A 227,699-nucleotide genomic window follows, 5' to 3' on the forward strand; every position below is an offset into this window, starting at 1 on the left:
GTAGCCACGCAAAGCATTCTCTTTTATGGCATCCTCCTTCTGGACCCAATCTTGTTGCCCCTACAAAAGAGTTGTTGCCTTCCCAGATTCCTGGCTGTATGCCCCCTTCAGCATTAGATGCATTTGGTGCCACTTGGGGCATGACTGCTGTTACTACTATTCTCATCCACCCCTTTGTTTTGCCTTCAAACTGCTGCTTTCGGACGCAGCTGGACATTTTGGTCTTGCACAAGGACTGTGCCGAGTTCAAGATGGCCCATCTTGTCTCCTTCACTTAACTTTGTTTGATTCCCATCACCACCATTCCTATGAATTGCATCATGCAGAATAACTTTTTCACTTGTTTAGCAACTTGCATCTTGTTGCATGTTGTCATTGCTTCTATGTTGGGGTTGGGAGCAAGGACTGGGACAGAAGATGCCAGATTTTATATATATATATACAGAGTATGTGTGTGTGTATATATATATATATATATATATATATATATATATATATAAAATCCGAGATCCACAATCTGGCATCTTCTGCCCCGTCCTCGCTCCCAGCCCCAACCACCTGGCATATGGTCTATTTTATTTTTATTTAAAAAAGAAAAAAGTCCCATCTGCAAAAGTGGCAACTCAGAGGCTTCATTGAAAGCCGGAAGAAGAAAAAAGGGGAGAGAGAGATGTATCTCTTAAATACACCTCCAGAGAATCGAGAGAAGTGTGCATGAAAGCTGGGAATGGTAAAAGCCCACTTGGGCGCAGGAGGGGGGAAAGCAAGTGGGAGGGGAGGCATAAATGCTGATGATAGGGATGGGAATAAGGGAGGGGCCATTATGGCGAAGACTTCCTTCTAATTCATCTTTGGAGCTCTGTGCCAAAAGAGCATTTGGCATGTTTCTCAGGGAGCAATTGTGTGATAATGAACCCAAAGGTGTCCTTTAATTGAAGACGCGCATTGTTGCTCCTCCAAAGGAAAGCCATAAATGGGGCAGGGGAGCAGCCAGGGAGGATGCATTTTCTTAAATGTATCTGTAAGTACAGATGAGAGTGACTCCCTAGTGGAATAACCTTAATATGAATTATGGAACTCTTCACTCAGGCAACCTTCATCTCTTGTTCTTTCTGTGCATGTCCCCCTCCTGCTGCCCCTTTCCTTTTTAATGCCAAGTGGGTGGGGCAGCCGACTTTGCAAGGCCCTCAGAACTGGGCCAGCCATTAAGCATGGCGCCTTGCAAAGCTGGATTTTTCATCGGCAGTCTGGTGTCAAGAAGTCTTAAGTGCTTGAAATGATACCAAATTTAGCCATCGATTTTTTTCATCTCTTCTCTCACCCCCACATTGAACAACTTGCCCACCCCACACTATGAGCTGCAGGATTGTTGTCAGTGGAAAGAACTTAGCGTCCATAAGCAATGTAATGGCTTCTTTTGCAGAATGGTTATCTTTCCATTAAGGTCGGCTCTGTGAATAACATCCAGTTATGTCCCCAATGCTCCGTCTTTACCAGAATTGTTCTGAACTCCCACCGCCCGCCTTTGATACTGAGATGCATGTGTTTGCCCATTTTCTGGAAAGTGATTATATTTAGCCCTCTGTCGAAACTCCTCACCGCCTTTTCTCTCTGAAATTATTCTGATATCAGTGCTTGAAGCACACTTAGTCAATGTGCCTTCAACATGGAAGGCAAGAGCCTCACTGGATCAAATCAGGTTTCTGCTTTTGCCTCTGGAAAACTGACCCATGGAGCATTTCTCTATCACTCACATCTTCTGGGAAAGGAGTATAGGACCTCAAGATTGCCAAGAATATTGCTAGAAATATGTGGCTGTCTGATGCACACATAGATTTTTTTTTGGACATTTTTTGTCTGTTGCAAATTGTGTTCAGTCCAGGATTGCGGAAGCAGAGATGTCCATGTGGCTCCATTATGCATGGGTATGCGTACACATTTGGTTGTGTGTGTACAATTCCTGGCCCTTTGTTTGATTTGGAGAAGAGAAGACTGACAGGTTACATGACAGCCATCTTTAAATATCTGAAGGGGTAACAGGTACAAGATGGAGACAGCTTGTTTTCTGGTGCCCCAGAGAACATGAACCAGTGGTCTGAAATGATAAGAAAAGAGATTCCACTTAACCATTAGGAAGGCCTTTACTATAAGAGCTCAACTTTCTTGAGGAGTGTTGAATTCTCTTTATTTGGAGGCCTTTAAACAAAGGCTGGGTGGCCCTCTCTCAAGAGTTACTTAGTTGTAATATTCCTGCAATGCAGGGGTTGGACTCGGTGGTCCCTTTGAACTCTATGGTCCTATGGATTGACTGTGATGGGATTTTAATGGTGTGCTGTGCTGTTTTCTTATGTCAACTTTACAGATTATTTAATGGTTACAAACAGTTTTTACATTTCTATTGTTTCACAGTTTTTAATCTGTACTGTTTTAAACAAGTTGTAAGCCATCTTGAGTCCCATTATTGGTGGAAAGACAGGATATAAACTGAGTTAAATAAGTAAATTTACAATCTACAGCACCATGCAGAAGACTGGGAAACCAGGTGTCTTCTGTGCCTAGTGCTCAACTTCTTGTCCTAGTATAGCTAGGACTATGGACGCGCTATTTTAGACTAATCAGGTTTGAAAACTGGACTGGGGCTGGATAACCCTCCCAACACAGGATCGGATGCTTTCCAGTAGAGAAACCTCCCCTGTAAAGTAAGACATACAGGCCTGAATCCTGTTACTAGTCCCAACTAGAGTAAACCTATTGAATCAGCTGTTGAATGTTGAGTCAACACTAACTCAAATACCTTTGATTGAAGTGGTCAGGGTAAGCTGATATGAAATTAAAATGGGATTTCTTGCATCACTTTTTGAACCAAACAGACTGCATTTGTCTCCCCATCCATAAACTGCAGCCTTGCTAGGTTCCACCTCTCTCAGCCCTCTTCTGTGTAAGAGTTACAGTAATTTGTGTTAGCAAAGTGCAAACTCCAGGGAGAATCATTGCTGGCGTTCCAGGCATTATTTAAGTCTTTTTATGTGACAATACACTGATTTATTGGAGTTTTATTTGCCTACACTCCATTTATAATTTATTGGGGAGGGGATGGACAGACACGCCGGAGCATATAACCATGTGCACATTTCTAGAGAAGATGTGGGGAGTAATGTATTGCAAGTGATCCTCACTCAGAGGCAGTGTAGTGTAGTGTTTTGAGTGCTGGACTGGAACTAGGACTTTGGGAGATTAGGGCTTGAATCCCCCCTTGGCCACACAAACCCATTGGGTGGCCTGAGGCAAGTCACACTTTCTCAGCCTCAGAGGAAGGCAAGGAAAAACCTCTCTGAACAAATTTTGCCCAGAAAACCCAGTAATGTGTTCATCTTGGGGTCGTCATAATTTGGAAACAACTTGAAGGCGCATAACAACACATCCTCTCTCCAGTTTGCAATTCCTGTAGTTTCTGTATGGAAATGAAAATCTGAAATTTACTATTCAAGTAGATGTTTCTTTTCTGGCTGGATATTGGTAACATAAGGAGTTTATGTTAGCATGACTGAGGACAGTGTGTGTTTGAGAGTGTATACAAATACGCAGAAATGATTTAATTAATAATAAATTAAATAGACATAAACTGTGTGTGTCTAAATCAGGGGTTAGCAAAAGGCAGCTGCAAATGTTGTTGGACTTCAGTTGTGTATCATCCCTAGTCAAGAGAGCCAATGCTTAGGAATGTTGCAAGGTCATAGAATCATAGAATAATAGAGTTGGAAGAGACTGCAAACAATCCCTGGAAGGTGGCACTTAGCATATCTATCATATCATAGAACTGGAAGGGGCTCTTAAAGCCATCAAGTCCAACCTCCTCCCAAGCAGGGATATACAGTACAACTACAGCATTCCTAAAATGGACAGGTTGCTTACCTGTAACAGTATTTCTTCGAGTGGTCATCTGCGAATACATACAAATGGGTTTCACTGCGCCTGCGCAGTGCTGCTCGGAACCTACTGGAATCACTGGGCAGAGTTTTACTCTGCAACATATTGAAACTTTTTGGCGGTAACCCCGCCACCCGTTATAAGGCCCCTGCCTTCCCGCTCTTTTCCCCAGTTCCGCAATTTTTCCGCCAAGCAAGGCGATGGAAGAGCCAATGAGAGCAGGACACTGAGGGGACGGACGGGTGGGATTTGTATGTATTCGCAGATGACCACTCGAAGAAATACTGTTACAGGTAAGCAACCTGTCCTTCTTCTTCGTGGTCTCTGCGAATCATACAAATGGGTTTAGACTGACAAGCTAAGGTCTGCGGCGGAGGGAGTGTCCTGAGACCAAAGCTATGGTAAACCAAAGGTATATTTATTACAAATAAACATCCTGAACCATAAAGAGTCAGTCTTTTGTTCATGCACAGATAAATTAGCAACAACTTTGCTAAACCTGAGAAGGGAGCAGAGGTCATGCAAGACCGATCCCATAGAAGTTGTGCAAATCAACATTCAACAGTATAAACAGTGTAAACTGTATAACACAAATACATCAGTAGTGCAATCAATGCAACCCTGAGACCAACACAGCCCTCCCGAAAGCTGCGTCTCGGATGGCCCTGGTGTCCAACCTGTAATGTTTAATAAAAGTGAGAGGTTGGGACCAGACAGCAGCCTTACAGACATCCTGCAGAGGAATCCCAGACAGGAATGCTGAGGATGCCGCCACAGCTCTTGTGGAATGTGACCGAACCCTGCCAGGGAGAGGTTTGCCCAGCAGTTCATAGCAGAGGTGGATGGTACTGGCCACCCATTTGGAGAACCTCTGCGTAGACACGGGCAACCCCTTCTTCGGTTCCGAGTAGCATTGAAAGAGTCTCTCGGACCGGCTGGAGGCAGCAGTTCTGTCCAGGTAAAACGCCAGCGCTCTCCTGACATCAAGGGAGTGTAGGCGTCGCTCCTCATCCGATGTCGGATCGGATGCTAGAGTGGGCAACACAATGTCCTGGCACATGTGGAAAGCAGACACCACCTTTGGCAAGAAGGTGATGTCCATACGGAGGACTACCTTGTCCTTGTGGAACCTCAGGAATGGTTCGTCCCTCCTTAAGGCACAGAGTTCGCCTGCACGGCGGGCAGAGGTGATGGCCACAAGGAAAGCGGTTTTCCAAGTCAACAGTCTCAAGTCCGCTGAGGCCATGGGTTCAAAAGGCTTGGATTGGAGAGCGGACAATACCGACTCCAAACTCCAAGCCGGTGTTGGTACCGACACAGGAGGATATAGGTTGGCACAACCCTTCAGAAAGCCCTTCACCAAGGGATCCTTAAAGAAAGACACCCTCCCCCCGAACTGATATTTTGCACAAATGGCAGAAAGGTAGCCTTTGATGGATGTGAGGGACAGCCCTCCGTCCAAAAGCGCCATCAAAAACTCTAGCACCACTGGAGTGGAAACCTGTGTAGGAGACAAGCCCTTCTGGTCAAGGAAGAGGCAAAATCTCCTCCATTTCAGGGCATAAGAACGCTGGGTGGAAGGTTTTCTGGCAGCCAGGATCACCGTCCTAACCGATTCCGGCAAGGCGGTCAGGGCCGGATCTTCCAGGCCACCAGCGGCAGGCTCTCGATGTCCGGGTGGAGAATTCGTCCGTCCTGGATCGAGAGCAGGTCCGGACGCGGGTTGAGACGGAGGAAGCATCTCCCGGAGAGGTGGAGAAGGGATGCGAACCACGGTTGTCTCGGCCACCACGGGGTGATCAGGATCGCCTGCGAGCGGTCCGTTGCCATTTTGGACACCACCCTGACGATGAGAGGGAACGGAGGGAAGGCGTAGAGGAGCTCCCCCGTCCAGAGGAAAGCGAATGCGTCTCCAAGGGATCCGTCGAATCGCTTCCTGGAGCAGAACTGGGGACAGTGGCTGTTCCAGCTGGTCGCGAAGAGGTCGATCCGGGGGGTTCCCCACCGATCGAAGAGGTCGCTGACCATCTCGGGATGGAGCCTCCACTCGTGGCACACCGATGGAGATCTGCTGAGGCGGTCTGCCAGCTCGTTGTCCTCTCCGGGAAGGTGAATCGCCTGGAGGAGGACACGTCTTTGGATACACCAGTTCCAGATGCGGAGGGTGAGGTCGAGCAGGGTCCTGGACTTGGTACCACCTTGCTTGTTGATGTAGTACATTACGGTGGTGTTGTCCGTCCTCAGGAGGACCACTCTTCCTGAGACAGCAAACTCGAATGCCCTCAAAGCCTTCTCCACTGCGAGCATCTCCAAAGCGTTGATGTGGAGGAGCTTGTCTTGTGCGGACCACCTGTCCTTGACGACAAGGTCGAGCAGGTGGGCGCCCCATCCCTCCAGGGATGCATCGGTTGTCAGCGTCAGCTGTGACTGAGGCTGATGGAAAGGCATCCCGGTGCAGACGTTGGAGCCGTCTAGCCACCATCTGAGGGAAGCGGCTATAGGTCTGGGTACCGTGAGCCACTTTGAAGGTGGGTCCGTGAACGGAGAGAAGACGGAGAGGAACCAGGATTGGAGAGGACGAAGACGCAGTCTTGCCCAGGGGGTGACGAATGTCGTCGATGCCATGTGGCCCAGGGCGACTTGGACGTCTCTGGCTCTTATCCTTCTGTGTAAGATGCACGGCCTGAGGGATGTAGCCAGGGCCTGAAACCGGTCCGGAGGGAGGAAGGCTAGGCAGCTCTCGGAGTCGAGGATGGCCCCGATGAACTTGACCTGTCTGGTCGGCGTGAAGTGGGACTTTTCCCTGTTGACAACCAGCCCAAGGGAGTCGAAGAGGTGTAAGGCGAATGAGACTGCCTCGTGCAGCTCTTCCTGGGATTCGGCTGCAAACAGCCAGTCGTCCAGGTAGGGAAAAACCATGAAGCCCTTCTGATGAAGGTATGCCACCACCGGCGCCATGCACTTCGTGAAGACTCGTGGGGCCGTGGCCAAGCCGAACGGGAGCACGTTGTAGTGGTACGAGTCGGAGCCGACAGCGAAGGCGAGGAATCTCCGGTGGGATTCTCGGATCCCGATGTGGAAATAGGCGTCCTTCAGGTCGACAGTCGCGAACCACAGGCCCTGGTGGAGGAGAGGCAGAATGGAGGCCAAGGTTACCATTCGGAAGCGACGGTAGTTCAAAAACAAGTTCACTTGTCTCAAGTCCAGGATGGGCCTAACGCCCCCATCAGCTTTAGGTACGGTGAAGTACCTGGAGAAAAAGGCCCGAGGATGTTGGTCGGGCGGTAAAGGGGAGATTGCCCCCTTACAAAGCAAGGTGCGCACTTCGTCGAGAAGGGTGTCCGAGGGGGGAGTGGACATGAAGGCTCCAGTTGGAGGGAGCTCTTGGAACTCGAGGGCATAACCCCTACGGACGATGTTAAGAACCCACGAGTCCGATGTTATAGAGGCCCAGGTGTTAAAATAGGGCCTCAAGATGTCCAAAAAGAAGAGGGGTGAAGGGGAGACGAAGCGCGCTGCGTCCTTTCAGGCTCTCTTCTTCCCCTGGTCGGTATCCTGCCGGCGGGACTTGCGGTACCGAGGCGGGAAGGTGCGACGGCCAGAGGAGGAGGAAGACTGCGAAGGGAAGCGCTGTCTCTGAGAGCCTTGGTGCTGGGGCTGTCGGTCCCGGGAGAAGATCCCTTGTGACTGACCTTGCAGCTGCCACGGGCGCTGTCGCTTCCGGAACGGAGAAGCCGGTGCTGAGGACATGCCGTGCTTCTTTGCCGCCGCCTTCATCCTGAACTTGCGGTTCAGGCGGTCGTCGGTCTCGGCGTGGAAGAGGCCGGTCCCGTCAAGCGGCATGTCCTCAATGGCCGCTCTAACCGTCGGGTTGAGGTCAGAGGCCCTGAGCCACGCGTGGCGCCGAAGAGCCATGGCAGCTGACATGGACCTCCCGGAGCAGTCCGCCATGTTCCTGGAAGTGGTGATTAGCCAGCTTCCGATGGAGTGCGCCTCGTCTCTGATCTCCACCAGCTGCCTCTGGATGTCATCTGGGACGTCCGGAACCATGGGAGAGATCCGTTCCATGAGGGTTTGAATGTAGGCCCCCATGCAGGCGGTGTAGTTGGCGGCCTTGACCCCAAGAGCCGAAGCCGAGTAAGCCTTTTTTGCCAGTCCATCGATCTTCTTTGCCTCTTTGTCGACAGGGGAAGTAGCCTGCTTCGGAACGAAGCTGTGCTGGGCCCCCTCCACAATGGCCGAGTTTGGTCTGGGATGTTCTGCCAACCAGGAGCAACTCGCCGGGGCGACCCTGTAGAGGGATTGGACCTTGCGGGAGGGTGCCGATAGGGCGGCCGGAGCATCCCAGGACCTTTTTACGATGGTCTGGAGAGAGGGGAGGAGAGGAAGGCATGGCGGAGTGGGGACCCGTCCATGCACCCTACGCTCGACCGGGTCCTCTGCGTCGTCCTCCGCGGCTGCGAGCTCGATGTCGAGGGCCCGTGACATCCTGACCACGTGCTCTGTGAAGGCCCTGACGTCGTCAGACGGCGAAGACGGCCCTGGGTTGTGCATCCTCTGAGGGGAGGCCGAACCTGAGAGGACATCCTCGTCCGAGGGTGCCTCCGAAGGTGGCAGCGGTTCGTCCTCAGAATCCAGGTCGGAGGAGAGGGGGTCCGTCACCCTGACCTGGGATCTCGGGCGGACGAAGTCCAGTGACGATCGGGAGCGTCTGCGGGTTGAGGACGGCGACCTCTCACGAGTACGGAGTGGAGACGGCGACCTCTCGCGTCTACGGGGCGGCGATGATGTCCTCTCGTAGACCGACACGGTGGGAACCGATCTGGCCGGGTCGGCTCGGTCTACGGGGTGGGGGTTCAGTCTGGTGAACTCCCTCAGGGCTCTGTCCTCCGGCACCGACATGTAGTAGCGGCGCGACTGCACGTCGTAGAAGAGGTCCGGGATCCCCTGTATGTGAGCCGAGTGACCTTCATCATCGGTCGCCGGATGGGAAGGAGACCGATGATCAGGAGAGCGAGGGGCGTCATCCGTCCCGTGGATGAAGTCCAAGGCCGGGGGAGGCAGGGATGTAACAGGGGTCCCCTGGTCTACCGGCTTCGGCTCCTGGTATGGAGCTGGCAAGGCGGAGGCGCGGGCCTGTCTGGAGTGGGAGCGCTCCTTGTCCTTTGCCCTCGGCGGGTCGGTGGTGGGCCGATCCTTGGAGGGCTTGGCCTTTTTAGGGGCCGGATCACGGTCAGCCTTGTCATGGTGCCTTTTCTTCCCAGGCTTGGGAGTCTCCTCCGATGGGAAGAAAGGGTTGTCCGGGAGGTCCAGGAGGACAGCAGTCGGTGTCGATGACGAAGGCCTCGGGGACCTTGTTCCTTGCACCGGTTCGGTATGCTTGGTAGGCATCGGATGCCGTGATCCCTTGGATGCCTTGGAGGACGAAGGCGAGGCGAGATGGACCTCCGGTTTGGGAGCCTCCTTGGAACGGGGGCCCTCCGATCCCTCCTTTGGCTTGGAGGCCCGTTCGGTACCCTCAGTCCCCGATGGCTTATGGGGGCGCTTGGAGGGTTTGTCGGTGGCACTGGGCGGTTTGGAGCCACGGGCCACATCGGAGGTGGTGGAAGGAGTCCCGGCCGGGACGCACACCACGCTGGGGACGGCGGTTCTCCCCGATCCCACGCTGGAGACACTTGCCCGAGAAGATGAAGCGGGGGGCGGCAGAGGCGGGACAGAAGAAGACCGCGGACCCCTTTCTTGCAATTTCCCCAGGGCAATCGCCGAAGTAAGCCGGGACTCACGGTTTTTCCGGGCCTGGGAAGAGAGGGATCTGCAGAGTGCGCAGGCCTTGGGATCGTGGCTTGGACCAAGGCAAAGCAAGCAGGTGGAGTGCGGGTCCTGAACGGGCATCTTGCCCTTGCAAATGTCGCACTTCTTGAAAGCCGCAGGCATTTCAAAGTCGCCAAGTCGATGGGAGATCCGAAAACGAAGTCAGCAGTCCGAAGGTCCGAAGTTACCAGGGGCGGGAGACAAAGAATGGTCAAAAACGAAAGTGATTCCAAGCAAGCAAAGCAAGCGAAAGTTCCTCTGAAGCAGCTAGCGCGGCGGAAAAAAGGAACTGGGGAAAAGAGCGGGAAGGCAGGGGCCTTATAACGGGTGGCGGGGTTACCGCCAAAAAGTTTCAATATGTTGCAGAGTAAAACTCTGCCCAGTGATTCCAGTAGGTTCCGAGCAGCACTGCGCAGGCGCAGTGAAACCCATTTGTATGATTCGCAGAGACCACGAAGAAGAAATGCCCATCCAGCCTCTGTTAAAAGACCTCCAAAGGAGAAAAATCCACTCCCCTGTGATCCATTCTATTGTCAAATCGCTCTTGCAGTCAAGAGGTCCTTCTTAATGTTTAGGTGGACTGTCTTTTCTAGTCATTTGAATCCATTGGACTATGATTGTGGAGCAGCAGAAAACAAGCTTGCTCCATCTTCTACATGACATCCTTTCAGAGCCTTCAGTTTTGGTTGTGTTGATACATGCCTGGCTTGCATCCCATGTGGATGACTATAATGAGCTCGATGTGAGGCTGCCTTTGGTAACCGTTCGTAAACTTCAGTGGGTCCAAAATACTGCAGCCAAAACGCTGATCACAACCAGTTACAGGGAGCATACAACTCCCCTGTTAAAACAACTACTTTGGTTCCAGGCACAATTCATGACCTTTAAAGCCCTATGCTGACTATTTGAAAAACTGTATCTCCTCCATACAAACCTGCCATATCCCTAAGATCTACAGGGGGAGGCTTTCCTTTGGTCCCAGAAATTGGTTTTGAAAGCTGGACAGTGAAGAAAGCTGGCAAGAGGAAAACGTATCTTAAATGTGTTGCTGGAGGAGAGTGCTACAGATACCATGGACTGCAAAATACAAACAAATGGTCCTAAGAACAAATCAAGCCTGAAATCACACTACAAGCCAAGATGACTAAACTGAGGATGTTATACTTTGGGCATATCATGAAACAACATCTCTCATTAGGAAAGAGCGTAATGGTTGGCACAGAAGGCAGTAGGAAAAGAGAGAGACTGCATTACAACTGTATTGATTCAAGCAAGAAAGCCACAGTCCTGGGTTTGCAGGATCACAGTCGGACTGTAGATGACAGGGTCTCTTGGAAATGTCTCATTCATGGAGTCATCATAACTCAAAGTCATAACGTTAGAGGATTAGAAAAGATCTCAAGGGCCATCCAGTCCAACTCATGCAAGAATACACAAAGCACTCCTGACAAGCGGCCATTCATCCTCTGTTTAAAAACCTCCAAGGAAGGAGACTCCACCACAGAGAGAGTGTGTTCCACTGTCAAACAGCTTTTATTGTCAGGATGTTCATCCTAATGCTTAGGTGGAATCTCTTTTCCAGTAGTTTGACATTGTTCCATGTCCTATTCTCAGGGGCAGCAGAAAATAAGTTTGCTTCATCCTCAATATGACAACCCTTCAAATATTTATATCAGCCATCTCTTCTCCAGGTTAAACATACCCAGATCCCTAAGTCACTCCTTGTAGGGCCTGATTTCCAGACCTTTTACCATTTTGGTTGTCCGTTTCTGGACACACTCCAATTTGTCAACATCATTCTCAAATTGTGGTGCCCAAAACTGGACACAGTATTCCAGGTGAGGCCTGATCAAAGCGAATAGAGTGGTACTGTTACTTCCCTTGATCTAGACACTATACACCTATTGATGTAGTCTATATGTAATCATATTGGCTTTTTAGCTGCCACATCACAATGCTGACTCATGTTCAGTTTGTGGTCTACTAGGACCCCTAGATCCTAGTTTTGATCCTGTCCTCTGGGGTAGTAGCTATTCCTCCTAATTTGGTGGCATCTGGAGATTTGATAAGCATGCCCTCTATTCTTTCATCCAAGTCATTGATAAAGATGTTGAATAGCACTGGGCCCAGGAGAGGACCCTGTGGCACCCACTGGTTACTTCTCTCCAAGATGAAGAGTAGCCATTGGTGAGTACTCTTTGAGTTCAGCCAGTCGGCCAATTACACCTAATAGTTGCATTGACTAGCTCACATTTTTCTAGATTTTTTGCAAGACTATTAAGGGGGACCTTGGCAAACATCAACAAATACTTATTTAAACACATCTAAATCCTGACTGACCCCAACTCTCTCATCTTCTTAACACCATCACTCACAACTTTCTTTCTTTCGGTCTCATATACTAACTCTGACCTTGACGGACTCTCCTGACTTCTCTAACTCCTCATCTTAACTCTCAAGACTCTCACTCTTTAAATGCATTTGTGAGATTATATATATATATTGTTTTTAAAGGTGGAAGTTTGTTACCTGACAATTTTATAAGCTGCTGTGTCTTTCAAACTCTCTCTCTTTACTTTCTCATTAATCAGGGAAAAGGGTTGTTTTTTTTAAAAGGTTAATTAATACCTAAATTCAACTGCTAATCCCAAGTGGCATTATTGTTACTGTTGTGAGGTTTCAAGTCACTTCTGACTAATGGCGACCATAAGGCTCTTAGAAGCGAAAGGGACAAGCCTTTGCCTTCCTCTGAGGCTGAGAGAGTGGGGCTTGCCCAAGGCTACCCAGTGTGTTTCCATGGCTGAGCAGGGATTTGAACCCTGGCCTCCTGAGTTGTAGTCCAGTACTCAAGCCACCACACACTCTCTATGGGCAAATACTACAGACGCACTGACTCAATTGTCAAACGATCAGTCAGTTCTTGTGTACACCCCATTGATTTGATTAGCTAGAGCTAGCCATTGAATCAAGGCCTGAATGCCTTAATTGGTCAGCCTTACCAAAGAATCAATGCAACATTGCAGCATGGGTTAGTTGTATTGCAAAGCATTTGCTTCCTCCCCCCAGCAACTCCTTGAGGTTCTCCTTCTGCCCTTTCTCTTATCTCTGAAGACAATCCTCTCTCTGAAGGAGCTGCTTGGCCCAATGCAGCCTCCTGCCCTCCCTTTGTCTCCTTCCTGGCTGGCTCTTTCATCCCTGGTGCAGGTGCTTTGGCCCAGAGCGATTAGCTGGACTCTTCCCTTTGTGCTGCCCTTGTCACTCACTCCTCTGCCCAGCCCTGCTGGACTTTCAGCTGCAGGAAGCCTTGTCTTGCCTATTCACAGGACCATATTAAACTTCTCTGCAGCCAGTTGGAACAACAGGGCCCCCCTTGGTCCTTGCACTTTATTTGTTTTCAGAGAGAAAGGGAGCAGACAATGGGGAAGGGGAAATGAGAGGCTCTATCTTCAAGCTCCTGGTATCTTTCCATCATCACATGTCAGAAGCAATGAAATTGCTACTTGGTTGGACTTAATAAGTCTGGCCCCAGCCCTCTAGATATGTCAGACAATAGCTCCCATTATCCCCTCCCAGTGTGGCCATGGCTAGATATGCAATGGTGGAATGGGAGTTGCAGTGTAGGTGGGGTGGGAGTTGTAGTCCAATAGATCTGACGGGCGCCAGTTTGCAGATGGTTAAAAGTTGGCCGAATTTTCTCTAAAATGCCTCATTGTGCAAATCTACAGTGCTAAATAAATAAATAAATAAATAAATAAATAAATAAATAAATGTTTGCAATAGAATTTCCTATGCAAGCTGTCTGTCAGAAGCGCTTGGATTGTGTATTCTTGCATGCCAGGGGATTGTACTGGATGGTCCTTGCGGCCTCTTCCAACACTATGATTCTAGGTTTCTAGGATTTAGATATTTAAAAACCTGCAAATCTTGGTCTATGCTTCCTTTTTTAGTCTTGATGACAAAATTCCCTCTAATGGTCAAAGCCACTTTCTTTGCTTTGGCTATAGCAAATGCTTTTGCTGAGCTGGCTTACCATCACAGCCAAGATACAATGGTTCACTCTGGACTCTCCTTCTCCATCTTCTGCTGCAACCTTCCATGGTGCCAGAGCTTGCTCCTGAGGGATCCCCAGTTCCCCGTGGCAGGTTTTTTGGGTGTATGGCACGGTGCTGGGACCTGGTGGAGGGAGGGGAGGAAACATGCTCCTGTATTGGGTTACCCTTTTTAGTGGAAGCTGTGGGATTGATTGGAAGTATACTGTTGGACCTTGGCCAACGTTATCAATTGCAAAACAGGAGCCTATCCTTCTGGGCTTTTAAGTAATCAGTTGGCTGGAGTGTGGGCAATGTTCTCTGCTGCATTGCATGTTGGGGGAGAGGCTGCAGTTCAGTGCTGAGGCATGCATTTTATGCAGAGAACTTCTCACATTCAGTCTGTGGCTATCTCCAGACAGGCACATCGATAAGAGTATAGATCAAGGGAAGGCATAGTCCCACTCTGTTCTGCTTTGGTCACCTGGATGACTGAGACCTGTTCTGGGCACCACAGTTCAAGAGGAATGTTGACAAGCTGGACATGTCCAGAGGAAGACAACCAAATTGGGCAACCATCAAGCTTAGGGAACTGGGCATGTTTAACCTGGAGAAGAGAAGGTTAAGGTGTGACATGATAGCCCTGTTTAAATCTTTGAAGGGATGCTATCTTGAAGATAGAGCAAACTTGTTTTCGGCTGCTCCAGAGACTAGGACATGGTGCAGTGGATTCAAATTACAGGAAAAGAGATTCCACTTAAACATTAAGAAGACTTTCCTGAAGGCAAGAGCTTTTTGGAAAGTGGAAGACGCTGCCCAGAAGAGTGGTGGAGCCTCCTTCTTTGGAGGTTTTTAAGCAGAGGCTGAATGGCCCTCTGTCACAGGGAGTGTTTGCATTGTGTATTGTTGCATGGGAGAATGAGGTTGGACTGGATGGCACTTGGGGTCTCTTCCAGCTCTATAACTTTATGATTCTATTATTCTAGGTATGGGAAGACCATTGTCTGAAATCCCAGAAAGCCTCTGCCTGTCAGTGTAGAAAATGATAAGCCAAAGGGAGTCAGGATGGCCATATGTCACAGAAGTGCTTGGATTGCATAGCAGAATGGAGTTGGACTGGATGGCTCTTGTGGTTGTTTCCAACTCTGTTATTCTACAATTCTATAATGCCACCAGTCATCTCTTAACATTTGACCATGATTCTGACAAGGACTCTAGAACAAACTGTCTGGTGATGGGTCCACAGCCATGATATAAGAAGGAACCAGCTCCATACATCAGCGGAGAGCCTTTTCCCTCCCCGGTCTCTGCTTTCCGCTTTCCTTGGATGCATGCAGCTATTTGCCAGGGTAATCTTGAAAATATCATTGTACGAGATAAAGGCAGGATAACTATCTCACTCTGGTTACGGGGACGCCTGCCGAGTCAAAGAGACACACACAATGCCCGCGTACCGTCTAAGCGGTTATAATCAGATTGTTTACATTTGAGGGTGCTGTGCGGTGTTTACACGGAAGCTGCGCCACTGCAGAGATGGCTCAACTTGGGAAACAAAACAAGCCTTTTCAGCATCTCCGCCACTCTGATACCAGAATGTGAGGCGGCTGGCACCATGCAGGTACATCTCACAGTCCCTTTGAATGGCCCATCTTTCAAAGGGACGGCCATTAATGCACAATGCAACATGGGATTGATTGGACGGTTACGCAGTACTACTTGGTCTTTCCAGATCTTTTCCCTTGCTGGATATTTTCTTAAAAAACAAAAATGGCAACAAAACAGGTTGATTCTCTCCCCCCCCCCCCTTTTGAGATAAGAAAGTATTTTGGGGGGAGAACACAGGCATATTTGTGCACTTTTTTTAGCACATTAATTCATTTCAGAAGCATTCCTCATCCTTGGCAAAGTCGGCTAAGACTGATGAAAGCCGAAATCCAGCACCATCTATAGGGGCTGCACTATGCGCACTCTGGCATTACAGCAAAAACAAAATAACCCACAGCTCAGCTGTTGGAAGAAGATACTCCAAAGTTTAGGAAAGTTCCTTTTCTGGACTGCAATTCCCAGAACCCCCAACCAGCATTACTATTGGCTTTGAGATAGTCCCAAGGAAGGCTAAAGCTTCAGGTAGGCTGGACTGGGCCTGTGGTTCCTTCCTTAGCTACTTTGGAAACTGGAGGTGTGTGTGATTTGGCTAACATTTGCAGAGGTCTCATGAAACCAGAGCTTATAGGGTTGAAGCACAGGAAATGTTCACTGGAAGAGCCATTCGTATCACTTGCTACAAGCGTTCCTCCTTTGGGATTGCCCTCTGTGTTTAGCTGCATTTAATCTTACAAAAAGCCAGCATGGGTTTCTCAAAAGCAAGCCACGCCAGACTGATCTCCTCTCTCTTCAATAGAGTTGCAAGCTTGGTATATCATGGGAATGCTGTGTATGTAGTTTATCTTGATTCCAGTAAGTCTTTCAATTCCCCAGGAACATTTGGCATCTAAGCTGTTAAAATGTAGAATAGGTAGTGAGGTTTCTAGGTAGATTTGTAGCTGGTTGAGGCATGGAACCCAAAGAGTGCTAACCAATATCCACCCTGGAGACAGGTGAAAAATAGGGCACCACTGGATTTACTGTTCAGCATAGGTCAACACTGAAGGAAGGAAGTTTTCCTTCCAACATGGTAGTTTTCACTGTTGTAGTTAACTGTCCTCAGGTTGATCCCAACTCATGGTGACCCAGTGGAGGAAACGCCTCCAAGACTCCCTGTCCTCCGCTGCTCTGCTCAGGACCTCCAAATGCAGGCCTGTGACCCGGAGTCTATCCATCTGGCATGTGGTCTTCCTCTCTTTCTACAACCTTCTACCTTTCCTGGCATCATTGTCCTGCATTCCCATGATGTGCCCAAAGTGTGACAGCCTTAATTTGGTCATCTTGGCTTGTATCTTCCTTTTTAAATCTTGTATCTTCCTTTTCATTTCTAATTCTTCTATTGATTATCTCTAGGACTGTGATCGATAATAAGAGTGAAACGATAGTGCATTTGGTCTATAGCCTTTCAGTTCTTTGGGGTCTTTTAAGGAATATACATTATAATAAGGACACCTGCCAGCCCTAGAAGCCACGATCTTTCTGGCCCTCGAATAAGGGCCATACTTTATAATGAAATACCTGACAGTCCCCTGAAGGACAAACTTTCCAGCCCCCAGATAAGGGACATCTCTTATAATAAGGGACACCTGCCAGCCTTGGAAAGGACACACTTTCTGGCCCTCAAAGAAGGGACACAATTTAGAAGGGACACACTTTAGAGCAAGGGACACCTGCCAGCCCTCGAAGGGACCAGCTTTCTGGCCATCAAATACGGTAGGCCTTATCACAAGGGAGATCTGGCCGGCTGCTTAGTACTTTAATGGGGGCCAGATGAATTAAGAAGTATATACTCTGCCCCTCACCATTTCGCTCTCTTCTTCTTCCTCCTTCCCACTCTTCTTCTCTCCCCTTTTCTCGCTCATTCTCTCAAATGCCTCCTCTTCTACCTCTTTTTCTCTGCCCCTTCTTTTCTATCTCTTTCTCTTTCGCATTTCTTTTCTTCCCTCCTTCTCTTTCCCTGCGAAGTTTCTGCCCACATTCTTCCCCACTCACCAGCTCTCTTGCCTTCCTTCATCTCACCTCATACACACATCTTTTCTGCACGCATTTTTCTCCCTTCCTTCCTTGTCCCTCTGTCCATCTTCCTTCTTCCTATCTTCCTTTTTCTCTTTCACCTTTTATCTTTCCCCCCTTCCTTTTTATTTTCTTCCTATTTTATTTCTCCCATTTTTCCTCTATCCCTTCTTGCCACTAACCGTCTTTCCTTCCTTCTTCCTCCCTTCCTCTTCCATTTGGAATCTATATACTTTTCTTCTCTCTCTCTCTCTCTCCTTTCCTTCCTTCCACCTCTGCTGCTCTCTTTCCCCTTTCTTTCTTTCTTTCTTTCTTTCTTTCTTTCTTTCCTTCTTCTTCCTTCCTCCCCAACATTCCTTTCTCCTCTCTCTTGCTCCTCTTTTTAATCTCTCTTCTTTTATTTCTCTTCCTGTCTCAGCTTCCTCCTTCCTTCCTCCTTTCTTGCTCTTTCTTCTTCTTTCAGCCCTTCCTTCTCTTTCTTTATATTTCTTCTTTTTATTGCCATCCTTTTCCTTATTTTTCCTCCCCCTTCCTCTTCTTTCTTCTCTTTCTTTCACTTTCTTTCCTTCCTCTTTCCCTCTCTTCCTTCCTCCCTCCTTCCTCCCATCTATTTCTTTCTCTTTCCCTCCTTTTTTCTTCCTTCCTTTTCCCCTTCCCTCTCTTTCTCCTCCCTCCCTCCTCCTCTTCCCTCTCTTTCTTTCACTTTACTTCCTTCCTATTCTCTTCCTCTTTCATTTCCTCCTTTCTCCTTCCTCCTTTCCTTCTGTCTTTTCCCTCCCTCCTCTTCTTTTCCCTTCCTTCTCTCCCTCTTTTCCTCCTTATTCTTTTCCTCTTTCCCTTCCTTTATCCCTCTCGTTCTCTTTCTTTCACTTTTCTTCCTTTCCTTCTCTTCCTTCCCACATTTGGGGAAGGGCTTCTCCGAAAGGCTCTGGGGGGAAAGAGCGGGGGCTCTGGGGCTGGTGTTCGCTGCTGGGCCCCCGGCGAGGCTTGATCCCCGGGGGAGGCCCTCCTCCCCCGAACCAAAGGGGCTCCCCTCTTGCCCCCCCCCCTCAACCTCCGGCAGCAAGAAGGGACCACGAAGCCAGCGCCCTCCGCCTCCTCCTGGGCCCGATTCAGGCTCCCAGGGGAAGGAAGGAAGGAAGGAAGGAAGGAAGGAAGGAAGGAAGGAAGGAAGGAAGAAAAAAAAAAAGAGGGGGCTCAGGATCCCCTTTCCCCCTCCTCCCTCAAAGCAGCTCTATGGGGCTCAACTCTTCCTTCTTTCCTTCCTTCCTTCCTTCCTTCCTTCATTCATTCATTCTTTCCCTCTTCCTTCCTTCCTTCCTTCCTTCCTTCCTTCCTTCCTTCTTTGCTTTTTTCCTTCCTTCCTTCATCCTTCCATCTTCTATCCTTCCTTCCTTCCTTCCTTCCTTCCTTCCTTCCTTCCTCTCTCCTTCCTTTCTTCCTTCCTTCTTTCTTTCCTAACTTCCTTCCTTCTTTGCTTCTTTCTTTGCTTCTTTCTTTCCTTCCTTCCTTCCATCCTTCCATCTTCTATCCTTCCTTCCTTCCTTCCTTCCTTCCTTCCTTCCTCCCTTCCATCCTCCCCTGCCTTGCCCTCCTCCCTTGGGTCCTCCTTCCCACCCAGGAGGAGCCTTGGGTCCGTCGGTCGGTCCCTGGGTCCTCCTCGGAGGGGCTCTGGAGAGGCCAGGAGGCTCCAGCGGAGGGAAGGAAGCCGTCCTCTTGGGAGCGGAGAGGGAGAGGAAGGGCTCGCTGTCCTTGAGCCCAAGAGCCCCCATCCAGCCCTTGGCAGCAGCCGCGAGAGAGAGAGAGACTTCGTGGGGCTCTCTCTCTATTAAGCGCCCTGAATAGGGCAGGCCCTCGGACCTCAGAGAGACCCTCCGGAGCCAAAGGCAGCAGCAGCAGAGGAGGAGGCAGGCCAAGGCGGAATTCAAGCAGCCACATTGGAGGAAGAACCCGCTTTGGCACCGCTTCCACTTGCTGTCTGGCTCAAGGCGATGGGATCTGGGGAGTTTGTTGTGGAGATGTTGAGCCTGGAGAAGAGAAGGCTAAGAGCCCCGTTTAAATTACTTGAAGGGGGTCACATTGAGGAGGGAGCGAGCTTGTTTTCTGCTGCTCCAGAGAACAAGACACAATGGAGCAATGGATGCAAGAGATTCCAGCTCAACATTAGGAGGAACTTCCTGAGAGTAAGGGCTGTTCGACAGAGGAACACACTCCCTTCATGGAGAATGATGGAGGCTCCTTCTTCGGAGGCTGGATGGCCATCTGTCAATGGGGATGCTGTGATTGAGAGTTCCTGCATGGCAGAAGGGGGTTGGACTGGATCAGGGCCCTTGGAGTCTCTTCTGACTCAATGATGGGTTCAAATCCCTGCTAACCTTGAGCAAGTCACACTTTGTCAGCCTCAGATGGCAAACCCTCTAACAAAATCTTGCCAAAAAAGCCAAGCAAGACAACAAAACACAACTCATTCAGAGGGACCTCATAAGCCGAAACCAACCTGGTGAGAATGATCTTACTTCTGAGAGGATCGTTCCTTTGGTTGTTTTATTTGGAACTCCTGGGGGTCTGAGGACCACTTTCCTCCCTCTGAGGTCCAAAACACACAGCAGAAACCATCCATCTTGAGACAGCTTCTTTAACTCCCCTGGCTCAGTGCTAGGGGATCCTGGGAATTGTAGTTTATTGTAGTTTATGGTTACATCAGAGAATCATAGGCAGAGAAGGCCCGAACAGACCGGCCAAAAAAGCTGTTTCGGGTCACTTTGGAGATATGCTGTTTAAATGCTGCATGTGTCCTAAGAGGCCAGAAGTTGTGCCAAAGCCATGCTCCAGGCCTAAGGACTTGAGTGCAGCTTTGGTTCAGCTTCTGGCCTCTTAGGACACAGGCATCATTTAAATAGCATACCTCCGAAGTGACCTGAAACAGCTTTTTTGGCCATAGAGATGTGTTCAGAGCCAGTGGGAGCAGCCACTAAGAAAGCTTGAATTGGTCCATCCACACTGTAGATACAATGCAGTCTGATACGACTTTCAGTGCTGTAACTCCATCCTATGGAATCCTGGGATGTGTAGTTTTGCAAGGCCTTCAGCCTTCTCTGCCTAAGAGTGCTGGTACCTCATAAAACTAACTCCTCTGTTGCTTTTAGTCACTTCTTTGCAAATGCTGTGGGATTAATGAAAGGATGAAGACTCCTGTCAGGATGATAGGATGATCTCATAGAATCATAGAGTTGGAAGAGACCCCAAAAAGGGCCCTGATCCAGTTCAACCCCATTCTGCCATGCAGGAACTCTCAATCAAAGCATCCCTGACAGATGGCCATCCAGCTTCTGCTTAAAGACTTCTAAGGTTGCTTCTTCCAGGCTCCGAATATAAGGTCCATTCCCTGTCCTATTTACCAGTCCAGGCTTTCCTGACCTGACTGGGGATGATGGGAGTTGGAGGACAACAGGGGCCACTTACACTTTGGAGTGTTAATGCCGTGATATAAAAGCAAGTTATATAAGAAAGAATCTGATGGAAATCCAGGTAGATCGGAAGGGGAAAAACAAGAACTGTCGACAGTTGAGTAGGAAGTTAGGATGATGGGAGTTGTGGTTGAAGGTTTGAGTTGGTTGTATGGAAGGTATGAGTTTGGAAGAAGAGAAGATGATATGAAAGGTAAAGAATGTCAGTAAAGAGGGTGTAAGAAAGTTCAAGAAAGTTGGGATGAAGATAAGAGAAGGTGTGGAGAGAAAACTGAAGTGAGGATTTGGGAGACCCAGGTTTTGGGGTCTACCCCCCAAAACAAGCAGAGGATCACCCCAAGATCGTACAACCTGGAGGTTTGAAAAGGCACACATTGCAGTCTCAAAGATGTTCCTTCGTCTGGGACACAATGTGTCAACGTCTTCCAATGAGGAGAATAAGGAACTGTTTTTTGTGTGTCCCACAACAAGTGTCGGGTCAATCCAAATTATACACGTTCACCTCTTCAGTGAGATGGCACTCATTTGGGTCCAGCCCCAAAGTGTTTCTATGGTCAGGGCACATTGAAATGTGCCACTTTCTGCCAATTGGCAAGAAAATCGGCCAAGAGAGAAAGGACCTTGCCTTGTGCAACTCCAAAAGAAGCAGCGGGTCAGCCCCAAATCCTACTCCTTCAGGTCCAAACCTTTCCACTGTCGAACAGCTCTTACTCTCAGGAAAAACGTTGAGCCGGAATCTCTTTTCCTGTCGTTTGAATCCATTGCTCCGGGTGCTTTTTCTCTGGAGCAGCAGAAAACAAGCTTGCTCCCTCCTCAAGATTTAAACCCGACAAAGATGGATCATATTTAAACATGAAAACCCGTGCTCTTTCCGGATTGCAGAGAATGAAGCCCGTGCGAGTCCTCTTTTCCCCTTTCCTTCCCAACCCAAACAACGGAGGACCAGAGGCAGGGACACCCCTGAGAGGCTGTGGCTCCCAATGGTCAGGGACCCCGGACCTCGTTGTCCTTCCCGACTTACGGAGACCTTCAGGCGAAGCTATTGTCGGGCAAGATTGGCTCAGAGGAGGCTTGGCATTGCCTTCCCCTGAGGCTGAGAGAGTGTGATCTGCCCAAAGTCCTTGTCCAGCGCTGAAAACACTACGCCACGCTGCCTCTGGTTGATCATTGACAAACCTGCGCAGTTTCCAAGCCAAGGGGTGTCTTGGGCTTCCCAACTGGGACTGCAAAGAACGACACCCCCCCTTTTGGTTTCTCTGAAGCAGTGGCTTCACTGGGGGGGTGACATCCTAAAGGGGGGTGACCCCACTGCCCCTCAAACACCTACATTTGGGCAGAAAGGGGCTGCGGCATTCCCCTGCTTCCCGTTCAAATGCTTTAAGAAATGGCGTTCGTGGGGGATGTTCAGGGGATGAGAAAGCAGTGGCCCCAGGATTTAAAAAAATTACAATTTCAAAATTTTAATTTTTTTAAAAAAATCAAAATTTCAAAATTTTAATTTTTAAAAAAATCGAAATGTTTGAAAATTTTAACTCTTTTTCCGTTTTCTTTAAGAGCAACACGTTTTAATCCAATCTTGACTGTGTATATGTGAATGCATTTCGGTTGCGCATGTGATATTCTAATGTGTGAAGGTATGCTTTTGACGTTGCAGGTTGTCCATGTCGGAACTAGCAGCATTGCATTCAGTGCTATAGGAGGAATTACGATTTGCGAGGACAAACGTGGTGTGAAATGGGAGGAGGTCAGTGCCAAAGGGGTGACACCAACTCTAGGGAGGCCACTGCTCTGAAGGCCCTGCAACTCCCAGAATGCCGTAGCCTTGAGCCAGAAAAGCGTTAACGCGGGGCCAACCCGGGTTATGTCTCCAGTGTGGCTGCTGCCTCAGTCCCATTGCTTTGAGGCCCCTCCATCACGGCATCCTCCTCCTCTTCCTCCCCAAAGTAACACATTACAAGAAGACCGGCCAAAGCCAAAGGAGAGCCAGGGACCCTAGGAACCTTTGAAGCCGCGTCCACACTGCAGAAAAAATCCGGTTTGGCACCGCTTGACCTGCCCCGGCTCTGCTCTGGAGCCACAACCCATGGCGAGTCCCACAGTTCCACGACCCTGCCTTCAAGCGGCGTCAAGCCGGATCAAGTCCGCAATGCGGATCGTAGCCTTAGCATCCGAAATTGGGCAGAAAGGGAGAGGCAGGTTGTTTGGGAAACGAGGCCGGCGTTTCGTCTCTTCGGAGCCTGAACAGACCCCCGGCGCTAGGGAAGGCTTCCCCTCGGATGGCCCCCTCTACACGGGTTTCCTAGAGAAGCCCTTCAGACGATCCCGACACGCGTGTCGCTCTTCCCTCTCTGGAACCGCCTTGGCTTCGGAGCAAAGGGTCTCCCAAACCCCTCCAAGACAGCGATGCCTTCAAGGGACCAAAAGATCAGGACAAAATCAAACCAAATCAATATACAGGGCGATGTTAGTCAGAAGCTGGCATTTGGTCCAGATGTTCTCCGTTCCGAAGAGAGCTAAGAATGCCCCGCTTCTCTCTCATTTCCAGCCTCTTCGCCGGAGGAGCTCCGAGGCTTGTGTCTTTTTGTAAAGAGACCCTTTCGTTTCCATCTGTTTGGGTTTGACGCGGGTTTAACTGCCTTGGCTCAGGGCTATGGCATTCTGGAGCCACAACCAACTCCAGTTCCCAGAATGCCATAGCCTTGAGCCAAGGCAGTTAAACCCGCGTCTACTGTGGAAGTTTTAAAGGGCTGCGATCGTTTTTGTCACCTGCATTTGGTTGCCACGAATCAGCCGGAGAAGAATAGCTTAAAACCGGACCAAGGGGAGAGGGTTAGTTCTTCCCTGATTCCCCGTTAATAATACGAATTAAAACCAATTCCTGCCCTAACCTTCCCTCCGTTTAAATCCGATAAGATTTCAAAAGCAGACCTTTTCTGCCCATTCCTTTGGCAAAGCCACCGCTTTTTCTCTTCCTTTCTCCCGTTAAAGGTTGGTTTGATCTTTCCTTCCAAAAAGATGGGGCGGATGAGCTGTCAAATCCGTCATCCGCATTTTGACAAGCGAAACCAAAAGGGGGGATATCATAGTTGGGAGCCGAAAAGGGACGAAGCCTGAGATGGACGCAAGATGCGCCTTCACACGGCGGCTTGACACGTGTCGGGCTCTTCCGAAAGCGTTCGATCCACGGGGTTTAGCTGGCCCTTGCCCAGTGGGTCCAATGGGTCTCCTCTAGTCTAGCTGGGAGCAACTAACGGGATGCTCTTGAGAGATCTTGCGGCCCCTGGAGAGCCATTGGAAGGAAGAAGTTGGCAGCAGCAGCAGCAGCAGCTTCCCTGGGCTTCAGGGAATAGATAATAATAAGGATAAGGATAATAAGGATAATGACAACGAGAACAATATGTTTTTTCACATTCGGCCTGGAATTTCAAGGGCCAATCTATATCTATATCTATTTCTATATGGTTTCCGTTTCCCTCTGCAATCCGGATCCGCTCCGAATTTAGCAAGAGAAAATGATTTCGGAGAAAGAAGAAATGACAAGTGATCCTTCTTAAAAGATCGGAGGAGAAGGCGGCTCCGCTCCTCTTTCTTTTCCAAAGAGAGAGATCTTTGAATCCGTTTCCGATCATTTGGCGATGCTTCCGAACCAAACCCCAAGGCGCCCTCTTTTGACATGCTCTCACCCCCCTCAGGGCTCCGGAAAGGGGGGCTTTGGTCTGCTTTGGTTCGGTTCCGAAGGCGGAAGGCTGGGTTCGGGGCCTGGACGGGGAGTGAGTTCAGGGGCGGAGAGCCGAGCTCGTCCCGCAGCAGCGCTGCTGGCCGTGTGGACGGGCGATGGAAGCCCCTTCCCTCCCTCTCTCCGCCGGACAGGGCTCTCCCCGGAGCCTCCAGATGGGTCCCAGGCCCTTCTGACCTTCAACCCACCGGGCCTTTCCTTTTTCTGGGTAAAAAGCAGGGCGAAAAGAGAAAGGGAAAAGGGAAAGAAAGAGGGGGAGAAGAGGAAGACTCTGGAAGAGTGGGAAAGGGAAAGGGAAGACGCCAGGGCAGAAAGGAAGGAAGGGAAGAGAAGGATGCGAGGGGAAAAAAGAATGAGAGGAAGAAAGAAAGGTAGGAAAGGAAAGGGTGAGAGGGAGGGAAAGAAAGAAAGAAAGAAAGAAAGAAAGAAAGAAAGAGGAAAGGAAAGGCTGAGAGGGAAAGAAAGAAAGATTGAAGAAGGAAGGAAAGAAGAAAATAAGAAAGAAAAGGAAAGCAAAGTCTGCGAGGGAAAGAAAGAAAGATTGAAAAAAGGAAAGGAAAGGAAGGAAGGAAGAGGAAGGAAGGATTGTGAGGGAAAGAAAGAAAGAGGGAACGAAGGAAAGAAAGAAAAGGAAAGGATGCGAGGGAAAGGAAGAAAGAAGGAAAGAAGGAAAGGAGAGAGAGAGAGAAAGGAACGGCTGCAAGGGAAAAAGAACAAGGGAACGAAGGAAAGAAAGAAAGGAAAGGCTTCAAGGGAAAGAAAGAAAGGGGGGAAGAAGGAAAGAAAGAAAGGGAAGGAAAGTTGTGTAGGAAAGAAAGAAAGAGGGAAAGAAAAAAGAAAGAAAGGAAAGGCTGCGAGGGACAGAAAGAGGAAAAGAAAGAAAGAGGAAAGGAAAGACAGGGGAACGAAAGGAAGAGGGAACGAAGGAAAGAAACAAGAAAGAAAGAGGAAAGGAAAGGAAAGACTGCGAGGGAGGGAGAGAAAGAGGGAAGGAAGGAAGGAAGGCAGGCGAGAAAGTCTTTTGCCCGGAGGGAGCCCCGCGGTGCCTTCCTCTCCCGCGATCTTCGGGCAGAGGAAGAGCGGAGGGAGGGGGGCAGATGGATTAAACTGCAGAAAGGAGCCCCCCAAACAGGCAGGACGCTCCCCGGCCCCCGAGATGCTGCCTTGGCTTGGCTTGGCTTGGCTTGGCTTGGCGGGGCCCCGACGGGAGGGAAGGGGACTTGGGAAGGGAAGGCTGGGTGCTGGTCCCACCTGGGGAGCCCCGAGGGAGGGATCGGGGAAGGGGAGCGAGGGAAGGAAGAAGGGGCGGCCGGGAAGGATGGGAAAAGCCCCGACGAGAGAGAGAGAGAGGGAGGGAGGGAGGGAGGGGGGAGAGGAGGGCGTCGGGGTCCCTTCCCTCCTCCTCCTCCTCCTCCTTCTCTCTGTCTCTCTTTGAAGACGGGGCTCCTGGGGGCCAGCCAGCCCCTCTTGGCGCAGCTCCGTCGGGGAGGAGGAGGAGGAGGAGGAGGCGGCGGCGGAGGAGGGTGGCTGTCGGGAGGAGCCCATAAATAGGGGCCTGGGAGCGTCTCCGGGCGGACTCCCTCTCGGCCGCAGGATGGGCTCGGTGCTGCCGGCGGAGGCGCTGGTGCTGAAGGGGGCCCTGAAGGCGCCGGCGGGGCTCTCCTTGGCCGAAGTCATCACCTCCGACATCCTCCACAGCTTCCTCTACGGCCGATGGAGGAACGTCCTCGGGGAGCAGCTCTTCGAGGAGAAGGCGCCCGGCGCCGGAGGAGGAGCGGCAGGAACCGGGGCCTCGACGGGCGGACAGAGCCTGGCAGCCCCGCCGCTGCCGCCGCCGCCGCCGCTGCCCCTGGGCAACCCCAAGACCGCCTTCACCGCCGAGGTCCTGGCCCAGTCCTTCTCCGGAGGTAACGGGGCCAAAGGGGGTGGATCGGAGGGGGACCCCGACCTGCAGGAAGCCACACTCTCTCAGCCTCATTCTGGGTTTTGATGGGTCTAGAAGCGTTTCTTCCTCTTGGAAGAGTCTGTCCCGGACGTTTGGCATCTGGCATCTTCAGAGAAGGCATTCAGCAGCAGAAATAACCCGCTTTGGAGCCATCTTGTTGTCTGTCTCTTTGGTATGGAATTCTGGGAGTTGGAGTTTGTTGTGGGGCCCAGAGCGGAGCATTCAGAATGCCTTCTTGGAAGATGCCAGACGCCAAACGTCGGGAATCAACTCTCCTTAAGACCTTAAGGCGACCCTGGGATCTTCAGGGGCGTTTGCCTTGTTGACCTTTTCCTCTGAGGCTGAGAGAGTGTGACTCATTCCTTGTTTCCTTTTTTCCCTCCGTCTTTCTTTCCTTCTCAGCCTTACCTTCCTTTTCTTTTGTCTTTCTTATTTCCCCCTCAGTCTTTCCTTCCTTCCTTCCTTCCTTTCTCCTCTTGCCCAGCCGGGATCCAGTGGGTCGCCCTAGATCGGAAAGGGATTGCAGAAGCCTGCCCTCCAGGCGCCGGGAAAGCTCTCTCTCTAGATCGCCGTCCGAGGCTGCATCCGCACTGCAGAACTAATCCGAGTCTAGAGCTGCCAGGGATCCAGGCTATGGAATTCTGGGATTTGTTGAGGGACCACAGCGGAGCTCAGAACTCCACAACCAGAGCCCTGGCAGCTAAAGCGGCTTGGACTCGAATTAGTCCTCCAGTGCGGATGCACTTCTCCAGCAGAGGATGCCGGACTTTGCCAGAAAGACAAGGAAAGACGAAAGACACGACTCGGGAGCTGCGTCGTCCACACGGCAGAAATAATCCACTTTGAGGCCAGTTTTGAAACTCCCGTGGCTCCACAGCATTAATGCCACCGCACTCAGCCACGGAAGCAAACCCTCTGAGAGGGTGGCAGGGCCTCCACAATGGCAGCCCAGAAGAGCTCCCAAAGGGAAGCCCCCCTCTTCTCCCTGGGAGGAGAACAGCCCCCCAAACCCTGGGACTAACATCCTCTCCTCTCAGCCCACCCACCCACCCCGTTTCCTCAGGTTTGCTCTCTTTCCTTCCCCCAACTCCCCTTTTCGGACGCTGACGGGCCCCTTCCTTCCTTCCTTCTTTCCTTGCTTCCTTCCTTCCTCCTTCCTTCCTTCCCTCCTTCCTCCTTTCTTTCTTTCCTTCCTTCCTTCCTTCCTTCCTTCCTCCTTCTTTCCATCCTTCTTTCTTTCCTTGCTTCCTTCCTTGCTTCCTCCTTCCTTCCTTCTTTCCTTGCTTCCTTCCTTCTTCCTTCCTTCCTTCCTTCCTTCCTTCCTCCTTCTTTCTTTCTTTCCTTCCTCCTTCTTTCCTTCCTTCCTTCCTTGTTTCCTCCTTTCCTTCCTTCCTTTTCCTCCCTCCCTCCCTCTTTCTTTCTTTCTTTCTTTCTTTCTTTCCTTCCTCCTTCCTTCCTTCCTTCCTTCCTTCCTTTCCTTCCTTTCCTCCCTTCCTTGGGAAGCCTCTCAGGGCCTTGAAAGGGAGGGGGCTGCCCTGGAGAAGACCGAGGGAGAGGGGTGTCAATGGGGGGGAGAGGGGGGGTCTGGGTGGAAAGGGCCCCCTTCAAGGGGTCTTAGAACACTTTTAAAAGCCGCCAAAGGAGTGGGGAGGGGGAGGGGTCCTTCTCGGCCTCCTCTTTCTCTTTTTTTTTTTTTGGGGGGGGGGTCCCTTCCCTTTCCCTCCTGGCCTGGCCTTGGGCTCCCTCCCTCCCTCCTTCTTTCTTTCTTTCCTTCTTTCCCGCCTTCAGTCCTCCTAAAAAGAAAGATTACTGTTCCTCTCCTTAATGGACCATGAAGGCCTCCTTTCGGCGCCTTTTCAGCGGATGTCAAGCAGCTAATCTCCCGCATTTTGTCCGGCGACATTCCTCCGCCTTTTAGAACAAGTTTCGGAGGCCAAGGGCTCCGCTGCTTAGGCCAGAGAAAGAGAGAAAGAAAGAGAGAAAGAAAGAGAGAGAGAGCCTCCTTCCCCCGACGACGACGAGGACGAAGCCTAATGAATTTGGAATGAGCCACTTCCCTTCCGAGCCCTGAAAGGCGGCGGCTGTGGCCAAGGGCCTTTTCTCCGCCGGGGACCTGGCCTTCTCCTCGGCCTTTCCCAGCCCTTCTTCCCCCAAAGTGGCCCGGAGCTGGAAGAGCCAAAGGAAGCCCCTCCGAGGACGCTTCCAAAAAACGAGGGGCAACAAAAGTCAGGGTTGAAATTGAAGCCGCTTCCACACAGGGCAGAAATAACCCGGTTTGAGACCGCTTGAGCCGCCCCTGGCTCAAGGCTATGGCATTCTGGGAGTCGGAGTTTGGCCCAATCCCTCCTCCTCCATCCATGCTTTCTCTATTCACCCTCCTTTTCCCTCTCTCTTTCCCATGCAGAGGTCCAGAAGCTCTCCAGCCTGGTGCTGCCTTCGGAGGTCATCATCGCCCAGAGCTCCATCCCCGGCGAAGGGCTGGGCATCTTCTCCAAGACCTGGATCAAAGCTGGCACTGAGATGGGACCCTTCACCGGACGCATCATCTCCCCAGAACATGTCGACCTCTGCAAAAACAACAACCTCATGTGGGAGGTGAGGGCAGAAGTGCACCTCAGATGGGGAAGACTAGCACCTGATGCTCCAGAGGCACATCGCACACACAACACACACACACTGCTAGGATGGTGCATAGGTGCACTGCCTCTTCCTCCATGTTCCAATGCTCTTAAAGCAGGCTTGCAATCTGCAAAATCCACCCCCTCCAGATGGAGGGTCTCATAAGGCGCTAATACAGTATAGTTTGCATCTTACTAGTATTTTGTGCTGTATAGTATTTTAGAATCATAGACTCCTAGAGGTGGAAGAGACCCCAAGAAGGGCCCTGATCCAGTCCAGCCCCATTCTTCTGCCATGCAGGAACTCTCCATCACAGCATCCCCATTGGCAGATGGCCATCCAGCCTCTGATTAAAGACCTCCAAGGAAGGAGACTCCAAAGTGTGTTCCACTGTCAAACAGCCTTTACTGCCAGGAAGTTCCTCCTAATGTTGAAGCAGAATCTCTTTTCCTGGAGCTTGCATCCATTGCTCCATTGTATCCTGTTCTCTGGAGCAGCAGAAAACAAGCTTGCTCCCTCCTCACTATGACATCCCTTCAAATATTTAAACAGGGCTATCACATCACCTCCTAACCTTCTCTTCCCCAGGTTAACATCCCCAGCAACCTAAAGTCATTCCTCATAGGACATGGTTTCCAGACCCGTCGCCATTTCAAGTTCCATTTTCTTTCCTTCTTTACCTGAATATTTTAACTGCACCAAGACATGTTTTGGCTGGGCATTCTGTTAACCAGTTTCCCTTATACTTGCACATGTCCCTTTTTTGACACTGCCAAGGTTGGTATTTCTTTCCTTCCTCTAAGATGCCTATGGCCTCTTCCCCCAAGTCTTACTGTACAGATCCTGAAGTCCTGCACCCAGACAGCCATCCTGTGCCTTGGGAGGAGCAGCCAGGATCAGAGACATGTCCGGCTATGTCCCTGTAGCCACACTAGAAGTGATGGCACCAGGACTGAGATCTCCAAAGGACCTCAGTGGGTCTCAGGGCTGCTGTCACCATTTGATGTCTGGCTATAGGGACACAGCCAGATTCCTCCCCCCATAAGATCCATACGACCTTACTAACCTTTTAGCTTCCAGAATTTCACTTGGTTAGGGTACCTTTCCTTCAGCACTGCTTTCTTAACAGGCATCCTTTGGCCTTCCCTTGAACTGGAAACCCCTCCCTGAGAGATGGATGCATGTGGCTGCAAAGACCTGTTGTCTTTTAATCTCAGGTCTTCAATGAGGATGGGACAGTCCGCTACTTCATCGATGCCAGCCAGGAGGACCACCGGAGCTGGATGACGTACATCAAGTGTGCCAGGAACGAACAGGAGCAGAACCTGGAGGTGGTTCAGATTGGCAACAGCATCTTCTACAAGGCCATTGAGGTACGGAGCAGTAGGGGAAAGGAGAAAAGGGAGCAGATGCAGAAAGGGAGAACAGAGCAGGTGGCTTCCTTGTGATGCTGAAGCCTCTTCAGGCAGATGCTTTCAAGATCTTGTGCTGATGGTGAGGGATCTGATACAGAGGGAAAATAAATCAGTGGCGATGGCTGGAATCCTATCAGTTAGTCCCAATTCAAGTAGACCCATTCAATCAATTGGTCACTACTAAATCAGCCACATAGGTAAATCCCACTTTATTGCAATAGCAATAGCAAGTACATTTTTATGAGCTTTATCACACTAGCCGAGATCCCGCGGCAAAAGAGGATTTAAACAAAAGTTAAATTAAAGAAGACCTCCTCTGTTCACACAAGGCTTGCCTACGTCTTCTATCCCCCGGTGCAAGCAATTTCTTTTCACTTCTAGGACAATGAACCCACATGAAGGTGCAGGAAGTAGGGCAGCCTGGAAGGGCGAGGATCACTCTAGGTCAGGAATGACTTAAAGGCCCACAAGAAAAAGAAGTTTACCATACGAATGAATGAAAAGAAAGTGGGGCTAGAATGGATTCCTGTGAATTCACTAGTTCAGCAAATTTACGTGAATTCGAATTGCGTTCAAACTGACTTCCCATTGCCCGAAAATAGCTTGCCATTGCCCCAAATTGTATGTGAGTCTATCACACAATAATGTGAAACCCCATGATTGTGTTTGGACTGACTTCCCATTGCCCTAAGTTGTGTGTGGTAGTCTATCATGCAATAACATTAAACCCCATGATTGCGTTCGGATTGCCATTGGATTGTACTTCCCATTTCCCTTGTCTGATAAACTCCCAAGAAGTGGCAGTGCTAGAATGGTGGAATGGGTTTGAGTGTTGGACTAGGGCTCTGGGAGACCAGGGTTCAAATCCTCTAAGCTCAGCCATTGAGCTCAACAAGCCACTGGGTCATGTTGGCTAGGACACCAAATGGTACCACGCTACCTTAGGGTGAAAGTAACAAATTAAAGTAATGAAGTTATTTGTAATGCGTTATGTCCTGTGGCAAAGAGGGCAGAATAGGAGTATGTGACAAACCTAATGTAGCACAATGAGTTGTTTTGCTATAGTTTGTTAATTATACTATAGTTCAACAAGATTGTGCCATCCTCTCTTAAGCAATTTGTGGCGTTTGAAATATGAGTGAATACAGGAGTGTAATTATTGGAAGTATGGGAATAAGAATTCTACCACAGAATGAAATTTCCCTTCAGTTCCTAAACTTACTAGCATTGTAGTAACTTAAAACTCTCATTGAACATTTAGAAGTACAGGAATATCCAGGGATAGCCATGTTGGCCATAAACCAAAGCACAATAACAATCAAAATCTACAAAACAGCGATACCTTTTTTTTTTTATTGGACCAGTCAAAATGCATAAAACACATGTCACAAGCTTTTGAACCTCCACCGGCTTGAAACTTTTGACAGTTTGAATGTTGTGCAACCCAATTGTGATGTGGCAGGAAAAGAAATCTAGGCTGTCTGAAGCATTGCGCAAGGAAAGCCGCACTATTCGCAGGAGAAGCTGTGTGGTTTCCAGAAAATCCCCTGGTTTCCTAGCCATGCTGTACAGCTTTAGTAGGAAAGTGGTGTGGTTTCCCATCACGGGGACGGGGGCAATATCTGGGTGTCATGAAACTACAAGATGAAAAACCGGTCCGTTGTTCTCTCAACATCTGTGGAGGCAGAAAGCTGAGATTTGTCATCACTAGTTTTACAAAGTATTATATGCTTCCCCCCCTCCCTTGCCATCCCCAAGGTTTGTAACATTAGCATTAGTTACTAACACAATGGCAAGACAACCTGCTAACGTTTCCCACTCAATGGTATAAGAAATTAAGATATTTTCCATGCCCACAGGCAGTTGTTCTTCAGCCTTTTCTACTCAGGTTTGAATACCTACTTTCCCAAGCTACAAACCCTAGGAGTCCATAGGTGGAATAAAGTAGAATTGTTGCACTATAATTGCGTCGTGTGAAAGGGCCACTAGTTTGCTGCACTGATAAAATGATTTGGAATAGAAAACTGGGGGTGATGGTAAATCAGCCATGTCTATTAAGCATTTAAATGACGATGTCTGAAACGGTCCATTAGGGTTGGTCCAATACAAATTTCTGTGCAGAATTGATCATTAATTATGCTATGCATTGTATGGAATGGCAATGTTGTGTACACACACCATGATAGGAAACGTAGAACCAAATGCATAGCTCACATTCAAGCACATGACAAGCTGGAACGTGATCAAGATGATAAAAGATCTGGAAATTGGCTCTTATGAGGACTGACTTAGGGATTTGGGGCTGTTTATCTTGGAGAAGACTGAGAGGTAATATGATAGCTATGTAAATACCTGAAGGCATGTCTTGTAGTAGATAGGCTCACTAGAGGATAAGCCAATGGATTCAAAAAACATTCAGGGCTAGCCATGTTGGCCATATAGCAAATCCAATCAAAAATCCGCCAAACATTTATTGGCCAGCCAAAATGTATAATATACTTGTTGCAAGTTTTCAAAGCTCCATTGGCTTCTTCATCGGGCAAGGTGTTACAAACCAAACAGGAGGAAAAAAATGAAGACATTAGTCATATACCTTCATTTAGTTAAGATGGTATGGAGGGGCATATCTTGCAGGCTGGCACCTCCTCCTTCTGGCCATGAGGCAACTGGGAGATTCTCAAATGCCCATGAAATTTAGCATCTATTTGCATCACAACAAAGGCACTTCCTTTGCAACCCAATACCTCTCCATCCAATGGATTCAAATTACAAGAAAATAAATTCCACTGAAACATTAGGAAAAACCTTGACTATAAGATCTGTTTGACAGTGGAATAGATTCTCCCAGATGAAGAATCCACCATCCTGCGAGGTAATCTATTCCACTGGTCTTGAAAGAGAAGTTGGATGGATATCTTTTAGGAGGGTTTTACTTGTTCATCCTTGCATGGCGCAAGTTGAGCTAGATAGGCCTTGTGGCCCATTCCAACTAATATTGTACGATTTAAACACAACAGGAAGAACTTCTAGACTGTAAGAGCTGTTTGAGCACCTTTCAGGGATGCTGTAATTGTGTCTTCCTGGATGGCAGAGGTTGGAGTAGATGCCCTTGGCATCTCTATGACTTTATCAGTATGATTCTCTGCACAAATCTCAGCCCCTGCCCTATGCACTATGGTGCCGGTTGTACTTCAACAGACTTGAACCGGATGCTGATGTTCTACATCCGATTTAATTAAAAATGTGCAGCTGCTTCCACAGGAGAATACAAAGTGCTGAGACTATTTGGTCTGTCGGGGAGATACAGAGTGACCAGGTGTCAGCTATGTGACATATACTGTATTTTATTATGTCTTTATTTTTCTGCTGGACATATCTTTGTTAAAATGCCTTGTCGCCTTGCAATATACTTATAGAGCTCTGAGCAAGACAAATGCTTAAAATTGTACTTTACTAGCCACAAACCCTTCACTTAATCTAAATTTAAATTATTTGTCCCATTTGTCCATTGTGCTGAAATTAAGGGGGGGGAACCTTTCTAAACATTTGCATTGTATCTTCAAGCTGCCCATTGCCTAACATGTTTTCTATCCCTTTCCCATCTGAGAAACAAATGCATCCAGAGCTCTGGGCGCAAGTCATGTCTGCTGCTGTTCCTAGGAATAAAGAGAATGTTCCAGTTTCTCTCTCCTCTTCCCACATCCCCTCTTCATCCTCCAGTTATTTCAGTTGCTGCAAATGAAATCCATCCTCTCCCTCTATTTGCAGCAAGGACAGGCTGCCAAGTTAGGCCATTTCTCCAAAGGGAACAGCAAACATGGGGTTACTTAATGGGCTTCTTAATCATTCTCAAAATGGAGGACAATTCCTCCAGGACAGAAATTGAAATATAGGACATGTCTGGGAAAAGGAGAAGCTCTAGTAACCCTGGGGGGACAGCTTTGACTTCCTATACAGGGGAATGGCTGGCTAAGAACAACCAAGTGACTGCAAGCGGAGGGCTGTCCAGCAGAGGCTCTTCCTTCATTCATCCCAAAGGCAGTCATGCCTTTGGACAGCAGATAAATGGAACCATCACCTGAGTCAGTGGCATCACTTGGGGGGTGAAGGGGTGCAGAATGCACCAGGTGACATTTATTCCGTTGGTACAATGTTGTAATTTAAAGGCATCGTTTTAATTGCGCCAGTTTTTTATGTCACAACTATAACATTCAGTGGTGTGTGGGAATTACAATTTATGAGTAATATTAGTACAAAACAAAAAAACATGCCCATACTAAGGATTCTGCATGGTGTGGGATGAGAGGAGTTCAATGATGTGGGTGTGGAATGGGTTGACACCATGAGTTACCGCACTGGGTGACACCAACCCTAGGGATGCCACTGACCTGACTCAATGTACAGCATTGTTTAAAGATTATGGGATCAAGGCTGAGTGGCAAAATGGTTTAATTCCTGGCATTAATGGGATCCGTAGCAGCTGTGCTGGGGCAGAATGGCTGTTAAAGATTCCAGGGGACTATTACCAGTCGGAGTGGGCAGCAAAAGAGCTTACAAAGTTCCTTTTATTTTACTGCAATTCACACAATCCTCCAAGCCTGGGGGATTGTGGAAGCTGTAGTCCAAAGCCAGGTATTTTTCCAGCTTTGCTGACTAAATTGTTGTCTCCTACTCTCTATATCTGCCAAGCTGACTGTGACAGTTTCTGGGTATTCTAGTCCTAAAAAATAATTCCTTCTTCTAGGGTTTGGCCATACCAAAGAAGATGGGATTGATGAATTAACACCTGTCTCATTCTAAGGCATCTCAGTTCCTTCAGAAATGGATCAAGTTACCAATTTTGACAAATTTAGGCTTTCAGCTTTGGTGTATGTGTGTGTGTAAGAGAGAGAGCTAAAATCTGGGACAAATGAGCAAAACGCATGGTTGGCTCACAGTTGTGGATTGTGGTCTGTGCCAGAAATCAGTCCCTTTGAGAAAGCCAACCTCCCCTGCAATCGCAGCCCCACTTCGCTGTGGTTCCATCTCTGAGGACCGCTAAGTACTGTTATTATCTGGTATCTCTCTTATCTCAGGTATCACCTCCTAATGGGAAAATAGTTAAGATTTTAGCAAGAGCTGCTTCAGAGAGAAGTGGAGAAAATGTCTGTGTTTTTTCCCCCTGAAGGTTTTGAATGTCTTTCGGCAAACATTTTGCTATTTACTCCCTCCTCCCCATGCACCAAATGAAAAATAACTGCTATATATATCACTCTGCAGAATGAAAGGCTCAGTGGAGAGGAGAAAGAGCCACTGATGGCAAGAGTCCCACCATTTTCTATGGTGTCTTTTGATTAACCCTTTGACACATCTAAAGAGATCCTAACCTGCCCTGGTGGCTCCTGTGTCAGCAGAGCAGTGAATCTGCTCTAGGTTTTACTCTGAAGTAGCTTTGAGTCAGAGACCTTTGGATAATGCTTTGGGTGTTGCCTCCTCCTCTGCTCTCCCTCCTTCTGAATTAGATTTGCAACTTGGATTCCATTTGCAGTTTACGTGTGCTTGCCAGTGGGTAGAGAAGTGAGTAATGGAAAATGGAAGGGGAGTATCACCTTTCTCCCTTCTTCTCCACCTCCAGATGATCCCTCCAGATCAAGAGCTGCTGGTTTGGTATGGGAACTCCCATAACACTTTCCTGGGCATCCCCGGTGTATTGGGTCTTGAAGAGGAGCAAAAGAAGAACAAGCATGGTAAGGAGGTGCTTGGCCTTGATGGTGTCAGGGGAAAATTCATTGTGGAAGGTGGGAACTCACAGAATCTCTTTCCTAGGACCATTTCCCACTACTGAGAGGAGGCTGGGTGACCATCTTATGATATAGAGAAGGGAACTCATTATAGCCTCCCACTGTCCCAATGTGGTCTTGGAGACAGACAGGCATGTGTCCTTTACAGCTATATCTCTCTTTTTGTCCAGTGTCCCCCTTTTCTCCTTCCTTCCTTCCTTCCTTCCTTCCTTCCTTCCTTCCTTCCTTCTACTCCTCCTCTTACTTCTTCTGAGACAAGGGCCATCTAATCCATCCCCTTGTTATGCAGGGATATACACTAAAGCAATCCTGAGAGATGCCCATCCAACTTTTATTTAAAGACCTCAGATGCGGAATCCACCATCTCTTTGAGGCAGTCTATTCCACTGCTGAACAGTTCTTACAGTGAAAACGTTCTTCCTAATATTAAGATGGAATCTTCTCTCTTTTTTGTAATTTGAATCCATTGGTAAAGTCAAAGGCTTGAATCCATTGGTTCTTGTTCTAGTCTCTTGAGCAGCAGAAAACAAGCTTGCTCCCTCTTCAACATAAATTATAGGCAAAATTATCAAAAGCATAGTATCACTGAATAAGAGAATTGCAAAAGACAACAAGGGCCATCTAGTCCCTACCATGCAGGAATCCACAACTTAAGTACTCCTGAAAGAAACCCATCAGCTTCTGTTTAAGGATATCCAAGGAGAGGAGAGTCTACCAAGGTAGTTTGTTCATTGACCACTGGCGTTTAATTGGAATCTCTTCTCTTGTCATTTGAATCCGCTGGTATGCATTCTAGTCTCTGGAGCAACAGGGAACAATTTGGATCCATGTTCTACATGACATCTCTTCAGATATTTAAGGATTGCTTCATCATATCACCACTCAATCTTCTCTTCTAAACATAACCTCTTCCTTAAAATATTCCTAGTTGGGCTTGGTTTCCAAACCTTATAGCACCATGGTTGACCTCTGAACTGTGGTTCTCAGAACTGCCACAGTATTCCTGGTCAGGCTTGACCATAATAGAGTGGTACTGTTACTCTCTTTAACCTGGACCCTGTATCCTTGTTGATTGATTTATTTGTACTTTGCATCTTCCCCAGGAGTAAGACTCAAGGTGGCTTACACATTTTAAAAAACACGTCAGAATTAAAGTCAGCATTAAAACCAAATTAAACCATTAACTGTTTCAAAACTATACACTAAAGTGGATTAAATAGTTAATTTAATTTAAAAACATTTCAAGAAAGACAACATTATGGTAGCTCAATGTGTGCGTGCGTGCGTGCGTGCATGTGTGTTTCTGTGTGTGGATATATTTTCCCAAATCACTGCTGACAGTACCGTTCCCTTTTCTCTTGCCCTTTGCCCCCAGAGGACTTCCATGTGGCCGAGGCAGGCGCTAGTTCCACTGGCCGCATGCGCTGCGTCATCTGCCACCGGGGCTTCAACTCCCGCAGCAACCTGCGCTCCCACATGCGGATCCACACCCTGGACAAGCCCTTTGTCTGCCGCTTCTGCAACCGCCGCTTCAGCCAGTCCTCAACCCTCCGCAACCACGTCCGCCTCCACACCGGCGAGCGGCCCTACAAGTGCCAGGTCTGCCAAAGTGCCTATTCCCAGCTGGCTGGCCTCCGGGCGCATCAGAAGAGTGCGCGGCATCGGCCCCCCAATGGCTCCCTGCAGGCACACTCACCTGCCCTGCCCGTGCCGCACCCCACCTCTCTGGCCCATCACATCCCCACCATGGTGCTGTGAAAACACTAGTGGCCGCTGGGGCAATGGAAGCTGCCTGTGCTGAGAATGGTTGGCATAAACTTTGGGCATGAGATTCCTGGGGGCATTTGGCTGCCATTGAAAGCAGAATACTGGGCTAGATGAACCTTTGGTCCAACCCGTCAGGACTGTACTTATGGGATGGAAAGAAAAGCAGCATAGGAGCTGTTTTGGTTTAGGCTGAGAAGTGAGTTGCTCAACTGTGGCTTCACTTTTCGCACATGGAGAGAAAACCCCAAAGTCTGTCAGTTTCCCTCCAAAATGAGTTAATACGCATCTGCGATGATTCCAGCTCTTTTAGAGACCCAGTGAGATTACACCTCCCAGAACCCCCCAGACAGCATGCTTGGCATTGTAGTGTAAAACCAAAGTTTCTCAAACTCTGCAAAGAAGACTCGATGTCGAGAGGGCATCCATTTCTGCTGCCTGTCAGTCCCAAAAATGCAGAGAGAAATGTTAGCAAAGAGCCAAGAGGATGAAGTTAACCTCAGGCAGAAACAGGTCAAAACAGTAGAGGGGAGAAATGGGCAGCAGCCAAGAGGGAGCAACATTTGGGGAGGTAATTCCTCAGTTCTAAGGGCATGGTTGCTTCAAGATGCCAGTCTTTTGGCTGGACTAGAGATGTGAAGGCCTCAGGAAAAAATAGTGAAAAAAATTTTTTTGTCAATGTTTAGCCTGAATCATGCTAAAATAAAATATTTCATAATTGATTATGGAATATTTTATTTTAGTGTGATTCGGGAATTAGGCTTCTCCCCCCCCCCCCCCCCTAATTTTTCTGTGGGCCTTCACATTTCTAGGCAGGGCCAGTCGGGAGGCACTGGCTTCTGGAGAGCTGGAAAGATATATTTCTTTTTGCGACACATTTTTTGTGAAAAGAAAAAAAAAGGTGGGATAGAAGAAGTGGGAATATCCCAGGAGGGTGACAAGATGAAGATGGTAATGTCTGTGTCCTGCCATAATATTCTAGGAATAAGGAGGCTGAAAGATTGTAGGGCAAAAGGCTTCATCCTGAAGGACCCATTGGCAGAGACAATAAAGACAGAACCTGATTTTACAAGAGATTTAGTCAGTGACTGGGATGCCACCGTGCGCATTACTTTCTTCTCTTGGTTCTTGTTGCACTGTTATGGTGCATAATGTGATATGATGGCACCTTGATGTCACCGCTTGCTTCACGTTACAGAATCATAGATTTGAAAGGGACCTCAAGGACCATTGAGTCCAGCCTCCTGCCATGCAGGAATACACTCAAAGCACCCCTGACAGATGGCCTCTATTTAAAACCTCTATTTAAAAACCTCCAAAGCAGGAGAACCCACTGCACTCTGAGGTATTTCATTCTACTATTGAATAGCTCTTATAGTCAAGAGGTTCTTCCTAATGTTAAGGTGGAATCTCTTTTCTTGTAACTGGAATCATTGATTCATTTTTCTAGGTTGTAGCGCAGCAGGAAACAAGCTTCCTCCCACTTCTATATGACATCTGGTATTTAAAGATGGCTATTGCGTCACCTCTCAGTCTTCTCTTCTTTAAGCTAAACATACCCAGCTCCCTAAATCATTCCTCATAAGACTTGTTTTCCAGATCTTTGATCATATTTAATTGATCTTCTCTGGAGACATTCTGTTCTGTCACTGGAGGTTGCTTGTGAGGGCTGGCCATGCATAGTGTGATATCGCATCATGCACAATGTGTGTTCTAATAGCAAGCAATAGCAATAGCAAGTACATTTCCATACCGCTTACCGGTGAACTAACACTCCATAAATTGACAGGCAACTTGAAGGCACATACATAGATAGAGAGGCTACAGTTCAGAGGAACAACTGGCAAAACTACCTCTGAGTATTCTATACCTAAGAAAACTTGTGTGTGCGCTCTCACAAACACAACACCTGAAAAAATGACCCCTTTGCAGTATATAAAAGAAACAGAAAGGCAAAAATGTGCCCTTCAAATTGTAGATAACTTCAACAAATCACATCTCCAGGTTTTATTTAAACCCTTTGTAAAATGGCTAGTGAAGTTGCAAGAAATTGCTCCAAATAGCCATAGAAGAAACTAGAATGAAGGGATGCACAGATGGGTCTATATTCCAAGAACTCAGATTTCTTTTGATCACAGCCCCAAGTTTCCCTTTTATAAAACTCTTCGAAAATCCATGTCCCAGGTTCCCTGGTTGATTTCTTGAAGCCGTCTTTGCCAAGGACAAGGTATTCACCTTGCTCCATGGGATATCCTTTTGACCATTCCCTTATTTCTGTGTTCAGAACATCTGTCTCTGCCCACTGGTTTCCTTGTAAGGATTCTGCCATGGCCAGACTGGGACTGGGACGTAACTGGTTACCAGTAATTAATCTTTGTAACTAATTTATTTTTGCAATGTCCAAGACATGAATACATTAGGCTGTGTTTGCAACTCAAGAAGAGATCATTTTATACCTTTACTAATTGGGACAGCTGGAAGATAGGCCAATTCTGAATTTTGGCCAGTATGGAGGAGTTTGATGGTTTCTCCCTTCCTCTCATTGAAGGCAGGGAATGCTGTTCATCTCTAGGGGCCCCTCTTGTTCGGTTTGAGGTCTTTAAAATATATATATATATATATATATATATATATATAAAATTTTGCAACTAGATTTAAAACCTTTAAGACATCTACACAAACACATAATGTCATGTACTTATACTGTTTGAGGTCCTTGGGTGAACCTCTACAAGCTAGCCATTGAAAAAAGTTGGGGTGCCATTACAATATTGGGGCAACTGTGCTGCTCAGTTTGTGGATGGACTGATGATTTGAAATTTTGGTAGACCAAGTCTGATAACCCGTCTATCTGAGCAACGTGGGAGTTTATCACACGGGAGGAATTTATCTTAATTTCGAATGAAAAGAAAGTGGGGCCAGAACGCATTCACGTGAATTCGCTAGTTCAGCGAATTTACGTGAATTCGAATTGCGTTCGAACCGACTTCCCATTGCCCAATGCCTGGATCCGATAAGGGAGAGAGTAAGGGTCTTTTGTAAAAATCAACCTTTTTCTAAAAGAAGAGTAAAAAATGGAAAATAGTACTATACCTATGCTGATAATGATGATATCTATTCCTGTCGTAAGGATCAGATGTATAGAGTTGTCACAAATGGTGTTTGGCTTCCAGGAAATGATTGTCACTTTAACTGTGTAAATAATAATACTTCACGTAAAACACTATTTACAGAACTTTGATATTATATAATATTTGATTGTATTATGGACACAGTGTATATAACATTCTTTGTACCTCTCTCATGCTCTTGTATTCAGAATAATAAAATACATACCTTAATGACCCAAAAATTACTGGACAAAGAAATAAGGTGATGTCTGTTCTCAGGCAAAGGAGTATTTCAAAATTTCCACCATTTTATGAGCTGCTGTGACTTGAGCTGCAGATTCCTGAATGGAAGCCTAATATCTGCTAGGGACTTGTGAGATGGCCTAAAGCAACCAACCTGTGTCCTCCAACTGTCCCGATTTGGCAAGGAAGGCATCTTCAGTTATATACCTGAGAACATGAATTATGGGGACGAGTATTTCACATAATGGGCCCATCACAGTAAAAGCCCAGCTCTAAGCAACTGTGGAGACCTGAGAAGCACAGAGCATTTCTAGGAAGGCCAGATGGCAAGGCTGGTTTAAGGTTGCTGGGGCTTCCTTGGAGCAGTTCCTAAAACCATGCCTTCCAACAGTCCCAATAAGGCAGGAACAATCCAGATTACTCCTCTGCCACCCTTTCCCAGCTGCTTTTGGGCCCGTACAGATGGGCCAAAATAAAGCTGCTTCGGGTCTCTTTGGAGGTATGCTATTTAAATGATGCATGTGCCCTAAGAGGCCAGAGGCCTTGCCAATGCCACACTCTTGTCCTAAGGACTGGAGTGCAACTTTGGCACAGCTTCTGGCCTCTTACGATGCGTGTCTCAAACATCATATCTCCAAAGAGACCCGAAGCAGCTTTATTTTGGCCTGTTTGTATGGGCCCTTCGTTTCTCTCTCCTGTCCTGATCATCTGCAACTTCCGGTTGCTGCGGTAAACTGAGTTGAAAAAGGCCAGACTGCACCCTTGGGTGAGATGCCACCTGTGGGTCCTTCCCTGTGTGCCAGATGATGCCAGGGTGTGTGTCCTTCCTCTGAGCATCTTCCCCACCCCCAACTCCATCTCCTGACATCCTCAAATGCATTTCTCCTTTCTCTGTGCCTCTCTCTGCATGGAGCAAAGGGAAACAGCAGCTTTGCCCAGAAGGAAAGGAGAAATGACCCAGATGGGCCAGTCAAAGGGGCTGGAAATGACCCACAGCTTCTCATCCCAATCTTAAATAAATTGGTGTGTATCCAAAGCAGAGCCAACAAAATCACTAGGGGTGTGCGGACTGCACTAAGTGACACTCTAAGAGGGAGTGACACCATTGCTCCTCAAACATCTGCCTTTTAAATTGGGCAGAAGTGAGCTATGGCATTTATTTAAAATGCTGAAGAGATGGAACAAATGGGGTTATGCTCAGTGGGAGGAGAAAAGAGAGGCATCAGGTTTAAATACATACCCTATTTTAAATTTTCTTTAAAATCATCACATTTTACCAGGTTTTCACTTTAAGCACATGCAACTATGCATATGGAAATACATTTAGGCTGTGCGTAGGGTATTATAATTTAAAAATATAATTTTACCTGTGTTTTCTATCAGAACTATTACCATGGCATTCAGTGATATATGGGAGTTACGATTAATGAGTCACATTAGCACATGAGTAAGGTTCTGTGTAGTTTGGGATAGGAGGAGGAGGAGGTCAATGGGAGGGGGTGACACCATGGAAGTTGAGAAACTGGAGCCATGTGTCCAAAGGAGGGCAACTAAAATGGTGAAGGGTCTGGAAACCATGCCCTATGAGGAACGACTTAGGGAGCTGGGGATGTTTAGCCTGGAGAAGAAAAGGTTAAGAGGTGATATGATAGCCTTGTTTAAATATTTGAAGGGATGTCATGTTGAGGAGGGAGCAAGCTTGTTTTCTGCTGCTCCAGAGAACAGGACATGGAGCAATGCTACAGGAAAAGAGATTCCACTTCAACATTAGGAGGAACTCCCTGACAGTAAGGGCTGTTTGACAGTGCAACACACTCCTTCCTCAAAGTGTAGAGGAGTCTCCTTCCTTGGAGATCTTTAAACAGATGGCCATCTGTCAGGGATGATTTGATTGAGAGTTCCTGCATGGCAGAATGGGGTTGGGCTGGATGGACCTTGGGGTCTCTTCCAACTCTATCATTCTATGATTCTATGAGTTACTGCACTGAGTGATGCCAATTTTAGTGATGCCCCTTGGTGGCATCTCTTTTCCTGTAACTTTGAAGCCACTGCTCCATGTCATAGTCTCCGTATCTTCAGAAAACAAGCTTGCTCCATCCTCAATATGACATCCCTTCAAATATTTAAACATGACCATCATGTCACCCCTTAACCCTCTCTTCTCCAGGCTAAACATCCCCAGCTTCCTATGCTGCTGGTGGTTTCCAGACTTTTCATATTTGGGGCGCCCTCCTCTGGAGACGCTCTAAAGGAGGATAACAGTAGGACTCCATACTCTTCCTGAACCTCGATCAGTTACAGATCTGTAACTCTAGGTTAAGGATCTGTAGCTACCAAATTGAACACTAGCCTAATATTTTTATAGTGTTGAATACCATATTTGTTATCCATACAGTTATAAATTTGTCAGCTGGTTTTACCTCTGTAGAGAAGCTGGGATATAAGTATTGTAATAAACAAATAAAGAAGCAAACAATTTATAGGGGGATCACTAGCTGTTTAAAGACCTCTAAGGAAGGAGACTGCACTACACTCCCAGGGACTTTGTTCCACTGTCGAACAGCCTTTACTGTCAGGGAGTTCCTCCTAATGTTGAGGTGGAATCTCTTCTGCTGTAGCTTGCATCCATTGCTTCGGGTCCTGTTCTCTGGAGCAGCAGAAAACAAGCTTGCTTCTTCCTCAGCATGACACCTGGCTGAATGAAACTATGTGTGAAAGGGATCTGGGAGTCTAAGTGGACCACAAGTTGAAGATGAGCCAACAGGGTGATGCAGCAGCTAACAAGGCCAATGCGATTTTAGGCTGCATCAATAGGAGTATAGTGTCTCGATCAAGAGAAGTAACAGTGCCACTCTATTCTGCTTTGGTCAGGCCCCACCTGGAATATTGTGACCAGTTCTGGGCGCCACAATTCAAAAAGGACATGGAGAAACTGGAGCCATGTGTCCAAAGGAGGGCGACTAAAATGGTGAAGGGTCTGGAAGCCATGCCCTATGAGGAACGACTCAGGGAGCTGGGGATGTTTAGCCTGGAGAAGAGAAGGTTTAGAGGCGATATGATAGCCCTGTTTAAAGATATGACAAAAAAACTACAACTCCCAGAATTCCATAGCCTTGAGCCATGGCCGTTAAAGCGGTGCCAGCCAGGAGGGGGCGACCGCGTCCACGAAACACCCCTCAGGCCCAAAGAAAACCCCTGAAGCACTCACTTAAGATGGCGGCCGCGCAGCCAGAAGCGAGGTTCACGCCCTTCAGGCTCTGAGGCCGGGAACGTCCCTCGTGACCCGGAGGCCTCTAGCGCCCTCACCCAAGATGGCGACCGGAAGCGAGCATCTCGGCCGTCAGGTCTCGCAGGCAACGAACGCTTCCCGGTGCCCTCACCTAAGATGGCGGCCGCGCAGCCGGATATGAGGGTCACGCACTTCCGCTTTGGCCTCCACCAGGAGTTCTTTTCCGCGTCCTTAGCTAAGATGGCTGCTGCAGCTGCGGTGGAGGTTCGGCTTCCTGAGGGTCGGCGGCGGTCGGCACAGAGCCTCCCCCGCGGGGCCGGAGCGGCGGACGGGGAACGGGACCTGGTGGCCCCGGGGGACACGATCACCACCGACCCGGGATACATGAGGTGAGGGGGAAGAGGGACCTTGGACTGCAGCTAGAATCGTAGGATCATAGAGTTGGAAGAGACTAGAAGGGCCCTGATCCAGTCCAACCCCATTCTGCCATGCAGGAACTCTCAATCAAAGCATCTCTGAGAGATGGCCATCCAGACTCTATTTAAAGACCTCCAAGGAGGGAGACTCATTCTCCATTAAGGGAGTGGGTTCCACTGTCAAACAGCCCTTACTCTCAGGAAGTTCCTCCTAATGTTGAGCTGGAATCTCTTTTCCTGCAGCTTGCATCCATTGCTCCATTGGGTCCTATTCTCTGGAGCAGCAGAAAACAAGCTTGCTCCCTCCTCAATATGGCATCCCTTCAAGTATTTAAACAGGGCTCTCATATCACCTCTTAACCTTCTCTTCTCCAGGCTAAACATCCCCAGCTCCTTAAGTCGTTCCTCGTAGGGCTTCATGGTTTCCAGACCCTTCACCATTTTGGTGGCCCTCCTTTGGACACATGGCTCCAGTTTCTCAATGTCCTTTTTGAATTATGGTGCCCAGAACTGTTAAGTGAATTTAACATGTTCTTGGACTATGGCCCCCAGTATTCCTCAACACTGGCTGCTGGGAGTTGCAGTCAGGCAAACTTCAGAGGGCTGCCCTTTGCCCACCTCCTGCCTACAGGGCTCCTAAAGGTCACCACAAGTCAACTAACAACTAGGTTTGTTTGTTTGTTTGTTTTTGGCAGGGGCCATGGGACCTACCTGGCAGAGGAGAAGCTGATTGCGTCTGTGGCTGGCGTAGTGGAGCGGGTGAATAAACTGGTCTGTGTGAAAGCTCTGAAAACTAGGTGAGCGGCTTCTGGTCCTTCAGGGCAGCTGGGTCAGTCAGATGTCCCAAGGATGTCACTGATCTCCCTCTGTGCTCTAATCCATCCATCCTTCAGTGTGAACACAAAACAGTTATGCCTGCTGGACTGTTGTAAGGTTTTTTGGCATTGTTTTCCTGCCCAGGAAAGCTTATGCTAGAAATTGCTTTATTCCAGCTAGTCTCAAAGGTGCTATTTGATTCCTCTATGTCATTCCAAGTATTGTAGTGGAGAAGAAACTTCCTCATCACAATTAAGTCCTGAAAAGACAGAATTCAACTGGCCGGCGATAACATTTTTATGTTCAGCGTTTTATCTGTGAGTTGTGGCAAGAGATTTCTAGCTGTGGGTTCTTCTCAGATGCTCCACATAGCCCTCTTGAGTGGGCCTTCTCTGCTTTGAAAATAGGGTGCCAGTATCACAGAAGTCCCAGATGTTTTGTGTATATATGCATTTAAAAGCATGTGAGACCCACACAGTACATTTTAGATTTTAAATGCTGGAATGCTTTCTTGAATATAACGTTGATCTCATTTCACTGTCTGTTTGAGGTGTACTTACAACTGCTAGTACTGCAATAAAACCGTGAACAGAAGTGAAGGGATTAGCCTGAATGTACCCTCCGTTTTATTCTGCTTGCAGGTATAATGGTGAAGTTGGTGACATTGTGGTTGGGCGAATCACAGAGGTACCAAAGTGATTTCTTGGCTCTTGCACCTCAAAGCTATTCCTGTGTTTTATGATTATTTCCTTAACAAATAATATACTTTAGTTTTAGATTGAAATCCCCTCATCTCTTTCTAAAAAATGAATATAAGGTTATATTTACTGGGAACATCTATAGTTTGCTTCTGCAGAATGCTGGCTTGTAACACACCAAATGGGGCATCCTCTTGGAAAGATGAACTATAAACTGATAATTACCATACATATGCCCAAAATTTGGAGGAAAACAGGAGTATTTGTGTTTGCTGGAGGGCAAATTGGCCCCTGGTCCCCCTGCTACTAAAGCAAACAACACAACGGCACAGGAACCTTTTAAAAATAGCAATGCAAAGTAAAGCTTTTTAAAAGGTTATGTGGCATTGTGATGCAAGTCAGGCTATTTATGAATGAATTTGTTATTCCTCATGTGAAATGTTCTCCCCAGAGAATGTTTAGTTGTTTTGAAACAAAAATGTGTCTGTTCAGATGTTTTTGGCCTCTAGACCCCATCAGTCCTGGCCAGCATAGGCAGCAATGAGAGATGCTGAGAGTTGCAATCTTTAATGGCAGTTGCAATCTATAATCTATAATACCAACATCTGGAGTGACACAAGTTGTGCCTCTTATTCGTAGTATTGGGTTGTTTGTTTATAAAGTTTCTCCTTGTTTTTTATAGGTTCAACAGAAACGGTGGAAAGTAGAAACCAATTCCAGACTGGATTCAGTCCTGCTCCTTTCATCCATGAATCTTCCAGGAGGGGAGCTGGTGAGTTCCCTCCCTTTATGAAACAGCTGGAAGGTCAGAGAAAGCACAAAAACAGCTTGGGAGTATTCTGATGTATAACAAATTCCAGAACATGGTCACTTCCACGTAATGATCCTGCCATTTCCCCCCCATTAAGCAGATCATCACTTTTGGTTAAATATCATTAACATATTTTTAAAAACCCAAGAGCTAGAGCTACCAGGAAAGGGCTATCCCAGGCCTTGAGATCTCAGGGCCAAAATCTAAGAACTGGTGATGTTACCAAATTGATGTTAACAACGTAATCTTAATCTTTTAGCATGATCCATTAAGGATCATCCACAGTTTCACAGCATGTTTCAACAGTCTTATATTTCTTTTATACAATGCTCCTAAAAAGCATCACATCATCTACCCCAGCAAGTCGGGCCAGAGAACCGGGTTGTGGGGGGGGGGGGGGCATTTCCATGTCAACTACCAAGTTGTTTCTAAATTGGAACATCTTATCTATTAGCGTTGTGAGGAGACAATTCCTCCACCTCTTTGTCCCATCTGACTGCAAGAAGAGAATTTGCCTTGACTCATCCTCTTCCTTGAATAAACAAGGCCTATCATGCAAGTAAAAGGTAATGGCTTGACAAGGTTGCCAAGTCATGTCTGGGCTGTCCCTTGCAGATTGGCCCCATGTATAAGTCAACCCAGGTTTTGGGGGTCAATTTTTGACCTAAATTTCTCGACTTATACATGAATAGATACACTAAATTGAAAGGATGACACTACTAATTTTGCTTAATCATGTTTATTTAATTTTTTTTGTTTTTGTTTTAGAGGCGAAGATCAGCTGAGGATGAACTGGCCATGAGAGATTACCTGCAGGAAGGAGATCTGATCAGTGTATCTATATTTTTGTTAAATTGGGTCTAGATGAATTAAGAAAAGGCTAAGACTGGCAACAGATGGAGTTGCCTTCCCCAACCAGGTCCCCAACTGATTTGTTCTTTGCTTGATGGTTGAAAGGATTTTGTTAGTTGTTGTTTGTAATATAATGTTTCCAAGCATCTCGGGCTGAACTAAGAGGAGGGCTATCACTGCTCTTGGACATTTTAATGGGACTTTCTCATGGGTGAGATCCTGGGAGGAGGATTTATTCTTTGTGTCTTCTTTCTCCCCCCCCCCTTCTTTTATTTAGTGTTTATTATATTACACACTAAAAAACAGATGAGCAAACAACAATAAAAACAAATAAGCATATATAGCTATAATCCTCCACTCCCTTACAAAGTAATCAAGTTAATTAAAATACAATGTCAAAATACAAGTCAACCCATACATTCACTTACCATTTATAATATTGTCCATATATAGCATTACTCCTCCACTTGTCCGGTTAAGGTATTGTGCAAGATACTTCTTAAGATTAATCACTTCTTTTCCATTTAATATTTATCAGTTCCTCAAAGATTCTAGCTTAACAGTATTCCTTATGAGATAGATTCCTATGAATGAAATTGTCTTCAAGGCAATTATATTTGTGGTTTCACCAGCAAGGGGAGTTTGCAAAATGCAGTTCTTAGGTGTCTCATTTCCTTAACTGGTCCTGGCAGGCAGAAGTCCAGGCAGTGTTTTCTGATGGAGCTGTGTCATTGCATACTCGGAGCCTGAAATATGGGAAGGTGAGTATGGCTTGAGTTTCTGGCTGCTCTTCCTGCTCTATTCTTAGGTCTTGGTTTTGTGTTCAGATGAGTAGAACAAGGGAAAATCTCTGTACCTTCAAGTGTCATGAAGACACCAGGCCCCTGCTTACATGGACCAGTGTCTCTTCATCTCACCCAACGTTGGATCTCATGGGACTTGCCAGAAATGTCTTTTGGAAAGCAGTAGTGAGGGAAAGAGCACAGACTTCCTCATCCTTGCTTGAACAGCTGTTCCATGCAGTCTTTCCTCTTCTGTGCAACTCCTGAAAGCTCCAGGAGCAACTCTTCTTTGCTTCTGATTAGTCTACTTGCCACTGGAAGGGTGAAACTAGAGGCAAAGGAGAACACATGCTGTACCTTTGGATTTAAAGGAGAACAGAGGTGGTGTGGGGCAGATATACGGAAGAGGGCATTTGGGGATCCCTATTAAAGATCAGCTGCTTGCAAGATTTTGGCTGTTGCTGAAATGCAGCTTCTGCAGCACTGATATCCTGCAGCTACCAGCTTTGTGAATGCTGAAGGGTGATGGGAGCTGCAGTCCCTAGTGATATCTGGAGGGCCACAAGCTTCTCACTTCTCTCTTAGAAGACTGCAAAAATGAAACCTAAGTATATGTTATCTTTTTTAATGGTGTCATTTATCTACTCTGTTGTATATTAATCAGTTGTTCCTCGCCTATAAATATTCTAGAAAAACAAGTGAAAGTTACAAGATCTAAAAATGAGCACTTACAGGAGAGCTTAAAGTACTTTCTGGTCCCAAACATACTGTACAGTCTGAATGCAGCCTTCCCTGGGCCCTTCCTCACTGCAAACAATTTTAGCACTATGATTCCACTTTAAGTGCCATGACTGCATCTTATGGGACCTGAGGGTTGTAATTTTCCTCTGACTGGGAATTCTAGGCACCCTTTCCAAAACTGTACATCCCATGACTCCACAGGGTGAAATCATGGCAATTAAAAATGGAACCATGGTACACTATAACTGTATTGTGTTAAGAGACCCTGAGATAAAGCATGTGTGGAGCTTCTTGTTATGCAGAGTTGATGAAAGAGCTGGATTGTCTGTTGAGCTGCTATCATTGCCGAAATTAGGACTGTCACTTGTCTTCCCTTCCAGCTTGTCAGTCTGTTGGGATGGGGTAGTGATGAAAACCACACAATGAGTAGTTTTCAAAGAGGTAGCCATGTTAGTCTGTTGCAGTACGAAAAGGATTCATACCTTACAAAGCCTTCCCTGTTCTTAGGAAAATTATTGTGGAGTCCCACAGAGTATACTTGTTTACACTCTGGTGCCCTCCTGTCCTTTTTGGCTACTGAAGGAAATACCCCATTTATAAGCTGCCTTGAATCCTGATTAAGAGAAAGGAAGCCAGGACATAAGTTAAGAAGATGGTGGTGGTGAGAGCCAGCATGGTTTAGTGGTTTGAGTGTTGGACTAGGACTCTGGGAGACCAGGGTTCAACTCCCCACTGACCCACGGCAATCCATTGGGTGACCTTGACCAAGTTGCAGACACTCTCAGCCTTAAAGATTTGCCAAAGGTGGTAAATATCCTCTGAACAAACCTTGCCAAGAAAAACCTGATTGGTTCACCTTAGGGTTACCATAAGTTGTTTCTGATAAGGGTTATCAGAAACAACTTGAAGGCAGTGGCGGCAGCTGCTGCTACTGCTAATAATATTAATAATAATATAAACATTCCCTTCCTTGGATTTTTTAAAAAAATCTTTCCATTTTATCTCTACCCCCCCCCCCTTTCTTCCAGAAACTTAGATGTGGGGTTCTGTGCACTTGAAGGCTTCTTAGCCTTTAGTTTCCTATCTTTGATATAAGGGAGCATGAGTTCCTTGGAGAGAGTGGATATTGCAATAGAGGGTTATTCTGCTCTGGCATTTTAATGCTTCCCCATAGATGAAAGTGAAGCGTGATTATGGGATAAAGAGTGAAGGGAGAGTAGCTGAATTAAAAAGCTGCAGCTGCAATAGGGCTGGATGGGAGGAGGAATATCTTTGCTAAATTGAAGCAGTTGAATCTCAGCCTTTGCTGTACCTCTCAAGGGAAGGATCATTGATATTCTACATCTTTTAAAATACTTTGCAGGTTATTAAACTGTAAGGTGCCATGTATTTTGTGCCTCTGTTAACGGGAGAACATGCTGCAGATACTGTTTCCAGGCTTGTTATATTACAGGCCAGTATCCTAAATTACAGCATTTCTACTACACTTTCAAGTGCAGCAAGACATCCATAACAACAGCCCTGCAAAATAATATTATTCCTGTGATGGAGATGTTGCAGGGAGTGAGGGGGGGCACCCAGGTTACTGGCTCTATTTGAGGATAGAGTTCAGTTTCTCTCTAGTTCAATTTGAAACCATCATTCACAACTGGTATTACCTAATGGGACCAGAATGAAGAGCCCTTACTTCCCTTGCCCTCTGGCTGCCATTGTTTGCTTCCCCCTGCAGCTCGGCCAGGGAGTCCTGGTCCAGGTTTCCCCATCTCTTGTGAAGCGACAGAAGACTCACTTCCACGACCTGCCTTGTGGAGCCTCCATTATCCTTGGCAACAATGGGTTCATCTGGATCTACCCAACGCCTGAACAGAAGGATGAAGAGGCTGGGGGGTTTGTAACCAACTTGGAGGTGAGCACATATCTGTGGGGTGGGGACAGCAAAACAAACAAACAAAAACAGTTTACCAAGGAGCCCTGGTGGTTAAATGTCTGTACTGCAGCCACTCACTCACAAACTACAAGGTTGTGAGTTCAATACCAGCCAGGGTCTCAGGGTCAACTCAGCCTAGCATCCTTCTGAGGTTGCTAAAATGAGTACCCAGCTTGTTGGGGGCGATTAGCTTACAGTTGTAAAGTACTTAGAGACTGCTTAGGTGGTATGAAGCGGTATATAAATGACGCTGCTAAGCTGCTATTGAAAAAGGTCCATGGATGTAGAGTTCAGGAGGAATGCTCGTGGCTTCAAGCAGCTGCAGTTACACTTGATTTTCCCCAGGCAAACAAGAGACAGTCAGTGGTGGAGGAATGAATTGCACTTGCTGTGGTGGCAGAACTTTCTGGAAGGATCCTTTGAGGATGAGGAGTGGCCCGGCCCATCCTTCCACTCCTTCACCTGTTGCTCATGTTGGTCTTCTAGGAAGGCTAACTGCTCTTCTCACATCCCCACACATCTTTCTCTTCTACTCTTCTTTGGCCAGCCAAAATCTAGAAAATATATCATGTAAGCTTTGGAAGCTTCATTGGCTTCATCATCTGGCAAAGAAATTAAAAATCATACAGAAGAAGGAAAGTGGTGACGTTAGAGTCACAGGCATAGATTTTGTCTCTTACGTAGTTTCTGTTGTCAGTTAAGACTCTCTAGATATAACAGTGCAGGCAGAGGCCATTCCTTTCTTGAGCATATAGGGACTGGGGACAATGAGTGATGAAAGACAGATAATAAAATACCATTAGCAAGGGAAAAGTAATTTCCCTTAATCCAGCCTGTCCCTATCCTGTGCAAAGCAAACTGCATCTTTTTTAGTCAGAGAACATGGAATTTCTCAAGAATTCCTTCTACTGCTGTGTCTGGAAAAGAGTTTAAATATTTTAATAAAAAAGAAAATGAGTTTGTGCATAGTGTACTTATCGTGTATTCTATCTCTTGCAGTTTCCTGAATTGTCTATTGGTTCATTATGTTACAAACTGATTTTACAAAGCAATGTCTTGTTAAAAGTCGGTTTTGTCTGTGCCCAAATAAAGCTGTGAACATTTTCTCATCTTCCATCATGTGGTTCCAAATCTGATGACTGCTAAACTTGTAATTTGCTTAGGTATTCACACTCTGTTTCCTTTGCTCCCTTCTCAGCTGGTGCCCCTGGCAGACCGGGAAGTGATTTCCCGCCTCCGAAACTGCATCATGGCTCTGGTGACTCAGAAACTGATGCTCTATGACACTAGCATCCTCTACTGCTATGAAGCTTCCATTCCTCATCAGGTAACAGCTTCTCAGCCTTGGTATCTGAGTCTGTAGGACATTGTGGTTGGATTCTTTGGTTTCACTCATGAACATGCATATGCTTTAGTAAACAACTTAGAAACAGCTGCAAAACAACTTCAGAGGTTGCTTCTGTCAGTTGGGAACACTGAAGATGCTAGCCAGGTGGCACAAGTTGTCTGTGGTACCAAGACTGGTACATGCCACTAGTGCAAAATAAGCTTTATTCATGAAACTTTATTGATGGGAGCATGTGTTTTATAGCAGAGAAAAACATCCAGGGATCCCTCACCTCATAGGGGCTGAAATACGTCTCATAAATGAATGACAGGATTAATTGCCATGCCTATTAGTGCCCCACTGTTAACCATTCTAACTAGGCTGGAATAGTGCTTATTTTACTCTGTAAATTAATCACAAGCCCAGCGCTTTTAAAAAATGAAATTCTAAACAAATACACTGCCCTCTAGAAACAGTACAAAGAGCAAAAGCTAAGCAGCTAACAGGAAAGTCATTCCCCAAGACTCCTCCTAGCTAGACAAAGGCATGTGGAGTCTGAGGTTCTCACAGGAAAACTGGTGCTTTCACACTCTCATGTGCTCATCTCATGGAGTGCAAAGCTGGGATAAATGTTTGAGGCCTAACAATGCTTAATAATAATAATAATAATAATAATAATAATAATATAAAACAATCCTTTGTTCAGAGCATCATAACAAGTTTTTCTGGTGACCAGAACTCCACATCACTGCACCCTGTTAATGGAAAAGCCCTGGTGTTGTGTCCCTGTGAGCTCAGGCTCCACTATGCCCCAGGTGACATGGCCAAGGACCTGGAATTACCTGGTGTTTGTGCCGTTGCAGATCAAAGATCTTCTGAAGCCAGAAGTGATGGAGGAGATCGTCTTGGAGACCCGACAAAGACTGCTGGAACTGGAGGGGTGATGGTGAAGGAAACCATTTGAGGAAGCACTGTCTTATCCCTTTCTACCAATTGCCCAGCCTCCACAAGGAGTTCGTTTTTGGTACAAAATTTATTCCAAATCCTGTACCAAAAATAAAAGTAGAGGGAACCTTGGGATGTCCTCAGCCCTTGTGTATCTCTTCCGGAAGAGCTCCAGAGACCTAGTGAAATCAGCCTTGACCACCACCAAGTCCTTTCACAAAAAAGGGCATGTAACATTTGAACCTTGGGGAAGCAATTATAGTAAAACATCCCAAACCTGGAATGGACACAGGAAGGGTGTTTTTCTGTGAACATTATTGGTGTGTGAAGGCCATCTGCATTTCACTTATGTCTCCCCAAAACAAGCATGAGCCTTGGAGTCAAGACTGTTCACCATCTATTCATGCACTGGATTTTGACATGTGGTTGAGGATCCCTTTAACAGGGGTGAAACTAGTAATCATAAGAAGTAAGGGCTTGATGTTGGTTACAGTAAATCTAACGTCTCATCTGTGGAGGATAATCTACCAACCTATTCTCCCCTCTTCTATTTTGTATCTTCTGATTTTCTTCTCATTTTTGGCTACTGCTGGCAGAGATGTGCCAGGTAGGATATGAATTAAGTTTTACTCTTTGCGGAGGAGTTAAACCCGACATGAAGTTACTAGTTTTGGCCTCCTCGGTGTTTCTTATCACTTGTATTTCTGCCGTAAGACTTGCAGGATAAAGGATGGCAGAACTTGTAACCTACAGACTTTGCTTTGTGGGGCTTCCAGACTGCTGAACAAGAATGCTGTCACCTTGCCAAATGAGTGCCCAGTTTGGTCCTGGAACCTAGTGACCCAAGTAATGATGCCATGATTATCCATGGTTGTGATGTCTGCCAGAAAAGTAACTTGTCAGAACTAGGAATGCCTCCTCCATTTGTGGAATGGAGCAGAATTCAATTCCCTGTCCTGGTTGCTGATTGTCTCTTGGTTTGAACTTGACATGTTTGGTCTTGCCCAGCACAGCCAGACAGGATTCTTCCCCATGCCATCCTACCCAAAGGCCACCTTCCCATCCTCATATGTAACTCGTCAGGTTGAGAGTTTCTGTGATAGCATCTGCTCTTCTAAATTTGTTTGCAGGCATGTATAATTTCTGAGAGCAGATTGAGATGACAGATATTTTTAAAAAACTCCTTTGAACTGGGAGGAGCTCTATTTTTTAAAAATGGTTTTGTTTTGTACTGGAGAGGACAACTCAGTAAATGTTCTGTTTTTATAAATAAATACAAATTGTTGTGTTTTTTGTTTGCTAGGAGAGGGGTGCGGATATACTAGATTGGAGAAACATTCATGATTTATTTGCCATCATCTCATTTTTGGTGGAGGCAGCCTACCAATGATTAGCAAATCCCTGCAAAAGTTCTCACTTCCAGTGTGAGACACTACATGCTTTCTCCCTTTGTCTTATTTGTACAACTTATACCTTTTCTCCAACTAAGTGTGCACACCCAAGAAGTGAAATAGGACAGGCAGATTGCTCAAAAGGTGCACACAAATACCCCAATGCTTCTGTTATTTTGTTTAAATAGTTCGTGTAACAAGGTAGTTGTAACTTTACATTATAAATAGATTTACAGACGTCTCCAAAAATCTTTTCCACAACCTCATTCACTGAGTAGATTTTGAGAATGGGGACATATTTCATAAGGATAAGCCAGGTTGCCAAAGCCTTTTTGACTCACAGACATTTTTTCTCAGCCAGCTCAGGACCTTTGGACCGGTGTCCTTTCTCTGTCCTGCTTGATTTGGAACTCAGATGCGATTAGACATTTTATGGAAACGATTGGATTAATTTAGTGCCATCACTGCATCACTTTTGTGCCACGTGATTTTACAGAAAACAAAAGACATAAGGGCTTGATTAGAATTTGCTGGTACGTTTTTCTGGGATTGCTTTCAAATTGGGTACCGCATTTTAAGACCTGTTTCATGTTGGCTGTGAACTCCTTGGCCTTGCTGGGATTAAGCTTGAGCCTTGCTGTTAAGAAAAGTCGCCAATCCAGTTATCACACTCTAAACTCCACTTTGCAGGGAAGTGACAGAAGTCCATATTCTCACTGAGTTCATAGAATCCTAGTTGGAAGAGACTACGAAGCCGTACAGGAATACACAATAAATTAATATACAGTACAATATATAACACATGATCTATAACAATGCGGCACCTGGTCTGGTGATACAAACTTTATTTCTGATGTCTTTCTCAGTTTCCAACTATATTCCATAGATGAAAAATAAGGTATATATGGCAGTGCAATGTCAGTGTGCTTAAGGTTGCATCAAATAAAGAACAGATGAGATGGGAGAGGCTATTGAAGTTTGCTTTGACCTGGGCCTACTGGAAAGGATAAGATCCTGCCCCATCCTCTCCTCTCTGCTGAATTAATGGTGTGAAAACTGGTTTTGGACTTTGAACTCATGTTTATAGCAATGGAAATAGTGTCTAGGCCAAGGGAAGTAGCTGTACCATTCTATTCTGCTTTGGTCAGACCTCGCCTGGAATACTGTGTTCAGTTCTGGTCACCTCAGTTCAAAAATATTGTTGAACAAGTCTGTGCAGAGGAAGGGGACAGAAATGGTGAAGGGTCTGGAAACCATGAAGCCCTATTAGGAGCGGCTTAGGGAGCTGGGGATGTTTAGCCTGGAGAAGGGAAGGTTAAGAGGTGATATGATAGCCCTGTTTAGATGTCATATTGAGGAGGGAGCGAGCTTGTTTTCTGCTGCTCCAGAGAACAGGATCCAATGGAGCAATGGATGCAAGCTCCAGGAAAAGAGATTCCAGCTCAACATTAGGAGGAACTTCCTGACAGTGAGGGCTGTTCAAAAGTGTAGTGGAGTCTCCTTCCTTGAAGGTCTTTAAGCAGAGGCTGGAGGGCCATCTGTCTGTAATGGGGATGCTTTGACTGAGAGTTCCTGCATGGCAGAAGAATGGGGCTGGACTGGATCAGGGCCCTTTTGGGGGTCTCTTCCAACTCTAGGATGCTATAAAGGGTCTCTCTGAAGGAGGCCCTGGGTGTGAGTTTCCAGGAGAAGGGGCCCATAGGGTCTCTCTCAGGCTCCAGGGCAGTTTACAGCAACAGCAGCAGAGCCTCTCCTGCCCTTTGCTGAGGCGCCTGGGCCTCCCGGAGTCCCGGCCCTGGAGCCTCCCCGCCGACCCTGGAGAGCCAGGGCCCTGGGTGGCTCCTCCCCGGCGGCGGCGGCGGCGTCTGAGGCGGAGCGGGCCGGGTCCCTTCCTAAGATGGCGGCGGGGGCGGCGGGGCCCTGAAGAGCGGAAGCGAAGGCGGGCGAGAGGCGGCCCGTCCCTCCTCAGCCCCGGCTCTCTGCTCCTGGGCCTCTCTGACTCCGAGGGAGGCCTTTGGGCAGCGGGCGAGGAAAGGCCCCAATAAGGCCCCGGGCTCCTCTCCCCTTCCCTTGCCCCTTCTTCTCCCCTCCTCCTCCTCCTAGTCCTCCTTTGGGTCTGAATTCTGGGGCTGTGCCTCACTCCCTTCTTCTCCTGTTCTCTTCCACCGAGGAGGCTTTAAATAGCAATCCCCACTTCCTTCCTCAGTTACTACTACTACTACTACTATTATTATTACTATTAACCTTTCTGGAGAGGTTCTCCAGACCCTCTTCTTTCCTCCTCTGGTTCAAGGGCTTTCAGACCAAAGAAGCTTTCCTTTCCTCCCACCATGGTTTCCTAACTGCAAGGAAGCTGCCTTAGGAGGGAGGCTCCAGGGTCCTTCTTCCCTGTTTGGGGCACATAACATGCTGAGCCAGCTCTTGTCCCAGGCTCCTGCTTGCTCCCTTCCTAGTCCTTCCTTCCTTCCTTCCTTCCTTCCTTCCTTCCTTCCTTTCTTCCTCCTAGCCATGCTTATGATGGCAAGTAACCTGTCAGGAGGACTACCTGTCCCTCCCTCACTATCCCCCCAACCATCTCTAGCTAAATGTTGTTGACATTCAACCACAAATGGCCCAGTTCCTATGCAGATTGAGGAAGCTTGGGTGTCCATCTTTGTATTTCAGGAGTTGGTTGTTGTGTCTTTGCCTTAGGAAGAATCATTCTGGTTCTCTGGACTCTCCTTGTAGCTCTCCTTGGCACCTCGCTCCATCTTTGCCAGAGTGGCCCAAAGCATCTGCCTGCCTTCAATGAATACTCCAAGAAAACCTGACCAATGCTGAATTTGGGATGAAGCCAGCTTGGTCCTCTCACCCTGATCGCTTCTGGATGCTGTTTAAAAACCTGCCTCTGAGGGAAAAGCCTGGGACTAACCAACTCCCTTTGGACAGGTGTTACGGACATCCAGCATCAGGTGGCATCTGTGTTTTTATGTGCCCCGTAACGTCAGAGGTGTTGATCCAAGCCATATATACTGATCATCCGTAGCTGTTCCTGGGCTGCTTTGATGACTTGGATTCTTTCTCCTCTTGTTTTTCAAAATGACACCTGTCTGCAAAAGTCCTGCTTTTGCTTTTGCTGGAACTTCAGAGACATGTCAATCGTGACAGTCACAGCAAGCTTCCTTTGGGACAGATTGTGTTTGGGTGAAACTCTGAACTCTGTTGAAATGTTTGTACTTCCTACCAAATTGTGTTACGGAACTGTTTTGAACTGTTCATGCCTTCCTTGTATGTTTTTCCAGAATGTCGAGGCGGGAAAAACAACTGCCGTACATCTTTGCCTCAGACTTTGTTAATACTTGAATGTCAAACACTTGCCACTTAGTCCTGTGACAAGCGAAGGCTATGCAAGAGAAAAAGGAAAAGAACTTGGATACTGGTTGCCAGCGAGGTGATCTTTCGTTACCTCTTGTATGGTTTGTTATTGGTCTCAGATGAACTAGTTCTTGGTTACCAGTAGAAGACCAGGTACAAGAAGATTTAAGTTTTAAAATGCTTTTGGTGGCATTTGCATCGACTAAGTGGAGTTTCTAATTCAGTCTTCTGCCAAATGTACATGCTTACAACTGTGCTAAAAAAGCACTGTGCCTCTTGACTCGAACCTTGTGCCTTGAGCAATCTGGTTGGTACCCAACCAACAGGTTCCTCTGCCAGTCTAGAAGGTCAGTGTCTTCTTGTGTTGGGAAGAATTACGTTTCAGTCCTTTATGGGTCAGCAGCCTGGAAAAGTTCTTGGGGACCAACGAAGGCCAAGTCTGCCCGTTCTGCCCTTTATCAAAGGAACAGGGAAGAAGGAAACATCCAGGCATGGAGGCCCTCCCTGCAATGTCTTTCTGGAACATGGTAAGACGCTTCACCTGGGCTTTAATTTTGCATGCTTTTTTCCTTTTGAAGAGAACATGGTTACCTTGAATCTAGTGTGCTGAAGCTGTGCATGCAAGATTTCCTTTAGGGAGGTATAGTTAGCCCTTCATATCCACAGATTCTTTATCCACTGATTCATCTATATACAGCTTGAAAATATTCCACAAAAAATAACAATTTCAAAAAGCAGACCTAGATTTTGCCATTATAAGGGACACTGTTTTGCTATACCATTGTATATAATGGGACTTGAGCATTTAAGGATTTTGATATCTACAAAGGGTCCTGGAACCAAGGTCCGGGGGATACTAAGAGTTCACTGTACACTACATTTAAAATCTTTGAATAACGAGGCTTTGGTGTAAATGGATATGTTATTTGGATGCTATATGAAACATGTTGTATATATTTAAAAAGTGAGGTATTTGAGATTTGTGGGGGTTCTGCTGAAATCATATTTTATATATGTATGCATATATAACATTTCAGCAAAACCCTCACAAATCTCAAATAACTTATTTTTTATATATATATAAATAACACTTTTTCATAGAGCAAAGAAAGATGCACACTTCCTTATTGTAGCTCTTTATCCAGTATTGTAAATTGAAGGGAGGGTGGGATAGACAGATTTTAGGTTTGCGGAATCTATTTTGTTCCTGTAGCCCTGATGTTGAACTGCAACGCCTGTAATTCCTCACCAGTTGCTCTGGGACACACAGCACATGGTTATGGTGTAGCAGGTAAAGCCACAGCCCTTATGATGAGAGATATGAGTGTTTGGTTTCTAAAGCTGGGGAGGAGAAGATATGGAGTGGAATTAGTGGGCATATATTGGCTGCAGGGCTTGCCCCATCTAATGCTGCTACTTTGGCCCAAAACAGATGGGCCAAAAAGGCCATCCTCGGGCTGCATTGGGAGAGTGACGTTTACACAACACACACTCCAAATGCGGCCAGAAGCTGATCTGAGCCTGCCTCAACCCAGAAGAGCCGGGCTAAAAAGGAGTGGAAAAAAACTGCTCCTTTTTGGCAGCCTGGTTTAGGACTGCAGTGGTGACCCAGTTCAGGACTGAGTGCATACAACTGCTGTGGTCCCACAGCAATCAGGGCAAGAGTGTCCAGACCATTCCTTTTGCCCTGTCTGCTTGATGCCTTCATTTGGTCACAGCGGACCTTTCTTTCAAGCCCTACCCTAAACTCTACTGCCTTAACTTCATCTTTTTGACTGCCATGCATATTCCCAGATCGTTTCCGGATTTACTTTACCAACAGACTGGTATTTTTGCTCATCTTCGTAGCTCTCCTGTTTCTGCTATCTTTGTCGCCCTTGCTTCTCATGTCCCAGCTTTGCTTTCCTTTAGTTCCTCCAGTTCCTCTGCAGTGTTCCACCAAATCGAACATTGACTTTGGCTTTTCTTTTACTCTGGATCTGAATCTGAATCATCTTTCTCATGTGCTTTCCCAGTCAATCCTCCATGCTCTTTTCCTGGCAGTGACCTTGTGCTTGGCCTCATTTACTTGTGTGGAACTCATTGCTTGCTGCCGTCTTTCTCTTCTGTGGAAGCCTTATCCTGCCCATGTGTTCTTGCTCCCTGGGACTGACTGTGACAGTTGCAATAAAACTTAAATAGATATATCTTCTTTCAAAAAATTGACTAGGCATTTCAGTCCCTTGAAATGGGAACCACAGAGTCATGTTTCTGAAACATTGCTTTGCTTCTCAGAATCTCATCTGAGATTGTTTCTTATGGATGTTTGCCTAGGACAAACTGGCTAAGTGGTTTCCAAAGTTTCAGTAAATGTTTGTTTTAATAATATTAATAGGATTTATTTTGATGGTGATGTTTCCAAGGATGGGGCACCTGTAGTCAGTAGGCTAGATGGAGTTCACAGGGCCTCCCTGACTGACTTGCTTCTTCTTCATCAGGGCTGTGGGCATTGCCGCCCCCCCCCCCCTATGATCCAGAGCCCCTGGACTGCCTGCCCACCGTGCCTCCCTGCTCCTCTGGAGGCTTGGGAGCTTCAGAGCCGGTTGCCACTGATGACATATAGATGTGCGCCATATGATTTCTGTGTTTTAAAAAAACTGCTAGTGTGAACAACAAGCGTGTCAAAAAAGACACGAATGCATGGAATTCTTGAAATAATTTGCTTCCATAGTGGGAACTACACATTGATACGAATCGCTTCCGCAGCCTGGTATCAATGTGGCTCGTGAAGTGGTTTATATGCAAGTGGGAATGGGTCCTCAGTGGGGAGAGAGGATGGAGAGGCAGAAGAATCTAGCCCTTCCCTGTAGCCTCATGCCAAAGCAAAAACAGCCTGTCCTTATTTACATGTTCTTCTTCATTAACAATTTTTGTCATCTGGGCCACACTGACATTCCTTGGCCACATCTATCCCAATTTTCTTCTGTGAAATGTTGGAGGGTATGAATATGTCAGCTGTTATTCCCTTTTTTCAGCGTGCCATGTACTGAAGACCTTCCTGATGATTTCCCCTCCACCTGCCATGTTAAATAAGCAGAAGGACAGTGCCTTTTAGATTGTATTTGTTTATTTATTTATTTGGCTGAACACAACAGAAAAGTTTGGGCTGGCCCTGAGGACAATGGTGTCTCCAAAAGACCTGGCTGGTGCTCTGCTTTGCAGTTCACTCTTATAGCCTCATCCCCATTTAGTATTTGCCTCCAATTAGTTTGACTGATAGCTGTGCAGAGGCTGGAGGACTAATCAAAACAACCCCAAATATTCATCTCCTGTTTGTATGGTAAACAGAAGAGTTGAAAATGTGCACTGCTACAGGCACACAGTGGAGAGTTCAGGGTGCTGGGCAGAATTTGTGTAATCATCCTGTCCTCAGCATTGCCTCTCCATTCAGGTGTTGCTTGGCCATGTATGTCCTGGTTTCATCTATGAAATCATGGCGGGTATGGCATGACGGCCTGAGAATCTGCTTTATATTTAAAAAGGGAGAGAAGACATTGAGGGAAGCCTACATCTGGTTAAAGTCTGTATGCTTGGACTTCAAAGAACTGGTCTGATGGTATCTAATGGTATACGCTTGTCACAAAAAAAGTCAAATGTGTGTATTCAGAGACATGAGTGTGAGTGATGGCAGAGCCACTAAGATTTGTGAGCCTTTGTAGCTCATTGTCCCTGGAGCAATTGTTGCGCTTGCTGTCCCCTGTGAAATATTTGGAATTCATGTGTCAGGAGAATAGGACAATAACTTCGTTTTGGAGGCAATTCATGTTTTTGGCAAGAATTTCCCTTTCATGCTGGCAAAAATTGCACACTTTGCAAAAGCCATCCGTGCTGATAGTGTGATGTGTTTAATGAGCCAATAATGTGCAGCATGTCATGTTCCTGATTTCATTGATTTCTCTTGAAGCATCTGCAGTTTGTCAATGAGCCTATGACATGGGTAGGCAAGTGCAGATGTTCCTTTTCTGTTTAGTTTTGTTTAAGCTTTGTTGTATTCATAAAAACAAAAAGCCAAAAACCTGCATTATACTTCTTTAGCCACTGGATGTCATCACTGGATCATAGTATGGAAACAATCGTTCATCCAACCATGCTGAACCTATATTGGAAATGGGCTTCTTCTCTCCTTTCCTAACTGTCTTTAATTTTCTGGAGATGATACGTTCTCTTTCCTCAGCAATAACACTAGTTTGTTGTCAGCTTAAAAGCACTCCAGAGTCAATTTGATTCCCAGAGTCAGATCCACAGGGAAAATAGTTGGCATTTTAAAAGGAACGGTGGTGGAGCAAACAGATGGAAACTCCTCTCTCTTGTTTCAAGTTTTAAAACAGCCCCTCATTAAGGAACTTAAAACGGTCCTTAATTAGAAAACATATTCCTCATCAAGATATTTCATAAGCAGCCAGAGAAAAACTTTAGATTTGGATTCACATCTACAACTGTTGTTCTCAGATGAGTATATTTTGCAAAGAGTATATTTCCATAAAACTCAAAGAATATTCTCTGTTTTAAAACCTACTCAGATACTGCAATTGTGCTGTCTTTTTAAAAGACAACCTTTAAATCATTGGTCCCAACCTGTGAAGTTGTAACTGAGTAGTTGTTTAATATTTGGAGGCTTGCCTCCCACAGCTTGTGAAGGGTTGTGTTAACCCGCAGAATTGGTTGTAGCATATTGATGATGCATTTGAGTAGTTCCAACTGGAGACTAGGGAAAACTAGGGACTGCCATTTTGTGTTTTTGGTCTGTTTTGTAGTACATGATTTCCAGGTATTTATTTTGTCTTGTTGATTTGCTTCTTCATCTCCTTAGATGAGTATTGTAGTTAGAGAAATGCCTATTGTTAATCCAAGAGTTTCGAGTCTTGTGGTTCTGAACAGATGCAGTTGCATTGGAGTCTTAAAAGTGCTGCCACAGTCCTTTTTTCTCCCCCTCGCTTCCTTCTTTTTATGCCACAAGAGACTAACACAACCACTTCTTTGAAAACAACAGCAATACAGTTTTGCTCTTACATACTGGGTCAGGCTGTTTGTTTGCCTGGCACATTATGGTGTACTCTGACTCCAGTAGTTCCCTACACTCTTTCTGTCTCCACGTTTCCTAATCCTACTATCTGGAGATGCCAAGGATAGAACCTTGGACTTTTTGCATGGAAATCACATGCTCTGATGTGAAGTCGAAGACTTTCATGGCTGGATCCATAGTTTTTTGTGGGTTTTTCAGGCTATGAGGCGTGTTCTAGAAGAGTTTTTCCTGACGTTTCGCCAGCAGCGGTGTCTGGCATCTTCAGAGAATAAACTATCCCGTGCTCTGCCTCTGAACTCTGATCCCTTTCCTATTTTTCAGAGTTGCCATAAGGATTATTGCAAGAGTGTATATAATGTGCATAAAATACCGTATTAAATATTATTAAGTGTATAATAATAAAAATAAAATTATTAAGAGTACACTGTACTCATACTTCATTTTGACAACCAAGGAAATATGACTGAAGGTCTTGGAACTAATTTTCCTTGTAGATGGGAGGCATTGTAGAATAACTTGTAGAATAACTCTGAAATAATGATAATGCCTCAATCTCAATTGTATTTAAGAGAGGCAGTGTATGTGCATGTGCACATGTCTCTGGAGTTTATCAAACGGGAGGAATTTCTCTTAAATTCGTATTAAAAGAAAGTGGGGCCAGAATGCATTCACTTAAAGTCACTAGTTTCACACAATTACGTGAATACGCACTGCATTCAAACTGGATTCCCATTGCCTGAAAATAGCATGCCATTGCCTGAATTTGCGTGTGGCAGTCTATCACGCAGTAACGTGAAATCACATGATTGCGTTCAGACTGACTTCCCATTGCCCGAATTTGTGTGTAGTGGGTTATCACACAATAACATTAAAACCTATGATTGCGTTCAGATTGCCATCGGATTATACTTCCAGTTCCCCTTGTCTGATAAACTCCTCTGTCTGTCTGTCTGTCTGTCAATAGAGTTCAACTAAGGCATTTCAATAATTTCCAAATTAGGAAGCTAATATTTTAATTGCCCTTACCATCACTGATGATGTAAAACTCTTGGCATGACACATCTTTCAAGTCCATGTCGATTCTTTAGCCCATTATATATGTCATATGGCGCTACAGATGTGTCATTGTCCTGGCTTCCAAGTGAGTCATGAGCACAATGGAGTGGTATGTGGTATTTTGAATAAGAGAAGGTTTTGTGGTTAACAGAGAGGAAAACAGAGATCTATGGTTGTGATAAAATGGGAAGCTTTACTTTTGTGGAGACCAACGAATCAGTCAGAAAAGGTCTTGCCTGAATTCCTAGCTTGAGAATGGGTCTACACAGGTGTTTTTGTTGGGCTTGGCATAGCATCAGCCATACTGGATTTTGCAGCTCAGCTTTAGATTTACACTTCACCCATATTTGATTGATATGGCTATGAAATGGAGGAGAGGAGAGGATCAGAATTCAAAATGATCTTAACAGATTAGAATGCTGGGCCAAAACTCACAAATTGAATTTAAACAGGGAGAAACATAGGATACTATACTTGGGCAGTAAAAATGAAATGCACAGATATAGGATGAGTAACATCTGGCTTGATGACAGTAAATGTGAAAAGGATCTAGGAGTCTTAGTGGACCACAGTCTTAACATGAGCCAGCAATTGGATGTGGCAGCTAAGAAAGCCAATGCAATTCTATATTGCATCAATAGAAATATAGTGTCTATAGAACAGACCTGCACAGCTTTGAAGTAGGCAAGGGCCAAAATTAAAATAGGCTAAGGTTCTTTGGGCTCACTTTCCAAGTAAAAGTATAAATAATGATTAAACTATTTTGCAAATTAACCATATTATAAAAAAGGAAAATTTCAATTAATATAATAATATTAATAAATTACATTTATTAAGATTTTTACTTATCATGAAATCACATTAATGTTTTTAAAATTACTTTGCTACACAGTACAAGTTTTAATACATTATAAAGATTTTCTTCATGTTTACAACATTTAGTTAATGGGACGTATTACAGTTCTTGTCGGCAATCAGTTTATCTTACTCTGAAATCATGTTTGAAATGGATGTTTTCAAAATATCTTCCAAGTGTTCATTGGTTAGAATTGATGGTTACCTAATTATCAAGTGTCTATAGTGGGCACAAGTGGTTTCATAGAACCTGGACACTTTATCTGTAACTTGGGAATTTTGATTGGAAAGGAGTCAAAAAAGATGGATGACACCTGGCTTAATGTACATGTGAAAAATAAGTAGCAGTCTTAGTAGACCACAAACTAAACATGAGTCAGCCATGCTTTAAGCTACAGGAGCATAGGTTTAGACTGAACATTAGAAGGAACCTCTTGACAACAAGAGAGGTTTGGCAGTGAAACCTCTTGCCTAAAAAAGTGGTGGGGTCTTTTTCTCTCGACATCTTCAAAACGAAGCTGGATAGCTACCTGCTGGAGATGCTTTAGCTGGACATCCTGCACAGAGAGAGGAGGAAGAATCAATGGTCCTTGAAGCTCCTTCCAACTCTATTATTTTATGGTATATCCAATTTAAAAGAAAAATGATCAGGTAGCAGTGATGGGAAAGACCCTTCTTCTTCTGAGACCACGGAAAGCTGTCACTAGCAGACATACTATAATAGTGTTGGACTACAGCTCTTAACATCACAACCAGCGTTTGTTGCAGTCTAGTACATCTGGAGGGTATGAAGTTTGGGGAAGGCTGGAGCAGGGAAGAATGCAGTTGTCTTACGAACTGTTCCCATGTATATCTGGTCCGACATAGTTGCATGCTTCAGACTTTGGTCATACAAAATGGATGTGGAATATCCAGAACTTTCCTGCAAAGTGCTGTTTTCAAGATGGTCATTTGTACTTTTAACACTGGGGGGTGCTCCTCCAAACATTTCAGTATATCTTGCTTGAGAAGAAACATCTGTGAAGTAATCTCATTTGAAAGGACAAGGTAGTTGTTTAAAGACGTTGCAAACAACAAATGGATAATGCATACAATGGCTAGAATTTAGGCTTCAGTTTACTTAAATAGTTGTTGTGTCTAAAACAAAGAATAAAATATTGGTTATAATGCTTCAGGAAAGTGCAAGTGTTCTCTGAAGCTAGGAAGGGACCATGCTGAGGCTGTTTAGAGGACGACCTTTGGTGTTAAAGAAATCAGGATTCTTCCACTTCAGTTGCTCTTCCAAGCACACATGGTTTGGTCTCCTTTGCTGATATGCGGCAGCCAAATGGCCTAAATCATCCATAAAATTAAAAGCAGTTAAAAACAGATCATTAAAAGGAACCACAAGAAATCTAGCAACTACAGCAGGATCTGCTCTAGTTGCAGACTGGAGGTGTGAGGCTGTAAGAGAGGATTTGCTTTTTTTGTTTGTTCCACTTACATCCTGCTTTCCCCCCAAAATTGGGATTCAAGGTGGCTCACTACCATGCTGAAAATATAGTTGAAATACAATTTAGAATGATTCGGTTAAATTCAAAATAGTTGAATTAAAAATAGTACAGTAATTTTTCAGTATCTGCACAGTTGCCAAAGGCCTGCCTGAATTTGGAGGGCGCAGGGAGAGGTCTTTCCAGCAAACGGAAGGATAGCGGTGAGCAGAGAATCCCTTCATTCCCTCTGGAGAGGCTAAGATGGTATGGAAAGATATCTATGTATGCAGAGGCCATTCCTTCCTTTTGGCCACATAAAGTCCAGGAAATAAAATTTAAACTCCACTAGCTCCAATGGATTTTAACCCCATTAAACTCCATTTTTATTTCCTGAACTTTATTACTCTTTGTCTCCTAGAGCTTGCATGGCAGTTATCCATGTAGGTAGAGGCCATTCCTCCCTTTTGTCTTTCCATACCCTCTTAACTGAGAACAACAATAACATCTTGACAAGATGTGACTCTAACATTACCGTTTTTTCTTTCTTTCTCCTGTATGATCTTTAACATCTTTGCCCGACGAAGAAGCCGGTGCAGCCTTAAAAGCTTGCTTCATTTATTTTGTGCATTTTTAATTGTCCCCCAAAAAGTTTCACCGCTTTGTGGATGTTGTTATACTTTGCTGTATGGTCAACATGGCTACCCCTGGGTATTTTTTAACAAAATGTTGTTAACTCAGTGCTACTTGAAAGTAGTCTATGAATCGGTGCCAGTTTGTGTGATCAGCCGCATGTCTGTAGCAAGCTTCCAGGAAAGTTGTAGCCAGTGACAAATATGGTACAGATTCTGGCATATGAGAAAGAGAAAAAGCCAGTTCTCCACATCAGACTGCCTGTGAAGCACTAACTCATGTTAAGTAAAGTTTGGACAGCAGGGTGAGAAAATGAAATCAAGGAATGGTGAAAGAAGGCCAAGAAGAACAGGATAGAAAGAAGTGGTTGTGGGACCACAGTTATCACAAACGTTGCTTATATTTGGTTCAGTTCATGGGAACATTGACAGTTGCTTTATACTGTCTGTTAAACCCATTACTGTGTTTTCTGAATGAGAGTAGCCTAGCATGGTGCAATCTCTTTGTTGAGGCAATGCCTAGGATAGAAAATCAGTTACCATTTCAGCCATTTCCTCAGTGGAGGATCTTGCCTCAGTCCTCTTTCCTGTAAATTGGGTGTGTTCGTGACCTCTTAACGCTAAGTTGATGTCAAGATGCTGCTGCTGCAGCTGAGAAAATGTGACTTGCTCTTTTGTGGGTAAAGCGCCACATTCTTCATCATTACATAGATGTCACTTCTTTTGTCCTTTTGCATTCCTGAAATGTATCCCTGAAAACGTTGGGTGACTCAGGTCCAAAACACACTGCAGAAATAATCCAGTTTGAGACTGCTTTAACTGCCCAGGCGCAGTGCTAGGGAATTCTGGGAACTGTAGTTTGTGAGACATTCAGCCTTTTCTATCAGAGAACTCTGGTGCCAAAATTAACTACAATTCCCAGGATTCCTTAGCACTGAGCCAGGGCAATTAAAGTGGCCTCAAACTGGATTATTTCTGCAGTGTGGTTTGGACCTTAGTTTTTCAGTGGCCTTAAAAGCAGGTTGCTCAGATATTCTGAATGGCATCCATTCTGATCAGAGTTGATCCTTAGAGTGGATCAGAGTTCTGATCCATTGCGGTGTCCCTTCTGATCCAGAGTTGCACATACAATTTCTGTCTTTTAGTGTGTATGGAAAACCTGCCCCATATCTCCTTTAGCATGTGATGTCATTTGGCCCGAACAGTTGCCAGGTGAACAAAAGCCGATCTTGGGCTGGAGGAGCGAGTGGAAATAACGTGGCTTCAGACATGTGTATGCAATTTGTAAGGATGATTCAAGTGGCCACCATGGCAACCAGCAATAACAGACCAAAAGAAACTAAAAAAGCAGCTGTAGCAGAATACTTCATTTTAACAGCACCATGGCCATTATTTAAAATGGTTCAGACGTTCGTTGAGCTTTCCCATCTCTCCCACGGCTCCAACCCTGTGTTTTGGGGTTGCTTCCCCATCTTCAGGCTTTGCACTCCAGGAGATCAGATGGCTTCTGTGGGCATTCTTAGGAGGTGGTGGTTTTTATTTGGGTGGGCTGTAGCCCTTAATTCCACTTCAGACAACTAAGGGTCTTTTTAAATAAAGCCTTAATATTTGGGTTTGACTCATCATTGTCATTTAACCTCAAAATGAAGTATGTTTGTAGCCATGGATGAATAAATTGTTGATAATGTGTGTTAGAAAGAATCCAGGGATATTTTCTAAATTGTTAGCTCAGATCCAAAACACACTTCAGAAATAATCCAGTTTGAGACCGCTTTAACTGGCATGACTCAATGCTAGGGAATCCTGGTGATTGTAGTTTATTTTGACATTAGAGCTGTCTGACAGAAAAAGCTAAATGTCTCACAAAACTACAGTTCCCAGAATTCCCTAGCATTGAGCCAGGGCAGTTAAAGCAGTCTCAAACTGGATTATTTCTGCAGTGTGTTTCTACTGTGCTTGGGTCTGGAAAGTAATGGTAATGCTGTATTCAAGAATTGGAAGATTGCTCAAAGGTCAGCTAGTCCAGTCTACATCACAGATGGTTTTCCAGCTTTATCTGCAAAACATGTCATGGAGGAAAGTCCTCCATGCTTCAGGCAAGTTCAGTGGCCATTTTGTCCTTAAAAGCATACTCTTTTGCTGGACCTGAAGCTTGTGAATGAACTCTGTTTTGGACTAAGGCCTTTGTACTAAGCAAGTGCTGAACTGTAAGTTGCCCTGCTACTTTACTTGCTCATAGCTGCTGGCATCTGCCATAGGCTGTGTAGCAATCAGCTTTTGGCTGTATTAGGGACGCTAGAAAAACCATTTAGGCAGAATAAATACAGGCTAAAGCATAAAAACAAATAGGGTGAAATTTCTTCTAAAATCCAAAGTCACGTAGCAGTTTGGTAGACAAAACACTGTAATGTCTCCAAGATACTGGCATGGCCATGTGATGCCCCCCTGATTCCTCCCCCAACATTTAGAATGGCCTTGCTTAGTAGTGTGGACAACTGGGAGATGCTTAGCCTCCCTTCAGTGTGGTAGGAGTTGTCTTACAACATCACCATTAGGAAATCATGTTAATACTTGATGTTAATTCTTCCTCAGATGGCTGTTTATCAACTCCCTGAATTTTGGCCCCACTCGCTCTGTTATTGTTGTTTATCGAGGAACAAGTAGGAAAACAGAATCAAAGCAAACTACATTTGCTCCTTTTAAGAAATGAGAATGTAAAGTTCTCCCATCCTTTCTCCAAGCAATTCACATTTTGATTGATTTGGGGTTCTGAAAATCTGTGCTGTTTAACTTTATAGATGTCTCTGCTTGTTGTCTGCTTGTTTCCAGTTCCCCTCCTCGCCACTGGGACTGCCATCTCTGGCCTTGGCACATTGTTTGTTGGTTTTGTTATAGCTGTGGTTTCAAAGCCGTTCTTTGTGACCATGTATTTTTAATTAGCACCCTTCCCTTTTGCCAGAGGTTCTTGAGAGAGTAGGAGTTTCATGTGATTCAGATCATCCAATCCTCTGGCACCCTGAATCGATCCATTCACCAGAGACAATGAGTTTTTGGCAAAACATCTCCCTCCTCCCCAAGCTTTATTGAGTGGAAATGCCTTTAAAGGTGGAAAGGCCTTTTTAACCAGTTTCAGTATGAGTTAGCTTTTTGAAAGCCTGATAGTATCAACCTTTTGAGAATTTAGAAGAGTGTCGATCTCTTCATTGGCACACACAGACTCTCACCGTCCACTATTTAATATTAAGTGGTGAAATACTACCCTAGCGTTAGAGAATCACGCTAGTGTTTCTAGCACCAGATAGTACCAACGTCTCCAGGACAGCTGGTTTCACTTAATGCATTCTCCTTAAACAAAACTGTGTTCCTGGAACGGTTTTGAAATAGGCCATACCCCTTTGCCTTTTGCTGCTTTTAGAGAAGTAAGAAGAGAAAGAGCTCAAAAGGAATTTCATGTGGAATTAGTACTGGAAAAGCATTTGTGAAAGCCATTATGTTTTTACAGTTGGGCTTGGATTGTTGCTTTCTTGATAGTGTATCACCTTCAAGACAGGAAAAATTTAGGGCAACTGGGTCCAACATTTAAAAAGGAGGAGAGGCGGAGAAAAAAATAATAATAGCAGCACTTTTAAGACTAACTGGTTTTTATTATTGCATGAGCTTTTGCATCCACTTCGTAAAACTACTTCTTTGGATATAGTACCAAGTGATATTAAGGCCTCGGGTATAAAACATATTCATACAGTTGTGGGAGTAGGACAGAATGTAATAAAGTTTAGAAAGATGTAAATCATATCCTTGCCCCAAATTTTCAAAGGATGGGGTAAGGTGATACAAGTCTTTCAGACTTGCACAGTGCTCAGTTAGTGTTAATGTGTGAGAATAATAAATCTTCTTATCAAAAGTCAGTTTCCCTGGGTTCAAAACTCTCTCTGAGTAGCTTCCTTTGTTATATGTACAATAATGAGGACTCTTGCATTGATATATGTATGTGCCTTGAAGGCATTGTCTTTTTTCATATCTCTACTAATGGATAGAATTTGTGACTGTGGTGTGGTACAGACTGACCTTTTCCGTCATGCTGGCACTGATTTTAGGGTTAGGGACCGCACAGCAACTGCATGTTCCCTAACCCTAATACGTGTGGGGAGCACCATGATTGCATGGCCCCTGCCCACGAGTCGCACATGTTGGTGACGTTGCAGCTGCGCCACATCCAAAACGCTCTTTGGGAGGTTGTGAATGGACTGTATTTTCCTCAGGAAAATCAAGTATTGTAGCATAAATTAGTACCTGTAGCAGGACAGGAAGCCAGGAAATCCTTGTTCAGATCCAGATACGTTGATGCACGCAATCCTAGAGGATTGATCTATCAAAGGCTACTAGCCATGAGATTGGATTGAATCTTCATTAATATGGGCTGAATACTAGTTCCTAGGGGATAGGGAAAAGTAGAACAATTGCCTTTATGTCTGGCATGTTGGTTTCTTACAAGCATCTTGCTGCCAGCTTTGAGAGGCATGGTGTTGGACTGTACAAAGACATTTGGACTAATCCAGCAGAATTGTTTTATATTCGGCATCCAATAAATGATGCCACTTCTTTCACAATTTGGACTAGAGAGCCTGTAATTGCTGAGTTCCCTCTGCTCTCCTATGTCAGCTTCCAGAGAGTCAGCATAGAATGCTCATAGACTCATAGACGTGGTGGAATATGCTGCTGATGTGGTACCAAAGGATTACATCACTGTAGCAGAAATCTGGAAGCCAACACTGTGCAGAAACACCTGTCAGGCAGTCAATATATCTTTGCAGAACAGCCCTCAGTTGTCTAAAGCAAAGGGTGGGATCCAGAGTAGGAATGTAAATCTTTGCATATTTTGCCTTTGTGAGCAGTTTCAACAACTTACTCCCACTGTGGCGGAAAAGGAGAAAATCACAAAATATTCAAAGGATGCCCCCTCCCCCAGTTCAGAACATTTCCAAATGACTATTTTGCACACACAAATCATTTGTCACATTATTTTCTGCATAAGAATATCTTTTTTTGGAATAGGAAATGAAATTTTCTGTGAGGAATTTTAGGGGAGCAGCAAAAAGACGTGTTTTATCTATTTTAAAAACCTACTTTTTTCTATGCGGAAGTACATTTTATGTACAAACGAAATGATGAAAATGATTTTTGCATTGGAAACAAAATTCTGGTTGCTTTCTGATTGTTTTGAGGTTTTTTTAGATGCATGTAAGTAAAAATAGAGCTATTATTATTATTATTTTGCACAGAAAACACTATTTTCTACACATGAACCTTGTTTCACAGAAAATGGCCTTTTCCCCTTAACAAAGGACTCATATGATCAAGAATGATTAAGAATCTGGTTGAGTCCAGATTTTTTCATAGGGGAGTCCTGACAGTTGAAATGCTATTTTGTTTAGGATCAGAAGATAAATAAGCATTTTTCACATATCCAGGCACTAGTTGTGTTGCAGCCGAGGTCCTCAGTGGCACACTTCTCCCACAGGTGCTGCTCATGCTTCCCTAACTATGTTCTAAGCGCCCATAGGTTCAGAGGTAATTTGCTGGGCAGCAGAATGAACATCAGACAGTAAGAAACTACTTGCTTAATGCATGTAATCTAGCCTCTTATCTCTAAAACAAGCCAACCGCTACTTCTGGCAACGCCATAGTTGGTCATGAGAGCAGCAGTCCTCCCTTGACATTTGCTTTCCTGAAACAGATGTGACAAAATCCTTGACTGCTCCTCAATATAGATGGTTCCATTCGGCCAACAGGCATTGTTAGAGCCCTGCTCCTTCACAATTGTGTCTAATCTTCTTTTAAAGTCATGTAGTCTGGAGGCAGGTGAATTTCCACTATGTTCCCCCCCTTTTTTAGCAATAGCAATAGCAGCTTCATTTATATACCACTTCATACCACCTAAGCAGTCTCTAAGTAGTTTACAACTGTAAGCTAATTGCCCCCACAAGCTGGGTACTCATTTTAGCGACCTTGGAAGGCTGCAAGCCTGAGTCGAGCCTGAGCCCTGGCTGGTATTGAACTCACCACTTTTTGGATTTAGTAATGGCTTTTTTAAAACTAAAAATGTGGCTGGCATCTTCAGAAAATGTTGGTATGGAAGAGAGTGGGGTATATATACTGTTAGTTGAGGGGAAGCGATTTGCATATTAATCTGTGTGTTGTTCTGTTGTTAATAATAATAATAAATTTTATTTCTATCTTCTCGCCTCTCCCAATGGATCGAAGCGGGATCACAGTAAGGTTAAAATTACAGTTACAATATTGCACCATTAAAACCACAGTTAAAAGAATAAAAAACATAAGAACATAAAAAGCGTAAGAACCTAAAAACATTAACATCAATCAATCACGGGGTCAGCTGGTCTCGTTCCATACTAGTGGTCTTCATGGGAGGTCAGGAGGATAAGCGTGGCGAAAGAGATCTCTCTTTACCACCTTCTTGAAGGTTTCTAAGGATGTAACAAGGCGGGTCTCCTCTGGGAGTTCATTCCAAAGTCTAGGGGCAGCTATGCTGAATGCCTTTAGGGAAGTAGAAACATTTTTGGATGCTAGTATCTCCAACAAGTTCTTCCTACTTGTTTTAAGAGTGTGGGGCGGATTGTATAGGGAGATGCGATCCCATAAGTAACCTGGACCCAAGCCATGTAGGGCTTTAAAGGTAATGACCAACACCTTGTATTGTTGAATGGCAAGGCTTCAGGGTGTCTAATTAATGATCCATTGTCTGGGTGGTTTTCATTTGCATTTGTTGGGTCTTGATTTTGGTGTTTTTCAGGACTGGTAGCCAAACTTCGTTTACTTTAAGGGTTTCTTCTTTCCTGTTGAAGTTGTCCAGGTGTTTATTGATTTCAGTGGCTTCCCTGTGCATTCTGACCTGATAATTGTTTGACAGTGGCATACCCTACTTTGGAGTGTGGTGGAGTCTCCTTCTTTTGGAGGTCTTTAAACAGAGGCTGGATTTCCATCTGTCAAGGGTGCTTTGATTGTATATTCCTGCATGGCAGAATAGGGTTGGACTGGATGGCACTCGTGGTCTCTTCCAACTCTATGATTCTCCAGGCTAAACACACTCAGCTCCCTAAGCCACACCACATAGACTCTAGTTTCCAGACTTTTTAACCATTTCGACTGGCCTGCTCTGGACACATTCTAGTTTGTCAATATCCCATATGAATTGTAACTTCCATCACTACAGCCTATATGTCTGTGCTGGCTGAGGCTGGCGGCGCAGCACATCCTTTTGGGGGTGGGAAAACAGGCTGTAGAAGGCTGTGCTTGGGCTTTTCTTCTTCTTTTGTTCTGCCTCCTTTAATCTTTCTCCCCATTTGCTATGCAGCGGCTGTGTTTTCAGATGTGGGTGAAGTCAAAAGAGAATGGTGGTAGAAAAAAGACTCGTATTGCACAAGAAAAGTGCTTCAAACAAAAATCCTTATTTCCTTTAGCCCTTTGCAGTGGAAAAGTAGCTGAAATTGGTTTTCACACCCCTTTTTTTGCTGCTTCTCTCCTTTCTCTCACCCTGCCCCCAGCTACCCTAGAAGGGAACCCCTGAATTATTCCTGCCAGTTCATCTGCTTTGCTGGCCATCTCATCACAGCCTAACAGTACCTCCCTTGCTGTTTGTTGTTTGTCAACAATAAAGGGGCTACTGTTTTTTTCTCTGATGTCTTTCTCTTAAACACTGCTCAATCAGCAGTCCTCACCCCATCCCGTCACAGGGAAACACTGGGCCTGCCCCTGCTTTATGGTCCTGGCACGAATCCCCTAATGCTTCGCTTGCATTGTCTTTCCTTCCTGATGAAAATAAAAAATGCTCAGAAATTTTGAAGGCAGAGCGGATGCAGGCCGCCTGTTGAGCTACGGAAATGGCTGTGGATGAGCTGAGTGCTGGCCTAAGAAACAGTCAGTGGAACCCCAGGCCAAATTGGCTCAGTACTTCCAGTAAATAATCATGATGTTTATGCTGCAGTTGTGGTGGTGGTGTCCCCTTCAAGTTATCTCTGACTTACAGCCACTGTGGAACTTGCCAGGCAAGACTTATTAAGAAAGGTGTGCCATCATTGCGTTCCTCTGAGGCCTGAAAGAGTGTGGCTTGAAAAAGTTAATTTATTTGGACTTCAGCACATCGGACCCATCCATCCAGTCTGACCTATGTTTTGTTGTCTTTGACTGTCAGTAAGAACCCAGGATGCCAGGCAGAATTTTTTCCCTAATTCTGCCAGGAGGTGCTGAGCGATCTCCAAATCTCATTGCCAACCAGGGGAAACTCTGGTAAGCTTCTAAAATCAGAAAAGAGTTGGTATGTTTCAAGTGGTCTGATGGTGCAAAAATTCAAACACTGTGCTTCAGAAAGGGGGAAAAATGATAGGGAGAATGGTTTACCCGGGAGAGTTGCCAGTGCACACTCCTGATCTAGTCATGGATCCAGTTGCTTTTTAATCCTATCCTGTCTCTGACTGTAGAATTTGAATGTGGGCTCTAGATATAAAAGCCAAAATTTCCCAGGGAAGTTAATCAGTGACTACATATTGACTTTAGGCTCATGTACCTGCTTAATAATGTGTTTAACGTATATCTCTCTCGTGGTTGTTTGTTGAAACCTTTTGTTTTTCTTGTGCATCGATATGCACAAGATTGAGTGAGTCATCCAGAGGAAGTGCTGTCCTGGATCCATTTCCCCTGGCTGAATATTTGGATAACCTTTTGGGACATCCAACACATATCGAAATGTGGTTTTGGGAAAGAAAAAATCTGAGCACTTGATTTCCTAATAATTTTGCAACTGCTGTTTGGGAGCTGAACATGACAAGCAGGGAATGTGTTATTGTGCACCCTTTCGTTAAAATGCATCTGACAAGATCCAAAGAGCTGACAAAGGTTGTCTTTATAACCTCCTGTCAGTTGTCCTTTAGATAACTTTGCAGGAGTATTGGTGCGTCCTTTTTCAACCCACATCCCTGCCGGATCAAATGCTTTGTGCAAGAGCTCCACATACTTTTCTTTTTTCTTCCTCCCATCCCCTCCCCTCATTCCTTCTACTCCTTCCTCAGATGTAATTTGATCAGGAGCTTCGCTGGGGAATGGCTTCTGTTAACCATTTCTTTCCACCAAGAATCGAGAATCTTGCTTCATTTTTACAGTCTCAGTCTTACATGCTTCAGAAGAAGAAATACACACTATAGTCAGAATCGTTCAGGCTATTGTATTCCCAATTACCATGTATGGATGTGAGAGCTGGACAGTGAAGGAAGCAGACAGAAAGAAAATCAACTCATTTGAAATGTGGTGCTGGAGAAGAGTACTTAGGATACCATGGACAGCCAAGAAACCAAACAAATGGGTTCTTGAATAGATCAGACCAAGGCTCTCCTTGGAAGCTAAGATGATCAAGTTGAGACTATCATACTTTGGCCACATAATGAGACGGCATGGATCATTAGAAAAAACAATAATGCCAGGAAAGGTAGAGTGTAGAAGAAAAAGAGGAAGACCACAGACCAGATGGATAGACTCAGTCAGAGGGGTTATTATCAGCAAGGATCTGGGCGAGGCAGTGGAGGATATGGATTCTTGGAGATGCCTCACCCACAAGGTCGCCATGAGTGGGAACTGGCTCGAGGGCAGCTAACAACAACAACAACACGACTGACAATCTCAGCATTCAGAGTTCACACAATAAGAAACGAACCTTGAGAAAAATCATGTTTTAAAAAATAGTTTTATAATTTTTTAAATTAGATTTTTAAAAATTTAATTCACATTTTAAAAGAACATTGTACCTTGGCTAAATGTACTATCATGAATACCAATTAAATAACTTCTGACTATATGCTTTGAATATGTTAATAACAATTTATAGAGAGGAGAGGTAACTTGATCAGTCCTATATGACATAGGTCATGTACACAAATCTCATTCTCTTTTTCTGCTTTGTCCCTCTCTAAACACAAAGATAGATGAGAGAAATAAATATAGAATTGGGGAGAAGGAGTAGATCTGAATAGGTTGGGCTATAAATGCAAGGGATTCTCTCTTTTATGATGAATTGAAAATTAGAAAATTAATCTAAGACTAGGACATGGAGCTGTGGACTCCAACTACAAGAAGAGAGATTACACCTAAACATTAGGAAGAACTTCCTGATGGTAGGAGCTGTTCAACAGTGGAACACACTCCCTTGGAGAGTAGTGGAGTCTTCTTCTTTGGAGGTTTTGAAACAGATGGCCATCTATCGGGGGTGCTTTGATTGTATTTTCTTGTATGGCATGGAGTTGGGCTGGATGGCCATGGCATTTCTTCCAACTAACTCTATGACAGTTGGTGTTTACATTACAGCTGCCAGGATCTTTAGCTAGCAAAACCAATGATGAGAGATTATGGAATACTGTGGGCCCTTGATATGGTTCCAGGACCCCTTGTTGTTGTTGCGTATTTTCAAGTCATTTTCAATTTATGGTGACCCTAAGGGGAACCTATCATGGGGTTTCCTTGGCAAGATGTGTTTGCCATTGCCTTCCCCCTGAGGCTAAGAGAGTGTGACTTGCCCAAGATCACCCAGTGGGTTTCATGGCCGAGCGGGGATTTGAACCCTGTTCTCCAGAGTCATAGTCCAATGCTCAAACATCACATTGGCCCGTTATGGACACCAAAATCTATATCGATTTTATATAATATAATATAATATAATATAATCAAGTCACATTATATACAATGGTGTAATAAAACTGTGCCCGTTATAAAATGGCAAAATCAAGGTTGCTTTTGGGATTTTTTGGCAGAGTGGGGGAATATTTTCAAGATGTAAATGGTTGACTATAGAGGGCCAACTGTAGTAGTCCAAAAAGCACTTCCCAAATCTAACATTAGAAATGACATTATTGAAAACCCAGAAAGGGGACATTTTATTCCCCCAGGACTCTGTCTCTGACTTCCAGGTGGACATTCTTCACCAACAGAGACACATTTCACAGATTAACAGGGGAACAAGAATGTATTAATCGGTTCACTGTCTCTGTCTCCTGGTGATCACAGTACTAGTTGGGGATGAGGTAGTTGGCTGCATTGCAATTATGCATCTAAAATAACTGTTCTGGGACTATTTTTTTAGGAAGAAGTTGAGCAAACCTTGGATAACTGTTCAAAAGTCCAAGTGGAAATATCTATTTTCTGTTAACAGAAATGTAAAAGATCAGATTAACTCTCCCATCCTAAATATTCACATTTTGATTTTGAAGCAATGCAAATGTTAGTGCTCCCTCCCAGTATTGGTCTAATTTTTGCTTGTCTTAAATGAGGGGAGTTATGAAGATGTAAAAGACGAACGAAAGAAAAAAAAGCTGCTCAAGTAACCACTTCTTACTCATTCTTCCTTTGACACTGTGTTAACTTTGTTTTTCTGACTCTCTTGAGCTTTAATGAGGGCAGTTTTAGTAACTCTGTTTAGTAATTCCACTGGAATTCTTCTCGAATTCTGCATTCCTGCAGCCGCAGTTATGGGGAAACCTCATACTATGGAAAGAAGAAGCGATCAGAATTGCTCAGTTTCAGGGTATGCTATTGTGACACTCTGTATAATGTGACCACATTGCAGTCTCCCAGAATTATTTTGCCTTCTATGTGGGCCAGAGGAGCGCCACACTATGTGTTATATAATGTTCAGTTCAACCTCCCTGCTTTTGTTCAGCTCTGTAAAGTCAACAAAATCATTCTTCAGATATAATTTTGGAGCTGGAAGGAGCTGTAAGGGCCAACTAGGGCCCTTGCCATGCAGAAATACACAAGTGAAGCCCTCCTAAGAAGTGCCCTTCCAGCCTCTATTTAAAGAACTCCAAAGGTGGAGCAACACCACCCTTCAAGATAGTCTACTCTACTGTCAGAGTTCTTATAGAAGTTTATCAGACAAGGGAAACTGGAAGTATAATCCAATGGCAATCCGAACGCAATCAGGAGGTTTAATGTTATTGCGTGATAGACTACCACACACAATTTCGGACGATGGGAAGTCAGTCCGAACGCAATCATGGGGTTTTATGTTATTGCGTGAGAGGTGATCACATGCAATTTGGGGCAATGGCAAGCTATTTTTGGGCAATGGGGAGTCAGTTCAAACGCAACTCGAATTCACGTAAATTCACTGAATTAGTGAATTCACGTGAATGTGTTCTGGCCCCACTTTCTTTTCATTCGAAAGTAAGAGAAATTCCTCCTGTGTGATAAACTCCATAATGTAAAGTTCTTCCTCAAGATAGGCGGAAACCCTTCTTGTAAACGGAATCCTTTTGTTCTCATTGTAGTCTCAAGGATATCAGGAAACAAGCTTCCTTCACCTTCTACATGCAAACCCTTCAAATATTTAACGATAGCTGTCAGCTTTCAGTGTTCTCTTCTCCAAACTAAACTTATGTCCCAGAAACTGGCAACACTGCTCTGGGAGGCAGGCAGGCAAGCAGGAGAAGGAGGAGGCAGGGGCCCAACGTCAGCAGCAGCCTGGGCGCCTCCTCCTCCGCCTTCTTCTTCTTCTTAGTAGAGGAGGGAGGCCCAGCAGCAGAGCCTGCTCAAAATGGAGGGGCCCCTGGGGCCTTGGCTTCCCGAGTGAAGGAGGGCTTCAGGGACTGTCTAAGTTCAGGGGGAAGGAGAGGGAGAGAGCGCTGCTCCAATTCATGAAAATGTTGGAGATTTGCCTCAAGTTAGTGGGCTGCAAGTCGAAGAAAGGCCTTTCCTCCTCTTCCAGCTGCTATTTGGAAGGTAAGTGCAGGTGATGCTGATGGACTGCAACGCTCCTTTGCCACTTATGGCTGAACAAGAGGAGGAGAAAGAGCTTCTTCACCAACTGCAAAACTAGATCCAGGTTTTTAGGAGAGGAAAAAGGCACCTGGGCCCTCCAAGAAAATCCTTAGTCTTTGAACAAAGATTCATGTTGAGAATTCTCTCTCTCTCTCTCTCTCTTTCTTTCTCTCTCAGGCAGCTGAACTGGATGGCCCTTGTGGTCTCTTCCAACTCTATGATTCTATGATTCTATAATAACTATTTGTTTTAATACTGTAATAATTTAACTCCTTTTTAACGTACGTTTTTTTAAAAAAATGTTTTTAATTGTACTGTTTTTAATGCTGTGAAGCCACTCTGAGTCCCAGTCTTGGGAAAAGAGCGGGATACAAATAAATATAATAATAATAATAATAATAATAATAATAATAACATTCAAAAATTAGTCTAAATAATATAGGAAAATGTGTGGTTTTGATCATTGTTTTACTGTTTGCTCTCTCTCTCTCTCTCTCTGTGTGTGTGTGTGTGTTTTTTTTTCATCTGTTAATATTCTTTTTTGACATTAGTCTACAAAGTTCAGAAACTACTTGTATTGTGAGTGACCTTCAAAGCTTAGAGCCAAAGGCAGTCTTTGTTGAATGCATTCCAGTGAGTGGTGCACTCAGAAATGTTAGCTATGGAGTTTGTGGGAATTTGGTTTTAATTCTGCTGTAGACTTTCCATTTGGACTTGAACTACTTCATCTCATTGTGCCCGTTTCCCTTTTGTAGAATGAGTGCATATCTATTCTCCCTATCCCCGAATATATCCTTTCTTTCAGCATTGTTTGGTTAAATCTTGGCTTGTTGCTTCCAGGGCTTCGGAGAGTGAGTTGGCTCAGGCTTCTGGATGCCATTCATAGGCAAACATTGTGCATGCCAGAAGGCGTGATCTTCTCATTTGTCCATTTAGAAAGCCAAAATTTGTGCACATGATTTTCTTTAACCAGTCAGCACTGTCTTTTGCTAGGATGCTGAAGACGGGCCAAAGAATTCACTATGGGATTCTCCAAACAAAAGTTTCAAAAAGTTGACCATAAAGGCTCTAATAACTACCTTTTGGGCAAATTGTGGCCTGCTTGTGTTTTTGAATTGAGAGACTATTTTCTTAGATCACTTTGAGGCTCCAACAATTCTCTTTTCAATGCAAATCAAAAGCAGTGGTTTCTTTCTTTCCTCAGAATTTCCATCTCCTTGGCCAGCTTCTTGTTTTAATGAGTTGCTTTCGCAAAATATCTGGTGTTGTTGTGTTCCTTCAAAGTTGTTTCTGGCTTAAAGTGATCCAAAAGCAAAACCTATCATGGGCTTTTGCTTATAGGGGGGTTGCCTTTGCCTTCTGCTGAGGCTGAGAGCATGTGACTTGTTCAAGATCGCCCAATGGGTTTTCATAACCAAACAGGGATTTGAACCCTGTCTTCAGAGTCATTCTACCATACCATAGGAACTAACTACTTATCGTTGATTTTTGTTAGTGACTGTTGAGCCAGGGTGTGTATATTGCCATGTTACTGTATGATACGCAGAAACAACCAAGGGTCCTGTGGGATTTTAAAGACAAAATTGTTATGGCAAAAGCATTCATAGACCAGAGTCTGCTTTAGGCATTTGATTGTCAGAAGCAGGATAAATGTAGGATCTGGGATACTGGGTTGGAATTTAGAGTATGCAAAAGGTTTTGTCAGCAGTCTGTGGCACCATAGAGTTGAAATGGACTGCAATGGCCATTCCTACCATACAGTAATATGCAACTAAAACACTCTAGAGATTGGCCATCCAATCACCGTTTGAACACCTACAAAGAAGGAAAGTGTACCTCTCTTAAAGGCACTTGGTTGCTATCTAATCCATCATGCTTTATTCCTCAGTGGCTAACCAAATTCTTCTTCAAGGGCGCATGAGTGGAAATGGAACACATGTGTCTCTTTCTCTTGCTTGTTTTCAGATACACGCCACCAGTGATCCAGACACAGCCATTATGACTAGTAGCCACTAGATAGCCTTGTTTGTTGATGTCAGTGGTCCCCAAACTTTTTCAGGCTACTGTCCCTTTCCTCTTGGGTGACAACCCTAGCGCCCCCCATGCCTATTTCTTGGTATTAGGTCCACTGTTTTATGGGGGGGGGGCGGGGAGAAAAAGTATCCTTAGCAATGGACGTGGCTACTTTTGCAAATGAAGTAAGTGAAATCTTGCTTGCCATGCAACCCCGCTGGGTGATCATGGGCAAGTCACACTCTCCCAGCCACAGTGGGAGGCAATGGCAACCCCCCTCTGAAGAAAAATTATCACGACAACCGCATGATAGGTTCTCCTTAGGGTCACCATGAGTCAAAACAACTTGAAAGCACACAACAGCAATTGCTGCTAGGGAGCCCAAGCTCCAAAAGGAATCTGGAGCCCCATACGTTTGTACTTGGGGGAAGGAAGGTGAGTTTGGGGAGTGGCTTGGGAAATTGAAAAGCGGAGGCCCCTCTATGGAAGGACCAATGTTATCTGAATAGGGTGCCTGGCCAAGAGGGCAGGCAAGTTCAGCAGGATTTCCACCTGAGGAAGGAAGGGCTGCATGGCTGCCTGGGTAGCCCATGCCAAGAAATACCCTTGCAGCTGCCCTCCTTCTCCAGGCTTCTCCTGGCAAAGTGAGGGAGAGGGGATGCCCTATGAGGAATGACTTAAGGAGGTGGGGATGTTTAGCCTGGAGAAGAGACGGTTAAGAGGTGATAGGATAGCCCTGCTTAAATATTTCAAGGAATGTCATATTGAGGAGGACAGGACCCGGAACAATGGATGCAAGCTACAGGAAAAGAGATTCCACCTCAACGTTGGGAGTAACTTCCTGACAGTATGGGCTGTTCGACAGTGGAAAGCACTTCCTCTGAGAGTGGTGGAGTCTCCCTCCTTGGAAGTCTTTAAACAGAGTCTAGATGGCCTTCTGTCGGATATGCTTTGATTGAGAGTTCCTGCATGGCAGGGGTTGGACTGGATGGCCCTTATTGTCTCTTCCACCTCTATAATTCTATAAGAAGTGGAATGTGTAGGCATTAAAATGGGGTCTTCACTTGACTCTTGTGCTTGGTAATTTCATCTGGTATGGCTGCTGTGGTGTAATTCATAGGCTCTTAGGGTTAGAAGGGGTCACAAGGGCCATCTTATTCAATCCTCTGGTAATTTTCTGTGTCTTCAAGTTATTTCTGACTTAAGAGACCCTAAGATGAACCTAACATCTAGTTTTCTTGATAATGTTTCTTCAGAGGTGGTTTGCCTTTGCCTTCCTCTGAGACGGAGAAAATGTAACTCCCCCAAGGTGGATTCCCATGGCCAAGTGGGAATTCAGACCCTGCTACACCACACTGACTCTCAGTCTAATCCTCTTTAACCATGTAGGAATACACAATTACAGCATTCCTGGGAGATGCCCAGACAATCTCTGTTTAAAGGCCTCCAAAGAAGGAGAGTCCACCACCCTTTAAGGCAGTCCCTTCCCACTGTGAAATGAGACAGATGGTCCCCTGTGGGGCAAACCCTCCAATGAACTTTACACAGTGGTGTGTGTCTGTTTGTGGTATATTTTTTCTGCATATGTTTAAGTATATTTGTATATGTATGCATAAATCTTTTAAAGACTCTCTTAACAGTCATAATTTGGGATTTGGAAGAAACAAAGAAAACTGTCTCTGAGAATAATGTTTTTTCTTCTTCTTTTTGCTCTTTCTCTAGTACTACCTTTTTCCTTTTCTTTTCCAGAAGCTCTTCAGAGGCCGGTAGTCTCTGAGTTTGAGCCCCAAGGACTCAGTGAAGCTGCCCGCTGGAACTCCAAGGAAAATCTACTTTGTGGTCCAAGTGAAAATGACCCCAACCTTTTTGTGGCCTTGTATGATTTTGTAGCAAGTGGGGACAACACTCTCAGCATAACTAAAGGTAAGGGCTTGTCTTTTGGCATTGGTCTAAGAAGCATATGTGGAACCTAAGAATGAAAGGTGTAAGCACTTCATTTTGGACAAGGATCATCCTGGAAACTATTAATTCATTTGTCCATTCCAGGATTCATGTCCTATTTTTAGGCACACTAGAAATCTCACAAGCATCTTCCACTAAAAAAAAAAAAAATACTACTAGAGTGAAAAATATAAAATTAGAAAGAAATACCTAAAATAGCCATCCACTCAAGGCAGTTGACAGTTGATGATAACAGGGCAGGAACAGAAATCATTGCTCTGCCCTGACAAACAAAAACCTCTTTAAAAAGTACTTTTTGAATGGAAGGTAAGCTTTTGCCCAAACAAATTTCTTGAGTGCAGTTGTTTGAAGGGCAAGGTTGAATATGTAAAAAGCTTTGAGTCTGAGCAGTGCTATAGCAGAGAGATCCTCACAAGGGAGATGGGCATATAGAATGACAAGGAGAGGGAATTATATAGCGAGTTAAAAAATAAATCTCATTTCTTGGACGAAGTCTCAGTTTCTGAGTTCAGATTTTGACAGTCATGTTTTATCAATTCAATAATCGTTATTCTTCCATTAAAAATATGCATATGTTTAACCCCTCTCTGTGTACACTTTGTCCACACAGAGAGAGTGAACAATTAGTAAGAGATATAGTGGTTAGTGTGTCAGACTAGAAGTGTGGAGGACGAGTTTCAAAACCCAAATATTAAAATAGAAGAAAATCAATTATAAGACTATAAAAGCTTCTCTTGCACAAAGAACACTAGAATATGTTTAAAGGCAGATAGCAGGTTCTCAAAAGACTCAACTCCAGATGAACCCTGTTGCCGCCCTTTGGTTGGCACAGGATCCTTAGTTTCCCAGAGGGATAAAGAGGTTAGGTCAGTGCAGCAGATACGGCCAAAGAGTCTTGCCGTACGAATACTTGAAAGACTAACCAATTTGGTGTGACATAAACTTTCATGTTTACAAAGGCTTATGTCATGTTGTTTTAAATGTTACTGAGGGGAGTAGGGCCAAGAGAGACAAGGTGGGGACTGCTGGTGGACAGAGATGGACATCATGTTCCTAGATTGTAGGGACTGATCTAGAAAAGAAAAGAAAGTCTCTGGAAGTGTTGAGAGTTTCCAGTTCTTTTTATTTTCATTGTACCTCCGTATTCCCAGGTCTACATCTGAACTCTTTCTTGAAATATGCTAGGGTTTCTTCCCCTATCCTTGCCCCTATCACTTGCCAAGTCAAAAAACAACAGAAATTGATTTTCACCAGTTTCCACTGAGCCTTCTTTATTGTTATTCAGGAGTTTTAGTCAAAATGCTAAAGTACTTGAACAATATTACTCTAGTTAAACATTGGAACTACTTTTTTAGTGCAATATTTCTCTTTCCCTTCCTTCATTTTTGTTGATTCTTATTTGTGGTCTCTGTGCCTCACATAAATGAGTTTTTGCACCTGTGCAAAAAGCCAATTGGCATGTTCTCAAGCTGAGTAGCTTGGCAAGAACCCCTTCACTTCCTATTTACCCCACATGTCCTAGCCCACCAAGCTACCATCTCCTCAGTTTCTCTCCATCCACTGAGAGAGTAACTTCTCTTGAGATGTTCTAGCTGTTGTGTAGCTTCCTTTGACCTTCTTGTCTTTGTCTTCCTTCACTGTATTTCCAGTCTTTCCCTTGTCATTTCTTTCTTCATTCTCTCTATTGCTTTGTGTGTGTATAAAATACATAAAAGTCTTTCACTATTTTGGGCTCTGTCCCTCTTCCCTTCCCTTCCCTTTTATGTTCTCATGTCTCTGTTCTTCATGTGAGACGAAGGTCTCCTTGCCCAAGAAACACTCGAACATTGGACATTCTTCTCTCTGAGCAAGGGACATTTAATGTAGCAACACTTGGGGCTCTACTGCTGAGGCCATGAAAAACTGGGCTTTGAGACGGAAGCTGTACTGTTGGGGGAAATGTCTACAGGTATAAACCAGGCTGCTACAAACAAGCACTTTTCTCAGCCTCACAACAGCATCAAAATCGCAGAAGCAGGCTGCCCTTCAGAAGTGAAGAACAGCTTCAGAGAAGTCAACATTGGTACTGACACAAGCTGATACCGAAGTTGGGTTTGATACTGGCAACAATATGTTCGGCACCAACAGAGCTTTCAATTCCAATGGAATGTTCAGCTTCTGCTGTTTCAATGGCATTGGTTTCTACCCCACTTACTACTGCAGTATCATTAGCAATGGATACAGTATCAACAACCTCTCCATCACCTTGGTCAAAATCCTCTCAGTCTACAGTCTTAAATTGGGGCATAAAAGAGTGTTGTCACTGCAGCACTTGAGATCAAAAGAAAAATCGAAACCAAAGGAAGAGAGAGCTAAACATTCAAAGCAGCCTTCAGTACCAGCATCAGTAACACCACCAGGCTCAATACTGACCACATAACCTAGTTCATTACCAACTGCCATCACTTGATATGTTGATTCCCTTGGTACCGACTACATTGGACATTCAGTACAGGAAATGGAAGCCCTTCTGGAACAAAATGTACCTTTGCTACAATCCTCACCTCACTAACATCAGCTGCAATCCCACTCTCACCAGCAGTTCAGGACTTGACGAAACATTCATGGGTCAAGCCAGCTTCGTTATCACCAACTTCTTGCCATCTTGAACATATTTACAGGGGTCAGCAGGAGTGAGCATGCTTTCTTTTTATTCAGGGTTCACCAAATTCCATTGTGGTTGAGATATCACAAACCAGATATGTTGGAGATCACAAACTATACTTGCACAGACATTTGAATATCTTTAGCAGATGCTTTTACTCTTCAGCAGTCCTAGCCATCTGGAAAGCAAACATGCAAACATGTACATTGATGTACCAGTGTTTCCTGTGGGAGAAGAGGCTTCCTTTCATACCTTACCTCCCTAATGAACAAAAGAATGCAGCACTCCTCTTTCAACTGGAAGCCCATTCTTTGGCAGCTACTGCAAATACAAGCAGCTCAACATTCTGTTGATTGCACTGCTAAGGTGCTGTCAGGAGCAGTGGCACTCCATTGCTGTGCATGACTGTATTTGGCCAGCTTCATAGAAGACACCATGCATTGGACTGAGGACCTTATCTTTAATGATGAGCCATCAGATTAATTGACCATCTTTTCAAGGCTAGGGTGCTAACCAGAAAGATGAGTTTAGGCATGCAACACCAGCAGCAGCAGCCATACCAATCTTCTTGGAAGTGTCCCTCCTCATCTTTGTTTGGCAAGTCTATGTTGCCATCCAGACCTTCACAGACCCCTTCTCAGCAGTCCTCAACAACAATGCCCCTTTTGGCAACATTGTTACCAACCGGAGTCCTCCAAAAAATCCACTGGCTTCGCAAGGTCAACCACTTAATGGGCCCTTTTCCATCTCAGGTTCCCAAACTAAGTGCTGTTATAATACCTGGTGGAACACCATCACAGATTCCTGGGTTCTCACCATTATTCATCTGGGCAGCACCATAGAATTTGTCAGGTATTCCACCCATTGGCATCTTTTATCCTACTCCTCCATCCATAGTTCTGATATATGAAATTGTTATTTTGCTACAGAGGGATGCTGTAGCAATGGATGTTTTTCCTGGCATTTTATGGTGCCAGAGATGAACTGTGGATTTCATCCGATCATGGATCTTCGTAGTGTCAACTGTTACATCCGACCATGGAAATACAAAATGGTGACATTACACTCCATTCTCCCATTTCTTCACAGAGGAGACCGATTTACATCCATTGATATCTGAGATGCCTGTTTTCACACTGACATCAGACCACAACATCACAAGTTCCTCAGATTCACTATTAACCAGGACCTCTTAGAATCACTGTTAGAAGAGACCCCAAGGACCTGTGTCATGCAGGATGACATGGTCAAAGCATTCCTGACAGATGGCCATCCAATCTCTGTTTAAAAAACTCCAAAGAAGGAGATTCAACCACACTCTAAGGCATCATGTTCCATTGTCAAACAGCTCTTAGGAATTAATTCATAATGTTGAGGTGGAATCTCTTTTCCTGTGGCTTGAATCTATTGCTCCATGTCCTAGTCTCTAAAACAGTAGAAAACAAGTTCACCTCATCTTCAGTGTGACATTCCTTCAGATAAACATCGATATCATGTGACCCCTTAACCTTTTCCCCCCAGGTTAAACATACCCAGCTCTCTAAGCCACTTCTCATAGGGCATGGTTTCCCAGACCATTCACCTTTTCTCATAGGGCATGGTTTCCAGACCATTCACTTCCATACATGGCAAGATCCATTTTGCTTCCAGGATTTATTCCAGGTGAGAGTACCTGTCTGGAGGCTCTTGGTGGTACATGTTTTCCTAATAGAACATTTAAGACCATCTAGAGAGCAGATGGACATAGGTTCGTAAGAAATTAGTCGGCAAGGTACATGGACAAATTTTCTTGTGTATAGCACTGCAACAGCAGCAACAGAAAAGCACCTGACACCCCCTTCACACACACACACATCATCATCTCTTTGTTTTAATTCCAGAACTTTGTTTTAACCTGATATAAAAAAAAGTCTTGGCAATTTCCAGGCTATATCCCTCCCTTACTCCATTCCCAGACCAGCTCTCTTGCGTGTATATGGCAGCCTGTGAATTGTCTGTAAATTGGAGGTACTTTTCCCACTGGGACTCCTTTAGCACACGCTCCTGAAAGCAGGACTTTGACTGTGTCCATGCTGGATTCACTTGTGGGCAACCATGTGGCTGAGCAGAGGAATGAAGGGAAATGAAATTTTCAGTTATGTTTCAGTGTGATCATTTCAAATTCATAAATTAAGCAGATTCTGTTCTTCGAACAGTTTTAATTGTCAGCACTGCTAATTCCCCACTTTGTTGCCTTGCATGCTTTCCTACATGTATGAAACTAAATGTTCAGTGTGATTGATTGATTATTTATTTATTTTTAATGGAAAGGTGAAAAGCTTCGTGTCTTGGGCTACAACCATAATGGTGAATGGTGTGAAGCCCAAACCAAGAATGGGCAGGGCTGGGTCCCAAGTAACTACATCACCCCCGTAAACAGCTTGGAGAAGCATTCCTGGTACCACGGGCCAGTGTCACGGAATGCTGCAGAATACTTGCTCAGCAGTGGGATCAACGGCAGCTTCCTGGTGCGTGAGAGTGAAAGCAGCCCAGGGCAGAGGTCTATATCGCTGCGTTATGAGGGAAGGGTTTACCACTACAGGATAAACACTGCATCGGATGGGAAGGTGAGACCAGATATTTTGTTGGCTTTCCATGTATAACTTGAAGTTGCAGCTCACTGAAGTTGGGGTTTAGGGCCATCAGTGGCTGCAAGTCAGGATGGTTGTACAAAATCTCAGATATCGGAGTGCATTTGCCTCTGTGTTAGCAGTTACTCGGAATGCAAGAGGGAGAGTGCAGTTGCACTCAGGTCCAATTGGAAGGCTTCCCTTAGATAAGTGATGGTGAGCCATCATGGTATTGTGGTTTAAGTGCTGAACTAGGAGAGAGCAGGGTTCAAATCTCTGCTTGGCCAGAGAAGCCCACTGGTTAATCTTGAACAATTCACACTCTTCCAGCCTCAGAGGAAAACAAAGGCAAGTCCATTCTGAACAAATTTTGCCCGGAAAACCCCATGATAGGTTCATCTTGGGATTCTCAGAAATAGCTTGAAGGTATGCAACATTTGTGTTAACAGAATGTTAGATCAGACACCTCTTGGCTTTGCCTCTGATTTAGATATAGTTTTCTGTCTTGTTCATGGTTTACATAGCAGATTTTAGGTGATATTTATCTGGAAAATATTGTTGCTTGTCACAACCAAGTTATTCATTTATTACGGCACACAGCCAGCACAGCGATAAAATACAATACAATAATACAATACAGTCATAAAAACTCTAAATAAATAGCACAGCTTAGGTTTAAAAAGCAACAGTGAATAAATCAGTCTGACTAATAAAGCTTAATTAATGGTCAAGATAGACTTCTAACTTCTCACTCTGTTGAAATGTTCCTTTGCCTCTTATTTTATATAATTAAAACTATTCTTAGATGGTATTGACGATGGCCAGACTCTTATCTCTCCTTGTGACCTCTCTTTGGGATGTTAAGTTCTCCATTGCCTACTTCTACCTACCTCAGATGGAGAATAGTAAACTGTTAACAAGGTCAACTGCTTTTGCTTCCATTTTTACACTGGACACAGCCTTTTTGTTCTATCTGAACTTTGTGGTTCTTGTTGTATGCTTTCAAGTCATTTCTGACTTGCAGTGAACCTAAGGCAAACATATTACATGGTTTTCCTGGCAAGATTTATTCAAAAGGAGTTTACCATTGCCTTCCTCTGAGGCTGAAAGAGTGTAACTTGCCCAAAGTCACTCAGTGGATTTCCATGGCTGAGCAGAAACCTGGTCCTCCAGAGTTGTAGTCCAAACGCTCAAACCACTACACCATGCTGGTTTTAGGGGGGCAGTAGTTTCTTTAAAGAATGGTAAGTTGAAACAGGTCATGATCGAAATATAGGTAAAGACACTGTCTTACTCTTCAACTCCCAAATATTTCAGCCAGTGTGGCCAGTGCTGAGGAATTCTGGGAGTTGACGTGCTAAACATATGATGCTGGGAATGACAGGACTTTTTTTTTCCTAGTGTGCCAGAGACTGGTAATGTATTTGTGCCCACTGGCTGCAAGAGTTTCTTTCCTGTAAGCTCTCTGCAGGCCAGCCATGGACCATGAACCATGGACCGGCATCAGTCCACAGACCACAATTTTCAGGAGTGCTAGAGAATGTTACCTAAAAAACTGAAAGCCGCCTAAAGCTGTTTTGGCTTTCTTACTGACCTGTTCTGGGCTTTTGGAGTACTTCATTTCAGTAATCCAAATCCACAGTGATACAACACTGTTTTGTAGCTTGTAGCAAACAGTGTGCAGCAGTGCGAAAGTATCTGATCAGACCTTTCCATCAGTGTAAGGCAGCAGAGGTTCATGCTACATTAGTGGCAAGATGGTTAGCTGTAAGCAGTCCATTATGGCATTTTGCACTGCATTCCAGCAGCACTGTTTGTGCCAAGGGACAGTCAGGCTGCACTGTAGTAATCAGTTTAGATTTGTGTTAAGCAGGTTAATAACTTCACTTTCCCTGAGTTGTTTTAATCAGCACTGTTGAGAATAGATACTGACAAGGCAAATTCATTCATGTAAACAGCCAGAAGCCTATTATTAGAAATCCATAAATAACAGGAACAACATCCCCAACCAGCTCCATTATCACCATGATAGAATAATATCAGAGAGAGACATAAGGAGAGAACAAGATTATCAGCAGCAGTAGCTTTTGCATTGCTGTGGTGTAAAACACTACTAACCATTTGATAATTGGAAATGAAAAGAAAAAAGAAGGCAGTAATAAACAACGCATAAAGAAGATAATGGACTAATAGGAATGGATTCACAAGGATGATAATTAAAGAGAAGAAATTACAAACAGAAAGGACTAATATGAGTTTAGCTGAAACTATGTATTAGTTAGAAAAGTTTTTTTATTTTGGGAAAATATAAGGAGTGTACATTTTTGGTCTTATTAAATACAGTTTAATAATAATAATAATAATAATAATAATAATAATAATAATAATAATAATAATAATAATAATGCCTAAACTCTCCCTAGAAGACAAGATGACTAAACTGAGACTGGCATACTTTGGCCATACGATGAGAAGACATGACTTCATTAGAAAAGATGATAATGCTTGGTAAGGTAGAAGAAAGTAGGAAAAGAGGAAGACTCCTTTACAGAGGGGTAGATTCAATCAAGAAAGCCACAGTCCTGAACAAAGCTGTTGATGACAGGGTGACTTGGAGGTCTGTCATTCATAGGGTTGCCATAAGTTGAAGTCAACTTGATGGCAGTTAACAACAACAAAGATCTTGTCTCTTATTGTTTTTATAAGCTGCTAATAACATCTTGTATTGTGTTCAATGGTGTTAATTGATCAGACAGTGGAGGGTTGTTTGTCATGACCCATTGGCTGTGATAGCAAAATGGAACCTCAGTGTGCAGAATAAGAGAATGATAGATTTTGAAGGGGCTCCCAGAAGCCAACCTCCCTTGCTCTCTCCCCGGCTCAGTGCAGAAACTCCAGATAGAGCATCCCCAGCAAGTAGTTGTCCAGACTTTTTCTGAAAATACCCAGAAAAGGTGACTGCACCACCTCTCTAAGCCATTGGTTCTATTTCCTAACCACTCTTATCTCAAGAGGTTTATTTTAATGTTTAATCGATACCTGCTGTCCTGTAATCTCAAACCATCCCACCCTCTGAGGTAGCAGAAAATAAAGCTGCCTCCCCTGTCTGTGACTGCCCTTAGGGTATTTAAAGAAGGTAATCCTGTCATTCCTGAATCTTCTGTTCTATAATTCAGATATCAAGGAAGGCTGCATTAATTTTTATGCAGCTTTTTATTTGAAAGGAGAAGCTGCATATGATTCCCGTACTTCAGTTAAATGGAGTGCTTTCTGATGCCTAATAAGGCATAGCTGATGCCAAGAATGCATGTGGATGGCACTTGCACTTGAGAAAATGACCATTCCCAGCCTGCACCTAAACAGTAGCACCACTCTCATTCTGTCTGCAGTCTAACTCAGAGCACTGGCAGTTACTTTCACAGTTTGTAGGGTGAAGGATTGCTTGCCTATCTGCTTTTAATGATTTTCCTCTTTTGGATGCCATTTGTTGGTAATAAGAAAGGTCTTTTTCTGTGTTTATGCTCTAGAATTAGAGTATGAACACTGTCTTCTGGATTATTCTCTGGGTCGATTCCTTGAAATTTGCCTTTTTACCTTTTCAGAGTTGTACGTCTGTAACTATTTTACTTCTCTTGGGGGTTGAAACTATTTTTGTCCTTAATTAATCCATTTTGTCCTGATTCAGAGACCTGTGCTGGATCATACCTGAGTACCATCTTATTCTGCCTTCTATCCACATAGGGCTTTACCTGGTGCTTCTGGGGAGCCTGCAAGTACGACAGGAAAGATGCTGTCTCATGCTCCCCAGCAACTGCTGTCACAAGACATGTTGCACGTCATCAGAAAGGCGATAAATGCTGTCATTACCTGTTGCCAGTGATAGCCTTTTACTTCATGAACTTTCTCGTCCCACATCCTAATTAGTGGCCATTAATCCTGTTTGTGGCAACCGTGCATGCAAACCAGAACTTTTTTGCACCAAAATGACCTCTTACAGGCATTGGGGCATTTTCACCAAGTATTTTGACCTTCCTAGGCCATTTTAGGCCTAGGAGAGGCCTTTTTTTTAAAACCACAGGAAGTGAACAGGAATAATTTCCTGTTTCAAAAAAGGCTTCTCCTTCACCTAAATTGGATGGGTGGGAAGTGGTAGAAATGATGTGCCAAAAAGAAAGCTTTGTACAGTTGCTCACTCCTGTGTTAAACTATGGTTCAGTGTTATGGAAGCCAAACAATAAATCGCAGCATCTTAATTCCAAATTTGTGGTATGCTTAATGGTCTCTTGACCATAATAAAGCCTGTTGTTATTGTTTATTGTTAATTCATTTTGTTTCAGGTATGATAGCATGAGAAGTGTCGGTGAGGCACAGGTCAGCCCAAATCACCACCGTATATATGTAAGGAAACTTTTAGGAATAATTTGGAGTGGTGGTAACCCACTGGCTTTCTATGGTTTTGTCTTTCAGCTTTACGTCTCTTCAGAAAGCCGCTTCAACACCTTGGCGGAACTGGTGCATCACCACTCAACTGTAGCAGATGGGCTGATTACCACTCTGCATTACCCGGCTCCAAAGCGGAACAAGCCCACCATCTATGGGGTGTCCCCAAACTATGACAAGTGGGAGATTGAACGGACGGACATCACAATGAAACACAAACTGGGAGGGGGACAATATGGGGAGGTGTATGAAGGAGTGTGGAAGAAGTATAACCTCACAGTAGCTGTGAAAACCTTAAAGGTAGGTGTTACAATACTTCTATTTATAACTGCCCTTCTGTTTGTTTGCATTGTTCCCTTTTTAAAGGGGTACGTTAGGGAATCTTCAAAACCACAAGGCTAAAATGGGCTAAAGGATAGTATTTGATTGTATAACGATTGTAGGTTCTCTTGCTAGGGATTGTGGGAAGCTATAAGACTGGGAAAAGTTCTGTCAGTGCAGGGTTGTCCGTTATAAGAATTGTGAAGCTCTTCAGTTCTTTTCTAATTTTTCTGTAGCCTTCTTCCCAGCCTTCCAGCCTTTCTCATAAAACAGAGAAAAGATTCAGATGTTAGAATTGTCTCAGCCTAGTCAGTGAGGCATTGCAGTTATGTGAAGCATTAACAGATGTCAAAATTTTTTAAGACATTGAATTAATTATTACAGAAATATACTAAATGTTTCACTCGGACGTTAAAATAATTTCTGGAGCAGGAGACATGCCATATTTAATTTGTTGTATTTCTGTGCATGTTAATTCTGTACATATATATCTCCCCCCTCTCTCTCTTCGTTTGTGTGTAAAGCTGAAAATACATAATATGATGGAGATGGTGTTGTGATGCTGCCAGGATGGCTAGTCTAAGGATGTTGTGTCATGACAAGGGCAATGTGACTTATTATTGTAATTGTTCCTATTGTCTCTCTTGATTTGGTCCTAAAAGAAAGAAAATAGTCCCAGTGTTCATTCTGGTTTTCTTTAAAGCATGTGGAGAAAGTGACACCTAGCGTTAGGAGGGGACATGTTTCTAAAGGAGCAGGAGCTATACTGGAAGATGGCAGATTTGGAATTTGTTAAGAAATTTGATTCTCCCAGTGACTGACAGTTTGACAGTGTGATGGTGCTAAAAAAGCCAATGCAGTTCTAGGCTGCAGAGGAAGGAAGTACCCTGGGTCCTTGTTATCTGCTTGGGTTTGCTTCCAGAATCCCCCGACAGTAACAAAATCCATGGATGCTAATGTCCTGTTAAATATAATGGCATAGCAAAATAGTGCCCCTTATATAAAATAGAAGGGCCAACTGCAGTTTGTTGTTTAGAGTTTTCAATTAACTTCTCAGTATCACGATATCTCTTTTTTTATTTATCTCAGTACTGTAGCTATGGAGGAGTTGCACATTTTTGTGTCACATTGCCCTTTGATTGCCTGGAACTCTCTTTTTGAACCCTCCCCTCCAGTACAATATTTAGGCATTTTATCTCAGTCTGTGTTTTATTTATTTATTTATTTATTTATTTATTTATTTATTTATTTATTTGTCAGTTTGGAAGCCATTCATTCTATTCATTCTATTCCTTTAATTATTTCTCACAATTCTATCACACTGTTCCTCCAGAGCACACAAGGCAACATATATGGCTTTTACCTTGTCCTAGTTTTTATCCTCCCAAGAACTCTACATCAAGATAGAGGGAAGTAATAGTGCCACTCTATTCTGCTTTGGCCAGACGTTACCTGAAATACTGTATCTAGTCCTGGGTGGGACTCCTTCCCCCTGCCCTATGAGACAGCTGAAGGCCTGGGGTGGGGTGAGAAGAGCAGAGGTTGGGGAAGGTCCTCCTTCTCCATTCTTGGCCTCCAGCTACCTTCGGAGAGGCAACTGGAGACCGGGAAAGGTCGGGAAGGAGGAGGAAGAGGGTCCATTCCTGGCCTTCAGCTGCCCTCGAAGAGGCAACTGGAGCCAGGGAGGGTTGGGAAGGAGAAGGAAGAGGCGCTCACCTATTCCTTCTCCTTCCTAACCCTCCTCCTTCCTGACCCGGTGCATGCCTCTTCCTCTCTCCATTGCATGCTGGGGGAAATGGCATTGTGTGCCATAGGTTCACCATCAGGATTATAGTCTATAAAGCACATGCTGACTTTGCTTTGAAATTCCTTGATGCATGCCATCATATGTTTGCAATATGGTCCCTAGTTCCCCTGCCTTTCCTGAACCCTGCTTTCACCTCTGGGATTTCTCTCTGTATGACTGGAGTCAGTATTGCAGAGTTTTGAGCATAATTTTGCTTGCATGGGAAATTAATGCAGTGGTCCTATAGTTGTCTTTTGTCTCTCCTTTTTTGTGGATGGGAATGTATATTAATACTGTAGTTTCCAATCTGTTGGACAAAGTTTTGTTTTCCATATTTGTTGGCATATATTGGTAGCACTAGAGTTGATTGAGTCTGTGTGGATTATACAGTAGTGGTTGAACTGGAATATCATCTGTACCTGATTATTTTCCTGATTTTTTATTTTTATTGCAGATTCCACCTCACTTTTTAGAATTTGGGGTTTATCTTCATATAGTTCTTCATTCCATGTAGATACTCATATATTCACACACACATACATTTACAATCATTTGTGGCTTTGAGTTTTGCCCTGGTTAAATGCTGGTACTGCAGTCACTCACAATCAAGGTTGTGAGTTCGATATCAGCCAGGGGCTCCAGCGATGACTCAACCTGGCATCTTTCTGAGGTTGCCAAAAGGAGTACCCAACTTGTTGAGGGCAATTAGGTTACACATTGTAAACCACTTAGGGAGTGCTTAAGTACACTAATAAGTGGTATAGAAATGTACAGTGGAACCTCGCCATACGCGGGGGATCTGTTTCGGATCCCGCCGCGTATGGCGATTTCTGCCTATGCTCGAGCCCCATTGTAAACAATGGGGCTCGTGCACGGCGGCGCGGAGATGCGCAGGGCGCAACGGGCGCACGCGCCCATTCAACTGAATGGGACGCGCTGCCCCTTCCGCCCCGCGCGCGCGCCTCGGCTTGAGCGCATATGCTCAAGGCCGCGTATGGCGCGTCTGCCTATGGCAAGGTTCCACTGTACTTGGTATTGCTATTACAGATTTGATTATGTATTGATTTGATTAATATGATCTCTGTAGGAATCTGCAGGTCTTCCAGTGTGACTGTTTTGGATATTGGCAAAATTAACACTGGGGAAACCCAGATATTCCTAGAGAAAACATGTCTCTAGACTTTTGTAAGTTCTCAGCACAATTCTATGGTCAACCTCTGGGAGATGTGGACCATAAAGTTCCTCCAAGGACCTAGAGATTCCTAGGGAGGTGTTCTCTAAGATTAAAATAATATTCTTTTTTATTTCCAGTTTTTCCACTTTCATGGGGGTCCTGCACCCTAACCCCAGCAAATGTAGAGAGCCCACAGTTTAAAACTAGCAGTTTTCTGGCTCTCAGCTGCTTTTGGAATAAATTGTTGTGGGGAAAGAGTTTGACATTATCAGGGTCCTTCCCCAGCTTAGACTCTCCCATACCCACCTGTGATACGATCACTTTAGAGGCCACAGTAGGTATGCTATCATGAAATCTCTATGCTCTAAGTTGGTACTTTGACACATTCCGCTGCCAGTTCCAAATGCCAGATAAATAGTTAATGAAGGATGACTGCAAGCGGGGATTAAAATAATGCCAGGCAATTTTACCTCCCTCCCTCTTCCCCTCCTTGTTTTCTGTGAGAGAAGATAATGAAACTCTCCAAAGAAATCCCCAAAAGGTGCAGGCTTGAAATTATGCATGCTGAAACACACTTGAAAGTATCCCTCTAATCCACCTTTCTTAAATCTGTCAGTCTCTTCTCTTGACAGGGAGGATTATGATCTGTTCAAAGGTGTGGAGAATTGTAGATGAGTTTTTTTTGTTTTAAATACCCTCCTATATATATTTAAGCAACAGCAGGGGGAGACAAACCCTTAGCAGTCTTCAGAGGTACAGTTTGACTTCCAAGGAAATAATCTTTTCCAAAACATGTTGAATGTCCCCCCTTACCATCAGCTCACCCTCTTCCCCTGCAGAAAAAGTCCAAGATGTTAAAATAATAACGGGAAGAAGGCCAACTTGGTAGTTCCTACAGACTTTGTCCTTGATTAATGATTTCTACTGTAGCCTATTTATTATCCTGTTTCAAAGTAGCTGGAAACAGCTGAGAGCCAGCTTGACAAAGTGGTTTTCACAGAGAGGAAAATGAGGGCCGGACTACCCCATTTGGTGTGCATCTATAGCTTTTAGCTCTGGGGAATGGGGTGGGGAAGAATAAGAAGGTATGTTATTAATAATATTTTTTTCTAATTTTATTGTGCTTTAATAAAAACAATAACAAAAATAAAATTTTTAAATACCAAATTTCAAAATTCAGGAAGTGCAACAAAGATCTTGGATTCCTAATCCTAGCCTTACATCTTTCCAAGTGATGGGAATGCCCACAGGTAACAGGATACTGGACCAAAATCTTCCATACATCACAGTATTAAACAATGAGATTTGTGACAGGATACAGTGATGGCCACCAATGTAGGCTTCTAAAGGGAATGACACTGATAATAAAGCTACCAGTGGCTATTTGTTACAGTTGTTATGTATTGCTTCCAGTGTTAAGAATATTATGATTTTCAGTACCATATCTGGGAGGGATTGGACATGAGCTCCAGCTGTCCTGACCATATGACTAAATAAACTTTTGGTCTGCATTAGCAGAGCTGTACGTTTTTGTTCTTAAATCAAATGTTGTTGTTGTTCATTGACTACATAAAGCCTGTCTCACCTAAACAATGTGCTGGATCCTGCTAATTGTTGTGCGTCGGTGTGCATAATGATGTTTTAATTTTTTTATTGTTTAATCTTGTGAATGTTTAACTATGGCGAGTTACAGACCACCCTCAAGCGGCCGTTTTCCCGCCGCCGCCATTCGCTGCGGACGGAAGCCCCAGCGGCCAGAGCGCAAGGCTTCCCAGCGCAGCGAAAAAGGAGCGCTGAAATGGTGCTCTTTTTCAAAACACGGAAGTGGCGCTGCGAGGGGCGAAGCGCGCCCTTGCGGCATCACTTCCGCCGCGATACGTCTGGACGCTATGCGTCCAAGACATCAAAATGGCAGCGCCCATGTGGATGGGAGCTGCCATTAAGGACGCGCTCTGCGCGTACTAGGAAGAAGGGCCGTGAGGAAGGTAAGACCCTTCCTAACCCTAATACAGCCCTTCCTAACCATAGTACGCGCGGTCTGTAACCCGCCTATGTGTTTTTAACTTGTTATAAGCCACTTTGAGTCCCAAATTGGGGGAAAGGAAGAATAGAAATGCTTTGCCCCCACCTATCTTCTGCGAATCAGCCAGGCAGTTATTCCAGTTCTTCAGGCAAGACGCTGGAGATGTGATTGCATCCAGCAGCTTAACTACCTGAGTGTCCCCTAAGGATTGAAGTTAAGACATCCTTCTGGCTAGCTTTTGGAAACTTATCTTGTAGCTGACCCGGGCAGACGTCTCTCCAGCCCTGGGCATTGTGGGAGACTGAAGACCAGTCAGCTTGAAATCTGTCCATCCCCAGTAGGCTTGCAAACAAATTATTGTTACTGTCATATCTCCTTTGTTGTGCTGTATGTGCACCAGTCTCCCTGGAGGATGAAGGGTGGTAGGTGAGTGTCAAAGAGCTAAGACACAGATTCTAGTAGAAGGGTGTTTTGAAGCGGCAGAGATGTGTGGGTTGGTGAAGGGATCAAAGCACACAGAGAGCCTGGCTTCCACAGCAAAAGGCAAAAGGAAAAGAGCATTAACTAGTACATAATATAAGGTTGGGAGTACCTGAAATCAAGTTCCTACTCACATGTAGATGCACTCTTGTTAAACTTGTACACTTATTTCATATTGTTCACTTAACCTCTGTTTTTTGAAAAGGAACAAAATAAGTTAAAATAGAAACTGGGGTGGCTGTCATTGTAAACTGGCTAGATAGCATCTATTCTGGCAAAGTATGGGCTACATGTGGCCACTAGTGCCATTTTTGTGCTCTCCAGAGCCTTTCAGGGGATAAAAATGTAATCACAGCTTGCATAATGACCTCTTTGGAGGGCCCTCTGGAATTTCCTAGTCATCCATACTTCCTTCTCCTTCATACTATTGTTTGATGGTTTCCCAGTTTTTGTATGCAATCCTCCCAATTATAAAAGCTTGAGAAGTCGAAGGCTTTCATGGCCGGCATCCATGGTTTTTGTGAGTTTTTCGGGCTATGTGGCCATGTTCTAGCAGAGTTTCTCAGGACTGGTAGCCAAATTTTGTTCATTTTAAGGGTTTCTTCTTTCCGGTTGAAATTATCCAGATGTTTGTGGATTTCAATGGCTTCCCTGTGCATCCTGACATGGTAGTAGTTGGCATGGTCCAGAACTTCAGTGTTTTCAAACAGTATTTTATGTCCAGGATGGTTTGTGGCATGTTCTGCTACTGCTGATTTTTCTGGCTGGCCCAGTCTGCAGTGTCTCTCGTGTTCCTTGATTCTTGTTTGCACACTGCGTTTGGTGGTCCCTATGTAGACTTTTCCGCAGCTGCATGGTATGCGGTAAACTCCTGCCAAATTATTTGGCCTGTTCAGCCAAATAAATAAATAAACAAATGCAATCTAAATGGCACTGTCTTTCTGCTTATTAACATGGTGGGGAGAGAACCATCAGGAGATTCTTCAGGGCACATCCCATTGAAAAGAATGAGAACTGAAATTCTGAATTCATACCCTCCAAGATTAGAAAGCTAAAAAATGGGACACTTGTGGTTAAGCCATATCAGAGTGTGGTCAAGATGGTGAAAGTTGTCAATGAGGAAGAACAAGACAAAGTAGGAGAGGCTACAGCAGTTTTCTTTTGCATAAGCCTCCAAGGAAGGCCAAGACTCTGCAGCCTCCTTTCTTCCCCTCCCTCCAACATAGAGGCTGTGCAGACCACTTCTAAGGGGTGGCCTGTAGTTCCCTCCAGCTGCGTTGCATTGGGGCCGTGGCAACCGCAGGCAGCAGCCCCAATCTGGCCTTTCCAGGGTGCAAAAAGGAGTCGCAAAAATAGCTACTTTTTACGCCCTGGAAAAGGTGCGATAGCTGCAGCATTAAGGCACTCCTTTGGTGCTGCATCATGTGTGCCGCATCACACTACCCTGGGGGTGGAGTCAGGACGTATATAATGTGGACGCCATGCCCTGGCACTGCCCCCAGGCCAGCCTTTATGCCCAGCGTGCACAGTCCCATATTTAAGTGAGAGCAAGCTACTTTTGTATTTTCTATTTTGAAGTTAGGTTGCAGCAATTGAAGTAAGCTGAAAACAAAGGGGGAAGTGGGAGGAAAAGAGAGAAAGTTGTATAAAAATGAAAGGATTAATCAGGATTGTCTCTGTCAAATTGGAACATTATTATTATTATTATTAATTTTATTTATTGATTGTATTTATGCCTCGTTCTTTACCAGAAAAGCTCTCAGAATGAGTTACAAATGGTTAATTAGGCAGTTCCCTGCCTCAGGCTTACAATCTAGAAAGACATGACACAAAAGGAAAAGGGAATGGCAGTGGGGAAGGGGATCATGTCCAGCAGATTCTGCTGGTTCTTCTCTTCTGAGACCAGGATGGTGACAGATGGAATGGAGGGATACTTTTATTGAACCAAAGAGTTGTCCCAGGATGTTCCATTATTGAAAGGTTTATTGGGCTGAAGAGAGCTGAAAGAGAGAAAATAATTTGCTGATACAATCTGGGACTCTTAACTTGGCATCTCTTTAATCATGCAATAAGTATTTCCGTTTAGTGAGTGAGTAAATTTCTTCAAGGAGCACTGTGACCATGAGTATGACCCAGGATAGTCATGAGGGAGTTAAATGTTTAGGAATGCTTTGCTTGTGTGTACATCCAGGAGTGAAGAACCTGATGTTTAACCTGATGGTCTTGTACCACAGTTTCAGGAATCCTTGATCACTGATCATGCTGCCTGGCTGATGGAATATCTAGCTGGACACAGGATTCTCATTCCCTTAGTATAAACAGAAGTGGTGCCTTGTGGTGGAATGTTAACAATCTCTGTATAAGAACTGTCCCTGCTCAATTCACCTGGAGACCTGTGTAGTTTTCTTATTATGGCTGGTCAAGTACTCTTTGGAACCTAACAAACATTTTTTGGTTCCCAGCAACTGGTATTCAAAGGCATAGAGAAGGATGATGAGTGGAATGTTCTATAAAGTGTACCATACAGATAAAATGGAGGGAGAGAAGGCTTTTCTCCTTCTTCCATCATACTATAACTCAATGAGTCACACAGTGAGGTTAACTGGCACTAGGTTTTGGGGAAAGGGAGTTCTTATTCACACAGTTCATTCACTTTTCAAAATGTGCAGGTGTCCTCTGGTTCAGATGACTTCAAATGGTGGCTAGAGACATTGGGGAGGGGGGTGTCAGGGATTATCAATTTGAATTGTCTCATCACAGGGTTTTTGAGTTAAAATACATGTCATTAGGCTCTGATTTTGGACAAGGTAATACTGCTCAGCAGAGTTGAAAGCAATAGGAAAAGAGGAAGACCACATTACTGGTGCATTGACTCAATTCAAGAGGCCATGGCTAACCTGAAAGCATATCCAGGGGTAGCCATGTTGGCCTTTTGGGAGGGTTTGTTGGGCCAAGGAAGAGGTATACTTAGGGTAAGGCTGTTTGGTTTGGTTGAGCCTAGTGGAGGCTTGCTTGTGTGTGCAGTAGTGTCTCTTGTTCTGTTGTAGTTTAGTGACCTTGTGTCTGTTGGGTCAAGGCTGATTGTGTGAGCTAAGTGAAGGTGTGATTGTTGTTCTGTTGGGTATAGCCCCAGGTCACCCTCCTGCTCACCTGATTTCAGGGAGGTGGGATTTTTGCTCAGAGGAAGTGAGACAGAGATTTGGTTGGGGGAGATACTAACAGCCGCTAGTTCTCTATATAGCTGCAGTCCCAGTCCCTAGAGCTTGGTGAACAGGCTTGTCTGACTGGTGTTTTGTGTGGGTGTTTAAAGGGGGAGGCCCAGAGTTCTCTTCAGTGCTTCCTTAAGCCTACGGAACATGACTAGTGAGGGAGCTGCTGATAGTCATCTGCAACTGCTGTGGTCTGTTTGTCTTCCTGCTAGAGGATATGGGTAACTATACCTGCACCAAGTGCAAGTTGGTACCCCTGTTGAAAGAGAAGGTCCACCAGCTGGAAGCCCAGGCTGGTATACTTCAACATATTAGAAAGCAAAAAGTTTTCTCGGACAAGGCGGAACAGACTGTCCTGGATGGGGAAGACACAGGCGAAGTTTCTGGGGAGGAAGTCAGTTCTCATACACAGGAGGTAGACAGTTGCAAGAATGTAATACATTAGATGCAGAAAAAGTGGGGACTTTTGGCAAGGCATGGGTTGCCTTGCCAAAAGTTTTAGTTGGTAGAAACATTTTTGCCAGCAGTTTTGAAAATTTGATCAGGAGGGTTTTAAAATGAGTTATGTGGAGGAGGGAGACAGTATTCTGGAGAGCAGGAGTTCATCAAGGCCTGGACATAGTAGTTAAGCTGTTACATAGAAAACAAGGCAAACAGTGCAGGGACCCAACAATGGGAGGGATTTTTTTTACTTAGGCAGCTAGGAGGGAAGACCCATGTCTCTACACTAATGCATAGAGTATGGGAAATAACAGAAGGAACTTGAACTCCTAGCAGAGCAAACCAAATGCAATATAATAGGCATCACTGAAACCTGGTGGGATAAGTCTCATGATTGAAATGTAGTAATAGAGGGGTATAACCTTTTCAAAAGAAGTAGGCAAAACAGGAAGGGAGGGGGAGTGGCGTTATATGTCAGGGATGTTTACATCTGTGAAGAAATCCAGGACTTAAATCCTGGAAGCCGAGTGGATAATGTCTGAATAAAAATTAAAGGGGAGTCAAAAACAGAGAAGTTATTGTGGGAGTCTACTACAGACCCCAAGTCAGATTGAAAAACTGGATGACACCTTTCTAGAACAGATGACCACACACTCAGAAAGGAGACATGTAGTAGTGATGGGTGATTTCAACTGTTCTGATATTTTCTGGAAATCAAACTCAGCCAAAATTTTAAGGTCCAACAAATTCCTTACTTGTTTGGCAGACAATTTCATTGTCCAAAAAGGTTGAAGAGGCAAAAAGGGGATCACCTATTTTAGATCTCATCCTAACCAGCAGGGATGACCTGGTTAATGGTGTGCAAGCGAGGGAAGCCTTAGGTGGGAATGATTTCATTATCCTGGAGTTTGTTATATAATGGAAAGGGGAAGCTAGACATAGTGAGACACACATTCTAGACTTTAAGAAAACTGATTTTAGCAAATGCAAACACAAATCCATCAGTGAAACCTTTATTGGCCAACCAAAATGCACAATATACTAGTTGCAAGTTTTCAAAGCTCCATGGGCTTCTTCATCAAGGAAGATGTTACAAACCAAATAGGAGGGGGGAAACACAATTGGAGATGTTAGTCAGATGCCTGCATGTTGTTTCAGTCTTTAATAGAGATAGTATACTGGGGAGGATATATTTTGTGCAGGCAGGTTCCTCTTCCTTCTGGCCATGCAGCAATAGGGAGATTCTTATGTCCAGGAAATTTAAAGTCCATTTTCATGGGACTCCTCTTACACAATCTAGTATGTCTCCATTCCAGTGTGGTCACTGGCCTCTTTGTAAGCAGAAAACAATGGATTCCTCAAAAAGTCTCCATGTTTTTTGCATCAGGGACATTTTGGTGGTATAGAGGTAGAACATGTGAATTCAGTCCAAATTTAAGAAGAAAAAAATTGTTTTATCTTGGTTGGTGGTCCCAGTCCACAGGCCACTCTCTTCATGGTCCCCCTGTTGCAGCTACAATGCAGTATCTCACAATACAGAAAAAATGCAGGGATAGCTGTGTTGGCCATTTAACAAATGCAAACAAAAATCCATCAGTAACCTTTATTGGCCAACCAAAATTCACAATATACTTGTTGCAAGCTTTCAAAGCTCCATGGGCTTCTTCATCAGGCAAGGTGATTTCTGCAAATGTAGGGAAATACTGGAGGTGATCTCATGGTTAAGAACACTAAAAAAGAAGAGAGTTCAGGACAGATTGGTGTTTCTAAAAAGGGAAATATTAAGTGCACAATTTCAAACAGTTCCAAAGAGGAGAAAAAATGGGAGGTGTTTCAAGAAACCAGGATGGATGACTAAAGAACTTTCAACTGAACTAATTTTTAAAAGGGACATGTGTAAGAAATGGAAAAAGGAGGAAATCATCCAAGAGGAATTCAAACAAATAGCTTGTATCTGTAAGGGGAAAGTCAAAAAAGCTAAAATGCAAAATGAACTCAGGCTTGCTAGAGAGGATAAGAACAATAAAAAGGGAATTTTTTTTGTATTGTCAGTAGCAAAAAGAAGAATGAGAACATAGTAGGTCCATTGTGTGAAGAAGATGATGAAACATTCCCATCTTCACAAAAGCGAGAAAAGAGGACCTAAACTATTATTGCCCAGTTAGCTTGATATCAATACCACTAAAGATTCTAGAGCAGCTCATTAAACAGGGAGTCTGTAAGCATTTAGAAAGGAATGCTATAATCACAAAAAGTCAACATGGATTTCTCAAAAACAAGTCATGTCAAGACTAATCCTACTACTTTTTTGATAAAATTATGAGCTTGGTAGATGAAGGGAATGTTATGGGTGTAGATATCTTAATTTCAATAAGGATTCCAACAAGATCCCCCATGATACTCTTTCAAACAAACTGGTAAACCCCATCTGAACTTTGTGTTTTATGAAGTTGTTGGAAAGGGGAAAGAAAATGGACTCTCACAAGAGTTGTGATACATGGGAACAGAATTGGTCAAAAGGTACAGTAGGCATCAGCGAGATATAATTGCACAAGAGGCAAAGCAAGGTTGAGGTTGGAAATCATCAGCACACAGCAGCTTTAATTTCAGGTGCTTCCTTCACTCTTCTCCATATGTTGAAACCCTCCTGTTTCCAGAACTGTCTCCTCTGACTCTTTCTCCTTTAACTCCCCTTTGCAGGAGGACACCATGGAAGTGGAAGAATTCTTGAAAGAGGCAGCAGTAATGAAAGAGATCAAGCACCCAAACTTGGTGCAATTACTGGGTAAGTGACATAAATACTGCTCAGGCTGACTTGAACCAAAGCCCCATGCGGTGATAGGGATGTTAAGAAGTAGATAAGCTACTTACCATACTGAGATATTACTTACAGACATTTCAGTCCTGTGGCAAGAGCCTGCAATTTCTAAAAAATAGAACAGGGTTTTTAATGAACTCATTTTACTTGCATTTAATATTTGAAAGACCTAAAGCTTAGACTTCTCTAGCCAGATTCTGGGGAAACTTTCATTTGCTTCTATCACCTTTTCTTTGCCATGTTAGCTAAAGAAGCTGACAAAAGTTCTCTCAAGTGAAACATCAGTGAGACTGAATTAATTATTTTGATCATTCCACAGGTGTGTGTACGCGGGAGCCTCCGTTTTATATCATCACTGAATTCATGACCTATGGGAACCTGTTGGATTACCTCCGGGACTGTAACAGGCAGGAAGTGAATGCTGTTGTCCTCCTGTACATGGCAACCCAGATCTCCTCTGCCATGGAGTACTTGGAGAAGAAGAATTTCATCCATCGGTAAGGGAAAGAACAGACCACTCAGCCTTGTTCCCAAAACTCTTCCTCTAAGTTCCACAACAGCTGTTTTGTCAAACCAGAGTGTTTTCCATTAATGTCTGCTGCGTTGTCTTGGAAAGTGCAGGTGCTACATGGGGAATTGTGTCTAGAGTCTTTGCCTGCCAAACCATGACTCTCAACTGCTCTTAGAGAGAAATGGCAAGTAATATTGCATCTTTTTATAATGTGAGCCTAGCAGTCCCCTCTAGAGCACTCTGCAGAGAGGATTCTTTCAGAACAAGAAGGGCTGTGGGCAGCCAATCCTCTTCTGGCCAGTTTTACCTTTCCTCAGATTGAAATTCCTGCCTCTGGCTTGTTCTCCTTTCTCCAGTCGTAGTGATAGTTCCAGGCCCATCTTTGGCTCCTAAACATGCATCTAGAATCCTGCAAAGAAGATTGGCCAAGGAGAGGTTTGAGTGGAAACTCACCTCTTGTAGGCTGCTGTCATGTACAGGAACATTGCACTTCAGACATCCAAGCTGTCTGTAGTGAAACCCGAAAAGCTGTATTCAGAAAACTGTAGATGGCAAACACAAATATGTGTTGTCAGGATAAAGAACCATGCCATAATTAAAGCATACATAAATTCACATTTTAAGTGGACTACAATCTCAATAGTCATGAAACCAAAACACTCTCCTTTTCTCCTTTCCCTTGGGTACCTCTCCTGCTCTCACTCCATCCATTCTCATGGTTCTGTTTTGTCCCCTATGCTATTCAACACATACATGAAAACGCTGAGAGTGGTCATCCAGAGTTTTGGGGTGCTGTGCCATCAGTATGTGGATGACATTCAACTCTACTACTTCTTTCTACCACAGTCCAAGGAGGCTGTCCTGCTTCTAAACTAGTGTCTATCATCAGTAATGGATTGGATGAGGACAAACAAATTGAAACCAGGCAAGACAGAGCTGCTTCTGGTCAGTCAGAAGGCAGATCAGGGAATAGGGATTCTGCTTGTGCTGGATGGAGTTATACTCCCCCTGAAGAGGCAGTGTTGGGGTACTCCTGGACTCAGCTTTGTACCTGGAAGCCCAGATCTCTCCAGTGACCTGGAGTGCTTTTGCACATCTAGAGCTTGTGTACCAACTGCACTCATTCCTTGAGATGATGCTTGCCTTATATCCTGTTAGATCCTGTTAGGATTACTTTAGTGTGCTCTACTTGGGGCTGCCTTTGAAGAGTGTTTGGAAACTTAAGTTGATGCAAAGAACTGCATCCAGACTGTTATCTGGGGCAAGTTACAGAGACCACACAAGGCTCCTCTTAAAACAGGTCCAGTGGCTGCCAGTTTGTTTCCAGGCACAATTAAAAGTGCTTGTTATGATCTATAAAGCCCTACATGCCTTATGTTCAGGCTGTGTCAGAAACCATATCTCCTGTATGAGCTGGCCCTGGCTGTCAGATCATCAGCAGAGGCCATTCTCTCAGTCACATCACCATTGCAAGCATCATTGATGGAGACAAAAGAGAGGGTCTTCTCGGTGGCTGCCCCTAGACTCTAGAACTCCCTTCTCAGGGAGGCCAGAGTGCCCCCCCCCCCAAAACCTTAATATCCTTATGTTGGCACACTAATATATTTTTATTCAGATAGATTTTTTAAAACCGAAAGTCTTTAAAGAATGGGCTGGGGGCGTTGTACTGTTTTAATGGTACTGTTTTTAAGCACTTTTATCTTTTTTTAAAACTGCGTTTTCTTTTTTTTAAATGTGTGATTTGTTTTAATACTGTAATATTTATATATATATATATATATATATATATATATATATATATACCCTGCCTCTCTACAAAATGCAATTGAGGCGGCTTACAAGATTAAAAATATACAATCCGAACTTTTGTATGTTTTAATTGTATTTTTCTTTTAAATTGTAAACTTCTTTGAGTTATGATTTTGGGGAATATGCAGAATATAAGTAAATATAATAATACCACCACCATCATCACCAATAATAATAATAATAATACTCAGTGAGCAGCAGAACAAAAATCACACATTATTATTTTCAACTGTCTTGTCCGCTGTATGGATTTGTTGATGCTGTCCTATCATGCAGGGCTGAGACAAGATAAGTATTAAGTTTTGTGACTGGAGCAGTGTTCTTGTGTACACATAAGGTTTCCACACATGGAACGTGTGAATGTGCCCTGAATATGTTCAGGATTTTGCTGTGTGTCTCTTGCTTACTAGCATGCTTCTACTGCTTTCAAGAGTTCTTGTAGACAGGGGCTAGGGAATATCGGTGGTGTTGGCCAGTGTCATTCAGACAGTAACAATGATAGGTTGGTGGCTTCCCAAGCAGGACAAGAAGACCATATAGCTCATGTCCCTCAGCAGCTTGGTATTCAGAGAAACATCCTGCCTCTGGTCCCAGAGATAATAAAGAGATCTGTCATGACTGATAAACACTGATGGCTCATTCTCCATGATGTTTGTGTACCCTACTTTTAAAGCCTTGTAAGCACTGGCTGTCACTACATCTTGTAGTAGGAAATTGCAGTTAAAACAGCATGTCAATAAGTTCTTCCTTTTGTCTGTCCTGAATTTCCAACAGGTTTTATTGGATAACCATACCTCCTAAGGTTGAGAGGGAGAAAATGTTTCTCTGTTAATTTTCTCCACCTTGAGAGCAATGGGTGGGTTGATTGATTGATTTCAATATTTATATCTCTTTCTATAATTGAAGATCCCAGGAAGGCATACAGTAAAATCAGCTTGCTAAATCTCTTTCATGAATCCCCAACTCACCCTTAATCATATTTATTTTCTTAACTAGCAAAATTCTAAGTTCTTTAGCCTTTCATCATAGGCGAGTTTCTCCAGCACCTTGATTCAGCTACTTTTTCTGCAATTTACAAAAATCCTTTTATTCTGTTGTGTTCTGTTAACAGGTGAAGAACCTGCTATAAGAAACAGGTTCCCATTCGTTTCAGGCAGGATGCCCAATAGTGATGTAGTGAATCTGAGTGTTGTGCTAGAACACTGGGAGACACCACACAGCCATGCAGACCACTTGGGCAGGTCACACTCTCAGCCTCAGAAGAAGACAAGGGTAACCACCCACTGAACAAATTCTGCCAAGAAAACCCTGTAACAGTAGTGTCACTAGGACTGTGGAGGGTAGACTATACTGGGGGACACTACTGAAGGGGGTGACTCCCAGTGAGCACCCCCCATCCCTGCCCTGCATGGCTTTAGTTTAGAGTAAAGCAATGGGGGACAGGGAAGGAGAGGGCCAGGCACCCACCCACCCCATCCCTGCCCCATGCAGCTTTACTCTGAAGTAAAGCTGCACAGGGTAGGGAGTTGGGAGCAGGCCCCTTTGGCTCTGACCTGAAGCCCTACCCCCCACCCTGGGTGACTCCCTGGTGCAGGACGCCGCTGCCCTGTAATAGGGTCAGGTCAGTGTAGGGTTGCCATATGTCAGAAAAGAATGGAAAGCACACAATAATACGAAGGATGGGCACTAATTATGGATTCTTTCAGCTGTAGTCTAACTACATATGAAAGAACACAGGTTTTCCTGGCTCTGCTCCAAAATATCTTTATTTGGAAATTGGGCATTAGGAACAGTAGATTTATAAAGAAGTCTCATAATACAGGGCAAAGCAGACTTTGAGCTCATAGGTGAATGTCATGTCTTGAACCACATACCATCACTTACTTTAATGAGTAGCATAGGAAGCAGGAACCAATGTCTGACCCTCGGGAATGCCTTGTGCAAGTCCAACGGGACTCAACACAAAGGGAAGCCATAATGTCCTATCAGGTTGTATATGAGAGAATTAGATAATGTAGAAAATGTAGCATTCTCATCCTTTGTACATTTATAACTCCAGAAAGCTCTTGTGCCTCCATGACTTGCCCCTCTGACCATCATATTTTAATTTTGTAAGGCCCAGGTGAGGCAAGGTGAGGCAATACTTCTTACTCATCTATGGTTTTACAATAAGGCTCATGATGAAACCTTTCTTCCTAATCATTGCAGTTCTTTATAAAATGGCTCTCCCCATTCCATCTCGAAGAGCCGACAAATCACCCATAATGACACCTTTTTTCTCAAACCATCAGCTCTACCAGACTCTCAGGGGAAAAAAAAACTTTTCCCCCTTTCTTTTTCTTCCTGGTGCCTTTTCAACATGCCTTCCATCATTGTCATCTTGCGCTTTAGTGATTCTTCTCCCTGCTATTGTCTGGATGGTTTGCCTCTCCCTCCTCTATTAAGCATCTTTTCAAGAATGGCTGTCTGGAGGATTTTGACCTTTAAGTGTGCTGCAATTATGGTTAGCACTTTGCATTCTTTCTCTGTGGAAATGGCTTCTGAACAATGTAATAACAGAATTCGTTGAAAAATTTGGTCAACCTTACTGTATTGTCTGCATGTCTCCAACACAAAAAGAAATGTGTGCCTCACTCGCTGACGGGGGAAGGGTGTCAAAACTATTAAGAGGCTCCCTTTCAGTGGTAGCCATGTATTTGAAGACATAGTTTTTTGTGGGTTTTTCGGGCTATGTGGCCATGTGCTAGAAGAGTTTATTCCTGATGTTTCACCAGCATCTGTGGATGGCATCTTCAGAGAGTGCTGGCATGGAAGTGAGTTGGGTATATACTGTGTGACCCTGGGTAGGGAGGGGTGATCTCCATTGTTAATCTGTGCATTGTTTTGTTGTTGATGGCCAGGCCTCAGGGTGGGAGGATATACAAAGAAGATTGTGTCTGCTTAATTAGTGATCATTGTCTGCTGAGAAAGCCCCTGACCCTGGGTGGTTTCTCATTTGCATTTGCGGAGTCCTGATATTGCTATTTTTCAGGATTGGTAGCCAAATTGTATTCATTTCAAGACTGTGTTGTTCTGTTGATGAATGGCAAGGCCTCAGGGTGTCTCAGGAGGGCAAATATTGTCCCCATCTTCAAAAAGGGCAGGAAGGGGGAGAAGACCCATACAATTACTGCCCAGTTAGTCTGACATCAATACCAGGAAGGATTCTAGAGCAGCTCAGTAAAGAGAGAGTCCATAAACATTTAGAAAGGAATGTCACAATCACAAAAAGTCAACATGGGTTTCTCAAAAACAAGTCAAGACAGACTAATCCTACTACTTTTTTGGATAAAATTACGATCTTGGTAGATGAAGGGAAGGTTGTAGATGTAGAATATCTTAATTTCAATAAGGGCTTCGACAAGGTCCCCCATGATATTCTTGCAAACAAACTAGTAAAGGGCAGACTAGACAGTACTACTGTTAGGTGGATTTGTAGTTGGTTAACTGGCCAAACCTAAAGGGTGCTGCTGCTCATCCTGGAGAGAAGTGACTAGTGCTATTCAACAGCTTTATCAATGACTTGAGCAAAAGAATAGAGGCCATGCTTATCATTAAAAGGGGTAGCTAATACCATGGAGTACAGGATCAAAATTCAAATGACCTTAATAGATTAGAAAGCTGGGCCAAAACTAACAAAAAGAATTTTAAGAGGAAGAAATGTGAGGTACTACAGTTAGGCTAAAAAATAAAAAATGAAATGCACCAATATAGGATGCGGGACAGTACATGTGAACAGGAATTGGAGTCCTAGTAGACTAGAAGTTGAACATGAGTAAATAGTGCGAAGCGGCAGCTTAAAAACCCAATGTGATTCTAGACTGCATCAAGAGTCAAGGGAAGTAGTAGACCACAAGTTCAACCTGAGTCACCATTTCTCATGCTGTGTTGAAAGTCTCTCAAGCACCGCCATAGACTCTGCTGTTGTGGGCAGAGATCTCCTGTGTAGCTCAATTTAAGTCTTGCCCTTGTCACCATGCTATCCTGGAAAAATGGGCAGTGTCCTTGCTCATTTCTTCTGCCTCTTGGGCAAATTGTTTTCTTTGCTGCCAGGGACCACACACAGTGAGAGAAAATGAAAAAGCTTTCCCCGCATCTTCCATATCTTCTTTTTGTCTCCCCCTTTTAACCTTGCAAACTGTGCATCCTTTTCTCCCCAAGCCTCCTACCCAATACCTTTGGTGTACCATCACTCTCCTCTTCAGTCATTTTCAAATCCATGACAGTGACCTCACTGAGTGATTTAAACTATTGGGGGGTGGAAGCCAAGATTGATATTAATGACAAGGTGCTTTTCTTTATATGCTCACCGTGTCAGTGTTTGCTGATAAGAAATGGGGTAGATGCTATTTGACAAATTAAAGTGCCCTTTCACAGGACTTGCTCTTGTTGAACAAGCAATTTGGTGCTGCTACTTCTACTGCTGACTTTTCTTTCTTTCTTTTTTATTGATATTTTTATTAAGTTTTTAGACACAAAAGATAACATTCTTAACTTCACAACTCATATCCATAAATCAAAATATATGTCAGTAAACAATTTGTTTCTGCACTCAAACAGTGTATTAGGTATTCTATATCCTTCCTCTCCTTTTATCTTATTTCTCTTCTCCTATTTTTTTGCTTTCCGTATCTAACCAACACTCCTCTCTTAAATTTGTCTACGTTCTCATACCTTCTTTGTTATTTCTTCCTCTAACCTTTCCTTCTTCCCTCAATTCACCTTCACCAGCATTGTCCAACATATCCCCCCCTCCCTGGCTGGAATTATTCCTTCTTTAATGACCTATTGTTTGTATGTAACCTATTCTGGAAACCTGGTCAGCTGAAAATAAATACCTAAATGGTTGAGGTCCAGGTTATATATCCCCCTATATCAGTGGTTCCCAACCTTTCTAATGCCTCGACCCTTTAATACAGTTCCTTTTGTTGTGGTGACCCAAACCCATGAAATTATTTTCGTTGCTATTTCATAACTGTAATTAAACAGGTGTTTTCCAATGGTCTTAGGCGACCCCCATGAAAGGGTCATTCGACCCCCAAAGGGGTCCCAACCCACAGGTTGGGAACCACTGCCCTATATGAACCTGCTCATTTCTTGAGATCTCCTGGGGAGGCCCTTCCCTCTTCCCCACAATCCTCACAGGGACATCTGGTTGGAACACAGCAGAGGGTTTTCTTGGTGGCTGCTCCCAGGCTCTGGGACTCTCTTCCCAGAGAGATCAGACTGGCACTCTCCTTGCTGCCCTATATAGAGAGGTAAATAGCTTTCTGTTTTGACAAGCCTTTGAAGGCTGGCTGCTCAGGACGAAAGGGCTTTTCATGTGCTGTATTTGTTGCTATTCTATTTAATGGTTTGTCTTTAACTGCTTTTAATTTTATTGATAGTTTAAGTAAATTTTTCACTTCTGCATAAGGTAATTTTTTATCTATAAAAATAAATAAATAAAACTTTTATTTATATCCCGCTTTTCTGTAAAAACCATCAAAGCAGCTAACAGTTAAAACATCCTCACACAATATTACATCAATATAACAACACCTCCCCCTTAAAAAGGATTAAACATATTACAGTTAAAAATTAGTATTTTAACTAGAATTTTATTTTACCTTTAAAGCTCTAAATGGCTTGGGTCCAAAATACATCCTGGACCGCCTCCTTCCGTATAATCCACCCCACACACTTAGATCCTCTGGGAGAAGTCTGCTACAACCAATAAAAAACAGATTATTCACAACTGCCCAGAGGACCTTTTCGGCTATCGTTTCCAGAGTATGAAATTACTTGCTGGATGAGATCCATTAAGACAGAGCTCTTCCGGCAGGCCTTTCCTGAATAGATGCCTGGCCACCAAAGAGAGAAAGTAATGGATCAATCCCTTTTGCTGTTTATTTGTCTATTGTTGTTTATTTATTTTTATCTACTGTTTAAATTGCTATATTAATTAGTAGTAAACAGAACATGGGCAGAGCGATAGTATAAAACCTGGTGTGAGGAGGTAATCATTCTGTGGCCGAGCGGTTTTATTCAGTGTTTGCTTTAACAGTTGTAAGCCACTTTGAGTCCAGCACTGGGAAGAAGCCATGAATGATGATGGTGGTGATGATGATAACAACGTAAAAAAGTTTAAAATAAATAAGGACACTGGATCATACTTCTCAACTATATTGTTGATCCACCAAAACAAAGACTGCAGCTAAACCAACTCCAGATGTCCCTTTGCTATTGCTGTGTCAGGAGAAAGGCCTTCCCTGGGGCTGCCTACTCTGCCATTCCTCCAGGAGCTTTCTTGGCTCCTCAGACACAAAACCCTCTCTTGTCTTCCCTTGACTGTTATTGACCTTAAAAACTACATGAGGAACATGCACTATTTCAAAGCTTGGGAAAGATACACTTTGAACATGCAAGTCTCAGGAGCCTCCAGTAACAAGGCTGGCTGGGGTTTTCTAGGAGTTACAGTTTTAAAAAAGTAACTTTTCTTAAGGCTCAAGTGGAATGAAAAACATGAGTAGGTAGATATGTGTGGGAACTGAAAGCTTTGTCTTGTTTCACACATCACTTGATTCTCTGTCCTCAGCTTTTATATGGATTTGGTAGATGGAGGGAAGGCAGCAAAGTGTGCAAACTGACTCCCTTGAGAAGATTTGTTCATGGAATAGCACAACAGGTGTATCTTAAAGGACTGCTGAGTGCTGGTGATAGTAGTTGTAGCCTCAGTAAAGAGGTTTTCCTTCTCCCATGAGGGATTTCATACCCATGTTCCTGCTCTGTCTCCCTAGGGATCTTGCTGCTCGGAACTGCCTCGTAGGGGAGAACCATCTGGTGAAGGTAGCTGACTTCGGCCTGAGCAGATTGATGACAGGCGATACATACACAGCACATGCTGGGGCCAAGTTCCCCATCAAGTGGACTGCGCCAGAAAGCCTCGCTTACAACAAGTTCTCTATTAAGTCTGATGTCTGGGGTAAGAGCCTCACACTGTATTAAAGCAGTTGGATCAAGGGCTAAATCATGAAATCAAGATGCTTAGGAGTTAAGAGTTTTACTGCAAAATAAGAAAAATAAAGATGATGTAGCTTAGACTTTCAATCGCAAGGTGGGCCCATGGCTCACTTGGCAGAGCACATACCTTTCATGCAGAAGCGCCCTGGTTCTGTTGCTGATATTTTCTGCTTCACAAAAATCTTAAAAAGGACGGGGTGGGGGGTGGGGGGGGGGGTAACTGACTGAGTGGGGTGAGTTTCATCTGTCCACTTCCCCCAGTACTCAACCAGTGATCTTCACCACTTGTGGCCTGATCTCCTTAGCTGGAAATGCCAAAAATTGAACCAAGGATTTTCTGTATGTGAGGCAGGTGCTCCACCACTGAACTGTGCCATTCATACTGTGAACATATGTGCCCATTATGCAAATGTGCATAGACTTGTTTTTTCCTGCTCAGAATCTGGGTTTGCTAATAATTCCGAAGCAACAAATATCTCTCCTTTCAAGTACCTGCATTATTCATAACTTTATAGACATCTTTCTCAATTTAAGTCATTGTCCTCACACACCACTCCCCCACCTGCCCAAATTGTAACTATCCGTGCATACAACCGGTCTTGCGATGTGCATATTCCAATCCCAGTGGGGGATTAGGAGAGCAGCCAAGCATTGTGTGGTTTGTCTCTGGCACTTTTCGGTGTCTGGATTCCATCATAACAGTATAAAAACAGACCCTTCCCAAGTGGATAAGTCTTTCTGCTGCATATCACCTCCTTTTTCTTTTTTAACAACAAATTCACTTGCCGTCTCCACTTGAGGACAGAGGTCTAACAAAGGAACATTCTGAAAATGGCTAGCCTGAAATGGCTAGCAGTTATTTCTCACACATGAGGTGATGTTTACCCTTTAAATGTGATGGCAATGGCCTTGCCTTCATGTTAACAGATAATGTACAGGGTGACTGACGTAATTATGTACAAGTTACTGAATTGATATCAAAAGGCTATCCTTTATAATGAGGAATCAGATACTAATTTAGTTTCTTAGTTGGATTTCAAGAAACCTTGTGTCACAATGAATTTTTAATTTGTTGCTTTTTCTGAATTTGTTTGTTTGTTTGTTTTCTCTGCACCTTCCAGAGAACTAAATGTAATGTTCCAGTCTGCTTAGTGGCATCATTCCTTGAGAGATTGAAATCTAGACATGATTTAAATGCTATTAGCTGGAAAAGAAGAAAAGAGATTGCACCTAAACATTAGGAAGAACTACTTTATTGTAAGAACTGTTGGACAGTAGAATAGACTGCCTTGAAAGGGTGCGGTCTCTCCTTTTTTGAAGAATTTTAAATAGAGTTTCTGTGGGCATCTTTCAGAGGTGATTTAGTTGTGTATTATTGCATGGCAGGGGGTTGGACTAGAATGATAGAAACATAAGAGTTGGAAGAGATCTCAAGGACCATCAAGTCCACTCCCCCTCGCCATGCAGGAATACACAGTCAAAGCACCCAGCCTCAATTTAAAAACCTGCAAAGAGGGCTATCATGTAAACTCTTAACCTTCTGTTCTCCAGGCTAAAAATACCCAGCTCCCTAAGTCTTTCCTCATAAGGCATGGTTTCCACACCTTTCATCATTTTGGTCACCCTCCTCTGGATACACTCCATCTTGTCAACATCCTTTTTGAATTCTGTTGTACAGAACTGAACACAGCATTCCTAGATGGTCCTTGTGGTCCCTTCTAACCCTGTGATTCTGTAAATGCAAGCCTTCTAATTTTTTCCTCCCCCATCTCCACTTGTTCTGCTAACTTTAAATGCCTTGTCAGGCATGTTATGTTGCAGCTATTACCAAAAAGACCAACTACAAGTCTCCTCTTCAACCCTGTAGCAGCATGTATGATGGAACGTAATTGTATTTCTATCCCCATCCTTCTTATGGTGAAAATTAACCGTGTGTTGATGGGGTGTCATGCATTTAATATCTCTAGTCTTCAATCTCAGATGGTGTCTGGTCTTGGCCAGGCTACAACACTGAGGTGAAGGGGTTCAGCCCTAACACAAACAAGATTTTAAGGCAACAAAAGACACCCTGTGTAACTGTATGAGGAGATAAGATAGAGCTATAGAATCTTAGAGTGGGAACAGACCTCAAGGCCTGTCTAACCATGCAGGAGTGCACAGCTACAGCACTCCTGAGTGATACGCAGCCAGCTTCCATTTAAAGACCTCCAAAGAAGGAGACTCCACCACCTGCTGAGGCAGTCTGTTAAACAGCTCTGACAGTGAAGAGGTTATTCCTAGTGTTTAGGTGCAGAACCTCTTTTCTTGTCATTTGAATTCATTGGTTTGTGTTCTAGTCTCTGGAGCAGCAGAAAACAAGCTGGCTCCATTTCCACATGGTACCCCCTACTCAGATGTAAGTGCTGTCTAAACTGTAAGACTATTCTGTGGCCTGTAGATTTAGCAGATGGTCTCCATGGCAAAAATGAAGCCTCAAGGGCACCTCTAAAACCACAGTGCATACCTCACTGCTTACAGGCCTGGGGCCTGAGTAGCAGAGCAGTCTAAGCAACAAAGACTGGTTGCTGATGGTCTCTGTCATACCCTGTTAACATTTGGGTTTTAAGTCCTTTTTTAGTTCAAGGGGAGCCAGAAAAACAAAGGGAGGAGAGGAATAACAAAGGAGGAGACAGACAAAGACAGAAAGATCTGGTCACCAATCTCTCTAGAGAACATGGTGTCTTCCAGATGTTTTGGACTACAACCTCCATTACATCTGACCATTCGCTGGGTGATGGGGGTCATTATTCAATGCAGTGGTTCCCAAACTTTGGTCTTCCCAAGTTTTTTTAACTTAACCAGCTTGGTCCACAGTCAGGAATTTAGGAAGCTGAAGTCCGAAACATCTGGAGGGCCAAAGTTTGGGAACCACTAGTTCAGTGCATGTGGAGAGCACTGAGTTGGGAAAGGCTGCCCTAGCGGCAATGTGGGATGGGTGGGGAAAGCAGACAGGGCATTTTATTTCCGGCTGCTGTACCAGTGCCTCTCTCCAGGCCTAAAGTTTGGGTTCATTTTGCCTGCAATGAATTACACTTGTCTTTCTCCAGAAATTTGTTGATTTCTGCACTGTAAGTCAGCACTGACTGAGGTGGGAAAGACCCAAAATGTGGGTCAGTGAGCTTGTGTGTGCGTGTGTATTTTTCACAAGGGGAAATAAAGACGAGGGACACAGAAGGGCCCTGTATGGTTCTGTCGCTGCAACTCGCCACTCGGCCGGTAAATGCTACGAAAACAAGCAGAGGCCCGGGCGCGAGCGTTTATGTAAGGGATCTATCGTGAATAAATGCAGGCTCAGTTCTGCATGCCTAAACATTTCTATTCCAAACAGCCCATTATATTGGAATATGCGCTTGTTAGGATAGGTTCCCTATCCATCTGCAAAATGCCAGGCCATTTGATGGAAGTCGCTGGTCCTAAAAGAAGATATTCTGGCCTCATTCCCACAATCTATTAAACCCGATCGCATATAGGTTTGAACCAGTTTAAATGACCATGGTTCCCTCTTGAACCAAATCTCTGAAGTGATTCGGAGAGGGGGGGCATGCGCTAGACCCATTTAACCCGCATATTTTTGACGCCAATTTTTCCCATGTCTTTTTGGATAAATCGCTTCCGCGCATATTTCTCTCAGTCCAACCATCTTCAGAGGTACACAAGATAGAACCTTCTCGGCGGCTGCACCCAGATTTTGGGGTTATTTTGACAGACTCTGATTTGCAGAGGCCATCATGCAGCAGCAGAGGTTTCACTTTTATCTGGTGTGACATTTCTTAATTGTGCCTTTAACAGTACCTGAAGGAACTTCAGGCATTTAGGTCCGAGACAAGCTAGTACACTGAAATTAAGCTAATTCTGCCCTGTCATGTCTCAGAAGATTTGTCTGGATTGATGAAAAGGCTTGTTACTGTTCTTCAACATCTCCACAGTCATCTGCCCAAAGCCAGAAAGAGCCAGGGAGCACTTAGTTCACACATCCACAGCCCCAGGAAACAATTGTACATGTCCCCCAACTTGTGATAGCCTAGTTACACTTTCCTCTCACTCTCCCCAGATACTGGAATTAAAATTGGTTAGAAGAATGCAAGCCTAGACCAATGACACATGCAGGGATGCACAAAGCATTATCTGTTGCTCGATAATTCTGCAGTATCTCTTTACTGAATGAAAATTGAAGTTGCAACTGCTAGTTGCAGTTACCTCCCCACAGTGAAGACAGTTTGAAAGGGGGTATTTTCAGAGCAATAATTATACATAAGTACAGGGTACCTATAGATCGGTACATAGGTTCTTGTCATATACCGACTCAGAATATTTGACATTTTAGTCCAGTATTTTGTACTTTATCGGGCAGCCACTGTCTACTGCATTGGCCTAGTTGATCCTGTGACCTTTTGTATGCCAAACAAGCTCTCTGTTACTGTTCTCCCCAAACTCCTTCCTCCCAGAGTTTTTTTTAACTGGAGTTATTGAAAATTGAACATGGGACCTTCTCCCTGCAGCTCATGTATCCTACTAGTGAGCTACAGCTTTCTCTCTTGCAATTTGCCATTTGCCACATCTGAAATTATCTCCTTGTGTTTCTTTTGCAGCCTTTGGCGTCCTGCTTTGGGAAATTGCAACCTATGGCATGTCACCTTACCCTGGGATTGACCTCTCACAGGTCTATGAGCTCCTAGAGAAGGACTACCGCATGGAACGCCCTGAAGGCTGTCCAGAGAAGGTCTATGAGCTCATGAGAGCATGTAAGGGTCTTCTGGAAGCTAAAGCTTTCTTGGCCTGGAGGAACTGCCTTAAAAGAGGACAGGAGCTGGAATAACACTCAGACCCTGCAAATATTTTAATGCTTAGGGCTGGGTACAAAACTTTGCCAACAGAAAAGGATATGTAACCAATTTCCCTATTCTTTGTACTCAGTGGCTAAATGTACATGGCCCTGTTAGTCTGGAGGCACAGTCAATTAGAAACTGCAGGGTTGGTGCTGTGTTTGGCTTGCTGCCCTTAATAAAATGAAATGAAATGTGTCTAATTATTACTCCCAACAACTATTATTACTCCCAACTCCCAGCAACAAAATACAGCTAAGGTCCAGACCATCTGAAGGACTGCATTTCCTTATACAAATGTGCCAGAATCCTCGGATCTACAGATCTTTCTCTCAGTCCTGCCACTAGCACAGGCTTGTTTTATGAGGATGCTGGAGACAGGGCCATCTCAGTGGCTGCTCCCACTCTTCCATACACTGAAGGCCAAGTCAGCCACACTCTGCTCTCCTTTCCTCAACAGGGAAAGACTATGTTTAAGTAAGCTTTTAATATGCAGTTGCTTAGGGTTTTCACTGGGATGGGATTAAATTTTTTAACTTTTGTAGGCCTTTTAAATTAATTTGGTGCTGCTTTAATGTGATGAGCTGGTTATTTTAAAATTTTATTGTTTAGTTTTTATTATCCTTTTGTGAGCTGTCTTGGGTCCCAATCCAGGAGAAAGGTGGCATATAAATTAATTAATATTCCAAAGCAAAAAATAAAGCATTTCTTCAATTAATGTGGTTTTACTTGCTGCTCAGTATCTTCACATGGCCTTTGTACAGGTTGTTTGTGCGCTAAATCACATTGCTGCTCCCCTCCACCATTACCTTTTCATAAATCAGAGGGTGAATTCCAAGAGGGATGCCTTCTCCCACCATTGTGAGGAGGAGTTGGGCTACTCCTCTCAAAGACCTCTAGCTTTCTTCTGGTCAGACTTCTTAAAATGTCCATATTCCATCTCTAGGAAAAGTGGAAGGCAGCACAGGAAGCGTTGTATGTATACGTTTAAGACTGTGCTTGAAGAGCTAATGTGTTGCCTATCCTTCCAGGCTGGCAGTGGAGCCCTTCTGACAGACCTTCTTTTGCTGAAATCCACCAAGCGTTTGAAACCATGTTTCAAGAATCCAGCATCTCTGAAGGTAGGGGCCATCAAAGGTAATTCTTGCTCCGTGGGAGGCAAGATAAGTGCTTTGTTTTCTGCATGATTGCTTCATCTGCATAATCCCACGCATTTTTCTTTCTCCTTACATTTTTTAGGGGAGGGGGGTAAATCAAAGGTGGGGGTGGGTAGAGTGCTAGGCCTGAGAACTTAAGATCGGTAAGCAGCATTGTCTAATAATTCTCTTTCTGAGAGGATAGAGACAGAGTAAGAGAGAAAAGAGAAACTGAGTTCCTCTTAAGAAGGCTGTGGAAACCTGGAACTATCCCTGGTAAACCTGAAGAACTTCTGCCAGTTAAAATGGGCAGTACTAGACTGCATTGACCAGGTGGCTGATTTAGTAAAAGCATATTATTGAATGGGAGCAGTGAAGTGAGAAGAAATTGGAGCCAAATTTTCTCTGCCCCCCCCCCCCCAAACTAGCGTTGGAGGGCTCAAGGGCACAGGATCCAGGTAGAAACATCAGAAGCTGATTTATAACTAGCCAGGTAATTAGTCCTTCAAACTCTGTAACGTTTACATCAGGCATGGCCAAAGTGCAGTCTTCTGAAGCCTGCTTTTGTGGTCCTCAGTGCCACTGGGAGTAAAACTTTTTTTAAAATTGCACCCAAAAATGTGATGTGGAGCAACAAAAAGATGTTTGGAGGCTTCTTAGGACCCACAAAAAGTATTGCAAAAAAATTCAATTTTCCCCCTTAAAAATGCCCTTTGTGTAATTTCCATCACTTTGGGGTCTGGGCCAATTTCGCCACAGGATAGGCTTCTTATTGAAACAGAAAGTGACTCGTGTTTACTTCCTGTTAAAAAGAAAGCCCTAAAACTTGGTAAAAAATGCTGCATTTTTTTTAACCCTTTACTTTGGCTGGGGAAGCTGTGTGTGTAGGTCCCCTGGGAGGCTAATGTGGGCCCCCAGTCCTTCCACAATTGCCCATCCTGGTTTACATTGATGTTTCAGACAGGTTATTTTACAACCCTGCCTGGAGATGCCTGTGATTGAACCAAAGACCTTCCACATCTCCTAATTTTAGAAACCAAAATCAGTTTAGCCTCTGAGAAGAGAGTCTTGTCCCTCTCTCACATACTGTGCTGGAAGGAAGGAATGAGAGAGAAGGGATTCCAGAACGGGAAAAAGAGAGATGAGTGTTTGACCTTGTCTCTCCTCTCTACTGGCATGAGAACCATCCAGTTAAGTCCCAAGAGAGCCTCAGCAGAACATATGTTCCCCACCCCTGCTTTAGAGCATTCTGAGTTTGTTTTTTCCTCTTTTTCTTTCCAGAGGTGGAAAAAGAACTGGGTAAGAAAGGGATGAGGAGTGTAGCGAACACATTCCTGCAGGCTCCAGAACTGCCGACAAAAACAAGAACATCCAGAAGAGCAGCTGAATGCAAAGACACCAATGAGAGCTTGGAAGTGGCACCCACAAAAGGCCTGGGGGAATGTGGTATGTTTCAGCTCTGGTTGGGAGGCAGAACAATAAAGGGCCTGGAGGCAACACAGAGCAAAAGAAGACATTAACATCTCTAAATCCCTCCATTTAGATCCCTCCTCCTTTGTAGCTATGCACTAAGTCACTGGGAGTGGGAAGAGGGGTTGGCTGATCAGGCTTTATGAGAATGAGACCATTGTTAGCTATATTGTCACAGAGCCACATCTCATTGGTGTTGTTATGAAGACAAATCAGAATCATTGTTCTTCTCTGTGGTCTCTGAATCACACAAGTGGACCGTCCTGTGCAGAACCATTCAGAACTTTCTAGAATTACTAGGCAGATATTTGGCAGCATCTCTGCCCAGCTGTTATTTCACCCCTAGCGTTCCCACTTGTTTACCTCAGTTCCTTTTCGCTCACCATGCAAAGAGCATCAATGGAACGTTGCTCTTGAAATCGCTTTCATTTACCTCAGGATTTGGTTTTTGACTCTCAGTCTGTTCTTACGACTTTTCTTCTGGTTTTTCCTATGGTTTATTGGCATGAATAGCTTTGACTCAGATCTCCGACTGTTCTGGCCTTTCCCAATTGTTCTACAGTGTCTCTTGGCTTTGACTCGGACTCCTTAATTACGTTTCGGAATGGCGACTCTTTTGACCTCATTTAAGAGGTGCAATGAGTGTGGGGCTAAACTCCCAGGTCAGGATTACCATTCCCAGTGCTTCTTATGCTCCTTAGCGCACCCAGATGACTATGATTTTGAGGCTGCCCTCCCCGGGTGCTTCCCTTCAAGTAGTTGAGGTACAGGTTGGCTTGACATCAGAGGGTGAGATCCTGGACTCTGCTGAAAGATGGTCTTCACCTCCTCCAGTTTTGCTGGTTCCACCTCCAGAGATCTCTACTGTGGTTTCTTCACCACATACCCCCCCAGAGGATTCCATCTCCTCCTCATAAGGTGTTGGATTGGCTGTTGGGTTTTGTCCTCCTCGATCTCCTTTGCAGAAATGGTAGGACCACTGTGTGGAGAAGATGGCAAAATGCTAACAGGGGATAGAGAAAAGGTAGAATTACTCAACACCTTCTTTACTTCAGTCTTCTCATAGAATCATAGAGTTGGAAGAGCCATCCAGTCCAACCCCCTGCCATGCAGGAAATCCAATTTCTCAGGAAAGGCAAAGGGTGTTCAACCTGAGGATAATGGAGCAGAGGACAGAATAGGGGAATTTCAGCACAAGTATAGGGATAGCACAGGAATATCTGTTTAATCTAAATGAATATAAGTCTCCAGGACCTGATGAACTACATCCAAGGGTATTAAAAGAACTGGCAAATGTAATATCAGAGCCATTGGCAATAATCTTTGAGAACTCCTGGAGAACAGGAGAAGTCCCAGCAGACAGGAGGACGGCAAACGTCTCCATCTTCAAAAAGGGGAAAAAAGAGGATCTCAACCATTATCATCCAGTTAGTCTGACATCAATACCAGGAAGGTTTCTAGAGCAGAGGTGACTGTTACATGGATTTGTAATTGCTTGACTGGCTGAACCCAAAGAGTGCTCAACAATGGCTTATTTTCATCCTGGAGAGAAGTAACCAGTGGGGTCGCACAGGGTTCTGTACTGGGCCCAGTGCTATTCAACATCTTTATTAATGACTTGGATGACAGAATTGGGGGCATCAAATTTGCAGATGACAGCTAATTAGGAGGAGTCGCTAATATTCCAGAAGACAGGATAAAAGTTCAGAATGACCTGAATAGGCTAGAAAGCTGGGCCAGAGCCAACAAAATGAAATTCAACACGGAGAAATGTAAGGTACTGACTTAGGATGGTAAAATGAAATGCACAGTTATAGGATGAGGGATACCTGGCTGAACAAGACTATGTGTGAAAGGGATCTAGGAGTCCAAGTAGACCACAAGTTGAACATGAATCAACATTGTGATGCGGCAGCTAAAAATGCCAATGTAGTTTTAGGATGCATCAATAGAAGTATAATGTCTAGATCAAGGGAAGTAACAGTGCCACTCTAGTCTGCTTTGGTCAGGCCCCACTTGGAATATTGTGTCCAGTTCTGGGCACCACAATTCAAAAAGGACATTGAGAAACTGGAGCATGTCCAAAGGAGGGCAATTAAAATGGTGAAGGGTCTGGAAACCATGCACTATAAGGAATGACTTAGGGAACTGGGTATGTTTAGCCTGGAGAAGAGACGGTTTAGAGGTGATATGATAGCCCTGTTTAAATATTTGAAGGGATGTCATATTGAGAAGGGAGCAAGCTTGTTTTTTGTTGCTCCAGAGAACAGGTCCCGAAACAATGGATGCAACTTGCAGGAAAAGAGATTCCACCTCAACATTAGAAGGAACTTCCTGACAGTAAGGGCTGTTCGACAGTGGAACAAACTCCTTCCTCAGAGAGTGGTGGAGTCTCCCTCCTTGGAAGTTTTTAGACAGAGGCTGGATGGCCATTGTTGGGTATGCTTTGTTGAGAGTTCCTGCATGGCAGGGGATTGGATTGGATGGCCCTTGTGGTTGCTTTCAACGCTATGATTCTATGGGCACTTACTAGCAGAACCTGTGGGAGAGAGTGTTACCTCTTCTGGACAAGCTGCACATGAAGGTCCAAAACACATATTTTGGCTGAAGAGTTGGGTATAAATACTATAAAATAAATAAATAAATTTGGTGTTCAGACTAAAAGAACAGGATTATTCTTTTTCTGTCTTTATTGGCAGTAGCTCACCAGTATTTCAGGCAGATACCTTGGAGAATCTATACACAAGCAGTGTACATCTTTTACCATTTGACTCAGTTTATTATCATTCATAGCAGCTGCTTGTGACAAACAAGGGAATGTGTCACCACAGGCAAATGGACATGCAGATTCCTCTGGGCCATTTCCAGATACATTAGATAGTCTATATGAATTGTCTTATAGACCACCACTCTCTCAGAAAATCCTAGGAATAACTGTAAATAGATCTCCTCCCTGCCTTCCTCCCCTGCCCAGTGCTGCTGCTTCTCCTCATCCATCATGAAATTGTTTAGTCCCCCTTGAAAGCCACAAAGTTGAAGCAATTGCAATGAAGAGAAAAAGGTAGGCAATCATGTGGCTGCCGTTAGATGAGCTTTTCTTTCTCAGTATCAACCTCTGCCCTCTGCCCAAATCAGCAGCATGGGCTGGTGGGATAATCATACTTCTGTACCTTAATAAGGGTTACTGACATAATTTATGTGAAGCACTTTAGCACTTTTTTAAAAAAAGGGCTGAATAAATACCAAATCTTATTATAGCAAGCATGAGTAGAGCAAGTGCCGTGAACGGCATTGCAAATTAGCCTCCAGACAGAGGCTGATAAGGTGAGCAGTTACACTTCTTGTTTAAGCCAAATGTGGTAACATATTCTCTGTCTTCTCTACAGAGACCACAGAACATGATCTGGCTATTTCCCCCCTACTGCCACGGAAGGAACGTGTCACAGTGGATGGTGGATTGAATGAAGATGATCGCTTGCTCACCAAGGACAAGAAGACCAATCTCTTCAGCGCTCTGATCAAGAAGAAGAAGAAGATGGCCCCAACTCCTCCCAAGCGAAGCAGCTCCTTCCGTGAAGTGGACAGCCACCTGGACCGAAAGGGAGGGGGTGAAGAAGAAGGCAAGGAAGGTAGCAATGGGGCCTTCATCGCACACCCTGCAGATGTTGAGGACCGATCGAGGTTCCAAAGCCTTGGCAATGAAACTGGAGTCACCAATGGGATGGTGGCAGGGAACTCGGGATTACTCTCCCCCAATCTCTGGAAGAAATCCATCCCCACAACCAGTAGCCGACTGGGGACTGGTGAAGAAGAGAGTGGTCTAAACTCCTCTTTTTCTAGTAAGCGCTTTCTCCGATCTTGTTCAGCCTCCTGTGTGCCCCATGGGTCCAAGGACACTGAGTGGAGGTCGGTCACTCTGCCCCGGAACCTGCAGTCCTCAGGGCGGCAGTTTGATTCCTCAACCTTTGGTGGCCACAAAACTGACAAGCCTGCCTTGCCTCGGAAGAGGGCCAATGAAGCAAAGCCTGACCTGGTTGTCAGGGGGACAGTAACTCCACCGCCTCGCATGCTAAAAAAAAATGACGAGAAGCCTGAGGAAGCCTTGAAAGATGCGGAGTCCAGCCCTGGCTCCAGCCCACCCACCCTGACTCCAAAACTCAGCCGGAGGCAGCCTCTGGTCCCTCCTACTGTTTCCCTGTCCCAGAAAGAGGAATCTGTGAAATCCAGTGCCTTAGGAGGCGGGTCAGCAACAGAGCAGGGTCCAGCTACCAAAGCTGGCAGTGGCATGTTCATGGGCATCAGTAAGACTTCTGCTGAAGAACCACGACCGAGGAAGATAAAGCAGATGTCAGAGAAGGAAAAGGGCAAGCTCTCTAAGCTGAAGCCAGCACCTCCCCCTCCATTCTCCTCAGCTGCTTCTTCCATTGCCAAAAATAACAAGGGAGGACTGGGCCCTGGCCACGAAGGGTCCGAGGGAACTGTGGCCAAAGTCAAACTGTCTCCCCAGGTTGTGGACTCCATCAGTACTGAAACTCCCAAGCCTAGCCTTTCAGTGGAGGGGATGAAAAAGCCCACTGTCACCTCTGTATCCAAGCCCTCACCTTCCACAAAATCTCTATTAATGACCACTGCCCCTTCTGCTTCTACTTTTTCTGCCCCAGCTCTTTCCTCCACCCTGAGCCTGGACCCGGCAGCCTCCACAGCCTTCATCCCCCTTATTTCCACCCGAGTCTCCCTGAGGAAAACCCGTCAGCCTCCAGAGAAGATTGCCAGTGGTACTGTCACCAAAGGCATGGTCCTGGAGAGTTCCGAGGCCTTGCGGACGGCCATCAGCAAGAACTCTGAACAGATGGCCAGCCACAGTGCTGTCCTGGAGGCAGGCAAGAACCTCTATACCTTCTGTGCCAGCTATGTGGATTCCATCCAACAGATGAGGAACAAGTTTGCCTTCCGGGAGGCCATCAATAAACTGGAGAACAACCTCCGGGAACTTCAGATCTGCCCTGCCCCAGCTGCTGGTGGCCCTGCAGCTATGCAAGACTTCAGCAAGTTGCTCAGTTCTGTAAAAGAAATCAGTGACATCGTCCAGAGGTAGCAGAAGCCAGGAGAGGTCTGGAACTGGCTGACAGTGTAGGAGTGGCTGCCTTAAGTGCACATGTGGGGCTTAAGGAAGGTCTCAGACATTTTTGGTGCCTGAGACAGAAAAAGGAAATTGCACACACATTCGCACATGCACATGCCACACACAGACACACACATGCAGCTTTGAGGAAAAACATGCCAGGGAGTTCTCCCATTGCATTTCCTGCTGAAATAAGCAAGAGCCGTGCGTGCAAAACCTTTATTCCTTCCAGTGGGCCCTCCATTCCATAGAGAAGTTGTAGCTCTCGGTTCTCATCCTGCCTCTGCCTAGCTGTTCTTTGTGGAGTCTGCTACCCCATCTAGGCTACTTCTGCTATCAGGTGTGGACACAGCTGGATATTCACTGCAGGCCTGCTCCCTACACCAGAGACTCTATGAAGGACTTTACCTCCTTTCTCCCTTCTCTTTTTCTAAACCCAGGTTTCCCTGCTGCCTTTCATTTCCTCAAAAGCTCTTATCTTTGGAGAGCTTTTGCCTCTGAGGACTTAACAAGCCTTAAAATGTTGAGGCTGCATTGTTTTTTGCTTTCTTATTAATATTTGATTCTTTTTGGAGTGAGCTTTACAACCGAAGGTAGCCCTGGCTGATGTGGACATCCAGGCTGGCTTCCTAAGACATACTCCTTTTAGATTCTTCTCTTACACTTCTTACACTTGTGCCTCTTACACCTCCATCACTGTCCAATCACTACCACATACACATGTTCAACATTGCATTTGGAACTGGCCTAGGAATGGGGGAAGGTTTTGACAATAATACAACAGGATTCTAGAAGGGTCTCTGCAATTTTCCTCCTGCCTCTGCCTGTCCCAGAGGCTAAACATTCCTGTACTCCTGTCTCAAAGTCCCCTGTAAATTATTTTGGGGGATAGAAAGACAGCCAGACCATTAATTAAAGCAGAAATTATCAAAGCATGTCTGATATCAAGGCTGTGAATGTGCTAGAAGAAACAACTGAACTGAAAAGCTCTTATGAGTCCAAAGTACATACCTGTAGAAAAGCTTGCCTGTTGCCTGCATATGTTCTACCCTCACTCACCCCTGCCCTTCTCTTCCTCTGGGTTGGGAACCAGGTGTGACTGGTGCTTGTGTTCCTCATGCAGGTAGGAGGAAAGAAAGATTTCTTTTTGTGTGGGACAACATTTCAGTTACATTTGCACAGCCCTGATGTGATCAGCTGTTGCTTTCCTTGCCTAAATTTTTGGTTATTTAGGGAAACCACTTGGGATTTTATACTCTGCAGCTAAAACCCATATCTAGCTCATTGCCTGTGCCTTTCTTCACTTAAGCAGACCCTTTTGTGGAGGGACATGGCCTTCATTTTCAGATGCATTTATTTCTCCTGCTCTGCACCTCACCTGAAAACTTACATGGGGAACTTGTCAGCAGTTGCTCAAAACTACCTGGAAAAAAGTCTAGGGGGACAGCTGACCTACTTGGAGATTGAATGCATCTGTACATGGTATGGAGCAGTGCTTCTCAGTCTTTAATCCTCCAGTATTAGTGGAGAGGGGGAAAGTTTGAGAACTGTTCGTGTAGAAGGAAGTGGGAGAGTGCAAACATCTCTTAAGAAGAGAATGACTACCCTTTGGAAGGTGCTTTGAGTTTTGAGCTTTTCTGTTGTAGCAATAAAGAGCTTTCTTTAGCATAAGGATGGGAAAGGGAAGCCCTCTAGATCTTGTTGGACTGTCATTCCCAGCAGTCGCCACTAATTGCTGTGCTATCCAGATGCCAAAACAAGCTGGACTTCAGAAACCCTGGAGGACCATGCATTTTCACCCCAGAGGCTCTTGACTAGGAATCAAGCAGTTCTCCAAATGCTGGACTGAACCTCCCAGTAGCCTAACCCAGTGCAGCCATTGATGAAGAATGCTGGGATTGGTAGGATGGAGGAGTCTTGAAAATGTAGGTTCATCCCACCATAAAACTACTGGATTATACCACTTTGGAATATATGATGTGGGGAGGGATCACTAAACAGAATGCTCCTCTATTTTTTAAATTGACTAATCTGCATTCAAAGCCATTAAGTCACAAAGAAGCATCTTCAACCCTGGTTTTCTCGTGGACATTTATAATAGTTTTGTTTTAAAACATGTTACAGTTTCTTATTTAAAAACCCAACAACAATGACACACAGCATTTTGGCATATATTAAAACCAATCCCATATATGCACATAGGTCTGCCAAATTAGTGTTAATAGTCAAGGCAAGTGGAAGCAAAAACACATCTTGGCCCTTGCGGTCTCTTCCAACTCTATGATTCTATCCTTTTAAAATAACTATTGGAAACATTTTATGTTTGGGGTCTCATGAATAATGGTAGGGAAGGAAGCACATTCCAATGACCAGGAATTGCCATATTTCCTTACATTGAGGGCCATGGGGGAGGATCCTACTGTTCTGCATCTTCATGAAGAGAAACAAGCTAGGAATTTAATTCCTAGAAGACTCACAGCCTGAGGGCCTGAGAGCCACATGTCTGCATATATGGAATAAGGGCTTTGATGAATCCCGTAAGTCCTGAGGGTTAAATCAGTGCCTGCCTTCTGCTGGCCAACCAAGCCCAGAGATCCCCAAACTACCTGTCAAAGTCCTGATGAAATTTACCTGCAGGTCATTTGTAGCCCAGTGTGGTCAGTGTCACCAAACAATAACTCCAGTCTGTTGATGGTGCTGTTTTTCTGGCTGGAAAGGAAAAACAAAAGGACCACTCACCCCACTTACATTCTGGTGATCCGATTCATCTTCTATGTCTTCATCATTTTTCTTCACCCCACCTCTTATTTTAGACAAATTTGAGTGCCATTTCTCACGCTTTCCCCACACACCCATTTATGCCCACTTTTAAAAAAACCAAACTGCCATTAATGTCTCGTACATAAAGAAAAAACACATACACACAAAAAGTACAACCACGGGTTGCCTTTGGAAAACACACATGCTCAGTGAAAATAATAAAATCCAGAATAAGCCATTTCCTTTTCAACTGTTTCTACTTTAGAGGGTACAAAGATTTTGTGGATCATCTTTATTGTTGTGTTATAATATGCATTTCTCCATATTGCACACAGCTTTTGTAGAATTTCCCCCCTTTCCAGTGTGTAAATAGCTGTCTCTTCTTTCACTTCTGTAATATTTGTGTGGCTTAGTCATTCTTCCCTCCCCAATATATGACTGTCCATTTCAGACCCGACCCCCACCTTTCTTCTCCACACTCCTTCCCTCTGGCTTTTTTCCCCTCTGACTGTTGTATTTGTTTTTTTTAAATAATTCCAGATTTTTCTTCCTTAGTATTTTTTAAAATAAATTGATGTCAAAGAAGTGCATTTCTGTGAAGCACATTCTCTCTCTCCAATTTAGATAGATAAACACACACTCCCCACTCTATATACACACTCCACTTTCTATATGCACAGTGGAGGAGCAACAAAAAGATGTGGAGGAGGAACAAAATGATGGAAGATATGATTTCTCAAGGAATGGGTGCACTCTTGGCCACTGCTGAAACTTGCCCATCCAGATTCAGAACACCAAAGGACATTTCAGGGGAAGTGTATCCCCATCCAGAACAGGCAGAATCCTTATTCCCTGATCTGCCTTTCCACTAGCAGCACCTTGGTCTTGTCCAGATTGAGCTTCAATTTGTTTGTCTTCATCCAGACAGTTACTGACAACAGACACTGGTTTAGCACAGGAACAGGTGGAAGGGTGAGAGAGTTGAGTGTCATCTGCATTTGGTGACGTTGAACCCCATAACTCCAGATGACTTCTCCCAGCAGTTTGATGTAGATGTTAAACAACATGGGGGACAAAACAGGCCAATGCATTGAACTGCAGTTCCCCAGCACCATCCAAGAAAGATGATCCACTGCATAACAATGCCCCCAAGTTCCATCTCAGAGAGGTGGCCCAGAAGCATACCATGGTTGATGGTATCGAAAGCCATCAGTCCAGCAGAAACAACTGGCACACACTCCTCCTGTCTAGCTCCTTGCATAGGTCATCCACTAAGGCAACCAAAGCTGTCTCTATCCCGGAGCCAGGCCTAAAGTCAGATTGAAATTGGTCAACTCCCTGGAGTTGGAAGGCCACCAGATACCACACTCCCTTGTCCAAGAGCAGAATATTAGAGACTGGTTGATAATTATTCAGAATGGTGGGATCCAGGGAGGCTTTTTTTTTTTTTTAGTAATGGCCTCAGCACAGCCTCCTTTAGGCGGGATGAAACTTCCCTTGCTGCAATGAGACATTCAGCAGTCTCTTAAATTTCCTCAGCCTCAGAGGAAAGCAGTGGCAACATCTGGATAATTCTTGCCAAGAAAACTCTAGGAGGTTGTCATAAATTGGGGTCAACTTGAAGGTGTTTCTTTCCCCAACCTGCCTGAATATTGCTTCCAGAAGGCAGGCAGGCAGGCAGGGATTGCCAGGCCAGACTGGAAAAGCTTTCCTCCGTTTCCAAACGTGGTTGTTTCAAGAGCTTTCCTTTCAGGAAGTGTTCTATGGGCTTGTGATGGCTCTGTTGTTCCTTGGTCTTGGTCTGGATACCAACCTACCCAAGTGTGCTATAATGCTGAGAACGGGGAGATGGGTTTCGGAGGAAGCAGCAGCAGTTGGGTTGAAGACTAAACTCAGGCTAATGCAGTGGGAGTTGATTTAATAGATCGATGCATTTAACAGTTTGATAGCTCCAATTTTCAGGGTTATTGAGCCTGAACGTGTGGGTGCCCTGAAGGGGGAAAAGAGCATTTGTTTGTTTGGTTTGGTGGTGGTTGAAATTGTGGTGTTTACTGTCAGGCAAGCGTTTTAATGCCAGCCTGCCTTTTAGACACTGTTTGGCAGGGAAAATAACTTCAGCTTCTAGTTGGAAAACTTAAGAAGATGAGCAGGAGGAGAGAACACAGGAAAGTGCTTTCTGAGCTTGTTAGTTTTTTCTTGGAATGTTTATTAGACTGATGCTAAGAGCTGACATTGCGCATTGTGTGATGTCTTAGTGAAATGTCTTTGAAGTAGGGCACTGAGATGGATGAAGAACCAACTTTTGTGCCTGTGGATATGTTTGTGCAACAGGGTCCTCTGTCCAAAAAAGTAACTTCCCCAAGCTCTGGCCATCCACTCCTAGCCTGCTTTTCTCCATTGTTGCTAAGGAAAATATAAGGGCACTAGGGAGAGGAAAGCTGTAAGGGAGAGATTTTCTCTGCACAGACAAGATTGTCTTAAACATGACAAGCTGCCTGAGCCAGCAGAATCTCTTTTCCTCTCACTTTATATTCCCCTGCCAGGCCTGCCACTGCCTTTGCTGTGAGACACCTCTCCTTGAATCTAAGCTTGCTGTTTGGGTCTGGATGTGTTGAGGGACAAGTCTTGGATTATTTCTTGACCGCCCCTCTATTTCCCCCATTTCCTGAGATGCATCCACCACAGAAAAGAACATTTTGCTAACCTTTGCTTGACTGGCTTAATTCTTGCTTGGACCTTGAGAGATCATGGGAGGAGACTGTCCTTTTGGCATTCTGAGAACTCTGCTGCACTGAAGGTGGTGAAGCGGCTATTTAAAGGAAGAGGGCTGTGCACCTGAAGAGAATCCGAATGCCCTCCAACATTTCATAGGTCAAAGCAGGGATATGTGTGGTTTGGTCATACATGTCCCTGCTTTGATATATGAAATATTAGAGGGTATGGGTATGTTGGTTCGGATCCTCTTCAGTAGCACAGCCTGCAAAGCAGGAGACCTAGGGTGGTGGTGAATGTTGAACTATGATTCTGGAGACCAAGGTCTGAAACTCTGCTCAGCCAAGGAAACCCATCTTGGGCAAGTCATGCTCTCTCAACCTCAGAGAAAGGCCATGAAAATTCTCCCCTCAAGAATTCTTGCCAAGAAAACTCAATGATAGGAATAGTTACAAAAACAAGAGTTCTTTAGCAGTCACCCAGTAGGTTTCCATGGCCAAGCGAGGATTCAAACCCTGGTCTCCAGACCACTCAAAGCACTATGCCACACTGGCTCTCAGATGAATATGTATGCATGTGTGTGTGTGTATAATGTCCCCCACCTTCCAAGCAGGCCCTGCAGTTTATTGGACCTCAAAATGATTCCTGTATGGACCAGTAGCTGAGTTGTTCAGTGGGTTCATTGTGGGAAGTATGACCAGACTACCCAAAGTTAATGGTAACAGCCAGAGACAGTTGTAATAAAGAGTAAGTAAAAATTTATTAGGATTTATTTATTATTAAATTTATTAAATATATTATTTAATCATATTTAGATTTTTGCCCTACATTGAATCTTCATCTGGGTCTCCTTGCCCTAAGAGAGATAGCGCATATACTCGACTATAAGTTGAGAAATTTTTGTCTCAAAATCGACCCTAAAATGCTGGATCAACTTATATATGGGTCAATACACTATTACTACTTAGAAAGTTCCTGAAACAAGAAAGCCTGATGTCCTTTGGGGTATGTGTTTTTTGGTGTGTGAGAGAGAGGGGTATGTGTGTTCCAGTCTGATCTACAAGTTTCTTCTCATGGAAGAAACACCCCATTGAAATCCACTTTCTTCCTTTTCTAGTCCGATCTGCAAGGCTTCTCTTCCCATGGAAGAAACTCCCCATTTAACACCACTTCCTTCCCTCCCCAATCCAATTTTCAAAGCTTCTCTTCCCATACAAGAAACACCTCATTGATCACCACTTTCTTCCTTTCCTAATCCGATTTGCAAACCTTCTCTTCCCATCAAAGAAACACCCCTTTTAACTCCACTTGCTTCCTTTCTCTATCCGATGTTAAAACCTCTCCTCCAGCACCTGGGAATCAGTGTTAAGTGGTTGGGAGAGGTCCAGAGAAGGTATTTCCCCCTTTCTATCCTTTGTTATAGCCCCCTAAGTTTTACCCTCAACTTATCCACGGGTCACATCAAAATCCATGATTTTGATCCTGAAACCTTCCCTTGACTTATACATGTGATCAACTTGTACATGAGTATATACGGAAGTCTTCAACTATCGGATTTGGCACAATGCTGATTAAATGTCTGTTGTTTTAAATTCTCATCTTCTCTCTCTTCCCACTTCCCTCCTTTTTCCTCAGCTTACCTCCACTGTTGCAAACTGAGATCAAAGTGCAAAAGTACTTTGCATTCAATTAACTCAACAGAGAGAAGAGTAGGAGGTAAATTCTTGGCCCTTCCCAGTAGGCTCAGGCAAAAGCAAACAGCTGCAGCCTCTCCTAGTTTGTCTGTTCATCCTTATTGATAACTTTTACCATCTTGATCTCAGTCTGATCTTGCTTGGCCACCTGGGTCTCTCTTTTCATCTGTGAAATGTGGGAGGTCTGGTTTCTCCTTCCTCCTGCTTCTAAATGGACTTCAAATTACTTTCCACTCAATTACTCAACAGTCGGGAGCCCTGCATTCTTGCTTTTCATAGAGAAGAGAAGGGGAGTGTTGCCCTTAAGGTCTAATATGTTTTTCATTATTAGTTCATTTTCACCGCTTGTTATCTAAAATTTGAATACCCTGCGCTGTGTAGCTGTTGGTGGTATTTAATGTGTCATGCTTAAATGACATTGTGTGGTGAGCTCTACAGATGTAGTACACATCAAGTTTTTTGGACCCTGCCTGGTGTATTCCTGAGCTGACAAAACCACCGATAACAGTGCTGTAATAAAGCCACACTCTCATTCTCAGAGGATGGAAATGACCAACCTCTCTGAAAAACTTGTCAAGAAAACCCATGACCACCCTAGAGTCACCATAAGTTGAAAATGACTTGGAGGCACACAACAAGAACAACAACAACAACAAAACTTCATAAGACATGTCACAAAAGAACTCCCAGCCAATGACCACCAAAAAAGGTCACCCTAAAATTGTCTGAGATTTCTTCAACTGAATCTTGAAAGACCTCATGATGAATGAAAATTGGAGAGAAGTGGTCTCACTAGGGTTGGTGTTACTCTTGCAGTGCAGGGGTCTGTCACCCCCATATAGGCAGCCACCCCACAGCTTTAGCAAGCGGTGGCAGCTGGCAGAGGGAGGGCCCCAGCCATGGTTGCCTCTCTCCAATCATGCAGCAAAGACAGAGGCAGAAGGGGCCTCTCCATGCTGCAAATAGGGGGATGGAGGGGCATAGAAGAGGAGGAGGAGGAGGAGGCCGCCACCACTTTACTAAGCCTAATGCCCTGAATCCCCCCATAGTCAGTGTCAGGTGGAGAGAGAGCAGGGAGGGGAAGCAGAAGTGGCAGTAGGCAGGGAGGGGCACCCACCCTCCTCTTGCTGGCTGCCTCACTGCTCTCCCCCAGCCACCCCTCTCTGCCAGGCAGGGTGCCTCTGCCATCCCCCATTGCAGCCACTGGTGTCTTTGGGGTACTCTTGCCACCTGGCAGGTGCTTTGGAGTCTGGCAGGGCTGTTCGCCATACTGGGAAATGGAGGTGCAGCAGTGGCAGCCATAGAGTCTTCCCCTGCCCCAGAAGAAAAAGAGTCTATGGCTGCCCCACTGCCCTCACTTCCCTTTCCCACCCTTCCTGCAGCCCTGGAGGGCAAGGTGGGTCAGGCAGGTGGGAACAGTGCTGCCCCACTCCCATTGGTGGCCAGAGCACATGGACGGTAGAGGTACCCTAGCTAGCATGCAGCCAGGTGTGTGTGTGTGTGTGTGTGTTGCCTCTGATGTGTCACACAGAGGGGTGTACCTCCCCTAAGGACAAGTCTGCTGGAGAGGTGATTATGGGTCCATGTAATGGTTGCATAGAAGAGGGAATTTCAGCAGGTGCAACTTTTTACTTCTTGCATGGAAGATGATACCTGCTGAAATTCCCTTTGTTATACAACCATTACAGGGACAGGAGACTTCTTCAGTTTTCATTCTGGCAACCCTACATCATAATTCCTTGAGAGGCCTCGGTTCAAAGGCCTCTAAATTGTGCTGAGAGAGAATGGCCTCCCCACTGCTTCTCCCCTCCAGGCACTGAAAGAGCACTCCGGATCTTTTGTGTCTCATTTGCAGAAGGATGGTGGTCACGGAACAGCGAGACTGAGCTGGAACATTCCAACTTGTCCTCCAAGGCCCATGTCTCAAGCACAAGCACATTATTCTGGGCATCAACAGCAGGCGATTCCCCTCCGACAGCAGCGAAGCTTCGATTGTGGCTCTGCACCGGCTCTGTCCACCCACCTTCCTCTCTGAAGTCTTCGCCCACTCTGCAGGGGCCCTTCTGAACAAATAAGGCAAGGGGAAAGTGGAGTGAGAGTCAAAACGGCTTTTAAAGGTCTGCAACCAGCAGGATAACATTTTCAGAATTGTCATATGGCTCTAAATTTCACTGCTCTTTTGCTGCCAGGTGGGGAAATGGTTTCTGCGTTGTCAAAGAAGAAACAGATTTGCCCAAATTTGCATATGCTTGCTTGAATAGAAGCAAATGGAATATAGAGGGAAATGGAAATATTTGTCTCTGTTTTCAATTGCAATTTATGTTGTGTAACTTTGTATATATTTAACTACACAGCAGAGTGTGATAAGGACCTCCTCCCAGTGAACTGTGAAGATGCCTAAAGAGGGCTACCATACGTTCTATTTAGCTTCAAATGGGGCACACACTGCTTATGGCATCTTAAAAGCAAAACTGCTTGTCTACAGGGTTTTAAAAAATGTTTGTTGTTGGAGCATCATACCACCAAATTTAGGTTTTGCAGTGGGTATCCACTTCCCGGATGTTGATTCCCTCCGTACAGTGGGCTTTTGCAGTTGGATATTAAGGATGTCTCATGTGAGAAGAGAATATACTGTATAATGTGCAAAACATTAAACACTCCCTTGGAGTTGTGCTTGGCAAGGTAAGATCGGCTAAGGTGGGCAAGTTGCCTTTAATCTTTAGGGACCACTCAAGCCATTCTGCTGCGTAAGGTACAGGAGCAAAAAGCAAAGAACCCCATTGAACAGACATCACACCAAGGTTCATGGAACATGCACAGTATTGGCTTTGAGGGAACATTTTATTTTATTTAGCAGCAACAGAAAACAAGATCATAAAAAAGAGAAAGAAATGAAGTGGGAAAAGATAAATGTTTGCTCCGATGAAGCAACTCATATGTCGAGGGCACTCAAAAAGGTTGTTTGGAATTACTTCTGTCACCAAAGAATCTGCTGCATCGTTGACTTCACTTGGTTTCATGGCAGAGCCGGCTGGCACTGGTCTCCTTCTGTTCTGTCCCTGCCCTCAAGTAATGTCTTGGTAAACATGCCGTCCAAACAACTTATGCCAGTGAGAAGCCAATGGCAATAATGGAGTATTTGGTCTATTTGACAGCTTTCATCTGAAAGCCATTAAAGAGGTGAGAGAAAAAAGGTACATAAGCATGCCCTTCAAATGTCCAGGTTTGGCATGGGCAGTCTGCTGATCCACTTTCTCAGATGTTTTTAAAGTGTCCCAGTTTCTCTCTTCCTCCCACTTTCCTCCTTTGTCTTCAGCTTACTTCAGTGGCTGCAAACTGAGTTCAACATACCAAATAGTGCCCAGTCACTTAACTTAGCCAGGGAGAGAGGAGAAGTGGAGTGGAGTTTACCCTTTTCAATAGGCAAATTTGTTTTTTCTACATTAGTTTTAGGGTTCCTTTGCTTAAAATAGTAGTTTTTTTGTCATCTTCCTCATTAATCACTTCTACTGTTTTGCTGCCTGGCTGCACCCTTTTCATCACACACTTAACACTCAGCCATGAACATTTGGAGGGTTTGCACAGACCCATTTGAAACACTGGACTTGCTGGAGGCTGTGGGGCAAGGCTGCTTGTTTCCTGGGGAGGTGGCAGGCATAACACAGATGGGCAGAGTGTGGAAATGTTATTGGGAAGCACTGGAATTCATAGCTTTCCAAAGCTCTAGCTGAACCAATGAAAGCCTTCAGTTACACAGGCAGGACAGGGTTTCCCTGTTCTCCCAAACCCTAGTTCTTCTCCCACGCCTCCCAAACCGGAAGCTGAAGCCCCCCTTCTTCCTGTGATAGCCATTCAGCTCTTCTGCAAGACTCTGGAGGCCACCAGCTCTCTTCTCCCCATCCTCTGCTGGCAGAGAGTTGACCGCTTCTTTTTTATCCCCTCGGCCACCCTGCTGCCTCCCAAACCGGAACCGGGTGCCTGTTTTATCCTTCCCAAAGCCCTGTGGCTCTTGGGCCTGGCTGAAGAGGGAGCTGAAGCCTTGCTGGGGTGAATGGTGCCTCTTGGGGGTTCTCCTGGCTCCCTCAAAATCAGGTTGCTCCAGCATGGCCTCCAGTTCTTCTCCGGGGAATTCTAAACCTTGTCCATTGTCCAATGGAAAGCATGCACCGATGCTGAGCAGAAGGATGCAGGAAAAGGGATGGGAGACCTTCATCTGCAGAGTGGATTAACCAAAGAGAGAATATTGGTCTGTGGGGCAAACTCAGAATGGCCTCCATTTTGCCTGGGGCAAATGCTTGTTCCCACTGCCCAGTGCTAGTGATACTGTGGGAGCTAGGTAAATGCTCTGACTTGCTTTGAAGGACATTCCAATGTTCTCAAGATGAACAAGGGCTGCTAGGCTTGGTGCCCCATTGCTAAGTGGGTCATCATCAGGTTCAAACCCTATAACTGCCCTGATTTGGCAAGAGTAGCCTCACTTTTTCACCTGCTTCTAAAATATCCCAGTTTATCTCTCCTCTTCCCACTTTAGCCTTTGTCCTAAGCTTACTTCAATTCCTGCACACTTTTCAAAGTAGGATCACCTCAAAGAGGTAAGGAAAGGGTGGTATCGTGCCCTTCCCTGGATGCTGGTACAAAAGCAAATTGCTGCAGCCTCTCCTGTGTTTTATATCTTGCATTAACTTTTGCAATCTTGACAACATTCTGACATTGCCTGTAAAATGTTGCCTGTAAAATGTTGGAAGGTATGTTAAACATCTTTTGCCAAGATGTGGCAAGTGGTGTATGGCTGTTCCAAGGTCAGTGTCAGAGGAGTGCCGTGGTGCTGCATGCTGTGTGGTGTGGCATGTGCCGTCATGCCACCATCAGGGCAAAGTCAGGGTGCATGTTGTATGGGTGCCATGCTCCGACTGCCTCCAGGCCAGCCGTAATGGCCGGTCTGCACAGCCCCTTACACTACAGCGAACAGACTCAGTTAAGGAAGCCACAGCTACTTTGACTTTACAAGATCTGATCAGGTGTGTTCTTAGGATGTCTCTCAGATTTCTCATGCATAGGTTCACCACATGTAGAACCTGATGGTGGCAAATAAAACCAACAAAATAATCTACTAGAAGAGGCAAAATATTAATTCTGCTGGGGCCAAAATTATGGTTTTGATGTGACCTGTGGATAAGTCGAGGGTCAAACTTAGGACCATGTTACAAAGGATCTAAAGGATGAAGCAAAGCAAAACAATGCCAAAGAACTTAAGAGAATCCCAGCAGGCATAACTGTTTGTGCTCATCCTAAAGGCTGGATGGTTAAAAGAATAGAGCAAGATCAGTGCTTCGAGGACAGATTATACTCTTGCCTTTCACCAAGGAATGGTGCCTTTTTTAAAACAAGAGTTAAAGTACAGTACTAACATTGAGCCATGGATGTTGACTCTGGTTCTTGTGGTCAATTTTTTTAACTTAAATTTCTAGACTTATAAATGAGTATATACAGTAGATCTTGGAAATGTGTCTTTGGGGGACTGCATCTCCCAGTTGTAGCTCCCGCCCCCCCCAAAAAACCCCCCACCAACCCTCCAACTCTGGGTTTGATTCAAGGGCTTCCAAGATATAAAACATATAGAACCATATAGAATCATAGAACTGGAAGAGACCACAATTTTTAAGTAGACAACAAAGATATCAGTATAGTCAAAGAGTTTAACCTTTGGGGAGTTATTAATAAAAATGGAGACTAGTCAAGAAAACAGAAGACTAGGACTTAGAAGCTGGATCACTGAGTCAGAATCATTTGTGCCACTTGGTGCTGTTAGCTGCCTTTAACTTCAACTTATGAGAAACCACCAACAGCCTGCTCAGGTCTTGTAGATTCAGGACAGCCTTGGCTTCCCTGATGCCATGGCTGTTTAAAAACCTCCAAAGAAAGAGATGTGTTCCACTGCTGAACAGCTCTTACTGTCAGCAAGTTCTTCCTGATGTTGAGGTAGAATTTTCCTCCCTGTAGCTTACATCCATTGTTCTGTGTCTGATTCTCTGGCGCAGCAAAAAACAAGCTTGCTCCATCCTCAACATGATACTATGCGCAATGGTCACTTGGCAGCCTCTCTCTGGATATGAGTCCTGTGAAACTGCTCAGTTCTATTTCCCACAAATGTAAGTCTACTAACAAAGAGATAATTCCCCTACTGAATTTCTGCCTGCAGTATTGTTATTGTTCTTGTTTAAAGAATAGGTTGAATTGCTGGTCCCACTTACACCATACATGGATGGACTCTGTAGAGATGGATGGATGAAAATGGATAGCAACATTTTTCTCTACTGAATAAAGAAAAGCCATGGAAAACTTACCTTTGTGAGCCTTAAGTCTGCGTAGCCATTGCAGGACAGTAGGAAGCAAGTGAGGTGCCCATGCCATGTGCTCCCTTCTTTAAATAAGAAACCTCATTACCGTTCCCCTCTCCTCCCCTTCAACAGCTTTTCTCACCCTGCATTCCAGAGACTGGGATGCCATTGTGGCAAATGGAGTTGAAGAGGAGACACAGATATACTTCTTGTTTGACCATCTGCAAATGAGGGCGTAGGGGTCAGGAAGACCTCATCTTTAGCCTCTTGTGCTTCAGTTTTGTTTTATTCATTTATGATATTGCAAGAATTCCAAAGAAGCTCCATGGCTTTCCTATTGACAACCTTTGAGTCAGAGCTGAGCAACGGCAACTACATGATACCAATAATGAAGTACAAGGGTGATTTACTATTTAGTTGTGTATGTGTGAGAAAGAGAGAGAGGGGAAGGGATGAGTGTGCCATGTACCCCTCTTCTTCTGAAGAGGATCCAGACCTTCCTGGGACAGAGATCCTTGGTGAGTAACTCCCAAATACTTACACTCCCACAACAGGTAAGAAACTCCATTCCTAAAGTGGAGGACAAGGTGTGGACTTATTTGGAGCTATGCCTGCAAAGCCAGTTGATACATCGATAAAGAGACTCACCATTGCTAGGTAAAGACATGGTGGATCTGTGCCTGGCTATCTCAGTGCTAGGGGAGCAGTAGCCACCGAAAGGACTGTGTGCCTGTTACCATACTTCTTGTTACCATACTCTCAGAATAAAGGTTGCATCCTCTTTGGCTGAATTTTACTTGGATGATAGGCATGCCACCTGGTGCCTGTTTGGTCCAGATTGCAAGTAAGGCCTTCCAGGAGCCAATATATGGGGCAAAATGTGGTAGTACACAACACAAATTATTGTGTGAGAAACAAGTCCATCTCAGGAAAAAGAAGTGGGAGGAAGTGGGAAGAAGTGTAAGAAAATAGTAGGGAGAGTGAGTGCTGGGAGCAGTAGAGTGCAAGAAGGAAGGGGGGAGTGCAGTGCAAGAGTGCAACGAAAGGGAAGGGTGAATGAGCAGCAGGAGAGGTGGAAGGAGAGAGGATAGGAAGGGAGGGAGTAGGAAGGCAGCAGAATGTGGAAAGGGCAGGCTGGTGCAAGAGGAGGAGAGGAGTATTGAAGAAGGGAGAAAGAGCAGTGCAGGTTTGACAGGCCTAGGAGGGTTGCACCACGAAAGTGAAGGTGTAGGTGATAGCGGCAGGAAGGAAAGGAGAGTGTGCAGAATAAATGGCAGCATAAAAGAGTGCAAAAAGTGCCAGGGAGTAAGGGAACGTGAAGAAAGGAAGGGTGAGAGGGAGAGGAAAGGCAGGGACACACCTGGGTAAGGCTGTGGTAGGATGGCCAGAGAAACAGTAGAATGAATTGTGAAGAGGTGAGGGGAGACAAAATGAGGAAAGAAGGGAGAATAAGTGGTGTGAGTGATAGAGCGCAAGAAGCAAAATGGGAATGCATTGCAGCGGTATGAAGGTGTTAAGAGAAGTGAGAGTGGGAGGCAAGGGAAGGCATTAAAAAGACTGGCAAATGTAATCTCAGAGCTATTGGCAATAATCTTTGAAAACTGCTGAAGAACAGGAGAAGTCCCAGCAGACTGGAGGAGGTCAAACATTGCCCTCATCTTCAAAAAGGGAAAAAAGGATCCCAAGAATTATCTCCCAGTTGGTCTGACATCAATGCCAGGAAAGATTCTGGAGCAGCTCATTAAACAGAGAGTCTGTGAACATTCCTGTGAAGGGGATGCCATCATTACAAAAAGTCAACATGGGTTTCTGAGAAACAGGTCATGCCAGACTAATCTGATCTCTCTCTCTCTCTCTCTCTCTCATATATATATATATATATATAAATTACCATCTTGATAGATGAAGGGAATGTTGTGGATATTGCATATCTTGATTTCAGTAAGGCCTTTGACAAGATTTCCCATGACATTCTTGCAAACAAGCTAATAAAATATGGGCTAGACAATGAAACTGCTAAATGGATTTGTAATTGGTTGACCGGCTGAACCCAAACGGTGCTCAGCAATGGCTCTTCTCCATCTTGGAGAGAAGTGACCAGTGGGGTCTCACAGGGCTCTGCCCTGGGTCCAGTACTATTCAAACATTTCTATCAATGATCTAGATGAAAGAATAGAGGGTACACTTGTCAAATTTGCAGATGACACCAAATTAGGAGAAATAGCTAATACCCCAGAGGACAGGATCAAAATTCAAAATGATCTCAAATAGATTAGAAAGCTGGGCCAAGGATAACAAAATTAATTTTAACACAGAGAAATGTAAGGTACTGTACTTAGGGCAAAGAAATGAAATGAATAGATGTAGGATGGGGGATACCTTGCCCAATGAGACTATGTGTGAATGGGATCTAGGAGTCCTACTAGACCACAAGTTGAACATGAATCAACAGTGTGATGTAGCCGCTAAAAAGGCCAATGTGATTCTAGGCTGTATCAATAGAAGTATAGTGTCTAGATCAAGGGAAGTAATAGTGCCATTAGAACTACATTTCTCCTTTCTGGTGTGGTCATCTATTCTAGGAAGAAAGGTATCATTCAAGTCTGGCATGGAGGTCTGTATTAAACCCCACAATGACATCCCCATTGTTTCTCTCCCACTTAATTTTTACCCAGATGCTCTCAACCTGGCCCCCAGGATTTAAGTCATGGATCTTTTCACAGATGTTAACATCCTTGACATACTGTATAATGCTACTCCTCTTTCCTTTTGTGTGATCCATTTCTCTGAAATAAGTTATACCCCTCTATTACTGCTTTCCAATCATGAGACTCATCCCACCAGGTTTCAGTGATGCATATTGTACCATACTTTTTTCCTATGTTGAGTTATGGTTCATCTTGCTTATTGCCCATGTTCTATGCCCGTGAACCTGTGGTGTGGCATGCGTGCCCTCTCTGGCACGTGAAGCCATCTCTGAGGGCATGCGGCAGCCATAGCAAGTAGGGGCAGGGAGTGCGACATGCGCTCTTGGTCTGGCTCCTTGCTGCAGCTCAGTTTGACTTATCAGTGAGCTAAATAGACCCTACCAACTAAATCAAACAATAAGCAATGTATTGGCCTCAGATTATCTTCAGTGTCTTCGGAATGGCCTGGTATCAAGTGTGTCCTCTGCCAACCTTCTAGAAAATTACAACAATCTTACCCAAGTACTATCCCAATATCTGAACCAGCAAAATAGTACACACTGGAGGTAACAACAACAACACTATCAGTCAAAGCTGTGGTTTGACAAGGAATGTTAAAAAATCTCTCATGACCACTTACCAGTTTTATGTATCCAATACTACACCAGAAGTGGCAACAAAACTACTTCAGCAGAAGAGAGGTTGCAAAAAATTGTTGGCCTACAAAAAGAAAGAAGCCATGAAAAATAATTGGGCACAACGTATTCAGGCAGTCAAAACCAACAACTCAGCTTTATTCGGGCATATTACATCAAGCTCCCAAAACAATGCGCCGGCTACAGTGGATTGTAACATCCCCCCAGGGATCTGGGAGGAACACTTCCAAGCATTTTATAAGAACAGTTATGTTGAAAGTGGATCTACAAGCCAGAATATAGAGAATCTCCCAAGGGGGGCACTGATGTGGGAGGCAGAGATCAAGTAACCTTGGATGATGATGATGATGATGATGATGGTGATTTATTCCCCGCCTTCTTCCTACTACAGGGATTCAAGGCAGCTTACAACTCTAAAACAGTCCAAGTTAAAACACTATAAATATGCAAAATACAAGTTTAAAAAACAATTAAATGATACAAACAATTAAAAACATTAAATTATTAAAAGTTAAAGTTTAAATTTCTTTAAAACAAAACAAAACAGTATCCCTGTCATGTAAACACCTGGCAGCATAGAAACGTCTTTACCTTCCACAAGGAAGACAGCAGGGATGGAGCCATCTTGGCCTCCCTGGGGAGGGAGTTCCATAACTTGGGAGCAGCCACTGAAAAGGCCCTTTCTCTTTGTTCCCACCAAACGCGCCTGAAAGGTAGTGAGACAGAGAGAAGGGCCTCTCTCAGTGACCTCAATATTCTTGAGGCTTGTACAGGGAGATACAGTCCTTCAAATAGTCTGGACCCAAGCTGTATAGGGCTTTATAGGTCAAAATCACTACTTTGAATTGTGCCCGGAAACAGACTGGCAGCCAATAGAGCTGTTGTAACAAGGGAGTTGTATGCTCCCTGTAGCCAGCTCCTGTTAACAGCCTGGTTGCAGCTCTTTGGACTAGCTGAAATTTCTAAGCACTTTTCAAAGGCAGCCCCACATAGAGCGCATTACAGTAATCCAAACTGAATGTAACCAAGGCATGTACCGCTGTGGTCAGGTCTGACTTCTCCAGTAATGGGTGCAGTTGGCACACAAGTTTTAGCTGTGCAAAGGCACTTCTGGTCACCGCTAATACCTGGGCTCCCAGGCTCGGTGCTGAATCCAGAAGTACCCCCAAACTATGAACCTGAATTTTCAGGGGGAGTGTAACCCCATCTAACACAGACTGAATTTGTTTCATTCATTCATTTCATCACTGCCAGCTCCTTAGAAAACCAAGAAGCTGGTTTAGCTGTACTCTGTGAGACGAGACACTTAGGAGCAATCATGTCAACTGCCCTGGTGGTTTCTCCATTCCAGAGATCAACCAGGGCTTTGACAGGACCACCTGCCAAGGCAGCAGGAAACTCCCCAAGAGCTTCCAGGAATCCATCTGGATCCATAACCTCCTGAGGCGGATCATCTTAATGTGTCCCCCACCCCTGCAGATGCTCTGAGCTGCAGCAAGTCTAAACCTGCCCAGAAAGTCCATGACAACGGAACAGTTGAAAGGTCCTCTTTTCTCAGATCATCAGCGTCCACCCATGAATTCCTTAGTTGCTCCCGAAACCACAGCATGGATGGTGATGTCCCCCAGCAAAAGTCCCCCAGCAAAAGTCAAAAGAAAGAAAGATTCTAATATGTAATGAGTTCCTTTTTATTATTATTAAGGAGTTTGGACAAGTTCATATGTTATAGTATTCGACCCCAATTACATGCTAGATCTATTACACTGGACTGGCAGACAAGAGATGATCCAGCTAGTACTTCAGACATGAAGAGGTGTGTCCAAACCCAGCCCCATTGCTGACATTCCTGATTGTGTGCAGGCAAGTATTTTAGAAAGGCATCTCTCACCCTTCTGTTCCCTTCACAACTCCAAGAGCAATGGAAAGCAGAAGTGCTTGACCCTGGGCCCTGTTCTCACCCATTTGTCCCACTGTCCAGATCCTCTAGCAGGATAACACCAACAAAAGAATCAAGCTGGCTAATGTTTAAGAATCTGCCGTGCGGTGCAAAAAGAACCTGTTTTTTCCAGGTTCTTTTCCTCCGGAGGGAAGCCGCGCAGTTTGGCGGCTGTGGCTTCCCTCCGGAGGGAATTAGGCTGCCAGCAGGCCACCCTTTTCAGGCGGTCTGTTCTACGCCTAAATTAGAAGAAAGAAGGGGTGAGAACTATGAAAGTGAAATTCTAATTGCAATTCTATTTCCACCAGCTCGAAAATAAAGATAAGCACCTAGTTTTCCTTCCCTAGTTTTTGTTCCACACACCTAATCTCTATTGGGTGTGATTTCTGCCCCCTCTGATGGACCAAGAATGGGAATCTCTTATAAAATGGAGGTTCAGCAAGGTTAGAGCAAGACTGAGGCAAAGTAGAATATGGCGACACACCTTCTAAACATAAGTCAATCTTTCATTCCTTCACAATGGCAAGGTCTTTCTCCATTGCACTGGAGTACGGAACCTCAGTGTAAGGGTTTCAAGACAATTCATATCATACAGATACAGCGGTCACATCCAAAATCTCACCATCGGCCACCTGAAGACACCACCTTGGTGTCAGATGGTAGGACTGGGTCTTGATATGCCATAATAGCAGTGGACATGGAACCATTCCCTTATTTCATCTGCTTGTCCCCTCCACATCTTGTCACCTTGAAACTTGTGGCCTTACAAAGAGCTAAATCAATGGTCTCTCACAGCCCCATAAAATGTATTTTGTTTAATAAAGGTTTAAACAATGCTTCTACTCTATAGCACTGAATTTTCCAGGATTGTGCTACAGTTGTAAAACCAAAAGAGGAACAAAGATTCTACTTCATGGTCTACGTTAACTTTACAAATTCTAAGCTATGTTGCAGAGGAAGAGTAAAACCCTGGTAGTAAATAGCAAAGATGCATATCAGGGCACCAGCAAAGCATGCTCCAATGCACATCAGGTATGCCTGATGGGCATTGGGTGCTTCCAATGTGCTTTGGGCACCTCTGATGCACATTAGGTACACCTACTGTACTCACAAGTCTCTGGATGTGCATGGGGGAATGCCCTGATGCACATTCATGCTCACTGTGCATTGGGCCATAGTGCATCAGTCTATCATTGTAGACTGGATAACCTGTACATACTAACCTCACACCAGCCCCTCAGTGAATATGGACATTACAACTGAGTCTATTTCCTGCACATGTAAGTGTTTTTGACCACGTGTGTCCTGTTTCCATTGGTAAAATGTTGGAGGATATCACTAGAATCCTGTTGGGAAGTTCTTCCCAATCCTCACTTAGGCTTAGGTAGGGATCATTCATAGCATACAGTCAAGAGTTCTGCATTCATAATTGCGTTCTAAGGTTGGCATTCATAATTGTCCAACAGGATTCTGGTACACATTTTTATTACAGTATCTGCTCTTCTCCTAAGGATTGGTGATTTCATACACATAGTCTTCTAGCACTGTGAGATGAACAAGAATCAAATACAGAGAAATTGCAAAACCTTTTGTCTTCCCTTCATATTTCCCACAGAAAGGTGCAAGAAAGATTCTTCCCTTTCCTTTCAAATCTTGACTGTGGGCAAAACTAAAAGGCAACTTAGGTGTGGAATCACTACCATTACCACCCTGAGAAATTTTGTTAATCTTATAATCTTTTGTGTTTCCCTTTTATAATTCTTTTTTGGCTGTAGGAAGAATTTCCAGGTTCACTTTGGGGGTGGGGAGGAGACATCTGACGGAAACTCAAATTCAAAGCATGTCTTTGGCAGAACAAAGATGCGGCAGGTTTTTTTTAGAGTACTCCATGTCTCTGCTTTCTGTCTTTACCACCTCAGCTAAACCCTTCCTTCCTCTTACCTCATTTCTTCACATACACCTTCAGCATTTACCTGCAAAACATTTTTTTTTTTTTTTTTTTGGCAGAATCAGAGCCAGATCTGTTCCCATAAAAGCTGTGAGAAATTATGGTCACACCAAATCTGGACAAATGTCCCACTTTTGAACATCTGGTCTTGATGGAGAACAGTTATCCATCACTCTGGCTGGGAGACAATAATAGACAATCATAGTTGGAAGAGACAACAAGGACCATCCGATTCCAAACCCCTGCCATACAGGAATACACAACCAAAGCTAGAGAACCTACAGTAGCTTTACAAGTTAGAATGGTGGCATTCGCTTGAAGCCTTTTTGGCAATCCTGTTTCCCATCAGAAGGCAGGTTGATCCTCAAAGTTCCCTCTTATGGCATGCAGGAAACAGCAGCCAAGAAGAGGGGAGGGGAGAGCGTAATTCCTAAAGTTATGTTTAATAGATCTAATAAATCCTCTTTGATTGCTTCTGCAAGATTTTAAAGGGTCTGGGGAAAAAATAGATACTTAGGGAATCTTGAAGGTGCACATCTCATCTGTGATGGAAATGAGCCCTCTATTCCCTAGGCGATGGGTATCTTTGGAATGAGTATCACTGCTCCTTGGAGGACCAAGGTGAACTTCATTGCAACAAGCTGGGTTGGCAAAATCATAGCTTTCACTCACTGTTTGCCTGGAGGCATGCTCTGTTACATAGCTCTTTAGAGCTCCTCACCTTGGCGATGTGTCTCAAGCTGGTCCATCTGGGTAGATCCATTGCATGAATCCAGAATCAGCCATTTCAAGCATTCCTTTCAAAAGAAGCAGGCAGTTTCTTGCTAATTTTTTTTTCACCAAAAGAGCACATTCTAAGGAGCTTTCAGGAAAGTTCTGGTGCAATTGTGATGCTGGAAGGATCATCTGCAACTTTGTTGGCAGTCCTGGTTTTTGACATTTGGCAAGTGGAGGGTGATCAGTAGAAGAGTGACGTGGGCAACACAAACTTGATATGATGAACAGTAGCAGTCACAAGGGAAGTGGGCAAAGGAAATTAGCACATTTTAGACCTGTGAGGACTTCAGAACAGCATTTTTCATCCACAGAGAACGCTTATGACTATGATGTGGGAGACTTTTAAATGCTCCTTTCAGCCATGGAAACCTACTGGGTGATCCTGGACAAACCACACTCTCTCATCCTCAAAGGGAGGCCATGGCAAATCCCCACTGAACAAATATTGCCAAGAAAACCCCATGATAGTTCGCCTTAGGGTTGCCACAAGTCAGAAATGACTTGAAGGCACACAAGAATGATAAAGAGCAGCCTTTCAACACTTGGGGGAGCACAAATACGATAAACGTATTGTCTGGGTCTAAATGAGTTAGGCTATTGATTCATCCAGTCAAGTACTGCCTATCCTGAAAGGCAACTCAGAGCTCAGGAATAAAGAGTTCATTTTAGGACTACACTTTGCCAGTGGTTGTGGGAGCTTATAGTCCAAAAAGGATTTCCCCAAGATATGCCAATCACTTTCGAGAGAAGCTTAAAGAGGTCTTTTCTCCTGCTCTGCTCAGATGATGAGTTTGCAACCAGCAATTCCAAATGTTGAGCCTGAGAGTTCCAGCATGAGAAGCACATGCTTTTCCAATAAGGCATAATCCTCATTCTTTTTAGTGATGCTTTCCTTTATCACTGTTGGTACAATTCCAAGATAGAGGCATGTTAATTGGGAAAATCAGTATGCAAAGGGTTCTTGGAGCATCTTTGAGACTAACTGAAAACAGCTGGTAGCATTATTACTGTTGACAAATTTTGTACATGAAGCACTATGTGGCTGGGAAAGAACTCTACTAAAGAACTCTTTAGTATTTGAAGCCATTGATATGGCTACTCATATGGCCAGTCACATCAAACGTAAAGAGGCTGAGCTCCAGCATCATAATATATAACCCCAATGATGGCACAATTATGTACTTCCATCTGAGGGTGTGTGTGTGCACGTGTGCACAATGTGTGTAACCAGTATGCATGTGCCATCAAGTACCCTGTCAGCTTATGGCACCCCCATGAATTTGATGAGGTTTTCTTAGGCAAGGAATTCTCAGATGGTTTTGCCAGCTCTTTCCTTTGAAGTGTAGCACTTGGTATTTGGGCTGACCCTGCTTATTTTCCAAGATTAGAAGGGAACTGGTGAGTTTAAGGTATTTAGGCCACAGTTGATTATGCCACACCTGTCAGAGATCCAACTGCAGGGGCACAGGGAACTGGTGTGTGCATTGAGACCAGCACTGTACTTGCAATGGCATTTATTTATGACACCACAGCCTGCAATCCACATTTCAGCACTCTCTCCTTCTAAAGGAACATGACTGTCCAGAGCCTGGCCTGAACTCTTCTCCTGAGGAAGTGAAACACACTGGCATGCAATCTTTCAAGTCCTGTATTTGCCTTTGCTTAGCTGCTGTGTTAGCCATGTTTCCTTTCTCTTTTTTTCTCTACAGAAAGATCCACCCCTGTGTAAATTGCAACTCATTCATGGCTTAGAATTCGCATGGCTCCATGAAGATTCAGGAATCTGTAGCAGGCCCTGAGACCAGGATCAGTTTGTGTATCAGGACATAGCTGTGCCAGACCTCTGAAACTGGCTCCTTTCCCCACTCACAGCCTGCCCATGTGTTGAACTCACTTTGGCTGAAGATTAGCATGTTGCTGTAAACAACAGTGGACAAGTCCTACCCTTCAGGGTTGGATGGATGTCAGTGGCTGGATGTGTTCCAACCAAAATAAAATGGACACATTCCCTTGCTCTCCAAGGACCAATTTCTTTGGATATTAAAGCCTCTCTTTGACAAAAAGGAGGGTAGGTGTGCAAGGCATGTCCCATTGCATGGTCTTGGGGAAAATCTTTCTCTTAATCCCTTCCATTGAGTTCTTAAGGAGTAATTGCTGGTTTATGAGAACACATTTGGATTGGGAGGAAGGACTGTTCAGTCCTGATCCTGACACCAACTGTACACATAAAATTATCTTCTAAAGGATTAGAACATCTGTACCAGGAAGGGGATGTCCAGCTCCTCCTCCTGCTGCCCCCAGATTCAGACAAAACAACACTGGGGTAGGTGAGTGGGTGGGAGGCTGGGAGGTGAGGCAGAAGGGCTTAGCTAGTTTTCATCTCTGACAGGCCGGATCTTCATCTCGGTGAACTTGAGGGAATACTGCCAGCCTGTCCACGAGGACCACTCAATGCCATCAGCATAAGAGCTGTGTTGGCCCCTCAGGTACTGCCCGTTCAAGTTGGAGGTATGGCAGTTGCGGTACCACCATGCACCATGATAAAAGGTGGCACAGTTGTTGTCTGAGTGGTCATTGTCCAGATCTTTAGTGGTGAACTTCATGCCGTTGTGCTTCAAAAAGGAATCTCCTGTGGTAGGAATAAGGAATAATCCATTACCACCACCACCATCACCATCAGCATTCAGAGAAAATTGCTCTTGGCAGACACCCCCTGGCAACCTACCTTAACAGCGAGCAGCTATTCCAAGCAACAGAAGTCTGTTCTGCTGGTGATTGTCACTGGGTGACATTTACAGCTTTGTCCTGCCAGCAATTGGTGGTATAACAATCAGAAGCAATTCCTTCCTCCACCCCAGATTCCTGGAGGGAGGGTGCAGGAAACATCCTGCCACACCCTGATTGCCAGCAAAACAAATCTATCTGGACTTCAAGGTAGGTTTGGACAGGGATTTATAATCATAGTTATAATCTGTTATATTAGTATAACTGAAGACAGCGCATCCTAAACCCACAAAACAGTGATACCTTTATTGGGACAACCAAAAATGCACAATTACATCATGCAAGCTTTAGAACAGTGGTCATCAAACTTTTTTGGGCTACCCACCCCAAGCACCATAGTGCTCCTCCAGAATGAATTTCTTGATATCAGGTCTACTGTTCTATTGTAAATTCAAAACAACCAATCTCAGTTACTGCTCCCTTTGCACCTGGTCACCCTGGGAGTACCAACTGAACAGCTGGCTGAGCATTGACCAAGAAACTCCTCACCTGTGTTGGCCTTGCAGCAAGTGCCAGTGCAGGCCAGAACACTTTTGGCTGCTGCTCCCAGAGTGATTGGGTACAAAGGGAGAAGTTTCTCCCCAGCAAGGAAGGACTCTCAATTACTCTGATATCCAGAGGATACTGTGCACATGTGCAATCCAGACTGGTTCAGTCAGTTAGTCTTCTTGTCATGGAACCCATATTCTTTGAGGTGCCAACATTTTAGGAGGAAGTGTGGCTAGAAAAATGAAAGTAATTGTTTGTGGGAGGTGGGGGGAAAGGAAGGATAAAGAAATAAACAGTATTTTATTTTATTTTATGGATTAACAAGTTCTTTTTTATTTTTTAAAAATAAGTTCAGATGAAATATTTTTATTTTAGTTGTCAGGAAAACATATTTATCTGAGTCAGACATATTTTTTTCCTTTGCAAGTTGGATGTTCCAACTTAAATGTTCTTACTGTAGGGTGAAATGTCAATTTCTGACATGAAATTTCGATTCTGAATGGATGTTTTGAAGTGGAAATTTGCCATTCTAACAGACCAAATCATTTGAATGCTGTTAGTGCTGGCACAGCTCTAGTTATAATGCAACTTCTTCTGAGCACAGAGCAAACAGACCTCTATCAGTTGAGATAGAGGGGTGCAAACCCTGGCACATGGACCCCATCCGCCAGCACCACCTGCAAACCTAGATGGATGCCCATGCACACATACATATATCTCCCTACCCCAACATTTACCTGCAGTTCCAGAATAGTCAGCAATGAGGATTGGGTAGCCATCTTCTTCAGGGTCAACAGAAAACAAACCCACAGAGAAGGTGCCATAATGTGCATAAGCTGTCTCATTATCAAAGTCTTCCAGGTCAATGCGCAGCTCATAACTAGCTTGTGTGGTCAAGGCATGGATTCTTTTCAGGCCTAAAAAAGGAATAAGAAGGATGGTCTGCAACTGTTCTCTACTTTTATAGATATCAGTTGTTCTTAATTTTTAATATTTACCTTTAAAGGTATTCGTTAAAAAGGGCTTTTCGTCAAAACAGTGAATTCAGTACAGCCACAATATAGCACTAGATCTAGATATATAACAATACAAGGGGAATTGGGGGAGGATAAATATGTATTGGCAAATGTATATGCCCCAAATGAAAAAACAGGAAGAATTTTATGAGAAAGTATTAAATAAAGCGGAAAATATACAAGAACAATATGTGTTCCTGGCAGGTGATTTCAACATGCAGATGGACAAGATAAAAGATGCATCCAATCCTTCAGTTATATAGTAATATAACAAATTTAAATAAAATAATGAAAAAAGGGAATTGAAAGATTTATGGAGATTAGTAAAGGGGGATGAAAGAAAATATATACATTATTCTGCAGTACAAAAGACATACAAGAATAGACTATATTTTTGTATCAAAATATGATAAATAAAATTTTGAATATGGAAATATTGAACATAAAAATAAAAAAATGAGCTGTATATTAAAGAGCCGTGAGTTGCTTTATATCGGCAAACTAAACAAACTAAATAATAAGAGGAATATTGATTGGAAACCAGTATTAGATTATTCAGAGAGAAAAAGGGATCCTTTAGCAGTAATAGGTCTAATAGACCAATGAAAGAATAAAGGAAAGAGCAGGCTAATTTATAGAGAGTTAGATAATCATAACTGACCATAAAGAGGGGTTAAGGTTTGAAGAGGAGTCTAGTTGAAAGTCTATAGACAGGTTAGATTAGAGGTCTATGAACTTTTCAAGTTAGTAATAGGGGTTCGGAGTACCACTAAAGTATGGATATAAGGAGGCCAGAATCCAATTAGAAATAGTTGAAGTAAAGCAAAGTAGGAAGTCAAGATGTATGTGTTTGTATGAACGGATGGATAGAAGAAGAAGAGTGTAGTATGTAATAAAGTTGAATGACAAGAAGATTAGAGTGGAGAATGGAATAAAGTTGAGGGATAAGAAGATTAGAATGGGATCGAGGAGAAAGAGAGTATAATGAATGTAAGAGATGTATAGAATATGATTGTTGAAGAGTTGTCTGTTTGATGTGTTTTATTGTTGTTTTTGTTTGTATTTTTATATTGTTTGTTTTTTCCCTTTTTTGTGGCTCCTGTTTATTTTTCTTATGCATATTTTGAAATCTAATCAAGCATATTTTTAAAAAAAGGAATAGACATGTATTTTCTTTCTAATACACTCATACCAAACTTAAGGAGATTCTACCTAAACTGATCTCTGGTCATAATTTTATTCTTCTTACAATGAAACTAGGTCAAAAACTATTCAATTGGAGATTGAATGAATCTCTATTAAACGATCAGAAATTTTTGTGGCCATGTTTCAGAAGAGTTTATCCCTGACGTTTCGCCAGCATCTGTGGCTGGCATCTTCAGAGAATAAGCTCTTCTAGAACATGGCCACATAGCCCGAAAAACCCACAAAAACCTATGGATGCTGACCATGAAAGCCTTCGTCTTCCCGTAAGACTAAGGGATAGGACTGGAAGCATATACTCTGACAAAGGGCTGGAGAGTCAGCACACTAATCACTTTGTCTAAGGTATTTGTACCAATCACCCATTGCACTCAATCCAGTTTTGGACCATTCTTTTCTGTCCTGGAAAGCCATCTAAAGCAATTTAATCCATTCTACTCTGGGTTTCTGCCACCCCCTTCCCAAATTATTTTCAAGGTATATATACAGCCAGCAAAGCAGCCATTCTTTAGTCTTAGTTTGGTAGCAGGCAGACTTCATCAGTTTACTAACCTGAGACCCTCAATATGCTGTCTAACCCCCAGTTCCACAGTGGTTATTGAGCCTTTCCTTTCCATTCTGGACCCTCCCCAACTGGAAGCAAGATCTTGAGCAGGTGAGTATTACCCTTAGGAAAGGGTAATCTATTACGTCTATTACATCTATAAACATCTATTCACTGTTCCCATTTTGTTTCCTAGCTTGTGTGTGTGTGTGTGTGTGTGTGTGTGTGTGTATGCATTTCACTTACTCCCCTTAATAAAATATTAAAACCTATTGAAGCATCTCTGGATTTCTGTGTAATTTCAGACCTCGTATAGTTGGGCTGTATCCTGAGACTGCTATTGCCCCGGCCAACTATATCTCTCTTTTGAGCCAAGTACCAAATTCCCCCTAAATTTACACTGGCTTTGGGCAACAGCAGGGGCAGAAAAAAGATGAGACAGCTTTTTCAAACATCCTGAAGGTGCTTTGTCCTTGTATATAGACATTTTCTTTACTCATAAAATATTCATGTTCTTATAACAGATACAGCTTTTTAAAAAAAGGATTCTATATGCACATCCTTTCCCCCCTGCTGATGGAAAAATAAATGACTCTGGCAGAAAGTGCTGTGAGAAAGAAGCAGTGGGAAGGGGCTTCAAGTGAACACTCTGCACAGGCTACTCTGCCTCTAAAAAAAGACCCTGCTGAGAAAGCACAATGGCTCTCATATTGGATGGAATATACACCAATGATGGCTAGTAACCACTAACAGCCTTACCGTCCATGAATCTGTCTCATAGTTATTTGAATCAACCCTAATGTCCATATCTTGTGGAAACAAATCTCATCAGTTAGTTATATGCTGTGCAAAGGTGTTTGCTCTGTGAGTCCTACATCTCATCTTTACTAGCTGAAAACTGCATTCTATCCACAGTCTTCACTCCATGCATAGTCCATGCATCTTTATCTAAGTTAGGAAACACTGTTGGCTGAGATCCCACATCCCAAATAATTATAGTATGTCTAGGAACCTCCCACCCCTACCATCCTTTCTTTGATAAAATTACCAGCTTGGTAGATGAAGGGAATGCTGTGGATATAGTATATCTTGATTTCAGTAAGGCCTTTGACAAAGTTCCCCATGACATTCTTGCAAACAAGCTTGTAAAATGTGGGCTAGACAAGGCAACTGTTACGTGGATTTGTAATTGGTTGACCGGCCGAACCCAAAGGGTGCTCAACAATGGCACCTTTTCATCCTGGAGAGAAGTGACCAGTGGGGTCCCACAGGGGTCTGTCCTGGGCCCAGTACTGTTCAACATCTTTATCAATGACTTGGAGGAAAAAATTGGGGGAATACTTATCAAATTTGCAGATGACATCAAATTAGGAGGAGTAGCTAATACTCCAGAGGACAGGATCAAAATTCAAAATGACCTGAATAGACTAGAAAGCTGGGCCACAGCTAACAAAATGAACTTCAACACGGAGAAATGTAAGGTACTGCACTTAGGGTGAAAAAATGAAATGCACAGATATAGGATGGGGGACACCTGGCTTAAGGAGACAACATGTGAAAAGGATCTAGGAGTCCAAGTAGACCACAAGTTGAACATGAGTCAACAGTGCGATGCGGCAGCTAACAAGGCCAATGCGATTTTAGGCTGCATCAATAGAAATATAGTGTCTAGATCAAGGGAAGTGATAGTGCCACAATATTCTGCTCTGGTCAGGCCCCACCTGGAATATTGTGTCCAGTTCTGGGCGCCACAATTCAAAAAGGACATTGAGAAACTGGAGCGTGTCCAAAGGAGGGCGACTAAAATGGTGAAAGGTCTGGAAGCCATGCCCTATGAGGAACACCTTAGGGAGCTGGGTATGTTTAGCCTGGAGAAAAGAAGATTAAGAGGTGATATGATAGCCCTATTTAAATATTTGAAGGGATGTCATATTGAGAAGGGAGCAAGCTTGTTTTCTGCTGCTCCAGAGACTAGGACCTGGAGCAATGGATGCAAGCTGCAGGAAAAGAAATTCCACCTCAACATTAGGAGGAACTTCCTGACAGTAAGGGCTGTTCGACAGTGGAACACACTTCCTAGGAGTGTAGTGGAGTCTCCCTCCTTGGAGGTCTTCAAACGGAGGCTGGATGGCCATCTGTTGGGGATGCTTTGATCTGGATTTCCTGCATGGCAGGGGGTTGGACTGGATGGCCCTTGCGGTCTCTTCCAACTCTATGATTCTTTGATTCTATGATTCTATCCAGTAATAGGCCAGTGATGGGTGCCCCGCTTCTTCAAATTGGCATTGCATGATGTGTGATACCATAATTCCACAAGGACCACAAAAGGACATAAACTGGCATAAGAGGAGATTATGTCACCAGTAGGATTCTGGGCAACCTGAACCCTCCCAGTTTTAAACTGGTTGATGCTTTTGAAATGAAACTAATCAATGCCTTCTTTTGGCCATACCTAGCCAGTGCTCTCCTGTGAGCTTTCCAAATCCATCACGATAAGCTTCCCATCCACGGAAGAAATTCACAGAGCCATCCTCACGCCGCTGGAAAACCTAGGGAAACACAAATGGGCCAAGTGTTAAGAATAAGAGTCTGGGCATGCACAGCGTGGAGTGTGGGCCTATTGTCGGATCTGTCTTGGCCTCTTATAGTAACCGCAGCTGTGACCTACCTTGTGGATTGTGTTGCTAACTTATTAGATGTGAGTGCAATGTGCAAATTAACTGAAAACTCTTTAAACTGGTTAATTATACTGGAGTGGCTCAGCACAGGAAACTCAAAAAAGACTGCCTGAATTTGAAATGCTACCTTATAGATGCATACCGTCCAATATTTCACAGATGAAAACCAGGAGACGTGTGTCCAAGAAACATCAAGGTTAATCAAGATGTGAAAAGTACTTCAATATCTAAGGAAAGCTGTTTCTGGGCAGTCATTTTGACTGGGGGAGGTTTTTCTGAAACTTGGGAGAATATGAAGTCAAAGGCTTTCATGGCCGGCATCCATTGTTTTGTGTGTGTGTTTTTGGGGTATGTGGCCATATTCTATAAGAGTTTATTCCTGATGTTTCGCTAGTATCTGTGGTTGGCATCTTCAGAGAATGCTAACCTGGAAGAGAGTGGGTGTATGTATATATATATATATATATATATATATATACACACACACACACACACACACACACACACACACACACATACTGTGTGATCCTGGGTGAGGAGGAGTGATTCCCATGATAATCTGTGTATTGTTCTGTTGTAAATCCGGTAGTTTTGCGAATGTGCTTATTTTCTGATTGACCCTAGATTCTGTCCAGATTGCATGCAGCGTCATGTCATAAGCAGCTAGAAGCCATGCCAGAAGAAGCGGCACCCATCACGGAAAGAGTAATGGAACGTGTGCCCATGCTGCACATGCGCTGCCGTGCCGCCACAAGCACAAGCCCCATTGACTTTAATGGGGCTCGAGCATACGTGGAATTTCCCTTATGCGAGAGGGTCTGGAACAGATCCCCTGCCTAAGGGAAAGGACCACTGTATTAGGGAGCAAGATGTTTTCCTGAACACAACAGAATGGATGGTCTTGGGTGGGGAACGCACACAGGAAGTTTCTTAGGAGAAGGTTACTTCACATACACAGGAGGTAGACGGTTGGAAGAATATCATACACAGAAGAGAGAAATCAAGGATCGTTCTGGAAGCTTGCAGCTGCAGAATTGATTTGAAGCCCTCTCCCTTATTTCAAATGAGTTGATTTTCTTCTTGTCAGCTTTCTGCACTGCTCACCTTTCACAACCATAAACAGAAATGGAAAACATGATAGCATGGATAATCCTAATTTTAGTATTCTATGATGTATCTTTACACTCCAGGATGTAATCCAGTTCCTTTAAAGCTGTCCTTCAAAATTCTACTCTTCTGATTTACTGAGTGTGGTCTTCATTTTGATTAATGATTGAGCCAAAGTATGGGAAATCTTGAACTATTTCAATGTCTTCATTGTTTGCTTTAAGATTATCTGAATCATTTTCCAACAATTTTCCCAAATCTTTGCTATTCTCTGCTAGTAGTATGGTGTCTACACATACAGCCAGCTCATTCATAGCTATAAAGGTCGGTTCTTAGGCACCATACATCTGATGAAAGCTGCACAAAAGCTTATGCTACCAACTTCTTTCTCCCAGTTAATCACAAAGCTGCCTTTGCAATTGATCCTTTTGCATCTTGATCCTAACACGGCTACATCTTTGATTTCTACATCAGTGGATATGCTTTCAAATATTCTGGTGAAAGCAAGCCTTAATTTGCAGCCACTCACTGCAATGGGAGGAAGCCACATGCGTGACATTTGCCCAGTCCTCCTCCTCTGATCCATGCAGTACTTACCTTCTAGAATTAGCGACTTAATTTTTATCCATACGTTGAGCGCTTGAGAAGCGGCTGGCTAAGCCCCTTTGGAAGAGCTTTCAGTTCTGGCCTGAATCAGTTGATGGTGGCAGAGGGATGCTTTTGTTGGAAAGGGTCTCAGAGCTGATTGTTAGGGAGGCCCTTGGCTTTGATTGGTTCTCACATCAGTGTGCCATAGAAAGGGAGGGAAAGTTGCGAGAGCAGGCAATAATGCCATTAATCTGCTTCGACCTCTGGCTCTAAAGTAGGCCAGTTGTGGATGGTGCTTACAGAATAGGGGTCTTGAGAGCATTAGAGGAAGCATCCATCTCTCTCTCTCTCTCTCTCTCTCTCTCTCTCTCTCCATCTCCCTTCCCTCCTCCCCTGCCCATGTAAAGGCCTGATTACACAAACACCTTGGGAGATTAGTAGCACATACAGCTTTACTCTTGCTGATTATCCCTTTGTGAAGGTGCAGACAGAGAGTACTTAGTACAGACAGCAAAGTGCTGCTCAAAGCCACAGCTTCTCTCTCCAGCCCTTCAAATGTGCCTTCTTTCTTTAAAGGTGAATTTTAGGTGGACACGATGGCTAGAAACTTTAACCCTCCTAAGAATTTACCATCCCTTTAATTCTGTCACCAGTTAGTAAACATTTCTTGATATACAGTCAGCTATCCATTTCCACAGATTCTTTATCCAGGGATTCAACCATCCACAGCTTGAAAATGTGTGTGTGTGTATGTGTGTGTGTGTGTGTTCCAAAAACTAAAGCTTGATTTTGCCATTTTATATAAAGAACACCATTTTACTATGCCATTGCATAATGGGAATGTATGTAGCTTGGAACCAAACCTGAGCAGATACCAAGGGTCCACTGTAGTCATGAGATTCCAGGCACGTTTTTATACCCACAGTGAGAAGAAAAGGATAACAGCGACGCGTTAGAGACCGCCCAAAATGGGAGGTCTCGTTCCGCTGCCGGTTGCTGCATCCAGGAACCGCAGTGGTCAAACCGTGCAGTTCCCGGGCACAGCAAGAAAGAAGCGCCAAAATGGTGCTTCTTTCTGTGTCCCGGAAGTGGTGCCGCAAGGCACGAGGCGCACACTCGCGTCATCACTTCTGCCGTGCGACGTCCGGACGCTATGCTTCCGCGATGTCAAAATGGTGGCGCCCATCTGTATAGGGCGCTGCCATTTTGATGCACTCGTTACGCGCGAGGGGCAAGGCGCGTCAGGAAGCGCCGTCCCTCGCGCATAACAACGGCGTCTCATTGGCCCGTCTGTAACGCGCCTGCATTTGCTAATAGCTGGCTATTAAAGAAATGTAATCTAAAAAAATGCTTCATGGCTAGATGTGAGGGCCCATGACCGATCATATGCTCTTATAGCCTCACAAACATGCAATTAAATATTTTTTTAAAGTGACAACAGATTATATATGTAATTTTAAATGAAGACATTTAAATAGTTTAAAATTTCCTACACCTTGGCTTAGCAATTGACCAAAATGGAGACACTAGTAAAGAAATTATAAGAAAACTAAAACTTGGAAAGGCAATCATGAAGGGATTAGATCAGGTGTAAAAACATATTAAATACCAAAGTCCAAATCAGCCAAGCCATCTTATATCTGATTTCTGTGTATGGTTATGAAAGCAAGGCAATGAAGCAAGCTGACAGGAAGAAAATAAACTCATTTGAAATGGGGTACTGGAGGAGAATAATACACAAACTACATGATGACCAAAAGAAGGGGGGAAGGGGGGGGATAGAAATGTCCAAGGCAAATCAAGCTTGAGCTCTCTCTAGAAGCCCAAATGACCATAGAATCATAGACTATAGAATCATAGAATCTCAGAGTTGGAAGAGACCACAGGGGCCATCCAGTCCAACCCCCTGCCATGCAGGAAATCACAATCAAAGCATCCCCGACAGATGGCCATCCAGCCTCTGCTTGAAGACCTCCAAGGAAGGAGACTCCACTACACTCCGAGGGAGTTTGTTCCACTGTCGAACAGCCCTTACTGTCAAGTTCCTCCTACTGTTGAGGTGGAATCTCTTTTCCTGCAGTTTGCATCCACTGCTTCGGGTCCTAGTCTCTGGAGCAGCAGAAAATAAGCTTGCTCCCTCCTCAATATGACATCCCTTCAAATATTTGAACAGGGCTATCATATCACCTCTTAATCTTCTCTTCTCCAGGCTAAACATCCCCAGCTCCCTAAGTCATTCCTCATAGGGCTTCATGGTTTCCAGACCTTTCACCATTTTAGTCGCCCTCCTTTGGACACGCTCCAGTTTCTCAATGTCCATTTTGAATTGTGGTGCCCAGAACTGGACACAATATTCCAGGTGGGGCCTGACCAAACTGAGGCTATTGTACTTTGGGCATATCATGGGACAACATGACTCACAAGAAACGATAATGCTTGGTTAGAGGTTTGTCAAGCTGACTGGGCAATAATTATTAGGGTCTCCTTTTCACCTCTTTGAAGATGGGGACACCATTTGCCTCCCTCCAATCTGCTGTTCACCAGGAATTATTCAAGATTATTGCAAGAGGTTCTGAGATTACTTCTACTAGTTCTTTTAATACTAGTTCCATTTCCCCAGGTTGAGAGAAGACCAAGGCAAAGAAGGTTGCCTTAGCATTTCACCATCTTCTCCACACAGTGACCTACCATTTTGCTACAGACGTTGTTATTGCTTTTAAGCTCTCTAGCAAGCCATTCTGCACTTTAGCTTTTCTGACTTTGGGCCGAAGCAGACCGGCAGCTAGGAGTAGCCTCTCAGTTGGGGGCCACAGCAACCAGATGGCCTGCTCTCAAAGTGGGCTGCCACCATGATCCTAAATGAGCCATTGGCAAGGAGTGGATATTCACTGCTTCTTTTGTCAGCAGATTTGGGACGCCTTAGGCGGCCTCAGAGCAGCTTCCGGCCATGTCAGGCGTATGTGTCATCTGCATGCTATTTTCAACTATTTGAAATTGGGCCTTCATTATTTCCCTTTTGAGAAACTCCCATCCAATCTGAACTCTTTTCTCTTTTAATCTTTGTGACTAATAGCAATGGCATATAGATAAAATACCACAATATAAACATATGTACACATGGAAAATATATATGTTATATAAGGATAAAACATCCTAGCCTTTAATCTTAACACAGTTTTTTAATATAGACCAGGTACAACACATCCTCATTATTCTGTATACTGATGAGACAGGACTGGATCCAAAAAACATTACTCTTAATGTCTGAAAACAGTTACTGCTAGTTAATTGCAGTGGTTATTATAGCCCTGCAGGTCTTAATAGCTGCAAAGTAGAATGTGGCCACCTCTTCTGTCACTTTTTGATCAATTTTGAAGAATCACCTTTTGAAGAAGCCAGTGGAGCTTTGAAAGCTTGCAACATGTACTGTATATTGTACCCAATAAAGGTATCACTGGCAGGGTACACACAGCCCAAAAAGGGCAGCCTGCTGGCACCTAGTTTTGGTTCGCGGGGAAGCTGCAGCCTCCAGACCGCAGGGCTTCCCCGTGGACCAAAAAGAACCCGCAAAAAACGCACTTGCAACTTTGTAGTGGTGCCGTGATGTGCGGACCCTATGCGTCCAGCATGTCATAATGGCGGCACCCATCTGTACAGGGCTCTGCCATTTTGACGCCCTCATCATGTGCGAGGGGCAAAGGGCGTCTAGAAGCGCCGCCCAAGGCACCCCTCGCACGTGACGAGGGCGTCCTTTTCGGCCCGTCTGAACTGGGCTCTCATTTTGTGAATTTTGGAAGTTACTAGACTTTGCTATATGGCCAACATGGCTACCCTTGGATATCTTATTTTGATCAATATCTCTTAGTATCTCATATACCAGCCCAGAGCTATTCCATGGAATTTATATATTAGGGGTATTATTAATCTTAATATTTTATCCCTACAGAAAATGCATGTGAGAAGGTTATGTTATAAAAATCCTACTGATCCTTCTCCACATGGGCATAAATGATCCTTATACTCAAATTGTTGGAATCAGCCCTCCATTACTGCAGATGGAAATGCATTAAATCTCACTTTTGTCAATGCCAAGAGATATTTGGGAATTGTAAGGGGGTTTTTTTTAAGTAACTTGCATAACACTTTGGGTTAAATGCCAGGTCTAAATTAATTGGAGAGCAGGTTGTATTTGCAATCGATAAGAAATACTGGATATCGATATCCCAGATCTTATGCGTGAGAATAGTTTTCGCCACAGTCCAGTTTGATGTGCAAAGAAAATTATCTGAGAGGCCTAATCTGAGAGGCCAAGCTTCTTTTGGACAGATATAGATGTTTGCAATTTATATGATTCCTTCTGTAACAGGTTAACAGATCACCCTGGGCCCAGAAAGATGAGCTTTATCCAATATCTTAGGGCCCATTCCCATGCAGTACATGCCACTGATGACCATGACTTCCAGTTGCAGGACTGCTGATGGAACACAGTTTGGCACTTCAAATAAATTCCTGAGTAAGGTTTAAAAACCTATTTAACCTAATATGCATAATGGAATACTGAACATTAGATGGAGACGAATCTTTGTTTGTTGTGGCTTACATTCAGCAAGTATAAATTGACCTACCTTGATGTTGTTACTCTGCTACTATTACTTGCAGACTGGATAGCTGCAGTCCAGTGCAATGCCTATGATATGTTACAAGTTTGTGCCTAGATATTGTAAACATCTGATCTTTTGATATTGTGTCCTTCTATTTATCAATGCAGCTTAATCCAGACATGGCAGACATGCTCCTGTCAGTCAAAAGACTGATCTGGGAGTAGGGATCACATTCTGTGATTGATGTGGTTACACGTTTTCACATTTATTATCATACTTTACACCCCTCTTGCTGAATATGGGGTTTTATACAGTGCACACTTACTTTATGCAGGGGATCCATTCTGGACTCCCCTGCGTAAAGCAAATAGCATCTATGTTTGAGCCCCATTTAAATGAATTGTTCCCTATGGGATGCACCACCCCTTCTCTCTGATTTTTCAGACAGCTGTAAAGGCAATGAAACCCTGACAAAAATGAATCTGGCAGCTACAAAGGGCTGGGATCTGACAGATACAAAGTAGTGGCCCTGCCAATGCATGTCAATTCCCTTCTCTCATTCCCAAGGGCTAGCTCTGCAATAACTAGACCTGGTACTTTCTGAGCCTTGTGACCTCCTCCTCCTTAAGGCAGCTTTCTATTCCTTAAATCATAGGCTTATGAGTTAAGGCAGAGGATAATTTGCTTTTCTGGCCAGGTGCCAGTCACACCTTAAGACAACAGCCTCCGTCCTTTGTATCCTGATCTTCTAGGGCAACAAACCATAGGAAACAAGCAGTCTATGGGTTATTTTATTACAGGCAACAGGATTAGCATTGTGTACTTTGTGAACTCTGGATTTTTTAAATGACTTTCTCCAGTTTGCCCTCCTTCTGTATCTGGAAACTGAGACCTGGTTTAGCCTTACCCAGACTGACTGATGAGGGATCCCTTCTCACCTCTCACATCAAAGTGATTCTATATAAAGGTCTTCTTCTCATAAACTACTCTCAAGTGCACTTATCCTCTTGATCTGGAGGAGGGTTGCCAGAGCAAAAACTAGAGATGGCTCTTGTATGGTTGTATAGAAGAGGGAAATTCTGCAAGTATTGCTTCATACCTGGTTGTGTAACAAGCCACAACTGCTGAAATTCTCACTAAAGGTATGGGAATTTGTTCCAGTTTTCACCGGCAGATGTACTCCTGTAACTTTAATGGTATAGAAGGGGGGATTTCAGCAGGTGTTGGGTACCTGGTTGTGTGAAATTCCTTCTACAAACCCATTAAAGATATAGGAGCTATTACCAGTTCTAAATCGGACAACACTAATTTGAAGGTGGTGGTCATGGGTCTAGCAGGGCCTCAGCACTTTGAAATATGTTTGACAGCCAGGAATTCAGTCTTCCTGTGGAACAAGCATGGTGTAATGGTTTGAGCATTGGACTATGGCTCTGGGGACCTGGCTTTGTATCCTGGCTCAGCCATGCAAACCTACTTGGGCAAGTCACACTCTCTGAATTTCAGAAGATGGCAAGGGCAAAACCCCCTTGACTAAATCTTGCCAATCACCAATAATGCAATGGATGTAATTACAACATACACAAAACAGATGGTACAACAGGGAGGCATGGGGTGAAGGGTTGTGAAGGGTGCCTGTATAAGGGGGGCCATTCCATGATTGTGCTTTGCCACTGGGCACACCTATGCACTGATGCACCAATGCACTGTACAGGCAGTGCATTGAAGGTGTGACTGTGTGGCCGATCATGAGGGCAGGTGTCTAACTGAATGGCATCCGGGCAGGAAAAGGGAGGTAATTGGAGGTCACTGATGATGTGTTTGTACGATGGCGCACATGCATTGTGGTCAGCCAGTAAAAAAAATTGCATGGTGCAAAATAGCGGACAGCCCATGGCCGCCTTTGGTGTGGATAGTGCAGACAGCAAGGTGTCAACTTGCTTTCAGATAATGCAGGATGGAGCTGCTTTTTCCTGCCTGTCTGCTCTGGCCCTATGTTTCTTGCAAGTTGCAGTCGATCAACATCATGATTCATTTCCCACTGTTTTTATATAGATTATAAAGGCTGTGCCTTCAGCAAAACTTCAATTTATGACGACCCTCTCCTAGAGTTTTTTGGACAGGGTCAGCCCTGGTTAGTAGCTGAATGGGAAATCTCCAAGGAATCTCAGTTCCTGGAGGGTTTATTTCTGAGAAAGAAACTATCATTACCACTTCTGAGTATTCCATGCCTAAGAAACCCTAATTGTGTTGAACTACAACTCCTTTCATCCTCAGTTTGGTGGTTCAGCATGATGGGAGTCATAGTCGTAAGAAGAGCAAAGCTTGGAAAAGTCTGAGATTGAGAGAAACGGTTGTTTCTGCTAGGTCCTTACCTTGTGCTTTGAAAGAGATGTTATAAAGAGATGGGGGTGAGAGGGGAAGAGATCAAAGCTGTAGCCTGTAGGCACAGGATAATGCAAACGGAATTAGCACTCCTACACATAATTTTAGCAAATGTTCTCTTGTTCGCTTTTGATCATTCAGGGAATTTGTCAGGAATGTGTCACCTTTCCCTGAAAGGACAATCAACTTGAAATATCTCGTTCTGTGAAGAGTGAGAAGAGTGGGGGGGAAAAACCCTGCAACCTATCTGCCCCTTCAGGAACTAGACAAGTAAGAGCCTGTTTTTTGTACATCACTAGTTTTAAGGCAATCTGTTCCACTGTCAGACAGATCATACAGCAAAGAGGTTCTTCCTAATGTTCCTAGTGCTTACCATTTTAAATCACTGGTTCATATTCTAATCTCTGGAGCAGCAGAAATCAAGCTCGCTCCATCTTCTACATGACATGACATCCCTTCATATGGCTATCCTGTCACCGTTTAACCTTCTCTTCCCAGGCTAAACATATCCAGACTCATAGAGAATTGTTTGTCAGCCATTTAGCTATAGAAAATTAACATCTAAAGAACAGCTAAGTCATAATGTGCGTATGACAAGGCGAGGACATGTAGGTAAATGTCCTTAGGGTGGCCAGACACCAAGATGTGGATTGTGTTGTAATGTACACCTGTGATGTGTATGCCTCAGCACTATGAAGTAATGTATTATGACAAGGACTGGAAGAGTTGCATCAGCCTAGGATATATAAGGCTGTGGCTAATGTAAAAGTGTGTGTTATAGTAGTGTGGGTTACAGAGTTGGTGAGTTATTGTGAGTTACTGCTGTGAGTTAGATACTGTGGGAGACCTGCTGTGTTTGTAGTAAGAGGAACTTTGTCTGTTTAAGTTCCTGCATCTGTATATATAGCTTCTCTTATCCGCTTGATTGTTTCTTTACAAAAAGTGGGATATAAATAAAAGTTTTATTATTATTTATTACTTGTAAATAAATCTTCTTCACCGTGAACTGTAAAGTCCAGCTTCCAGATTTCTTCTTGGTACAGTGCTACCTCGGGTTACGAATTTAATTCGTTCCGCGGCGCCGTTCGTAACCCGATACATTTCGCAGCCCGAAAAAGCCGCTGGAAAGCCGCTAGCCGCGGTTTGAATTTCGCGCCGAAACGTGCCGAAAAGATTTTCGTAAACCGAAAAGTCATTCGTAACCCGGAACAGTTTTTTTAAATCTAACTTTTTCGTACCCCGGAAATTTCGTAACGCGGTGAATTCGTATCCCGGGGTACCACTGTATTTCCAAGTCTGGGTGAGATACTGAAATCACATCCACACCTTGTTCCCAGAGTGACAAAGGTTATGGGCCCAGAAGACTGCATACAGCATATTGATCTTGGGTCTCCCCCAATAACTGACAAGTTTTTAAAAGTAACTGTCCAGGCTCTGGAAATGATACATGGCTGATGTAGATCAGCCTAAACTATCCCTATCAATTATTTGTTTCCATGGAGCAGCTTGATTGCCTGTATCTTCCTGCCCAAGCGGTACAAATTGTTTTTTCACACATCTGGTGCAAAAAGTGTGGTAAAATGTTTGCAACGGTGTTGAGAACCAGCAAGGTCCTCCAAAAGGCTTATCACGAATATAAACATTTCATGTCTGGCTACAGGGACATAGCCATACACTTCTCCTATCTTGTCTGTATGGTAAGTCTGGGTGCTCTTTAAAAAGGAAAGGAATACTGATCTTCACAACACCCCATAAAATGACATACCCAGGCATAAAGAATGCTTATAGATGTGTGTGTTCCTATTCAAATGTCAGCCACTGGCTGTTATGACAGGATAGAAGGTTGTAGCTATGTTCTTTTTTTTAAAAGTTGCTAGAGACAGGGAAGAGTGTTTCTGGCAAAACATCTGGCAAAACAAGCCTGGTTCTGAGTATTCTGTTCTTTTTCTGGAGGGTGGGCATTTGCTGCTTGGCCTTACTCAGCAGAGTGTTTTAGGCTGGCCTTGATGTTTCTCTGCATCTGTGCTAACCAGATTGTCATCTTTGATGAGAATGATTTTTCTGTTGAAATAGTTCCTCCTCATATCTAGTTCTTCAATATCAGTGCACCCATGTTCATCTCCTACTTCAGATGATCTTCGGACTTAGCTCTCCTGGTGCTTAGCAAGGATGCCATGCCGCCACCATTACCAGTTTCTTATTCAGCATCCTTGTCTCACTCTTTTGGCATTTCTTCACACTTCTCTCTTAATTTCCATAGGCAGGGCCTGTCAAGACAATCTAGCCCCCAGTCTAGCAACTCTGCTACAGGCAATAAGCATGAACAGCTATTGTGATGGCCTCAGATTCCCCCAGAGAAGAAGATGTGTCATATTTTGCAAATGACTTAATCATGGCTTTAGGAAATGGCAGGTCACAAGTCTGATGGAATATGATATATTAATAAACACTCAGCCACTCCATCATGTCTTAAGTTCAAAATCTCTGGGGCACCTGGCCAAAATTATTATTATTATTATTATTATTATTATTATTATTATTATTATGAGGACTCCTTAATTTTTCTTACCTACCTTTTTGTATTCATAGGCAGAGCTTTGAAAAATTTCTCTTTCTGACTTATGGCAATCCTAACCCTATCACAGGATTTTCTTGGCAAGATTTGTTCAGAATGGGTTAGGCTTTGCCTTCCTCTGAGGCTGAGGGAGTGTGACTTGCCAAGGGCACCCCATCGATTTCCATGGCTCACTTGGGAGTCAAACCATTTCAAACTTCAGAGGTGTAGACCAACATTCAAACCACTAAACCACTCTCTCTTTTCGGTAAATTGTTGTTTTGGTGTCAATTTTGTATATAACATTGTATAAAAATGTACAAAGGCTGTAGCTGCTCTCACTCAAACATTTCTTTCATTCTAACCATACAAGAACTAAGCATTAGCATAGGTAACTCTGTGTATGTTTTCTACTACACACAGACACACACACGGTTTCTAGCTGAGCACAGATTCAAACCCTGGTTTCTCAGGGACCTAGTCCAAGACTCAAATCAGTAGGCCATACTGCCTTTTTCCTGGTCAGACTTATTCAGAAGAGGTTTGCCACTGCCTTCTTGTAAGGCTGAGAGACTATAATAATAATAATACTATAATAATAAGCTTTGGTTTTTACCCCACCTCTCTGTCAAAAGACAATTGAGGGGGCTTACAATTAAAAGAATCCATACAAAACCCAATATCACAGTTCACTAGGACCTGACATTGGTCACCCAAGAGCTTCCATGGCTGAGGAGGGATTTGAACTCTGGTCTCCTGGAGTCCTAGTCCAACAATCCACTATACTATACTGTCAGGATTTATTCAGAGGTGGTTTACCATTACCTTCCTCTACAGCTTACAGAGTGTGGCTTCACCCAGGAGGTTTCCACAACCAAGTGGGGATTCACATACTTGTCTCCCAGAGTCCTAGTCCAATATTCAAACCATTTTGTCTCTCACCAGTTTTGGCATAGATACATTAATATGTTGTCTAGTGTCTTGCACTTGCCTAATCTGAAGCTTGCTGGTAGTTGTCTAGAAGGTGTGATGCCCATTTGGTTGCCCCTGTGCAGGTCTACAAGCCTTCTCTCACATGCCAGAATCCCCGCAAGGCCTTGGCATATGTTCTCTGTTATTGTTTCTTGCTTTAACCTTGGTGGAAGGTCATATGTTTCCTGACCAGCCTGTGGATCTTGACTAAGCCAGAAGGTCTGTTCCTTAAACCTATGCGTCAAAGAGACTTAGGCAGGCAACAAACCCTTACCGTCCATCCCCCGCCGTCTGTTGTCATGTCACAGTAGACCTGGAAGCCTTCAGGATAGTGAGTGGGGAAGACCGAAAATACTCCATCCTCTTGTTGTCCACTTGTATAGATGTCAAAACAATCCCGAGGCCGGGAGCCTGAAGTGCAGAGCCGGGTGGAAGGAAATGGTGCAGAAGAGGAAGAGAGAGAGATCAAATGCAAACCAGAGCTAATTGTCTGAATTGCAACTCCATTGCTTGAGTTCTTTGGGTGCAATCTCCCTTGCCTGTGTTGCTAATTGGCTGCCTTCCCTAAAACACCCTTTAAGACTAGCCAGGAGCTTGATGTGTCAGAGTGTTTTCCTACTGGCTTTGCCAAACCAGCAAGGAAATATATATTTCTGTCTTTCTGTGAAGCAATCACACACTTGAGGCCAATGTCATATGTTACAGTAAGACTAAAGGGTTTTGTTTTTTTAAAAGACAGCCTCAAAGTCAAATGTCAAAAGCAAAGTTCACACAGATTTGTGGAAAACTTCATTTTAATATTAAATCAATAACAGGGACAAACTTAAGGATTTCAGCCTTTCCTTTGTTAATAAGCTTAGTAGACGTCATTTCCAGCCCGATCTGGGGAAAGGGCTGGGATCGGAATAGAACAGGATGGAACAGATGGAATGGGTGTTATTGCATAGATTTTGCCGCTGATGCTGCTGGGAGTCCCCTAGCTATTCCCCAGCCATGCTATGGCCACCGATTTAGAAGAATGGAAGCTGTGTTTGATTATGTATTCCTGCATGGCCAGGGATGGACTTGGTGGACCTTGGGGTCTCTTCCAGCTCTATAATTCTATGATTCTAAGTCAGCAGATTTGAGGGATTTTGCAAAAGCAGCACTAGTTCCATTAATTCAGTGGGTTTACTCTGGATAGGACTAACAACTGGATTTAAGCCAATGTTAATAGTGTATTTTTATGGATAAAGATGAGGAACAATACCTTTTGGGCTTCTTTGCCTCACCTAGCTGATAGAATCACAGAATATTAGAGTTTGAAGGGACCCACAAGCACCATCAACCCTCTGCCATGTAGAAGTGTACAACTCAGGCACTCCTGAAAGATACCCATCCAACCAATATTTAAAAACCTCCAAAGAAAAGAGTCCATCCTCCTCCATGGCACTCTATTCCATTCTATGCCCTCAATAATGACTCTTTGAACATAATTTTCCAACAAGTTATGAATCCACCTGATATTTCCATCTATTCTTATTTCATCAGTTTGCTAATCAAAATATTAAGAGGGACTTGTTCAAACGAATAATATTGGGACTCTCACTTTCCTTGACTTGGAAACACTGGTTCTGTTAATGCCATAGTTCTGTTCACTCAGATGGTCAAATATCTGCCCTTGTTCCTGTCCATTCCTTCTAATGATACCCTTTTCTACTATTATCTGTCCCAAACGCATAGAAGATCATAAAGCAGCTCTCATACCATTGGAGCATCCCTTTGGCCGAGCACTCCGAGATGGCGGTTTCTGAAGGTCCGCTTTGAGTCGTGGTCGTACCACACTGCGGTCCTTCTGCAAGGTGTCCAGGATATCACTGACAGAACTGACCAGTCTGGCCATATTTGTTTGACTCTCTGAAAGCAGCTGTGTGGAGAAAGAAAAGTCCCAAGCCTACCATGAGTTCCCCCTTTTTTCAACCCTTTATATATTTAGTATATTTATTTGTACTCTGAAGGAGAGAAGAGCCATCGTTGCCTTGTCCCAGCAGCTGGTGATGCATCCTCCCTCCATTCCAACTGCCACTGCTGTGGACTCTGAGGGACAGAAGAGCATGAAACACCCCAGCAGAGAGAATGGGAGGACCACAGTGACTATCTAGGGCCAGAGGGAAGAAGAAGCTGCTGGTTCTATGGCGACTTGGACCTCTGCCTTCCAAGTGCCTTCTAAGAAGCAGAGCCCTCCCTTCAGTCCATCTGGTGCCCTCCAGCCATGGAGGGAGAGATGCAGGCCCATCTCCATCAGGCCTGGACTGAGCTAAGAAGCAGAGCCCTCCTTCCAGTCCATCTGCCTTGGTCCAGGCCTCAGAGGAAAGGAAGAACTGCTGGACCTGATCTCCTTCCCCATCACCATTCCCTTCTCCTTTTGTGTTGAGTCTTTAAATTGTAAGCCTGAGGGCAGGGAACCATCTAATTAAAAATAATAATACTTGTAAGCACTCTGAGAGCCTTTAGGGCTGGAGGACGCAGTATAAATACCATAAATAAATAAATAAATTTGCATGAAATAGCCTGCTTTTATTGAATTTAGAAATTAAAGGATAAAATGCTTTTCATTTATTATTACAAAAAATGTGTCAAGGGGAACTGAGTTGTGTATTGCCCTTTTTGACATGGATAATTTACAAATTTAATAACAAATGATTTCTCACACTCTACTGGTTTTGCTGCGGAGTGAAGGATACAGAGCTAATTTCAAAAAGGTTGCAAATTTTTGCTCTGGCCATTACAGAAATAAGAGTAAGGAGCCACCCCTGGTCTTAGGGTGATCTGTCAATGCCATGAAAATGGTGAATTGGTTTCAGGTCTTTTGCTTACATTTGTGAGTTAAAAATTGTGTAAGCCATAATAGGATTGCCTGGTCAACAGCATCCCATTCCCCGAGATTTTGGAGTCAAGATCTCAAACAATATGCCAGATCTACGTGAATCACAGCAGCAATACAGGCAAGGGCTGAGTGGGAAGCCGGAATTGTTTGTGGGCCAACTGATTGTGCAAATGGGAACGAGGGGAATCTGGGTAAAACACAATGGATCAGATAATGTGGCACATATTTTGCTGATTGTTCGAGCAAACAAATGCACACAGCAGCCACAGTGCTTGCCATCATCTCCATTCACTTACAGCACACATGGAACAATGTTCCCCCTACCCAGACCTACACTACTGCTGAGGCTTGTAGAAAGCTCACTGGCAGCCCAAAAGGAAATGTCCACATGTCCTAACTCTCTGCTGCTAGGGATTTTGAAATTTGTCTTGACAGGTAATCCATTCCCTCCCTTATTCAAAATGGTACAGTGGAGTCAACAGGGTTCACCCACTGGGTCTCTTTTCAGACTTTCCCAACCTCATTTCCATATCTTCCAATCATCCCAGTTTGATAGGGCCAGGCCCAATTAAACTTCAACCATATGCCAGGAGGTTCAGACAAAAGCAAACTGCTGCAACCTCTCCCAACTTGGGAGGTCTTGTAATGAATAATTTTTTGCCATCTTGACCATATTCCAATGTTTCTTGGCCACATGGATCCGAGTTTTCATCTGTGAAGTGTATGGCATTTCTCGTATGTGCATATTCAAGATGCATCTGCTATTGCTCCCTGCAGAGATTTAACTTATAGAGACCCTGCCAAAGCATCAGAATGACAACTGCAGCAGCTCTAATTCAAAAGCAAGGCATCGCCAAATGGCAAAACAATAGGAATACAGAATTCCCAGGGACAAGGAATGAAGCACAAGCTGTGTGCACAGGTAACAAATATAACTGAATAATACTAAACAGCAACAGATGTTGAGCCCTAGTTTTCATTGCTACATGTTTTTTTACTCCTGTGGACTATATAAGACAGTAGGGAACTGGGGGAAGAAATACTGGATTTTGGTGTTTGTAGGCTTTTTCAAATTTGAGCTGAAACAAAAGATGAAGAATGTTCTGTTATCCTTTCCTGACCTTGATTCTACCATTACAGGAGGTGAAAAGGGGGCATAATTGGATAAGAATCTTTGACAGGATAAAATAACATTTGCTTCCTATGGCCAAGGTTGCTGCATCACCTTTGGCCTTTAGAGAAAATGGAAGTCATAGATCTGAAGCTTTGTTCCCAACCTCTCATTACTCTAAAGAGTGCAGAAGAGAAAGGTCTTTGCCAACCTAAATGTGTGCACTTTACCATCTATCTGTGGAACTATGATGTAGTGGAAAAGTCCCATTTGGTTGGTAGGCATACTATCCAATTGTCCCAGTTTGGCAGGGATAGCCTCATCCTACTTCTTCAAGCATTTTTACAATATCCCAGTTTCTCTTTCTTCCTCCCACTTTTTTGTCTCCTGGCTTGACTATAACTTGGCCTTGTCTACACCAGGCAACAAAGCTGTAGCCCCCTTGATTCTGGTTCTATAGAAACACACAATGCAAGATTGTCTTAGCAATGAAAGCACTACTTTTGGGCTTTAATATGACATAAAAACTCACTTCTTGTGAGTTTCTTGTGAGTAGAACAGTAGGCACAGCTCCATCAGGTCTAGACCCAGAAGCAGATGAAGGGCCCTCCCTCCCTCTCAACTGCCACTGAACCCGCCTTCGAGGGAGAGACGAAGTTGCAAACAACAATGCCAGCTGTAATCATCACTTCTTTTTCAAATAACATAATGATATTACATTAATTTTTTATTTACTTGCAAATCTCATTATTTGTTTTTGGGCAGGGGAAGGGGTGACACATTGAGCAAATCTTATTTCCCCAGACGAAGGCCATTTTCACGATATTTAGTAACAAAGGTTGGAATTCTTTCTCCTCCTTGGCCTGTCCTAAATGAAATTTACCTTTTTACTTAGAGTTCAGGTTTAAACACATCCCCACCAACTCCCTATTAATCCTGTAATCCCACTTTTTCAGCTGTTTTTAAAATGTCCCAGGTTCTCTCTCCTCCTTTCAGTTTTCCCCTTCATCCTTACCTTACTTCAGTAGCTGCAAATGGAGTTTAAAGTGCAAGAGTAGTTTGTGTTCGGTTAACTCAGCAATGAAGAGAGGAGCATTGAATCTTGCTCTTCCCAACAGGTCATTTGAACCCTAGTCTCCCAGAGACCTACTCAATACTCAAACCACTACATGACACTGGCTTGCTATAATGACTATTGTATCTCTATTGTCCCTCCTTCTCTTTTAAACAGTTCTTGGAAGAAAACTATCCAAATATTTCCTAGTGGAAATGACTCTGACATTGTAACCCTCTTCTAGGGTTTTCTTGATAAAATTTATTCAGAGAAGATATGCCATTGCCTTCCTCTGAGGCTGAGAGTATGTGACTTGCCTGAGGCCAACCAGTGGGTTTCCATAGCTGAGCAAGGATTCAAACCCAGGTTTCCCAGAGTCCTCATCCAACATTCAAATTAGACCATATTGCCTCTCATAGTATTTTCTTGGCAAGATTTGATTGCCATTGCCTTCCTCTAAGGCTGATAGAGAATGACGGACTTAAGGCCAGCAAGTGGGTTTGCATGGCTGAGTGGGGATTTGAACCCCAGTTTCTTAGAGTTCTAGTCTAATACTCAGACCACCACACTACATGGGTGTGTGTTCTAGAATGGCCAAAATATATCCATGTGTTTCTATAAATGTCTTCCTGCCACTTTCTGGACCAGTGGGAGTTGCTGGAGACTATTCAAGGAAAGCTCCATATAAATCAAATTATGGGCCCAAACAGACAGGCCAAAATAAAGCTGCTTTGGGTCACTTTAGAGATATTGGAGATAAATGACACACACATCTTAAGAGGCCAGAAGCTGTGCCAAAGCTGCGCTCTAGTCCTTAGGCCTGGAGCATGGCTTTGGCGCAGCTTCCGGACTCTTAGGACGCATGCATAATTTAAACAGCATATCTCCAAAGTGATCCGAAGCAGCTTTATTTTGGCCTGTCTGTTCGGGCCCAAAATTAGTCCACTAATGAAATGTTAGTGCTGAGCTTTTGTGAGGAGTTGTTGCTGTGTGCCTTCATGTTGTTCCCAACTTATGGCAACGTTAAGGTGACCCTAACATGGGGTTTTCTTGGCAAGAGTTGTTCAGAGGAGGTTTTCCACTGTCTTCTCCTAAGGCTAAGAGTATGTGACATGCCCAGGGTCACTGATCTCCAGAGTTGCAGTCCACACTAGCTCTCCTCACTCCAGCACTGGCTTTCCCCACTCAGTTGAACTTCACCTGAATATTCAGAATTGAAATGGCTAGCCATTTTGTGGCACGATTATGCAGCCTTCCTTGCACTATACTATAGGGAAGTAATAGCTGTTCTCTTTTTCTCTAACCTTGCCTCAGGCATCAGTACCGAATTTACAGTGCCTCGGTCTGTGCTCCAATCAAAAGACAGAAAAGTTCACTGAGGTAAGCCAATATCCTGAGGGCTTACCAGCATTTAACTACCTTTCTGGCAAATTACCTCTCAAGACCTACGTGCAAAACATGTACATATTTTCTTTTCTCCCTTCAAACTGTCTAACCTTTCCAGTTTTCCTGCACCTACACCCACAAGAAGAAGATAACAGCTAAAAAGTATTACAGGGTTTTATTTTTGGTGCTCAGCAGTTGCCCTTACAAGTCTTCTCTACTCATACCCTCCAACCATCCCAATTTGGCAGACAATCCCAATTAACCCCCTGCCATTCCACTTTTTGGGCTGCTTTTTAAATGTCCCAGTTTCTCTTTCCTCTTCCCATTTCCCCTCTTTGTCTTTTAATTGCTGCAAACTGAGTTAAAAGTGCAGAAGTACTTGTAACTGAATTAACTAAGCAGTGAGGAGAGGGAAGGAGAGAATGGGATCTTACCCTTGCTTTTCTACTCCTTCTTCTCCCTCTCTTTCCTGAGTAGATGGAGCCAAAAGCAAACTTCTGCAATTTCCCCTTGCTTATCTTTGCTAACCTATTAATCAGTTTTGCCATCTTGCCCACACTCTGATGTTGCTTGGCCACACATTGAGTTTTCATTTGTGAGATGCTGGAGGACATACTATGTGTGGCATCCAAGATAGTAAGAGTTCTGGATAAGCTGGATGTGGGGTGGATGAAAAGGGACTGAATGGGGTTTCAGAAACATACATCACTATATTCCATCTCACAACCTTGTTCACTTGAAATGCCTTGGGGGAAGGAAATGGAGAAAAATGTTCCCATGCCTTCTAGAGGACATTTAGGGCCAAACTTTTTTGTTTTATTAAGTATTTTGAAAAAGATATTTCAAAAGGACAAGCAAATAAGTCCTAGAACAAATAAAGCCTGTACTCTCCCTAAAAGCCAAGATGACGAAACTGAGACTGTCATACTTTGGCCATATCATGGGAAGACATGACATGTTAGACAAGACAATAATGCTTGGCAAGGGAGAAGGCAGTAGGAAAAGAGGAAGACTGCTGGATATACGGTGGGCCCTCCCCTTACACAGGGGATCCGTTCCAGAAATCTGTATATGCACGTGCCCCATTAAAAACAATGAGGCGCATGCTTGCAGCTTGGGGCAACGTGTGCACCATGCGTGCACACTATTATTTTGGTGCATGGCTTCCGCATAAGCTGGAAGCCGCGTATAGTGCACCCACATATGGCACGGGAGCACTGTACTCCATCAAGGAAGCCACGGCTGCTCTGAGTCTGCAAGGCCTGAGCAGAGTGGTTTAGTATAAGGTGATTTGTTTTCTCATACTTTAGTAATTTCCTTAGAAAGTGCTGCTACTTGCTCCTTTCTATCTTTAATTTATGCTCCAAGAAACTGGTATCTCCCAATAGTTTGTGTTTGCAGTGGTATTCTGCTTTTATTTTCTAGACAAAATTCTTCTAAAGGCACATTACTTCTTTTTTTATGTGACTGCTGAAATTGAACAAGATTTTTGGTCCAAGTATGTTTGTTCTTCTGTATGGTATTGTAACTCTTTATGTATGACATTTCTTTACACTTTTAAAGAAATACAAAAAAACCCAGGTTTGAACATGTTCGAAACCATTTAAATCGTGTCTATAAAACTCAAAATAGGAGTTCTATAAATGTATAAATTGTAAAATTATGAATAATTGTATATAATTGGGTATACTGTATACTTGTATAGCCAGTTATGCAATATATACTACACTACATAATATACCTCGTATGCACTAATACTGTAATATGAATTTTTGATTTGAGGGTGACCTTTTTTTAAAACCGCAGTATCTGCCCATGTCATGCTTCCAGTCCATCACCTTTTGGCCTCTCATGGCCAGAGCTCCCACACTGCACAACCTCCAACATTTCACCAATAAAAACATAGACATGTTTGGCCGAGCAGCATTGGAGTGCGATCAAGATGCCAAACATTATTTATGAGGAAGAAAACATAAGCTAGGAAAGGCAAGAGTCCGATCCCTCCTCTCCTCTCTCCCCTCCTGAGTTAAATGAATGCAAACTACTTTTGCACTTTAAACTCAGCTGAACTGAAGTAAGCTAAGGAGAAATGGGAGAAGTGGAATGAGGACAGAGAAGCTGGAACATTTTAAAAGTGGGACAGAAGAGGTTTAATCAGGACAGGCCCTCCCAGTTGGAGGGTGGGATTCCACATATAGCATGTGTAGTAGTGGTGCTGTGTGCGTGGGGAGAAGATACATACAGATTTTTATCTGACCATTTCACTCCTTTCTCTCACCTGTATGAGGCGGCCTTGCTCATTCTGCAGGGCGTTCAACTCCTGCCCCATCGCGCTGTGCCCCTTCTTCAAACCTTCACAGTCTGTTCTTAGCTGACTGGCATGGGCAAGTAACTTTGACATCTCATCTGACAAGCCATTCAACAAAGCTCTCTCCTGTCCCTTTGATGACTTTGTCTCTATGCTGTGATCAGTCATTGCCCTCAGGAGCGACGACTGGAGGCCCTCCAGGCGAGTGAAGCCATTGTCCTGATCTAGGCAATTGGGGTCAATGAAAATATTGATGCGAGAGCTGTCAGCTTTCTCGATGGTCACCAAGGCATTGGTTTCATCAGGATTGGTGCTGATGACAGGCGGGGATTCTGTAACCGGCGAGTGATAGTGGTTCATTAACAAAATGGCACCCGTGACTGTAACAGCGAGGAGGATGGCCACGGAAAGGAGGACGGTGCACAAGACATAACCGCAGCTCATTCTCTAGAAACACAGAGAGAAGGGACATTTGTTGTAAGGGAAACATAAAAATGCTAAGTGCAAATGGTGATGAAGGCACCACTTGTTTTCCAGCCCCAGTGCTTTTGTGAACCATAGATATTTCCTCTCCACTCACATGCAGCTACATCTCTGGAATTATAAAAGCAACTAAAAGTTGCAGTTACTCCACAAAGAAGTGAACCTATTTCTCATTAAGTTACATTTGAACTATAATGTAGTTACATTACACTTTTTGTTTTGTTGGCATACACAGCTGTTTTGTATAAACTTAACAGGAGATGTTTTTAAAGGGAAAAAACATGTTATAGATTATCACACTAACTGGGTAAAAAAACCCTTCCCCCCCCCCCCTTTTATCTGAGAGGTTAGCTTGAGTTCTGGAGTTTTTGCTCAAAATCCCTCCTGCCAGGCCTTGTCTTTTGCCACGCAGGTGTCGGCTCCTCTGGGGTAGAACTGCCTTCTCTGTGGTGAAGCAGGGCCTCTTCTGGGGTGTCACCCAGTGTGGGCCGCATCACCGCACCCACTAATGATGCCACTGCTCCAAGGGCTTTCTTCTGACATTATTTAATTGTATTTTAATTATACATGGGTGACATACACAGTTATCCATCTCCCTTTATATCCACAGAACAATTCTGTGAAGTAATCTAGGCTGACAGAGAGAGAAGGTGTAGAAGAATGGAGGAGAGGGAGTGATGCCTTACAGTGATACTCCTTCCCTCTTGAACAAACAGATTCCATGAAGAGATGTCAACCACCACAAACATCATGCTCATTCATATGCTTGTATGGCTGGACCTGGAACATTATGCTGGATACATATGCTCTGTCAGTTGCTCCCTAATGTTCTCATGTAAGCTGGCTCAGCCAGAGAGAAGCAGAGAGGGTGGACTACCAGAGGACTACTTCCCTGCCTAAATAAGAGGCTAGTTTTTGTTCTAAAGAAACCCATGCTATGTGCTGACAGCTGATCAGACTCAATCCAGATGTTGCTTCAAGCAGATACGCATTATGGAGCAGCGAAATGAAATGGTGGCAACTGCAGAAGGAGGTTAGGTGAAACACTGCTATTTCCACTTTTTATATGTGGTGAGCATTTGGGATTGGAGAGGCAGTTTGGGGTTTATGCTGGAGCAATAAGAAATTTTGGAAGCTGTGCTACCTGCTTATCCTAGAATTCTCCTGTCCTCCTCACATATGAGCTGATACGCCAGCTGCGACCTTACCTGGGCCGGGGGGACCTTGAAACGGTGGTACATGCTCTGGTAACCTCTCGGCTGGACTTCTGTAATGCGCTCTACATGGGGCAACCCCTGTACCAAACTCGGAAGCTACAATTGGTTCAGAACATGGCAGCAAGACTGGTCTTTGGATAATCCAGGGCCAGTCATATAACACCTGTCCTTAAAGATCTACATTGGCTGCCCATTCGCTTCCGAGCGCAATACAAGGTGTTGATTATTACCTATAAAGCCCTAAATGGCTTGGGCCCAAGGTACTTGGAGGACCGCCTCTCTCCATATAATCCGCCCCGCACACTCAGGTTGGCTGGGAAGCAATTATTGTGTGTTCCAGATGCTAAATATTCAGCAACATCACAAAGGGCCTTTTCCACCTCGGCCCCACAGCTCTGGAACTCACTTCCCAGTGAGCTCTGCTCAGCCACCTCCCTCGACCTATTTAAGAAGGGGTTAAAAACCTTCCTGTTCCAGCAAGCTTTTCCCTAGTGTCCCTAATTGTAACTTCCGCTCTCCCTTCACTGCTGTTTTATTTTTGTGCTAGCTTGGATGTTGTAGATTGTAGGTTTTAACGTATTTTACTGCTGTTTGTAATGCATTCTGTGATTGTAACCCGCCTTGATCTATGGAAAGGCGGGCTATAAATAAAGATTTTATTTATTTTTATTTATTATTATATGCAATAAATTGTGGTTATTTCTTAGGTTATTTCTTGGCAGTTGGAATCTTGGAGTGGTGGAGTTGTCCCCATAAGGGCCATCTTGTCCAAAGTCTGTCATGCAGAAATACTCAACTATAAAGCACCCCTGAAAGATGTCCCTCCAACAAGACCTCTAAAGTTTGAGAGTCCTCTGCTCTCCACTTTCAAACTGTTCTTACACTAAAAAAAAAGTTCTTCCTTTTTGCTTTTTTCACTGTGCTACTTCTCACTGCTCTCTCTGAATAGGAATGGAGAGGGTTACCCATGTAAAGATGTTGAGCCTAGTCCAGTAGGGATGTTGTCATATAAAAAGAGGTGTATTTTGGGTGCTAATATTGAAAGACCATTGGTGACCCACCTTCCATCCTACAAACCAGCTAGCATTACTTGTGCCCACAAGTGCATCGCAGAATGCTTCAATTCCACCAACTCCTTTATTTCCTGAGAGCCTGAACATCTTAGCAAATGCTCTCCGGTGTGCCAAATGTTAATCAGCGAGCTCCCTGGCATGGCATGGTGTGTGTCTGTGTCTGGCGCAGTTCAATTCACTCAGAACATCACTTTGGGTTATTGCAAGAAATTGAAATGACATCACTTTAATTTCCCACACAGCCTTGGAGCAATATTTCATGAGGAAATATTGCTGGAAAATCAAAAATGGTGGCTTGGAAACCCAGATCTCCACTTCCCAAAGAACTCCAAATGGTGTGCTGAGTGCTGAAGCTGGGCTTGTTCAAATCCTTCTTGTGAGTGTGCTTGAATGTTGGCATCATCAGCACCATAGACCCAGTGCAACCTGAGTGGAAATTTGCTGTGTTTTGTTTCTCTCCTTTGTTACCAAGCTGAATATATATTACTATGTTAAGTGCTGAGCTAAACTGATTTAACTCCGAAGAAGCCTCCGTTTATTGACTTTGACATCTTGTGCTTGAATAACACAAACCTGAAAAGTGATGACATTGCATATCCCCATGAAGACTGGCTACTTTCCACTCACTGGTTTTGTCCTGGAACACCTCTGCCAACTACCTTGTTCCCCTTGGGATGGTCAAGTCATGCTCCTCTTTTGTTGCATGTACCCAATAACAATGTTTTTGGCTGAGAAGATAGGGAATCCTATGCAACCATCCTCTGTCCTCTCTTGCTTTGCCTCCTGCCTACCTGGATTGTTGCTGAAGTCACCTTAATGCAAATGGCCAGAGGGGCAGAAATGACAGATGCTTGAAGGAAGATGTCAATCCAGAGAGACATGCAGGGATAGGACAGGGGAGCAGTCCTGCCTGGATGATAAGGGAAGGGAAATTTTGCCACTGCAGCAATTTCTCACTTTTTTCCTCCACAAAAATGGAGTCACCTTTTGGTATCTTTGAATATGCAGCACTTTGTATCCAGCCCCTCCTCCTTGGAAGGCCTCTATCCCTCCTGACAGCTGCATCTGAGGAATCATAGCCTTAGTTCTGCAGGTGTACTGGAAAGGGAGAAAGGCACAGAGAACTGAATGCAACCACATAGAAAGCATCCAACAGCGGGAGACAAACAAGGAGAAAATTTCTTTGGAAGGAGACAGAATAGAAAGTGACTTGGGTATGGTCAAGCCTAGTTCAGATCATTGGAGAATTATGATTAGTATAAAAATATTGAAATACATATATTGCTTTGCCTTTAATTAATATATTATTATCTCTTTGTTTGTCTATTATTTGTATACATAACGTACCCTCCTAGTTTGGCAGAGATGGTCATGGTTAATCCTCTGCTGTCCCACTTTCCCAGCTGCTTTTCAAATGTCCCCATTTCAGTTTCTCCCTCATCCTCCTACTTTTGCCCTTTGTCCTCATCCTACTTCATTTGTTACAAGCTGAGTTCAAATGGAAAAAGTAGTTCCACTGAGATAATTCTGCCAGAGAAAGAGGAGAGGATGCAGGCTTGCCCTTCCCAGTTGGTTCATTTGGATCCCCTCCGCCTTTTGTTCAGCCTTTTCTCAACTCAGTACAAAAAACTCAAGAGTTTCTTTGCTTAAAATTGTAGGGGTTTTGTGTTGTTTTTCATTAATAACTTTTGCTCTCATTGTCTGGCCACATACTTTTGACTGCATCTTTCAAAGGCTGTGTTGTGAGAAGCATGCCCTCTATTCTGTCATCCAAGCCATCATAAAGATGTCTGAATAGCACTGGACCCAGGACAGAACCCTTTGGCACTCCACTAGTCACTTCTCTCCATCAGCTGGCCTGAGCAGCATTGCTATAGTTGAAAGGCCATCCAGTCTAAGTCCAGTAAGTCCCTGAAAAGGGAGAACAGGGAGGTACCTTAAACCTCTAAATTCAGACATACACATAGTGTGCAGATCTGTGGGATATTTTTTCTTCTCTTTTTATTCAGACATTTCCTCTTCTTTTTGCAATGTGTCATTCATCACCTGGCCATTTATTTATTGCTTTGTTGTTCAAACAAAACAGAAAAATTACTTTGGAGATCTTGTTTGGAGGGGGCAGTTACTTTTAGTGATATAACATCATGAAGTAGCATTCATGAGTGCTTTCTACTGGCTGCATCCTTCTGCTGCAGACTTTCAGAAACAGGGTTTTTTGGAGCATGACTTTGAACAGGTACACTCCACTGCTTCCAAACAAGACTACAGCTTTGCTGCTGCTTTTGACTTAACTTCCTTTCTCATTTTTTTTCTTTCCTCCCTCTTTTTTTTTTTGGCTTATATTAAGGAAAGAGATTCATGATTCATACCGTGGCTAGATGCTTCGTGCTTATAACCACCGGACTCATTAAAAAGTCATGAGGCCTGGTAACCCCTCTGTCACAAGGCAGGGCAAGTGACCCAAGAAGTGCTGCAGTTGAAATCCCAACTGGAACTGGGTCTTGCCATTTGGCTCTTGGAAAGTGAAAACTGGTTATTGTTGCATTAATTTTAAAAAATGAACCACAGGAATGCATATATCGTGTGACCCCCGTTATTATTTCATAAAACCGCAGTACCTAAGTGGGTAGTTTATCAAGTGCACCTTCTGTCTAACTGCCTTGTAAAAGAGGCCAAGTGTCTATGTTTTTGCTTTTAGGAAGGGAAAAAATATATCCTTGCTGTTGTTTTTTATGAGTGGGCAGATTATTGGTTCACAGATCAAATATATAATGAAAGTGGTTTTAAAAAACAGTGTGCAGTACTGACACCTTACCATAAAGCTCTGCAAACATTGACGAATCACTGGAAACCGGAGCCATCAGTTATAGAAAAACAAAGATGTAATCAGTGCGCAGAAGGAGCTATTAAAGTGATGCAAGAAGCGTATGAAGTTTGCAAAGACAGGGACAAACTGCAACTACGGTTCATCTTAAGTAATAAGAAATGAAAAAAATATTGGTTTTTGCAAAGGTATAGTGTTTAAATGTTTATAGAACAACAGTACATGTTTGTTATGTGATAAATAAATATGGGGAAATCATGTATTCTGTTCTTTTTAATTTGGGGGGTAACCTTTTTTTGAGGCAGATAAGAACTGATAGGTTTTAAATTGTTTTTAGACAAAAGTTCATCGAAAAATGATACAGGAGTATGAGGCTGTGAAACTTTCATACCCCTACTGACCAGCCTTCGAAAAATAGGTTCAGCACCTTGGAATACTCTTTTAACATTGGTTTTAAAACATGCAATGGATTTACAATGTCACATTGGCATCAGAGATCCCAGCCACCATTGTGCATTAGAGGAAATTATATCACCAGAAACACTATGAAAACCACTGGGTTTTAGGAAGGGAATGTTAGCAGAAGGTAAACAGAAAGAAAATAAAAATGACAGATGAGGAGGGCAAACTCTGGAGCTGGATCCTTTAAAAAAAAATCCCCCTTTAACAGGCCATAAAAGCAGCACGGTTATGAACCTCTGATTGTTACACAGAGAGATTGGGTTAGGTGAGACAGAATTAAGAGCTGTTATTTCTCACCTTTCCCCCCTTCTTCGATCTTGGCTGCTGGAAAGATCAGAGCTCTCTGTTCTGACAGAGCACATTTCAGAGAATGAAAGGAAGCACAAGAACAAAGTTGTTCTTTCCTTGCTGGGGATAAGGACATGAAGAAATCATGGTGGCTGTCTCCCCCAAGAAGGAAGCCAGCGAGGGGCTGAGACAGCCGCCTTGCCTTCCTGGAGCCTTGAAGTGCATAAGAACTATGGAGAGTGGGGCTTTCCTTCGATCAAGGCAAACACTGGGCAGTTTTTGATGGGAGGGCTGATGGGAGAACTTTGTAGTGGCTGGCTAGCACATTTTGGACTTCTTTATGGCATCTGGAAGAAAGAGGAGTGGCTACCAGAAGGAGGAGACAACACCAACAATTAAAGGGCTTGGCAGACCACCACTAAGAGGTGGCAACACCCCACCCCTGGAAGCCCTGGGTTGGAGTCGTGGTGACACCACCCGCTATGTGGTTGGTCGGGCAGCGTGACACATGAGGATGGGCGGCGGACATTCACCACATCCGCACTCTGCCTTCACGCCGATGTATTTTGCCAGTCTGTTGAGGGCCTAAGTCTGTACTGGTATACCGTATACCCATAAAACTCATGCCATTCCCCAAAACATACTTGATGCCTTTATCTATGGCTGTCAGAATTCATCCAGAGCCTTTATGCCCCTTATTCTTCTTGTTGTTGTTCTTAACCACCCTCAAGTTGACCTTGACTGATGTTGACTTTGTGGATGAGATCTCTCCAAGATCCCATCGTATACTGCTTGCTCAGATATTGCAGGCTCAGGCCTGTGGTCTCTTTGATTGAGACCACAGCTGGCATGTGGTCTTCCTCGCTTTCTGCTGCCCTCTACATTTTCTAGTATCATTGTCTTTTCCAATGATTGATGCCTTCTCACAATGTGGTCAAAGTACAACAGCCTCAATTTAGTCATCCTGGCTTCCAGGGAGAATTCGGGCTTGATCTGTTCTAGAACCCTTCATTTGTTTTTTGGCCATCCATGGTATTCTCAGCATTCTTCTATAATACCACATCTCAAATGGGGCTATTTTCTTTCTATCAGCTTTCTTCGGCTCTTACATTCATATATAGTGAGATGCTATAATGGTCTGGAAGATCCTCATTTTAGTGCTCAGACTTATATCTTTAAAATTTAGCATCTTGTCCAGTTCTTTCATAGCTGCTCTTCCCATTCCTAGCCTTCTTCTGATTTCCTGACTGCACTTTTCACTCAGATCAATATTTGCTCCAAGATATGGGAATTCTTTCACTATTTCTATTTCTTCATCTAGGATGAATTCTTGTAGGTCTGCCATGGTCATTATTATTTTTTCTCTTAATGTCCAACATTAAGCCTATCTTAGTGCTTTCCTCCTTGAGTAATTGCTCCAGGTCTTTGTTGGTTTCTGCTAGAAGTATTGTGTCATCTGGGTATCTTAGGGGTTATAATCACTTATTCTCCAACATTTCAGAGATCAAGATGGAGACGTGTCAAGCAACGCCAGAACATAGTGAAGATGGCATAAGGAAGAAAAAATAAACTAGGAGAGGGCGCAGCAGTTTGTTTTTGCCTGAGCCTGCAGGGAAGGAAAAGATCCTGCAACATTCTCTCCTCTTTCTCTCCTCCTGAGCTATCTGAGTGCAAATTGTTTTTACACTTTCAACTCAAACTGCAGCAACTGAAGCAAGCTGAGGACAAAGAGGAAAAGCAGGAAGAACAGAGAAAACACAACACTGCAAAAGCAGCTTAAAAATGGGACAAGCAAGAATTAATCAGGACTCTCCCTGCTAAATTGGACCAGTTGGAAGGTATGAAATCACCAGCTTCTCCCAGGAGAAGTGATTCTGGGAGCTGTAGGACAATTTTTCCTTTTAATCACTTTTTTCCAAATTCTGCTTCTAATTAGTTGAACGTCTTTGCCTCTCTTACCTGAGTTCATTCTCAGTTTAATCCTTGTTAAACAGAAACGGTGCTAAACCCATCATCTTTTCAACACACCCCAACACATATTTCCCACCCTTCTAGTCTCCCACCATCTCTGCGACTGGGCTGTTGTGGTTTTTGAAGGCAAGGCAATTTTTGCAAGCTCCAAGTGAGCTTTTCTGTATTATCATCGATCGATGTATTCTAAGCAATCCAAAGAATCCTTCAGTGAAAGTTAACTCCATCAAAATCAATAGGGCTTTAACTTCAGAGAAACTATATGGAAGCATTCATGTGAAATTTACCATCATTTCTCTTTTAGAATTCTAATGTGTAGGAGTTTGCTCAGCTGGGAAACAAGTGGGGTGCCATCTATGCCTTACAGTCTATTTCCCCCCATTGTTCAAATGGGAAATTATCAGTCTATCAGAATAATTTCCCTGGCAATCTAAAGTAATCGAAAATGGTGCATATCTTAGGGCTAGTGGAGCCAGGGCTCAAATGCTTAAAGCACCAAGGCAGTGGCATCTGCCACCCCACTCCAGTCTGGCTTCACTACTCCCTCTGGACTTAACTGAAACGATCACAATTTCTGGGTTTGTTAGAGATGGATTTTCTCCAGCGGCAACACATTGCCATTAATCGCTTGTGTTGTAAATGCAAGGTAGTTGAGGGTGTGCTGGGATAGGCTTCTTGGTTCTGAAAGGACAAAGAAGGTCCATTATTAGGGGTTTTTTGGGCTATGTGGCCATGTTCTAAAAGCGTTTCCTCCTGACGTTTCACCAGCATCTATGGCTGGCATCTTCATATGGCCACATAGCCCGAAAAACCCACAAAAAACGATGGAGGCCAGCCATTAAAGCCTTCGACTTCATAAGGTCCATTATTGATACAAAAGACTTACTATTGATGGAGACAAAAGTCTTTGAACTGGTTGCTGACCTCTAAAATTTTCCTAATGCAAAGACATGAAGGCTTCTCAAGAAATTCAGTGCCCTCCACCCAGTGGCATCCTTAGGGTTGGTGTCACCCAGTGCAGTAACTCATGGTGTCACCACCCCCCTCCCCACCATATATAACACCGTATAACACCTATTTTGAAATCTTTGCATTGGCTGCCTATTAGCTTCTGGGCACAGTACAAGGTGTTGGTTATTACCTACAAAGCCCTACATGGCCTGGGTCCAGTTTATCTGAGGGAACGCCTCCTCCCATATAATTCCTCCCGCACCCTCAGGTCCTCTGGGAAGAACTTATTGCAACCAAGGAAAACTAGATTGGTGGCAACTTCCCAGAGGACCTCCTCAATTGCCGCTCCAAAAATTTGGAATGACCTGTGGAGATGATCCACCAGGTTACATCTCTTGATGCCTCTAAAAGGGCGATAAAGATGGATCTCTTCCCAGACTGACCTGCTAGTAGAATGAAATTATCTGCCCATCCAAACCAGCCTCCTATTGCTACCTCTGTTTTTATTGTATTAACTAACGTATTGCTGATTGTATGGTTTTTATTGTTATTATTGCATATGTGAAGGAGGGAGGATTGGGGGGTTGGGGGGGATTGAGAGAATATTTTTGTTACTTGATTATATATTGTATTTGCACTTAGTTGTTACCCGCCTCGATCCTCAAAAAGGGAGAGGCGGGATATAAACAAATATATTATTATTATTATTATTATTGGCCGCCTCCCATTTCACATCATACAGAATCATTAGCATTGCTTTTTTGCACTAATGTTGCTTGTACATCATAAATCCCATATACAACGGGATGCAATGCTAATAGTTGCAACATAAAACAATTAGCAAAATTAAAATTACACCTTCAAATTACAATAGCATATGCACAGCCTAAATATATTTACATATACGTAGTGAAGATTTGGTTAAAATGTGCCCATTTCTACCAAAAGGTAGGAAAAGTGGCGTCACCCCACCTTTAGGGTGTCACCTTGCGCGGTCTGCAACCCCTAGTGACACCACTGCCTCCGCTTAACAAAGCTGCTGTAGGTTCACAAGGATGGAGACATATTAGATTGCAAAAGATGTGTCTTATGCTGCAAATGGATGTTAAAATTCCTTGGACTTTGGGAATCTCCCAGTCACCACATGGCCAGAAAGAGGAGGCGCCAGCCTGCAAGAGACACCCCTTCATACCATCTGAACTGAGAACAATAACAGCAAAATGCAGGCCTAGAGCTACCATCTTCCAATTTTTTCCTCCTGTTTGGCTTGTAACAGCTTGCCTAATGAAGAAGCCAGTGAAGCTTGCAACATGTATAGCGTGCATTTTGGCTGACCAATAAAGGTATCACGGTTTGGGTGGATTTTTTAAAATTGGATTTGCTATATAGCCAACACGGCTACCTCTGAATATTTTATGGTTGCTGACAGGCATCAGTGTGCTTCCCCATTCCCTTTCCTCAACAGCGTCAGCAGCCAGCCTAAGATGGCCTGAATAACAACAGCAACAATAACTATAACAACAACAGATGAAAACATACCCCCCAAAAGCAACATTAAAATGGGATTAAGGTATTTGCAGACGTAGAATGGAGAGGGGGCCATTCTAGCCTGCCTTCCTTGGAAAGGAGTTTCACTGACTGTCGCAGCCACCAAAAAGTCCTTCTCTGATGTTCCCACCCAGCATGCCTCTGAGAATGATGGACTATGAGAAGGGTCTCCAGACATTCTGCATCCAAATCATGTTGTCTGTTCTCCTCTAGCTATCAGGTATGCAGTTACTGTGAAGTCAAAGGCTTTCACAACCATACGTTTTTGTGGGTTTTTCAGGCTATGAGTTCTAGAAGGGTTTTTTCCTGATGTTTTGCCAGCAGCTGTGGGTGGCATCTTCAGAGAATGCTGGCATGAAAGAGAATGGGGTATATATACTGTTGGGAAGTGATTTGCATGTTAAACTGTGTATTGTTCTGTTGTTGAATGGCAAGACATCAGGCGGTCTATTTAATTAATGATCCATTGTCTACTGGGAAACCCCCCTCACCCTGGATGGTTTTCATTTGCATGGGCTGGGTCTTGATTTTGGCTGGTTCAGGTATCAGAAGGGCTGGCAGACCCAGAAAAAAGAAGGAACCCTTAAAGTAAACAAAGTTTGGCTACCTGTCCTGATAAATGCCAAAATCAAGACCCAGCAAATGCAAATACATATTTGATTTGTATGCTGTTGAACAAAGAAAAAAACACTGGAGAAGGAGAAGAAAATTCCCGTTTGAACTGAAAGCTATTGGAATGAAGTAGAACTACAAAAGTGTTGAACGACTCCAGATTTACCATCTCCATATGTTTTCTGGGCTACAAAGAATTCCATCCACACATTTCATGTCGACTTTGCATGTGGAGGACTTTTTGAAGAATCTAAAACAGCAACTTGTTATATTGGATAATCATAGGATACCAAATTTGGTAGGCTTCTGAAATCTACATGTAAGCTTGTAACATAATTATATAAGTACAGTTGGCTGTTTTTCCAAATACAGTGGGCCTTTGGTTTCTGTTGGGCTTTGGTTGCAGGACCTCCCGTGGATACCAAATTCCCATTGAATACAACACAATAAGATCATGTCCCTTATATGAAATGGCAAAATCAAGGTTTGATTTTTGGAATGTATGTGTGTATATATATATATATATATATATATATATATATATATATTTAAATTATTTTCAAACTGCGGATGCTGGAAATCATGGATAAAAAAATCCATGGATATGGAGGGCTGACTAATTCTCATTGATCCCTGTGCTCTTATCAGTTTTCCCCCCTAGCAGGTGATCTGAGAGAATTGAGGGGATGAAACCGGGTGAAGTGCATGCAGCCAGATGTCCTGCGCCATGCCAGGGGTCTCAAACCCATAGCCTTAGCATCACAAGTTCATTCCTTACCAAAATGAACTAATCCTTTCCCTGTGGCAGCTGGGGGCTTTCATGAAGTGGAATTGTTAAGCTGCTCAGATCTCAGTTGGAACCATCATTCCACAAAAATGTTCAGCCCCTTGGTCAGCCCTTTCAAAGTTTGACCCCAAACGCCTCAGAAACGGGACCTCTTTTATCTTTGGGGAAGTTCTCTTGGGTTGCAGCTACTCATCCTAGACAACTTCTTCCACAACTTAAAACTGGTTATTGGAAAATGTTTGTGTCCTGGCTCAGAAACAAACTTCTTGGGAAGCTTTTGCTGTGCATATTATTTCTCTCACACATAGACCACAGCCACCCGGCACATGGTCCCCTGAATTTAAGATGGGATTGTAGTTGTGTTTTAAATCCCGTGGTGATAATAAGGACTGATCCCCTTCACAGTAATTCCCTTCCATAATCTAGTATGAGCCAAGTGCATCTGTCACCTTCCCAACAATGGTTTTATACTACACATGGTGCTATCGAAGTGGAAGAACCGGAAAGGATTACCATATATAATCGACTATAAGTCGACCTCATGTATAAGTCCTTATTATCAAGGGTAGGTTTGGGGGTTAAAATTATGGATTTTAATATGAGCCATGGATAGGTCAGGAGTAAGACTTAGGGGCATGTAACAAAGGATGAAGCAAAGGAAAACAGTGCCAAAGAACTTACAAAATTCCAGCAGGCATAACTGTTTGTGTTCACGCTAAAGGCTAGATGGATCAGAGAGCAGAGGGAGGTCAGTGCTTCTAGGACAGATTGCACTCTTGCCTTTCAACTAAGGAATTGTTCCTTTTTAAATAAGAGTTAAAGTACAGTACTTGCATTGACCCGTGGATAAGTTGACTCACTTTTTTGGGGTCAGTTTTTGACTAAAATTTCGAGAACTTATACATAAGTATATACAGCACATCTTACTCTGAAATCTAAAGGATCTGGACACTTTTCTAACAAGGCACATACTAAATCAGATGGCTATGAAAGATGCTTTCAAACACTCTGAAAGACAGATGTTCCATTTGTCTCTTCAAAGAAAGAGCCCTCCTCACATTCAACACAAATAGCTCTCTCTCTTTGGCACCATGCGACCTCAGAAAGAACCCATATGCAAGTCTTTTGCGGGAACAGTTTGTATGAAAACAAATCCCATGCAGAGCAGCTATTGACTGCTGCTAGTGATGCCACCAGTCCATTTTTGGTTTTCCAAGAAGGAAAATGATTTGGTAGAATGCAGTGGAGGTGTAAGAATGGTTTTGAAAACAGTGTATAGTAATGGTAAGTACTGTAATATCCAGTCATGGTGACAAATATGGCCCTCTTGTGTCTTCCCAGCTTTTGTATGGGGTTTCCCCATTGTGAAAGCCTGACGTTGCCTTGTTGGATGGTGGACTCTGCTTCTTTGGAGGTCTTTAAACAGCAGTTGAATGGGCATCTTTCAGGAGTGCTTAATAGTTGTGTATTCCTGCAGGGCAGAGGGCTAGACCAGAAGGCCTTTGTGATGCCTAACAGGTCTATGATGATATGAAATGCTTCCAGTAAGGATCAGGCACTTACAGTCAAGGCTTTAACCTAAATCATGTTAGTATTTTGGTCAGTGGGAGCCAGCATGCTGTAGTAGTGCTTTGAATGTTGGACTAGGACTCCAGGACCAGGATTGGGATCCCTGCTCAGCTACAGAAATCAACTAGGTGGTTGTAATATCACTGAATCCTAGAGTGACCATAATAACGATGAACTGAACTGAGGTGGAAAGTACCCCAAGGACCATCCAGTCCAGTGGTCCCGGAACTGTGCCCTTGAAGAGATTTTGGACTTCAGCTCCCAGACGTCTCAGCCATGTTGACTGATAGTTTGGGGACCACTGATCTAGTCCAAACTCCTGCCATGAAGGAATACATAAGTAAAGCACTTTTTACAGAGGGCCATCCACCCGGCTTAAACATCTCCAAACAATGCTGGGCAAGCTGCACCTTCTGAGCATAAAAGGAAGACAAGGACAAACCTCCTCTGAATAATTCTTACTACCTCACCCCCACAAAACCCTATGATAATCATCTAGTAGAGAAGAGCCATCATGGTACTGTGGTTTGAGTGTTGGACTTTGGGTAAACAGGATTCAAACCTCTACTCAGTCATGGAATTCACTGGGCAAGTCACATTCTCTCATCCTCAGCCCTGAAGAAATCTTGAACATCAGCTGATTTACATAACTTTAAAGTCATTGATGAAGACATCAAAACAGTCAAAAGACTGTCTATGCTTTGGCCTGGTCAGAAGATTGCTAGGACTTGGAAGGCCAGCTATGAAGAAACTAGGCAAGATCCTGAAGTGTAAAGATGCATCATTGAATAACAACATCAGGATCATCCATGCCATAGGATTTCTCATTTCCATGTACGGTTGTGAAAGCTGGACATTGAAGAAGGTGGAGGAGAAGAGAATCAGCTCATGGATGGGTGCATTGCATCAACAAAGCCATAGCCACCTGAGTGTGTAGGACCTGAGGAGGGCTGTGGATGAATTTTATATTGGCCAAATTGATTTTATTGTATGCAGTCATGTGAGCTTTCGAGACTGGAGTGTAAATGTTTTAATAAATCAATAATAAATAATCATTGCTAATATAGTGGAGGGATGAGAAAACCCTAGGAGCACTGATATTTGATTAGTTCAGATGCTTGAGGAGCAAGTGGGGAGCTGAATGAGTTTCTCTATAGGTAAATGATTCAGTTCCAAGGATTACAAGGTCTCCTGGTTTTTAGAGCACAGGGAGGCTGAGAAGAGTCAGCCAGGGAGAAGAAAGTGTAATAGAATCACAGAATTGGAAAAGACTTCAAGGGCCTGCCATGGAATACACAATCAAAGCACCCTGGACAAATGGCCATCCAGCCTCTGTTTAAAGACCTCCAAAGGAGAGACTCCACTACACTCCCAGGGAATGTGTTCCACTGTCAAACAGCTCTTATTGAGTTGTCAGCATTTTAGTCACCCTTAGATTGTCAACATCCTTTTTGAATTGTGGTGCCCAGAACTGGACACAGTATTCCTGGTGCTATTACTTCCCTTGATCTAAACATTATACTTCTATTGATGCAGTCTAGAATTGCATTGGCTCTTTGAGCTGCTGCATCACACTGTTGACTCATGTTTAACTTGTGGTCTCCTTGGACTCCCAGATCCCTTTCACATGGACTCTTGTCAAGCCAGGTATCACTCATCTGGACATTTCATTTTCCCCCTGCCTAGTTGAGTGCCTTACATTTCTCTGTGCTGAAATGCATTTTGTTAGTTTTGGCCCAGCATTCTACTCTATTAAGGTCTCTATGAATTTTGATCCTGTCATCTGGAGTATAAGCAACCCCTCCTAATTTGGTGTCACCTGCAAATTTCATAAGCATACCCTCCGTTCTTTCATCAACATCGTTGATAAAAGATGTTGAATAGCACTGGGTCCAGGACAGAACCCTGTGGTCACTTCTCTCCAAGATGAGCATTGATGCTTAGCGTTGGGCCAGTTGACCAATTACAAATCCAAGTAACAGTTGCCTTATCTAGCCCCCATTTCACTGGCTTGTTTGCAGGGGGGCTGCCCATTGACCCTCCTGCCTCGGAGCCTCCAAGCCCTCACCCCAGCGAAGTTGGGGGGCTGCTTCAGGCGGCGCAATGCCTTGGGTGGCCCCACTTCTGGCCCCCTGCTGCCCCCGCCCTCAGGGTCCGTTTTGCCCGTCTTGCAAACGATGTGAGAGAGGCATGAAAGAGCGAAACTGAAGGCAAGCCGAAATCGCCCAGCGCTGGCAGCAGCAGCAGCAGAAACAACGCAGGTTTGGTCCAGGAGACGAGAAGGAAAGGCATCCGAGAACCATTAAGTTGGAAGAGACCCCAAGGGGCCTGATCCAGTCCAACCCCGTTCAGCCACGCAGGAAGACACAGTATCCAAGCACTCCTGGCAGATGGGCATCCAGCCCCTGTTTAAAACCCCCCAAAGGAGGAGACGCCGCCTCAGAGAATAGAATCACAGAATCACAAAGTTGGAAGAGACCCCAAGGGCCATCCAGTCCAACCCCATTCTGCCATGCAGGAACTCTCAATCAAAGCATCCCCAACAGATAGCCATCCAGCCTCTGCTTAAAGACCTCCAAAGAAGGAGACTCCACTCTGAGGGATTGTGTTCCACTGTTGAACAGCTCTTACTGTCTTTTCCTGGAGCTTGCATCCATTGCTTCATTGGATCCTGTTCTCTGGAGCAGCAGAAAACAAGCTTGCTCCCTCCTCAATATGACACCCCTCCAAATATTTAAACAGGGCTGTATATCACCTCATAACCTTTTCTCCCCAGCTCCCTAAGTCGTTATTCATAGGGATTCATGGTGTCCAGACCTTTCACCATTTTAGTCTCCCTCCTTTGGACACATGGCTCCAGTTTCTCCGCATCCTTTTTGAACTGGACCCAATATTCGAGGTGGGGACTGATCAAAGTAGTAGAGTAGAGTGGCACTATGACTTCCCTTGATCTGGACACTAGACTTCTATTGATTCTTCCTAAAATTTAGTCCTGTGGATTAAATCTCTTGCCCCGCATCTCCAGAGCAGCAGAAAACAAGTTCCCTCCGTCTTCAATGTGACCAAAGATTTCAGCCTGACCATCCAGGCTCAACGTCTCCATCCCCTCCGTCCTTCCTCGCAGGACTGGGTTCCAGACTTCCCCACTTTCGGCTGCCTCCCCCCAGCCTCCCTCCCCGGGGCCTCAGCCGGAGAAGCCGCCGGACCTTCCCTCTGCTGCCTCCCCAAAACCAGCTCCCTCTTCTTCTCCAGACCCAAATCGAAGCCAACAAAGAAAGGCGGGCGGGGGCTTGAGAGAAGGGCCTCCGCAGCAGGAGGCGAAAAGTTTGGGGTCTTGGACAACACTCCCCTCCTCAGTCCAGAAGCCCCTCCGTCCTCCTCCAAACAGGTGCCTCTAATCCGGAGCAGGGGCTGGGTTTCGCCTCTCCCTGACCCAAAGCTCCGCTGGCTTCTTCCTCAGGGGAAAGGTATTAGGAAAGCAGACAGGAGGGATTGGGAAAGGGGAAAAGAAGGTCTCCATATCTATATATCCATATCTATATCCACATCTATAGCTATATCCATATCTATATCTATATATCTATACATATCTATATCATCTATATCTATATCCATATCTATATATCCATATCTATATCATCTATATCTATATCCATATCTATATATCCATATCTATATCATCTATATCCATATCTATATATCCACATCTATATCCATATCTCTATCTATATATCTATATATCCATATCTATATCATCTATATCTATATCTATATCTATATCCATATCATCTATATATCTATATATCCATATCTCCATCATCTATCTATCTATCTATCTATCTATCTATCTATCTATCTATCTATCTATCTATATCCTCCTCCCCTGCCGCCCCCGCTGCCCCTCCCTGGGCCCCTGACCTGGGCTTTCTCCTGGCCTCCGTCCTCCAGGTGCGCCGAGCCCCCCGCCTCCTTCCAGCGCTCGTTGACCATCTTCTCTCCGGCGCCGGCTTCCAGGGGAAGAAGAAGAGGAGGACCAGCAGGAGGACCGGGCGGGCGGGCGGCTGGGTCTCTCGCCCACCGGCGGCGGGGAGGAGACCTGGCTCTGGATCCTTGGGGGAGCTCCGCGCCTCCTTTGGCTCTCAGGCAGAAGAGGGAGGGAGGGGAGGAGGGGAGGGGAGGGGAGGGACCCCGCCGCCCCCGCCCAGGCCCCTCCCTCCCTCTGGCTAAACTCAGAGGGAGAAATGCGGGGGGGGGGTGCCTCTGGCGAGAGAAGGGCTCCTTCCCAGACATGGGCCCAGGAGGGAGGGCAAGGGGCGCATCTGGGAGCAGCGCCCACCCCAAAAGGGCCTGCCTCCGCTTGCCAAGGTCTTCGCTCTCCAGGGTCCTGACTTGTCCCCCTTTCCTTGACTGGTTCATTATGCGACGAACTGAAACAGGGCGGAATGGGGCTGGACCGGATGGCGCTTGGGGTCTCTTCCAACTATGAATCTAAAGAATCGTAGAGTTAGAAGAGACCCCAAGAAGGGCCCTGATCCAGTCCAGCCCCATTCTGTCATGCAGGAACTCTCAGTCAAAGCATCCCCATTGACAGATGGCATCCAGCCTCTGTTTAAAGACCTCCAAGGAAGGAGACTCCATTATACTTCATGGAAGGAGTGGGTTCCTCTGTCGAAGAGCCTTTACTGTCAGGAAGTTCCTCCTAATGTTGAGGTGGAATCTCTTTTCCTGGAGCTTGCATCTATTGCTCCAGGTCCTAGTCCAGTGATGGTGAAGCTTTTGCAGATCGAGTGTCCAAACAGCAACCCAACCCCACTTATTTATTGCAAAGTGCCACATCCCTCTGTCTTTCTAGTAATGAACTCTGGCAAACTCAGTGCTGGGGTGACTGCATGCTTACCCACAGAGAAGGCTCTGAGTGCCACCTCTGGCATGTATGCCATAGGTTCGCCACCACTGTCCTAGTCTCTGGAGCAGCAGAAAACAAGCTTGCTTTCTCCTCAATATGACATCCCTTCAAATACTTAAACATGGCTATCATATCACCTCTAAACCTTCTCTTCTCCAGGCTAAACATCCGCACGCTATGACACTGATCCTCAGCCCAAAAGAGGTGTCACAGATGCACTTGGAGGAGGTGTCACAGACACACTCACACCCTGATGATGCCTCTTCTGGCCAGTGCCATGTGGGCACTGCACCCAGCACACATCATCATGGTGTGCGTCATGTGAATGGGTATGCGCCATGATGGCGGTGAGGAGGCAGAACTAGGGCCGGGGGCATGTGGACACCCAGCCCTAGTACGCAGTCAGGCTGGCATAAACTGCCAGTCTGTACTGCCCTTTAGTCAAGATTTAACAAATCTCCCTGATATCAATGGGACAAAGCTACACACAGTGGCATCACTAGAGTTGTGTGGACTACACAAAGTGACATCCTAAGGAGGCGGGTGACACCACTGCCCCTCAAATACCTACCTTTTGGCAGAAACAGGCTGTGGCATTCATCTGTTTCCCTTTAAAATGCTTTAAGAGATAGCGGGAGTGGGGTTAAACTCAATGGGAGGAGCAAGGAAATTAAATTTCAATTTTCAAATTTGTATTTTCTTTAAAAAATAAAAATTTCTTTAAGAACATCACATTTTAACCAAATCTTCACTATGTAAATATATTTAGGCTGTGTGTATGATATTGTAATCTAAAGGTATAATTTTAATGTTGCTAGTTGTGTATATCATTGAATTACATTCAATGGGACAGTATATGGGAATTACGATTTGGGAGTAACATTAGTGCAGAAGAGCATTACTATGGAGTGAAATGGGAGGGTGACCCCATGAGTCAATGGGGGGGGGGGTGACACTATTAGTTACCACACCGAGTGACACTAGTGACATCACTGATACACATGACTTAATCTGGATCTAACTCATTGGGTGCATCTACACTGTAGAAATAGTGCAGTTTGGCACTACTTTAAATGTCATGACTCCATCCTACACAATCCTGAGAGGAGAAAGCTCTTTCATACCTGGTTGTAGGTGTTAAATAAAAGGAGGTTTTTCTAGGATGGGAAGTAGCCCAAATTTCAAAGATGAAAACTGGGACGTGTGGCCAAGCAATAGCTGTGTGGTCAATCATTATTCACATGGAAAAGCACAGAAACGAATAGGCCAAGGGGCCGTCTGCATCTGCCTCCAGCTGCTTTGGATCGGGGTTGCAGCAAGCACACGCCACGGCCCCGATCCAGCCTTTCCAGGGAGCAAAAAGGAGGCACAAAAAGTGGCTCCTTTTTGCACTTTGGAAAGGGTGCAATAGCCACAGCGCTGCGGCTTTAAGGCGCTGCTTTGGCACTGTGTCATGTGCATGCAGCGCCAGAGGAGCATCGTGATGCCACGCGCCATGTGGAGCGACACGCGGTGTCACGCCACCATAGGGCAGAGTCGGGGTGTGTGTCATATGGACGCAATGCCTGAACTTGCCCCTACCCATGTTTGCCCTAAGGACTGAAAGGAGAGACTCCAGGCCCTGAGACTAGTTTTGCCATAGCCCATTTCTTCAATTCCAGGCATACAGGTTGCACAATGTACAATTTATTCTGATTATGTAAATTACTATAATTTGCATTCTGATTATGCAAATTAAGTATATTAACTGAGACACTTTTTCTCTCACTATGTTTCAACCTTCATGTCATTTTTTTTTTTACCGTTGCAAGTAATCTGGCAGAACCAGTACAGAGTAATATTTAAAATGCTGGATGTAGAACATGGAGACCCAAGTTCATATCTCTGCTCCTTTCGTGGAATTCGCTGTGTAAACTTGGGCCACCGCTGCCTCTCAGCAAACCTCCCTAACAACAACAACAACAACAATAACAATAAGGATTTATTTATAGCCTGCCCAATCACACAGAATCCAGGTGGGTTACAACAATAGCAAAAATGCATAACAACAGTTTCAATAAAAAACAGCAATACAAATGTATATCAAATACAACGCAAAATACAAAATCCATAGCAAGTAACATAACAAATCAATTAAAAATGCAAATTAATTCCTTGTCAGTCCCCACAGTGCTTCTTGCAGTCCACCACTTGCACCCCTCATTCTCCATACCTTCCTACTCCTTCCTCACCTACTCTTTCATCACCTGCTTCTTGGATTCCGTCACTCACACTGCTTTTTCTCTCTGCCTCCTACTCCCTCTCTGCTCACATCTTCGCAATGTGTCCTGTCCTTGCTCCTTGAACCCTGTCACTGCACCTCTTACTCACATACCTTCCTTTTCCTTCTCTCGCTTCACTTTCCTTTCACATGCACTCCCCAACTCCTTCACTCTTGCAGTGCAAGCCTCCCATGCTTCTTTCCCTCCATCACTCACACTGCTCATTCTTCCTCCCCCTACTCACACCTCACTCTCCCTTCCCTACTATTCCCTGCCCTGTCTTACCTCACGTTCTCACAATGCTTCCTCTCCTTGCTTCTTGTACTCCATCACTCATAACATACACACACTCTCTCTTCCCTTATGCCTCAAACTAAAGGCTAGATTCGTTTCTTGTAGGAAACACTGATAGAAGAGTGTATCCACATTTTACCACTCGTCTCGGCTTCTCAAAGAGCTAGAGCAATGATGGCCAATCTTTTAGGGACAGGGTGCCCTCCAAAATGGCTTTGCTTTTCAGAGAGGGTGCACGTGCCATAGGTCGCCATCATAGGGCTAGAGATTTACATTTTAAAAAATGTTAACATTTGGAATCCAGTTCCCATGCTGGTCCAAGCGCATATCAAGTGGCATGCTTTGAATGTGGATAAAAGCTGGCCAAGCCAAAGCTATGGCAACCCTATCTTACATTCAGAGTCAGGTTTTGAGATCTGGAAACCTTAGTCAGAACTGAGGTCCTTGTTTTGGCTTCTCCCACTTTATGATGATAGCACTCGCAAATACATACGGCAGGATTTTTGTATCCAAGACATGAAGAAGGGCTCCCACTTGCAGTTTAAATCTCTTCCTGATTCACCCTCGCTCCTTGTTGGAAATCGATTTTTAAAAGTCCCTGGTTCCCACTATAAAACAGATCTTTTTCTTACCCCAGTGTAATCGTGCTTTTTTTTTTTTTTTTGCATGGTTGTCGTCCCCACTAGTTGCACCACTTCAAAATGCCTGTCAATCATCTGTACATCATCAGTGGCAGGGGGCAGACCCATGCTATGCCTGGTCAGGGACGTAGCCAAGGGGGGGGGGGTGTCTTGGGGTCCAGACCCCCCCTTCCATTAGGAAAATGAATGGTGTGTGCTGCTGTGCCGCCGCACCCAAGCCCCATTATAATGGTGGCACTTAGCCTGGACCCCCCCACTTCCTAAAATCCTAGCTACGTCCCTGGCCTGGTTCGCCACATCCAGCCATGGCAAGGGAGAGGAGGAAGAGGGGGATGAGGGCTCTGGCTCCCACTTATTGGACACACTTCAGAATCGATTCTTCTGAAAAGAACCACTTTGAACTACTTTTTGCATATGACCCACTTTATAACTGAAATCGATTGAATAAGACTCAGAATCGATTTCAAGTGGGAACGATGGTCATATAGCCCAATCTGCAATTCGTTGTAAATTGTAGTGGGAATGAGCTCGAAGTCCCTTCTTATTCAGATATGGATACTGGTGATGATGAGTGACTCCTGCAGAGACCAGTTTAGTTCATTTCAGCCCTGCAAATTTCCAGCCCTCAGGCAATGCCTCTGCCCTCTTCAAAAGCACATGGACATGGAGGGGGGGTCCGACTTGCTAAAGGCCTTTTCGGCTGAACTCTGACAATAAAATTTACCATTAAAAATACATTTATCTTGGCCTCACTCGGCCCTGGAAAGCTACAGACGGAGTGATTCAGTGGGGCTGTCAGATTGCAGCATTGAACACAGCAAGCAGAACAACTGGATGTTTTCCAAGTCCAGCTACTCATTTTCTGCTGCTGAAGCCAGGAACATACAGTGAGTTGACGTTTAATTTAGCATCTAACATACCTTGACATAAACCCATAATAGGGAAGAGTGAAGCTAATGGCAGTAGGAGGGAAAGGAGAAACCTGATTCAATTGATGGATTTGGGGACTGTAAATTTTAGAGTGGTTGAGTTTTCTTTCGTTTTTGTCCTTTTCTTTTTGCTCTGTCAACAATCACCAAGTTTGACAGGATGAAAACTGCAATAGAAGGAGGATCGAGAAGGGAAAATTGGAAGTGTGCATGTGCTGGCCCTCCTGGCATCCATGGACTCTATGGTACGTAAAAGGTACTGTGGATGGCACAGTGGCTTCTAGCTACACATTTGTGTGATGTTCCAGTGAGATTGTGATGGAGGATTCCATTTGCCTTCCTAAGAGTTTAGCAGGGAATACTTCAGCTGTTCAGACTCTGGTCTGCAGTGATCTTCTGTTTATAACAATTAAACCAAAGAAAATAAAGTTCACTTAGCCCAGTTTGCTAAAGTAATATTTTGCATGCCTGTCTATGGAGAAATAAAGGGAAATCTCTCCATAGATTCCCTTGGGAATCCCTTCCAATGCTAGGATTTCACCCGCACCCCCTTCTTCTCTTCTGTGGGAACTTGAATGGGAGAGCAGGGTGAGAAAGGGGAGAAGGTCTGAAGGTACAGTACCCACCACCACCTACCTACAAAATGCTCTCTCCTTTTGTTCTCATTTGTTTTTCAAAGCAAAGCTGTGGGCCAAGATGAGGGAGGACATCACCCTAACAAAGGAAATCGCCTCTGGTAAAACCTATATGAATGGTAGCTTTGCTTACTCAAAATACACAAATCCTGGCCATCGAATTGTCAGCTGAAAGGTCCCGTGACTCCTGTCCCTTCACTTCATTCATTTGGAAATTATTAAAACCCACGATTCTTACTCGTTGATTGAGAAGTGGCGTGCTAATAATTTCTTCACTTTAAAAAATCTTATGAAATCTCCGAATAACAGATATTTCATGTGTTTATCGAATTTTACACCACTATTCCTAACAGTAGGAGCTGTTCAACAGTGGAATACTCTGTCTAAGGCAGTCGTGGAGTCTCTTTATTTGGACGTTTTTAAACAGACGCAAGATACCGTCAGGGGTACTTTATATATTCCTGCATGTCAGGGGGTTGGACTTGTTGGCCCTTGAGATCTCTTCCAACTCTATGATTCTATGATACTATACCCTGCTCTTCAGCCACAAAGACTTTCAGAGTGGCTCACAGATCTCCAAAGTCATAGTCCAGTGCTCAAACTGCTATGCCATGTTGTATGCTATATAATAAATCTATCATACGTTGTACTCACTGGAATGTTCATTGCTTCCATATCCTAAAAGAACCAGCCTCATTTGGCTTGGTAGGAAGTGCCTGTTTACTTGACAGGTTTAAACCCATGGCACTTAGTAGTTCCCATGAGAACGGGGCAGATCTATCCCTTCCAGACTGAATTTTAAAGGACCTATCCAAGATTGTGGGCCAATTATATAGGTAGGGACCAGCACATATAAGAGTTCCTCTTATGTTTGGACTAAAACCCAGAGTGTGTTGACCACCCCACAAACATGAGAGCTACAAGTTGCCACTTTGGTTTAATCTAATCATCTTTTCCAGACATCTATGTAGATGTATTAAAGTCAGAGCTTGGAAAAATTACTTTCCTGGAGTATAATTCCCAGAATCCCCCAAAGATACTGGGAGTTGTAGTCCCCAAAAAGTAACTTTTCCACACACTTGTGGTCACTGGCATTGATGGAACAGGATGCTCCAGTTAAGCAAGAGTGTCACTCCAGTTGGTGTCACCTGGTGCAGGTGCCTGGAAAGGGCTGCCAGGGGGAGCAGTAGCTGACTGCCCTGACTGCCCTCCCTCCCACTGCCTCATTTATCTGTCCCCTGGCCTGCTGGCTGCTGCCCAGCCAAACCACTGATAGGGTGCTGCAGTCTCCAGATGGCCCATTAAGCATCTGGTGTAGTTGCTAGATGATGCCATGCCAGACTGTGAACAGAAGACACTGCCCAGCAGTGGCCACTGACAGGGGTGGTGCTGTGGCCTCTAGGTGGCCCATTTAGGGTCTGCCATCACCTCCTTTTCTCCCTCACCCAGCAGCCACACCAGTGCCACTGGGTATAGGGTCCTACCCAATGGAGTCTGCACCTCCACCCCCCTAGTTCTTGTTGCAGTGCAACTCATATTGGCCCGGTCATCACAGCCATTGGCTATGATGGCTGGAAATGTGGGATTTATAGCACACTATACCTAGAGCTCTCTTCCCTCCATGGCTGAGAAAAGCTGATGTAAGACTTGCATTTTTTCAGGTGGGACTGAACAGATATTGTGCTGCAGGGCTGGTTTCCACATAGTTGAACTCAATTAAAGATGCTTATAGCCAAATCTTTCTTGGCTGGTGTCAGCATATGTCATTTTAATGCACAGTCTGAGAGCACATCTCCTCTGTTCTACAGAAGGTTCATAAGAGGGTGTTAATAATCATAAACTGGGTGAATAAAAGGACTCATTTGCGGCTTTCTGAAAGAAATGTATTGCTTTGTGTAGAGCTAACTGTGCTTGTTTTATTATCCTATATTGTAATATGGGCCTAAGTACAAACAACGTGAAATGTGTTTCTGGCAGTGCCATATTCTTTTAAAATCTGTTATGGCACTAGGGAATGTTTGAACAGTTGTGACAATGTGTGTCTAGGGGATTTAGCGTCTCCCTCTCAACCCCACACTTATCAGTGGGATGTTTTCCTGCCATTAATTATTTTGGTGTATTGATTTTAGTCAGGAGTGCGGTGGGGGAGCCAACCCTTGCCATGTGTCTTAGTCACAGATCTTTAAAGTGTTCTGTTTCTGACACAGCTTCCAGAATCCTCCACCCAGCATGACAGCAGATAGGATCTGTAGTGCAAGAAAAATGATGATGATGATGAAGATGATGATGATGATGATGATGATGATGATGATGATGATGATGATTGATTGATTTATAGCCTGCCCAATCACAAGGAATTCAGGCGAGTTACAGCATTAAAAATACAGAGAATACAATAAAATACAATACAATAAAATGACATTAAAGAGAGTGATGTAAGTCACAGGATTCACAGCTAGACCTGATGGAACTGGGCTTGTCTTTTTCACTCCCTCCCAGATTTGATGATGACAGTTGGTACGGAGGGAGGGTTCTTCTTCTTGAGGCAAGAATTTTATTTAATTTTAATTTAATTCTTTTCATTAAATTTAAGAGAAGAATTGGTGGACAGAGCGACATAAGTCACAGTAAACCGGGAGAGGAACTAGGAAGGGAAGGCCTGCCAGAAGAGATCCGTCTTAAGAGCCTTCTTAAAGGCTGTAAGAGTAGAAATGTGGCGGATCTCCTCTGGCAGGTCATTCCATACCTTTGGAGCAGCGGTGGTAACTGAGGTTAGTCTAGATTTTTTTGGCTGAAGTAGATTCTTCCCCGAGGACCTTAGTGTGCAGGACGGACAGTACAGAAGAAGATGTTCCCTTAAGTATTCTGGACCCAAGCCATGTAGGGCTTTAAAAGTAACCACCAACACCTTGAACCTTGCCCAGAAACTGTTTCCAAACACTACATGACCTTGATTCAAAATCTCTCATTCACAAGTTTGCTATTAATTTATAAAGAAAACTTCATGACACTTCAAATGCCATCTGGTGCCATCCAGCCATGGAGGGAGAGATACAGGTCCAGCTCCATCAGGCCTGGCCTGAGCTAAGAAGAAGAGTCCTCCTCCTGTCCATCCAGTGCCATCTGGCCATGGAAGGAGAGATACTGCCTTCTGCCTCCACTGCTCCTCTTCCATCAGCTTGGACTTTTTGTCCTTGTGTGATTTGTCCCCAGACAAGTTTTCTCTCCAGGAATCATCAGGAAGTTTCACAGGGAACATAAAATGATTTTAAATGGGGAGGGGGAGGGTGAAAGTGGCCAGATGTTCATTCTTGCATATCCTCCAACTGTCTCAGTTTTGCAGGGACAGTCCCAATTAATCCTCTTTCCACTTTTTAAAGCTGCTTGTCCCAGTTTCCTCCTCCGTCTTTGTCCTCAACTTACTTCGATTGCTGCAAACTGAGTTAAAATGCAAAAGTAGTTTGGCTCAGTTATGTCAGCAAGGAGAGGGAGGCAGAGCCTTTCAATTCCCAGCAGGATCAGCCAAAAGCAAACTACACAATGTCTCCTAGCTTGTGTATTTCTCCTCAATAATACCTAATGTTCTCTTCACCACACTTTGAAGTTGCTTGACTACACATGTCGTATTTTTCATCTGTAAGCAACTATCTATCTATAGAGTTGCCAGATCTTAGGGCCTGTCCCCTATTCTCCAGTCCTTATGGTGGAAGGAGAAAGATTGTCAGGATGAGAACCAGCTTTCAAAGGTGTGTGTGTATATATTTTCCCCATTTGATAGTTTTGGAATTTTTGTTGTTCCATGCAGCTGTCATTGGTGCTTAAAGTATAATGTAACTTCACTAGAACTCGTATCCTGTTCCATCACAAGGAGTCATCCCTAGGTCTCAGGTTTTAGCTCTGGAATAGTCCTGACATGGCAACCCTACATGTTGTGATTCTGCCAGGTATTATCCTTCAAGAACCTCCAAGGTTATTGCTTGTACCTCCTTACTGGAGGAGAAGTGGGCAGAGGAGTTAAAGCCAGATTATGCAGAAGGCCCAGTTGCATAGAGAAAGGAGGCAGGAGGACTCCCTAAAGGATAAAGTTGTAGGGTTGGAAGGAGAGACAATGAGGTTAAATTAAGCACAGGAAGCCTTGACAGCTAAATCTATTACTTGGCAGTGCAGCCTCCCTTGGGAAGCCAAGAGAAAACACTGTAATCTGAGACACACAAAGCACAGACTTGACACAGGTCTGGTGACTTGAGTATACAGAGCAAGAAAAGCAACTGACAGGGTTCTGGCAAACTGAGGGAAAGAGGCGCCTCATTTAGGAATGTAATTCCTCACTAAGTTTCATCTCCAAGGAAGCATTGAATAATTTTATCAATTTTCTTCCCACTGCAAGGAAGTCTTACACAGAATAAATCCTCAATGACAGCATTTTCTGGACAAAAAAAGAGTTGGCACAAACTAATGTTTCTATATCATCTTCTGCACAGGAAATTTTCTTTTTCTTTTCTTTTCTTTCTTTCTCAATCAAATGTTATTGTGTACCTTCTAGTAATTTCCAACTGATGGCAACACTAAGGTTAAACTTATCAGGAGGGATTTTTTCTTAAGCAAGATTTGTTCAGAGGAGGTTTGTCATTGCCCTCCTTGGAGAAAGTGGGACTTGTCCAAGGTTATCCCATGAGTTTCCATGGTCAAGTGGAGATTTGAAGGCTGGTCTCCTGGAGCCCCAATCCAACACTCATGCCACTGTACCATGGTTATTTCTGAGTTATACTTCCAAATTACAAACCAAGCATAACACTACAAATGTTGCTATGTGCCTTAAGGTAGACTAGAACTTATGGCGACCTTCTACTGGGGTTTTCTTTGCTTGTTTTGTTCAGAGGGGGTTTGCTATTGCCTTCCACTGAGGCTGAGAGAGTGGGGTTTGCTCAGTGTTACTCAATAGGTTTTCACGGCTGAAAAGGATGTCCAGCCCTGATCTGCAGGAGTCCTTGTGCAACACTCAGATCACTTGACCACACTGGCTTTAAGCCCAATGGTCATTCCATAAAGTGACAGCACAAGGACGCTGGGCCTTTGTACCTTAATGAACAGCTCCCTTGCGCATGATGCTCTGTCTATAGTTCGGAAGAATACTGTCTAGTTCCTTGCATAAGGCCGATCAAATCTGTAGCTTGCTAACCTGGATTTTGCTCTATCCAGGCTTCTCCACAGACCTACAAGAAGGCTATTGTGATTATTTTGATTCTCTACTGCATCTGTAGGGTTCGAAAAGTTCCTCTTAAGTAATTAGTTACAGTACCAATACCAGAAGGATAATCACTTGTCATTATAGTTACATTTTAATCAGTATTTTTTTTATTTCCTCATTTCTCAAAAACAACTGAAATAGTTACAATATACAGTCATCCTTCCATATTTGTGGATTTGATATTTGTGGATTTGATTATTCACGGATTTCATTAATATGTTCTCTCTAGGACTGTCTAGGTCCTCCAGTGCAACTCTGTGGTCAACTTTAACTAAAAGTTGCACTGAAAGACCATTTGTAGCTACTCCAATGCCATTCTATGGTCAGTGTATGTTGGACATTGACCACAGAGTTGTACTGGAGGACCTAGAGATTCCTGGAGAGGTGTCCTCTCAGGGAAAAACAGTGTTTTTGTTATTTGTGGTTTTTCCATATTCACAGGGGTCTTGTTCCCCTAACCCTAGCGAATATGGAGGGACAACTGTATTTACTTTGTTACATGCCACTGGCCCATGAACAAAATACACTCTCCTGCTGGCTACTTTGGCATCACCCAAATACCCAATAGAGTACAGGAGAGCAGTGTAAAACACAGCAGAAATGAGCACTTGGTTGTATGATGTTCCAAATCCACCATTTACTGAGGAACCATAAAAGTAACTATAGACCAGCATGGTGTAGTTGGACTATGACTTTAGAAACCAGAGTTTGAATCCCTACTCAGTCGTGGAAACCCACTGGATGAACTTGGGCAAGTTACTCCTTCAGCCTCAGAGGATGGCAATGACAAATTCCTTCTGATAAAATTTCCCAAGGATAGATAGGGTCACCATAAGTCAGAAATGACTTGAAGGCACACAACAGCAACAATAAAAGTATCAAAGGTCTGTTACAGACTGCCAAAATAAAGCTGCTCCGGGTCTCTTTGGAGATATGCTATTTAAATGATGCATGGGTCCTAAGAGTCCGGAGGTCGCGCCAAAGCCACACTCCAATCCTAAGCACTGGAGTGCAGCTTTGGTGCAGCTTCCGGATTCTTAGGGTGCATGCATCATTTAAACAGCATACCTCCAAAGAGACCCGAAGCAGCTTTATTTTGGCAGTCTATAACAGGCCTAAAAATAAGCTTATTAAGGCCACCCCAATTCTTCCCATTGCTGTCCACTTTAGCTCACTTATTCCAAGTATTGCAATGTTTATACATTCCATTTCTTGTCTTACTATGTCTACCTTACTCTGATTCTCAAATAATATGTGTTATGCAGCTGTGGATCATCCTTTTACCTCTGAGCCAACAGATTTCCTTGGTTTAAATTCTTCACAACCTCTATGGTGATCTAGACACTGTATTTATATTGATGCAGCCTAAAATCTCGTTGGCCTTTTTAGCTGCTGCATCACACTGTTGACTCATGTTCAACTTTTGGTCTACTTGGGCTCCTAGATCCTTTTCACATGTAGTGTCCTTAAACCAGGTGTCCTCCATGCTATATCTATGCATTTCGTTTTTCTGCCCTAAGTGCAATACCTTACATTTTTCAGTGTTCACTATAGGCGGCTCTCAGCTTACGCTGAAGCCGCATGGCAAATGGGAGAATGGTGTGCACGCCCATGGCGCATGCGCATGGCTGCAGCACAAGCCCCATTATATCCAATGGTGCTCGAGCATATGCGCTTTTTGTCTTACGTGAGGGGGGGGGGGGCAGATTGTAATTGCAAACTTGACAAACCACTTCATCACTATTGCCTCTTCTTTTTGTTTTGGTGCCAAAATGTTTTTCTTTTGAAGACAGGAAGGACAATTTTTTTTAATAACAACTGATTTTGTTGCTGAAATAAGATCAATAATTGGATTATTTATTTCCCCCCCTTTACTCCCCACTTTCTTTGATATTTATCAGCTTGAAAAGAAATGTCCACAGATCGATGGGCATTCTATTTTCTTCAACGCTTGTGGATATAAAAATAGGGTTTTTTTCCCTTTTCAAAAACAAGCAGCAAGAAAACACCCGTTACTTTGATGGTTAAAAATATCATGAACATCCCTATCTATCTGTTTCCAATATTTGCAAATCGAAAGCTTTTGTCTAAAAGCCAGATACCGCCAGAGGGGGAGAGAGCAGAAGAGGAATAACATTTTTAGTGCGTCTTATATCAAATGTGCTGTAAAACCTCCAAAATGAAGTTTCAAATAGATGGAAGAGAGGAATGAAGAGCAGGTTTTGCCTTTTTATGTTATTTTGGCTCTATTTTTGTTTTACTATTAGAGCATGGGGGGATCCACAAAAATAATTAATGCAACATTTTGCCTATCAAATGGCATAAATAACACTGTTCTCATAAAGTGAGCAATGGAACCATAAAATCATAGAATCTTAGGTTTGAATGGTACCTCAAGGGCCACCAGTCCAACCCCTTTTTACTATGAAGGAATACACAGCAACAGTATTCCTGAGATGGCCATCTAACCTCTGCTTAAAGGCCTCCAGATAAAAGTCCTGGCAGTTTACTATACTGTCCTACAGCCCTTATAGTCCTGTTCTTCCTAATATACAGGCAGAAGCAAGAACAGTTTGAACCCACTTTTAGTGTTCTAGTCTCTAGATTAAATCATAGAAGTTTAGCATTGGAAAAGAACACAAGAGCCATCTAGTCCAACTCCTCCCATGCAGAGTCACACAACAAACTCAAATGAGAGATACCCATCCAACCTCTGTTTAAAGGCCTGCAAAGGAGAAGAGTCCACCACCTTCAGAGATAGTTTAAAGGAGCATTCATCATCAATAGAACTTCTGCAGCAAGCTTTATTAGGGGAAGTAGAAGCTAGTGCTGGGGTGTAGTTGCTGAACTAAGAATGGCACCCTTGGTTGAAGTGGCAGGGAGACCCTGAACACCAGAATCCTAGATCAGATATTTATATCTGCATAACATCTCCTGGCCCGCCCACCCCACCTTAAGAGCTGGGCAAAGATGATATGTTCATCTTATGATCAGGGCACAAGGTGGAAGATACTTCCACCCCACTCCCACCAGCAAGCAAGGTTGCAACAACAACTTGTGGCAGGCTTCTTGCTTCTGCTTGTTGCAGCCTTGCTCACTGGCAAGGAGGGGTTGGAAACATCTTTCTGCTTGCATCCCCACCAGCAGCTAATCAGAGTTCTTTTTCTTTCTTTTTTACTTATCTGTTTGCTGGCTGTTAAGGTGGGCTAGTGTGGTATTTACATAGGTTTCTAGAAAGACAACATAGGCCCCATACAGACAGGCCAAAATAAAGCTGCTTCGGGTCACTTTGGAGGTATGCTGTTTAAATGATGCATGTGTCCTAAGATTCCAGAAGCCACACAAAAGCCACACTCCAGTTCTTAGGACTGGAACATGGCTTTGGCATGGTTTCTGGACTCTTAGGATACATGCATCATTTAAACAGCATACCTCCAAAGTGACCCGAAGCAGCTTTATTTTGGCCTGTCTGTATGGGGCCATAGTCTTACTAAGTATTGACTAGCTATGAGTCTGTAACTATAAGTGCAAGGCTGAAAAACAGGCTATGGTGCAAAATAATAATAATAATAATAATACCAAAAAACCCTCCAGGATTTAATTGTGATTTAGGGAAGCTTTTGCTGCAGTTTTAATTTCATGAATTGTGAGGAACAGAAGTTCTTGTTCTTTCTCTTTCTCTTCTTCTTTTTCTTCTTCGGACTACAACTTCAAAATTGAACTTTTTCAAGCTCTGCATATACATGAACTTCATCTAAGTTTATTATATTTTATTCAATTTTACTTATACACCGGCATCTACCCAATATGGGACCCAAGGCAGCTCACAATGCAAGTGAAAACCAAATAAAGTTAAAACAATGAATACTACAAAATTAAAAAGCAAGTCAATAAACAACTATATTCATCTGAAAGTTTAAATGGCACTTAAAACTCAATAATGATGAAAATATAGCACATCTTAATTGAAATTACTGAATGTTAGAATCATAGAATCATAGAGTTGGAAGAGACTGCAAGGGCCATCCAGTCCAACTCCAATCTGCCATGCAGGAAATCCAAATCAAAGCATCCCCGAAAGATGGCCATCCAGCCTCTGCTTAAAGACCTCTAAGGTCTGCTTAAAGACCTCCATGTTCATTGGGTATAAACAAACAGTCACATTTTGAAAATGACAAATTTGTACTAACAGTGCTAAAATCATTGGCCACATATTATACTCTACATTGAATAACTTTACACATACTTAGCTACCTAGCAGAGGCACTGTGGAATTCTCCTAGTGAATTATGATGTGTATCATAACACCAGCAAAAGTCCCGATGTGCATCACACTCTACCAATGCACATGTGCACTCTCTAGCTGGTGTTCATATGAGCATCAGGAGTGCCCAATGTGCAGCAGCCACTTCACTGGTTCAGCTATGTAGTAACATTACAGTTGCCTTTGTTGGACATGGACATTGCAAAACTACTCAGTTCTCTTTCCTGAAGACATAAGTCCACTTATGAAATGTAAGTCCCAGACTGAGTTCAAGCCAATTCTTCAGTACCCTTCAAAGGGATATTGAAAACCAGGACCCTTATTAATATAACATGTGTAAGCATTTCTATGACCTCCTCCTTTTCTAACTTGTTCAAAACCCTTGGCAAACATGATTGAACAAAAACTAACAGCATATCTGCAAAGCTGTTAGACTCTTGTAATACTAATTCTGGAGGAAGGTATAAGGAAATGCAGGGAAATTGAAATGAACCTAATACGACTCAAGAAAGCTCTTTTATCTGTTCTGCCCTCCTACTCCCTTTAGCAATGTCAGTGTGTCTCACAGATTCTCAATATGATTTTTATTCAAGTTTCATATAGGAGCGTTTAATGTGCAAAATGTTTTACATGCCTTGCCTTTCTCATCTTTTACAGCTGGCCCTGTGTGAAGTAGGCAGAGAAGGCAGCAAGGAAGGTGCTGGGCCATCTCCATCCCACCTTCTGTCCCATTTGTTCAGAAGAAGACTAGGATGGGAAGGGCAGCTATCAAAGAACAAGGGGTTGTTCCCACTACGATAAGATCTGAATCCTGATTCGATGTATATGCCGCTAATTCCCAATGGAAATCGATTCCGATCCTTATTGGATCGATTCCAGCGGGGAAAAAGCAGAGCAAACGTAAAAACCCCGGGGTATCCTGATACAAGTTCTTTGGTGTTCCCCCCCCCCCCCAAGGAATCGATTCTCACGATTCCAACAAGTGGGAACGTCAGAGTAGACTCGATTCTGACAAATGGCAGAAGGCTGTCACCATCCCTCCCCAGAGACACCCGCAGTGCTGGGGGCTTTTTTGTTTAAAAAATAAACATTGAAAAATCACTATATTGCTGAAGCAGCCACTTGCAAAGCAGAGGATGTGGGTCTTGGAGATGTCACAACCACAGGATGACCATGAGCCAGGAACAATTTCAAGGCAGTTAACAATAACAACAAGCCATGCGAAGTGCAGCAAGACAGCTCTCAGTGGCTCCCTTTCCTTCTGAGTGAGACAGTCTTTCCTTTGGGCAAACTTTATCTGGGGAGATTCTGTTTTGAAATTAAAGCCATAAGGATGGCAAGGGAAAAAAAATACCCTTTTCAGATATTCTACCTGTAATACCTACATCTTCCAGTTTTGACATCCAAATCTGAAATGGATTCTGAATACTAAACAGTTACCTAGGACGTTCGGCTGCCTTAGACTTTGATTGGTTTGAATTTGTTGGGCATAGAGAATGAAATTTCACAAGCTTGGAACTATCAGCTATCAAATAACACGGCATGTTCTCTATCCAGTATTGACTTAAAATACATTTTAAAAAGCAGAGGGAGCAGTCGGTTCCATGACTTAAAAACAAAAATCAGATAGGAAATACATTTTCCCGCACATGCATCAAAATTGCCATCAAAGGGTTCAAGCTTTCACATTCTTCAGGCATTAGCCTGAATGGATAGGGAAAGCATGGTCCATGTAGCTCACAGATCTGCTCCCTAACTCCCTTTTGGGTCATTCCTTCTCCAAGAAATTCAGATGAAATAACAAATAGAAAATTTCTGACAAACCTGGAAGTCACAACCAAGTGTGACTTGAGGCCGCTTCTAGCATTCTTGAGTCCCATTCATGGGTGAAAGATGGGATATAAATAGGGGGATTGGTTAATTCTGATTGATCTCTGGCCATAATTTCAAGATGATTTAGGGATAATGGAAATTTGGAGCCCTTTGCAGAGACAAAAATTGACCACTCACCCAGCCATGGTTGTACCATCTCAACGACAAGAGCAACAATAACAACAATAAAGGAGGAAGCAACAAGTCCTAAAATCTACTCAGATGTTGTGACCATTACATTATAGCTGCAGCTGGACTAAGGTAACTTGCTGAAGACAACTCTAGTTCACACAACTATTCTTTGCCAGGATGCATAGATAACAGCACACTGAATCAATGGGTTTCACAGGACTGTTGACATACCATTCAATTGTCCATTGTATTGGATCTATTGTAGCTGAAGCATAACCAACTGTCCTGATTTGGCAGGAACAGGCTCACTTGACTAATCCTTTGCCATCCCAGCTGTTTTTAAAACGTTCCAGTTCCTCTCTTCTCCTCCCACTTTGTCCTCTGTTTACTCTAGTTGCTGCAAACTGGGTACACAATGCAAAAAGTAGATTGCACTCAATTCACTCAGCAGGAGGAAAGAGAGCCGAGTGAGGAACCTTCCTCTTCTCAGTTCACTAAAGCAAAAGTGAACTGCTGCAGCCTCTCCTAGCTTGTGTATTCTTCCTCATCAGTACCTTTTACTATTTTGACTCTTCTCTGTTGTTGCTTGGCCACATGTGTCCCACTTTTAATCTGTGAAACCTTGGCTTTTTAACTATATTTAAAATTTAACTGTTTTAAGCCATCTTGAGTCCAAAATTTGAAAAAGGCAGGATGTTAGTGATAGTAATAGTAGTATTAGGAGCAATAATGGTAGTATTTCTATCCTGACTTTTTCCAGTCTGCAACTCAAGGTGGCTTACAACAGTTGTGCTGTTGTTGCTGTTGTTATTCCTGTTGAAATCTATTTTGTTTTGGGTACTTTACTATCATAATTCAGCAGCTGAATGTGTGATACATACAAGGAATTACAATTTACTTAATACTTTTTAGAAGTTATGTTTGATAGTCATACAACAAGTACATGTATGAAGGGGAAAAGTAAAGAAGGAGGTTTTTCCTAACTACTCCCAATATTATTCTCTGATGGCATACCAGCCCTCATCTTCAGCCCACACATCTCTTCACATGCCGCTTCTGTGGTGGTGGCAAAGAGTGAACCCAGCTCTTTTTTGTGATTCAGGAAAGGTATTTTATGTGGGGGGAGAAAACTATCTCTGAGCTGTCAGGCTGGGTTATCACCTTGACGCTTTAATCGAAGAATCAGGCTTTCGCATGGAGGATTTGATTTTAAAAGGAGGCTGCACTTTGACTTTCAATGCATGCATTGAGCTAAGAGAAAGTGAGATGTGGATTCAGTCTTCCCTGCAGTCCACCTCCTCCCACAATTGCCATCACTAGCCATTCCCATTCAGACATCTCCAAGACACTTTCCTCATCTTGACCCTATGTGTGTTGAAATGCCTTGCCTGTAAATTTATGGTGACCCCATGGATTCCATAGGGTTATCCTAGGCAAGGAATTCTGATTGGTGGTTTTGTCAGTTCCTGCCTTTGAAATATACCGTACAGCACCTGGTATTTGTTGGCCGTCTCCCTTTAAAGTACAGAGGGCCCTACCCATCTGCAGGGGTTTGGTTATGCCTTCCCATGGATGTGAAAAATGTGGGAGTGTTACCCTAATTGCTGGCATCTGGGAAGGAGGCCCTCAAATTAATATGTTTTGGGGAATTTTGGTACGTAGCTCAAAGGAGAAATATAGTTTGACCAGGTAACAGTGCTCTTGGGATCAGCCCCGCTATACTGAGTCTGAATCACAAAGAACTCCAGAGAAAGGTTTCCAAATGGGAATTGTAGTTTATTAGGGGATTAAAGCAACACACACACAAGCACGTAGTTCACACACACATGCACAACAGCTAACGAAATCAAAGGTGGGAGAGGTGAACAGACGTGAGGCTTTTCTAATGGTAATACTTGCTTGGCATAGATCTTGAGTCCAACTGCTGGGAAGTCCAGAATGGAGAAGGCTCACAGAGACCATCTGCTAGGCATTTCTGCCTACATGCATCAGCTCTGCATGTGTGGTTGCTAGAGTTTGTGTGTCTGCATACCCCATCATCTGTGCCATTGGGACCAATGTGCAAGTAATGTGAGGGGGAGAGAGGCCTGGCCTGGAAGACAAAGAACTCTCCTTCTGACCACCATCTTGAGGGGGAGAGAGGCAGGCCAGCAACAACAGGCCTCGCCTGGAAGACAACATTCTTATATACAATACAATATATGTACAGCGCGCCTGCGCCATACGCAGGCGCGCCATACGCGGCCTTGAGCATACGCGCTCAAGACGCGGGGTGCGTGCGGGGTGGAAGGGGTGGCGTGTCCCATTCAATTGAATGGGCGCACACACCCGTTGCACCCCGCACGCTCCCGCGCCGCCACGCCGCCGCGCACAAGCACCATTGTTTCCAATGGGGCTCGAGCATAGGCGAAATTTGCCTTACGCGGCGGGATCCGGAACGGATCCCCCACGTAAGACAAGGACGAACTGTATTGTATATTGTCCATTGTATTTTTATATTGTATTATATACTGAATTTCTTGTACACCGCTATGATCTATTTGGAATAGCGGTTTATAAATAAAACTTATTATTATTATTATTATTATTATTATTATTATTATTATTATTATTAAATCCACTAGTGTGGCACTGTGTTAGTGTGGAAGGGCTATGAGACCAGTGTAGTACAGGTGATAGAATAATAGAATCATGGAGTTGGAAGAGACCCCAAGGGCCATCCAGTCCAACCTCATTCTGCCATGCAGGAACTCTCAATCAAAGCATCCCCATTGACAGATGGCCATCCAGCCTCTATTTAAAGACCTCCAAGGAAGGAGACTCCATTGCACTCCGAGGAAGGAGTGTGTTCCACTCTCGAACAGCCCTTACTGTCAGGACGTTCCTCCTAATGTTGAGCTGGAATCTCTTTTCATGGAGCTTTCATCCATTGTTCCAGGTCCTGTTCTCTGGAGCAGCAGAAAACAAGCTTGCTCCCTCCTCAATATGACATCCCATGACACTGGGCCCCATTCTGAAAGGGAATATTATGCACAGTATCCTGATTCATAGCACATTAATTCACTGGAAGAATTGTGTAGTGTGTCAGAGACTTAGCCACATAAAGTTACAGATCACAAAGTTACACATCACAGCCAGTGATACAAGATCTAGGCTAATATTAGTACAATTCCACCTCCTCAGCCACAACTAAATTTACGGAGGACTGTTATTATTAACTAATTTGTTTTGTTCACCCACCCTTTTTAATCGTCCTTTTTTATTGTAAAGGTTATAATGAACAAGCTCTTCACAGAATGTCATATATCCCATTCAAAACTGATAACAAATTTGTTGCATTGGTGGTTTCATATTAAATATTTTAGAAAAAGAAGAGGGGAATGTGTAGAAAACCTGGGGAATCACTAAACCAATGAAGGTGTCATCAGGAAGGGTTGTTTGGAGATGCTATATACATACAGCGCAATATAAATAAAGCATAATAATAATAATAATAATAATAATAATAATAATAATAATAATAATAAATTTAAAAATGCTTTTCCTTTAGCTAAAACTTTCCTCTCACTTCTTTAAATACAACTTTAAACCTTGATCAGATGTATTGTCTTTTTAAAAGCCGGGAAGATGGCCCAGCAGAGCAGAAAATGGCAAGCAGACTGTAAATAACATCTTGAGTTTCTCCTGCCTTCATATGAGTTTATTTGGTAAACCTGAACTTTAAAAATGTCACGGCGTAAGCAAACGAGAGGCCTGGGAATAACTAAATCTCTCTTAGAACTCCTTGTGATAATGTCCTTTTGCAGTCTCTCTTGATATTAGTGGGCTGTGGATAATCCCTGCTTAGGCAAAGAGGATCTCGAGCAAAACTGAATGAGAGAGAGTATTTAATTAGAGCACTGTCATAAATTAATGTAAGGAAGCCATCATAGTGTAGTGATTTGCCTTTAGATACTGGGAAAGCAAGGTTTGCATCCATGATCAGCCATGGAAACCCACTGGATCACCTTGAACAAGCCATACTCTCTCATCCTCTGAGGAAGTCAAAGGCAAACCAGCTCCGAACAAACCCTGATAGGTTCATCTTAAGTTCACAATAAGTTAGAACCAAGCAGAAGGAATGTGCAGGAATCCCATATGCAAAAACTACATGTGAAAGGGATCTGGGAGTCCAAGTAGACCACAGGTTGAACATGAGTCAACAGTGCGATGCAGCAGCTAAAAAGGCCAATGCAATTTTAGGCTGCATCAATAAAAGTAGAGTGTCTAGATCAAGGGAAGTAATAGTGCCACTATATTCTGCTCTGGTCAGGCCCCACCTGGAATACTGTGTCCAGTTTTGGGCACCACAATTTGAAAAGGATGTGGAGAAACTGGAGCATGTCCAAAAGAGAGCGACTAAAATGGTGAAGGGTCTGGAAGCCATGCCCTATGAGGAACGGCTTAGGGAGCTGGGGATGTTTAGCCTGGAGAAGAGAAGGTTGAGATGTGATATTATAGCTCTGTTTAAATACTAGAAGGGATGTCATATTGAGGATGGAACAAGCTTGTTTTCTGCTGCTCCAGAGAACAGGACACGGAACAATGGATGCAAGCTCCAGGAAAAGAGATTCCACCTCAACATTAGGAGGAACTTCCTGAGAGTAAGGGCTGTTCGACATTGGAACAAACTCCCTCGGAGTGTAGTGGAGTCTCCCTCCTTGGAGGTCTTTAAGCAGAGGCTGGTTGGCCATCTGTTGGGGGTGCTTTGATTTGGATTTCCTGCATGACAGAATGGGGTTGGACTGGATGGCCCTTGCGGTCTCTTCCATCTGTATTTTTCTATGACTCTATGATTCTATGCATCTCCTATTGTGCAAAAATCCCTGATTTCAGAAAACAAAGTGGATTTTAAATTGTGGAACAGATGTCTCTCCTCCCCACACCGCCATTGTGGGGTTTTTATTGGCGGATGTGCCCTTCCCCACTGAAGTCCAATTAACACCTCATATTTCTCTCATAATCAAATGTTCTTTTTTCTCTTTACACTTGATTTTTAACCAAACTCTTTGGAAATCATACCGTTCTCTGTCCTATTTCAGCCAAGGGAGCCCCAAGTAATCCATTGCTGTCCCACTTTCTCCTGGTTTCTCTTTTTCTCTCACTTTCATCCTTCATCTTCAGCTTACTTCAGCTGAGATCAAACTTAGTTAAAAGCCCCAAAGTAGTTTGCATTCTGCTCAGCAGGAAGGAGAATGTCAAGCACATAGCAATTCAGTTCCACACACTTGCATCCCATTCATTTTTCAACCAAAACAATCCTGTTCCCCAAGACTGCCCTTCGTTTCCATCCTGTAACAAGAATCCCATTGACTTGACCATGACAGTTCAAAACACATTTTTTCTCTTTCCTCACATCTACTCATTAGCCGGCCTCCTGAATGTAAGCAAGCTTTCTGGCCAGCATCACCGCTTGTATTGCATAACCCATTATCTACATTATAAAACATATACATATATACATATGGCTAGAAAGCATGGTTTTACCTCATATCTTGACACTGACCCTATTGGAATACACTAAGCAGGGTTATAAAAAATAGGATGACAAAAAGCAGGGCCTTCATTTAAAGTGTGACAAACTATATATTCGTCCATAGAGTTTTTAAAAAGTCAACAGCCATAAAAAAAATCTTGCAACAAAACATGTGGGACTACTATTTGCTATTAAAAGACTTGTTAAAAGAGTGACTGCAGAACTGGTTATGCCTAAAATTTACACATACTTTCACCCTGTGCTCCATACCAGTGTGCTCAAACCGACGGTGGAATCTGACCAATGGCACTAAATAGATCTGCCATCATTGCATGTTTTTAATGGGGATCATCATTTTGAAGTGTCGAAGATTCTGGAGTCTAGAATTCACAAGGGTGAACTACAGTATTTTGTACAATGGAAACACTTTCCAATGGGGGGACAGGAGTGGGTACACTTTAAAGATGTGCAAGATCCTAAATTGGTGCAGAGGTTCTATGTGTGGTACCCTGACAAACCTGCACCAAGTTAATTCTGGATCATGATAATCCTGAATATTGTGTTTGTTACTGTATTGGTTATTGAAAGGGGGGTAGGTTTAGTTTGAAGGGCAGAATGTCTTGGATCATAGATCTTGCTATGTGTATTAGCCATACTTTTCTATATGCTCTGTAATACTAGATGATAGTACATGCTATACCACTGGTGATGCTCAGTACAAGGGACAAAGCAGGGCAGCCCTGAGCAAAAAGAATGTTTAGGTTTGTGAATCAATGAGGTGCAAACCCACAAAATAATTGGCTTGCTATGTGCTTTTAATATACTTTGGATTTGAAAATGACACATGCACAGTGCATTTCTCTACACAGTAGCCTTGTGTGTCATTCCTCACTAACAATTTTTGCCTTCTTGCTGCCTGGTTATGCTATTGTAACCAGATTGTTACATTGCCCAGCCACAGGTGTCCTGGTTTTCATCTGTTAATATTGGAAGAGATGGGAAACGGTATGCAGAGCATTTGCCACAAGCACACCAGTGCAGATGTTCCAATGTGCCAGCATGTCCGTTTGCGACAGGGTTAATGGGACTCAATTTGGATAACCCTAGCTTGATTGCAGGCACAGACAGAATATTGCTGGTGTGAAGATGGAGAATGAGAACTAGACTTGATCTAGGGCAATTCTGTATTTGAGGAAGGGAGAGCAAAGTGTTGTCTGACATGACTACTTCTCTGGTGGATTGGTGAGGGGCCAGATTAGATGGCTTCCATGGTTCTTTCCATCTCTTTCCTAGATTCTATGAGTCTATAAAATATGCCAGAATGCTGCAGAGTGGCAAAGGCCAGAGGCATTGTGGAAAATCTGTAGGTTCCAACCAACTCAACGGTAAGAACTCCAAAGGACATGTCAGTAGGGATGGATCTCTCAGATGTACAAAGATACCAAGAGCTAACACTGGCCCAGGTCACAACCCAGTATTTGGCCACAGGAAATGCAAGAGCCAGCATCCAGGGATGTGGAGCTGCTTACCAGAGTATTCAGTATTTTGCCTACCTCTAGGAGATTATCACATTGACAAATAACCTGACCGCTCCCTAACGAGGTGCAATCGGATTGCGGGATGCAGGCAGGTATTACTGTATGTAATTTGCCACCGCTGCTGCCGGGTGGCTGCATCCCAACTGCATCCTGGGTCCCAGCTGTGCTTCAGAGGCCACTTTTCAAAGCCAGAAAGCTCAAAAAGCAGCCTCCAAAGCATGGCTGGGACCCGGGACACAGCCACCCAGTGTCAGCGGCAGCAAACTGCATGCAGTAACACCCATCTATATCCTGCAACCTGGCTGCATCCCATTAGGGAGCAGTTGGGTTATTTGTCAATGCAATTATCTCCCTAGAAAGCAGGTGAATACTTATCATTGAGGCATTATTGAGGCATCTCTTTCCGTCTGCCTCTTTTTTCTTAGCCGGGCCCTCAAAGAAAGGCAGGAGAGAAGAGAGGTAAATAAGAGGGGAAATCAATCCAGCTTCTGCCTCAAAGCTCTGATCCATGTGAAGCTCTGCCTGGGTTTTGTTTCAGAAAATAGCCTTGGGCTGCAGCCACCCCCCTGAGGTTCCTGTGGTTTTGAACAAGGAAAGGCCTCTCGCTCTTGGCAGAGCTGGAATAATTTGCGGTTTCTTCAGATATTTGGCCGTCTCCTCAGTTTTGGGGTCACAGCAGATCTGACAAGTAAACAAGGCAGTAGAAGACACGCTCAAATACAGGCCAATTTTAAAAGATATTTGTCAGAGTTTTTAACCCAGGAGCAGCTATTGTGTTGCGGGGAAAAGGAATAAAATCATTTCCTAACATATCAGCTGCTAAGGAAGAAGCCACTAGAAGACGTCAAATGAGAAAGATGCCTGGAATAGAGCTTGGAAGCAGCTAACTGCAAAAAACGAGTTCCCTGTATTCCTTTTTTGTAATAATGAATGTTTAAATTTAATTACAGTAATAACTTGAATCCTATTGATTCATCCCAACTAAAGTAAATTCATTGAATTAATTGTTAAAATGTAAGCACAAAGGTAAATTTCACTGATTTATTGGGACTATTAGTTGCCACTATCAATAGGACTGAGAAACAGTACTATTCCTTTTGCAGTAAACTGCAACATTTTAGCTGATTTCATAGTTACATGGGTATTTAGCTCACTATATATTTTTGTTTTTATTATATGTGTTGTTGTTGTTGTTGTTGTTTGCCACGTCAACTTCAATTTAGAGCAACCAAATGCATGACCTGCACTAACTGTTCTGCTCAGGCTTTCCAAACTCAGGACAGCCATGGCTTCCTTTATGGAGTCAACCCACCTGCAATGTGGTCTTAATCTTTCCCCATTACTTCTCAGTTTACCAAGCATTATCTTTCCCAGTGAGTCGTGTTGTCTCATAATAAGTCCAAAATATGACAACCTCAGTTTAGACATCTTGGTTTCTAAAAAGAGTTCAGAATCAATCTGCTCTCAGACCCATTTATTGGGGTGTTTTTAAAGCAATCCATGGTATTTGGAGAACCCTCCTCCAGCATCACATTCAAATGAATTCAGTCTCTACATGTCAATTTTTCTTCACTTTCCAACTTTTTCTTAAATTTTGGTAAACACATTGCCAATTTATCCATTTCAGAACAAAAACTGGAAAGCACATATTCACAGTAGAAGAATAAGAGGAAACAAAGTGCCACATGCTGTTGATGGTCCAAAAACGTTAATATCTTTAGAAGCCCAATACATTTCAACCTTATCACCAATTAGCCTTCTTCATTTATTATAGTTGTGGTATTGGGACAACACACTTAATTAACACATTTCATTAAGATATTAAAGTTTTTGGACCATCATACAGCATGCAGGACTTTCTTTCCTCTATCAGTTTCACCAAGCTCATAAATCTTCACCAACAAATGTTCTTGTGATGGAATAAATACTTATGTCCATCTCTAAGTGTACACAAGTCTCACTGCTAAAGTCCTATACTGTGACTCTTCCATATTTCTTTTGTACAATCGTTTCATCATTCCCAGTATGTAAAATTCAGGTCTTTTCTGGAACTTTATTTTGAAAATGTTCTCCAACATTACGTGATTCATGAAGCAGTCATGCCTGAAAACTCCTTAAATATTAAACATCTCCATGAAAAACCAAAACAATTCTTCCTTCTGAACAGAACTCAGTTGCCTCTGGCAGAGTGAGGCTTTTAGTTCTGGCACATTGAAGGCACCAGGAACTTGTGAAGTCCTTATTCTGTTGGTACCAAATCTTATTTTCCTTTTCCTTCTGACTTAATCCCTTGGGATTGTCCTTGCCAAATTGAGACAGTTGGAGGAGGGTATGGTATGATTTTGCTCCCCTCATATATAACATTTTCACATAGCTTCTTCAGCCTTCTTTCCCCCCCTTCACATAATGTTGCTTATGGCAGTACTGGAGAATAGAAAGAGCTGGAAGAATACTTTTCTACTGGAAGCAATCCAAAGGCTCTGCTGGAAGGCATCCCAGGCTTAAACCTGAAAACACACAGCTGTGAAACAAGGACCAGAGCAATGCATTCAAACTACAGAAAAAGAGATTCCACCTAATCATGAGAAAGAACTTCCCGGTAAGAGCTGTTTGACCATGTAATGTACTGCCATGTATATTCCTGCATGGAAAGGGACAATCCTGCATGGAAAGGCAATAGATTATCCTTGCGGTCTCCAGTGGGGACAGGATTCCTTTTCTCCATGTGGATTTGGTGTCTGGCGGAGCAGTTTGTTTGTATAGTTTGTAAATATCTTGAACCGGACAATTAAAGTCTCTTCATGAGACACTGGCTGTCCAGCAATTCATTGTCCAAGCAGAAGCAGCAGTTTGAGTGGGAGGACTTTGCTGTTTATAGCATGTTGCTTTCCATAGAGGTTGGTGAGTCTGATGTCAGTGAGGTGGTGAGTCTGAACTTTAAAAGAACTATTCAAGATGGTGCTGAATGCTGTCTCCCAAATATATTCAGCATCCAGATAAGATTCTTTAACATTTGGAACAGAACCCAGAGCAAATTCGGCACTTCATCTGACACTGAAATCCCCAGTCTCTCATGTTGTCACCAGTATCTGTGGCTGCTTAATGAAAAGCACGCAGCGGTACCTTGCTGCTTGTTAACATCCCTAATCACATCTCAGATGCCACCAGCAGGATATTGAAAAGATGCATTTGGAATTGCAGAGGATGTGCTGGGTTGCACAAGATGAAAGGGGAGAAACTGAACTGCCCCTAGAGAGGTGTATCTCTACATGTGTGTGTTTTTAATTACCCTCAGGTACAATGGAATATCTGGAGAGAGACGTTGGAGAAGAAACAGGGCTCATGCTGTTGATTCAGGAGAGACCTCCTTCCCAACCCCTGCAGCTGTGGTGTTAAAATTAAATTGCAGAACAAAAGCAGGTTATTTCCAGCAGATGAATATCTGGTGAGGAGAGGGGAAAGCGAAAGTACAGACTGCAATATTGATTGCTGTTAGTCTCTGGATCTTCAAAATAAAGTTAATTGGGGGGGACAGTCTATGGACACAGAGAACAAAATGTGGGAACTGGAAAGCAGTAACAAGAGGTGGGGGGGAGCAGTATTGCACAATGTCCCCCTTGACATACCCACCCAGGGCAGATAGTTCATAAAGCAACTTGTAAGTAGTTCATAAAGCAACTTGTAAGTGGGAAAAGTTAGTGAGGAGGTGATGAAGATGTGCAGAATCACATTTAGAAAATAGTATAACAAAGGGCCTGAACAGACAGGCCAAAATAAAGCTGCTTCAGGTCACTTTGGAGGTATGCTGTTTAAATGAAACACACATCTTAAGAGGCCAGAAGTTGTGCCAAAGCTGCGCTCCAGTCCTTACGACTGGAGCATGGCTTTGGTGCAGCTTTTGGACTCTTAGGATGCATGCATCATTTAAATAGCATACCTCCAAAGTGACCCGAAGCAGCTTTATTTTGGCCTGTCTGTTCAAAGTTACTTTATAGGTATCCTAGGTATATCCCTTTTAAAAATTTCCTCTTGAATGCATTTTAAATATTTTAGAGCCATTTTTATAAGAATTGTTAGCTTATTGCCATTCTCTTATCAAAGGGTTTTTTTTAAGGAACCAAAAGCAACAGAAAAGTAGCAAGCAATCCAGTGAGAAATAACTTGAGTTATTTTTCCCCTAACAATTTATGACAGATTGCTTGTTAAACACCAGTAACAGAAATTGAATGACTTTAAAGTCACTGTCCAAGTGCTGGTGCTGAACAAAAAGGATACTGCAGCATTTTTGCATTATTTTCACATGCATGATTTTGTTGCATCCCTTGCATTGTTCCTAATGGCGGCACGCATGCAGCTGCACTGCCATTGGGGACAAAAGTCCCTTGTCCTCTGTCCTTCCCCTCTCCATTCTCCTCCTTCTCTCTCTTCCTCCCTCCCTCCTTCTCCTCTCCCTCCTTCCTTATCTTCTTCCTTCCTTCCTCTCTGCCCCAGCTTAACTTTGGGGAAGGAGTCTGCCACCCATTCAGCCAGGGTCAGGGCTAGGGCCTGAGTCTTGGAGCCCCTGTCCCCAGGCCTAGCAACCTGGCACTGGCACTGGCTCCCTCCAGCCAACGGGGATCTGGGGCCAAAATGACTAGTCTGGCTCTATGTTACTATGGCCATAACATGAGACAACATGACTCCTCAGAAAGATGATAATACTGTATTCAGCAACATGGAAAAGTGGAAGACTGCATTCCAGATGGATAGACTCAACTATGGAAGCCCTGGCAGGACCTGAGTAGGGCACTTGACAACCAGGTGTCCTGGGGATCTCTTATTCTTAGGTCACCATGTTGAAGCCAACCTGAATTAACAACAGATTAACCAGCCCACTAAACAGGGAAACTACCAGTCACTGCAGAAACTGAGAATTTCAAGAGGAACTGTTTGATGATAGCTGTGGGGCCAGCTCTGCTGCCTTACCCAAATGAAACACAGCTCAGAGAAAGTTACTTTTCTTTTCTATTTTTGACTATCTCTGCTATAAACCCCAGCCAACAACCACTTGGGACTTTAATCCCAAGAGACAACCTTTCACCAACCAGTACCCCCAGAATGCCTCCACAAAATCCAGATGAAGCTTTCCAACATGGACTGAGTTCTTTGTTTTGAACCAGAGGATGGTGGTTTGGAGGAGACAGGGGAAAGTGGGGATTTTCTGCTCCTGTGAACACTTCGCCTCTTGCCATTTTTGCTCATACTGTCAGGTTTGATCAGAGGGAGCCTTGCTCCTCCCCAGCTTCCCGTCTCTCTCCGGTTTTAATTAATGGTCCTTTCATCTCTCCCCTGAAGGAATTTGCTGTCTTGTGTCTTCTTAATTAATGTTCATTAAGCAAATCAGGAAAACGTTTTCTTCTCACAGCTTAGAAGGTTCTTAACCCTTCCTAGATGCTTTGTTCGGGTTTCCTGCTAAACTGAAACCAAGGTTGTGGGAAAAAATAAGCAGCAAGTGGGAGACCCAGACCCTGCTATTCCAACAAAACAGAGTGTGCAGTCAAATCAAAACAGACAGATTCAAATCTAAGCCATGAATCTAAGCTCTGTCATTTAGCCGTAACATTTATGTTTCGTTAGTCGTTTCAATAAATGCATACTTTGGTAAACTACTTTCCCTAAAAAATTGAAAACAAAACTTTCATTAGCAGGGAACAGAGGAAAACCAAAAGACAACTTTGTAGATAAATGGCATCTTTTTGGTGTGTTGTGCATCATAGGTTCTATTATACACATCGTTGTAACCTTTTTGACTGGGGCATAATGTCCAACCCAGTGGAATGCAGTGGTTTTATTGTTGGAGTAGATAAGGGCCAAGGTTGAAATCTCTGCCCAGCCATAGAAACCCACTGGATAATCTTTCAGTCACAATCTCTCAGTCTCAGAAAGCAACAGTAAATGTTAACCTCCCCTGAAGAAATCCTGCCAAGAAAATGCCAG

At 44.0% G+C, this 227,699-nt stretch overlaps 5 protein-coding genes and 1 long non-coding RNA gene across 12 annotated transcripts; 3 read left to right on the forward strand and 3 right to left on the reverse strand.

Moving 5' to 3' along the window:
* Positions 1-26,220: 26,220 nt before the first annotated feature.
* Positions 26,221-38,143, forward strand: PRDM12 (PR/SET domain 12). 3 transcript variants are annotated; one of them, XM_089537029.1, is made up of 6 exons: positions 26,221-26,390; positions 26,481-26,533; positions 28,976-29,166; positions 30,408-30,563; positions 36,220-36,331; positions 37,761-38,143. In XM_089537029.1, exons 1-6 carry the CDS (start codon positions 26,221-26,223, stop codon positions 38,141-38,143), a joined length of 1,065 nt encoding a protein of 354 aa, XP_089393155.1. The 3 variants fall into 3 exon arrangements, with proteins under 3 accessions (XP_089393155.1, XP_089393153.1, XP_089393154.1); XM_089537027.1 differs by having other exon boundaries at positions 26,221-26,533; positions 36,220-36,382; XM_089537028.1 differs by having other exon boundaries at positions 26,221-26,533.
* On the reverse strand, positions 28,602-44,789 carry LOC149308167 (uncharacterized). 3 transcript variants are annotated; one of them, XR_016282218.1, is made up of 4 exons: positions 44,711-44,789; positions 41,243-41,341; positions 30,257-30,693; positions 28,602-29,138 (listed from the first exon to the last, which is right to left on the reverse strand). It is a non-coding gene; the product is annotated as an uncharacterized LOC149308167 (long non-coding RNA). The 3 variants fall into 3 exon arrangements; XR_016282216.1 differs by lacking the exon at positions 28,602-29,138 and having other exon boundaries at positions 29,568-30,693; XR_016282217.1 differs by lacking the exons at positions 28,602-29,138; positions 30,257-30,693 and adding an exon at positions 32,002-32,280.
* Positions 44,790-44,950: 161 nt separating this feature from the next.
* On the forward strand, positions 44,951-55,330 carry EXOSC2 (exosome component 2). The gene is made up of 9 exons (XM_089535232.1): positions 44,951-45,120; positions 45,843-45,944; positions 46,605-46,650; positions 47,344-47,433; positions 48,241-48,306; positions 49,017-49,085; positions 51,577-51,753; positions 52,973-53,101; positions 53,965-55,330. The coding sequence occupies exons 1-9, from the start codon at positions 44,972-44,974 to the stop codon at positions 54,043-54,045; spliced, it is 909 nt and encodes a 302-aa protein (XP_089391358.1). The 5' UTR covers positions 44,951-44,971; the 3' UTR covers positions 54,046-55,330.
* Positions 55,331-57,916: 2,586 nt separating this feature from the next.
* Positions 57,917-131,902, forward strand: ABL1 (ABL proto-oncogene 1, non-receptor tyrosine kinase). 3 transcript variants are annotated; one of them, XM_089535228.1, is made up of 11 exons: positions 57,917-59,318; positions 84,444-84,617; positions 89,611-89,906; positions 94,377-94,649; positions 106,484-106,568; positions 106,921-107,098; positions 115,740-115,924; positions 120,591-120,743; positions 121,856-121,945; positions 123,242-123,406; positions 126,817-131,902. In XM_089535228.1, exons 1-11 carry the CDS (start codon positions 59,183-59,185, stop codon positions 128,523-128,525), a joined length of 3,444 nt encoding a protein of 1,147 aa, XP_089391354.1. In that variant the 5' UTR covers positions 57,917-59,182; the 3' UTR covers positions 128,526-131,902. The 3 variants fall into 3 exon arrangements, with proteins under 3 accessions (XP_089391354.1, XP_089391356.1, XP_089391355.1); XM_089535229.1 differs by lacking the exon at positions 57,917-59,318 and adding an exon at positions 80,466-80,642; XM_089535230.1 differs by lacking the exon at positions 120,591-120,743.
* A 6,644-nt stretch (positions 131,903-138,546) lies between these two features.
* QRFP (pyroglutamylated RFamide peptide) lies at positions 138,547-145,461 on the reverse strand. Its single transcript, XM_089535242.1, has 2 exons — positions 145,384-145,461; positions 138,547-139,931 (listed from the first exon to the last, which is right to left on the reverse strand). The coding sequence occupies exon 2, from the start codon at positions 139,929-139,931 to the stop codon at positions 139,464-139,466; it is 468 nt and encodes a 155-aa protein (XP_089391368.1). The 5' UTR covers positions 145,384-145,461; the 3' UTR covers positions 138,547-139,463.
* A 3,871-nt stretch (positions 145,462-149,332) lies between these two features.
* Positions 149,333-197,488, reverse strand: FIBCD1 (fibrinogen C domain containing 1). Its single transcript, XM_089535239.1, has 7 exons — positions 197,407-197,488; positions 179,674-180,150; positions 172,725-172,884; positions 171,253-171,389; positions 158,549-158,645; positions 154,071-154,250; positions 149,333-152,689 (listed from the first exon to the last, which is right to left on the reverse strand). Exons 1-7 carry the CDS (start codon positions 197,476-197,478, stop codon positions 152,430-152,432), a joined length of 1,383 nt encoding a protein of 460 aa, XP_089391365.1. The 5' UTR covers positions 197,479-197,488; the 3' UTR covers positions 149,333-152,429.
* Positions 197,489-227,699: the final 30,211 nt, after the last annotated feature.

Source organism: Sceloporus occidentalis, unplaced genomic scaffold (genome assembly GCF_023333645.1).
Source record: "Sceloporus occidentalis isolate IW3139 unplaced genomic scaffold, rSceOcc1.0.p SCAF_8, whole genome shotgun sequence".
Taxonomy (NCBI): Eukaryota; Metazoa; Chordata; class Lepidosauria; order Squamata; family Phrynosomatidae; genus Sceloporus; species Sceloporus occidentalis.

Coding starts and splice junctions, on each gene's coding strand:
- EXOSC2 (XM_089535232.1), top strand. CDS start 44,972: ATGGCTGCTGCAGCTGCGGTGGAGGTTCGGCTTCCTGAGGGTCGGCGG. Junction 45,121..45,842: donor ACCGACCCGGGATACATGAG/GTGAGGGGGAAG, acceptor TGTTTTTGGCAG/GGGCCATGGGACCTACCTGG. Junction 46,651..47,343: donor TGGTTGGGCGAATCACAGAG/GTACCAAAGTGA, acceptor TGTTTTTTATAG/GTTCAACAGAAACGGTGGAA.
- FIBCD1 (XM_089535239.1), bottom strand. CDS start 197,478: ATGGTCAACGAGCGCTGGAAGGAGGCGGGGGGCTCGGCGCACCTGGAG. Junction 172,885..179,673: donor AGCAAGGCCGCCTCATACAG/GTGAGAGAAAGG, acceptor TTCTCCACACAG/CTGCTTTCAGAGAGTCAAAC. Junction 152,690..154,070: donor TGACTATTCTGGAACTGCAG/GTAAATGTTGGG, acceptor TTCCTACCACAG/GAGATTCCTTTTTGAAGCAC.
- PRDM12 (XM_089537027.1), top strand. CDS start 26,221: ATGGGCTCGGTGCTGCCGGCGGAGGCGCTGGTGCTGAAGGGGGCCCTG. Junction 30,564..36,219: donor TCTTCTACAAGGCCATTGAG/GTACGGAGCAGT, acceptor CTCCACCTCCAG/ATGATCCCTCCAGATCAAGA. Junction 36,383..37,760: donor GGGAAAATTCATTGTGGAAG/GTGGGAACTCAC, acceptor CTTTGCCCCCAG/AGGACTTCCATGTGGCCGAG.
- QRFP (XM_089535242.1), bottom strand. CDS start 139,931: ATGAAGGTCTCCCATCCCTTTTCCTGCATCCTTCTGCTCAGCATCGGT.
- ABL1 (XM_089535228.1), top strand. CDS start 59,183: ATGGGTCAGCAGCCTGGAAAAGTTCTTGGGGACCAACGAAGGCCAAGT. Junction 84,618..89,610: donor CACTCTCAGCATAACTAAAG/GTAAGGGCTTGT, acceptor TTTAATGGAAAG/GTGAAAAGCTTCGTGTCTTG. Junction 120,744..121,855: donor CTATGAGCTCATGAGAGCAT/GTAAGGGTCTTC, acceptor CTATCCTTCCAG/GCTGGCAGTGGAGCCCTTCT.